General features: G+C 42.1%; 6 protein-coding genes and 2 long non-coding RNA genes across 20 annotated transcripts; 3 read left to right on the top strand and 5 right to left on the bottom strand.

The window, feature by feature from the left end:
- Positions 1-7,770: 7,770 nt before the first annotated feature.
- On the bottom strand, positions 7,771-78,948 carry TMCC1 (transmembrane and coiled-coil domain family 1). 6 transcript variants are annotated; one of them, XM_014874136.2, is made up of 7 exons: positions 78,840-78,948; positions 75,110-75,350; positions 64,500-64,556; positions 61,165-61,876; positions 20,562-21,496; positions 14,262-14,397; positions 7,771-11,928 (listed from the first exon to the last, which is right to left on the bottom strand). In XM_014874136.2, the coding sequence occupies exons 4-7, from the start codon at positions 61,708-61,710 to the stop codon at positions 11,614-11,616; spliced, it is 1,932 nt and encodes a 643-aa protein (XP_014729622.1). In that variant the 5' UTR covers positions 61,711-61,876; positions 64,500-64,556; positions 75,110-75,350; positions 78,840-78,948; the 3' UTR covers positions 7,771-11,613. The 6 variants fall into 6 exon arrangements, with proteins under 6 accessions (XP_014729622.1, XP_014729638.1, XP_014729614.1 ...); XM_014874152.2 differs by having other exon boundaries at positions 61,165-61,409; positions 78,840-78,947; XM_014874128.2 differs by lacking the exon at positions 78,840-78,948 and having other exon boundaries at positions 75,110-76,550.
- Positions 78,949-85,228: 6,280 nt separating this feature from the next.
- On the bottom strand, positions 85,229-106,164 carry LOC148222450 (uncharacterized). Of its 2 annotated transcripts, none has more exons than XR_015805939.1 (4): positions 105,516-106,164; positions 102,703-102,751; positions 91,802-96,791; positions 85,229-90,996 (listed from the first exon to the last, which is right to left on the bottom strand). It is a non-coding gene; the product is annotated as an uncharacterized LOC148222450 (long non-coding RNA). The 2 variants fall into 2 exon arrangements; XR_015805940.1 differs by having other exon boundaries at positions 93,875-96,791; positions 105,516-106,161.
- Positions 96,623-99,121, top strand: TRH (thyrotropin releasing hormone). The gene is made up of 2 exons (XM_014874258.2): positions 96,623-96,818; positions 97,649-99,121. Exons 1-2 carry the CDS (start codon positions 96,623-96,625, stop codon positions 98,224-98,226), a joined length of 774 nt encoding a protein of 257 aa, XP_014729744.2. The 3' UTR covers positions 98,227-99,121.
- A 484-nt stretch (positions 106,165-106,648) lies between the features above and the next one.
- Positions 106,649-118,865, top strand: RBSN (rabenosyn, RAB effector). The gene is made up of 11 exons (XM_014874182.2): positions 106,649-107,009; positions 108,235-108,378; positions 109,665-109,765; positions 110,398-110,443; positions 110,538-110,699; positions 111,608-111,849; positions 112,661-112,731; positions 113,415-113,501; positions 113,910-114,012; positions 114,452-114,526; positions 115,417-118,865. Exons 1-11 carry the CDS (start codon positions 106,847-106,849, stop codon positions 116,500-116,502), a joined length of 2,280 nt encoding a protein of 759 aa, XP_014729668.2. The 5' UTR covers positions 106,649-106,846; the 3' UTR covers positions 116,503-118,865.
- MRPS25 (mitochondrial ribosomal protein S25) lies at positions 118,843-120,967 on the bottom strand. The gene is made up of 4 exons (XM_014874270.2): positions 120,738-120,967; positions 120,510-120,616; positions 120,145-120,232; positions 118,843-119,917 (listed from the first exon to the last, which is right to left on the bottom strand). The coding sequence occupies exons 1-4, from the start codon at positions 120,869-120,871 to the stop codon at positions 119,731-119,733; spliced, it is 516 nt and encodes a 171-aa protein (XP_014729756.2). The 5' UTR covers positions 120,872-120,967; the 3' UTR covers positions 118,843-119,730.
- A 471-nt stretch (positions 120,968-121,438) lies between these two features.
- On the bottom strand, positions 121,439-158,364 carry NR2C2 (nuclear receptor subfamily 2 group C member 2). Of its 4 annotated transcripts, XM_014874233.2 has the most exons (14): positions 157,725-158,362; positions 148,288-148,398; positions 147,233-147,433; positions 145,946-146,048; positions 144,813-144,992; positions 142,887-143,034; positions 141,171-141,264; positions 140,628-140,761; positions 137,986-138,163; positions 137,594-137,715; positions 136,931-137,070; positions 133,948-134,085; positions 132,386-132,491; positions 121,439-130,241 (listed from the first exon to the last, which is right to left on the bottom strand). In XM_014874233.2, exons 1-14 carry the CDS (start codon positions 158,274-158,276, stop codon positions 130,067-130,069), a joined length of 2,382 nt encoding a protein of 793 aa, XP_014729719.2. In that variant the 5' UTR covers positions 158,277-158,362; the 3' UTR covers positions 121,439-130,066. The 4 variants fall into 4 exon arrangements, with proteins under 4 accessions (XP_014729719.2, XP_088027330.1, XP_088027332.1 ...); XM_088171204.1 differs by lacking the exon at positions 132,386-132,491 and having other exon boundaries at positions 130,102-130,241; XM_088171206.1 differs by lacking the exons at positions 132,386-132,491; positions 133,948-134,085 and having other exon boundaries at positions 130,103-130,241; positions 157,725-158,363.
- On the top strand, positions 158,054-161,696 carry LOC148222449 (uncharacterized). Its single transcript, XR_015805938.1, has 2 exons — positions 158,054-158,119; positions 159,478-161,696. It is a non-coding gene; the product is annotated as an uncharacterized LOC148222449 (long non-coding RNA).
- On the bottom strand, positions 161,258-237,363 carry FGD5 (FYVE, RhoGEF and PH domain containing 5). Of its 4 annotated transcripts, XR_015805937.1 has the most exons (23): positions 237,291-237,363; positions 227,543-230,486; positions 210,432-210,561; positions 207,622-207,680; positions 207,481-207,511; positions 197,643-197,788; positions 195,702-195,858; positions 195,219-195,306; positions 192,312-192,362; positions 190,736-190,794; positions 186,531-186,602; positions 184,968-185,036; positions 179,516-179,599; positions 178,492-178,571; positions 174,193-174,292; positions 172,007-172,144; positions 170,824-170,926; positions 168,692-168,822; positions 166,920-167,048; positions 165,088-165,236; positions 163,979-164,337; positions 162,008-162,136; positions 161,264-161,423 (listed from the first exon to the last, which is right to left on the bottom strand). XR_015805937.1 is itself a non-coding variant. In XM_014874292.2 (21 exons), exons 1-21 carry the CDS (start codon positions 237,301-237,303, stop codon positions 164,301-164,303), a joined length of 4,770 nt encoding a protein of 1,589 aa, XP_014729778.2. In that variant the 5' UTR covers positions 237,304-237,363; the 3' UTR covers positions 163,863-164,300. The 4 variants fall into 4 exon arrangements, 2 of the variants coding, with proteins under 2 accessions (XP_014729778.2, XP_088027329.1); XR_015805936.1 differs by having other exon boundaries at positions 161,258-162,136; XM_014874292.2 differs by lacking the exons at positions 161,264-161,423; positions 162,008-162,136 and having other exon boundaries at positions 163,863-164,337.
- Between the last annotated feature and the right edge of the window lie 5,003 nt (positions 237,364-242,366).

Below are 242,366 nucleotides of genomic sequence, written 5' to 3'. Positions count from 1 at the left end.
TCCATGTCATGCTGACTGTGTGAGGCTGCTCTGGGAAGACCCCTCAGAAAATGATATTTAGAGGTGTTTCCACTGATGCATTGATGAGGGAGAAAAGCTGCAGCAAAAATGCAGAGCAGGAAAATGAGGGATTTCAAAATAATGACCTAGGCTGATTTCAACTCTAAAGTAGACGGAAGGAATGGAGCTGGGATCCGCTCCCATCAGATGGAAATAAATTGGACTATTTCCCGGACAGATTGGCCCCAGCTGGGAAAGAGAAAGAAGGCAAAGAGGGAAGATGGTTCAAGTAGGAAAACAGAAGCTCTGATACATCGGGCATTTTCAAGAAAGTCAGATTAGATATATTATCAAATCAACAGCATTAGATTCAGCTGGCAGCATCCTGGGAGCCAAGAGACAAAGCTTGTCAAAACTGATAGTAATTCAAGGTGGAAAAGCAACCAGGCTTTGTGGTTTTGTTTTTTTTCTGACCAGGACAAAAACCCATCTGCCCCTCACAGGACAGAGGGGATGCACTGGAGCATGGCAGATGCTCCAATATCTCTCCCACCTCTCCAAGAGACCTTAGGAAATGCCATCAGAGACCTTGTCCTTTCACCTCCCCATGCCTGGGGAGGAAGGCTGGCCTCCCAGGCTGCTTGGCAGGAACCCTAAATATTAATTAACACATTCTTAGCCAGAGCTCCAAGCATGTGTTAGAAACTTATTTGGTGAAAATCTTCAGCCCTTCTCAGAACCTCCCCTGAAAGGGCAGGGTTGTCACGACCTGTATGTTGTGGCAACTACCTGCACGGTCAGAAATTCTCTGGGGTTCCAGATGCTCCAGACAAAACCAGACCAAACCTGGGCAAGAGCCCATGAGCTGAAAGCCAACAATTAACAAAAGCCCAGTCACTGATTAGTGTTGGCTCGCTGTTCCTCAGGAGGCTGTGGGGGAGCACCAGCATGTCCTGACCCTCAGCCTGTGTTGGTGACCTGACGAGTTACTGAGGCTGCTTTGCTGAAGGAAACGGAGCAAAGCGCAGCAGTCCCTGCTCCGGCAGCCTCCAGGGTGGGAGCGCACAGAAAGTCATCCTTCAGCATTCCCAATGGTGCAGCGGTGGGAAAGGAAGTGAGTCAGGGCTGGAGCAGGCTAATGGAGAAGAAAACCAGCACCCTTAAAAACCACCGTCTGGCCTCAGACAGGAGGAATGGCCAAAGGCAGTGGAAACAGGAAGCACGGCAAGAAAATCCAGCCAGTTCCTGCTCTATTCTGTCCCCTCTCCCTGCCCAAAGCTGCACCGGACCTCCCACCCCTGGGGGAGAACGGGAGCCTGTCTGGTGGGGCTCTGAAGTGCTGCTGCCAGTGGAGCAGGCAGTGAAGTCTTAGGGCCCCCCATTGGCCATCAGAGCTTTCCTGGTGCTCAGTCCATGCCTGCAGCCTGGCCGTGGGCTGGTGTCACTGGGGGAGGCACTTGCCCCATTCCTGCACTCCCCGAGCTGCTGGTGGCTGACACAGCACTGGGGCCTCAGCAGGGCTGCTGGCTCCCCTCACTATGCCAGGTACCCTGTCTTGACCTGGTCCCGCCCTGTCCCTGGTCTCAGTGCAGGGAGATGCCTCAGCAAGGGGAAGCTCCAGTGTGACGCCTCTGGTCTGAGTGGTGTTGCCAGGAGGATCACTACAGTCCTGGCTGGCCTTGGTTGTCTCTGCACCTGTGACCTTTCTCAATGCCTTCACCTGAGAGGGAGGCAGTGGTCTACCACCAGCTGAGCCTCACCATCACCCTGATGAGATCTGCAGGGACAGCAGATACTCCATGCACATGCTCCAAGGGGAATCTTAAAATTAGAAGGCAGCAGAGTATGGACCATCTCTGCCAGGTGCCACAGTCACAATCAAACCAGCATGAGGTGTGAGCCAAGCCAGTTGGGAAGGGCTTCACCCACCCACAGTCTCCTGGAAGGCAGCTGTGATGTGAGGAGTCCTTCAGAACCTCTGTACCGAGTTGATGTCTGCACGACTCTGCTCCAACCACCCCAGGGTGGCATCTGGGCAGGGCCCCAGGGTGCAGCACCTGCTGCATTGCTGCCAGCTGCTGCTTTGGGGCTGTGGGCACTGGTGAGCCCTGCACCAGCGCAGGAATTCAGCGTCTGGGAAAGAAAATGGAACATAATTAAATACAAGCCCTTTGTAACCCAGATAGCAGCAATCCGTGTACTGCACTGCCATTATCGCTCCTGCTCACTGGCACAGCCGTGCGTAAAGCACGTTTAAGTAAGCCTAGCAAGGGCGATTATCCTGACCTACGGACTGTGCCGTGTTTCTGTATCAGGCAGGGGGACTGGGCAAGTCCAGCTGCGCTGCTCCTCTGCACACACTTGGTGCTTACCAGCCGGCAGAGAGAAAAAGCCGAGGCTGTCCCAGCCCTCCTCAGCAGCTGGCTCCAGGCTCCCTGCGAGCACCCGCGGCAGGAACGGCTCCACACTGCGGGACCTCGCACACCGCGGTCACCGGAGCCGCCAAGTCCCAGCCCCAGGCTCGTCTCTGCTGTGCGGGCAACCCGCTGTGGGGCTGAGCTTTCCCCACAGAAGGACGTGACTTGTTTGAGGTCAGATAGAACACGCCGGCTCACCTGCCTTTTACATCCTTGAACTCTTGCACGGGGTTCCACAAGCAGCTCCCACAACTGTCCATACGCCAGAGCAAAACAACACATTATCTTGGACAACAGAATCCCCAATTTCCTTCTGTTGATAGGGAGAGAGGGAAGGATTTCAGCAGCTCAATTAAAACCCTTTTCCCAGCCAGCTCTCTGCATTTCCCAGCTCACAGTTATGCTCTGTCGCCACAGCCCTTGCTCTGCAGCCTCTCCATTTTCAGATGGGGCCACACCTTGCTCCCAGTAATTAATGACATAGGTAACACCTGGAAAAAGGTGCAGCTCTTGGCAATTCCTCGGAGGGGGATGTGGCACAAGGATGATGGGCATTTTGCTAATAGGAGAGAACATCTTCAGGCTGAACCTCTGCAGGTTTATCTTGCCCTGAGGACACAGGCAGTTTGTCCTTGCCAGCTCCGTTTGCAGTACCAGGTGCCTGCTGAGCTGGCCTGTCTGCCACCTCCAGCCCCCATCACGCTGCAGTGCTGCCACTGCAGCCCTTGTCAGGAAACAGGGAATTTATCAATGTAGCCACTGTTCCTATGCTCTCTCTGTCCTCTTCCCAAAGAACCTCAAAATCTCATATGGTTTTCCAATTTCTTTTTCTCTTAGGAAGCTACTCTGCATCCAAGAAAAAGTTCCTTTGTGTGTGAGCTCTATAGGTGGGGACACCAGTCCAGCAGAGCAGGGCTGAGGCTGGTCCTTGGGGAGCCTTGATCAGCATGGTTTCCCCTTTGCTTCTGGGACCAGCCAGCAAACAGGACAGCACGTTGTCTGGGAGCCAGAGGAGACACCAAGGCTCTAGAGCCAGAACTGCCATCAAAGACATCAACACGGGAATGGGAACAGGAGTGGCAGCAGCAGGAGATCAGACCTGAGTGCCCAGCAGAGATGCACTGGATGAAGCAGGGAGGAGCTTGTCAGCAAACCTTTGTAGACTCCAGCCTCACTTTGAGGAGAGGAAAGGTCCAGATCAGACAAATTACTGATTTACACGGTAATCACAGACCCAGCCATGCTTAACAACAGAAGCAGAGCATTCAGCCTTATGTGACTGCTGGTTTGAGAACCATCAAGCATGTCCCACGAACAATTACCCCTCGGAATGGCTCTCTCCGGAGCAGGGATTGCAGAGCTGAGGCATTGCAGAGCTGCAGCCTGTGTCTGCACATTCCATCTCCATGTGGACAACGGAGCTGAGTGCAGGCCTGGCTGCTCTGTGCAGGATCGGCAGAGGGACTGCAAAGCCTGAGCAAGGAGAGGCTCTTCCTCATCAGAGCCAGCACGATACAGGACTGGATCCGAGCAGTAATAACCACTGAGTTACTGCTGTAGTGATGCTGAACCATGAGGCAGAAGGGTCCTGCCCAACAGAACCAGGGCAGGGACTTTGATGTGCTGCTGCAGCTGCTGCCCGTGGCCCAGAGACAGAGCAGGGCTGTTTGTAAGTCCGGGATGCCCCGGAGCCCGGGGCAGCCTCGGCGAGGTGTTCGTGTGACCGGGCAGCTCCGGGTCTCCGCGTCCCCTCCCGCGGCACAGCGCTGCTCCGGGACGCAGCGGCACCGACCGAGCAGCCAGGGGCAGAGCTGGGGGCGCTCCGGCAGTGCCAGAGCGGGTGGGCTGAGCTGTGCCAGCTTCCCCGCTCCCGGTGCCTGCTCCCATGGCCTCTGCGCACCTTCCCGCCGCTGCCAGGTGCAGCCCGGCCCCTCGGGGTGGAGGGGCACGGCAGGGCATTGCAGGGGCACGGCGGGGGCACGGCGGGGGCACGGCGCGGGTGTCACACCCGGGACAGCCGCTGCGGACACAGCCCGGGGCTCCCGCTGCTCCGCCCGCACTGCCCGCACGTGGCCGCCAGGGGTCGCCTGAGACCGCGGGCGGCGGCAATGTGCAGTGCCAGGCATCGCCGCTAGGCGGCGCCAGAGCCGGCAGGGGGTCGCGAGTCCCCTCAGGGCGCGGCGGGACCCGCGCGGGTCACTTGGATCGGAGCCGTCGGAGCCGTCGGGGCCTCTCCGTGAACTCCGACATCAAAAGGGGTTCCCATCAGCCGGTCCAGATCCCATCCCTGTAACTTCACAGCAGCGGCGCCCCAGTGCCGTGCAGGCGGTCCCGCTCCCTCCCGGCCGGCCCAGCCCCTGCTCCGGTGGAGAACACGGCTCTTCCCCCAGTTCAAAGGGGCAGGTTTTGTCTGCATCCACCCGCAGACCGGGAGCTGCCCCCGCCCGAACTGCGGGAGCCGCCGCCGGCCCAGGCACCCGCTGTCCCGGCTCTGAGCACTCGGGGTAGCGAACACTCGGCCCCGCCTGGGCCAGTCTGGCCGCTCCCAGCAACAATCGGCCTTTGCCACCTGGGAGGGCAATGGATGGGACAGATGGAATGCCAGCAGATACCTACTTGCCAGTCTGTTCCCAAAGGTGCAGGGAAATGCCGAGGGGCCCAATAGAGGTGGAGAGCTGGTCTGAAATGAGCGAACGATCTTTCAAAGAAACATTTTTGGAGGAACATACACTAAGTTCCTGAGCAGTGTAGGACAGGGCTATTCTATCCATCCCAAGGATCGTAACTGCTTCAAGATGTGTAAAACAACAATCAGGAGGGCCGAGGGATGCTGCTTCCTCGAAGATGTTTTCTGCTGAGGAGTGGTCGGTCCATCAGTGAAACGTCACCTGCTCCTCATAAAATCCCTGTTCTCTTCTCAGGATCCTTTGCTCAGGTAAGCAGGATGTCAATTTGTAAAAGATCCCGTTTAGTTCTCAGGGTGTGCCTGAGACAAGGATGAGCCATGCTTTCTGGTCACAGCTCTTTCCCAGAGCAAACCAAGCAGCTGCCTCCCCCCGAGTCTGCTCGTCTGTGTCAGCACCATCTCCTTCAGGGACACGTTCAGCAGAGCTGACGAGGAACAGGAGCTGGCTTGGCCCAGAGCTCCTGCTCACCCTCAGGGACTGGGGAAGCATGTCGGTGATGTGCAGACATGTCAGCAGTGCCAGAATCAGGTGGAATTGAGGAGCTGACTGGCCAGACAGAGCAATATGGTGTCACACTCACTTCTCTGTCCTGGCCAGACAGGGTCTCAGGGATCCTCCTCCCTACAGATCACAACAAGGAGGATGAGGCATTAAGGTGTTCTTCAAACAATGAATTGGAGCCAGAGGTGTCCTCAGGCTGTCACAACAGAGGTCTGATAGGTGACGCCAATCTGAGAATGCTGTTTTGTGTGTAGTGGAGGAACCTTTGAATGCCTTCAGAGAAGGCAAGGAGAGTATCAGCAGAAAGCAAGCAGGGCTACAGGAACAGCTGCACTGAGGAGGAGGAAATGACTGTGAAAATGCACTGCATCTTCCCTGCTCTGGCCTTTCTCCTCCAACAGTATTACTTATTTTTTCCCCTTTGGCCAGGGTTGGCACAAGGCTGGTACAAAGGCAAGAACACATATGAGGTGACTCTTAATCCTAATTTCAGAGGGGATCTGGCTAGAGTACAAGCCACTCAGCAGAGCTGGTTTGCCCTGGGAAGTTCTATTTCATGCTAACTCAGGCAGCAAAGAACCCTCTTCCTATTTCTAACTCCAGTCAGTGGGGGAGGATCCGCCGAGGCTGATGAACCACTCACCAACACTTAAACACCATTGGATTTGGCGTTTAAGGAACAACTTGAAGATGGATACTTTGTGGTAGGGAGCTGGCTATTTGCAAATATTTCCACTATTAACACATCGAGGTGGTTTTATTTGGCCAGGGAGAATGACTGCTCCAGTGAGAAACACGAGCCAATTCCTCACCTCCACTGCTGCAACCCAGCATGGCTGTACCCTTGCCATATCCCTGTTTGCTCCCCAGGACCTGGGTGGAGCTATCGAACCACTTCCCACAGACTAACCAAAATACTGAGTAACACCACCTAATCCCCTAAATTATCAGATTAAATCTGTTGACATGGGAGTAGAAGGCCAGTGCTTTCACCTTTGGTCGTCATGCCCCCCTGCTGGTCCTGAGCCACAGCCAGCACCTCTCAGGTGTCTGCCCCACAAGAATGCAGAACCATTCACCTTCACAGCCGTGGCCCATCCTAGAGCCAGACAGCTCTAGCAAAAGCAGCACCATGCACTCTCTTCATCCATAAACTGATGGAATTTGCATTCTGGTTGTGAGGAGATTACAGAGGGGAAAATCCTGCAGACAGCTGCTTTTGCTTTTTGATCTCTTGCTGGTTTTACAGTACTTGCATCTCTGTGAAAACAGAGAGAAGGACTGGGTACCTTTCTCCTTAAAATGTTGTTTCCACTCCCTTCTTGGTTCTTTGTTCCTGATACCACATGACCAAAAACCAAGAGGAACTTGGAGAGTATCTTCTCCACATCAGTGAGGAATCTGCTCACTTCCAGTTTGTACAAATAATAAAGGATTCAGAAATTCTTCTACGAAACACAGTAGCTAAAATACCTCTGTTTATAGCAGTGGCTCAACCAACATTCTGCAGTCTCTTGCCTCTGCTCAGGGAGAGGGAGCTTCCTGCAGCTGCCGCCTTCCTCATCCAGGCCTGGAACTGCTCCATCACAAGCTCCCTGAGACACTTGGGTGATGCTACAATTGCACCTGCCTCTAAATATGCAGCTGACACAGAGTGGGCCCTGAAATCCCTGAAGGACAAAGTCCACAGAAGCAAGGGCCCTTCTCATCTGGGACAGGGCAGGTCACAACCAGCGGTGGGAAAATACAGGACTAACTTCAGGTCCTTGTGAGACAGACACTTGTTGGGTAAGTCACCTCACTTGACTGCACTCACTTGCAAACCGAGTCAGTGTGGCAGGGAGGCAGGCAGAGACACTGTGATGCACGAGCCCCACCAGAGGCTGTCCCACACACAAGGGGGCTGGAAGCAATCAATGAGAATGAATGCAATGCTGCTGCTCCTTTCCTCTACCTGCAAAGACCAGACACTGACACCAGCTTATTTTTGTTGTGTTCTAGCAGTGTGTGGCTGAGTGTAGGATGAAGTCTGACAATCAGAGCTATGGAAAACTTGCTCACATTTTGAGCTCTTAGGGCTCAGCAATTTTGACACACACCTCTTCTTCTCCATGACAGCATCTCCCTCCCGCTGCCCCTCTGGAAAGATCCAAACTAGACCGGTGTTAATAGCTGAGGTCTTTATTTAAAGTTTTTTATATACAGTAAAAGTGCCACAGATAAATCTGCGACAATCAGACAAGACAAATGTAAATCTCTCTCAACAATTAGCAGCTTAAGATCTATAAACTACAGTGTTACGTTCACAAGTGTCATTTCTGTACTTTTCAACCCGTGCAAGTGAGTTTTTCCGTTTATTTTTTTACACTTTAAAAACACACTTACAGCTAAGTCAATTGCCTACAACTATACCACCTGGCATACACAACACAGACACACAGGGTTTGTAACTCTTTAGCCACTTTCAGAATTCACTTAAAAACTGGCAAAACTACCCAATCTTGAACCCTTTGTAGCTTGGCTTCTTTTGTTATAATGCCTTTTCTTTTTTTAATTAAAAAAATGCATATTTTCAAAGCTGACAGACAGTGCTTTCCTGTCCCAGTGTAACACGCACATAAGTCAACAGTTAATCTGATCCCACCTAAGCACGCATGGGATTGGAATAAACCAATAGAGTTTGCTGCTGGGAGCATGCTGAGTATCATTGAACTAAACTAATAAGGCTGAGAGAAAAAAGAATTTTATCAAATTTTTTAAAGTAAGTTATTTTCCATCAAGATTTTCTTTCTTCTTTATATTGAAGGAAATGGGGGAAACAGATGAACTTCACTTGAACCCTCCAATGTTAATGAGGAGGTGCTGCTCTTGGAACTTACACAGCCCATTATATTTTTCCCTTTTTATGTGCCACGGCAGTATGTGCTAAACACATCTAAGCGATTTCTGAATCACTTCAACTCCGAATATGAAATGTTTTGGGAAACATTCTGCAACTCAGAGATGGTCACTAAAAGGATTTTATCTACAAAGGAGACTATTAAAGGTACTCACACACGCACTCACATCCACAGTAGAAACTGTCTATGCATCATCCAGAAACACTCCATCAGGAAAGCAAACACAACCATGTACAAGGAAAAGGAGCTTTAAAGCTAGAATCACATTTCCAACAACATCATCATTAAGCTATCAGAAATCATCACAGACTTTCAAATTGAAGAGGGAGGAAAACCCCAAAACGTTCTGCTAGTGCAAAAGGCAAAATACATGGCAGTTGTGTTAGGATACGAGAAGTGGATGCAGCATCATACATGATGTTACTGCAGACAACTTTCTGGAATGGAACTGTTGAGAGAGAAAGAGACAGACACTTTGTCCAGACCCATATGTATATGGCCTTCACCAAAGAGTTCTGAGATGTCAATTTTTATTAAGCCTGGCAAGCTAGCAAATGGTATTTACTGAATATGACAGAGTTGAGACAATAAATGAAATTGGGATATAAAGAAGATGGAAAAACACATCCTTAAATACTACAGACACTGAGTGTCCAGAGCCACTAGCTTTTAAATCCTTCCTGATTTGACCACATAAAAATTTCCTTAAGCAATTCTAGTGAGAACAAGACAGAGAAAAAGAGGTACAAAGGCCAAGTTTCAGAAAAAAAGGCAACAAAGCATTTCAGTTATGCACCAAATCAGTTCTTACTGATTCACACATTTGTTTCTCACACAACCTGCATAATGGGAAGCTGACAGTTACCCAAGGAATGTGAGTCACTAGAGAAGAACCTCACTGGAGCCAGGAGCAAGGGAGGGAATGGCCACGCACCTCTGCTCTGGCTGTGACGCTGCAGAAAGCAAAAGCAGTTTTGGCTTGAATCAGCTGCAAATGGCAATCTGTGTTTTAATTAGGACAGAGCAGATTAGTACACATGGTGACAGAGAGGTGTACTGGGATCCCTGGGGGAAGGGCACCTGAGTTTCCTGTGATTACTGAAGAGAAGAACCCCTGGAGGAAGAAGGATGGTTGGACAGTGGAGGGCTTGCATTTGCTGGCAATCAGAAAACACTCAAGGTATTAACCTTGTTAGAGGGAATTTCTCCGAACCTGAAATCTGCATCATAGCACAATGCCCATGTGTGTGTATATATATGTTGTCCATGTCTAATACATGCCTGTGTATAATTTCAGCTGGTTTAGGTCACTTGGGCAACATCTGATTCCCAGAGGGAAGCTGATCCTGGAAGGAAGGAAAACGGTAAGACCTTACTAAACACCATAAATGGTTTTGACAGAATCCTGGAGTCTTTTTTTAGATTTCACGAAGACAAAAGATGAATCTTGGCACTCTTATGGTGAAAGGGACAGCAGTTAAAAACCAGCACAGAATGAAGGCAGATTCCTTGTGCTTGAGGGCTGCCTGCCTGTACCAACAGGCCACCAGCAACGGCACATTGTGAGGACTTGGGGTTACATTTGAAGCTGACATTTCCTTTAGAGATTTGCAAAGGTGTCTGCACCAAGTGCTGGGCCCTGTGGCTGGAAAAGAAGATGGCACACCACAGACACAACCTTACCAGAGCCTGACAGGAGGAAAGCTTTGGTTTCACTTTTCAGGGTTGTTTTTTGTTTGTTTTTGTTTTTTTTTATTAGAACTATTTTTGAGATAACCATTCTGTTAAGTGGACTGTTGAGTCAGTATTTTTTTCCTCAAAAGAACCTGTCTTTTCTTTAGGAAGAGATGAACAGAAATTCCTTGCTCTTATCCTGAGGCCAGGAATGAGAGATGACGTGCAAATAAAAAATATAAATATACCATCCTTCACACGTGGAAAAACAATAAAAAGCCCTGCATGATAAAAAGGTGTGGAGAAGACAGATGTTTTCCATGATGCTGCATCTTTATGCTCAGGAGGACAAACAAATGGCATATGGACAGTGCTGTGTTCGACAGGCTGACACTAGAAACTACTCTCTGCCCTCCTCAGAACTGCTTCAGGACAAGACGGCTCACAATTATTCACGCATTTCTTCATTTAAAAACATCACTTCTTTATTTGAAAGAAAAAAAAAGTAATGACCCTCCCAACCCCTTCCAAAAAAACCCCCAATAATAATAATAATAATTATAATTATAATAATAATAATAAAAAATCCTATTAGAAACAATAAGGAAGCACTGAGAGTTTGAGTATTACACTCTTCAAGTATGCTGTTTGGATTTTTTTTAAATCTGTGAATATACATATATTAAAAAAAACCTTAAAAGTGCGACCAAGGGCTTCTGCTTAAAGATAAGTATTTCAAGGACTACTTCAAAATACTGTAGCACGACTGCGCAGTTACTGTGCACGTGTATGGCATGAGGCTTCCACTCCATATAATCAGCCACGTTAGCCAGCCTCACAGAAAGTTACTGAAGTCAGGTTAGCACAAACGGCAAACCCAGATGCTGAGCTGGGAGAGGGATCCACACGTTGTTGTTTTTCTCTTGTTAAGGAAAGAAACCACTCAACGCATACACTCGGACATGGAATGTGAGCAGACTTCACAGTAAGAGTTTAGTGTTACAAGTTTGCTGTGGTACCATCATTCAAGGCTGTGCACTAGATTGAGCTTTGCCCATCTTAAGCTAACCACGTTCTCTTCTTCCTGACAGGTTTAGTACAGTAGTTCAAACCACAATTTAAATTGCCCATTGGTATGCTCCAAGTTTCTGTGGTTTTTTCATTTCTTTTGTACACTTTAAAGAATCTTAAGATTTGCATCCAAAGAGAACCATGCTACATAAAAATTATCCAGGATTCTCGCCAAAAGAGTTCTTGAATAAAATCTAGAAAATACTATTGCAATGCATCTTGCAGAGAAAAAACGTTATTCTAAATGTAAACAAATTCACTCAGACACTTTAAAACTTCAGCGGAGCAGTTGCTGACTAATCTTTGCCACACTTGCTCACCAAGAGCGCCAGGAGGGAGCAGCGCAGCCCATTCCTGCCACCATCATCTGGGGGGAGACAAGAATCGTTCCAAGTAGCCGGTGATGGCATCCCAGTGCTTCCACAAAAAGGCAATGAAAACCACTATTAATAAAGTGCTGAACGTCCTATTGCGAGTCTTCATCAGGGGCACGACGCAGTTGGCCACAGTAGAGACAAAGACGAGGAGGACAGCCATGACAGCCAGCAAGATGTTGATGAACTTCCCCAGTAGGTTCCTGGCCGTGGCATTCTCCAGCCCCTCCAGTTGCACCACTTGCTGCTGCTGCTGCTGCAGCTCCATCTTGGAGATGCGTGTCTGGCACGCTTCCAGTGCCTCCTGTGGGCAAGAGCACATACTGGGTCACTCAAGTTCACAGCTGTTACCAACCAGGCCAAGCCAGGACCACCATCCCCAGCCTCACACTGCTCACACACCGAGCTCCTGCCCTGCAGCGGGAGCACAGGAAACAGTGCCATTGCCCATATGCAAGGTGAGAAGCCCCTTGCTGACTGGGCACTGCAGCCTGCAATACACCACAGCACCTCATCCACACCCAGAAAGCTTGAGATGGAGATGCTGGGCTGGGAAACTCCACAGCTTCTGCCCAGAAGCTGGGGCTACCCAACCACCTGGTGTCACTTCAGCTTTAGTTCGAAGAGGCCACTCAGAGGACAAAGGTGCTGTGTATAGCCAGAAATCTTCATCCTCCTCTGGGATGTGCATTCCCAGAACCTCAACTTCCATCACCTTCCTTGCAGTCACTTGTGCTTATCTGACCCCTTTGCAGAAAACTAGGCAACCTCGCAGAAAACTACGTCAACAAAAATAACTACCAAAGGCTCAGCTGCGTTCTGCTTGCTTAGTGAGCTGTGAGCTCAGGGAAAGGCCTGAGGGGCACCTGCACAGCTGCCACTGCAGGAAGATCTTCTCCAGACTGCAGCAAGCTGTGGCACTGGCACAATTCCAGCTGACTCTGCGAGGGCTGGGGACAGACAGCTAGAAGGGAAAGAAGCACGAGATTTATGGAACTGCCTACAGGAAGAGGCAAAACGAAAGGAGGTGGAAGGAAAAGACTACCCTGCACAAATCCACCTCTGTAAAGCCCCATTGACTCAGAGGGACTTGTCAGACCTTTTCACTGGGCTGAACCCCAACTGGACTAACCCAACCCACACTAAAACACCAGTGACATGCAACACAGGGGGCCAGGGAGAAGGAGGGAGGTTTTCAGGCAATTAACCAAAAGAAACTTCTGCTCTTGAAGATAGCAAGTTACAATATTTCTACTAATCTTCCCTCAGAGTCACCTTTTCCAGATACATTGGCCAACTGCAAATATGATACACAGGTCTGCAGCAGTCCTTCCTAGACTGATCACCAAAAAAAGGAACCAGGACTGTTCCTCTGCAACATCGGTCCATGCTCTTAAATAGTTTTTCATACAACAATATGTAATACTTCCTTCTCTTTTCCCCAGCAGCGCTGAGAAATAGGCTGTCCCAACTTTTAAGTTTACACTAAAAGCACCGAGTCAAACAATGAAGATTAAAAAAAATCTGTTAAGAAATCCCCACTTCAATTCAATCTTCCTGCTATCTGAATTTAGAGAGGAGAACAAAACCTGACCGTTGTAACACTCCCCCAAGGGAGAGCCTCCTGTTTACCCTGCCAGGGGCCATTGCACCACTGTCCACAGACAGTGATTATATTTAACTTAAAGGTCATTGTCACCTGTTACATTTCTCATTGCATCATGTCTGTGGGGGTCAATGAAACATGAGGGCTTCTCCTTGGTTAAGACCCCTGAAAGCACAGGGCAGAATTGCTCAGCTGCCCCAAACAGCAGTGAGCAGGAAGAACGTTTGACAAGAAGAGTTGCAGCTGGTGGCGAACAGGACAGCCTGCTTGGTCTCCAGAGGAAATCACCTGGCTGAAGTCCCTCAGCAGGAAAAAAGGAGAGCTCTTAATCTACAACTCTCTGCTCACACTACAAATATCTCCCATCAGCCATCAGAACTGAGATATCTGTTAAAACTACCACAGCAAGTACTTAAAATAGTCAAGAGACTTGTTTCTGAATAGGCTTTTCTCTGTAAGGGTCAGCAGCTGCTTTGCTTTGTGGAAGGGCCTCCAACTTCAAGATTCTGTTTCATAGCCTTTTATACATGCTAAAAGAAACTTTTCTTTTAGAAACACCTCCTTATTTCTTCAAAGCCAACAGAAAGAATTGTTTCCTGAGTCAATGGAGAGCACACACAAAGCCATTTTTCCTTAGATGTATGTGACTATTGCTGTAAAATTAGTGACACAGAACCATACCCCAGGGCCTGTGTACAGGGAACACTACTATAAAAGAAGTGTTTGGGTCATGGCCCATTGAGTGTCTAATACAAAGGCCAGCACAAAGAGTGGGCTCTGGCTCCTGCTCTGCTCCAGCAGAGCGGCAGGTTCCCTCTGTGTGGGGCACAGTCCTGCTTTACAGAGGAGGTTACCTGGAGAGATACCCACAGGTCAGAGATGGAATAAGGGCCTTTTGGAATGCAGCAGTTTAGCAATAAAGCTACAAGGATTAAAATCAAATATTGAAGTGTAGGCTTACTTCAAAAGTGTGTGAGTTCCTGAAAGAGTAGGCAGAGGGCAGGACTTGGGTCCCTGCTTCTGTCACCCACCTGGATGTCCCGGGCTCGCTCGTAAGACTGATAGGCAATCTTTTCCTCCATGCTGGCCAGCTCCTGTTTTAAATTGAGGATCTCGTTCTGGTGGAGCTCAGTCAGGTCATTTAACTGCTCTTCAAGTCTTTCACATCTAGAAATGACAACACATGGCACAATGGCTTTAATGAGAAGAGGATGGCAAAATGACACCAGTGACAAGCAAGCAATGAACACCACGGCCTGTGTACTGAAACCAGCACGGCTGCCTCAGTCAGCACACAGCACACTCTAGCACCAGTGCCCTCTTGCTGGGAATTAGTTCTGTCTACCAGGTAGACTTGGTGACACTTAAACTGAAGAAAATACACAATTACATGGTAACTGTTGAGTAATGCAAGAAATTGAGGACAGAATGAGAACGGAATGAGGCATTCACCAAACTTCTGTGTAAACCAAACAGTTCCCTTCTAACACTATGAACTCTTAAGCATTTTCATCTACACTTGGAACAGTAATGGGCATAAAAATGATACAGAAATGACATGTGACTGATGCCTCAGAGAACATGCTGTTAACTGTCTGATCTCTGCATGAGGTCACACGGATCTTTGATTTGTTTTTCCTTTATCTCCCATGAATGATGCAACTTAACAAGCAAATAGCATCATATTATTTGTAAGGACACGTGAATCACTAACCCTGAAGGCTTATTTTTCAGTTTGTTCCTGGTGAATGGACCAGGAGCAGTCCTGAGGAAGAGGGTTGTACAAAAAAACGGAGTTACAACAATTCTGAGAGATAAAGTTTTGCTTCTCCCTAAGAGAGTTTCAAATTATCTGAAATGGTAGCTCTGATGGTAACAAAGGTGTGGGCACAGCTATGGTGGCCACTGGGCTTTTTCCACTCTGATTTCCACTGTCTACTCATTGTAACAGATGGAAAAAGCTTACCCCATAGCCCTTATCATCTGCATCTTGATACTAATAACCAAGACATTTCTAAGAAATTAACCACAGAGATAATTCCTTGTTTAAATTTTGGTTTTCTTCTGACTCCACTGAATTTAATTCCTACCAAAAACCCCCACAAGATGAATAAGCAATATTTATCTAGAATGAATAATTTAATTGCAAGTTCTGAAACTAATTCACAAACTCTGCTTCTAGTTTTTTTTCAAGATTTTTTTTGGTGTTTCAGAATCTGTAGTCAAAAGCTAGCCTTTGAAACAGTCTTGGGGTTTTGTTTTTAATAGACAAGTATGAAAAGGATTTTCATTATTGTTCCCAATGCAATGTTGCTTTAAACTAAAGAGGAATCAGACACAGCATGACAATTTCCAGCAGTAAAATGCACGTGGTCAACCAGCAGTGAGACCAAGACAACCAACTGACATGGCTCAGCTCAGAAAGGTGCCAGAAGAGCTCTGACACACCAGAGAAGTGGTTTCCCAAGACTGACAAGGGAATGGCCATGTGAAGACTGGCTAATTAAGAAGGACCCCTGATAATTAATATTGCCCTTTGTTCCTACACAATTTAAAACCGACAACTTGCCAACAACCAAAAATATCACAACTAAACCCACTCCAAGCCCCAAATACAGCATAGATTACTTGAAATATATTTATTTGTTACTATATTACAAAATTCACCAGTGTGTTTATTATACAAAAAGAAACTTAAGCATTTCTGAAAATAGCATGTGTTTTTTAACTTCTCACATAAACGGCTTTCATAAAGCAGCTGTTGCCAAGCAGTTTAAATCCTGTTCTCTAACAAGAAACAATTGTATTTTAATAACTTCAAAACTACCCCAATCTACAGGAAACATAAGGAAACCCTACTAATCTGTGTAGTTAAGTGTTTAAACAGAACATGATTAGCAGAAGGGTTGGCTCTAATCTTCCTGCCCTGAAGACTGCAGAACAACCAGATCGTTCCCAACCCACACTTCACTTCCTGCTCAACCCCAGAACTGCTGCAGTTTGCATCCAAAGATCACCTGCACTTCCAGAACTCACTGTGTCAGGCAACTGCTAGAACTGGGTTATGTAAAAAAACACACCCCTGCTCCCACTAACCTACCCTGATTTATTTTTGAAATGACACACCCTCTATTCAGCTTCTTTTCACTTGTCCCAATATCTACAATTTAGAATTTTTTTTTCCAGCTGCTCTCTATTGGTGTTCAAATTTAAAAAGCAAGGAGGGGTTTATGTGACTTGCAGGGCCCAGAACCAGGGTCTCCCTGTTGAAAGCTGATTTGCATTCAAGTGGGAATATTACAGAAGTAAAAGGGATAGACTACCTGTCAGGAGGGTTAAGATGAAGTACATTCCTCTAACTCACGAGTGCCAGGGTCAGACCTGTGACTTGCCTGTAGCAAGTATCACAGAGATCATCAGAGCTGTTCCTGTGGACACAGTAAACAGCTGGGGTGCTTGGCTCAAGTGTGGAATATGGAAACACTTCACTTCAAATAGCTGTGTAGGATTTCCACACGTTTTTCTGAGGCTCACTGTGTGCGAATCAGGAAAGTCTGAAAAAGGCTCAGAAACACAATTATGACCATCTCATTTTTTAAAAAAGCTTTAAGGTATTTTAAAGTAATAGCTGCAAAATACACAGCTAACACAGCATATGGAAGAGAGGGATGTGATAAAAAAAGACATTTGATCTGCACTCAGTGCTATGGTGAGTAAAGAAACTCTGATCAAACTAAAGCTACAAAGATGTCTGCAGTAGCCTGAATGAAGTTTAATAGCTGTCTTCAGATGTCTCTCAAGATGGACCTTTTTTCTTTTAATAGCTATGTCATACAAACCTTCATGTGAAGTTTATTTGTCACTAACTACATCTTTATGCTACTGAACACTGCTTCCAATAGTGGAGTAGACAGCTAAAAGCAGTAGTTACTTGTAGTACACTCCAAGTCTTCTACCTAGAAGGATCCACAAAGGACAGAGCTTGCTCCTGACAGGGAGCATGAGCTGCTCCCGACACCCACACACATCCCTGTACTTCCAGCTCCAAGCCTCCCTGGAAGGAGGACAGACAGCTTTGCAGGAATGTTTTGGTGCTGTCCTGGCTGGGTGAGCACCAGCTTGGCCCAACACGCTGCCTCCACTGCCCAGCGACACCAGAACAGCCCTGCCAACCCTCCCAAACCTCCGAGGTTTAGCTCCTTTGATCTATTTTAAAACACACCATGAGGACAGGCTGAAGCGTGACAATTAGACTGCATCAAAACCCAGACAAATGGAAGAACCAGTGATTAGCATTTTAGCTGAAGGATTTCTTCTGACAGGAGCATGGGAGACCTAAATGCTCCTTCTAAGGCTGTCAGGCTTGGGAAGAAACCCAAAACCTTAGACTGGCCACACTCCAAATATGTGAGCTTATGATTTTGCCATGTACAAACAGGCTCCTAAAGGGACAAGCAAGATGAAAATACTCATCAGGAACTTTATTTCAATCTCAATAGCACAGAAAGTCCCTGCTTGTATCAGTAAACAACTGCCACCTTCCAATAATGAGATAAGCAACAAGCCATTTCAGCACCTGCTCCCGGCGCAGAAGAAAACAATGATGGCCAAGTACCATCAGACTTTTCCTTCCTCAGTGGCTCAGCCCCAGCAGAGCAGAGCAGTGCTCCAGGGCCAGCCCGTGCTGGGCAGCACAGCCCACCCTGGCCTCGCCACGGTGCTGCCAGGCCGGGAGAACTGGAGCAACTGGACAGGTGAGTCCCTGCCTCAGACACTGGGGTGAGCAAACCAGCAGCCACATGGAGCAACAGACAAGACTGGGAAGCAGGGAAAGGGGAGGGAAGAGATGAAGGAGGTCATGGAAAACCTGTGTTTTCATGGCTGATAAACAGAAACTGCAAAACAATAGATGATCTAAGAAAGAGGAAATGGACAAAGAGCAGGTGAGAAAATGTCATGGCATGTTCTTTGTTCCTGCTTCCAGGTACAGTGCAAACACTCAGTATCACCTGACAAGCAAAAGGCTCCTCCAAAGACTTTTTTTTAAGCTCCAACCCAACTCTGTGTTTATTTTTGAAAGCTTCCCATAAACAGAGCAGAATTAGGAGGTATTTACAACTTTTAAAGCCAGTTATGATTAATCTGAATCCCCACCTGCCAGCATCAAGCCACAACCTCCTTTCCCTTTTAGGTTTTTTTCTGAAGGGAGCTGAGGAGCAAGAGGGATTTCAGCTGGAAGAACAGGTGTTACCCCTCCCTGCCTAGGCGGCAGCACCCTCTGCCTTTGGACATATCACATCACCTTCCACTTCTAAGGTGATGTTGGCTTTTATCATTGTGACGGTCCAAAATACAGAAGCTATAAAAACAAGAATCTACATTTGTACAGTCACATAGTCATTTAACCTTGATTAACCCACGAGCTCTTGCTGATCATGTATCTACCCACACAGGCAAGGGCACTGAGTGTGGTTTAACTGGTCCTCTTTAGAGGTCACACCTTTAATTGCATCAACATTCCAAATGACAAGTCTCAATTACTATCTTAAGCTTTTACAAGCCAAATGCAGATTCTGCCTGCTTTTCACTCCAGGCTGCATTGGTTAGTGGTTGGGGTCTGGGCTCATCTCAGGGGAGTGCTCTGCAAAGGTTAATGGCACACGACAGATACGACTTCATGGTGTGCTAGTATGGGACCTATGTGAGCCTTGCTCAGAGGTGCTGGGCAGTAATCAGCTCCTTTAGCTGACAGCACACATCAGGTCTGCTATTGTACTTTCAGGCCACTCCTTCAGCTGTGCTGTGCTTGCATTTAGCATTCCACCATGAATGGCTGCTGCTGTATGTGTGAAACAACAACCTACACAGCAACAGACAACAGCACCTCTCTGCTGTGGAGCAGAAGATCCAGCTCCACATGGCTTTGGGATGACTTGATGACAATGAGGCACTAGGAACCAAAGCTGCTGTGCTGATTGCTGGTTTCAGTCAAACTGCTGATTGTTGCAAAGCGGGATTAGAAAGTGGTGTTGGTCTGGCTTTGTGCAAGCTCTGCAAGGCACACTGAGAGCTTGCTGTCTCTACCAGATCCTAGCAGGCTAGCCTTTTCCAGAGTTTTTCCAATGATTTGGCATCAGCCTGTCTAAAGAGCTGTAGGGCAACTCCATGTTACGCTGCACAAACCAGTGCAGCAAGTGGCACAGGGCACTTCGGCAAGCCTGTACACAACCCCAGCAGCTCTGCTGTGCCTTACAGGTTGTGTTTCACATCCTGAAAGTCATGAAGGCCATAAAGAACCTCGTGAGAACAGCCTGCTGTCCTTCACCAGAACGAGGGCTTGGGCCTTGCATTTGTTATTTAAAGTTTAAGAATCCTGTCTCGGATGCCTGCAGCTAGTAACTCTTCCCTTCAGAGCCTGGAGTCAAGCCCTGGCTCCCAGCATGTGAGGGGGAGGATGTCAGGTGTTCTGCTGAACAGCACAGGGCAGTCTGCAGAGAGCCTCTCCCACCTGGCAAGGAAAGGGAAGTATTCCCTCAGCACCTCCCCACGGGCAGCTTTCCTCAGCAGGGAGGTGGGGGCAGCCGGCCAGGCTGCCTTACTGAAGCCACTGTCACCTCTCTCCTGTGACTTCATCAGGGATCAGCAGTACTGCAGCTCCACCTTTCCATTCCTTCCAGTGAGGGGAAGGCTGATGGAAACATGGTTTACCTGCTTCCAGAGCCCTATAATCTCCACGACAAGAGCGCTGTCGTAAATATGACATTTATTTCAACTTCATTTCCCTGAGTGCTGCCACTGTGGGCTGAACAAAGAAGGGAAAGGAAGTTTTGGCACAAGGGCAAGATCATGTCTTTTTTAGAGAACCTGAAGAAAGCTGGCAAGTTTCTTTCTCTAGTAGACATGGATCTGAGTGTTGGAGAAGGCAGGGTCAAGTCAGGTCTACATTAGTTCCCCGTCCTCTGCTTTGATCCAAATCTTTTCAGGATTTTTTGCAAGGCAAAAGCACTGTCGATAACAAGTAAGTAATTGCATCCAGTGTACCCCTGGGTTTGGGACACCTTATTAGACCTCTTCAGCTTCACTTTTTATCTTGAAAACACTTTGAAATAACCTTTTTCCTTACAATCTCATTCTTGTACAGACAGGAAGGTGAGCAGCAAGATAGCAGTATTTATAAAAGGCAGAACTGGGAGAGAAAAGTGCTGAGAAGACCACAGAACTATCCATTTGAATCAGGCTGCTGGGAGCAGCCTGCTGAGCACCGCTATCCCTAACTCTGGTGCTTTGCAATCACAGCATTGGATTGTCAAATGAAGTAGCACAGCACATACCTGTACCGCTCCTCCTGCAGGGTCTGCATGATCAATGTGTAATCCCTCTGGTAGCGAACCTTAAGGTCCTCAAATGATTCGTCCAGTCTTGCCTGTGTCTCTCGAATTTCTTGAATCTCGTGCAGTATTGCATCAAACCCTGAGCTCTGCATATCCAGAGTGTTTGTTTTGGAGCTGGAAGCTCCCACAGGGCCCCCAGTTGTGCTGTTGGCTCCCACTGAGCCTGATGTGGCACTGGAGCAATCCTCTTCACTGCCATATTTTGGGCTTGACTGAAAGTTCTGAATAACACCTAGAGCCTTGCCTCCTGCCCCATCTTCTTGGCCTTCTTCTAATGAGTCTTTCAGATTAGCAATGTTGTCTGCACTCCCAAACTTGTTCCTTATCAGAGAGGCAATCTCCCGAGGTTTGGAAACCACAGCTCCTGCTGCTGAATGTGTGGCTTGGGAGAAACTTGAAAGCCCACCTTTTACACTGTCTACCACTCCCTCACTGAAGCCCGTGACTTTTGCTCCAACGTCTTTCAAACCCTGATGCATATCCCTGAAGACATCCTTTGGCTGCCGAGGGATCCCATTCTGTTCAATCTCTCGCAGCTTTCGATGGTAATGTTCCAGTTTCTTCTGCAGCTGCAAGATGGTCTGGGCTGACTTTTGATTCTTCTTCTCAAACACTTGCTTAATGCGGGCACTCTGCTGCTTGTCTGCATTGTTGGCCAATTTCAGGTATTCTGCCACGTTGTCATCACGGGCTGTTTGCTCAATTTTGATCTGCTCTGTCAGCTTCAGTATCTTCTGCTGCAGGTGTGTGATGGCCACTTTTGTCCTCTGTGGATCTGGGGTCCCATCAACAGAGTCTGCGTTGATGCTGCCATCAGTGCTGGAGGCCACGGCACTGGAGGTCTGTGCCAAGCTGCTGACTTCCAATCGCTCAATCTAAGCACAGAGAGAGAGAAACATGAGTTCTAATCAGCAGCTTCACCAACAGAAAAGCTTTCCTTCTTTATGCCAACCAACTTAGCAAATAGATATAATTCTGAAAAAAATGTACCTTCTTTCGGCTGCCCAGGGGGCAGTATCAATCAAGAGTTTCACATACTTTACAGACATCCAGCAAAAGTTGAAAAAAAAAGCAAAAGCTCTCATACTTGACTCAATCGCCTCAAACAACTCAAAACTCAAGCACAAATGCACAACAGGGCGCCCCAGCTTGGCGGACCAAGCACTCCAAGATATCAGTACAAGGGCAGGGGCTCAATAGCTAGAGAGTGAAGAGACCGAGAAGGTAACTGAGAGCAGAAGCAACACGGTTTAACCGTACACTGCAGCACACCCGAGTCGTTCCTAGCGCTTCACCTGTCTGAACAGCAGCAACAGTGAAACCTACAAACGATCTACTACGGTCAATGCTTTTAACAGAAAAGCGGAGCGTGAGAGGCACCCCCATGCACGCCCTGCCGCGGCAGACCCTGCGAGCAGGTGTCTCCGAGCAGGAGGAAAATAGCGAGTTTCAAAGGATAAACCCCACTCGTGGCAAAAAATAAAAGTTAAACGCTGTTTCAGCGCCATCCAACCCGCCAAGTACCTGCCGCGAACCCAGGAAGGGCCGGGCAGGCAGGTGCGGCCGCAGCGGCCGCTCCCGACCCGGGCGTTCCTCTCCGGAGCCGAGCACGCTCCGAACCCGGCCAGCCCCGGGTCGGGGGCACGGGGGCTCCTCCGGCGGAGGAAGGCCCGCGGGGCTCCCCGCCGTACCTGGTCCCGGCGGGGCAGCAGCGCCCGCTCTCCGTGCATGGCTCCCGCCGGCCGCCCGCTGCCCGTGCCCGGCCGCGCCCGCCGCAGCCCGGCCCGGCCCCGCCCGCCCCCTCGCGGCACGGAGGCCTCGCCGGCCGCGCAGCCGCTCGCCAGCAAGCCCCAGGAGCGAGCTCCGAACCGAACGCGGCGCTTGCCTCCCGCGGCCCCTGTCCCGGCGCGGGGCTGGTGAGCAGCCGCGATCGCTGCCCGGGTCCTTCCGCTGCAACAGCTGCCAGCTGACCCACAGCTACTGCCCAGACGCAGAACCATGTCCGCCTTTCTGAACATGCGCTTTACAAAACAAAAAATGCTGTTACAGTTAACTCGATTCATCATTCCATATTTAATGTAAAAACCCCAGAGGCTGCAACACTGGCTGGCGCCGGGGGTCAGCCAGGCTCCCTCCCATAACCCTGAGGTTCTCTGTTCACTATCCCATCAACAGGAAAACCAGACACCTGGGAAAGCAGTTGATTCATTTTCCAGAGGAGTTCAGCTGCTGGAAACCACAGAATATAGTTTCTCAGTCTGTTGTGACTCGTGAAATATCAATTGCTCTCTTAAGAGGGTTCAGTTGTAGAAACCCTGGAGCTCTGGATAGATCAATGGAAAATTGGTGCTAAGAATTAATATTAATCAGAGGGACCAACGCTATGCATGCACTACACAGAGGACATCATGCTGTCTCTGAGATGCAGGGACATGCACTTGGAGGTAATACACATTTGTAAATATATCTCTTCTTGGAATTTGTAATTTCATTAAGATTTTTCCAGGGCTGCCAGTGATCAGATTTCTCCCTATGGCCTAGATGAACACAAAGACCCTGCCTGTGCAGAGCATGCCCGGCATGGCAGCATCACCCAGCACCCACGGCACAGCTGGTCCATGCCTCACCCACAGAGCAGCTCTGCCAACCAGCCGCCACCCCAAGGGCAGCACAGCACAGAGTGTCTGTGCAGCATACCGAGACAATCTTATTACTGTTAACTGCCTATGAAACACGGGCTTCTCAATCCATTCTTAACAATCTCTGCCTCCTCCAGACCAAGGACATTTTAGTATTTAATGGCAGATGAAGAAAACCAGAAAGATCCAGTTTTGATGCAAAACTTCCACAAATTAATATAACTTTTTTTTTTTTTCATAATTGATTTTTTTTCTGGGCAGTGGTAAGGTGAGTGAGCGTGGGACTGACCTGGTATCCCAGAACCAAACAACTGCTCATCACCAATTCTTCCACAGCCCACAGGTTCTGAGCTGAAATCTGCACAGATCAGTGTCGTAGAACTACTGGGGCTTCACCATTACTTTGCAGTAAAGAGTTTCTATCAGCTTAATTTACTCCAGGTTTGGTCTAATTAGTGTATGTGTATGGATAATTACAATAAATTACACTAATAGAACACTCTTCCTCTCATGACACAAGTTTTTTGAAAGAAAAATTTGGTAGAAACTTTATCTTCCCCCCCCTTTAAAGTCAATCGACTACAGCAAATCTGCCCAGGTCATCTCTCTATACCCGTGGTAGAAAACGAAGTGGAATAGCAGTAATAGAATAAACCATGTTGGGAATTACCAGCTCTGTGGATATTATTCTGAAATAACAAAAAGGGTTCTTTCCAATTCAAAAGGAAAAGGCTGTGCAAAGTGCAGTTCTGGAACAAAACAGAGATAATTTAAGTACTTTGTCCATATTGACAAGGCTTTGTAAAGGGAAGACTCAGCACAAACTGGGTCCCTGGGAAATGCTGATGACATATTCAATCTTAGATGATGGTCAATCTGTCCTGAAAATATGCTGGTAAATTAAATACTATAATGATTGATGCTTGTATAAGAATAGGGCTTACAATTCAATAGTCAATCTCTCTTGCAATACAATTTTCCATTATATTGACAGTCCAGTTAAGGGGAGCTGTGTGCCCTCCCACCAGGAGGTACACTGAGAACTGTTTTGGCATTATGCCACAAACTAGATGAAATCATGTGAGGACCTTATACTTTCTCTCTCTCAATATCTTACTAAATTCTCTGCTGTTAACGCTCTCAGGCTTTCCCTCCTGTATAAGCTTTCCTATGTCTCTACTCTGCAGCACACAGCCCAAAAATTCACCTCATGATTCTGCCTTTAATGCTACTGAAGATTAAATACAGCAGTTCCTTTAAAGGTATTTCGCCCTCCTAAAACTCATCCAGTAAAAGTATATATCGGCCATCCACCAAGAAGATGGACTGTTGCTTTTAAACACTCAGGGCAGCTGGCCTAAGCAAACAGCAGCTTTCAGAGCAAGCCTGCTGCAAGAGGGCAACTCCTGCTTCCTCCTCCCTCCCCTTGTGAAGCTTGGAGCTTCACAACTGTAACTGAAAATTGTTGTGCTACTTCCAATAAACACATACAGGGCAAAGTGAGACAGGGGAGCTCAGAGCGAGACTGCACAGCCCTAGAAAGGAGCTAACAGCACTTGAGGTGCCTGGGTTAATCACCTTCCCAGTGACTGCACACCTGACTGGCAGCTAAAACTAACCATGAAAACATTCAGGTGCTTTGCTTCCTTTTCCCACTGTGCTGAAGGCAATACAGTCATACAGGCAGAAAATCTATAAGACTCATACAAAGTCATAGGTTTTAGACTTCCTGTTTGGAAGTACCACTCATCAACAGCATCATCAGTGCATGGCAGGTGCGGGGATGGGCACAGGGACTTGGCCAACTCCTCCACACTAGGTGGACAGATGGTCTCCAGCCTCAGGCAGGCACACAAGCAGAGAGTCAAAATCTCTGGTAACAGTTACAAGAGAGTTGCTTTGTTAGTAAGATCTCTAATTAATGCCTAACAGGAAATAAAAATCACACGGGAGAAAGAACCCCACCATTCTTTGTGCCTGACCACTTCTGCAGAGGAACAGTTCCCCCAGGCTCCACTTCGTTGGATCTGCATTAAAACACCTAAGTGCACATTTGAATAAACACACAGAATCCCCGGCAGGTACAATGAAGAGATACTTAAACATCACAAATTACTATGAGGTACCCTTAACATAGTAGATTAAATGCCATCAACAGCCACAAGTCACCTCCCTGCATGCCACCTGCAGCACATGACTCTTGAAACACATGGGTCAAGGTGGCACCAGCCCCACTGTCTCATGAGCAGTCAGCACCCTGTTCCTCTGGGTCCAACACAGCCATTGTATATATGACACAACTTACCACAGGTCCCAAAGGAAACAGAGAAGTGTCACAAACTCCCCTGCCTCACCCACTTGGGTGATGTAATAAGCTCTTCGTGACCTATAGATGATCGAGAATTAAGAGCCTTTCTTTTCTAATGCTTTGCTTTTTAAAGATTGTTACTGAATCACAAATCACTTGGGGCTGGAAGGGACCTCTGGAGTTCACCTGGTCCAACCTCCTGCTCAGGCAGGGCCACCAAGAGCCAGTTGCCCAGGACCATGTCCAGAAAGCTTTTGAGTATCTCCCAGATAACTACTTCCACATCCTACATTTGTGGATCTGTCTGTAACAGAAAGTTAGATCTGTCTGCTGCAACATTGCCACACATCTGATAGCACCAACTCTATGGGTCGCTATTTATTTATAGCTGCATATTTCTAAGACTGCAAATCCTGTGCAAGAGCATATGTAAGGGAGAATATATCTGTTCATTCATCTCTCAGGTAAATACAGACAGAGGATCTAAATACTGCTGCACTGAACCACCCCTAGAGACAACTCCTCACTCACATGTGGATTCATTTATGAATCCACCTACCCTCAGCAAGTGCTCAGGGTGCATATATAGTCCTGCTCTACAAAACATTTGCCTTGGCTTTACTGTCTAGAAAAAGAAAAAGGAAAAACAAAGAACAGGTCCAGTGTGATTCCTTGTGACACACTGCAGTTATCCTGCAAAACTGTATTGACCAACTGAATCTTCAGAAGCTGCAGCAGCTTTGCTTTTTAACAGGCTCCAGCTACTCACCCAAAGAAACCTACGGTCATCCTTGACAGCAACTGTTCTGAGCTGTCTCTAGCACACTCCTAAATCCAAATCCAAATTAAACCTGGCTAAGGAAAGCGCACAAACAGATGGACAGTTCAAGGAAGTCTTGCTGTGTGTTTGTCACAGCACAGATCATTGTTTAGATTATAAAATGGGGGTTTCTGAAAGTTAGGCATCCTTTGCCTATGGGCAATTAACCCTCAAAATGGTGGGAAAATCACCGTGGTAATGGGTAAAAAAACCCAGAGAAAATAAAAAAATGAAAAATTGCTCTGAAAAATATAAAAGAAAAAATTCCAGTACAATGCCTGTGCCTGCCTCAGACAACAGCTTGAGCAGGGTACTAACACTGTAACACCAAGAGGAAATGACTTTATACCTTACTCACAGTAGTTAAACAGTCATGAGCGATGATTGCTGCAACAGGAATGCACTAATGGTACATCTGCCAAGGCAGAGCCCCACAGGCCTTGCTCTGCAGAGAGGGCAGGTCCCAGCCCCGAACAGAAGGGCTGTGGGCAACACTTCACACATGCTGGAGCACCGTGCATACAATCGGGCATTCCCTTTCTTTAGGGGCATGCAAGCCAAGCAGCTCCCTGCCTAACCCTGTACGGGCACAGCCTGGGGACAGACAGGACAGCAGCTCCCTCTAGGGCCAAGGTGCGAGCTCACTGGGAACCAAGTGATAAGGCGCTTGGGGATGTTCTTACTACTCTCTCAAATGTGGTTCATCATCAGGTCCAAGACCACTGGAGGGAAAGGCGACCTGGGACTGCTTCACTTGGCACTAGTGCAAGCAATAGCCTGAGGCACACGAACAAACCCTCAACCACAACTTGGGATTTGGTAAAGTCAGCTGCAGGGTGACTTGCCCATGGCCTTGTACCTAATTCAATATGAAATGGAGATGTGACTTCATGTGCGACATCAAGTGCCAGAAATAGTTTAGCTGTAAAGCAGCCAGCTGTCTTTTCCTCAGAGCTGTCAGCAGCAGAAATTCTTCCCAAAGCAGACCAGTATTCAGCTGCAGCCCTCACTGGTGTTGGGAGCAATGATGAAAGATGCTGCTGCCACACGGCATCATGCTCACTGTACCAGAGGCAGCTTCTGTCACAGCCAACACTGCACCTTCCAAAGGGGAGCTCCAGCGAAGCTTTGTCAGCACAGGCAATTGCTGGTCACAGATGCTTCCCCCACAGCACCTTGCTGTCAGCACAGGGGAGTTCAGTGGGCTCCACATGTTCCCCCTGCTTAAATCCACCTGCCCAGAGCCCCCTGCCTCTCGGGAAGCAAATTAACTGGTTAAGAGGTAGCTGAAGCTACAAAGCTGACCTCCATCAACCTTTCCCAGCTGTGGCTCAGGCACATGCATCCCTGATGCCACCAGCCCAGTGTGGTGGGCTGAGGCAGGAACATTGTACGAGCTGCTCCCTCAAGCAGGACTGGATCGTGTGGGACCAGGCACTAGCTTGTCCCACAACTACTTATTGACATCCCAGAGACAGAAGGGACTGACACAAGGCCGTGTAACATCTCCCTTAAGAGGCTGTCTACAGCCCCTTTAATTCCTTTTAGAAACAGCATTGCTGCCAAAGACATCAACTTCTTGGCCTCAAATTTTTGAGATCTTGAGAGAAGATATTTTTGAGCACAAAAAAAGTAAGGCCTGATGGCCCAATTCAGTAATGGTTTCCTAAAGCTAGACTAGTCAAGCAGAAAATCATCAGTTTTGACTGAATAAACAGGCCAGCATTGAGGGTGAGGAAGTCCAAGAAAAGGAATACAACAATCTGATTGGAAAAATAGCAAATAACTGAATTATACACAAGAGCTCGTAGGAGGTGATAAGGGATGACACAGCAAAAGATACGGCCGAAATAACATCTATGGATGTTTATTTTAGCAGCTCCTGATTCCTAATCAAGGGAGGAGTGCCAATCAGGCTAGAAGTTACAGGAATGAGGATAGGAAATGAGGTAAAGATGAGCAAAAGTTAAGCATAGGAAGTAGAAAAAGAGAGTGGATTAAGAAAGAAGTTTATACAAGCTTTTATGAGAAAGTGGCTATGTAAAATGATGTGTGGTTTTTTTGTTTGGTTCTGATTTTTTTAATCTCATCCTATTTTCCCTAGTGTTTGAGTCACATCTCATTACCTGAGAGACAAAATTTTTGTTAATACTTCCCAGAGAGTAAAGCAGTTTTGGTATTGGTTTTTTATGCTTCAAGCTTCTATCTGATGACTAGAGATTACTATCGCATGTTACATAGTAATTTGTAAAGAACAGAGTTTAATTTTATGGTTGCAAGTTAACGTTGACTTGCAAAGCATTGGAGCAAACTGGGTTTGAAGTCTGGAAGGACAAATGCCTCTGTGTGATCCTCCTGCACAGAACAGCCCTGTGCAGGAGCAAAGATTCTCCCTTTTTCATCACTACTGAGGTTTAACGGGCACATCCCCTCCAAGTGTTTAATCTAAAGGGCTCCAGCAACTGTACTTCTACACTGCCTTCATTTCTTTATTTTTAACTGCAGCATTTTCTGCAGGTACAACATCGAGTGTGACCATAACCAAACTCCTCCCTGAAGTTTATCCAATCAACAGTTCATACAATATTAAGTATTTCAAAGCAATAGGATTCATGCTTCCTGTGAATATACTGCTTTGCCATTCCCATAGAGCATTTCCTGACATATTGCTTCCTTATATAATTAGGTAAATACTGAAATCACTATGCTGCTTTCAGTATTCTTGAAAACGCTAAGAATCCTCATTGAGAAGTCCACTTAGAGACAGCCCTCAGTGCAGCATCTCCTCAACACACAGTGGAAAGCTGTTCAGGCTACCTTGATCTGGCCTAGAGAGCACAGAACATGGTATCCTGTGCTCACTACTCCTCTCTTCAGCTCTCAAGAGGTGATGCAGCAGCCTGTTGTCAGGTGTGCCGAGATGCAAAGCATGCAGATCTATCAACCTGCAAGGTGGAACATCTGTAACCCCCCAGGCTTTCCTGCTGCCCTGTACCACCACAGTCTGTACCTCTGCAACTCAACAACAGGCATTTTTCCTGAGAGCCACCTGTGTGTCACTTTTATTATGAAGACTGATGAACGCAATAAGACAAAGTACACATAGAGAAGATACTATTTTCCTTTGGGAAAATTTGTGAATTAATGAAATAAATGCATTAGATAAATGTGTTTCAAACACAACAGGAATACTATTCAACCTCTCAACCATGTCTTCTGCAGACTGTAACAGATCCCAGGTAAACCATCAGCTATGGCAAGAAAACAGTCTGGGTCCCAGATTTCTTTTTTCCTCAGACACTGGACCACAGGGCACAGGAGAGCTAACTGCAACAATTCAAAGAGAAATAGCTTCTATTTTGTGTTGCAGATCAGAGCATCAAAGACCTTACTGTCTCTCTTCAGTATTTAATAAATAGGGGAGGAGGGGAAGATACAGTTTACTGTTAACTTAGACTGAAAAACGGCAATGATGAGCTACACAGCTAAATGAAATGGAAGAAAAATACTTAATCATTTCTGAAGGTCACTGGGTCTATGGGAGGCAGCACACTTACTCTTTTTTTACCTGGAGAAGAATATGGTTCTGCAGTTTGTTTACTACTTCCTGAAAATACATTTTGCACAGCTAAAAACAGCAAAACAAGAGGTCACATAAAAAAAGCTACCAATGCAAATACTTCTCTCTGACACTGGGCCACATCTGCATCTGCATCTCCCATCTCTTTCATCACTCACTGTATCATACAAACCAAACCCCAAAACAACAAAAACAGAAAATCCCAAAAAGCAGCACCACATTTGATCTTGTTTACGGATTGCAACACTCACTCAGACACGAGTCTTTGCACTTCCCAGCTTCAAAAGCAAAGAAAAGCTATATTAAAAAAAACAACCACTGAAATTCAACAGCGGTGCCCAGAGGAAAAATGCAGCGCTTCCAAGGCTGATGCACAAAATGAGGTCAAGTTCTACTCGAGATTTAAATAAAACAGCCAAACATGACAGCTTCAACTGCTCCCGCACAACCTCCTCACCTTTGTGGGCTCGCACAAGTCCCTTTCGCAGCACACACAGGTACAGCAGCACCACATAAACATCACGGTGCAGCCATGGGCAGCCCCGGCGCTGGGCACTGCCCGGGCAGTGCCGCGGCATCGGCCGGAGCGTGGCCGAGGGCCGGGCCAGCCCGAGCACCGCTCCCCGCCCGGGAGCTCTGCTCCAGCCTCGGAGCAGGGCCAGCACACGGCATTTAAAGCTACAGGGCTTCCTAGGCGCGTGCAATGCCTGGCACTATTTTTAAAACTATACCTTTGAAAAATTGTTCAGGATAACAGACAACCAAATCAGAGGCAGATCGATAGAGTCTAAGTGACACAGTTGTTCCTCAACAACACAACATAACAGAGCTGGGAGCAAAGGCCAAGCAGAATTGACACTGGAGATTCAAAGATGCACAGCAGGACACAAATCCACCTATAAACAATAAGCTCTAATTACACTAGCGCTGAAACGCTGCTATTTAATATTCACTAAACAAAATTTTCCAAATATTAGCATGATCTCCTGGAAAGCTGAAGTACTCTAATTAGAAAGTAATTGTCACAGAAGGACTCTAGAGCCAGCACAGCACTGTTACCACAACCGATTCTGGGGAGAAAAGAAACCTCAGCACCTCTTATCCCCTATCCTCAACTTCTTTGTCAAAGAAAATGTGTTTTACTATGATATTTCAAAGAGGTAAAGCAAAGGCTCATCATCCTGTTTGACAGCTCTGACCCACAGCCCCTTACCTCACCAGCAGGTCTCACTGCTGCAGGAACTCCAGCAGCATTGCCACCCTCACGTCTCTTCTGTGACAGCCTGACACAGCAGGCGACAGTGACCATCGCAGCTGGAGCCAGGCATCAAGCCTCAGACATGCCAGGTGCCTCAGCCAAGATCCAAGCCTCCGAACCTGAGCCAGCACTGAGAAGGGCAGGGACAGGCACTAAGAACCCTTCTCACCTACAAGTGTTCTCAGTACGGGGATGCAGCCGGGGCAGCTTGTGGCTTGTTTATGTTCTAGAGTACTTCTTTCCTGAAGTTACTCAGTAAAACCGGAAAAAAGACTAGTTGCAGGGCTGGGGGAAAATGAGCTTTGATGGAGCTTAAAAACTTACAGAGATTAGATGCTCATATGACCCCTGTAACAAGATGAGAACTCTTTCCAGGACCTCTTTAAACCAAAAGGTTTTGAGAAAAAATACAGCAGGCGCTAAATCCATTTACAAGGAAAAAAACTGAATGCTGCAAAACATTAAGTAATGCAAAACATTAAATGAGAGAGTGAGAAACTAGCAGAAAATTTAGGTTCTTTTATCGACTAGAACATTGTAGAGCCAGTGGCTTAATAACCCAATGGCACTCCTGGATCAACAACCTCAGTGATATGAGGCCTCTTGCACAAGGCTTCCAGCTTAATTCTGTGGTGATTAGTAAGTTCCTGCACAGTTGCAAGACCCCAGTCATAGATCCCTGGTCTTGATCCATACTAATCCCCAGACTGAAACCCATCAGACTGCTCCCACATTTACTGCCCAGAACAAGGGCTGAAGCCACCTGAGCATTCTGCTGGCATATACAAATGATGAACCTGTGTGTGATTATAAATGCTGCAATAGCCTAATCAAATGAGATACCATTTGGGCCAGAAGCACTTTAAGCTAATACAGTATTTAACACTCATCTTCTAATTTAAGATCCTAGACTTCAAAGTCACTGCACAGAGCTGGAGTTCCCCTCCTCTGCACACACCCCTTGGAATAAAGCCAGTTTTGACTATATTTGTCTTTTGCAGATTTCCCTCAGAGGATGCTCTGCACAGGACTTGCTTTCTTTTTACTAGTCATAGATTCTTGCCCCAGTTTTAATCACCAGAAGACAGCCTTCCTTTTCTCCACACCTGTTTCCAGAAGTACTCAAAATGTTTCCATCTGCAGTTAACGGGGTGGGGAATGAGAGAAAGAAAGTTAAATTCATAAAGCCTGCATCCCACAGCACTGATGAGAAGTGCAGCCATACTGATGGGACTTTTTATAATCAGTTCAGCACAAAGCCAGCAACTCACCACTGTGAGTCTGAAGGAAAGACCATAGCAGGCTGAGACGATGCAGCTCAAGACTGGGGCAGCAACAAGGGTAGCCCACAGCCAGGGCAGCTATTACTCAGCAGATGCCCCCAGGGAGCATGTTGGAGAGGGAATGGTTGCATGGATGGGCAGGTCACCCTTGACCCCTTGTCCTTGTCACCAAGGACATTTTCCAAGAGCATTCTTGTGATCATTGCTGCATCAAGTCAACTCACCCACAGTAATAATGAAAGAAATCCTCTGCTTCCTGCCAGATTGCTACTAGACCAGATCTGCATACATGGTTACATGATGTCTAGTTAGAAATGGATTTCTCAGTATTTATAACCTAGTCTCTCCCTAGGAGAGACTTAACTGTTTGTCTATTCCAGCTACTCATGTGATGATCCAAGCCTCACTTTAATCTGTTAGTACTTATTAAGCTCCACTTCCAAAAACAGAATGGAACTTTAAAGAATTACATCCAAAGGACATGCAAAACTGCACTAAATTCTGGTCCTGTCTCCTTTCCTTTCCATTTCTCCAGGTATAGGAAAAACGGACAGGTCCAAGATAATTGCCTACACCTCAGTCTGGCATTAGCAGACGAGAGCTCACCAATGGCTGCTGCTTCACAATCACTGGGATCTGCTTCCAGCCACAAGGGAAAGCACGGGGAAAACAAAGTTAAACTTCAGCAGACTTGAGACCTGCAGCAAGGGCTTTAAGCACTTTTAGTCTTGTTTTTTTAATAGGCAATGAATTAGTTAATCTGTTAGAAATCTGCACATAAAACGTAATCTTCCTCCTTCATGATACATAAAATTAAAGACTCTTAGCACACTATCCAATGTGGCTCTGGCTCAGCAGAAACCACAACCAAGGCAAAATGCCCAGTCTACATAAAGGATTAAATTTATCAATAAAGAAACCTAAAAACTGCACAGTGATGAAATGGAACATTTCCAAGAAAACTTGGTTCGTCATTTCTCCATATTGCTGGCATGAACATCATCACAGTGTTCGATATGTAAGTCTAATGGATACACAATACACAAACTCCCCCCCAAAATATTTCTTCTAGTCTTACTGCTCTGTTTTCTCCAATGACAACTTGGGAAGGTACACAGGTATGAAATTGCTTTAATTTTCTTCAAACAGAATTTAACTCGCCAGTTTTCAGCTTTGCTGCACATGTGTAAATCAAATTTATTACTTCTGGTTATCATGTAAAGCTTCTGGAGTTACCAAACTATACCTTCTCACATTTTCATCTTATTAAAATTCTAGAAAAAAAAAAAATCACAAAAAACCAACCAAAGTTCAAACCACAAAAAACATCTTCTCACTCTCCAGCAGCTGTCTTGGTGGTTGAGTTTTGCCATTCAGTGACTGAACTTCGCTAAAGCGTCAACACAGACCCACAGTGACAGGCGGAGCTGGCTGTGTGTCAATCGCCGTACCAAATGTCAGTCATCCTGGGCACCGCATGGACGAGGCAGGATCTAAGATTTAAGGTTTTGTTTCTACCTTGCAATGAGTCCAAGGTGTTCAGCAAGCACAGGACAAGAGAGGTTATTGCAGTTTAGCTGACAGAGGCTTGTTTGATAATTCAATAATATACCTGAGGCCTTATGCTCACTAAGGCGGTTTGGATACATTGAATTTGACAGCTCTCCTTTCAGCATAAACGTGAAATCTCTTCCCTTTAACCCATATTTCCTTCAACTGCTGGAATATGAAGAGCAGAAAATCTGATCCTGCTGGCTTTGTTGGAGAGGTATTGAAGACTCAGATACTTGCAGCTAAGATGACAACAATAAAGGTGAATTTTTAAAACCAAAGTATTAGTCCTTGAAATAGCGTACGTACCATAAGCTGCCAGAAACCAGATTGACTAAAAATGTTTTTTCCTTTTAAATAGATCAGTCAACACATATCTAGGCATCTTAGCCTGACACTGATAATGTCCCCTATAAAAATATAAGAACCCTTCCTTGTAAGCAGCAAAAAATCCAAAAAGCTTACAGTTTTTCTTCTACTCCCAGCTCACCTTTGAATTCTGCCAGTGGCTTTACACACTGGGCTGGCTGCTTTGCAGAGCTCCACAAAAGGCTCCCAAATAAAAAGAAAATAGTTTGAATGCTTTTAGTATTTTCACATTTCTTTGTCCCAACAATGCAGCTCTGTCCTCTGGGAAGGAGCATGCTCAGGCTGAACACAGAGTGTTATTTTCCCCATGCCACCCCCATGGAGCGGGGGACACTGCAGGGACACCCACTGCACAGCCTGCTGCAGCCCGAGATGGGGCCACCCCACCACCCCCAGATCCCCCAGGAGACAAAACTTGCACCCAACAGAGCCACAAGCACAGGACAGGAGGGGGAAAACAGGGAGCTCAAACCAGTGCTAATGACAGCAGCAATCCCAGCAGGGACTGGATTTCCTCTGCACCAAGGGGAGGGAGCTCCTGGGGGGTTCACCACTGTTTTCTTCATGAAACACCCGATTTTAGTTGACCAAAATACTTCAATTGAAATACACAGATAGACTTTCAAGGACCAGCACGTTTCTCTCCTGAAGAACAGGAAGTTTCCTAGAACTGTCTTACTGTCCTGATAAAATGCAGCCTTTAAATGCTAAAAAGGTCTTAAACACTGCTAAAACTTATATCAGCCATCTTTCTTCTGCTGTTCATATTCCTGTTGTTTGCTGAATTCATACAGGTCACTTTTTGACAAATTCTCCACATTCTGTGCTGTTTGGGACAAATTCCAGAAGACTTTGCAGAGGACTCCCATGAGGAAGCCAGACCTCAAAGCTCCCTGGAAGAAATCACCACAACTGGAGAAGCGTTAACCATACTGAAAGACACAGATTTCTGGTATTACAAACCTTTTCTAATCATTAAACCATTCAAAGCACAGATTCTTTGTATTCATGGGGAGTCTCCCAATGTGCAATTTTTACTGCCACATCCAGAACAGATCAAGCATTTCAAACAAAACCAGCATCTCAGCAGCACAAGTGAGTTTCCTTATTTTAATGTTGAGCACAAGCTGGGCCACAAACATTGCTTGCTGTGGAGCAACAGCAGCAGAAGAAACCTAAATCACTCTGATGAGAGGATGGACAGGAGACACTTGATTTAATTCCCACAACACACAGCAACTTGCTGACTGATTTTTTTAAAAGCAAACTCCTGCAGCAACAGCAAACAGACATGCAGAGCCTGGTGCTCAGTGGTGACCCAGGGCTCTGCCCGGCAAACCAGCCACATCCACAACCCCAGTAGAGCTGACATCCAAGAAAGCAGAAATCCCCAGGACGTACGGTTCCAGAGGCAGGCAGAGAGTTCTCCATGCTGAGTGTGAACCCCTGCACCCTGCGCTGGCCAAACACGCTGGACCACAGCACTCTGCTGGCAGAGCCCAGACCCAGCCCTGCCGGGCTGAGCTCTGCCTGCACAAAGCAGGACCTTGTAACACGATGCTGTAGTGCCCTGGCTATCTTGGCAGGAGCCCCAAATGCGCGTTTGAAAAAGCAACTGCAACTCTGAACAAGCGAGGCATGAATGCACTGCAAGCAGAGCCACCGAGACTGCTAAAAATACTTCATCCCTGACCCTGTCAGGAACACATCTCAAGTGAGACTCTAGTTTTCTGAAGAATAATAAAACCAAAAAGCAAAATAGCTCTGCTGGAAACCGTCTTGGAAGTTTATTTAAAAAAACCAAGTAAAACGCCAACATACTCTTCAACAGGAAAACACCTCAAGTTTTATTTCAAGGGGAATACTGCTGAGTTGAAGGACATACTTTATACCTCTTCTAGAGCTCTGGGCCAAGGTGCAACCTCAAGATCTCTTCCTCTGCAAACTGTCAGAGGAGATTGTTGAGGCTCCTGTTACAGTTAAGGAGTCAACTGCAGACAAATCCAACCCATGGCCTGCTGAAGGAGGCACAGACACCTTGAGCATTGTGCACTCCCATATGAGCTAGATGAACACCTGTCACCTGGCCAGTATCCTGCAGTAGGTGCCCTGTACCAGTCAGGAACCAGAGAAAAACAGAAGGAGCTGTCAGGAAACGGCTGAAAACCACAGTGCACCTGCTCCATCCCTCCAGCAGGACAGACACCAGGCTCTCCCAGGGAGCAGGAGGAAACCACATGCAGAGCCACAAAGCACAAGGTGCTGAACAGATCCCAAGCAACATCCAGGGAAAACATTTTAAGATGAGGCTTATACTTCATGCCTAGAGTAAGCCCAGCAAACAGACCCTGTATGTTTTGAAAACCTCTGAGTGGTGGTCTAGACAATGTATTCTTCTGGGGAAGAAGTGAGAGAAATGTCCTCTCACAGGGTACTGCCTTGCAGGCAGACAACTGTGTTCACCATCTATTCATAACAGATATGTTATGTAGCCTCAAAAAGAAAGTTAAAGAGATGTGAATTTGTTCACTAAGCATGTTTTCACAAAGGGTATGTTCTGTTAATTACTAATCAGCCTGGCTGGCTCTACTATGGCCATTCAAGAAATGCAGAGGTGAAAACCAAGTCTAAGAGACACTCCACTGCATTTTCCTCACGGTTCCTAGGTCACAAACACGAGTAAGCTACATGAATATACTTTCTGGACCTGTAGTAACTATCTGCTTAGTAGCAATCTGACCTGATTCTGATGATGCTGTCTCAGGGCAGGTCTGCTCTGTCACATGCTGTCCCAAAGGTGGCCCACCAGGATGCACCCCCAACACCGATCTACCCACCACACCCACTGCTGAGCCCTACATCTACCCAGCAGCCCTGCTAAATAGCAACATCTGCAAAGGCCTTCTTTAAGGACAAGACAATGAAAAAGGTGCAAGAACTGCAGAAATACTTCAAAAAACTGGCAGCAACAAGAGATAGTTTTAAAAAGGACAAATCTTGTACTCCTCCTTCTGCCCTTCCCCAATGCCAAAACATGACCTTGGTTTTCTGACTTAACTGCTATCTCTCTTGGGCTTACAGTTTGGGGAAATAAATGTACTTCCAGTTTAGGTAGTGAGCATACCTTTTGTTGTGACAGCTGTCCTAACAGTTGATAAGTAACTATTACCAGTTTTTAAAGGGAACCTTGTCCTATTTTCTTGCTCAGCAAGAGCTCAGCTAGTTCCAGGACTCACACGTTCTAAATCCATACTTGGAGTGTGAACCTTTGCAGAAGTCACCATAGTGGATAGCTTGCTAATAACCCTACAATGCATGAGAATTATCATATTATTTCTTCCCGTCACACTGGTCTAAGCTTTTACTCTGCTGAATATTTGGAAGGCAAGTCCTTTCTTGTGACCACCACTTTTTTTCCTCTTCACTAAAATCTAAAATTTTCACCTGTCTCAGTCCAAGTTAACTCAAAGCATGTTCTAAAAAAATTGGTAAAAATGATTTGAGGAGGCTCTGGTCTAACTCAGGTTGGTACATTTCTAGGGTTTTCTGTAATAACGCATTGATCTCAAGACACATTCATTCATTCTTAGTCTCAACTTACCACACAGGCTCTGCCTAGTATTTGGTCTTGATGACCACTCATGGACAGTAAGGTCCCACCTGGGTCATAGAGATGCCACACAGATTGGGTCAGCTCCCCAAATCACCACTAAACATTCACAGCTGCAGAGTCCGAGCAGACCACCAGCAGCCTGCCTAGGACACCAGTCACTAACTGCCCACCAGGACAGCACACTGCCAAAACCCCAGCTGCTCCAACAACAGCTCCCTGTGCAAACAAACCCTCTCTGCACAGGCTCCAGAAAGGCTTTGTGGCTGCCTGGCAGTGCCATGGACATAACCCAAACTAACAAACATACAAGAGTGGGGCAAGAGTGAAATTTGTTGCTATGGCAATTAGCTTCCATTCGTTCTAATCAATATCTCAGAAGCAAATGGCAAAGGCAGAGCCTTCCTTGGCCTATGGCAGCTCCTTCCCCCCAGGCAGCACCTGTCCTGCCGTCCCAGCTCTGCATCTCTGTCCCTGCTCACAGCTGCTGCCACAGCATTCCCTGACCTTTCTGTAACACCACCCAAGAGAAGTGAACAGCTCCAGTAGAGCATGTTTCACTAACCCAGCTCACTGGAACTAGTGTCTGGCAGCTAAAGAGTACAGTTAGAGTTACACAGCAAATCCCACCAAAAGAACCACGTCTCTTTTCCAGCTGTGCTATCCTTGTCATTGCTCTCACAGAGGGAATCACACACAAACACAGCAGGGACGAACAGGCAGTGCTTGCTGTCCTGCCTTCTCTGTCCTGACTGCCCCACAACTCTCCCCATCCCAAAACCTGGCCTCAAAGTAGGCAATAAAACTTTTCCAAAAGTACGTAGTTGTTTTCTGCTTGCTGGACAACTGTCATTGGTTAGCTGAAAACAGCTGTTGTAAGACAACAAAGAGTAGCCACAGAGGACAGCACAAACCTCAACCAGAAGACAGTCCAGAGCAGTGCATGAAAATACTCCCTCACACACAACTCAGCCAAATAATTGCTGAAAAGTGTCTCAAGTTGTTAAAAATAGAACCAATTTCTGCACTGGCAGATGGAGTTTCAGTCAAAATATCCATGGAGCCACTTGAATAATTAAGTGTTCCTTCTCCATGGCATAACAAAGTAGCTAAAGCAATTTACTACCCTTTCTAAAAAATGGGATAATAATACTGTTTGAAAATTTTTCAGCAAAGAAATGAACAACAATAAGGTTTACAGCACCGAACAGCAAACCTCTAGCTGAAATGCTGCCAAGTCATCAACACCATTCTCTACATACAGAGAATTTAATCTCTAAGGTAATTAACTCCTGGAACAGAAAAGTCATTTAATCTAGAAATCAGGTTTACTTGGGAGAATGCAGAAAGAACTCTGGACAGGGGATCCTCAGCAACCAGACAGAGTTAGACAGTGGGCAGTTGATGGACAGTGAGGTTTTTAAAAAGTATATGTACTGTTTTTGAACAGCTGCATGTAAAATGCAGTCTTCACGATAATAGAAACATTGTACTATTGCCCAAACTGCTTGTATTTCACAGAGTCAGATTTTTCTTTTCAACTCTTCTTGAGAGTTTGTTTTCAGAGAATCATCATAGGAGATTGATCTCATTCAGAGATCATAGGATGGTTTGGGTTGAATTGGATCTTAAAGACCATCTAGTCCCAACCCCCTGCCAGGGGCAGCTTCTCTGAGCAACATGTGCCAGGTCCCCACCACGCTCACAGACAAGAATTTCTTCCCCATCTCCCACCTAACCCTATCCTCTGTCAGTGTGTAGTCATTCCCCCTTGTCCTGTCACTTCATTTCTTTGTCAAAGGCCGTCTCCAGCTCTCTTGGAGCCCCTTGAGGCACTGGAAGGCTGCCCTTCAACAAATCTTAATAACCTTAAACACTTTTTCTCTCTAAACTTGGAAGTTAAATATTGTCAAATTTCCCTTTGCCTCGCTAAAGCTATTAATTCTGTAAGTTTAAAAAAATACAAGGTCATATTCCAGATGGATGAATTAACAAAAACATTTTGTAACAAACACTGTAAATGGAAACCTGGCCATGCTGGGCCCAGGACACGAGCAGGTAAGAGGAGGATGATCACTGAGCCATGTCCAAGTGTACTAAACATTTTCTATGAGATGAACTGTGACAAGAATTCAGGCATGACATCTATAAACTACAGAGCAGCCTGAGCAGTCAGGCTGAGTGCACTGCTCAGTGAGTGTTTGCTAACACCGTAAAGCCCTGGCACTGCAAAGCTGCACCAACTCCACCAAGTGCTCATTCCATGCCACATCAGTCAGGGCTTCTCAGGTTCTGCACAGAGCAGCAGACAAGAGTGGAGCTGGCACTCGGGTCTCTCTTGTCCCCAGCTTCCCCTAGGCTCACCAAGCAGCCCCAGCAGCAGGAGAGGCACATCATCTTCCCAAACCCTAGCAGCCAGGGCCCATGGGAATGAGCAGGGGAAGCCAAGCTCCTTGGCCTCTGCTGGAGCATGTAGTCCCTGGTAACCCAACCCCGTGCAGCTATCAGCATGAACCTGACCACGGCCCCACGAGCACCTCTGCAGCACAGACAGGTAGGGAGCATCCCAGAAACCCACACAGACATAGGGCAACAGCAGCAAAGCAGCACACACGGACTGCACAATACCCAGTGCAGGCACTTTCTTAGTTAAAAGCACAACAACATTAAAATTTATCCCTTCCATTACCTGTTTCCACCAATATATAACCTGGATTCTGAAAGGATACAATTTCAATATTTATCAACAGTTAAACAATAAACATTTGGCTGACTAAATTCCAGCAGCTCTCCAGTGACACCTGCAGCAAGGTCCACTCTCTGCATTTCTGAGCAGCAGTAGCAAGTTCCATATTTCCCAAATTTTATCAATATTAGGAAAACATGAAACCTAGCACAGTCCTGACTATCAAATATCTAATGAAATAATTAAGCCTAGGCTCGTGTAAAAGTAATCTCTTTGAATCTTCATAGTTCTCCTGCCTCCATCAATACAGAGGGATGCTAAGCCCACTGGCACGGGCTGTCAGGGAAGTGCTAAAGCTGATCTACTGTCCCTCACAGTTATCCAGTTTTTCACACACAATGAAAGAAGGCATTCTCATGGTATTTTATGCAAGAAAACTCTCGAAGACTATGTATAAATTAAGCAGCGAGTGAAAAACTAGAAAATATCAACATATTTCAATGGTTTTGAGAACATTTGTAACAGAAGAACAAGTGTCCCTACAAACCAGATGCCACCAACAACCACACTCTCTACATGGGAAGGATTTCCCTTCAAAGCAGATGTTTACAATTTTTTCAGAGTGAAAAACAGCTGAACGACAGCTGATGAATTCTGAAACCAGAAACGTGCAGTAACCAGCTTTCTGGTTTTGCTAGCCAGCCACACCACAGGCATTTGCTTGGAGAAACCTGTACCACTGGGGCCACAGAGCTGTGTGGTGCCCACATCCTGCCAGTATTCCATGCAGCATTGTAGGGGAACACCTCTCCAGAGACTCCTCATCTGGGTCTGGAAAAACAGGAGGTTCAGCCACACTATGTGCACTGTGATTGAACTACAGTGGCCAAGGAAAACTCCTTGCCAGGCAGTTTGCGACCCAATTATTTAAATCTACAACAGCACAATGACTTCTTTGCACAGTCTTTAGCTTTTTTGCTCTCTGCTGGCATGAAAAGCAGTATTTTCTTCTTCCTCTTTACTTTTCACACAAACTAGTAAAATCCTATATTCTTTTTGGTGGGCAGAAAAGAAACTTTAGTCCCACTCCAATACAGCAGTTCCACAAACTAATGACCTTTGGGCACCAGTTCTGCATCAGTACTCCACATGCTTTGCAGTTCAGACTCCAGTGAAACACCCTATCAGCCTCCCTATCAACCTGAAACTCTTCATTTTCTCTGCTCCTGCTGCTAATGTCAGCAGACTGAAATAATTTATTATGATAGAAATATTTCTTTCCCCTGTAAGTTTTTGTTCACTATCAACAGGACCCTGGGACCTCTCACACCACAGTGTAGGCAGTGGGTCTCAGTGCACTTCCGAGGCAGGCATGGCTGAGCAAGCACAAACTGTGCCTGCACAAAGGCTATTCTGTGCTAACTGAAGCACTCCTTCAAATTTCCTTTTCTGTGGGAAATGTTGGTGATTCTAGAATGGAGACTCTCACAAGTTAGACTTTCCAAACGTGACTTCAGTGTTCACAGGCTTCCAAGAGACCACAAAATGTGCAGATAACGCAGAGAAAATATTTTTCTGCAGTTGAACATTTACCAAGGGCACTCCTGGAAGAAGACTCAACAAAACTCAACAAAAACTCTCTTGTAACAAAACTTCAGTTTGCCTTCTAGTCATCTTGGATTCCATTCTTGCTAAGTGTGTGTGCTCCTTGAATGCCTTATCACAAAGCTCAGACAACAACACTTATAATATGCTGCTGAAATATTTTATTACTCATATTTCAAATCAAAACACAATTTCCTATTTCATGCATACTAAAACCTTCACAGCAAATCATTGAAGGACAAGAATCTTGCTTCCTTAGCAATTCTTCCTGTCTATTTTAAATTGTATCAAAGCTGAGAACTCAAGAAAGGAGTGTTTTCTATGATAAACTCCCTATTCAAATACCAGTTGATCTCAGGGAGAGCCAAACCATGTCTTAACTTAGCAAAAAACAAAACGAACAAAAAAACCAATAACAAAACCAACCAAACACCCAAAACAAACAAAAAAAATCTTGGTCCTTTACTTTTCCTGTCCATAGGAGTAGGTTGCTGTAAGATGAGCAAGCCATCTCCCTCCACTTTGGGAGCACTGAGCAAATACGACTGAAAGAACAGGTGAATCCCTTCTTTGACCAACCAAAATTCTGTGAATAAAACTTCATCCTCTTCTCTGCTCAAACACAACTGTTTACAATCAATCTCTAATAAGAATTATTTGGGAGGCCATTGGCACATTCTTTGTCACAAAAGGGAGTCCCAAACTGCACATCGTGCAAATGTTGAGAACTAAATCCTCTTGCGCCCATTACTGCATTTCTCCTGAACTTCCAAGGCTCTCCTTCAGCATAAAAGCTTTTCTGTCCCTTCTGGAAAGGACCTAGTTTTTATGTGCATCTTTATCACTGTCACATCCAAACCAGAAAGATTTGCAAACCGAGAGCAAAATCTTCTCTGCCCCTGAAGAAACACCGGCTGAGGAAAAAGCCAGTTGGTTTGTCACAAGGAATTGAGGGGTAAGGGGCAAATTCTACACAAACCAAAATCTCTACGAAGGACCCCTAAAGGTAACTAATTCAGAGTAAAGATGCCAAACCTTGTAATGCTTCCTTTGATCGCTGATGGGAGGAAATTTCAATTGTTATTGCCATCCAGCCACATGTAAGCACCTATTATAAAGTATGATGATCTTCTGTAAGCTGCCATAAGCTGCAGAACTTCATTATTATGAGGAAAGGTGCATTTGTGTAAGATGCGTTCCCCTATAGTCTGTGTTTACAGCTTTTTACATTTTAAGTCTATTTAGCAATGAGCCATTACATGCAATTTGCCAGACCCCCCCAGATGGTGTGGATAGGGCTGATTCTCTGGATTATCAGTAATGCTTTCCCCACAAAGGGAAGTTCCCAAATCCTACCTCTAACATCTCTGTAGGTGTAGCTTTACAGACCCTGTTAACCACCAATGTGAAAGATGCTTCAAGTCTGTTTTACTTCCCCACTGTCATGGCATTCATGGAGCTGTTATACTAACACAGAACAAGCTCCTCAGGAAACCTGATATTCCAACTTGTTCAATCAGAGCACCAGAAGCTCATTTCCTTCTTGTAAGATGAATGTAATATCTCTGTAACATTTTCCCACATGTTCCTCTGAGCAAGATGATGCAGTGGAAGCTTCTTGAGAACCCACTATGCCTAGAAAAGTTCACAGCATTTCTAGTCACTCATTCCACACCAGCACAGCCAGCAATGCTTAGAGACCTGTTTGCACGTTGCCATCCCTCAGCTTTGTGCAGACAAGCCTTTCATCCTGTACGCCCTACAAAACACCTGCAGGAACAGATTCAAACCCAAGTAACATGAAGAGTAATACACTGCAATGCTCCAGGTGGTTTGTCTATAATAGGGCACTCACACGGCCAACATGAACAAAGCTAATGCTACCTTTCCCTTAGAAGCAACAGGAAATGTCTGAATAACTGCCCTTGCACTGACTGTGAGAAGTTAATCCCCTGCATGACCCAAGGGAGGGCACACACCTGAGTTATGGTGAGGTGTGCCTGGGACAGAATTGCAGCACACCACAAAGGCTGCAGTGCAAGTGACAACCTTCTATCAGATGCCCCCAGCAGTAAGTTGCATCACATCCATCAAGAGAAAAAGGTTATTTTAAAGGTAATCCACTGAGCTACCAATATGGTAACAAATATGTCCTTGTAGCTCAGAAGGTCCCGTTAGATCCACCTACCCCACCGACCTTGTTCAGCCATGAGTACAACAATGCCACTCCAGTTCCACAAGCAGGGCAAATTTGAAGAGCCACAGGGAAACTGCATGCCTGCTGCTCTATTAAACATGAGAATCAGGTTGAAATGCATCAAAGTCCAAATCTTCCTCTTACTTCTAACTTTTCCCCACTATTAGGTGTGGCCAAGCTACACAAGATACCAGCTCTAAGGACAGTTTAGCGAGAACTCTGTGAGAGCTATTACGCGGTAGTGAACAGATACACTCTATCCTGCTCTACCTGCCCGAGACCACAACTCAAAAGGCAGGAGACCTGAGGAACCTGGGCCAACACTGCAGGAAGAAGTTTTTTTACCTGTGTCAGTGCCAAGGGGAAATGCAGCCTGTGCTGTCAAACAGAGTCAACCCATCACCTTTACACAGGCGAGCTTCTTTCAGCTCAGCTATTCCCAGGCTATTTCGACATAACATACTAAAGTTTCTCTCCCATAAATAAGCTCCACACACACCAGTGGCAACACAGAGACAGTTCAGATGCTGATAAATCCAGACTGTACTTGAGACCAAAAGAATTTGGCCTGAAAGTATTAATATTTTAATGGCTGTTTAAATGTATCAACCACAGTTCACAAAAATTACTTTTTTTTTGGCTTTTTCTTCCTTTAAATTGAACTTAACTAATTAGCTCACTGGAATCTTTCCCAGGAAAGGAGTACCTTTTGAAAAAGGGGATGCATGATAACTTAGAAAAGCATCCTAAAATACAGTTCAATTTGTTTCCATTATTCTCCTTTCAGCTAAAACATCTGAACAAATTCAGGTTGCATAACAGCTGGATACAGTTTTGTACTATCACCCACACAGTAAGGGATTTCTCCAAATGCAACAAATCAGCAACAGCACTTCTTGAGGTCTTCCAAACAGTACAAGATAGAGAGCAGTTTGAACTAAAATACTTTGAAAACACTTTGGATACTTAAGGAGGAAGGGAAAACATGAAAAACACAACAAAACAAAAGGCATGGAGACCTCCCACAGAACCAGAGGATGACAAAGTGAACAAAGCAAATTTGGCCAGCAGAAGACATTTGTCAAACCACTCAAAAAACCGCATCAAGTATTTTGTCTATACGTCTTAACAGAAAATGTGCAATAAATGACTCGAATTTTTAAGAGTTACAGACATTTAAGTTGGTAAACAAACACAGAACTTAAGTAGTAACCCACAAATAATAAGCAGTGATTTGGTATATGTGAAATAAGAAGTAATACTTGAAGATTGGTCTGTGTAAGACTTTCTGAAATTCCTGATACAAACTGGTTATCAAATGCAAATATTTAATGAATTAAGTTATGTGCTTAATGTGCTTTAATGAATTAAGTTAAGTGCTTATACAGCCCTCTCCACAACAGTACTTTAAAACTAGATAGCCATTATGTAAATAAGAGAAAGGCATTAACCTCATTCATAGAGGGAAGATGGAGACTGGGAAAGCTGAAATGATTTGATGGAAGCCATACAGTGCAAATAGCCTCGTGGAAAACCAGTTCTTGGAGATTAAAGCCTGGATCATGAGGCCGTATTTCTCCTTCCTGCATGAAGTCCTACTTTTTCTTTGCTCAAGTTTTATAAGCACTGGTGGCAGCATTTTTCAGTTTGTAGCTCTCAAATCTGCACAGTCCCATTCTATTTGAAGCCTCCACCATTAAATGTGGTTAGAAACGGCAATTTTGACCTTGCAGCTGCATAACACAGGCACACCACATAATAATGCCCAATTTCACACAAGAAGTGGACACATCCTGGGAGTAAGTGCTCCAGGTCCTGAAAAAGACTTCAGGGTTGGCAAATCCTAAGTCAGCATCCATAAAAGAATGAAGGTCTTCACACAAGAAATACTAAAAAAGTTCTGTTTTATTTTTATACAGTCTGGCAGTCATTGCATTTCAGCTGATAAATGTATCAGCAAAATTGTACATATTTTTCCTTCCAGCAAATACCAGGTGCTTTGTAGCACCATTTGCCTCTCTTCCACCAAGGACTCCCAACACACAGGGACTTCCCAGTCCCATCTAAAGCACGGCAAGGAGAGGGGGAGATGCAGTTCTCGCCCTACATCCAAACTGAGATAAACATAATCCCTTCCAATTGTTCACACAACTATGCTTTTTATTTTGGCAAACACAGACCAAGCACTCATTTTCTCCTTCAGTTCACCATAGTATAAGAGTTGTGCAACTTTTACAGTTAAAACACAGAAGTTAAGAATATGTCAGGGCCAGACAATTGTTTAAAGTAGGTTTGACAAAATCAGAGCTAATGCAGTGCAAGACACAATTGTGTCAGACAACAGAAAAACGGAGAGACCCAGAAAAACAAATTGAAAACAGTTCTCCTATAGTAAAAAGTCAGTGCAAACATTTTTCCAAATCACCCTGCCCCCCTAGATATACAAGGATGAAAATGGAGTTATCCAAATGAGTTCATTTTAAACTATTTTGGCTGCCCTACTTAAATAAAGCTTAGATACAAAGTTCATTACTAACTAGATCAAATCTCTTTTGAGGGGAAGATTAAACTCCAGAGTGTCTGTGGAGACTTCTACTACTTGCAGACACAGCTTGACACGTAACAAGGCAAACCCTTAAAAGATGCAAGTTTCACTTTTCCATGAAATGGCCACGTCAGTTTATTTAAGATGAGGAGATACTAAAAAAAACTTACAAATTAATTAGAAAGATGCCACATTATTGCAAAGCTGTAGCTTTTCCCAAGACAGTTTGCAGGATGTGAATTCTGACCTATTTTAAATGCTGATGATAGCATTTTAGAATTCTGATGATTGCATTTTAAAACCTTTACAAATACACACACAGGGGTGGGAAGGACAGGGAAGAAGAACTTAAATGTAAAGTCAAAATTCAGCTTGCCTTTTAAGAGTCCAATACTGTAACTCCTACATCCAGAGTCAAGTCTGCTCACTGGGAATGATGTACAAACGATGTACAAACAGGGCTGTGCTGGCAGCTATAGAACTGTTCGTCCCTGCAGTGTCCTACACAGACTCACTTTTGTTCATGGATGGATTTTTCCAAATGTTTTTCTAACAACATGCATTGGATTGATTCACTGACAATCTGCAAGACTACATGGATTAACTATTCTCTCTCTTAAGGCAGCTTCCTAAAACGAATTCGAACACATTCAATTATTAAACAGCAAAATACGTACACGGCAACTCCTTTGTTCTGAAGCCCCGTGTTGTCAGCGAGGGCTATTGAGCCTGCACAGGGCAGGGCATCCCTGCAGGTGTGTGGCTGGGACGGCTCACATCGCTGAGGACCTTGTGCCCAGGACAAAGCACACGTGTGAGCGCTCTCACGGGCACCACCGGGGCACATCCCTTCGTGCCGCTGCCCCTCCCGCGTACCCCGGCCCAGCCTTGAGGCTGCGCTCATGCCCATAACCGGCACCGCTGAGCTACCGGCGGTCTCGGGCGGACCCCGCCCGCCCCCCGGCCGAGCCTTTGTGTCCGTGCCGGCGCGAACAAAGGCGGAGGGGCTCTCCGCCCGAGCGCGGCCGTGCCGGGACCCGCGGCTCGCACCCACCTTCGAGAGCTGCCTGCGCAGGCTGAAGCGCTGCACCATGGTCCGCGGGGCCGAGGGGCAGCAGCCGGCGGGGCTCAGCGGGGGCTGCGCATCCTCGGGCGCGGGGGCCGGCACCCTGTCCTGGCCCAGCGCTGCCCCGAGGAGCCCGACGCTGGCCCGGGCCGGGCCGTACAGGACAGGACAGAGCAAGGCAGGGCAAGGGAGGGCGCGGCGCTCCCGCCTGCCGCTGCGGGGGGCGGGTACAGGCACCGCCCCGGCACCGCCCCGGCACCGCCCCGGCCCGGCCCAGCACAGCCCCGGCACAGCCTCGGCACCGCCCCGGCCCGGCCCAGCACTGCCCCGGCACCGCCCCGGCCCAGCACAGCCCCGGCACCGCCCCGGCACCGCCCCGGCCCGGCCCAGCCCCGGCCCCGGCCCGGCCCAGCACAGCCCCGGCACCGCCCCGGCCCGGCCCAGCCCCGGCCCCGGCCCGGCCCAGCACAGCCCCAGCACAGCCCCGGCACCGCCCCGGCCCGGCCCTGCACAGCCCCAGCACAGCCCCGGTCCGGCCCTGCACAGCCCCGGCACCGCCCCGACCCGGCCCAGCCCCGGCCCCGGCCCCGGCCCGGCCCAGCACAGCCCCGGCACCGCCCCGGCCCGGCCCAGCCCCGGCCCCGGTCCGGCCCAGCACAGCCCCAGCACAGCCCCGGCACCGCCCCGGCCCGGCCCAGCACAGCCCCGGCCCAGCACAGCCCCGGCACCGCCCCGGCCCCGGCCCGGCTCAGCCCCCGTGAGGGGCGATCCCGTTCCAGCGCTCCCGCCGAGCCCCACCGGCCGCGGGCCCCGCGCAGCTCCCGCTGCCTTCGCACACTGTGGCACGGGAGTGTCAGCTCTGACCCGGAATCAGCACAGAAGACCCCGCTGCAATCACTAGAGAATAATTTAAAGAAAGCATTTCTGTCTCCCTGCCATAAGTATGCAATAAAGACGTGTGGTAAAACAGGTACACTTGCAGTTCTTCCAATGCCGCGACACGAGTGGCTTTGGGGTCCTGAAAACGTTCTTGGTTCGCTCACAGCACAGTACAATCCGGCAGAACAGGGATTGCAGGGCTCCAAGCTCGCTTTGCAATGCTCCGGGGGCTGCAGGAGTGCAGCAGCCAGGACACACACAGTGCCAGCCTGGGCTGGCCGGGGGGCCGGCTCTCAACGCGTGGGCTCGGCCAGCTGCCAGCATGTTCATACACGGAGGAGGCAAACTGAAAACCCCAAACACAATGAGAAGCTCAAGATCTCTGGAAACAAGTCTATTTCTGAAGTAGTCCTGTCTCAGCATTTTAGTTTTGGACTTCTTAGGATTTAATTTCCAATTCAATTTTGTAACTGCATCCTGAATGCAATAGGAAGGGCTCCCTTTTTGTACTACGCTGAAATAGCCATGGCATTGATCACTCCAGTACATGGCCTTACCTACACAGGAAAATAATTTCTCCATAACTACCAGCAAAACTACTGCAAAAGGAACAGCTCCCATGCCAGAGCCTGTCCCTGATGAGTCTTGACTCAGCAGCAGTGCGGGATTATCCAGGGCTGCTCACTCTCCTCAGGCCTTAGGTTCACTGGGCAGTGAACTGGCTGAAAGGGACCCCATTGCATGTTCCAGCTATGACAAACCTGGGGCCCCAGACAGCATGGTATGTATAGCTGTGGTGTGTACCTGGCTGTTGGGACTCAGTTGTGCATTGACTCCATACAAAATCCCTTCCAATAGCAGGTACTAGGTAAGTACAGTTCACTGCCATGCATGATTGCATAGTCTTGTAGAAAAAGGAAGGTGCTTTAGGCCAGAATACTAGCCCTGTTAAGGAAAATGTTTCTAGCCTATTTTTAAAGTCATCAGGCGATCTGGGCACTAGAGATAGAGGAAACATTTGCAGTTGGGCCATGGAAGGTTATGAGAAGGGTCAATGTGGTTCTTTAAATAGAGCTTGAAGGGAAAGTTAGAAGAAGATTAAACAGAGGTGTTTATTTTACAACTGTCATCCAAAAATAACATCAATAGATGAATTCTTCAAGACCAAAATCCCAGATATGAAATGAGAGCAGGATTCAGTAGCATTCTGCCCAGTCATGGGTAACCCAAGGGTATTGAACGCAGACACGTTCTGTACAGGGGAAATATTCCTTGCCAGAACTTGGAGTCCTTTTCAAAATGCTCTCCCCTTTTTGGAAATATATATAATGTACATTACCCAGTTACCAGGCCTCAGTTTTGTGATGACCAGGAAGAGCTGACAGCACAGAAAACTTAAGAGACTGGGACACTAGAAACACCTCCTTGTACTGGCAGAGGAGACACCAGATGCTCAGGGGATTCTGCATCTAGCAGCTGCATCCTCCACCTCCCTGAACTGGGTCAGTACTTCTTGTTCTGCAGTTGGGCTATATTCAGGAGCTTCATGCACATCGTTCAATTGCTGCTGCAGAAAATCCATACTACCAGCCTGTGTGCCAGGAAAGCTCACGTGCCTACTGCTGCAGAGACCAACAGGGCAAGTGTGTGTGAGATGAGAATGAGAGCGTGAGTGTAAGAGTGTGTGAGAGCGTGTGATCACACATGCAGTCAGTCAGTGATGCCGTGTGGGAGTCCACCACAGCACTGGAGTAAAATGCTGGAGCCTGGGCAGCCAGAACAGCCAGTTGGCCCTGCCACCTTATCTGCTGCACCCAAACCTCCCTGCTTCCATGCTGCCTGACAGCAGATACCAATGGTCAGCCTCTCCCTCTCTGTGCCTCAAGTCCTGAGGACTACCTGGTACCTGCACCTGGGACACAGGGAGCCTCATTTCCTCCACAGACACTCAGCTCTCCCTTCCCCACCAGGCTCCTGTGGCTCAGAGTCTGGGTCAGAGAGATACAGATAAGGAATGGAGCCAGCTTATCTGGGATATAATTCACATCAGACTGAGATGGGACTGCCAGATTAGCAAAATTGATGATAGAAACATTCTTCTTTGTCTCTGGAGCCAAGGCCTCACATTCAGCATTTCCAAACTGATGCTTATGATCTTCACAGTTAATTAATGGCTCCTGCTCTGAACACATGCAGCTCTTTGCCTTAGTCCCCCGTTGCTGGGCTATTGTTACTTTTTTTTTCTTATATTACCTTCCTACAGCAATTCATTCCTGTGTAATAGCTTAATTGGTGAATTCTTCTGTTTTTATTCAGGAATATGATGGAGAAAATCAAGATTTCAGTAAAAGGCACCAAATTTTATTTTCATATTTCAAATGAAGTTGACATAACGAACTAGTGCCTCTGCCTGATATCTCTTCATGAGAACACAAAACACAAATAGAATTAATGTTTGGTACAAAATATCTTGTAACTAGTTTTCTTTATAAAAATGCTCAGTAGAATTATTTATTTTAATATCCCTCTCATGGAGGATCCTCTACAGCTTTTTACTTGTATATCAAATACATAGTTTTGAAAAAAAATATCTTTTAGCACCATATAAAGCTAGAAGAAATAAATACGTATGAATGTTACATCAATGCTTGACACATGTAAATGAACAGGAAGGCATATGCCTGATAACCTCTTACAGAGGGATCTTCTGAAATAACCAAAAGGAGAGATATTTTTTTACTGCAGAGGGTTTGGAAGATTAAAATTTCATGTATTGAAACCTACACGTTCTCGGACTTATTTTATATATATTTCAAAATAAAAAAATTCAAAATAAAATACAGACGCCTCAGTGCTCTGGATTCATTACAGTGAGCCCCAGGTCTCTGCATACAGCAGGGTATGGGCTGCTGCAGGACACAGCACTGGAGGTGTCTTTGAATTCCCTCCCCCCGGTTATCAAACTCCCCCCCCGGTTATCAAACTCCCCCCCCGTTATCAAACTCCCCCCCCCCGTTATCAAACTCCCCCCCCCGTTATCAAACTCCCCCCCCCCGTTATCAAACTCCCCCCCCGTTATCAAACTCCCCCCCCGTTATCAAACTCCCCCCCCGTTATCAAACTCCCCCCCCGTTATCAAACTCCCCCCCCCGTTATCAAACTCCCCCCCCGTTATCAAACTCCCCCCCCCGTTATCAAACTCCCCCGTTCCCACGGCGCGGCCCGGGCGCTCTCCACGCGCGGCCCCGCGGCGCCCCCTGCGGGCCAGAGCACGGCTGTGCGGCCCGAGCGCCCGGGAGCCGAGGGCAGGGCCAGAGCCACACCTGTACCGGGCCACACCTGTACCGGGCCACACCTGCACCGGGCCACACCTGCACCGGGCCACACCTGCACCGGGCCACACCTGTACCGGGCTACACCTGCACCGGGCCACACCTGCACCGGGCCGATACCTCCACACCTGCACCGGGCCACACCTGCACCGGGCCACACCTGCACCGGGCCACACCTGTACCGGGCCACACCTGTACCGGGCCACACCTGCACCGGGCCACACCTGCACCGGGCCACAACACCCCAGCACCTGTCTGGGGGACATGTCACAGACCATCTCATTCCACCCCGCTCCTGTGGGCAGGGACACCTTCCACTTGACCAGGTTGCTCCAAGCCTCATCTAACCTGACCATGAACTCTTCCAGGCTTGGGGTATACCAAAGCCCATCACATTTAAGGATCATCAGAAACTCACATATTTAAAAGATGCCATGTCCTCCTAAGAAAATTCTCATCAAGTTCACAAATGAAGTTGATTGAGAGGGAAAGAGAAGCCTATGTCCCCTACTGCAACACCTTGACTGCTGACAGCGGCTGCAGTCACCACCAGCATGACTTCACCTCTCGGAGCTCCCAACATTGCTAACCCAAGCCTCCACGCCTGCTTTCGTTTAGACAGTCTTACTTCGAGTAAGACTCACCTGTCCTGCCCACATTCAGGGCTGGCAGAAAGTGGGACATGGGAATAGCACTGCTTAGAGTAAAAATTACTTCATTTTTTTCAGGGGCCATATTTCTCTTCCTGGCCAGCACCAGTTTGCTGCTCGAGAATGACAGATTCCTACCTCTCATCAGGAAAGTCACAGCATTCTCATAGTTGTAAAATATTTGAACATGCCCTAGTAAAATATCCTTCCTTCCAGCACACCATTTGGAACCGGGAGATTAGATTAGCCCTTTTATTCAGGACTTCCATCTGCAAACTGCACAAGGCAGATAAACACAGCCAGGAGTGCCACAACCCTGCCTGATCCCAGCACCCTGGCAGAGTGTCATGGTACCACTCAATGTCTCTCCTCTCTGCCACCCACTTCCTATGTGGACTACTGCAAAGCAAAAGCCCAAGTTTTATTATTTTAACATTAATTTCCAACTAAATTACACTTAGATTTTCAACATAACTGTTTCAAAAAAACACTCATGACAACTTTGCAAAAAGGATAATAATAAGACATATATCACAGTCAAATCTACAATTAGAAATTACTTTAAATGTTTTTGAGTTGCCATGGAATTCGACATTAGCACAGTAACTATCGTAGAGTGTTGGTACAGTGAATAACAAACAAAGCATTATCTTTAACTTTGGTGACATCTCTGCAGTAAAGACAATGGGAATAAAGATGGTTCAGCTCCACTCTCAATGGCTCAAAATTACAATTTTATTGAAATTGACTCCAGTCCTAAGAGAGATTTGGCGATGATCTTGGATGGTATTCTACTGTGGAAGATGAGGACAAGTCAAAAACATTGGTGACACACCTGCGGTGGCTCTGTCTGCTACCTGCTGCAGCACACACCTATCTCCAGAGCTCGCTCGATCATGGCTGAACCAGGTCACCAGAAGATGTAGCACTGAGGTTACAGTTTCAGCCTTATAACTGAGCAACCAAGTAACCTCCTAGTGAAGGACTCCCGTTGTTGGTAACTTCAGGTGCTAACACCTCCACCCTGCCCAGAACAACATCACCGACTGTAGGACCTGAGGAACACTGGAACGGTGCATGTAAATTGAGGGAAGGGATTGTAAAATAAGAAGTGTGTGTTTAACATTTTAACATCAATAGTATTTTTCCTTCTGTAAAAAATTATATCTGGACTAATAATGATGATATCCTTCAGATTTCAATTATATTAAAATTAAATTCTTGGCTCTCCTCATACAGAGGGTGTGTGTATCCTTTGCCCACAAACAAGACTTCGAGCCTAATGCCCCTCTCTGCTGCACAAAGATCACTGCTCCCAGAGAAGGAAAACAGTGCCACGTGCAGAATGGGCTTGGGCAATTAAGCAACTGAAGACTAATTTCTGAGCTTGGGAAATAACCCTCAGCCTACCCGTGACCTATCTCAACTTGCAATTCAGCCACCCCAGTGATCTGTCAGTATCTTATCTTGCTGCAAGGCACAAACAGTGCAGCCCTAGCACCCTACACAGCACGAATGCTGGGCTGACTTTCCCGCTGGCAGCAGAGTGCACAGGCACACAGAGCCAGAGCTGCCCCAGCCACAATGACCCAACCCCATTCTGATGTGCTGGGAGCCCAGATCTGCAGCTCCAGGGGTGTACAGCACCACTTGAAAGAAAGAGAGAAATTCCTGCTGTCCTGAAATGCTGTTTGTGTACTGTCCGTCCATGGAGATTCTTGTACACCTTGTGTCTTGTCAGGGCAGTTCCTGCTTCACCCACCCAAATGAATACAAGTTCTCCCTTCATAGGAACTGTGCAAGTTGGTGCTGGTTCAACATTATTCAGCTGCAGATGCTGAAAGCGAGATAATTTTTAGCATTTACAGCCCCTTATAGCCAAAACTACAAAATGCTTCAATTAGTTACCAAGAAAATTACCAAATGCTCACCACCAACATAAGCTGAACGAGAGAGCCAACACTAGATTATGGTGCTAAGATTGCTTGTTCTTTAGGGAAATGGGTTAAAGCCAAAGTAATCTTTTAGAGATCCAGGACATACTGTTCACAGCCACAGTTGACCTTCCACATGGTTTTAATGTTATAAAAAACTTTATCTTTTGCCTTTTCACAGTGCTTGTCACAGGTATTGCATGGTGTTTAGGACAGAAGATTTTGCAGAAAAGTTTCTGCAAATAAATTACCATAAGACTATTTACAGTTGGAGAGAAACTGTTCATTCTTTCGCAACTGTGCTACGTATACTGAAAGGATGGCAGCTTGTTGTCCTGTTTATGCTACGTGCAGTGTGCAGACCAGTGTTAGCACTTGGAAGGAGCCACTTCAAGTAATTAAGAAAAGCAAGTTTATTGCTGGTAGGTTTTTGATACCCATGGGATAATATCAGACATAATCTGGAAAGTATTGAAGCTGCAAGGTGAAAGACTATAAACTTATGCCAAAAGTATATGTATTCATTTTCTAAAATGTGGACATTAACAGAATACAGATTTAAGTTGATAACCAAAATCCAAAGACATTTGAAACATTTATGAAAACTTATTGTCAAAACTGACAAGTGGACGTAGACATGTGAAGTTCTGTCAGGATACAGAAGGACTGAAGCGAGTGGAGCCTTTCAAAAGCTGCTCTATGAGAATCCCACTGCAGGGCAGTAAATCTTTTCTCTCATCATTCCTGCAGCCCCAAGACAAGCAAATGGCAACCTCAAAGTGTCTGGGCCTACCAAGGCAAAAAACTGCAAATCCACCAAATGACTTCATACTAAATTAATTCAAGTTGGTCTGTCATCTCAGTGATGCCAAAGGCTTCCACCAAACATTCCAAACCAATTCCCTGTCCAGAACCTGGACTGAATAACCTGACCTCACTACAGCCATGCTCCATCACCAACACTGCTGTCATGCCCAAGTGACAGCAAACCACACAGGGACCTCAGTGGTAAAAGTCCCAGTGAATGAGGTCCCACAAGGCCAGGTGCTGGGTCCTGCATGGGGGTCACAGGCATGGATAAAAGTGCATGTGGACACAACTGCTCACCAAAGTACCAGTAATTCCATTTCTCTCAAACATCAATATTGCTCTGCTCTTGACACATAATTCATTATCCCACAAAAAGCTCTGTAAGTACATGAGACCCCAATGAGATTCGTGCAGGCTCAATCATTTTCAAACAACCACAATCCTGATTTTCTCAGCTCAGTGGGTTGCCTCTACAAGAAAAGATCTATGCAAAAATATTTAGACTACTTGAAATAAAAGCCTAAGTGAAGTATCTCAGTAAGATTTTAATTATTATACTTTCAATGCTATGACAGTCTCATTTCTCAGCTTCTATATAAAGCCTAACAACATGTGGCAGGATTATTACACATGCAAATATATGTAAATGAGGTATTCAGAAAAATCCGATCCGTTGTTTTGGGATAACATTCTGCCCTTCAATTACAACAACAAATTGAGAAAACAGAGAACAATACTGTGAACTAAAAACATTTTGTGTGCAGAGGATTATTAAGAATTTTTTCTCCCTTATGCAACTAAGTACTCAATGTCCCCCATTCCCACTGAGAGTGGAAGACCTCAGCACCAAAGAATCAGGCTCATCCAAAACTCATTATTCTGCAGAACCATACAAACATGAGTTACCACAGTGTCAACCTACTTACAAGCAAAGTTACAACAGCACCAGAGTTTTCTACCTTTACCTGACAGGGAGCATCACAGTCCTTGCTAAACTCTTGACAGCTGCTCCAGGCTTAATCCTGCTCTTCACATAAGCCAGTGCTTAAAGCAGAGACTGTATTATGCTACTGTTGCATAGTAAGAGAAGCTCTAAATTCCCTGACCAGCCTGAGCAGGCAGCTCTGTCACCTCTGTGAGCTCCAGTGCCAATGCAAGAACACTCCAGCCTGGCCCCAGCACCCAGGGCCCAACCTTGGCCCAAGGGCTTCGCAGAACAAAAAATAAAGACTCCTGTCTCCAAAACTGTGTAGCATCTACACATAAAACATGGGCAGGGAAAAAAAATACCAACACCTAACCAACCCAATCCTCCACTCCAGTTAACAATACAACGTTTTGAGGGGATCAACCTCCTAAGCTTTCTGACACTGCGTGCAGTGGAGTGTGTGTGTGTGTGTGTAATGGGGTTGTAGACATGAAAAGGAAAGTGTAGGTGTATCTAATCAGGAGATGGGTGGAAACTGACCCTGCCGCCTGAAATAAGCAGGCTGGGGAAAGAGGGAGCTCCTGAAAAAGGAAGACTGAGGCCTAAGAAGACATCTGACATGCCAGAAACTCCGGGTCAGGAGTGAAAGATGCACATTGGCTATAGCTATTTTTAAAAATGCAACATAAATGGCAAAACAGTGCCCAGAACACGAAGAAAGATGACTTATATCTTGTTAATATAGTTGAAACAAAGACACCAAGGAAAAAGGGGGTGAAAAAATGGTGATGGGGTAGGAACTTTCAGAAATTTAAACAGTCCAAGACAGAACAGAAGCAAAACAAACAAATATCAATAACATATCTGTTTAGCAACTTTTCCTTGCACACAGCCCTCTGCATGTGACACAGGCAGAAGGGGACTCTGAGAAGCAACTCCTAGAGCTTCCCTGCTCTGAGCCCTGCCCTTTCACTGCTGCCCTATGGGGGGGGCTTAGTATACTAAAGAATTTAATTACAACATTTCCTTTTGCACTTTTGCAATTTACCTCGTGGACACGGCCAGGCTGATAAGGGCTTTTTTTTCCTTTTCCAAACTGCTCGGACACAGCATCTACTCTTAAAAAGCAGACGTAAAAGGATCAAGCAGGACCAACCCAACGAGCAAATAAATCACAAGGTTTAGCCAAGCTCAACACAGCTCATGTAGGCAATGTTAAGCATAAACTCCAATCACTGTGCAGCCTCGCTGCAGGATGAAGCTCTGGGCTTGACTCCACAAAATATGGAAGATAAGGAAATAGTCTAGATGCCTTTAACAGGTCTTAAGCTTCAGCAGTAAGCTAGACTGAAGCATGTGGGCTCCTGCTCATCCATGCCTGACAAAACAGTTCTGCAACAGGTAAGACTCCTGCCATTCCAATAAGAAGCACTGACAATTTCACAGCAGCCCACAAAACCATACAGAATAATCCTCTGACAAAATAAGCCTCTGATAAAATATAACTGAAGGCTAATTTCTCAGCAATCCAAGTCTGCTGACTTCCTACTCATAGCAAAACCTTCAGCAGCCAAATCTTACAAGCAGTAAGGGTGCAAGGCACACAAGGGTGTGCAGTGCCTGCAGCTCCCTGACTGAGCCCATCACCTCTCACTTCAATGTCCTAGTGAGCAGGTACAGAGCATGGGAAGCAAACAAAATGTTTGTTACTCTTCCTAAGTGTCATAAATCTGAATACTGGGACAAAAATAAAGAAAGAAAGGAAAGCAGAGCAGGAATTTCTGCCACAAGAGCAGTGCCAGCACAGTGACACAGGTGACATCAAGGCATGGACACAGCCCTGTGCAGTTCAACACCTGTTACCTGTCAGGGCAGAGGAGCCCCAGAACTGCTGGCACACATCCAACACCAAAGAAACAAGCTGTGTCACAACAGGGGGAGGTACCAGCAAAACAAACAATGACGGAAGACAGGAATCAAAAAACAGAGTTATATTGCTTGACTATAAATCCCATGTTATGTAGTTCTTGTCATTATTAAATCACAACTTTTCCATTCTGTGTGTTGTTTCTCTGTTCTTTGTAGCTTGTATAGCCCATATGTTCGTAACAGATGGATCAATGCTGTAATTCAGTGGCATTTTTCTAATTATAGATGGATTTATGAAATTCTTAAATAATTTTGAAGGAAATACTCCGTGCTGAGGGAAGGTGAGTCAGTGTAGCTTTACTGTCAGCAGCAAACACCAAAACCAAGAAAGTGAAATTGGTGTGGCTTTATTAAAAGGAAAAGGTCAAAAATTTATTTAAGACATCACAAAAAGATGAAGGAAACAAACAAGCAAAGTGTTGAGAAAGTGAGCACAAAACAACAACAAAAAAATTAAGTGAAAGTTGGATGTAGAGACAATCCATATAGGCTTGGTAGAACCTGGGGGTCCAGAGGACTCTCAACCCTGATGACTGAGTGTTATCTGCCAGACACTTCAAACAAATGATTTCTATTTCTTAAGCTTCATTATGTAATCTAGCCTCAGTGAAGTTAAATAAAATTGGAGAATTTAGGATTAAAGTAACACTGCGTGAAACAACTTCAGATACCTCATAACTTAAAGACAGTGTTTAAAGTTTGAATTTACACCCAACTTCAAGTTTGCTCTAATGATTTCAGATTTTTCCTGTCTCTTTACTGATTCTCATTTGAAGTGTGTTCTAATAGAAACTATTGAATGAAGAGTTAGTTTTTGAAACTTAACAACCTATTAATAATTTATAGTCATAAATTCCAGCAGTGTGGCAGCCTGAATGCTAAGCTGGCTTCTCCAATGAAAACAGCACTGACATCTGCTATAAGGGTGATTTACTGCATTATGCTTTACTGATTTCATCAAATCATAAACCAAGAAGCTCTGTGATAATCATATTAGTGATCTAAAATTTACATGGAGCTGATTTACAAATGCATTACATCTCTATGCTGAAAATTCAGTAAAAGCTGTTGTGTATTATTTAAAGATGTACAATCATCTGCATTTAACCTGCAAGTTGTCTCTCATTAATTTGTAACTTTGAGTGGAATCAACATACTTTAAACCTAGTATGTACAGTCACATGCCATAGCCAAGACACCACGTCTGAGACTAAAGTAACAGCAAAATACTATGTTAACATGGCAAACACACACGGTGCTTTTCAAGGAATATCAGACAACATTCTGTCATTCTCTGTGAAAAAATCCCAACATTTGTATTTTCCAATTTCTACTTTGTGTTTCCTCTGCAAATTAAATCAAGTTGTTCATGTGATTTTTACAGCTCCCAACATTACACAGATTGCATAGCAATACTGCATCAGTCTTAACCTTTCTGGCACTTGGAGGCATGAGGGGATAGAGATCCCCATTTTTGGAAGGTGGCACTAAACTACTGAATAACTCTTCCAACTCTTGTGCACAAAGTTAACCAGCCCAGGAGTGTGCACGCTTTTCACAACTACTTTATTACTATCTCTGTTGATGTTACAGTTGGCAAGAAACAAAAGCTTCAAATACAGTTCCAGGTAGATTCCTTCAATGTTTCTTGCAACAGGGAACAACTTATTAAAGTATTAAAGTATCCAGACTTCATAAATCCCTTTGTTACTAAGAGCTGTTTTTCAGGGGACTCTCCGAACCAGTGTCCTGAATAAGCTAAAATTAGCTAATCAGAAAGCTAAGTCTTTCCAAAAGCAAACAAAAAACCCCATCAAACTCCAAGAACACTTCAACTAAATTATCTGGGAAAAGAGAGAAATGGTAAGACAAACGCTGCTTCTTGGTATCATCAATAAACTGATATGCACAACTTTCCAAGAACGAGGCACAGAATGGAGACTGTCATTTCAGAGGATGCTTTTCCCACCCAGGCAGGACAAACTGAAGGAGACAGCAGTGATCCCTCATCAGCAGAGCAGCCAGGCTGATCTAAAGCACGTCCAGGCAATCAGCACTAAGGGCTGAGCAGTTGTGCAGGCTGCAGCCCATGTTCCCAGAGCCTCTCGCAGGCCTAGAAGACCAACAGCACCATCCACCCACTCAAACTGGCATTCTTTGCTTTTATAAAATACACAAGAAAATAAGGAGGAATTACAAAAGCAATCTAGGTAAATGAAAGGTTTTGTTGCAGGAACTAGCTAACAGTTGCTAAGGAGGACTACTCAGGCTGCTGCTCGGCCCATCACTCCTTGTTTGACTGTGGTGTGCCATCCAAACAACCTAATGTGTTTCAAAAGTAGCTCTCATTTCACTGATCAAATACATATAAAATCAGCCACCTGCCATGTGAGAAAATGACTAATGCATCTTTTAAGCTCTTTGCTTCACCACTGAAGAAGCTTTTGAACACAGCACCATTTGAATTTGCTGAAAGAAACCTGCTTTTCAAAACAAGATTTCAAAGGGCTTAAGAAAACATACAAGGAGATGACAAAGATCAAAGGTAAATCTGAGTAACTTACTGCTGCTGCTGCGGCCTCCTCTCCACCTACATAGATAGAAGAAGCAATCTCCATCACAGACAAGTTTGTGGGAGCGTCTGTAGTGGATGATGATCTGGGCCGACCCGACTGAATATCCTGAGCAGACCTTCTGTTGATCTGTGGGCTGCCTTTCGGGGCATCTCCCTTGCCCCACCTGCTGTGCAGGCTGGTCCCTCTCTTCATTTTGGGTGGCACTCTGATCTGCTGAAGCACCCGGTTCAGAGCTGTGGGGTGGGTGGAGACACCATCAATTTCAGCACAGACGCTTTGGCTTTCCAAATCCAGGTCAGGCTCCAGCTCAGCCTGAGCTTGCTGGACATCATGTGGAGAAACAGACGACCTCCTGCGCTGATGCTGGAACAGGTGCTTCAAGCCTTGACCAATGACATTAATGTTCTCCAAAGCATTATGGGTTATTTTGGATAATTTTTGCTCTGATTCATGTTGTTTTTTAATCTCTTGATCTTGGGACTTGCCTCCAGGATCAGGGTCATCAGACAACTGTTCAGTGCCAGACGGCTCCATTGATGACACCCAACAAGTTTATTTGACTATTCATACATAAATATGTCCCCTTTCTTTAAAAGGCTCGTGTTTATTTTGAAAATGCCAAGATTGCCAGCCAATTAGGTGTGTAATTGCTTCAAGAGTGATTACACATGCAGCTGTGCCACGGTGATCTCATGCTTATCTAATGTTAAACAAAAGAGTAGTCATTATTATACATCCATGCAGCAAGTGTGGGTTAAAAATCCAATGCGCAAAACATGCCATTAACAAAATAAAATGTATCAGTCCTTGGAGCACCCCTCCACAGGGCATTAGTAGCATCTAGGCTGTATGCAGAAGCTGAAACTTGTGTGAGACAAGTCGCTCATTGCCTGGGGGGAGAAGCCCAACACAGAGGATGCAGGAAAGCAAGAAAGGTAAAAAAGCTGTTCAAAAGGGGGAGACGCAAGGAAAAACCAGTGGGGTTTTGTTTATTAAGAACAAGCCCATAACAACATCTAACAGAACATGAGGTTAAACTTCTGAAGAGCATGTTAGTCATTTCAGCAGAAATAATTTTGCTCTTTAACAAAGATCTGATACTAAGACCCTCACTTAACCGTATTTAATACATGCAAAAAACCAGAATATTTCCAAATGAGTTATTAATTTCCAAACACTGAGAAATTACTTATTACAGCCAGCATCCACTGATGGCACTGGAAACTAGATCTGAAAATCTGTCTTCAAGCAAGAACAGGCAAGTGAAATGCTTTCAATTGGCATACTCTTGTCCACAGCTCCCAGAGGAAACAAGAATGCCTTTTGAAAAGTAGATTAAGCAACCAATCTGCAAGGGATCAGCACCAGGTATGTGCAGTTCAGTCTCTGGCACAGGAGCTGTGGTTCTTGGAGAGCTCAACCCGAGTCACTCCTGGGCTCAGGCAGGACTGGATTATTCAGCACTGCAGCTCAGCACTTGTATAGCAACAACTACAGGAGAAGGTCAGCAAAGAAATGGGGAAGGAAGGGAAGAAGGAAGGAAGGAAGGACACAGTATCTGGAAGAGTTTTACATCAGCACCATGAGATCACATGCTCAGAAGCTGACCACTGTTTTCTGCAGAAAAAAACTTTGATTAGGCTTCTACAAATACAGAAACCAGCTCACAGAGGTCTAACTCAATCTTGGCAGAAAGGAGTTTGTGCTTTAGAGAAGAATTATTTGAAGCTCAACATATTTGGGATTTGAGAGTATTTATTTCTATGCTAAAACAGCTGAAGAAATATAATGCATTGAGTTTACAATTGGAGTGCTCTCGATTTTGTGCATCTGAACACAATGGGTTAAACACAATGGGTTAAAGAGGTATTCCAAAATGCTTTCCAAATTGCCATCTCAAAATATCAGAAGAGCTGCCTCTTTCTTTCTTTTTTTTCCAAGTGTCACTGCTATTAGTTGGAGGCAAGAAGAAACTCAGAACTTACAGAAAGCAGAACACTGGAATCATGAAAGATTTTATCTCAGTACTTTGAAGATGCTATAAGCACTGAGTCTAAATATACCGGCCAGTTTAATCAGTAACACATTAAATGTAGAGGAATAAAATATATTTACCCACATTCATGCAGCAATTGTGTGACGGAAGAAAAAAAGATGTGCCAACAACTTACTTAACGCTTTCTTAAATGAATTTAAGTGCCTTTATGTCTAACAGTATGCTTTGACTTTTGAGCTTGCGCTTTCTTAATATTTTTTTTTTCCCTCAGGTAACAGGTTTTGCAGAAAGTTTATGTTTTGGGACAAAAAAAATCACAAAACTAGATGCTCATTTCTAACCAACAGACCAAAAGGTTCAATGAACAAAACTCACCATCTAAAAAAATCAAGAGTCCCAAAACTATTTGGTTTGTAAAACACAAAGCTGACAGCCGACCTGTAACGGCTTTTTTCATTTTAGCTAATTCACTCGGCATTTATTTTTCAGTCAAGACTCACTGAAGAACTGCAGTTCTTGTCTAAGATGACCAATATACACTCCAGCCAGGATCTCTTGGATCTCCTGCACACTCTCTATCCACATTATCCCTGGTAATGCTGTTACTCTTAAAGAACAGCACTTGAGTCTAACTGGAGTTCCACGCATTATCTGCTAGAAAAAATTACCGTACTTAAAATTAACCCTATGGCAATCTACAAACCAACCCACAGTGAGCTCACAAACAAGGCACGGCCACCCTGTGTATTGTGGGACAGATTTCTGAAACTATGTGGCCTCTGAGAGGCTCCTAATGGGAGCTCTGTAGTCATCTCCTATTTCTATTTCCATAGGATGACTCTATTGTGAGCCTGAAATGAGCTTTGCAAATTACACAGCTGGTATGAAGAGCCTTACAACCACTGATTTGTTCTAGTATCTACTTTTGGGGAAAAAAATACTCTTAAGTGTGAAGAACTGTGTATCTTCATAAATAATTAGCACACTTACTTGCATTAGGATTCAACTTCTGTGCTCGCTTTTGTTTTCTCTACTTACAACCACCTTTATATTCTGTTAGTGGGAGGAAACAATACCTTATGGCATAAAGTTCAAAAACTGTACATTTCTTATTTGTACAAGAGTATACTAGATCAGGAACAAAATTCACAATTCCATATACAGCCAACTGAACAGATGTTATAAAATGATTACATCCCAGAACATTCTAATACAGTCCTTCATTTGTGCAATTATTTCCCAGGAGCCCTGGGAAACAAAACAGTTCAAAAGGAAAAACTGGCAAAATCAACACTAGATAACAGTGAAAGGATAAACTTGTACTTGCCTCCATCATTTGCCCTTTAGCATGGCTGACCCACAGCAGTCCCTCCACTGAACAGAACTGCAAAAGAAATTGGGTATGAGATACAATTCTGGAAATGGGAGGAAAAATATATATATTAACAACAAAGTGAGAGCATGATTTCAACTTTTAATATTTTTAATAGTATTTTTTTTTTCATTGAAATGCAAGTACCCCTGGAAGTTGTCCTATTTTAAACTCTTTCAAATAACGGAAGGGGCACAAATATGACTAAAGTTAAAACTGAATCTTATGGAGTTAATCAAGAAGTTCTTGTGAAGGAGCATTTTCTCTTGGGATTTATGGCCACCACCACATGCTGAAAGCAGAGGAAGACGCCAGGGCTCCAGCCTGCAAGGTCAGTCTGCACCATACAGATTTTATTTTCTTCTCCTATCTAGTCATTCAACGCCCCCAGCACAGGTCAAACAGCTGGCTCTTGTTCACCTGGCATTCACCTGACAGGAGTAAAAGCTGTGAGCACTCAGACACACCTGCACCTGGCACAGCCCGTGGCAGCTGCTGTCTGGACATTTCTGCCAACAACTCAGTGCCAGGTGCTTGCTGGGAGATGACAAGAGGACAGCTGAGAGCAGACATGGTGACTGCACTTCTCTAGCCAGCCAAAACCCAGCCAAATCACCCAGACTTCCCAAAGATGAAAATTAATTCAACCAGTTCTTGAAAACAGGGAGTACACTATGCTTCACAGGAACACTACAAGAGCTCTGCACAACTGGGGTATTCTGACTGCTTTATTCCACATCAGATTCCCACCTCCAAGACAGAAAGAGAGGAAGAAAGGGTTAATCAGATCCACTGAAGTGGGATGCTAGGATATGAAGAAAGTGATGACAGCAATTATCAGGAACTTAGATAAAATGAATGAATACATTTTGGAAAAAGATCTTCATATTGAAGAAATTCCATTTCTATACTAGCACGAGTGGAGAACTAATATAATGTGTGAAGCATTGGTCATACTAGGTGTCACTAACAGAATTTCAGTCCCTCTATTTGTCTTTTTTTTTTAAGTTTTAATGTTATTTTTATTTATAGTAACTGTGAGAGCTTTTGTCAGAAAGGTCTCAGAGATAAGACCTAGCACTACAGGACCTGCAGACCAGCAGCTGCTTTTGGCTCGAATAGTTTCACAGCTGCCATAGCTCAGAGTCTGTCCCAGAGGGCCCACAGGTGGCATTAGCACCAAAACTACCTGTACTGTCCCCGTGTGAATCACAGCTCCCACTGACCCATCACCAAAATTCCCATTTTCTGTCACAAGCTCCATTTTGAGAATTATTTTGAACTTTGAGAAACTATTGCACAGGGCTAATCAAAATTCCTTCACTTTTTGGTACTTAGAAAGCGTAGACATTATCTTGGCTTTACTTTTTTTTTGCCAATTCCTCCCACTCTTTCATGTTTCATTATCAAATACTTTGTAACATGAACATTTCAAAAAATTTGACAAGTATCAGTCTGAAAAGACTTCGGCCCATCAGATTTTAGTTAGATTTTATTCAAGTGATAGTTTACTTTAAATTAAACAGTTTAATTAATTCCCCTCAAAACCACAGTTCTTTGTAAACAAAGTGAACTCTGAAGCTACCATTGAAAACTAGTTTAGAGATTACTTATCTGCAGCTGAAGTACTTGGTACAGAAACAAACAGTTCAGGACTGCAGAAATGGAGAAGAAAAATTATTTTCAAGGAAAGGAAAGAGGAAAAATTCCGCCTTTTCATAGAATATTTCAAATACCTTTTACTGATGCCATATTTGAACACCATGAATCCTTAACAATAATGCTGGAGTACAATTACCTATTTAATCCTCACATTTATTCCATAAACAGGTCAATTTAACAGCTCATTATAGACTTGTCATCACAGCTAGCAGGGATCTTAGGAAGGAGATGCTTCCCACTCATCCTATTTGGTAAAAGAAAAGCATTTTTCAGTTGTTTCAGATTAGAAGTGATTTTTACTAAGAAATAGCCCAGCTCAGTTTGAGAAATCCCAGATTATTTTCAGAAACCCATCCCAAAATGAGTCTGTATCCAGGCAAACAGTTTAGCAAGAAAGACTAAAGAAGCAAGTCACACACTGGAAAGCACACACCTATTACAGGAATTGGGAACCCTGGCAAGTGATTTATTGCCAAAGGAGGATTAAGATATTTTAAAAGCATCATTGCTCAGCAGCACAAATAAGGAGAGAAAGCCCTGGGTGTTAACAGCTAAACCTATTAGAAAAAAAGAACTCATGAGAAACCAGAATGGGTGTGAAATTCAAGGGGGCTGTCATCTGGAAAACACTTAAAGAAGAAAACACCAGTAACAGAGTAAGTAATTTGACTCAAGAAAAAAAACTGGATAGTTACATGACTACCCAATATCTGAAGAAATGTGTATATTTAGCTATTATAATAGAAAAAATTGAAAATTTTGAAAAAGTCTGAATGGAAAATTGGGGCCAGAATGGAAGAAGACATACAAGAACTAATTAAATACAAATACCTTAGGTAAATGGCAGAATACAGGCAGAAAGAAAACAGAAAACAATACTATTTTAATGGAAAAGATACAGTTTTACATAGATAATTCTTCCTCATCCTCCTCCTCCAAAATTTACCCAAGAAAATATTTTTTGAATTCTACTGAAGTCCGAAAGAAAAACCAGAAACACAATATACAGATACACAAAGACCCTCCCCAGGCCAAGACCAGAAAGGGAGTATGGCTGAGAGAGCTGTTAAAGGAAAAGGCTGGCACTGTGTTTAGGTATGAATTACAGGATTTTTAAGATATTCAGGGACAAAAATGGCACTATGTCTGATCCCATACAAAACATGAAATGTTTCTTCTAAAATCCTCACAAGCCTAAAATAGCTCTATGCAGTCCAGGCACCTGTTCGTTAGAGGTGAGTATGTTACAAGGAAAAAGGAGTGAGAGCAGATCCCTGAGGTCACTCAATGGACATTAAGTATTGTCCTCCTCCTCCCTGGAGCAGGGGTGGGGAGGGACAGAGACTCAATTTTTCCCATGCCTTCCCATACACATTAAAAAATGGCAACTTCAAAGGTTTCATCAGCAGATTTTATGCTTTGGCACACCAAAAAGAGTTCACCATTTCTACACTGTATCCATTAATGTGCAAGGGCAGCACATACCAGAAGGTGATCTTTCAATATCAGCCTCTTCTCAGCTCCACATCCTGTTGAAACAGCTCCTTCCTATAACTTTGTGTTTAATGCTGCTGACCAGCCAAACAAATGTACACAGTTTATGTTCCTGAAAGCTCAAATATTAATGCTGTAGATAAGAGAAAACTTCACTTATTGTCACTCACAGAGCATATACCAAACATTCTCTTAGTGAGTGACAGATCCCGTTCTCCTTTAAATTTCTTTGTAAGAAACATCTTCCTGAGTACACCCACATCAGAATCAAGTACCTTCAACACCACCTGGGCAACCTCTACATTACTGATGCCCTATAAGAAGTATTGCTTGGTCATTGCTTTCAGTGTACAAAAACTGCTGGCTCTTCTGCAAAGTTAGAAGTTCACATCTAAGGACCACAGACAACATCATCAAAGATAAGACAATTTTCCATGTTTATTTGAGTAATAATAACTCAAAGTGGCTTAAAGTTGAGTGACTGGTTTTCAGAAATGGTTCTGCTGCTTTGCAGTACAACCAGTTGCCACTGACATCTTCTCCACCCCTGTGGGAACGTTTAGTAACTCAGTGGTTACACTGTTTGAATCTAAGCTATGAAGTAAAGTCTTTTGGAGAAAGACTTCTCCAGAATTACTAACCATGCAGAGGTACCAATACATAATCATTCTGGGTTTGCAATATGTTAAAACCTCACACGAAAACCAAAGCAAAACATTTCAGCTGTGTTCCTATATCTGATGAGCTGTCCATTTATCAGACTATCAGAAGCCTTTCCCGACTGCACTGCTGCATCTAGAGCTGGTGTGCCACAGAGTCTGACTGTGAGGCAATGCTGCAGGTTCCACAGCTCAGCAGAGCTTCAGCCTTCATTAATTCCTTAGCTACATAAAGTATTTCTAGGTTTATATTACCATAACATGTGAGCAGTTTGTGAATTCACCCTTGGAATCCTCCCACCTTAGGCTGAATTACTATTACTTTCCTAGTTTTCAGGTGAAAAAAACCCCACAGAAACATCAAGGAGCTGCCTATATTATACTTTTACAGCAGAAAACCAAACTTAAAATTTACTGTTATAAAGTTAATGCTATACTTTCATGATTTCTCCTGATGCTACCTTCAAATTAATTTATGAATAGTGTACAGCAGTATAACTGGAACCTACTCAAACCACTTAAAAATATTCTTTCCTGGAAAAGGCTACATGTAGGTTATTTTCCATCAAATTAATAAAAACAGTGCTTCAAGAAAGCTAAATCAATGTTAAAGATTTAACTACAGTCTTCTGATTCGTTGACATAGACAACTACATACGTCATATACATTTTCTTGAAATTTTTTTGTGAACATACTTAAAAGTTGGGAGACCACTAAAAATGCAGTCTGCAGGGATTTTAAAAGAAAAACAAACTGGACAAAGAATTATTATAAAGACAGTCTGCTTTACTAGGTTCAAGAGGAAACCTGTAATTCAAAACTGTGTGGTCTGCCACAGGAGGGCCGACAGTTGACACTTCCACTTAATTTAGGGGCCTGTTTTGGAAAAGTGACATCCTCACCTACTCTTCCTCAAAACCAAAGTGAAGCTAAGCCAAACAGCAGCATTTCCTCAAAAACATCTTTGTTTTTTGCAAAAGGGAAAAATGCTGCACCCATATTTATATGTTCTACAAACCAGTCAAGTGCATGCTCTGAACTTAGGCTTTCACTGAAGGGACATCTCCAACCACAGTCCAAGCAGGGATCTGAAGCTGTCCTTCCACAATACAAGAAGTACAACAGAATGAGTAATTTAAGGAATTTCCAACCTCTTTTTGTCCCCTGGGGCTCATTTTCAGAACCACAACACGGCATCCCATTTTAGATTTTGTAGGCAGAGATATTTCCAGAGCTGTGATATGAACCAATACAAAAACAATTAACTCTAACTTGAAGTAAGACAGGACTGAGGGAGAAATCTGACCATAGAACTGGTTATAACAACTTTGGGATAAGGTTAAAGAGAGGAAGTAGACAGACAGGGTACACAATTATTCCAAAATGGTGTTATCAAAAACCTCCTATCTCATGCTATGGCCACAACAGCTGCAGAAACAGGAACTCAGGCAAGCGTCAGCAAGGACTCATCAGAATACAAGTGATTTCACTTCCACAGTTCAGATACTGCATTTTGCAAACAGAGAAACTACCTCCCATAAAGGAAAAGACTGAAGAAGTGTTAAGCATCAAAACAATGGGTCTTCCACAAAGAAAAGAATAGATTTAATTCCCTGAAGTATCTCAAATATTTTTCTGGTCAGTTGCACTCCTACTATTGACTTTTTCTATTAACATTCACATTATCTGGACCTGATTTTTTAGCCTCTGGAAAAATGCAACAATACTAGGCCATGGCAAAAATTTCGGCAGGATCTTTTCAGGAGAGGAAGGGGTGGAAGGGAGAGATCAAAGCTATTCTTATCTCCTCATTGCCTTTCTGCCAAGAGACACTGCCACTTTCTGTATGTCAAAGTTGACTCAAATGTCAGGAACAAGAAAACCACAAAGTAGAAATACAGGTATTTTCATTCCACTACCAAGGGAAGTATAAAGAGAGACTTCTAAGCGTGCTAGTAATACAAAGAAAAGAAGAGATGGCCTCTCATTTAAACTCCTGGCAGAATTATCTGTGATAATGCCAACAGAGAAGCTGGCAAGATTTAGCAACTCTAGTTCTAAAAGAAAAGTTTATTCCAGGCTTGCAGTTGTAAGGAGGTTAAAACAAGTTAAATTAGCAGGCTTGTAAGTAAAGATATCATCTACCACCAACCCACACCCCACACTATGTGTGATTTTCACATGTGCTTTTAGCCCTGAATTTTGGAAAGTATCATATTTACAATGACTGGTGAAAGAAGAAAGTAGAACTAACCTCACACAGAGTGGTAATATACTTCCCAGATGACTCAAAAACAGCTCTTTCTACCAGTATTGTTTAAAACGTGACACCAATCTGGCAAGACAGAAATTCCAACCAGAATATAGCCATTGCTATACTCTGACCGTTTATGCTGCTCAGCCACTGACAGCTTCACCCTGCTGTCCAGATGAAAACTCTCCCTCTTGATCCTTCTAGACTGCTTGTCTAGGGAGCTTTTACTTAAGTGCAACTCTTAAAAAATTGTATTAGTATAACAGTAGTGGCCTTAATCTGGGGCTGGTTTGTTTACACGGCCTTTTCTAATCAAGCATTAGCACGTTCCTCCCTGCAGGACTACAAACAAAATGTTCAGGTTGCCCATCAAACACTGCTTGAAGTCCTCCAGTCAGCACTTGCAGGAGGCTGGGAGGACCTGTCAGTAAGAGACTACCCCCGTCCACACCTCCTTACCTGCTCTCAGTGTTAAAAACCTGCTCTCAGTGTCAAAGACAAATATCTGTTTTTGACTTGACTCATTACAGCCACTTCTCCCAGCCCCAGGCAGGCTCAAGAAGAGCTTGAGACAAGGAACAATATAAGTGCATTCCTATGTACCCACACGGGTGGGAACAGCATCAGCCTGGCCCGTGTATGTCACAGACACCTGCCCAGCACAGCCACAAATCCCTAACCCCTCACAGCAACACCCTTTGGAGCAGGACCCACGTTAGCCATCCATCGACTGCTACCACATAGACTTGTGAATTCCTTGCTTTGCACACTTTTTGGACTTCTGCAATAAAAATACTGATCTATGCTCGTTTTTTTCTATTAGATCTTATTATGCACTTCAGAGACACACACAGACTGCACAAACACAGCAAAACAGCCACTCACAAATATGCTGCTCTTCAATATCCACCTCCACATCCAGCTGCACACAGACAGTAATTTGGTATACAGAAATTGGGCTTGACTACTTTGTTGCCAATGGGAATCAAGTAGTCATGCATTTAAAACCTCAGCCAAAATCAGAGTGTTTCCTCCCACATTCATGGCAGAGTCCACATAAAAAAATCCACAAATCTTTACCCAAAGCAGCACAAAAAGGGAGCAGACTTATTTGAAATAAGGCTGAATTTCAGCTACCACTGAGAAAGTGCAGGCTTATAATCAGAGCCAAAACCAAGACCCACGTTAATGGCTTCTTACAGAGCTGTTGTGCAACTTGTATTTCCGCCAGAATATCCGTTTGCTACCTGCAGAGCAGCTCTGCAGGGTCAAGGCCCCCAGTACAGGTACACGGCTGGCTGTAGAACACCAGCTACATGGGGTGGATCCTCCCCAGGGGCAGAGCTTCCTGTTTCCCTTCGTTGAACCTCTGAGGTTCCTGCCTGCCTATTCCTCAAGCCTATCCAGGTGCCTCTGAATGGCAACACAATCATCAGGTCTATCAACTTCCCATCTTGCATCACATACAAAATTCTTCACCTAGCCCTATTAATATGTTATTCATAAAGAGATTGTACAGTACTGGACCCAGTACTTCTCCCACAGACTGGAATTACACCTGAAGCATTTAAAGGACTTCAGTAAACCAGAATCAAAACTTTCAGCACAGCAAACCAGGTGAGAACTAAGTTCTGTAGCAAAAGCATGACCAGCACGGGAACTGCTCTGCAGAGCAGGAAGCAGCCACTGACACAGCCTCGCCCTCTGCTCCTTTTACCGCAGCATGCTCTGCAGCCCAAGCAGTCAAACTTCTCACAGGTATCCAATGCAAACTAACCAAGTTTTTCTGTTATGCAAAGGCTCACCTATACAGAGTATCTTCCTCCACAAAACATTTAATATAAATCAGCAGCAACCGGAGCTAGAGGCTACTCCAGCTGAAAGCCAGAACAGGGAAGGACCACAGCCCCCACGCACCTCGGAGAGACTGGCTTTCACCAACAGAGCTTTTGCCTTAGCAGTCAGTCAGCCATCACTGGCCTGAATGGGCTAAGTCCAGTCTTAACAGATTCTGACCCAAAGTGGCTCTGTGTTCATTACTCCCATTTTAACTGCTATTCATCCTCAGCATCGTAGCAAGGACACTCACTGCTTCTCACAGACAAGTGACACTACCCCTCATGACCGTGACCCACTTAAGCATGAGATGCTTGTTCAGCGGGCAATGATTTACAAACATGGAGTGCTAATGGGTACAGCACTTCCAGTGATCCCAGAAAAGGCCGCAGTCCTTTTGCTCAAAATTAGTGTAACTGGGAATCATGAAAAACACATTCATTTACCCTCAGGATAATCACCATGGCAACTGCCTTCCAGGAAAATAATAGCCAACAGCTTCAGTACAAAGGCCACTATGGTATTTGTTAATGACACCATCAGCTTACACAAATCCAAAATATACTGAAATTTGCCAAATTCATGCCTGAAGAAATTGTAAGTAGGTATCTGCAAACTTCCTGCCATAACCCATCCCACCAGCTGAATCAACGGCAGTACCGTTCATCTCAACACTGCAGGGTCTTTTAACGTTCTTTGAACTGTAGAACAGTTTTAATGCAATGTTCTCTAATGTACACATTTTCATCTTTCAGACCACTTCTTTATATCAAAAGAAAACTTTATCTTATACTCAATCTCCTTGTCACTCCATGCTTTAGTATTCACTTTTAGTTATATGAGTTTCAATAATTAAACACTTACACTTTTCATTAAACTGAATGTTCTACAAAGGTAGGTCAACATCATCTTACAGTTAAGGTAATAAAGACTAATACTCTGTTTTAGCCCTGGGAGGCTAAAACACTCAGGGAGACACGCAATCTATGTATTCTTACAGGTATTCAGAGATATTGCAAGAATTGTTCTATTTTCAGAGAATGGCAGCTTTTGTGGGAAATGTGCACTGTTAATGGACAAGATTACAGATATCATATCTTATTTATATACAACAAAAAATATGCACCAAGTTGGGGTACAGAATGCACATCCCTGGTACACTGTGTAAAGCACCACTAAGGTGGCAATGGGAGCTCAGCAAACCACTTCACTCCTGGTGTGTTCCTAGAGTTTCTATGAAAGCACCTTACAGGAAACGATGCTCCTCCTTTCCGCCCAATACTACTTTTGCACACTACCACAGCCAAATAACACTGACCAGGCAGACTGAGAAACACATTTGAAGTGTGCTGCACCAACTTGTGCCCACTCATAACAGAGAATCTTACCAAGATGGCAATCCCTGGCCCCAGCTCTGCCTGCAGGCGAATGATGGAGGAATTCCTTCAGCACACATAAGGGATCCCCTTCCCAACCACAGCACTTCATTGCCCATCACAGTTCACAGCCCATTCTACCTTCCTGTTACAGGAACACCATTAGGTTGTTTTAAGCCAGACAGGGAGGTAGGTCAGATCTGTGTCCCTCCAGTCTCACCTCAGACTGAATCACTGGAGATTATCAACAAAAGCACACGTGTTGTCTGCTAAATACATCCTGTACAGCAACGTGGCATGATGAATGATTCAGACAGGTAGCTACCTTCAGCACAATTAGCTTTCCTTTTTTAACAAAACCCACTAATCAATGTCTCTTCTGAAAGCCAGAGAGGTTTGTGTTCAGCTGCCTTTCATAGTAGCCCACCATTAACTGACAAGACCACCACTGCCCTGGAACGTTGGCATCTACATCAAAGAAGGGACAACCGTGTCCAAGTAGTTTATAGAAGGAACAGGTGTTATCAGTGCACACTTGCCTCCTCTAAGCCCATACACAGGCAGTTAGCCAGCTTACTCATTCCAGGTTTAGAATATGTACAGACAGCTAAAAGCCTCCAGGAAAATATAACTGTGCATGCTGGTGACTTTCTATGCTGGGGAAACAGCCAAGGTTGTCCATCTCTTGTTACCTGGGTGGGATAAACCTGCACAGCAACAAGGCATATCCTACCTAGCTCTGCTACTCTTGTACATCACAGGCATATTGTCAAACAAGACTGCTCCTTTCTGGGAGCAGACACCACCGTGCCTGTGCATCTGTGCACAGGAAGGCAAGCAAAATATCCTTCTTTCCTAACCTTCATTCCAGATGCCTCTCAGTTCAAGGCAAGTACTCTGTAACTTCATGTGAGTGCTTTATCGAAGCAAATAGAGCAACCACCGTGGCCTCCCAGGCACATTTCCACGAGTACTACATGTCTGTCACATACTTCAAAGAAGAAAATTTCTGCAGACTGTGGTGGTATTCAGGAAGTGAATGGGTGAGCAGTCAGTACAGCTTTTCTCAAGACAATCTTTTGAGTACTCCCACAGCAAGCCCAACCAAGGTCGCCCTCCATACAACGCCAGCTCCTACAGCCTCAACGTGTACATGCATAATCTACTGCTAAAAGCATGCAAAATGGGGCACATCAGCCTAAATTGAGAATATGTACACCTAGAGCTCTCTTTGCCCTAATCAGATGGCCTTTCCTTTTGATAGTCATAACAGGCATACATACCTCAAAAGTGCTCAGGGTAGCTCATCTCTTTGCATAGATATGCTCACAGTTGTAATCCAAAAGTCATCAACAGATGTCTAACTTTTAAAAAAATTTAGAAGTATAAATTCCACATGAAAGTCAGAGGAGGGAAGAAGATATGATTTATCAGGTTCTACATTTGCAGACATCTGCAGTCAGTACTGTAGGTCATTTTCAGAGTAAATCTTGGCAACAAAGCTTCTTTGTAGAGGAGAAAGACCTGCCAAAATTAACAAGCAAAATAAGAAACACCATTAATACCTGATAAACAATAAAACAGCACACATATTCAGAGTCCCCTTCAGAGAAAAGAATTAACTCATTTAAAATACTAGGTTTCTGCTAGCTTTGATGTATTTAAAATCAGAAGCAGCCTCTGAAGTTACCTCATATTCTGACTGCTTTAACCTAATAAATTATCTCAAGGAGGATTTCCTCTAAGCATTCAAATAATGTTTGATTCTATCAGAACATGCAACACTATACCACATCACAGGTTGCCCTGATTCAGACAAACCTTCCCAGCTCACCGAACACCTTGATGTTCATTGGGTATTTTCCCACAGGAGTGCTTGTATGACCAGTGTCAGACTAAAGAATCAAGCCTCTGTCCAAAACAAGGACCAACAGAGTGCGTGATGGAAGCCCCAACACAGCATGCACACAAAGTACATACTCGGGGGGTACCTGCATGGCATAAATGTTCAGCAGTGCTGGCAAACTTCTGAACTTCTCAGCTTTGGATTTAAGTTAGTAGAATGTAAACTTTTTTGGGGCAGAGACCTTCTGTTCTGTGTTTGCATTTCACATGGTATGTCAGATCTAGCTTCCAAATCAAAGTTCTCAATCTTATTTTGATAGAAGTGGTTTGTATTTTTGATACATGAGCAGGATTCTTCTCTATAAATAAAAAGGGTCAACTAGATCTGCATTACCATAAAATGCTTCTGAAAGAAAAAAGACATTACATTTTGCAAAAACATATTTAACTCCACACAATTGCCTGTTTCCTTCTTTCCTTTTTCCTTAACACACTTGGCTGAAAGAAAAATTTCGAGAATTTGGAGATTAAATTCAAAGAATCAGCTCATTGTGCTGTGACAATATCCAGGGTCTCAACTGCTTAGGGGAGTTAAATATTTTAAGCGTTTAATCATAGCAGAATACTGAGTTTCTCAAGTGCAGGCAACAGACGTCTAGCCTGCCACTTTCACATTCCATCTCATTCAGCCATCTTCACTCTGCCCAGAGACGCTGATTTTTCCTCTAGGAAACACTGTGCCAAGTTCACAGATTTGCTGACCTTGGAAGAGACTCTGGATGTCACCTGGGCCACCCAGTGCTCATTGCCTACAAACCACTTAAACAAGTCTTGCTATTGAGACACCGCCCTGTTCCTGGCCCCAGAGAGGTAACACAAGTCCCCATGACCTCCAGTCCTCACCAAGAGCACACGACCTCTGTGCCGAGCAGCACTCAGCAGCCCTTAGGGGACAGGCAAAAAGCACTCCCTGTATTTCAGAGGTGAGGAGACTCTAGGTCTATCAAGAGGCAGCCAAAGTCCAGCTCACTTGAGAAACACCTTGCACTTGGTAAATCCAGGTGCCAAAGTGCAGCTCTCACTGGCAGACAGCTACAGAACCACCTGAAGAGAGCACGCCACACCAGTAAATGTGCCAGGGAAGCCAACAGAGAGGGAAGACTCCTCCCCCAGAGCTCTAAGCAAAAATTCCTAGAAAGCCCAAGATATTATCAAACCAAGTCTTTCTGAATGGTTCAAAAACAATTCTCAGAAAGACCAGAGGAAACACTAACAGAAGGTCTGCCTGACTCCAGAGCAGCCACGGTAGCCAGCTCAGTCAGGCACAGGCCATTCACCCAAGCAGTGGAGGAGCTGACTTGCTAGATACAACCCATTTCCTGCAGAATGCAGCTCTCTAAACACACAGAAACAAAATCTGTAGACTTCCAGTGATTTCTATTTTGTATCTGAATTAGACTTAGGTTTTAACTACAGGAACTTCAGCTATGATTAAATAAGACGTGAGACAGCTCAGACCATGACACAGAACTGCTTAGAAAACCAAACTCAGCAACTTTTATGTGGTAAATGGAGGGCGTGACCCCCCCCCCCCAAAAAAGAAGAGACAAAAATCCCAAACTCTATGGAACCTGAAGTTTCAATTTCTTTCTAAAGCAAATTCCACACAAAGTAGATCTTCCTCTGTTTTCAGTTTGCTTCCATACATTGGATGGCTTCCACACCAGCTGGGTGGGTTTATCCGGCAGCAGAACTGGATATAGCGGATACAGAGCTCCAACAAACTTGTTCATTTGCTGCCAGAACCCTGTGTGGCTGCAGAGCTGTTGATCGGTGCAAGTCCTGCAAGCTGGGGAGCCCCAATGTCCCCAGACGAGAGAAGGAAGAGTCCCTCCTGCCATCAAGACAGAAACAGCCCTTCCAGTGAGTACACCTACTCACCGGGCCTTCATTGCCTCTAGACACTTCTAGACGGACAAAGAATTTACACTAAGAGAAGGATCGTGATCAAACATGGAGTCACCTCCCACATCTTAATCTTGAGGAAGACGGAATCAGTGGCGAGCATGAGGGACAGCAGCACCCGCTCCCCGGCCTGAGGAAAACCCGGGGCACTGCCTGAAGTCAAGGCACCACTACCTCAGTGACCACACCAGAAGCCTGGACTGTTACTAAGGGCTTCCAACCCGCAGAAATATCTTTAAGAAAGTCAGAAACACCTGATTTTAAGGTTTGTGGATGATGGAAACTGTTTACTGATCCAGTGGGAGTTACATTACTGTCTTCTTCCTCTTCCTCCCCTAGCCTTCCACTCAGATCGCTGTACCTTCAGTTCAGACCTTTACACCTCCTACCCACCAAGAACCCTCATTACTTAAACTCTGTTATAGAGTTTTTTAGTGAGTGATGCCTCCACCCACCATGGGAGTTCTGGCGGGCCACCGCATTTGTCACTAAAGCACACCAGGTACTTCTGTGTCGCCAGTGACAGCAGCTGCACACAAGTCACAAACACAGTGTCAGCTCTAAGTCTCGTGAATTCTGGCACTTGTAAAGCTTCGAAGCTGCTGCTTTACACCTTAAGTTCTTTACTTTAAGATTGTCACTGACAACCTGCTTTTAAGCCGGCAAATTCTGAACTCGCCATGAAATAATTCGTGTCTTAACCATCTCATTAAAGACAGCCAAGGCGAGCAGGAATCGGTGAAGCGAAAACGAAGACGCCTCAGCCGCCCCAAAACAGCGCGAGGGCCGCGGCGGTGCCTCGCGAATCCCCAGCACCGGCCACATGGGCGCGGGGCCGCCCTCGGGAGGGGCTGCGGAGACCGGAGCGATCGCGGGGGCCGCTCGGCAGGGGCCGCTCGGCAGGCTCCGCTCGCCGCCGCCGGGCCGGACACCGCCCCGCGCAGCCCGGGCCCTGCGCCCCGGACGACGGCCCGGAACGGGGGGAGCGGGCCGGTGGGGCCGCGACTCGGCCAGAGGGACCTAAACCGGCCGCAGGAACGGGGGCGGCGAGAGGGAGCGCGGCCGAGAGGCGGGACTAGATGCGGGTGAGGCGCTCGCGATGGGCGCACCCGGGGCCGGTCCGGACGGGTCCCCTCGCCCCGTCCCGCGGTTCCCGGTGTTCTCCCGCCCCGTTCCCCATCTCGCGGTCCGTCGGTCACTCACCGGCCGAGCGGCGGCCGCTCCATCCCCGCGCGCCGCCACCGCCCGGCCCGGCCGCGTGACGTCGCGCGAGGGGCGGGGCCGGGCGCGCGCGGTGGCGTCACCTGCGGGGGCGGGCCCAGTGAGAGGGCACACCCCCAGTGCGCCTGCGCGCTGAGGCCCCGCCCCAGCACCTCTGCCCCGGTCACGTGCGAGCTGGGCGGGGTCGCGCCCGTTCCCGTTCCCTTCCCGTTTCCTTCCCTTCCCGTTCCGCGGGGCCTCGGCCCTGCCTGGCCCGGTCCCGCCCGCGGGCGGCGCTCGGAGCGGCTCTCGGTCTCTGTGCTGCCGTGGCGGGGGGCTCCTGGCGCCTTCAGACACGGTTTTTCTCTACTCACCTATTCCGTCTCCCCAATCCCCTTCCCGCTGAGCGCGGCCCCTTCGGGCGCAGCCACGTGTGAGCTGCCTTGTGTGGCTCTGGCCTTGAGACCCCGACACCCCCGCACAGGTGAGTCACGGCGCCCTCAGCCCTGACTAAAGCACAGCCTTCCAAGGAGCAGGGAAAACCCGCCTCCCGCTGCCAAACATCCTTGGCTTGACCTCTGTGTCAAAGGACCAGAAAAGGACAGTCATGCCAGGGTTGACTCTGAATAGTTACTATGGCTTGAAATGTCCTTAAAAGGTAAAATGCATGCATTTCTACCACAGCAGACACTCCAGCCTCAGGTATCTCAGAGTAATAGCATATTCCCAGCTGAGCATTAAAGGGGCTGTCATTTGATTTTCTGGCTCCTATGACTAAATTGCTGTAGCTTTGCTCTCATGGTCCAGAAATTCTAGGGAGCCTTCAATGAAATTACTGCTCATTTTAACTTGATGGATGCCTTTTAGATAATGGTGTAATGCAATAATATAGTGAAAAATACACTTCCATTTTCAAGATGCTCTGTCTCTTGTAACTGCTCCAATGCAACCAAAGAAGTTGATAAAAGAAAAGCAATTAATGCAAATAGTAATAAAAATTCTGTCTTTTCCATGTGGCATTTCCAAGAAAGTCAGCCCTATATCATTGCTCTTGAGCTAGGTAAATGTGATCAACCCCCACTGCAGATGGAGGTGCTGTATTAAAAACAGGTCCAGCCCAGCATAATGGTCAACATCAGCAAGGAACATCTGGGCCTCACAGCTGATCTGCACAACTTCTCTGTGTACACCAGCACGTGTCCTTGTTCCGTGCCTGGATTGCCGTGGATTCCCAGTACTGTGCAGGAATGAAACCCTGGACAGCCTTTCCCCTTGGCAAGGCACAGCTACTGCACGGAGTGTGAGTGTGAACCAACTGCATTCAATCTCCTTCTTCTACCCAGCACTGTCGGCAGCTCACAGCACCTGGGCTCACCGGGTCCCGCTTCAGCGGCCCGTGCACCCCACAGCTGCCGATGGGCACCCACAGCACTGGGTTGAACACTACGCTGCCTACGGGCAGCCACACCTCGCACTGCGTAACCTCGGGGGTGCCCAGCAGTCAGACCTGAGAGAAGAGTGTCACACGCGTGTCGGCTGCGCTCGCATGGGCTGAGCACAGGGCAGGGCCGAGCGCGGGGGACACCCCGGGAGGAGCCGGGGACACCCCGCACGCGTGGCCCCGCCGTGGCAGCTCCTTCCGCCAGGGGGCAGCAGCGCCCCAGCCAGGTAGAGGAGCTGGGCCCGAGCTGGGACTGGGCAGGAGCCGAGTTGGGCTCGGGCTGGGACCGGGCAGGGACCGAGCTGGGACCGGACTGGGATCGGGACCGGGACTGAGCTGGGACCGGGCAGGGACCGGACTGGGACCGGGCAGGGCTCAGGCCGGGACCGGATTGGGATCGGGACTGGGACTGAGCTGGGCCCGAGCTGGGACTGGACAGGAACCGAGTTGGGCTCGGGCTGGGACCGGGCAGGGACCGAGCCGGGACCGGATTGGGATCGGGACTGGGACTGAGCTGGGACCGGGCAATAGGTGTTACGGACACACACTCGGGCAGACCGCACATACCGATAGCTCCGGGGACAGGGCACACTCACATTAGGGCTGCAACACCTGTTTCATATCCATTGTCCGGGCTAGACTTTCATACTGGCCTTTACTGTTTACTACTGACCCGTAACCTGCACTTTAACTTGACAGAAGTATTATTTTCTGTAGAAAATCTCAAAACTGAGACTTTGTTGATCTCCTGTCTGAGAATCAAGAGAGAAATGGTTTAATCCTTCCATTGTACAAAAAGGGAAGAATGCCTGAACTGAGGAAATGTGGAACTACTTAAATCTTTGGTAGCAGGGCACTGTTGGACAAGTGGGGAAGGCACACAGCACTACTGCAGCATAGCAGAGGTTTCAGGATCCTATGTAGGCTGGATCTGCAGGTGAAATAAATCACAGCATGTGTCTCAGACTGAGTAGCCAAGCGGTGTCCCTCTACCATGGAAAAGGGTGGGCAGGCACCACTCCTGCTGCTGTTCCTGGGAGTTCGTACCTGCCCCTCTAATGCAGTACTCACTTCAGTGGTGACCTACATCGTCACCACTGACAATTTATCAAATATTAGCACACTACTCATTAGTCTGAACCCCTGTAAAAGTGCTCAACAGCACTACATCACACAGAGTGATCGTGTTCATCCTTGGAGGGACCACAAGAGCTTCACTGCCTGTTTGCTGCTGACGCTCCCATCAGCAGCAGCTGCTCTTTCCATCTACGTGTCTGTCCTGCCTCACACTTCAAGCCCATATGCTAAGTTTGTAACACTGAATTACAAAGATTGGGGGGTGTAGTAAAAGTGAGGTTTTATTCAAACCAATTTAGTGCTAAGATGGATTTGGGAAACATAGATTCAATTCAGTTAGAAATCAATAATCAAACTTGACTATTTTAAATTCACAAAAACATTTCTGCATTTTTTCCTTAAAAGTTCTTTGCAAACTGCAATTGAAATACCTAAGAACTTTCTATCCAATAAAATGCTGGGATATGAATGAAATTTAGAATCCGAAGGCCTTGGAGTTATTCAGGCCAAATGAGCTGGTTCAGGGAACAGACTGTGAAGGACAGACTTGTACTGAGCATATTCTTTCCATTTTCAACAGACTGCTGGAGTAGGCTCAGCTTCAGTGGTACTGTGTGACCTGAATATTCACAGTCTGCCTAGAAGCACTGATCAGGCTGGGAAAAAAAAAGAAATGCAAGAATGCAGGAAGTCCTTGTGTTCCACTTTTCCCCTGTCTTCCATTTTAACTGTCTATATGAGAGAGAACAAGGGAGTAGGACTGGCTGAAGAACTGCATTATGCACTTGTGCCTTTTGGGGAACTGAGGGATAGCCCGAGGTGAACAACTGATGATGGACTTATGATGAATTCAGGTCGCTGACTTCAGATCTGCATGACAACATCTGAATTTGGGATATTTAAATCCAGGATTAAAATCATATTCTATCGATTTTAAAAGATGTCCATCTCACTTGGAACCTTGGTCAGTTTACATCTACGGATGCACCATATTCTAGAGCCCTTAACTGTCTTCTATTCAGACCACTGCAAAAAGGCTGTGCAACATTCTGTAGTTCAATCCCAGTGCTTTAACCAAAAATCACCTTTGACATACTCCAATTAATTAACCAGTGTGGAACTAAGCTTGGAGTAAAATCACATCATAAGAACAAAGTGTGGGAATGTGTTAGGCCAAGTTCAGTTCTTGACTTGCAGGTAAGTAATATACTAGAAATTCACTTGCAACTACTTTAGAGCATACCTTAAATTTTTTGCTCTGAGTTCAGCAAAGGTACTTTACAACCACAGGAAGACTGCTGACTTATAATGCAGCTAAGAGAACAAATTCCCATCTGACATCCTTCTCTCAGAACAAAATCTTACTGTGGCCTATGTCTTAAAAGTTCCCAACTATGATCTAAGAATGCACTTTTGCTTTCAGATGAAGAGGACTAAGAGAGAGCATTTTAAAATTTTAATATACCTTGTATTTTTACTGCAATAACATTACCGACTTATGTGTTTACACTTCTAAGGCAAATACAAATATTTCTTGTTCTCCAGGTGTGTAAGTGGGCTAAGTCAGTGAAGTTGGTGGGAGGGATTAGCACTTAAAAGTTTTCATGAGGATACAGTTACACTAGATCTTACAGGAACTTAAGGAACACGTAGTTGGTTTCTCTATAACTACATCTGAACAAGATGGGATTTGTATCACCAAAGTAGTATAAAAAGAAGAAACCACATCCCTGAGAAACTTAAGAAGCCCCACAGAAAACTCACACTCTTTTTTGGCAATTTTTGAATGACCAAGGCTTCTGTATAACATACATGCAACCAGCCTTGTCTATCAGAAAGATTCAGAAATTATTTAAGATTAGCACATGTTTAACTCTGGGTAAGCAGGCAACACAGCACTATTCTGTTTTGCAACTCCATCTTTAAAATTGTCTGACTGCTCAGATGTCTTCCCATCCCTAAGCTACATGTTTTACAATGGAAGAAGGAGAGAAAGGGTAAAAAAAGGGCACAGCAAGGGCTGGCTACTCAATAAAGCATGGAGAGCCAGGAGCTGAACACCATAGCACAGCTGGCAGGGCAGAGGCCTCCAAAGGCCAGGCCTGCCCTAGCACCCGAGCAGGATCAACAGGAGAGGCCCAGAGGCTGTGGCCAGGTCTACCAAGCCCAGACCACCTGTCCTGACTCTATGGACCTGCCTGGCAATCACTTGACAGTCAACCCTGGTTACTGTCACTAGACCTGCCCCTGACCCATGGACTGATGTCCTGGCTGGACTTTGTCACCACAAACTGTCCTGATGCTCTGGTTGACCCTGGCTGCCATGGTGAGCCCTGCCCTGTGCCCTGCACACAGCTGTGCCCTCGGGTGCTGCACTGGGAGGTCCCTGCCCCGCCTGCCCTGTGCTCACTCCCCTCCTGGTGCTCCATCCCTCAGGGAGCCCCTGGGCTCACTGCTCTCTCACACGTGTACTCTGAGCCTCTGCGTGAGAAGAGGAACTTGGATATTTATCTATTTCTGCTCAAAGGCAGGTTCATGACAATCATCCTATTGGCATTAGGCCTGACTACTGTGACACGGGGGGGAAATCTCCCAGCCTCAGTGTGAGGGGAAGTGTGCCGTTCGCATGGACATTGATTACCAACACTCTGAGCCCTCATCCATATCCTCCTGGCTGAGTCCTAAGTGAGTGGGAAGAGGCTGACAGCATTCTCACCACTGCAGCAAGTTATTGCACTGGGATCTGGAGGAACAGTAGGTGACAGAGAGGTCCCAAGGAATGACAGGAAAACACTGCAGGAGGCCATCAAAGACATTATTGATCCAGTCACTGGAATGAGATGTGTCAGAATAATTATTATTAACTGCAGGGTTTACTTAAGAACAAAGGATCAATACTTAGACAGCTTGGGAGGAATCATTTGGTGCCATAATGAGTTTCTCTCTTTGTGACATTGAATGCTAAACTATCGGTTCTCATACACCGGGAGAGAAAAAACGTTTTCATGTTTTCCTGTAAGTAAAAACTGCCAGGTTTGCCATCTTTCTGAGGATGCATACAGAAAAGGAAGGCTGTGGAGAAGACAAAACAGGTTCAAGCAGTGAGCAGTGCACTCAGCTGCATTTCTCAGACTCACTGCTTTCAGGCTTCTCAAGGGAAGTACAAAGCCCATGTACACTCCCCCAGCTCAATTTACTGATAAGAATATTTGTGAGAACAAAATAGGAGGTTCTTACAAGAAGGAGGCCAGCATACAGAGAGCACTTCAGGAGAAATGCTGGAAGGAAGGACAGCAATAATAATGAGGTTGAAAATTTTAAAGACTAAACTCCAAAGGATCTGGAGACCACAGCAGTAATCCAACTAGAAAGAGCTGAATGATAATACAGCTACCATGAAATGGTTCTGCATTTGAAAAAACTATTTCTTTTGTTACAGTTTACAGAGAGTAAGAGACCATTTGTGAGAGCAATCAGAATCCAGCCCTGCCCTTACTCATCAGCCTGTACTTGTTGTCATGAATGCTCACAGCAGACACAAAAATGTTTTAAGTGTTTTGGTCAGGGATACATAATTTCACCAGCTTTCTTCAAGTCCTTCCACTTCCAACAAAATAAAAATATTAAAAATAAAAATGAAAATGTAAATATGCCTTGAGCTTCATGACGCTGCAGCTTTCCTGAGCAAGCATCTCATTTTCTGTAATGAAATGAATATATACGTACTTGCAGTACATGATTTACAATATTAAAGCAATCATTTACTCTAAGTGCTATGTAATGCAGACATAGTTTAAGATGCTTTATGACATCAAAGCAGAAAGTACACAAAGAAATAGTGAACACAGAACATTAATTATCTGTATAGCCCAAACCATATAGACATTTGTTTTATTGCTTTGCTTTACAAAAATCACAAAAATTTGTCATGTTCCATACAAGAAGCTTTTCCTCTCACAGATTTGGTCAGATGTTAAAAATGTAACTTAGAAGATTTTTCTGGTCTCATAAACATGACTTGCCAACAAAGAAGTCTGTTCTACATGAGGTACTACTGGATCAATAGGTAAAAGGCTGAAAGGAAATGTAGCCCACCAAAGAATAGACACATTTTGCTGGAACAATGTGTTGTCATTAGGTATAATTTGGCAAATGGCTGTGTGATCTCCAAAGCCTCAGCTGATCATATTCCCTTGAGTGCATTAATAATTTTGGGGGAAAGTGCATTAACTATGCCTTGCTTTATTGTACTGCTGAAGTGGAGAGTGGGTGTGAGAAAACAAACAAGTTTGTAATCTCTGCTTGCCTTGCAAATGAATTCTTAATCACTTTGGCTCTTATTTCGATACAAGATCTAACTTTTTGATAATTATGAGAGCAACTTGGCAGCTCCCCTTTTGTGGCTGAGATAAGTAGCAAGTCCAAGAGGCTTTCAATTCCTAATACTAATACACGTAGTTTATTCAGGTCTTTCTAAAGAGGCAGATAACACCACGCCCACCCTTGACAAAATAAACAAAGACCAACACCACAATTTCTTGCCATCCTAGAATTACTTGCACTGAGAAACAAGTGTTACTACATCAGGATGAAAGCCGACTATCATTTCAGTCTTTGCCATGGGAATGCCTAGCTCTGTGCCAAATTCTGACCTTTCTTGATCCATCTGATCAGTATGCTCAATTAAATTACCTGGGGATGAGCAGCCCTATAATTCATGCAAGCAAGAATTTGGAGCAGTGTGGACAGGAAGAAAGAGGAATGAGAGTGTCTTTTCAGTGATTATGTGCAATTATGGTTAACAGTGATGCAGATGACACTGGTCTAACACCAGCTGCCCCAGTTCCACTCTCAGTACCTCCAGCTGTGCAACTGTGCTCCAACCCTTGCATCATCAATTCATTCTAAAACTAGTGAGTTCTTTGAATGAAGAAAAAAATCAGAACATTATCACCAACTGCTGCTTAATTTCAGGGTCACTGACTATTTTAGTTTTCTCCCCAGTCCTTCTGCTCCCCTAAAGGCAGTTTGTTCCCTGTGACAGATGCCCAAAGGAAAAATGCTCCCCTGCTGAAGACCCCTGGTAGAAGCACACATGTCACCTGGCCAAACAACTCAAATTTCCTTCTTTGCTCTTCAGTAGCTAAATTAGGAAGTTAGAGTGTTCTTGTTTTCAAGTCTCATATGAGATGTGAGATTTAATTTAAAGACACCTTGTTCAGTCAGAAGCACCTAAATGGTCATTGATTGTTTTTCTTTAGTTGGATATGTAAGTCTTTTTAAAAACACAAACTGTTTGTTATTTGTGCTCTGTTCACATTGCTAGACAGGCTACAGGGTTTGTGTTGACATTACTGGAATAAGAAAAATACAAGTTTGAACAAGTCAAGCCTAAACTCTTACACTCCTGAGCACCAAGAGAATTGCAATAAAATTGAGACAAAGTTGTTCAGGCACAGTCACATTAATTAAAAACATCTGCAAGGACCCTGGAGAAAACACATCTGGTTGGAAAATTTCCACCATCATTTGGATGCTGAAAATTCAATAACACAAGGACAGTGTTACTTTATACCAGTTAAAGGTAATAGGATGGCTATAGCTTCCCTTTGGCTCACTGGGCTCTGAACAGCACTGTACCTGTTGTTGTTGCAGGTACAACCCTCTGAGCAGTGTTAAGCAAACTTCCCTGTCTGACCCTCCAGGAGCCACTCTGGCATTCACACCTGCACCTCCTGAGCTGGGACCAAAGCCCCTTGGCAGCTGCTTCCCCCTCACACACAGTCAGAGCAGGTTTCCTTACCTGGCTTAGACATGAATGTATTTTCTGAAGTCGATAAACATTAAATGAGCAAAGACCTTTTAGCAACCTCTGGTGATATCAAGTAAGATGACACAATATCACTCATTTAACGTAATCTTTACACTTGGGTTCCTAGGAGATAGCACTTAAATTCTGCTACAATGACAAACTTACTCTACATCTCTACAATTTCAAGGCTTGAAGTTGATTCACAAGCTATAGTAGGGCTCTGCTTCTGCTCTCACAGCCAGAAAAAGAGGACAGTACCTGGTACCTAGAGGCTGCCACTATTCCATTCGTTGTCAGATTTTCAAAGGACCAAAGTGACCAAGATAACAACTACTTGAGCAAATCTGGCTACTTCCTTTGTGTTTAAATGGGAAAATAACCCTTTGAAAATGTCACTACTTAACTGCAAATTCATTGTAATTACATTGTTTTTAATTTTTTGTGTTGTCAATTTGTCAGGAAGCTGAGAACTCTGAACAGCAGAAGTTAGTGGTGACGTCTACTTGCTCCATAGGAAAAACCCCAACCAACTATAAATAACAATTTTTACTTTTCTTGTCATGATTTGTGACTTTTAAAGCATATAATGCTTTAAAGCATCAAAGCTCACTGTATTGTATTACTATAGCTTATTTGTGGACAGGGAACACATAACTCAGATATTTAAGGGTCCACCTAATTTCAATTACCAACCATGAAAAGTCTGACTCCGATTTTAACTACAGTTGGATTTCTGCCTCAATGAGTCACTGACAATCACAGAGAAATTCAGTGGAAGAGACAGAAATAAAATCAGCTCAGTTCTCAGACTCCATTCTAGCCAAATAAGCATGTAGTCTCCCAGCCTGGTGCTTATAAAAATACAACATACATGGTGTAGTTGGCATCTGCAAACCATTCTCCAGCTACTTTTAAATGTATTTTTGTTCATGTTCAGGCTTAGCTGAAAACACCCAGGGGAAGAGAATTACACAAAACCTGAGAGGCATAAAGACTTTGTGCCTCACAGTCTTTTCAACAGAAACAGGTGTTAAATGACTCAAGGAACTTTTACTCCAGTGCTACATGTTCATTCACTCAGCTTCCTTTGCGATGCACAGAGCCCACCAGCTGGACTGATGTGAAGAGAAATCCACGAGAAGATCACAGAAGCTATTTCTAAATATCAATACTACTCCTGGTCTCAGCAGATACCTCACTGACTACATACATGCCTTTATTGTCCCATAAAGAACAATGTCTTGTATTTGTCCGATAATTACAATCCGTGCCCCCAAAAAGGCATCTGAATCCCTACTGATTCTCATTTTATGCTTGTAAACAAACCCATTAAGTACCCGTGGAAGAGTCTATTGTTATTACAATGATTATGAAAGTTATAAAGGTACAAATTAGATAAAGGCCATTGTCATTATGTAGCTCATAGTAGAATATGAAACTTGAACAACTGGTCGTGGAGACCTTCTTCCTCCACCTCCAAGTCTCTCACTTGCACATCAAGCTTCATCTTAATGACTGTGCACTATGGGCAGGGGAGCAGTTCTATAGTGAGTACTCTGTGAACTTCCCTCATATTAACCAGGTAATTCACACAACTCGACAAGAAAGGACTCCCAACCTACTGTGCTCTGCACAAGGCAACATGGCAGCATATCAGATCTCTGGTGGCTTCTGATTAGTCAAGTACAGGCAGTAGCACTTCCCAGTTGACTTGTAGCCACACCTCTGGTACCACCAATCCATACCTTTGCTACAGTGAAGGCCTGGATTCTCAGTAAGAGCTTCCAGTTTCACTTGTATCATTAGTAATGGTTGCAAGTAACAAGAATAAATATTCCAGTAGCCACATGCTCTGCAGACACCGTGGGACTAATGGACAATACCAGAGACAGTAAACTGTATTATTACTATTTGCTAAGACCTTCCTATAAATGGCCTGTGCTAGAAACAAACAGCAAAACCTGCACATGTCTCCATCCTGCTCATAATGGCAAGTGACCAGCTTTCTTATAAGCCTTTTCTTACACAAGGGAAGAAATCTGTGCCGGGACAAAAAGACTGTCTTCTTTCTTTCACATTCTTTTGCAACACTGCAGCAAAGCTCATGAATCAACTGTAAGCTGGCCCTGATTAACTTGATGCTGATTTACAGCTACCCAAACTGCTGAAATATTCTATTTATGGCCAACACAACTGACATGATTATTCCACCCTCTCACTTCATCATTTCATGCACCTGCAGGTGCATGTGTAGATGTATGATAGGTGTAGGTGGACATGTAGGTGCATACATAGACACCTGGATGTCATTCTAACTCTCTTTCAGATTTTACTTCACCCTAGTACTTATCACAAAAGGATTCTGATCCTCACTGTTTCTGTGCTTACAGGACTCTTAAAATCCGTAGCTGAAAGATAAAATGTCTAATCTTACTGCAGGTCAGCAAATTTAAGCCCTCACAAAATGAGTAGACCAAATAACTGTTGGTAACTATTAAGAAAAATAAAAGTACTAGAAAAAAAGACAAGAACAGCTCATTAGTAAAATCCAGCACAACACACATTCATCATCACAGGCACACAGGAACACCTGAGGAGAAGGAGCAATATCTGAATTGTTACCTATTTAAATCAGATCAGCTGACATGACTGGTACCAGAGGTTAACTTTGTTAGTTAAACTAGATTCCTGTTCAAAATTCCACTCTGCATCTGATTCCAGGATACTCCTCCAGTAGAAGTGCTGTTCTTGGGGGTTGTGTGTAGGTAGGCACAAACACATGTGCCTTGCTGAGGTGGTCCTGCCACAGGCCCATTTCCCTTTCTTAGCAGATCACCATAAACAAGTTAAGGGTAAATCACACTTGTGCTGCTTCCTTTAAGCCAGGCCTGAGGTCACTTTACAGAATAATATATACAAATGAACAGCTTTCTTTTACAACTGAAAGCAACAATAAGATACACACTTCTTTAATTTTAAAAGCTGCTATAGAAATATCTAAATTTTGAGAGGTCGATATTCTGCAGTCAGGCACAAGGGACAGTTCTGGAACTTTTCATTCTGCTTTTACATCCTCTTCTTACTTGTGCTCTCCAATTCCCATTGGGCATGCACCATGTGTGTCAAGCCTTCAGGAGCTTTCAAGCCTTGTACCTGACAACTGAACCAGCCAGGACTGGCAGGCAGACTATCCAAATATGCTCTGAGCTGATGGCTCTTAGTGAACTGGACAGTAGTGCTGGCTGCAAGCTGAGCATTGTGGACTTCAAAACCCAAACCAGCACTTTCAAACACCTGGTGCCAAACACTATATCTCTTTGCAACTCTACCTCAAAAATTTCTGCCTCTTCATACCCAGTTATGGCTTCTCTGTCATAATTAGTATGTGTGAGTGAGTGTAAGGGACAGGCACAGAGCAAACACATAAAACCATGTCACTTCTTTAATTTCTACAGAAATAGTGATCTTCTATTAACAACCATCCAACTGATTTTGCCATTTACTTGACAGTGTGAACCAGAACTACTTCTGAAAAGTAAGATGAATGTTTTCTATCATCCCAAATCAAATTTCCCCAAATCTATTCTTGCTACATGATGAAACTTGCCCCAGTTCAAACATAGTATTTTGGCAAGGTGAACTGAGCTGTAAATTTGCTTCATCTGATGGCTAAATCCCTGTTGGAAGTGAACAAGATCTTGAGTTCTGTCATTAGCTGCTGTTAAAAAACAATAGGCTGGGCAGCTGGAGGTTTTTTGGTGCTTGGAAGCATAGAGTCATGCTTGTTTCATTTAGTGACATCATTTGGTTTGAAAGATCCCGGACTGTGCCTGAAACAAGAAAAAGGGTACAGAAATATTCTTTCTGACAATGGCCAATTTCTTCCCAAATCACAGGTTTCTCTTGACTAGAAAACTATAGAAATGACCCTGCATAAACATTGTGGATAATTACAAAATAAAGAACCACTACAATGAGTCTATTGAGATCCTTAATTCCAAACTGCCACCATCCCAGAAGGAACAAACTGTGAGTTAGTCTGACTCTTAAGTATACAATTAAGCCTGTCAAGTTTTGGCTCCATAATATGCTGTTTAATATTGAAAAATCTGTCAGTAAACCAGCATGTGGCATTAATGTCATAATGCTTTGGGTTTGCTTCCTCATGGAACAATAAAACTATTTAGCCAAGACAAGCAACATGTTATTTATACACCTTTTGGCAACAGTTTTAATGTTATGTGGGATACTGCCCTTTCCTTCTAATATAATACTTCCCTTTTTGGATTGAAATTGATGAGGGGAGCTGTGTACATGTTCTATGTGGAATTTACTCAGTAATTCTATTAACAGCTTCCTCACAAAGAAATAAATGTTCTCAATCTCCTTCAATACTCATCCTACTCATTATTTAAAACAGGAGGCCTAATCTCTCCATATATTAAGTTTCCTCAAAGGGTTTTCTATTAATTTCAATGAATTAAAAAAATTAAGCTTCAACACTTTTCTGTTTGCAAAACTATGAAACTCTGGGGCTTATAGTCAGAGCAGGTTTTGCTATTTTGGAATTTTTGAGAAGGAGTTGTCAACTGAAGGTTACACAGCCTTCAAAAGGGATCCTTTACACGTCCTTACCATGTCCAGGTCATGCTTCAAGTGCCATTCAGCATCAGCCAGCAGAGCTTCTAATAATTTCACCAGATTCTCCAGGCCAATTCCTTCACCTGGCTCTAACTAAAGCTTGCACCTAAAAGGCCTCAGAGCTCACATCACAAACAAGTGTTTACCACTACAGACTCTTACACTAGGCAACAACACAAGTACCATGGTGGAGGCTCGGTGCTGGAAGAAACAGAACAGGGTAGAGGAGTTACCTTCATTTTCCTTCCTAGATTTTATATTCACAGCTAAGGAAAATGAATGGGAAAGCTGTCTTCATTATTCCTCAAGGGTTTTGGTTTTGTGACGACTTGCAGCAAAACCAGCTGGGCTGTGATAAGCTGTTCTGCTGCCCACAGTGAAGCCCCCCTGGTTGGGTATGTCTACACAAAGGGATCATTTTTGCTAACACTGGTGGTGACCACAGTAGGCTGCATTTCAAAAACCTCCTTCACGTGTCATTACATCCACTCTGTACTATCTAGGTCCATTTATTTAGCAAATAAATTTTGGGGACTAGCAGTTAGAAGTTGCTTGGACCCCTGCCTCCTGTAATGATTAATATTTAACACCAGGTTTGTAGATTAGGTATAATATCTTCTATTGTAGTGACATCTATTTCCATGAAAAGCTGACAGTTCTGGGGGATCACAAGCCCTTTTTTAGTCCTAAGAGGAGAGAAACTTTCAGATATGAATGCATTTCCTCAGGCCTAAGAAAGGTTTGTACTCCCGAAGGCTTGCCTCCCTTGTAAAACTATACTGTGGATCTAATAATAAATCATCTAAACATCATTGTGGCTGTACACACTCTGGCATTCTGATGTCATTAAAATCAAAATGAAGAAAAGCTGGAATTATACCTCTCACAAAAATACAATACATCCTCCTTCAGGGCCAACTATTTACCTGTTCTTATGCAGGAAGGATCATGTTAAGAAGATCACATGGAAAGAGAGAGTTGTCCATCTATTACTGATACCCATCTCCCTAATTTTCTGCCTGAGTAGTTCAATCAAGAACAGTCTGGGAGGAGTGATATAAATAAACTGTGCTTTTACATTTTCCAGAGAAAACAAAAGAGTTGATTTGCCTCTCATTTCTGTTAGCAAACAAGTCATTCCTAATTCACAGCACTTTAAAAAGAGGAAGTTGAGACAGAACAGCTTAGATTTGCAGTCACTGCACATTGCAAGAAATATAATTCAGGAAATATCCAAGAGGATGAAGTTATTTAAAAAGATGAGAAGATCAAAATTACAGTCTTAGGGACAGTGTACAGTTAATAAAAATTAATGGGATGCCTTAAGTAGTCAGTGGAGGCATTTCTCTCACTCTTGCTCACAGAAATAATGTCATGAAGGTAACCTTTTAAATAAGAAATGTGTGTCTTGTGAGGTTCTACCAGAAACCAAACCTGTTTTCAATAAAGGAATGCTAAGTGAACAGCTTCTGGTCTCCCTTCCTAACTCTAACACTACGAATCTGTGACAAAGGGCAAATCACATAAAATTCAGCATCTCCTAGTGTAACTGGTAACAAGTGCAATGAGCCATTAATTCCAAACAGGAGTATTTATTATTCCTATAGGTAAAGAAAAGAAGTTCCATAACAACGTCTGTATTTCAGGATTCCTGGAGGGATGACCATACTAAAAATAAGTGATGCACTTCAGTTACTTATCTCTGACAGTGACAAGAGCAAGGCAGTCAAAGATGTAAAAATTAAAAAATCTGCCAAGGAGAACTTTCTGCCTGACTTCACGATGTCATGGCTGACTAACTGCACAAAACGTGTCTATATTCTTTAAAACAAGATGAGACTAGGGTTAGCAGCAGATTTTCTCATTATTCACCTTTGAGATCTTCTTAGGGACCAACAGTGTGCCCAGTGACAGCCCCAATGCTAAGGCCCCATTGCTATGAAACCAACACTGAGCTGGACAAGTGCTCAGCACAAGTGGAGGCACCAGGCTCCTGGTGATGCATGGTTAGTGACTGCAGCCAGCAACACAAGCAATATGCAAGCTGGAGAGGAGAGCAACACAGACCTCAGTCCTCACAGATCACATGTATGGGTCTGACTCTGGTTTTGGAGGAGTTGTCTGCCTCCCAGTTTCTTCATTTAGAAGTCCATTGAGAAGCTGGGGTGCCCCTGAGAATGTTTAAAAGAAAATTCAGGAACTTCCTCAATGGAGCTGATACAAAAGATCGAGTAATTTGATGCACCTGTGATAAAATACAGCTGGGAGCCAAACCTTGTGCTGACACAAGCTCTGTGCAAGTCTGGGGTGTCAATATATTTGTGACAAGACAAGAAAATATAGCTTGGAACACTCTGGAGTTTGAGAAAACAAACTCTCCCTCCTACCCATGAATTCACCTCAGTGCCGTGAGTAATTGTGCAGTGATGGGGAGGAAAGAACATTTACAATTATAAAATAAACCTCCAGAAAGCTTTTAAATAGAAAAATCACCTGTGGGGAAAATGAAACTGAAAAAAATGTAGCTGGAAAAAAGAACTCTAAAAGGAAGGATATCATATTAAAAACAGACAGTTTTCTAGCTGTGAAATAGAGAAAGGACATTTTTCATGAAAAAACCCCGACTCTTTGAGGTGCCTAATTTTAACTTTCTTCCTTTAAATAAAGCATTTAAACTCACTTACTAAATGAGTCCAAAATAAGATAAAATAAGTCTGAGCAAAGAGGCAAAGCTGGCCAGACTGGAAGTCCTGGGCATTGCACTGTGAATATAATTTTGCACCTGCTGAGGAGCTTTGCATGGGGGTGCAATTGTAACACATGACTTCACCCATGTTCTCTAAAGGTAAGCTCAAAAGTGTCAAGAAGCAGATTTTAATGAGAATGAAACTAGGCAGTTTCCCATTTCATCAATGCCCACGTTCATTTATAGGGCAATACAGTAATTGTTTAAACTCAGGTGGCATACCTGAGAGACCTTAAGGAGTTACTACACCTAGGAAATGCCAAGCAATTGTGCCTCCTGTATGAGCAGTGCTGTGTGGAGCAATATCTTAAGTAGATAGATGGGTTAAAGACAGGGAGTCTTATTTCCAGTTACAATAGTATAATGCTTTTTAAAGCACATAGCAGCAACATAAACATGTTTAAATATTTAATGCTATGCACCCCATAGTCTAAAATACTCTTTGTGGAAGCCTATGCAAAAAAAAAAAAAAATGGAACTGTGAGCCAGAAACTGTATAGTGTCATTCAGAACAAGAACCCATGGTATACACTTATTTAAATTCATCACATTTCTGCTGTTGTCTTTCTTCCCTAGCCTAATTAATTACCTACCTCTGCTTTTACTCCAAAACACTTGCTTAATAGAGGACAAACAAGCCTGGTTTTGTTAAGCAAAGAAAACCTCCTTTTCTTTATGCTGAGTTACATAAAATTCAACATTTCTTTAGAAAATGGGAAAATAACAATTTCTGGGAGTCAAGCATGGATATATGGAGGCCAGCAGATAACTGTGTGAATGTTAAAATGCATTCAAAATGCAGCTGAGAGCAGTAAAAAAAAAAAAAAAAGAACAACAAACCCCACATCATATCCCCTAAATTACCTCAGAGCTGTTTGCATAAAGGGTCCAGTCGCAGTACAGTATAAGTACAGAGACGTGAGTCATGCAGAGAGCACACGGCAACGCTTCTGTTGGACACTCCGTGTGCCTGCAGCAGCAAAAGGGCAACTCTGAAGCTCAAGTGCACAAACAGCTTTAAGGACTTGGCAGATGCAGCAAGGAAAAATCTGAAGCTACAAATCAGGTAATTTATCAAATAATTTCCTTTTTAGCAGATTCTATCTTTCTGTCTAAAGATTGCTCTGAGTCAAATTGCCTATGTGATATTCTTATGGCTGTTACTCAAGGATTTAATCAGAACTGATAAAAACCTGCCAATAAGGAAGGTAACGAACTCATTTTCTATTTGGAAAATCTGTAGGACTTCATCAAACTGTGCATTTCTTTTACATTCTGAAGATATAATTAAGGTAAATGACTGCTATAGTAGTATTAAAGATGTATTCCATTCTACTGAAAGAACTCTGCTTACTGTAAAATAAATCCCTAAACATGTTAGGAATTCAGTGCTAGCTAGAAGAAATAGAAAACACCTGGTATCTGGGCAAGAGGTAATAGAGGATACTTACATAGAGGATAATTATTATTATGTCTCTGAAAAAAATATAAGGTACTTCCCTCATTTCTTTCCATGCAAGAAATCTTCTTGCCCCACAGAGCATAGCTGTCCTCTTAGACTGACAAACACCCAGGCACATGGCTATGTGAAATGCATACAAAAAGACAGCAAAAACCTAGTGGATTATTTAGGTTTGGCTTTAACTGAAGGTGGAATGGAAGTGCTGCTAATCTCAGTACCATTTTAAAATGAATGCTTAGCAAAGGAAATTGCCTGGTGGAGATAGCAGGTATAGATGTCTGTACCCTGTGTGTACAGAGTTCAAGGGGGAAATTATGTTTGCCTCTTAGCAGAAGACAGAGTAAAATCACTGTTTTGGAGAATCACCTGTGCCTCAGGAGGTTCATATCATATTTATTCTGCCAGAAAAATGAACAACTACCTGGTTTTAATTATGAAGCATTTAGATGCTTTGGAGGATAAAAAACAACCCGAGTGGTCAGTAACAGAAATGAGGAAAGACCCTAAGAGACTTCAATTGCTGCTGTTATTGCTAGGTTTGCTTGCTCCATCCTCCCCCCCTTGTTGTTCTCTGTCCAATGGAAGTTACAGGAATCCCTGTCCCACGATGCCATCTATCCAGCTGCCACTGCTACTCCTCTGTTTGACCTTGTGTGGTGTTTGCTTCAACGTGGGACATCTCCTTCCAGACGAGAGTGAGAACATGGGAAAAAGTCCCCTGGATGACATCCTTCAGAGATCTGAAAGCCTCATTCTTCAGTCTGTCCTCAAGAAAGCTGAAAAGGAAGAAGAGATTAATAAAGGTATATATATATATATATATATATATCACTGGGGACACCCATTTGGTGATGGCATAGCACTTGGCTGAGATCATTAGATCCAAGCACTGAAACTGAGGGGAGGGGGAGGATAAGAGGGCTGCTGCAATTCACTGACAAACAGTTCTTCACAGATGCTTTCTTCTCTAAGGTCTCTTTGCTCAGGAAAGGCTATACTATCACTAAGCAGCTGCTGCATAATAAAAACAGAAAACCTGCTTGTCCGGCGGGTACTTCCCTAGGGAAGCTCTAAGAGGATCCATGAAGGACATTCTGCAGTGGTGGAACCTGTACCTAATGTAAATTCGAGGTGAGGGTGCTGCCATTCACCTACTGCCTCAATCCACTGGTTCCTACCCTCCAACACAGGTGGGCTTTTTCCATGGCTGGGAATGCTAGAGGCTGCTCCAATGTCTGCACCTCCCACCTTGTAGATGCTCTGCTAGCAATAGTCACAGCAGTGGAAGATCAGACTCAGGGATTGCAAAAAACAGCACAGAGGTGCCTGCAGGCAAACAGAAGCACAGGGCCCTTCCAGCATAAAAGACAAGCTGGCGTCAAGTGCCCGCAGGAAAAGTCATCCTCCCTCTTCACACCAATTCTAAGAATTGGTTGTTTTGATCCAAGACCTAAAATATTAAAAAGAGCTTAAGAATGAGTAAGAGATACTAACAGTGTTATAGACTGGTAGCTGGAAATACTGACTTGACTTTCAGAGAGCAACAGATTATGATCCTGCTCCACAAATTCCCATTTCAACTTCCTTAGGGAGGATTTGGGGTCTTATTAATTTTATTCTTTTCCTTGGACAGAATCAAATGCCCCTCTGTTACAATGGCTTTCCAAAAGACAACACTCTGAGAAAAAGCACCTAAGTAATCTGGAGAAGAGACAACATCCTGGAAAAAGAGATGTTGAGGAAGAGACATCTTACAGAGACATTCAGAAGAGACAGCATCCAGGAAAAAGAGAGATGGAAGATGAACGTGATGTTTATCTGGAGCTGAAAAGACAACAGCCTTCTGGCAGAAAGTCACTGTTGGATCAGTTTGCTAACAGCCCTAGGGCACAGCTAACCTACATGAACAAGTTATCCAAAAGAGAACATCCAGGCAGAAGATATCTGATGTACAAGCACCAGCGTCCTAGCAAAAGAGGCTGGAATTATGAGGTAGACCTATACGGTGAGAAACTCCAGGATCCTGGAAAAAGGCACTGGAATTCTGACAGCTCAGATTACATAGGCCCCTGCAACTTTCAGAAGTCATTCACCTGTCACAAAGGCAGCTTGTTGCTTGATTTAGTAGAATATGCTAGCAGAGACAGGGTAGAAGAAAAGCGTCAGCATCCCGGAAAGAGATCAGCATGGGAAGGTGAAACAGAGGAATGAAAAAATAATTGTGTAGCACTTGCATTTGGTGAAGTAAACTGCCAGATAACCAAAATATTCTGTTCACTCCTTTTTGGCTTCCTGTTGCTGACCTCTGCATCTATCTTTCAGTGTGTTAATGTTCCCATCCAAGTTAATGGCTTTGTCACACACTTAAAGCAAAGGAACTAAAGGACCTATCTGAATGGAACAGACAAGTACTGAGAATCTTCAATTCTCTGACTAGGCAGAGTGCTTATTTTCTTAGGAGCCCAGACCCCAGAATAATCCAAATATGTCCTCCTAAATGACTAAAATAGGTTCTTAAATTTGTGTTCTGATGCTACTGACGTAGAATAATTATATGTTTTCCTCTCACATCAGTGAAATCAGTAAATAGTGAGGGAGAAAAATGAACATATGCCCAATTGTTTGAAAATTAAATAGAGCAGGATTTCAGTTCTAAATGATAACATTCTGGACACCTGAGTCCTTGTACACTACAATCTGTCCGGACAGTAAGCACTACAGAGAGACAGGAACAGTTTTAAATGGAACAAAATAAATGAGTGACTTCATAGTCACTCATGACTTGGAACTGGCACAGGAAAACCCTTTTCACCTAAGAGGCTACAGAGTGCAAATGGTTACTGCATCCCTGAACATCTCAAGCACACATTGTGACCCCTCTGACTGTGTACAGCCCACACTAGAACTCCCTCCCTAGTGTGTCCACACTTCAGTCATGCCTCTTGAAATCATGCCTTCTCCTCAGACATTTAATAATAAAGCCAGAAGAGATCCTTTCCTTCCAGTGAGAATTTCTCTCCTCTCAAAGGAATGCTTTTACTTTCTGTGGCCAGACTTCCAAAAGTGTTTATTTGATATGAATTAGTCAATAAACTTGAATAGTCAACTCTGGTGTCCTTTTTGGTTGTGCAAATACACTGCAATAGCGTGAAGAACATAGAACCAACTCGAGCTAAATAAAATAACATAAAAGAGTCTTTTTCTATGTACAATCTCCTTGCATGCTGGTGGTCAGCATATGCTTGTACTTAAAACTGTTTCACTGCTGAAGTGGAAGAATGATAGACTCCCTTTTAAAATCTTCCACCTGTATGACACACAAAATTATGCATCTGGGCTACACTCACATTAGTCTTGTCACCCATTTCACAGAAAACTTGATGAGAAGCTGATTTCCTCTTTGTGGGTCTAAACAATAGATGTACTGATTTTTGCAATTGCTATGCAGTTACTGAGCACACTGGGTTACTCATATCACTTCTTGCATTCAAAGATGTTACAGCACAACAGTGTTTTGCTAGAATGTTATTTTTATGAACAAATGAGTATATTTTCCATCAACATTCATCCTCAATACCATCAAGACACAGTTACAGAAGTCAGCTTTGCAGAAGTCAGTTTAGCTACCCTGAAGGAAAATAATTATTCACCTCACAAGTTTCACTGAAGTTAGATTCTCACAGGCTGATCAACACTTAACATGGTCTATCAAACAATTTCTAACTTTGGAGGTAATATGCTGTTCAGTATGTGACAATGGACAGATATCTTCTATTGACAAGGAATTTCTAATAAAAAAATGCTGAAGAAATCTTTAGAGAAGATAGGTGAGGACATTCCATATACTTCAACTTCCTTCAGCATACTTTCTATATATGATGCTTTTTAAAATATTTCATTTGAATTTTATCAGGAAAAAAACAATTTCTCTGAAGAATACCATTTCTGGCAGTGAATGAATGCTTCTTAAATCTTGGGGAACACTACTTCCTACGAAATCTTCAAAATAAGTGAAAAACACTTAAAAGTGAAAAGAAAAAATATCAACTGAGTAAACATAGGTGACATCAAGGATTACATATTTCAAAAGTTCTTTTTTTCTTTTTAAATCACTCCAGTATTTCAAATTGTCCAGATTCTTGTTTTGACCAAAAGGACATTTGCTCCCAGCATCTGCATGAAAATTTAATCTCTATTTATTAATTTCTTCCTATTATCTGCAGTGTTGCCAACATACTAACAGGCAAGTACAATCCTTCTACAGATATCATTCTCAGAGCATTGACTGCCACTGGGGATGTCATACTTTTGTGACTACGAAGCACACACAAGCACACGTTCGAAGTTAAGTATTTGTCAGATTTATCTACACCTTAAAAGCTTTGGAGTTTGGCTCTGGAGTTTGGCTAAGGAACTAAGCAGAAAACAGCCATATATATAATATAATGCTATACTTCTTTGAATAGTGAATATAGTGCAATCTCTTAGCAATATGAACAACATAAGTACATTTATATTTTGTAGTTATAAGGTAAGAGTTAGTTAATTGCACATCTCTTTCATCATCTTATTTTTATTGTAAACCTTCCCCTGACTGTCACTTTTTATTACAACTTAAGAGAATTAATAGCTGTGCAAACACCCTCAAGTAACTAGCTTTGCTCTGTCACCCACACTGTGAGTGTGCAGAACCAGGCCTTGCAGTTGCACAGTTCCCTGAGGAAGTGCACTATCTGTCTGACAGACAGGCTGGGGCTCTTCAGGAATGAGAACATACCAGCAGCAGACTTGGTCCAAAGGTCGTGGAAGTCAGTAGAAAAATCTTCTCTGCAGAATCTGAATTAAATCCACAGAGCAAAGCTTGCAATGGCCCTAATGTGGCAGCACAGTCATGCAAAATCTTATTTCCAGCTTTAACTGAGACTAAAACAACCTTGCACAGATTGAATTCTTTGTTCATTCCACTTCAGTTTCATACATCTGGGTATTACCAGTTACTGAGACACAAGGGAGCTTGATTCCTAAAGCACAGATTTGATAAGTATCTTCAAAATGAGCTTTGTTTTTAATGGGAGGAGAAAGTTCATGTGAATCAGCTGCACAATTAACATTTCCTGCAACTATTTTCAACACCTCTCACCATTACCGTTCTATGCCCCCTCCCACACACTTACAAGCCTTGACCTCTTTGCTGACCAACTGTCATTAGCATGGGTGAGTGTTTCTTCCAGGGGACATGTGGCCCAAACAAACACCTTTATTACTACTTATAATGGCTCATTAGTTGAAGAAAGTTTGAAAACAACATCATCACCACAGCTGAAGTAGAGTCACGGCTTCCCTGGTAACTCACTCAGTTAACATTAAAGGGTCAGCTGCAACTTTAAAGCATTGGTCAGGTCAGGACATTGTTATAAATAAAAATATGATTGAAAGAAGTCAAGTGGAGAATGCAAGACGGATGAGACTGTGTGAGGTCTAGATTGTACAGAGACATGACACAAAAAATATAATGACAGGGCAATTCTTTTGATTCTAGGAAATGGGTATGTGGACTATCAGCATTGGAGTGCAGAAGCCTCTCTTCCCCTTCTGATAAGAGCATGAACTCCACCACTCCCTGCAGAGTAATGAGGAAAGGTTGGACAGAGACCTCCAATAAATCCAGATGGGAAACTCCTCGAGAAAAATGAGTCAATGTACCCGCCTTAAGATTACTTTTAGACCTGTGTGAAGACATTTGTGCTTTGTTTCCTTGATGAAACCAATACAGCTTAAAAATACTAACAAAGAAACCAAGGAAAGGACATTTGTCAGGTACCAGGCAATTCACCTTATCGGCTTCCACGAGATGGAAAGAGCACTGGCTGAAGGAGTGTTACTAGATCATAAATTGCATTGGTATGCTAGAGCAGGACACCCATTCTGATAGAGATGAGGCACATCAGATAGCAATCCACTGGAATGAGCCCAGCCAAAAGGTGAAACCAGCTCTCGAATTTATTTCAGACACCGTGGTTTGAACTGACAGCCAGTGATCCAGATAAGACAGCAGTATGTCACAGAAGGCTTGACTGAAATAATACCTTCCTCTCTTTCAGCTAACATTTCCTCACTTTCTTCTGGTTCACATGCATTGGAAAGAGGAGGAATCTGGTCTTAATAATTTGCACAAATACTCCTACAAAATGGAATGCAATCAAACAAGGATCCAACATGCCATAGATAGCTCATTGCCATCTTCTCTCTGTAATGGATGTAACGAATCTGATGCAGCTTAGACAATTTAATGGGTGACTAGTATAGGGAAAACATTAGATTATCACTCAGAAAACCAGGGAAAATGATCTGAAGAGTCTGCCTGAAATATGATGGCTGATTTAAAGTAATTTTCACAGAGAAGCATATGCTTCCACCATAAATTCCCTCTTGATTTTGAAGCTGATACTGTATGGGGTGTCTGAAGAAACTTTGTGAAAAAAAGAAGAGGAAGAGGAGAAAAGACAAGAGAAATGAAAAATACAGTATGAATTTATGAAATATTCTCTGAGCCAAAGCAGTCAAGACAAAAAGCAATCTCTTTGAACAAGCAAGAAGTGGTGTTGAAAAAGAGAGCAACAACAGCCTTACCAAAAAATCATAAATCATTCCCTGTCAAATACCAACTGGTGGGGGTATTCTACTTACTGCTTTTAGACATGCTGTCTTCAAGAAGGGGATTGGTTGCTGCACAAGTCTGTAGACAAAAGAGAAGATGAGAGGCTAGAAGAGACAGCACCCAAATGGGATGTACTTGACACTTGAAATGAGCCCTGAAGGAATCCAGGCATTGTGGTATATGGCTTTTACAGTTAAACCCTTAAATTAAATGTAAATGCAAAGGAATTCTGAGTCTTCCCATCTCTCCTCTTTGTAATGCATCTAGTTTATCTAAGTGCTGCCACTCCACCACACTCAGGACCAATATGACAGATTTTTCAGCAGTGTTAAGGGACCAAACAAACTTGAGATGATGACTGGCTTGCAGGTACCAAAGCAGTTAAACAACAAATCAGATAAAAGGGGCTCAACAAGTAGTCAGCTGCTGCTCTAACAAACCATGAGGCTGTCAGTTTGGATTGACGAGACTGCAAACACAGTAAAAATCATGGGTTTGGCATGCAAATGTAGCTTTTATCCTGTCTACACAGACTAATTAAACAGATTTGTTATGTATCAAAATGTTTATTATAAGCAACTTGAGTGTATTGAATATATGAGCTTTGGTAAAATGAACAGCAACATGAAAATATTTTAGTTCTCTGAACGAAATGAAGAATGCAGGAAATTTTGGGTAGATCTACCTAAACAAACAAACAAAACCATCTTCTCTGATAACTTAAAATCAAAGATCATTAACGTTGTAAGATGAGTTTTGTGCTATCTATTTCAATGTCAGGAAATTAAAAAGGAATTTTTAAAAAATCTATCATGAAATTATAAAGTTGAATTTAGGCAAATTTAAAAAACAGCATTAAGCTAAATTAAATTACCATTTCGTTTAGGGAATATTTACAAAGACCATTCTGATTTTCCCAAGAACAGTCTGATTTTTCACTCTGCTTACACTCTGTTTACAGAGTCTATATTGAACTCAATGCTGTTAAATTTCAGATATTTTAAACCTTTTTTTCGGTATGCTTGTGAAAAACATTGCACTTGAATACCCTGAGAAGTAGACAGGCATCATTTGCATTTACTTCTCCTGTGCTGAGGTCAGATTCCATTATTAAAATTCCAAATAAGGTGAAGAACACAGGTGACCCCAGCTGGAACGTATTTCTGATTGAGCTGTGCCACAGCTACAGGGCCAACTGTGTCCCCCTTCTCAGCCGTATTCCCACTGAAATTTCTCCTCATGGACATCAGTAGCAATGACCAATTTAACAACAGACCAGGTCCTAAAATTCACAGTTAAGAATTATTACGACTCACAGACATATTTTACCACTTATTTTCTTACTGCTTGCAAAGGACTTTGATTGTGGCAGAGGAGGAGCTACCTAATAAATGCAGGGTTTTGTTGGCTGAGCTTTTATATTCGAGCGGCAGGAGGGGGCAATACAGGTCTGACTTCTGTGCTAGTGCTTGCCTGTATTCATTCCCTGTGAGCCATTACTGATACAAATGCAGTCCCCAAGAACACTTGTAGAACTGCAGTAAGGTTTAATTTGCCCACAAATACCTCTTCCTATTGCAACTAACTGGATGAAGATAAATTAATTTTTGAAGCACTGTAAACTGAATTTAGACTGACCTAGGTATTTTCACTTTGTGAACGCTTCCTCTACAAGGAAGTGAGATGAGCCTGACCAAATAATAGCAGCCAAAGTCTCCTCATTTACACCAGCACAAAACTAGATCATGCTCAATGTCTGCTAAGGGACACAGCTCAAATTTCCCTTTGAGAGCAAACTGGTACCATTCCACACATCACTGCATCTGGCATAACTTTGTAGTATCAGTTCTCTAATTGTCTCTGAGATAGTCTCAGTAAGTCTAATACTCTCATAAAGACCCAAATCATACTGAGCAGGTGCAGTTACTTCATGGGGAATGAGTTCCTCAGGAAGGGCTTAAAGACTACTTATATTCATAAAGAGGCAAACAAGAGCCATTTTTCTTTAAAATTTTTGAATGAAATTTCTTTCTTCAAGAGTGATTGACACTACATGGTGTTTTATCAGTACTTGAAAAAGATTCATTCGGTGAGATGTGTTCTCATATCTGTGGTCAAATGTAGAACATGCAAAGGAGTGCAATTAACTGAAGATACAGTCAAATATTTGATTTCCTGTGCACACCCCAGTATGTCATCATCCTCCTCACAACTCACTGCAGGCAGTCCTCACTGCATAGTTTGTATCCCAACAGGAAGCTACCAGACTTCAATTGTAGTATTTACCACTTTAACTAGCCTCTAGAACTTTATTTTCGAAAAACAGCAGTTACTAAAGCTGTGGAGAGACAGGGTTGAGGAAATAGCTTGCTGTTTTGTACAACCTCGCTTTTCCTTACACACCTGATTCTTATTACCTGGGAACGGCAAGAGAGGATGGACTGCCCGGGTCAACAAGGCTCACAGGCAGGAGAAAAACCTTTACAGCAAATACCTGTGAAATGCACGGCCGAGGCCCCCGCAGGCTGCTCTCAGACGTGCTTGTTGTGCCATCTAGTGACTGCCACGTCTTCCATCCTTCACCCACCCCTTTTTCTGCCCGTTCCCGGCACGATCGTGACAAATCACTCACATGAAACAGGAACCAGAAAACTGAAATACCAACAGAAACCTTCCCAAGAGCTCTGCACCTGGATGTTGCAGTTCTTCTAGAGACACGTGTATCGCTGTAGCGCTTTTTCACTATTCAGGGAGTTATAACTCACTGGCCTCAACAGAGGACAAAAGGGGCAAGGAACAACAAAGGAAGCTGATGCCAGCTGGTGGCACAGGTATGGCTCACCGCCAGGAAGCTGCCCGGCTCCATCAAGCCCAGGAAGATGACACCACAGCAGGTGAATCCTCTAAGATACTGAGCCTCCGGCTGGTTCCTCAGGCTGGTTCTCTTCCTCCCCACCCCATCACGATCCGTGCTGAAAAGGTTTCAAAGGACTTAATCTGGAGGGTAGAAGAGCAGGGCATGATGAGTGAAAGTCCACCTTTAATGATCAGGGCTCATGTGTAAATAGCACTGCCATGTAAGAAAACCTCTGCCTCCAAGAGCTTGTAATTCTAACACGCGAAGCCGAAGCGTAGGTCACACACTCCTATTATTTCCATTTGATTTGGGAGTGTGTGAGAGAAGTAAGATTTTGATTTTGAGAGCATGTGAGACTGCTGCCAGCTGAGACTAAACAAAAGCTGGCATCAGCTGTCACCGGCTGTTCCGGTTTGCAATTTTGGGACACTTCCTTTAGAAAGACGGTAGGAAAGGAAAGGGAACGTTGAGCATGTTGATATTGGCAACGGTGGTCCTCCTGAGTGTGCTCAGCGGTCAGGATACACAGCACAGGCCCACCAGTGCTATGGGAACGGATCCAGGGCAGCGGGGCAGGAAGGGGAGACAGCGGGTGGGCTCCCCACAGCGCCGTCCCGTCCGGGAGAAACTCAGTCAGCGCACCCTAACGGGCCCGTTACCGGCTCCTACTGGAAGGCGGCTGGACACAGCGAGCGGTCCTGGTCTCAGGAGAGACAACGACCCCGCTCCCAACCTCCCTCGACAGCTCTGCCCTGGGCAGCCTCTCCCCAGGTGGCGGACGAGCCCTCCTTGTCCCCGCCCTTTCCTCTCATCGATGGCTCAGCGCTTGCCTCGCCCTCAGCCGCGCTCTGCCGCTCCCCGCAGCCGGGACGGGCCGCGGCCGCCCTGCCTTGGAGACAATCAGCGGCCGCCCGGGCACTGAGGCGAGGCGAGGCGAGGCGAGGCGGGCCCAGTCCCGGGCTTTCCCGTGCCGTCCCTGCGCTGTTGCCGGGCCCCGGCCCGGCGGGCGGGCTGGGCAGCCCCCAGCGGCCCCGGCCCCGGCCCCGGCCCCGGCGGGCGGGGCGCCCTCAGCCCCGCCCTTCTCCTGCTCGTGCGCAGGCGCGGGCCCGCCCGCGAGAGAGGCGCGCGGCCGCTCTGCTGCCCGGGCGGGGCCTGCGCGGGGATCCCGGGGTGGGGCTCGCGCCCGGCCCGGGCCTTTCCGCCCCCGCCTCGCGCCGCCGGTCGCACGGTGCTGGCCCGGTTCGTTTCGGGCCGTGCCTCGGGACGATGCTGCCCCTGCATCCCGGCAGCCGCTGAGGGCAGCACGCGCGGCCGCGATGGCTTCGGGCTGTCCGGCGGCCTTCGGGGACCCGAGCGAAGTGCGCGAGGGCTTCCTGTGCCCGCTGTGCCTGAAGGATCTCCAGGCGTTCCGGCAGCTCCAGGCGCACTACGAGGAGCAGCACCCGGGCGAAGACCGGGACGTCAGGGCGCAGCTCCGAAGTAAGGGAGGCCGCGGTAAACGCGTTCGGCTTGGCCGTGGGACGTCCCTGTTCGTGTGCTCCCAAACGTCTGACAATAATAAAATATTAACTAAAGGGACTTACAGGCGAGGCATGCAGTTCCATTCTTCCGTAAATTTACTTGGGCCAAGCATACTCTCCCGATACTTTCCATAAATTGATTCTAAAGTAGGCGCTAAAGGACATTGCTCTTCAAATGTCTGATTTTATCCACGATTTTTACTATTGACCTTTTGGGGTTTTTTGTTTTTATCTAAAAACTTGGAATTATACTGTAACCCAGTGAATACCCAAGAATTACTTGAAGACTGTGGAGAATATGGGGAATCTCTGGTAGTTGGGAGGTTCCAGTTCATTAATTTCTTGTTTTGACAGTAGATAAAACTATGGTTGCAGTTAAAGTGTGAAGTTAAGAAAGGTTGTTGTTGGGAAAACATGGAAAAGCATGTGGGTGGCAGGAGATGCTGGGAGTGTTCCATCTCTGTTATGGATTTCCACCTTTCAGCAGTGTTTGGAAAATCTCTTAATTTTGTTTTACTAAGATATTTCCCTTTTTTACCCCCTCGTATACACAATGTCATTTTATATTGAGAGAAGAATGTTTAAAATCTGGCATTAATTATGTATATTTCCTGCAAAAAACTCTCTGGCTTTTTTTAGCATGCTAGAAATAGTGGTCTGGCAGTCTCGATTTTTTTTTTTTCCTCTTGAGATAAACTTTTGAAGTATTAATCAGTTTTCTTGGTGAAACCCTAATCTTAACTGTGGGCTGTTCTGTACTTTAAAAGTTATTTATGTGTACAAGCACACTGAAATTTGTAGTTTGTGCAGTAAGACAAGGAATGTGTTGAACATCCTTGAATCTGAAGAAAATAATTAGAAATTATGCGAATTACCATAAAACTGCATGATGCCCTGTGCTGTGAGACAAGTCCTGTAGTTTAAGACATGTTGCTGTTTTAAAGTGAAGTCCCACAGTGGAATGTTCTAATCTATTCCTTGTCCTTAGGACCTCATGACAGACAACAGGGAGCATTCATCTGTGGTGCTCTGAACTGCATTTTTGTTCTAAGAATGTTTTGAGGATAATCTCATCCAGGAAAAAGATTTCTGCTAAAAGAAGAGGAATATTCTATACTGGCTTCATATGATGAATATTTGGTGACTACCTGATATGTTAGATAACTTGAGTTTATCTTTTTCAGATCTAGTCCAGAAGGCCAAAAGAGCAAAGAAGAAATTGCTGAAACAAGAAGATGATGACAGAACTGATTCTGGATCTCAAGAACGATATGAGTCATTCAGCTATGGTGGAGTCGATCCATACATGTGGGAGCCCCAGGAATTAGGTAGGAGAGCAAGAAAGCAATACCCAGTGGGGGATAACTTTTGATCTGAATTGGGAAAGTGCTACAGTATTGCTGAAGTGGCTTGGAATTGTGTCTGTGCTGCACTGGATTTGTGAGCAGGGGGTTATGGTTTGCACATTGACTTTGAGCAGCCCATCTGCGTTGGGTGGAATGTGGGAGAAGAAGAGACACGTAGACAATGAGTACCCAAACTACCCTTCAGGTAGCTGTTTGTCATGTCATTGTGCCTGTGCTGATGAAATCTGCTTAATCTGTGTTTACTTCTGTGCAACTAGTTTCATCTTGTGACTTTACAAAACAGATTATCCAGTAATTAATAGCTAAGTTATAAGTATATAAAATCTCCAGCTTCTGGGCTACACTTAAAGGAGCTGTTACTTTGCCTGTTTGACAGAAAGATTATTCGTTGATTTAAACTTCCGGCTTTTTCCTTGGATTTGAGGTGGTGATCACCTCTTATTAAAAGGGGACTTACTTTTAAAAAACCAAACAACAAAGAAATCCCACTCCTCTGAATATAAATCTATATTTGTAGAATTTCAAGGATAAGCTGACTGAGCCTGCAATTATAAATAACTGCTCCTGGCAATTGCCTGAACTATAACTGAAATATTATGGTTATTTTTGGAGAAAGAAGCAGCACCACCTCTTGTGGATCCTGAGAAAGTTTCCACTATGGTGTTGACAGACTAGGACTGAGTCCTTTGAGTCTGCGGGGTCTGAGTTCTGTATATTACTTTACTTTTGACTTTGTAACTATTGGAGCAACAATCATAGTATAAATACTAGTTAAGAATAAATTAAGGGAGAAGGTTTATGACCATTAGAGAAGTGAGAACTGCTTTCTGATGAGAGTTGAGAAGATGAACCTTAGGGATTTTGGCATGGGATTTGATTACCTCCAGTAATCCTTGGGCTTGCCTCTTCCCTTTGTTCAACATGTAGCCAGGAAACTAAAGGGAGTTGGTTTTAAATGTAACTGACAAATGAAGATGGAGAAAAAAATTGTTGCAAATGTCCTCTCCAACGAAGTGTTGCTTGTTTTCTGTAGAAGTAAAACACTTGCTAGCCTGAGGATTAGTCTTTAACCTGCGTGATTTATTTACAGCAACACTGTGAAAATGTAGAGTTCCAATGTGTCTTTAAAATTGAATTTAAACATGAGAAATAAATGGTGAAAAGAAGAGATATCTGTCTTTCAAGTGGCATTTAAATCCATACAGAGTACTTGGGTGACCAGGACAACTTTTCTGTTATCCCTGCAGGTGCTATGAGAAGCCATCTTTCTGAATTCAAGAAACACCGAGCAGCCAGGATTGATCACTATGTAGTTGAAGTCAATAAGTTAATAATCAGGTTAGAAAAGGTAAATTTGGTGCTTTTTAATATTCCAGCCTTCTAAATGTTTCCTAGATCTAAAAAATTATATTTCAGTATGAAGAGTGCCCATTTATCTAGGAATACACTTCATAAAGGATATTAAACTATGACTCTTTACACATTACCCTGAGTACTGCACATGATTTGACCCTGTACTGTGGGTATGATTTCTGGTTCTATGCACCATTTTCAAGCTGAAGATGCTATTTCCACATGCTTCAAGAACCATCTGTTCTCTTGTTTTATTTTCTCCGTCTTCTACTTTACTAAATTGCTCCCCAGTATTTTTGTCATGATTGTTCCAGCTTCTCATTCTTCAAATTCTGCCAAAGTACCACCTGCATTTTGGCTCAGATGCAGTAATGTTGGCTGCAATAAGGATTATTTATAAAATCTGCTGATTTGTATAGGTTTGACAAGTCAATGTTTAGAATTATTCGTATTCCATATGAATATGGAATTAGAAAAAAATATGAAAGTTGCATAAGTCTGGTGTAAAACCAGCTGAAACTTCTCTCTCTTACAAATGCCAAGTTTCTTTTTCTTGTTGGGCTGAGTTGTGCTGGGTTTTTTCATTGCAAAAGTATAATCTTGAATATATTGTTTATCTTCTACCAGCTTACATCGTTTGACAGAGCAAACACTGAGTCAGCTAAAATAAGAGGTTAGTGTGAGCTTACCTGAGACTATTTGCCCCTATAGCTTAACCCGTTGTGGAATTAATTGAATACTTACACGGTGTGTATTCCTGCTCACAGCTATAGAGAAGTCTGTTGTGCCTTGGGTCAGTGACCAGGATGTTCCATTTTGCCCAGACTGTGGCAGTAAGTTCAGCATCCGAAACCGACGTCACCACTGCCGCCTTTGTGGGTCTATTATGTGCAAGAAGTGCATGGAATTTGTCAGTCTTCCTTTGGCAAGTAAGTACTGTAGAGTTAATTCTTCATTTCTTAACTCACTTTGGATGCATCCTGGCTTTCTTGCCATTAGAAAAAAATATGCTGGTAATAGTCTGTCTCTGCAGAAAATTTCCATTGAGTTTCCTGCAGACACTTGTCTGTGAAACAGAATACAAGGAATGATTTCTCTATTCCTTGTCACTGTTCCTTCTTCAGATTTGGAAATGTTGCATAACACTAAAATACTTCCTAGAAGTAATAGTTGTAATGGTAAATAATACATAAATAGTAAGTAGTAAAAAAGGAGTAACTTCTAGTAAATACAGCTGTTATTTATTATACTGAGTACTATAACTATAGAGCTATTAACTTTAGAAACTGCCAAGGTTCTTGACATTTAAAAATATTGTGGATATTTCCAGTTTTGCCTGTGTTGTCCAAATGTTGGACCTTTCCCAATAACTTAGGGAAATTCATGTATAGGCCTTTAAGAGCCTCTTTAAACTTTTTCTCATCTGGTGCACTGGAGACGAGACTGTATTTTCTGTCGTGATAAATGACATTAACTGGGCCTTTCAGAGTGTTCAAGCACAATGCCTGGATGCCATTAATCTACCTGTTCTACACATTGTTTTGTGAATGTGCAGGCTTAAACATGAGACTGCTTCTAGGCATAAGCAAAGTAGGTGATGCTCAGCAGTCTATGCTCTAGCTAGTTTTAAATACAGCAAGATTTGCAGTGAGGACACAAATTCTGACTTGCGGTCATGGTTGTCATGCAATCCTTGTAGGTCTTTCAGCAGAGTCTTTGAACCTAGTTTTCTAGTACCATCTGAATGTAAAGTTTCTTTTAAAGGGCAGTTAGTTTGTGTTGGTAAAATCTGTTGACTTCTACAGTTACTGTAAAATCACCTCTGTATAATTTTTAGGCAAACTCACCAGTGCCAGCAAAGAGGCCTTGGGTTCTCATACGAGCCCCAACTCCTCACCCAGCAGTGTGCACGGCTCCCGCCGTGGCAGCATTAGCAGCATAAGCAGTGTGAGCTCTGTTCTGGATGAGAAAGATGATGAACGAATCCGTTGTTGTCAGCATTGCAAAGACACCCTGTTGAAAAGAGAGCAACAGATTGATGAGAAAGAATACACACCAGAGATTGTGAAACTCTATGAGGTAAGTCAAGCTCTGTGCTACAGTGTGTATGTCTGCAGTGGTCACTACTTGACTTTTGGCTTGCTACCTTATGTCTAAATTCTTACTTTATGACTTAATACCGACTTCTGTTAGACTGTTGGGTGTTCATGCCGTGTAACAAAGACATATCTGAAATGCTGGAATCAGTTGCAATATAGTATTGATAGCCTACATTAACTTCATATGTCTTTTTAAAATACATTTTCATTCTCACCATCTGGAACTAGTGGTTCAGACATGCCTCTCTCTTAAAATTGTGAACTTGTTTAAACCAGTGAGTGAAATATTGTGCATTTGACTGATGGGCTGCACTGGAACCATAGGACTCGATGTCACCACTGTTTGTGCTTACACTGATGGTAAATGCATTTTTTGAATCACCTCTATCAACATTACATTCAACTGCTTCGCAGCAGATACTGACGATCACCAGATACCTTTTCAGTAGAGTCCACAAACTCCCCAGGTTATTATTAATGGGAGTTTTTGTTGGTGCTCTTGTTGGTGAAGAAATGTAAGGCTAGAAGTTGTCCAAGTCATCCATTCAGAGAGTTTCTTGATTCGAAGTCCACTTTGCAGGGGGACAGTGAGTCGTTCTCTGTTCCTGATAATGCCATATGTGTTCTGGAGATAACTGGAGAGTCTTGTCATCCCGAATAGTTAAGGTGCCTTCCGTCATGGTTAACTTTAAATCTGCTCAAGTAGCATGAAGATTCATGTCAGCATGTTCTTGCGTTAGTGTTTTAATGTCAATTTCTTTTTATACATTTTGTTTTAATATTATAACAAGAAACTCCGACTCTGCATGGAGAAAGTTGACCAAAAGGCACCAGAATACATAAGGATGGCAGAATCACTAAAGTAAGTCTCATTGCTGGTTATTTTTATGAATACAATTATAAAGGACTGGGAAGCTAAAAACTGAAGAGTTTTCCCCACTGAGTCCTAATTTGTTTTATCAATAAAGTGGAGACTCCAGTAAAGTGCCTGTAATGATTGTGTCCCCATGTAGACAGTCAGTTACCGGCATCTTAAATACTTCACCCTGTCGAGCATAGTATTTTGCTTTCTGACAAATGCTAGTGGAGATAACTATTGTGCTTTAATGGCATAGTTAGTTACTCAGTCAGACGTTTGCCCCACCAAGCTGCCTCGAAAGAAATCCCCACAAAACAGATACATTTGCTAAGCATGTGTATATTTTAGATACTACATATAAGTGGCATTTTTGTGTTAGAGTACAGTTTCTCCTAGAGTAGTAAGTAATAATTTATAAGTAATATATATATGAATAAATAACTGTATTTAATAATAAATACAGTTCTCTTTTATGAAGTGTTCATGTTCACAAAATTATTCTAATTTTCCACTTCTGTCACAAAATAAGGTTTTTCAGACATGAGCTTGAAATAAAATCATTGAGCCCTTTAGTGTTATCAAGTTCTTATAATTGTTGAATCTTGGTCATCTTGGGACAACTAGTAGTGTTGTATGTGTTGTTGACTGGATGCATGACTTACAGTAAAGCTCTGTTTATTCCTTAGTGCTGGGGAGACAGCCTACAACCTTGATCATGCTAATGACTTGAGGGTGGAGATTCAAAAAATGTATGAATTTATAGATGCCTTAAGGTAAAAGATTGTCTCTCTCCCCTTTCCCCCCAACATGTATGTATCTCTGTTATGACTTTACTGATTATATGGATAATCAATTTGTCTGCTCAGTTTTAAAGAGCATTTGAAAAGGTAGATGCTGTTCCTGTACACTACCAGTTTCTGCTTTCGTCTCCATACTGCATTCCTCTGCAGTAGGAATAACTAAGCATAGAGGAAACAAGTAGCAGCACCATTTAGGGGGAATTGTCTGTTTGGGGTTTCTTTGTTGTCCTAAGGCTGGGAGGGGAAAGTGTTACAAACTGTCATATCCAAAATTGCTTATCTAGAAGAACATCAGAAGTTTTTGATCCAATATTGTCTCTCCACTTTTGTGGCATTTTTCCTGATTCTGTTTTTGAACTGATGAGGCTTTCTCTGATTCAGCAAGAAGATTTTGAGTCTAGGCTTGCACGAAGATCCTCAACCTCATCCTAAAATACTACAACTTCAGCGAATGATAAGATATTCAGCTACACTTTTTGTTCAGGTAAATAGAACATATGCTGTGCGATGAATGTACATTTTAGATAGTGTTCTCTTCTTTGCCAGGCATCCCTGTGATTTGAAACCGTTTTGACAGGAGCCTTAGTTCTGTATGTTTTCTGAATTTTATGTCATTCCCCTGATGACTTACGATAGCCTTAAATAAGCTGTCTTGAACACAGATCTTGCACTCGAAGCAGCATTGGGGCAGAGGAACCTAAGAGGTGTGTGAGCCTTGGCTCTTCCTCTTGCTGAGGTGTGAACCCACCCAGCAGTGCAGCTATGGCAGCAAAGGTGTGTGCAGACCTGCAGCAGGGATTGCAGTGTAGAAGCATCTTTGATGTATTTGTGTGGTTTCTGCTGGTAGTATTTCACTTCTTAAGGACTTGAAAAATGGACTGCATACCTGCAAGCAATACTGTAAATATTTCAATTTTTGCCAGGAAAAACTGCTTGGCCTAATGTCCCTGCCAACCAAGGATCAGTATGAAGAACTGAAGAAGAGAAGACTGCATATGGTAAGACAGGTTGGGATCTGTTACATCTTCTGTCAGGCCTTCTCACAGATACAAACCTGGGAGCTGCCATGGGTGTGAGTAATTGCCTTCAACACTGGATTGCCGTTTGTTACTTTTTCATCTGTATTGTCCCATCCCCTTTTCCAGGGGTTTGTCTAGCTGCTGCTTTGTTCTGCCCAGAACAGAAGTAGGTGGGCACAGAGCTGGACACTTTTAGAAAGCAGCAGGGGCTTGGCTGCTTAGGCTGTTTCTGCTGCAGTGCATGCAGTGGAGCCCTGAAGTGAGTGTGTTAGTTTACACTGACTTCGAAATTGTGTTCAGGAATTCACTCACATAAGTAGAATTTGGAAACTTCTTTAATTGGTGGGAAAGGACGTACTAGAATAACCATGCCTCTGCAGGGAGAGAGGCTATTTTTTCTTTAGGAGAGAGGACATCATTAATTATAAACTGAAGTCAACCTCATCTTGAGGTATAAGTTGAGAAATAAGAATCATCCCACTCCAAAAGCCAGTGATGTATCAGTGATGTTCTATTACCGTTATCTGCTGTAGTCAGGTGATATGATTAATGTCCAAATCAATGTAGACCGCTCTGCACAGCTGCATTAGGCATTTTTTTCCTCTATAAAGAGAACGGTTGCTCCTACTTTCCCTCAAGTTTGTAAAGGCAGATGTCATGGGTTTTTCATCAGTATCATCGCAAACTCACAGGAAGCATGTAAAGAATGGTATGAAAGTAAGAATCTTCTGCAAAGTAACCAAAATGGCAGCTGATCCCTTTTAGCATCAGCTAGCAATGTCTTAAGATCAGCTAACTTGTATCTATGATACTTAGAATGAAACTTTTCAAGCTCGTGATCTTTTCTTACTACATGTTTTTTGTTTTAGGTTGCTCTTGAAACACAGGGAAAACAAGAGGAAAAGCTGAAGGAGTTTATCTCCATATCTGCATCTGCAGTTAATGGTGATGAAACTCACATAAAAAAAGGAACAGTCAGAAAATCTGAAGGCTGGTTACCCACATCTAGTATTTCAAGAGAAAGCGAGAGAGCAGACCCACTTCTTCAGCAGATTGACAATATCACATCCTTTATTAAGCAAGCAAAGGCAGCTAATAGGATAGATGAGGTCCATACGTTGCAAGAGAACCTGGTGCAGCTTCAGGATGAATATGATCAACAACAAACTCTGAAAGCTATTGAGCTTTCTAAAAAACAGGCAGAAGAGGAAGAGATACAGAGGGAGGAACTTCAGGTCCTCCGTGAAAAAGAGCGGGAAAGAGAGCACCATAAATTCATGTCTCAGCATTCAAGGACACACTCCTTAGACTTCAGAGAAGTCAAACAGCATTTGGATGTTACTTGGATCAAAGAGGACACAAGTTTTGAAACTCCTGCTGTTGAGCAGCTGCCAGCTAAAGAGCCCTTGACCTTCACACTCAAACCCCAGAATGTCCCACAGTGTGACAAAGACTGGGATCAGCCACCCTGTCTAAACCCCTTTGAGGATGAAGCAGATACCCCTCAGGAAGAGGAAGATCCCACTAACCCATTTACCAAAGACACTTCTCCAGTGGTTTCTTTCTCTAACACAGCTCAGCAAAGTGATAAAAAAGAATATAATCCATTTGAAAGTGAGGAGGAGGATGAACAAAGTAATGGAGCACCTGGCAGTACTTCAAACCCCTTTGAAGAGGATGAAAATCCATTTGAAAAGCCTGGGGGCAGTTGGAATTCAGGGAATCCCTTTGAAGAGGGATCGTCTATCAATCCCTTTGAAGTGGAGGATGGCAGTGAGATCTCTTGCGAAGAGGCTATAGAGGAAGAGCTGCTTCTCCAACAGATAGATAATATTAAAGCTTATATATTTGATGCCAAACATAGTGGACGACTGGATGAGGTGGAGGTACTGACAGAGAACTTAAAGGAACTGAAGCACACATTAGCAAAGCAGAAAGAGAAATCCAACTGCTGAAGCAGCAATAGGGCTGTGTAATAATTCCGTCTGCTGTCAAATATGGGAAAGTAAAGCAGATACTTACAGACAGGAGTACAGATCACAAGAGGGAATTGGGAGAATCCTGACTTTAAAGCACTTTCATTTAGACATTGCCACTACTACACAGACTTGAAGAAAGAATTACTGAGGAATGCTGCTGGTCTCAAGAGCTTAGAGTAAGAAATTTTAAAATAACTTTTTACAGGACTTCTAATGCTAACTGGTCTTACTGAATGCTTATTTTGGTCCAGAGGTGAAGTGCTAACAGGGAGCTATGATGTGGAAGTGGCTGGAATGTTGGTTTGCCCTCTTTCCCACTTTCTGTTGTAGTGTTGGCCTTTCAAGCGTGGCTTTGACTAAAGAGAGATGAAAACTTTTCCAAAACTTCTTCATCCTCTCCTGACCCAGTGTAGTTGAACTCTAATGGTGTTCTGGCTGTTAAAGAGCTGGTGTGATTCTCCAGGGTGCTGAATGTACAGGATTGCAGATCAAGTTTGTACAATGCTAATAAATATATTAAAAAAAAAGGGATCTTATGACTGAGAAGAACTTTGTAACTGACCTTAGTATGAGTAGCTTCTTAGTGTCTGTATAAAGATTCCCAAGTAAAATTTGCATGCTTCTTTTCATCACTTCTGGTTTCCCATTTGCTCTGAGTGCAAATGATGGTGTCATAGCATCATGCTGGCTTCAGACTTGCTCATGAGGGAGTAAGCATTTGCTCAAAGGAGCATCAGGCCAGCATCACTACTAACTGTAATATAAAGGGAGAACCTCCAACTGCTAATTACATTATGGAATCTGCACATTCCTTTCAATCCTCTGGGTGACAGAATGATCATGTTTGTTGTATTTGTGAGACTGGAACGCTTTTTTGTAGCACCCAAGCAACAAAAAATTTTGTTTATAATGGAAAGCTGAGATGCCACTGGAATTCTGTGAAAGCTGGGAGACAAAGTCTGTGGCTGTAATAGTGCCAAATGACAATTCTCTCTTATGTTAGATTCCCCTCAGTTTTTATGAGAATTAGGCATACCTGTTTTAAATAAGGAACTTCAGATTGAAGACCTCTTGTGATCCTGTGGCTTGGGGGATGACCAGGTGACATCCAGTACCTGTGATGCAGGAGGGCCTACAGGTGGGCAAATGCAGGGTTTTTGAGAAAGATGGAATCTAAACTTTGATTTTTTAGGCACAGGCCCATCAGCAGGAATCACTGTTTGCAGGAGTGGTGGTGGTGAGTTCATCTTAAAGGGCTTTTTATTTAAAGCTGAAATAGAGGAAAATCAGGAAGATCACACTGTATAGCACTAACAGTAGTAGGCTTACTCAGAAGTGTGAGGTTCTGTGGAATGGGACGTATCTTTTAATTATGTTTCTGATACTGGCATAGCTGTAATCACAGCACTGCTTAAGATTTTAAGAGACAAATAACTTTCGTTACCTAAAGAGCAGGAACTCTGGTTCCTAGCTGTTGAGTGGAGGTAGGGACTCGTGGAACTGTTGTTTAAAAAGACCAAACCACCTATATCTTCACTTAATACCACTGGTAAGGGGTTGAAGTAACTCAGACCAGCCAGTCACGGATACTTTGATGGTTTGTCCAGTGTTGCCCGAGTCTGGTTTTGAAAGGTGTGCAGAAGAGGTCAGCTTAAGACCATGAAGTTCTTTCACTGATGTTTTATTAGAGCTGATTGAGTCCCCAAGTGTTATTTTGTAGAAGAAAGTAGAAGAAAGGACAGAGGATTCTGAATGGTCTTGACAAAACATAGGTGCTTGGCACCAGATTCATGAAGGCAGCAAATCTATTCATAGCTTAACAGAATCCCTGGAATTATTTAAGGGAGGTAATAGAAGGCAGATATTTAGGACAGACTTGGTTGCTAGTCAGGAGGATTGCTTCCTGCACTCTAGCCTAATGCTTTTCTAGGCATCAACATGAAAAAATGTTTCAGTGGCTTCAGCGTTCAGATTACAAAGTGTTTCTTTGTTGCTACTATCCTGCCTTGTTTATATTTTCTGGCTAATGCACTAAAAACTAAAGTATTCTTATTGTATATGTAATACATTATTTTTACAAGCAGGTAACAGACTAGCATACCTCATGATCTTTGTCAGTGTTAAATGTGATAGATTAGACAGCTAATACTAATATCATCTCCAACCTGAAGACCTTTGCTCATATAGGGACTGCTGTGAGGTTTGCAAGGCACAAGAGAATGAAGTTATCTTAGGCATAAAGCTCAACAACTAATTAGCATTGACTTTTGTCACAACTGCATGCACTACTCTGTATGAAAACTTGGTAAAAAGAGATGAAATAAAACATGTTTATTTTCTGTTGTGTTTGTCCTTGACAATTTGTATAGGATGCTTGAATCAGTGTGAAATTTTGTATTCAACTGTGAGTTCAGAAATGCTGCAGTACAGTTCCAGTGACTTGTGCATGTAAGCCCGATGTAAAAGTCTGTACAGCAGAGCAAAATCTACCCAGTTTATACATATTACAGGTATGGTATAATTGTTTGGTGAGGCAGAAGCTGTGATAATTTAGAAGGGTTTTTTTTAATGTAAAACTTACCTTTCATATACCAATTTGCCCATTCTCCTTTCCTGCTGATATTCCTGACTTGACCAGTGCTTCTCAGAGCTGCAGTATCGACTGCAAAAGTATCTTGAGAGAAATGAGACTCTGAACTGTTTCTGATTTTTAACGATATAAATTGGGAAAATTCAATTGAGACTGGAATTATTATTATTTGGCTGTCTTCGGCTAGTACAATATGGACTCTTGCATCACTTTCTACAAATTATGGAATTCTGCACTGCTTCTAAGATTTGACGTTTTAGTCCAGCCTCTCTATCCCAAAGAAAACACAATCTTGGTTTTGCCATAATTGGTTACCTGCAGGCATGAATAAGAAGACCAGTAATTTTGTTTTCCAGTGCTGATTTGCAATACTTCATAGAACCACAGCTTTTTTTTTTTACTTTTTTTGTGGCAGTTTTAACTTTTATTTATTTTTCACTTAATTATTCTAGTTGGAACTGTAAGAAGGCTCATAAGGCAGAATTGTCTGTATTGAATGAACTTGCTTGTTCCTGTTCTTAGGAACTGCTGGCTCTTGTATCTCACTGAAGCACCTTTATTGTCCAGTCCTGAGGAAAAACAGCTGCATGACCCGAAGTCTTGAAATGTCAGGCTCATGCCTCATTTTTCATAGCAGCTTTGTATTTTCCCCTCATCTCTTTGGGCAATGGTACAGAAGCAGGGCAGGAAACTTGGCCTTCAATCTCACACATACATTCTCGCAGATGATAGTTCTTGGGCCCGAAGTTTGCTGGATGTGATAGTTTTTTCCTTTCTCTTTCTTCTTTTTCAAGCATTTCTCTAGAAAAGAGATCCATTTGTTACTCTCGGAAGTCTGAATTGCAATACTTCCTCTCCCTTCCCTGGACCCAGGTTTTATCAGAAAGATTAATTTACAGATCCTACCTCGTGGGCCTTACCTCACCAGTGTCTGTTTTGTCTGGGAAAAGTGGTATTTCCTTGTGCATTCCACAAAAGTTTGTATTATATATGCCAGATGATATGTTAGCTTACTGTGTGCTACTTACTTGCTTTTCCCCAGGATTTTTTTAACGTGCTCTGTTATCTCTTTGTTGGTTTTATCTTCCACGTCAACCAAAACTTGTTCTCCATTGTCTGTCAAGAAAAATTCATCATAATGAATCAAATGATGCCGTTTAGAGAGGCTTTAAAAGCACACGAATGAAGGATCTGCTTCCCTTCTGCAGTTAATGTGCAATGCAATGTTTTAAGTGGAAAAACGCAATTTCCATGAGGGGGAGTCTAGGGGAGCTGCTAACGGCTAAAGCTCCTTTCCTGTCAAGCAGCTTCTTTCCCCGCTGCAGCCGAGGCAGGGCCGGGTGACAAGGCCACAAACGCGGCTCCTGCGGCCCCCGCGGCGGGCACGACCTACCCAGGTAGAACCGGAGGAAGGGCGAGGGCGTCATGTTCCTGAACAGCATGATCTGCACCCACGGGTTCTTGTACTGGATCCGGGGGATGTTGAAAAACACGAACTTTCTGGAAAGAAAGAGAAAAGGCCACGCGGGGCTGGCCCGTAGTCTCTGCGGAGGGCTCTGCCCGCGCAAGCCCTGGCGTCTTTGCAGGGGCAGCCCGCGCTCCCGCCCCTCCCCGAGCTCACCTCGCGCCTTCGCTCAGCTCTCCTGCCGTGTTGTAGTTCACGGTCATCACCTTCACCGAGCTCTTGAACACGATGTCGCCCTGGCTGAGGTACTGCAGGGTCCGGCGCACCGGGAAGCGCCCCTTCATCGGCATGGCGGCGGCGGCCGGAGCGGGAGGCAGCGCTCCCGCGCGCCCCCTGCCGGGCCCCGTCCCCGGCAGTGCCCGCGCACGGCGCGCGCGGGCCCGGGAGCGGCGGCGGGAGGGGCCCGGGGGTGTGGGCGGGGCCCGTGGATGTGGGCGGGGCCCGGGGGTGTGGGCGGGGCCTGGGGTGTGGGCGGGGCACGGGGATGTGGGCGGGGCCCGGGATGTGGGCGGGGCCCGGGGGTGTGGGCGGGGCCCGGGAGCAGCGGGAGCGGCGGGAGCGGCGGGAGCGGCGGGAGCGGCGCGAAGGCTTCCGCGCACAGCACTGACAACCTATCTGCTGGAGGCGAAATTAAATCTCAGGAAAAACCTTCTCCTCCTAGAGAAGCTCCTTCTAGTCAGGAAGTTCATGGAATTTCTTTTCTCTACGAGAGCCGGTTAAATCTCTTGTAAAAAAATCACTGTGGTGAAGGTGAAATACTGTTTCTCCCTAAAAAATTGTAAACTATGTATTTGGCTTAGACAGCTCTTGTTCAAGAGGAAATTAAAAGAACTTCAAAATAAAATTCAAGAATGCAGTTATATTTGTAATTCACTTTAATGGTAGAAACCTCATTGAGCCACTAGTATTAACCTCAACAATATAATGACACAACAGCATTTAATAAAATGCATAAGCTAGATCATGCACTGCAATACTCTATATACAAACACAACAATGCAAATTCCTCTTTGTGACTGAAGACATTGTTTGGACATGAAATTTAGTTTAAAAAAAGAACATGCTATCATTTTTAAATGCTATCATACACAACAACACTGATTTCACAAAAGAAGCTGTGAGAAATTAACAACTTTTACAAAGTTTTTAAAATACGCATAAACAATAGTTTTCTAAATAATAAGGAATAGAGACTTCCAGAAAATATCCCAAGGAATTGAAAGTAGATGCTTTCTTTTATAAAAATTTGCTGTTTTTCTAGGAGCTCAGTACTCTCTAGTATGCCAATACAGATACAACAGTGTGCAGTTTTGAGTTAGGAAACTATGAACACTGGCTTCCAGTGTATTTCAGACTACAGGTTAATTATTAAAAATATTCCAACATTTGATCTCGATTCCATATATTAAAAACTTAACATATATAGTTTGTAAGTAAAACGCTTTCTTCTTAAAGACTGTGCTTTTCGTTTGGAAATTATTCAGTCCTACTTTAACCCACAATCATGAAAATATCATAAAAGGAGCTGTGTTGTATTATTGCAGAGTCTTTATTGTCATTAAATTTGAGCACATTTGTCCTTCAGAATACAAACAATTAAAATGTGGATGTAACACCTTCAGTTTCACTGAACTTTGCCCTTTTTTTCTGAATTCACAGTTGAATTTTTAAACAGATTCAATCTTGATTAATGCACCAATTGGCTTCCTAAATTTAAAACTGTTCCTGCAGTACAGAGACTTTAACAGACTTTCAGGTTTCTATCCACCTTTAAAGAGGAAAGCAAGCGTTCAAACAGCACCAATTCTCCAGACACCAAGGAAGGACCATCTGTCACAGAAATTCCTGACATTAATTTAAATATTTTTCCAGCTGAAAATCAAAGAAATAAGGTTTTGAAATGCTACAAGTTTATTCTTGTATTTGAAATAAAAGCTTACAAATGCTCACTAACCAATAGACCAAGAAAGAGAACATCCTCAGCATTTTCCATAGCAAACTTTCCAAACTTTCCTCAGACTTATGCTTCACTTTAAGCATGCATGAAGTTCACATTATTTTGATTGGTGTCTTATTATCTGATTAAATATACACAAGTCTTTGCAGCAGTGAGCACAAAAGTTGGAAATAAATGCCCGGAAAATCCTACTTCACTTTTTTAATGACAGAAACAAGACTTGCTGAACTACTGCCCTTCATGGTCTGTGAAATGCTTTTATAAAAACCCACAGTTAACAGATTTATTTTATGGAAGGCTTCCTTTTTAACTTCATCAAAAGGGGAAAAAACCAAGACCGTTTATACTTGGATAATGTACATGTTTGAGTCCTCATTATGAATAAGAAATCGTCTTACTCCACATCTCACTTCCTGTGTGCCCAGATCCCACATGGACAGTGGGACTGCCACAGGCAAGGCAGGAGCTGCACAGATTCCAGACCCAGGAAAGGACAGAATGTGGAAAGGGACATTAGTCTGACAACTAAATCAAACAACTAGCTGTGTTCAGTTTAGGCTGAAAAATAAAGAGAAAAACTTTGGAAAGTGAATATATAATTAAAATGCATTGTGAAAATCCTGAAGATGTTTTGATGCTTGCTAAGAAATAAACTACCTGCAATGTCCCTACTATTTAATTACCATTGTACCTGAGCTGCTGTTTCACTGAACAGAGCACACAGTCTCTAACTCACAGGTTGGTTCCATGTGATCACCATGACAATATGAATATTGATTTATTAAACACCATCCGTTACCTCTTGTTCTGTGTGCTGCACTTCAGTGATAAATGACAGCTTGGTTTACTTTCAATTCACCACAGATGAAGACTTAAAAACAAAAAAACCCCAGTCTCTTACCAAGCTTCATAAAAAATAAACTCTATAAAAGTATCTCAGGAGGCTGGAAGAGAATGAGTATGAACAGGAGAGTATCTCTATGGCTATAGTAATTTATTCATTACTTTTAACAGGCATTATATGCTCAATTAAATATTGACTGGCAGACTTCCATAGGTCAAATGAGAAAAGGTAAAGAGAATAATGTAAAAGACAGAAAATTCATGGAATATATTTGCCAGTTCTGAACAGCAAACAGTGAATTCAGACTGGTTTAGAAAAAACGTGCAAAGCTCTGAAATTTGTGAGGATTCACCAAATTAGGAAGCTCTGGATTAGCAAATTAATAAAAAACTTTAGCACATAGAATGGATGAATAATGGCTCCATATCTGTACATATATACATACACTACATATTTTCTATACACTGTACAGAATATATTTAGATGGAGAGGTATAAACATATACATTCATACACACATACATACAGCTATGTACATATTCATCAGCTGCTCAAGTGAATTCTAGAACTGAACATGCAGAAATGCACAATGGTGGGAGGCACAAAATAGACGTGTACAACTCTATCAAATCCTTTAAAAAGAAAGAAGACAGGCAGGAATTTAACAATAATAAGCCATTGCTTATTCATTTAACTGAGAGGATTGAACAGGTTGTGGGGATTATGAAATATTACAACAGTGTTACCTGTGATGAACTTAGCAGGACTTTACAATAAAAAAAAATCTAAACTTTAGATGTTTAAACTTAGAGCATCTAAACTTTACAAAGAGTTTTACTTTAACTTGTAACCCCAGTATAAATAATGTTCTATTTTTTTTTTCACAAATAATTTCCTATATGTTGATAACACTGATTGCAGCTGAAGTAGGGTTGTAGCATTATCTAACAAGAAGGGTTAATGGCATGAAACAATAAACCTGAACTTAATTCAGGAGTATTTACTGTTAAAATGTCTCAGAATTAAATGACTTTAGAATTAAAAGGTGCACAAAGTAAATGTTTTCATTGTCTCTGCTTTGCCATCCCCTCTTGGTAATTTTTAATATAAAACTGTCTCTAAACTAATTTCCAAGTCATTCAAGATCCAGCAGATACTGGCAATTTGTCCTTCCTCTGCCTCTCACTCTCCTCCCTAGGGTGACCATGCCCTCATTTGGCTGATCCCTCCTGGATATTTGAAGGTGTTAGGACTGCAGTTGTTGTGTGCTGCTGTCACAGCTGGCCCATGCTTATCACCAGAGCTAACTACTGCAAAAGCTCTTCTATGTCTGTATGGCCAGTGTGGCAAATCCTGGGAACAGGTGGGAATCTGCCTGTGTATGCTGGCATTTCTGCTTTTCCTCTTATGGACAAGACTAGGAGGAAAAAAACCCCAACCCTTCCCTGGTTTTGGACTGTTAAGAGTAACCAGAAACGGATCACAAATAGAAAATGAACATTTTTGTTCTTTTCGGGATGGTATCATGCAGTAGACAGGTGCTGGTACATCTGTGTGTCTGACTGACCTGCCAGTTCTACTGCTCACTCCACCTGATTCAAACAGGGCCCTGGCTGGTGCTCTTAGTGCAGGACGCTGCTTTGTCACTGTTTGGGCAGTACCCTCAGCCCATTCACTTCCAGTTCTGTCTTCCTGGTTAAACTGTACTCCTGAAACCCTTTGCTAGTTGTGCTATTTGGTGCTATTTTTTTTAATTGCCTTTTACTAATTAAACAGCAGGTAATCAGGAAAGAACCTGAACTACTGTCTGAACTTTAATGGGCAGGAAAATCTACTGACACCTGCAGTATCCTGAATGAAATAATTCAGGAATCTGTGAGTCCTGTGTATTATACAGAACAATTAAAAAAACACACAAGTGTTTTACAGTCTCTGCCAAAGGAGAAACAGGAGTTAGGAAACTGATTTCACCTGGGAACTTCAGTCCTGACTTGGTTTCTCTAATGCAGCCTCAGAACGTGCCCTTTGCCAAAGGGAACTGCAATGGCCATGCAGGGCCGCTGGATTCTGCACACACACCTGGAGCCAGAGGCATCTGGCTGGGGAACCAAGGGCTTCAGAAGATGGTGAAAGGAGACCTGGCAAATGACACCAGCTAATCAGTGGAGAGCAACAATAGTTTCTTGCCCCAGAGTGCTGTGAAAATTAAGCCTTCTTAATAATCTAACATTTTAAGGCAGCTAAGTCTGGTAAGGAGACTTCTTAGAAGGATCTCTCCTTGGAAATAATTTTTTCCTCTTCTACCAGTTTCATTCCAGAGTAACTCCACAGACACCAAAAGCATTGCAGCTAATTTATAAGTAATGTAAATAGGCAGAGCGAGGTTACTTTTGCACATGATCTTAGTTCTGACTCTATAGTCCAATGTAAGTAAATAAGGGGAAGTGTATACCTTCCTGCATTTGTCACAAGTGCAATTAAAATAATTACGACAAAGCTAGTCCCAAATGCTTTTTATCTACAAGATTAAAATCCAGTTCCTTTGCATAAGAGTTGAAAAATAAATGAAGCACAGTGGACATTACTACCTCATTATCACTCCCTGCATTGCTTCATTATCATGTCCCAGTCTCAGTCAGCACAGAATTCTAACATTTGTCTGAATGGTGACTAGTATACACGTTTGCTCAGGTTCAGATAAATCTAATCAGATAATTTATTACTCTATTTCTGCCAAGTTAAAGTATTTTCATTTCAAGAGCAGCAGGAATAGACCCTCAGAAATTCTGAAAATAATAAATTTTGGCACTGAGTTCTAGTGAGATTAACTTTTCTTAGAATCACTTTGTGACTGATATTTTGACTGCAAGTTCTGTAAAAACAAGTTTGGCATTTAAATTTCACCTTTATGAAAACAAGCTATTTCAATATTTAATACTCAAAAATTAGTTCTTCAATAATTGTGCTGGGGGTTGAATTGTTCCCTTTTCTTTCTGTGGAATTTCTCCCATTGTTATGCTAAGTAGTTGTGGCTACACCTTAGGAATGATCATGTTCTCTCGCAGGGGGTGGGTGGATGGGGGGAAAGGAAAGGTGGATGGGGGGTCTGGAGCTGGGCTCTCTCTTGCTTGGCTCGTGGAGTGGGAAGACAACCTGGGCTCTGCTCTGGCATCTCCCCCACCATCCCAGCACTGAGATCCACGCTCCCTGCCTTTGGACATCGCTCTGCTGCTCTCCCAGCTCACCCTGCTACCTCCGGACACTCTGCTGAGCACCACGACCGACTGCCTTGTTGGATACCAGTAAAGAACTGTTATTCCTATCCCCACATCTCCTGCCTGAAGGCCTCTGATTTGAAACTAAAATAATTAAAAGGGAGGGGGTTGCTCTCTGCATCTCAGGAAAGGGGCTCTCGCCTTTCCTTAGCAAATACCTGTCTTTCAAACCGAGACAAATTGTTACAATAATAAACAACTCTCCTGTCCCATACTCGTAAGGGAAAGTTTGCACTTTCGAAGGAGAAAAGAAACGAAATAAATTTAACAGTAAATCTACTAAGATTAGCCTGTTACCATCTTCCAGTCACTGCAGGAGGGCTGGAACAAACCTCAGAAATTCCAAGAACTATGTTGGTGTTGCACTACTTTGTGCAGAGACAGTGCAAAGCTGCTGCACTGTGTGCAGGGTCCTGCTCCCACTGACAGGGATTGGCACAGGCTGGTAAAACCGGCCAACAGGAACTTTGTGAAGTTCTAAGAGGGAAAGCACCAAACCCTTTCCCTGGGGAAGAAATAGCCCAGGCACCCATCTATGTTCAGATTTCTAGAATCCAAAATGTTAGTCTTGGAATCAAAATACTGTATAGTTAGAGAGAGTATTTTTTATTAATGGCATCAGAACGAAGGAGCCTGGTTCTGAGCTCTGCAAGCCAGCAAATCACACGAATGATGCTACACAGAGAGGGGCTTTATAGCTTTTAGGTGGTAATATCCAAATCTTTAGGATGGAACTGCTTCATTTCATTTATTAAATGCATGCATAACTTTGGATTGCATGGTTGTTACTCAATTTACACAAATTAATATTTTATCCCTAATAAACTCTTTAATGACCATTTGCAGAGTATGTAACTACCAGGGTTTGAGCAAGGATATCATCATGTGGCCTTGCACTTGTGGGGAGTGTAGTTTATTTGTAAACAGAGCTGCATGATATTCATTATTTCAATTTACGTATGTAATGCAAGGCATACATTTTACATTTTATTTCATGTCATCTCTTTGTTCCCAAAAGACTATAATGCCTTTATCTTCTTTCCTGAATTGTTATGATCAGAGTAATAAAAATTACAAATTTTCACACAAAACAATTGGGTCCTTTCACTTGAAAAATTGGAAATTGAAATGATGTTTGTCAAGAGAAAGCTAGGTGGTGTGTATTGAGATTTAAAACCAAATACTCCAAAGGCTAGTTTTTGTGCTAAGGGATATTTAATTTACCATTGAAACACTTTCTTATCTGCTAAATTGTTTTTATGAAATACTTAAAGAAATTAAGTTCCATAATCCTTTTGGCAATTAAAAAAAAATCACAATAGTTCAATGCATTCTGCTTGTAGAACAGTGACATAACCCAATAAAATTTTAAATGTTAAAAGCAGTCACTACTCTTTCCAAGGTAACTACTGATTCTGATGTTAATATCACCATTAATTTTTAAGTTGCATACCCTTATTTAACATAAGGGCTGTGCAGCAGAAATGCTGACACAATCTCACAGCAGTTACACTACAATCAAATGGTTGATACTAAAAGCTCAAGTTCAGCTGACTTCACATGTAGAAAGCAACTTTCCATTGCATGAACAATATGACAATTTCATTTGCTATAGCAAAAGCTGAGAGAGATACAAGTGCAGTATTACAAATGTCTGCATGGACACTGGACTCTATAATACCCTTCAGAGAAAAGATTCTGGATGTGCTAAAAATAGTAACTGTAGAAGACTTTAATGCATACAGAAGCTAAAATTAAATAGTCTTTTGTGTCACAGTAAGTGCTACAAATGTCAGCCTCCTAACAAGCATGAAGTATACGAAGTCTTTTTGTTTACTTTAGAAACCTCATCTAAAGCTGCTTAAGGTCTTTTGGCTACAATTTAGACTGAAAAGTTACAAAGACCATCCTAGTTGATGTTTCTAAATAAATAACAGTAACAGAAGAAAAACCAAAGTGCTGAAGTTATCATTAGATAAGTTTTGTCACATAAAACTATGAAAGTAAGAACGCCTCTAACACACAAATAATTAAAATAATTAATGCATCTAATCAACCAGGATCAAATGAAGGTATTCATTGCTATGACTTTAAAAAAAATCTTTGATTTTAAAATACTGAACAGCCATAATAATAAATTATACTAAAATGAAATCTATGCTAGCAGCTAATGGCCAGTACTACTAGCAAACGTGTTGATGGCTCATCACTTGAGACAATTAAAAAGTAGTTCATTTTATATCTCCATGGTGTATCACTCATCAACTGCAATTGTACATGAGTGACAGTAAATCCTAACTATATTCTGTTTTCAAACTGAGTGACAGGAAAGTTGAGAGCACTGGAAAACTGGGAGTGCTCAGTGAGGAAGGGAGAAATAGAGTGAGAGAGCTTTGTAATAAATTCTTGCTGACAACCAGAAGTTCTATACATTTCAGGTCTTAAACTCCACCCTGTGGCTACATTATGAGGGTGTTCAGAATACAGAGAAAAGGAGTAAAGTTGGAGCATACAAAGAGCATACTCAAAGAGCATCACACAGCTCTATTTGAAAATTAATGCTCTTCCAGTTAATGACTGATTTGCCTTGAAGTCAAAAGGCTTCTTCTTAGAATAGCATTTGTCATGATTGTGTTTGTCTGAACAGACTCTTTAAGGAACCTGCATATTTAATCATTATTGTGACGAACACTTTTTTTCTCTAATGTGGGGAACTCCTGTAGTACATAATAATAACCATGACTGCACTGTACTGTGTATTACAACTGCACTAATTTAACAGATATAGTTTCATATAATGTGGGTATCTGATTTAAGAATCCACATTAATATTTCATGCATAACATAAAGTGACTTTTTGTAAATTAAATGATTGTCTCCTTTAGTATTGTACATTTTTACAAAAATCACTAGCATTTTGATTAAGGACATATGCATTTTTTCATTTTCCATACTCATAAGCAGGATGTTGATGACACTGTTGCTCTGACAAGAAGTGATTACAAAGTGCTAGTATTATACCCTGGCATTTGCTAGACATTCATTCCAAGGATATTTTAAAATATATACATACTGTTCTTTTTAAGGTAATTTTATTACTACTCTGATATTATAAAACTCTTTTTAACCACTGATAGTTTCTAAATACAAAGCATGTGAAAAGTATGTTCAGTAACCTATGGCCTTTTAAATGAAAGGCATCAAATACATTCCTTGTGGCAGGAAAGGTCCTATAGCAGGTCTTTTAATAGTTGCTTTAAATTTTGTCAACATCAGAAAAAGACAAATCTGTCAGGAAACTGATAACAAGTTGGAATTATCTGCACATACCAAAACCACTACTCTTTTAACTTTGTAATGATATGGTTTTTGTGAAAATTACTTCCATCCCTCAAATGACGTTGTTCCCTCTATGCAGACGTGCCAGTTATTTGACCATTATATTCTGCTGTTTCCATTTTGAGAATATAGGGGATTATGCTGTCAATGGGAACATTTCCAATGAGACCTGTGAAAAACAGTTCCTCGGTGATGCTAGAGCTCATCAGCCTGAGTGCTGGCAAGCGAACTAGGATCCGGGCTAGCCTGAAAAAGAAGTTCAGTGGATTATAAACACATATAAGACCAGTTTAAGACACTCTATGGCTAAAGAGCTAGATCTGCCTTCATTATTACCATAATTCATGAATAGGCGTAAAGAGGCAATTAAAGCTAATTGGCTACCACGAAAAGAAGGGTTACTGTTCTATCCTGCAAGCCAAATGAAAGCCAAGTAACTTTGTAGTTTTCCAATGAAAGGGCCCTGTTAATGCCCTCTGTGGGCAGAACGTGTATGTACAAACACACGATTTCCTTGGCCTGCTTTTGGAATTCCCAGCTCTGGATGAACAATGCCGAGACTAATAATATTCATACTGATTGGTGTGAACATTTGTGGCATCTTAAGAGTGCAATGCTTAATTAAAATTTCAGCCATAAACAACACAGTCCTCGGTTGCCTAGCAACTTCATGCTAAATCATATAGCAGGAAGAGGGCTGGATGTACATAAACAGAAGAGAGCCTGCTTCTAACGAGAGAAGGAATTTGGGGGAAAGTACTGTTAAGCATAAATATTGCCAAATTGCCCATGTGTTTTATTTACCAAGATGTTAATAGATATCCAGTATAATGAAGTGATTGTACTGAAATGCTAGACTTCCTATGCATATGAAATTTAGGACAGTGATGAAAGCATTTTGCTGTCGTTCATATGGCAGATGTACATTACAAATGCCAAACCAAAAAATTTTCTGAACCAGAACCATGTAATAGCAAACCTCAGGTAGCCTTGACCACAGGTGCTCTGGAAAATGCTTGAATATTTATGGAGAAAATACCTAAGGTCCATTCTGCTAATATATATCTTGTAAACTTCAAGGCAAAAAGATTCTACCTATGTGTTGTTTTTGTGAAAATTGTAACACTTGCTTCCTATCTCAATTTGTGCCAGCACTCAATTGCTCAGAAATAATCAGATTTGTTCTCTAAACTTGTCTATGGGTGACTGTGCAGATACAGACACTATTAGTTAAAATACAGGACACTGCTTGGGGAATGTAACTCTTGATTTTCTTCCCTGAGACACTTTTATGAGAAGTAAGTGTATGGAACAAATTTTATATTTAGTTTTATGGTAAATATTCAGCTCTCACTAATCAAACCAGAAGGATTCAATTGTACATGGAAAATGTGGGATTTGAGGATATTTCTGAGGCAGAGAATCCTATTTTCATTGCACCAGTGTTAATTCTGTAAGATCAGTGCAGAAAACAGAGATGGGAGAAGCTGTCTTTTTCAGACAGGTTTTTTTCTTCTTTTTCGTTACCCCAGCCTCAGACAGTGCTTAAGTGTATGGGATTGCTCCTTTACATGAGGATACCTTTCACCTGTTCAGTAAAAAAGAACATGTTCACGTGTTCTAGTATATCTTGCTAGACAGAGGTGAGAATTTCCCCAATAGTGCAGAGAATCATTGCGTTGATGAATTTTGAGTTTTGATGAAGATTGTTAGAAAATACTGTAATTGCTTCTAACACATAACAAACAGATTTGTTGAGAGATGAAAAAAACAAAAGCTAGATAATTTAAGAAGTCCTTGGAAATTAAAAAACAAACAAACAAACAAAAAAAGGCAACGAATAAAATAAGCAGGATGTGGGAATTTCTTATAAACAGAAGTTCGAGAAATAGTTATTGTTCCCTGCTATATGTAATCCTTGTTTTTCCAAGGGCTGTAACTGACAGTTTTAACATTTTTTCTGCATATGAAACTTGACAAACATTTCAAGGATGATAATCACCTTTTAGTTGTCAGAGACTTTAAAATATTAACTTGAAAAGAGAAGCAGTGTGAATTAGTTCGTTGAAGTAGTTATCCCCCAAACTTCTAAAAAAGTAAGTCTGTTTACTTTTCTAAACATGACTATGAGAGTCTCAAAAAAAACCCCTCAAAAACCAAGGAAGAACTAATAAATTTAATTTACATGGAGGAAGTTAGACAGCTATTCTTGTTTCTACATATCTTTAAACAAACCTGCTTGCTTTTATGAATTAGGTTTTAGTTCTTTTTCATCAACAGTCAAAAAAAAAACCCCAAACCCCAGATGTCAAAAACATCAATGATATTATTTTGTACTTTTGTTAGCTACAGCCCACAACATTACTTTGGGTACTTTAGACAAGAAATACCTATAAGTATCTTCTGGATAGGTTTTTTGTACATAGTCCTGCAATTCCATCTGTGCCTTCTCCTGGAATTTTTCTATTTGGGTTGAACTGGTCAGACCAGGGTGATCTAAAGAAACAAAACATTTCTGTATGTCGATTGTTTCCCTATACACTGTGAAATAAATGTATTTATAAGATTCTCACATTTAATTCAATATTTCTCTGGTATTGTGATGTTTAACATGCTAGCTGTATAAAGGAAATCACTCAGGTGAACATTTACTTCCTGGCTTCAGAATTAGCTTGTTCACTTTTCTCTCTAGAGCTGTGTGTATCCATAAGAAAGTGGACAAAAATTAAGTCTGTATGTGCATACCAGGCAACAACACAGAATTTGTTTTTAACTTTGCTTGTTTAAATGTAAAAATGTTCGCCTCTGTGATTTGTTCTAACTAGGCTGGCTAAGCAGTAGCTAGGGTCATTTTCCTGACAGATCAATGTCTTAATCTTCTCAAGTCTCATGTTTTAATTCCAGCTGGCTCAGCTCCTCAGACAGCCATGTGATCAAAAAAAAAAAAAAAAAGAGCAAACTCACAAAATATCACCTATCTTACTATGTCAGAATACCTTCACTCTTGTGTCCAAACTGCTTGACCCTTGCAACAGGACGGCTACCTTGAGTTTGGATCGTTTCTTGCTTTTCCAACCTGAACAAAACCCCTAATAAACCTAACTCTAATGGGACAATCTCCCCCAAAAAATTCAAAAAGAACATTTCAGGACATCAGTATCTTCTACTTAAGTTTTATTACAAAGAGAAAAATAATTATCAAAGCAAAAATACCCCAAGCAAACACACCAATAACAATATACAAAACGAATAGTTTACGTTTTACTCAGCCTGTCAGCAGTTTTAGATTAAGGACACTTTTGTGTGTCCTAGAAACATTGGTCACCTTTGTGGAAAAGACTGCCACTTCCAATTTCTTTAATGTCCTTACCTAATCATTCCACAAAATCTCAAGTGTTTTCTTTGAGTAAACTCTCATATTTCAGGAACACTTGACTATGTTGTCTGCCGTCATTTTTTTTGGTAACAAATACAAGATAGCCTGTTTTCAGTTTTTGAGATTTTGTGCAAGTTTCATATAAAATAGGTATTTCAGCTCATATTTCAGCTGTTCCTCTTAGAAGTATATTAAAAATACTAAAATTGAAGCGAATTTCTTTCTGTCACTAAGAGAATGCATTTCTTCTAATCCTCCTCACCATTTACCTCACTAATATTGCTAGTAATTCCAGATAATTTATTAATCATAGATTCTCAGCTGAAGGTAACTTGAGAATCTATTCTTTTTAGGGTGGATCAGGAAACACTTGATAGCTTGGAACTGTAAATAATATGGATATGTTGCTCTGAAGTAATTTTAAAACACATATTGTGATAAACTATGAAACAATCGTTCTATCTGCAACTTAACAGATAAGTCCCATATCAAGACATTAGTCTCATTTTAAAAATGCTAAAAAATTGACATATTAAGGCTTATTATTTAAAAAGATATGGTTACTAAATTCCTTACCAGGGCTAAAAAGGACTATAGCTTTAAGGTATGCATATTCATATCCATCAATATCAAGCTTGGCCATGCTGTTACAGAACTCCTGAAGTTTCCAGATGTGTTCCATGACTTGCTTTATTCTGTCTCCAGAAAGTTTATCTACAAAAAGATATTGCTTACTATGTCATCTGAGCTCAAGCATTTCTAATATATTAACAAATAAAGTTATATAAACCAAGTGAAGTGTTATTTGCAAGTCTTTTGCTGTCTTAAAAACCACTTAACATATAAGGATGGCCTGAATTATTATGAAAGTGAATTAATAAAGTTGAGTCAGACCCAGGGCTAGCAAACAGAATGTTAACTCTTCTGTGTAATTTTGCCAGGACAGCATAATCTGCCACACCAAACTTTTTCCAGTGATGTACTGTTCTGAGCAGAGACTCTCAAATGATGGTACATTTTTCTACAAATGGCTAGAGTGATTCTGGGAATAAACAGAAGCACAAAGCAAATGCTAACATGCAACCCTAATTTTAAAATCAAACATTATTGAATTACCTTTTCCAAAAGTGAATGCAAGAACAATAATGACAGTGCTGCTTTCTCCTCTATGGGTACTTTTAGGAGTGACCTTTTCATTAGCTATGGTAAATAGTCTTTTTCCCATCTGATGGGGTAAATTCACTGAAATACACGTACACAGGCTCTTCTATAATTTGAAAGATCACATTCCTTATATGGGGTTTATAATCTATCTTAAAATTTCAATTTTAAAAATGCATTTGATTTATAGCTATGTTACGAGTGAGTGGTATTAGCTGCTAAACTAGGAAGGGAGAGATTTCTATTTTGGTAAATAGAAATCCTTATATTAGACTGCCTATCTACAAACTAGTCAAGGAATAAAAACATTAGAGAATATATTAAGACAATTTTTGAATATATAATTACTATTATCAAACTTCAGAAGTAAGCCAGTTCATGAGGGATAAAACCTTTCCTTGAAAAACACATTAGAATAATTTTATTCCAGTCAGAATCTCCAATGCTAGTATTTAATATAATTTTAATTTCAATATTTTCTTTTTCTCTATACAGCTAATAGTGCATAGGATTGCTTAGACCTCATGTGCCTTAAACTGAATCTTTGACATAGTTTATTAATATTTGATCTATTTTCTGGAACTGCAATAATTAGTTTGAATGAATGGAAGAACCGTTTTTTGCACAGTTTTGAAATAAGAATGCAAGCATAATCTACATTTCTTAAATCATTAATTCTGATACAAATTTTTAGTTACTCAATATGGATGAAGACAGACATAATGTAATGTTTTTATTCCTGTGTTAAGTGGGAAAACATGGTCCAGAAAAACCTCAGGAAAAGCGAACTTGAATTCCAGAGTTTCTAGGTAGCCTCATCACTAATATGTTCCCAGATAAAGTTCTGAAATTTCTTTACTTTGTTTTGAATTTTGAAGGTATAATACACAACATAAAATGATAACTTTGCAGAATAGATAAATAACACTAATGATCCTCTTTTCTTGGCTGGTCTCAGGTAACACAGTATGACTGCAAGTACAGGTTATAGAAAAAATTTATTTTTTTACAATTTTGATGCACAAGAATGGAAGTGGAACCAGCTGTAACAGCCCTATCACTTATTCCTCCCCAAAGTCACTGCCTGGAATGGAGGTGGAATTCTGAAACAGGTATCAAGTAAAAGCCTAACTCTGCACAGAACATTCAATGTGCAGGTTTCCCTACTGATCTTTTCAAGTTTTGCCTCTCTCTGCAGGAAAGGAGCAGCACTCTGTCATATTTTGGGACTTTCCAGGCTCTCCTAAATGAGAAAACAACAAACAAAAACAAACAAAAACCAACCAATGAACAAAAACCCAAAACCAAAACAAGAAAAAACCCTATATTCATTATGAAAGCAATTAAAGCATACTATCCATTTAAGAATCAATTTTCAGTCTAATTTACTTTATCATGATGAAGCTAATAAAGTAGATTAAAATTTGATTGTAGAAGTATGAAATGTACAAACCAGATAGATGGAAAAAAATTTTAATATCCTTCAGCTCTAGAAAAATACATCTGTTTTACTCTCCTCTGTAAAAACCTATTTTCTAATTTTTGCTGTGTGCACAATACTGACACCATAAAAAATTATTTTAAAATGGTACCAAATAGTGTTCTATAATCGCTCTTAATGCACATTCAAATTTAAAGTAGATTTCATGTATTATACTTTGTTTGCAGAGTTTAAAGCTGCTAGTATTGTTTTCTTCCTCCTTTTAAAAATGAATATTATTTTCATGCTAATCAATCCTATTGCTTGGAAGTGCCTTTAAAGAATTTTTTAAAAAAAGCAAATAAAACAGATTTTCATCTATTCTAGATATAATCATCATTATCAACTGACCAACATTGAATTAAAAAATAAAATTACATACATCTTGTTAAGAGTGTCCAGAAATTAGGTTGCTTAATGCTTCAAGGGCACTTCAAAATACATTAATCATTATTGCATTATGGTAGCATCCAAAACCATTATACTTGCAAGAATATACTTGTGATAATTGTTAAACGCTGTGTTTTCACACGGCAAAGAGGAGAAGGAAAGATCTGGAAGGAGAAAGTCTGGTGTGATTGGAAGAGGATATCATTATTCTAAGAGGAAAAAACATACATCTGGATGGGAAGAAAACTCTGCAAGCACATCCAAGGAGTATTTTAGGATGTACTGCCTTTCTGTGTAATGTCAGTCAGGCACAGAAGACCACCTTGCCTCTATGGACAATTCTCTCCCACAGCTATCTGTGTGAGGTCAGTGCAACAAAACTGTAGATGACCAGGGAAAAGATAATTGTGCAAGAGAAAGCTTCACCTTCACCTGGTTCCTGGTGAACAATTCTGTCACTGCTGGGGAAACACCTTGTGAACAATGTGATTCAGAGGTGCCTGTATGGTTAGCAGACTGGTACCATACCTTCCTGGATGCTGTTCTGGAGGTGGTTGACAATCGCTCCCAGGATAGTGGACAGACTCATCACCTGTGCACACTGGGCCAGGCCTAAGGTGAACAGTTCGTTCCAGCAGGCACGCACAAGGCTCGTATTACAGTCCTGCCTGCAAACAACAGAAAATCAAACAACTCTAGGTAGGTTGCACATCAGCTTGGTATTGCCCTATGTGTAATTATGTTATACATAACAATTCATAATAAAGATTATTCTACTGCAAAACATTTTGGTAACAGGCATATATTAGCATGGTACAAGTATTTCAAGAAGCGAAAAGAAATTATAGACTATGGGAAACCATTTCAGGTTATTTGTGAAATGGTGCTCATCAATTCTTTAGCAAGGAATCAAAAGCAAGCATTTAATTTCTACAAATTAATGCTTGCTTTTGATTTGGCTTTAGTTTCTGTAACCACAGTAACATCAGATATTGTAGTTTCCCTCCCCTCTACCATCTTCTATTTTATTCTCCAAAGCAGGAAATATTGCATAGTCTTCACACATTTTAAAGTACTCATTAAAAATTAAACGATATTATAACTAAAAAGTTCAAAGTAGCTGAGAAGTGTTCAGATCAGTGCTTAAATTCATTCAAAAGCAAACCATTCAAACAGATTATGTCCATTTACCCAAGAGCTTGAAATGCAGGTATGGACCTAGCCCAGTGCATAGAGAGGAAAAGGAGTCGTGATGCTGACTCACAGATGTAGTGTACATTAAGGTACTCTGGCATCGGACTGGGCATTGTCAGCTGCAAAAAATAAAAGTACAGTACAATACATATAGTTCAGACATAAACCAGTTTTTATCATTGGTGAAATAACTGGCAAAAACATTCAAACTACTCTCATAGTCCATCACAATCAACAGTGTGACAAAAGTTGTCAAAGGAAAACTGTACTAAATAACTCATTACTACTGGCAAGGAATGCAAATTGGGAATACGAGACAAGAAATTATGTAGGAGCTCATACATCTTAAGCATTAGTTTGTTTAGTAAGACATTTAAAGAAGCACATACTTTAAATGTGACATGTGTATCTGTAAGTAGGGGTCCTTCCACTTCAATAATTGGTGTTGACTGATCTCTACTGATTACATGAATATTCCCTCCTCCTGTAGGATCCATGCCATCTGCCAAGTTATGAGCTGTTGTACCATCTGTGGAACTAAGTGCTTTAGCCAAAGTATCAAATGCCCTAAAAAATAATAAATAAGTAAACAATGAAAGAGTTCCTTAGATCTTAAAAAATTCATAATGCTCGAATTAACTGCTATAAAACATTTCCACTTAGAGGCAACATACCCAGTAACTCTTTAGGCTGGCACAAGGTCAGACTTTTCATTACAACTTGGTCCCTCTGTACCCTTTGGGCATTAATAAAACCAATAGATGTGCCCATGTATTGCTGGTAAAAGATCTCCCCTGTAAGGGAAGGACTTCGTACTGTAAATCCTGCTCTGATAGTTTTATCTTAGTATTTGTACTAGTAGAGGGGCCTTGTGCTGTGCTAGTTGTGGCTGGGATACAGTTCATTTTCTTCGCTGTGTTTTTAGTATGAGGCTGTGTTTTGGATTTGCACTGAAAACAGTGTTGATAATATAGAGATGGTTTTGTTATGCACAGCAGTGCTGGCACAATGGAAAAGCTTCTTGTCCTCCCTGCAGTGAGGAAGCGAGGAGTGCACAAGAAGCTTGGAGGTGACACAGCCAGAACAGCTGAGCACAATTTATGCAAGGGTTATTCCATACTTTGTGATGTCACACTCAGTATACAAAGAAGGGGAAAGAAAGAGGAAGTGAGGGGATGTTTGGAGTGATGGTGTTTGTCTTCAGAAGTAACTGTTACACGTGCTGGAGCCCTGCTGTCCTGGAGGTGCCTGAACACCTGACTGCCCATGGAAGGTACTGAATTAATTCCTTTACTTTGCTTGAGTGTGTGGCTTTTGCTTCACCTATTAAACTGTCTTTATCTCAAATCCACAAGTTTTCTCACTTTTACCCTTCTGATTCTACCACCAGTCCCACTGGTGGGGGAGGGACTTTGTGAGGCTTAAGTTGTCCACTGGGCTTAAACCACAACACTCCTCTTGCACTCACCATTCACTATTCTCCCTTCTCACAGATTCAGTGGGGGTTACAGACCAGATGGACTCTGAAGAACAAAGTCCTTGTCCTTGTCCCCATCTTTGATCTCCAGCTTTTTGGAGCAGTGAACAGTGTAGTTTTCTTCTAGACAATATGCTTGAATTTCCTTTCCCTTAAGATGAAATATGGCCAGGCACTCCTAATCTCCCAGTACAGACAGAGCCTTCAAAGCCTTATGACAGTAACACAAGAGAGACTGGTCCCAGGTCTCCTTTATACTCAAGCTGTTGCTGGATCATTACGCACATAAATCACTGTAAATTCTCTTAGGATTAATGGACCTTGCATGTAAAGAAGAATTTGGTGCCCCAATTTCATACCAGTGGACAGTATTATGGTATAGTAGTCCTTCGCCACTTTTTTGTCAAGATGTTTTTTGGGAGACAGATTTTTATAAATTTTTTCTGCTTTAAAGAAAGCAAGCGGTTGACATAAGCTGACATTACAGTGTCACGTATTTTACAATATTAATTCACTTCACTTGAAGAGTTCAAATGAGAGACTTAAGAGCCTTAAGTAATGTCCTTCTCTCTCTCTCGCCCCCCAGAGGAGGGGGGTCATCCACTCGGAGTAGTGGGCAGACTGGGCTGGTATTTGTTTATTGTCAGCTGCTTTTCTGTGTAGTTTATTTTCTTACACATTTTGTTATTAATATTGTTGCTATTACTGTTTCATTTTGCTGTTACTGTTTGTTTTCTAGTCGCATTACTGTCTCCAGTAAATTGTTCCTATTTCAACCCATGGTCTCTGCCTTTTGTGCATCTGACTAGAGGGGGAGCAAGTGGCAGCATTGTTTAAATGTAAACATTACATTGGAGAATACCATTCCTAAACCACGACAGTTAAGCTCCTCCTAAAAATAATTTTGAGAAACAGTGGACAGTACCGAGTTCACATATTTTATCTTATTAACCTATACTGCTAAATTCAACAAACCTGTCTCCTCCTCACAAAAACATCCAACAAAAAAAATTCCCAGCCTTGCAAATCTCAAGCTGCGCTGGAAATTTTAATATTCTATGCCCCTTTTTCATTTATTTTTCATTAATGAAGAAAAGAAAGACTTCAAGCTCTTGATAAATCTACATTACCAGGAGATTTTATGGCAGCACAATCTCAAAAATAAATCTGCAGCAATGTAGACCCCTAAAGAGCAGAGCTAAGGTCACAAGCATTGCATAGGGGAAGCTTATATAAAACACTCCTGTGAAATAAAATGGCATTGAAATGTTGCTATTCTCAAAGTTTTTCAAGGTCACAAACTAGTCATTTATTATTTTTCTGAGAACCAAATCTGGTCTAGCTTCAGACCACTACATTTGTCACACAGGACACAGTTCTTCACAAGAGGCCAAGAGCCAAAACTGATTTCTAAAGAACCAATTTTATGTTTCAAAGGAGGGGCAATCTGTACCCTCTCTGGTGTAACAATGCCAAATTCCTTTAATGAATGAATATAAGGATACACCACATAGAACACAAATTACTAAGTAAGGTGTAAATATAAACGCATACCGTGTAATCTCACTTGCAGATTGCTCTTCTTGTTGAACTTCAGAAGTATCTCCATTATTTAGTGACTCACTGAGATTAGCAAGAGATGTTACAACATTTGCTAGTGTTCCTAAGGCACCTTGGCTTGTTTCAGCCTGAAAAGGAAACACTGTATTAGTAAATCAAAATTATAATTAATACATCACATATAATTCCCCCCATTTTTATTCTTTTTGTTCCTTTTCCCCTACACACCTTTTCCTTCCTCCCAAATGCCAGGAAGAACAATGGCTCCCAATTATCTTTAAATCCTATTCTAATTATCAATCTTAGTCCCAGATGAGACATCATATGGAGAACTACCTGTGGCTGACCTTTTGCAGAAATATGTCTGCCAAAAGAAACCACAATCCTACCGATCAATTTATTACATCCATTCATACAGTTCTTCAAACTTCCACCTTATCTTCTCAAGAGCAACAACTGTTTGAGATTATATACAATAGATAAAGTAATCTGAACAAATGAATAGATATGATCAGAACTGAAGTGAGCCAGTAATACCTTGGAATCAGCAGCTAAGAGGACTGTACCATCATCCCTGATCAAAGGCTGCTGAATATTCACGAGCATTCCTGGATCAAGAAGACCGGCCGACCTGTTCAAAAGCATAAAGCATCTGATGGTCAACAGTATTTTCCATTAATCAGAAGAATGCATAACAATTTGTGACAGCATAAAAGGAATTACCAATTTTTAAATAAACCATTTAGTGAAGCTTGCAGTTTATTTATCAGGACTTAGGTCTTTCTGAAATAGTTCCCAAAAAGTAGCTTGAAAGACAAAGACTGAAATATCTTTTCATTTCCAGTGCAAAACAATGATAACTTCCCAAATGTGTATCTTCTCATTTGCTTTTTGCTCTGCTTTAAGGAGAGTTGTTGTCTTCTCATGGTCTCAGAAGTCACCTAGTAGCTCTAGTTTTATATTAGACTTTGGAGGAAGGCATAACTCTGTATTCCAAGCAAGACAACAGCCAGCACTGAATGAAAGTCATAAGAATATTTTTTACATTCCAGAATATGGTTAGAAACAGTCACGTAATCAAAGCCTGCATAAAATCTCTGCTGCCTTTACTTCGGCTGCTTTTTCACCAAATATCCTTCTCCTCTGCTGTGTCTAATTTAGGGAGAAAATGGAAAGTTTTTGCAGTCAGTAAGACGTTTATTTGCTACTTATGTGATGCTCCAAGTGTCCATAACACGATGCTGACACACATTACACACGTGCAGGATGTTACAGTACAAGGGCTCTGACACTAACAGCTATCACTGTGAGCACACACGCAGCAAATTGTCACGCATCATGGAAATCTGAATCCTACATAAATAACAGAGTGGTTCTTAATAACTATAGTATTGTTTATAGGTCTGTAAGGGATCTGTAGCTCAAGGAAATTTCTAAGAAGCAAATGTGTCTGTGAGTACTTGTTTCAAACAAGAACTCTGAAAAACAATTCTCCAAGAAACCTGCAGCACAAACTTCCTAACTGCAGTGTCATTTGTTCAAAAAAGAATACGTATATAAAAAATTAAACACACACACTTCCCCCTGTATGAAAACTGAATAATAAAACCCAGTTTTTTACGTGGTTCTCAACCATTCATAAACTACAGTTTTAAAAATGCTGTATTTAACCAAGACTTTTTTATTCAATTCAGAAAAAAAGAAATCTTGCCTTTGTTTGTTATGATGTGCATTTTCACACCAACTGCCTAAGGAGCTTTCTGAGAGTGCAGGAACCATCCTGGAGTTTCTTCCATATAGTAAAAGGAAGCTGCTGTTTTGCTATCATTGAAACCAGTCTCTTGGGATCTGAATCAGCAGTCACTGAGTCTCCCTAACTACTGTCTCAAGGAGAAGGAAGCCCGAGTCTGCCCTGCCATTTGCAGATCTGATTTCAGAGAAGTGCTAACCTGAATGCATTGCAGCATTAGCCTACATGCTTTCTGCTTGAATATCATCCACTTGCCCTGCATTGCTCTGACCTGGCTGGACAAGAGCTAGCTCTGAACTGAAAAATCACATACCTGTACACAGACATAAAAACTTTCAGGAGAAGCAGAACCTACATTGGCCTTGGTAATGGAAACAGATGATGTGTGCATTAGACTTCTTTTCTGTGCCCTCTGAGAGCAGAGGGAAAAAGAATAGATGCATGACTGCAAAGTAATATGCACAAGTAATGTGAAAGAAGAGGCATGGAACTGAGGTACTCACCGTGTCCCATCTTTATCTGCCACAAACGTTGGAGTTGCTATTAGAGGGCTTCGAAGATCTTTCCTTATATAGATTTTTTCAGTAGAAGCGGCACAGTTGGTTGGTTTTTCACGTTGCACATCAAAAGGCTTTCTTTCACTTTGAACCGCTACATAAAGACAGATTTGAAAGGAAATAATTCAAATGAAAAATACAGAAAGTAAGTAAAATTCCTGCAGTTATGATAGTGCACCAGCTCAGTGCAAAACTGGAAATTCAATACCAAGAGCGAAGAAACACAAGCTCTGATGTTACTATATCTGCGAGTATGTGTATTTTTATATATACTTTTAACTAAGAAAGTGACAGATTGATCTTTTGCTTCAAGTTTTACCTGATCTGGAACAAAATATTGCTCTTTTTTTGGCATTTGATAAGATGGAAGATTCTACAGATTATGTTTTCAATTTGTTTATTTTTTTTTACTGCTGCACAGCTGTATCTAAATGTTAGGCACACTCCTAATCTGGATGACACAAAACAATGCAAACCCAGAAGGAACCCTGAAAAAGTCAGAAGAGGCAAGTTACCTGAGAAATGCAGGTTAATTCCTCGAGGGGGATACTCTCTGCATGACATACACTTCATTCACAGCCATTAATTCCAGACAGTTAGGGAAGAGTATTCTAAAACTAACCCTTTCATAATCTATATTTATACTTGAGAATTGAAACAAACTAAAGTCAGTCTCTGAAGTGCTGAAAAAGTGTAGCAAATTTTAAAATAAAAAATAGTAAGAAGCAGTTACTTTGTAACTTTTAAAGCAGGTGAAAAGTGCATTTTTATATTATTAAAACACTATTATTTAACACATTACAGGAAGTTATCCTTTCAACCAGCAAGAGTTACTTTGTTCCTGATTTTATTTTTGCTAATACTGTTACTATTAGCAAAATTTAGGGGCTTAAAAGTTGGCATATCAGATTTATTGACTTGGTGAATACATATTAATTAATCAGAAGCCTGACCCAAAGCCACTGAAGTCAGTAAACATATACCCTAATAATATTGGGATAAGAAAGCTCTGCTTTCTGGAACTGTGGCAGTTTTTTCTTGTACAAACGTCTCGTCTTATATTCAACACATTGTGTGCAAAGCACCAGAATCATCACAACAGGTCTGGAGTTTCAGAGTGCAAATACAACAGTTATGTCCCTGTTTAGCTTAAAGCTTTAGCTTAAAGTTCTGCCTCCCTTGAACTCAGTGGCTGGAACTTACCCTGCTTAGATTAGATCAGATCACAAAATAACCTTGTAATTGTTTCACCTAGTGCTAAATTGAAGAACAGGTGATAGAAACTGAAAACAAAAATATATTGAAACAAGTGCTTGGCTGCTAGCACTGGAAATGTATGCAGTACTGCATACAAACATGAAAGCATATTTTAAAACTTATAACAGTTTATTCAATGCCTCACAAAACACTGCTCACAAATTATCAAATTAACAAAAATTTAAAAAGAGGGGGGGAAAGACTATCACTGGTTGAAAGATTATCACTATCTAACACTGGTTGAAAGAGCTGCAAAAATACACTGGAAGGAAAGCAGATTCTCAAAACAGAATATTAGAATCAGATTCATGACAACCCATATCAAAATATTTTCTGTTATAAACATACACTGTGTTTGGAACATGCATTCTAAGTGAGGCTGTAATTGGGCTCCCCAAAGTCAACAGTACTTGGAGACATGGTTCAAAACAAACCACTACTGCACCTCAGACATAAAATGATAAAGTGATGAAAGAAAGGTGCACTAGATGCTGCTGAAAAGTTCTGTTTCCTTCAAGCAACATATACCAAAACAGAAAGAACACACTAACAAGTGGTAGTCCACATAATTGCTATTTGGTAGGCACAATATCACATTGAGTACTTAACACTCACATTCCATTTTCATGCCCATCTCTAGACATTTCTTAAGCCTACAAAACTGGCATCGATTCCGATGGTGTTTATTGATGATACAGTCCTGGTTGCTACGGCAACTGTAGGTCAAATTCTTCCTTACACTCCTTTTAAAGAAGCCTTTGCATCCCTCACAACTGACAGCACCATAGTGACGACCTAGGAAACGTATATGTTGTTATCAGTTGGAAATTACTTATATTTTAGCATAGAAATATTCATTTAAAGCAAGTAAAACACTCTAAGTCACTCTTTAAATTTGTTTTGTATTGGTAACCAACATTTTGGACCATGAAAGCATTAAGACAGTATCACAAGATATTTCTGGTTTACTTATTGTCAGGGGTTTTGGTGAGAGAGTGGAGAGAAGAGAGGAAGGCTCAGCCTATTTCTGAATGTGCAGTTGATGAAGGTGTAGTTCCCAATCTGCTTAAGTACAGATACAATTCTGTCTGCTCTTACAGACCATAGGATACATATAGAGAACATACCAGCTAAGAGCTCAAGTAATTTCAGAAAATAAGTCATTTTACACCAAAATTTAAAATGCAATCCTCATTTAAATTTCCTGTCCATATTAATTCTGGTATCTCTCTAGGATGAAAGCACAAAACACCCCTTGACTAATATAAAAATTTAATCTTAAGACTCCTGGTTACTGCATCAATCTGAAACACTGAGGATTCACGTGATCTCTGCTTGCCTTGTTTTGTGATAGAACAAACTCTACTAGAAAGTGTTAAGTTTGGTAGAGAACACTAAGAAGCCTTTTTTTGGACTAGTTAGACATTTTTAGGTGACATGTTTATTTCATGGTTACATGCTTCAAGTAGTCTTTTTCAATTACCAGAAGGGATTGAATCATTATCTTGTCTTTCAGCCAATTTATCATATGCTTCAGTTCAAGGGAAAAAAACCAATATTCTTCCAAGCAGAGCTTAGCTATTTTTTGTGTATAGATACAGAGTATGTTATATTTTTCCATTTAAAAACTCAATTGCTTTTTCTATGAGCATAACTAAAATCAGTTAAAGCACATGAAAAAATCATCTCTTCATCCCAGTTATTCTTTCATGCAAGTTTCTCCAATACCACTTTGTAGGCTTCCTTACCTGATGCTTTATCACCACAGACTACACAATATTCTACTACCTGGGGCCGCTGAACATCAGTTTTTCCTAGCAGACGTTCCACTGAAGCAGAGTCTGTCACTATCTAAAGAAAAATTCCAGAACAAAAAGATGTAATTAGCCAGATATGAAGCTTGCCAATAGAACAAAATAGGTGTATCAGCTAGGAGGAGGATTTATGAATAAGTATGATTATGAATAAGGATTATGAATAAGTATGGAATGTGGAATTAAATTAAGTAGTATAAAATGCAATTTAATGGGAGTTCTTACTGACAAGAGTGAGGGTTTTGAAACAGTCATATCAAAACAAATTACAAATAAAACTGCTAGCTTTGTTTAGTACAAACGTTTCCTCATTTGTGCAATCAACAGTATTTTTCCCTTCTTGCAAATACTCTCAAGCAGCTGCTATCTTTTAGCCAATGACAGATGACTTTCAGATGCTGTTCCCATCTATGTCTTCTCTAGCTATTAGGGATGTTTGTTTCAAAGGGGATAGCCTGGAGCTCAGATCCACCATAGAAACAGTTTAGCTTCCAAAGGCCTTCAATTCCAAAACTGCTGTTCTGAACACTACATTTAACCAAGAAAAATTTAAAAACTCAACCCCTCTGTAATGTCAGATATCCTATTCAGCATGTAAAAATTAGCTTTAGAAGACTGTTAATACCATTTTAAAAATAATTACGTAAAAATTACTCTTCCTGTAAAGTATTCTTTATTGTAGCAGTAACAAGAGGCACCAGGCACTTTTTCTTTTCTTTTGGTTGTTTTATTTTTTTTAAGACTGCTAGGAAGAAATCTGAAATTTCACGAGAGGTAGATTATTGTTTACATCCTTGGCTTTGCAAAGCTCCTATTCATGTAGATTAGGCTCAAGACCCACAAAAAACCAACGGTGCTTTATTGCAGTGTCTTGATACTGAATGTCAAGTATGAACACATGTAAATTTGCTCAGGTTAGTTGAATCTCTGTATATTTGTGAATCTTGAGCAGACTGAGAAATCCTGGCACTTCTCACAGGCACTATCTTTGGAACTTGAATGAGAGCACATGACAAGGGATAATTAGTGCCATGGAATACATGAGGTAGGTGAAGGCTGAAGGATTTATGAAGGATTGAACAATGAAGTCTAAACTTCGTATGTCTGATCCATATAATGAGAAAACTACTGCAGTTGGTCTTAAAGCAATTTAGCCTTAATTTAGAAATAAAAAAAAAATAAACCCAAAATTCCATGGTTTATCTAAATTATTGTATTTACCTGAATTCTGCCTGGCACAATGTTGTCTGTGGTGGTAAAGATAAGCTGCTTGGCATTAGATGTCTCAGGTGCTGCCAAGATCACCTTTCCTGCACCAGTTCCATCTGGACTAGCTAAAATGAACTGTTGCTTTGGAGACACAGCTGAATCCACTGCTGTCACTATTTGAATTTTCTGACCTGTTTGCTGATCTGTCACAATCTGTAAAACATTGAAGATATTCATGACCACAGTAAATTTTATGTATTAAAACCTTTCATTCCATCTCAGAATTAAATCAGTGAAAAATTACAAAGAAGCTTTCTCTAATTTTTCTTTATAAATGGCACCAAGGAAATGTTCTCCAGTTAGCATTTCCCTATGCATTTTTTACCTACATATTTTACATAAGATGTTACTCTCTAAAGTTATCCACAAAAGATGGAATCAGGCAGCCTTATTGTTTTACATGCCGACTCTCAAGATTCTCTTATGATGGAAGACTTATGTTTCTGACACAGTTGTCTGGTAGCATGATCTCTATTTTGCCTGGTAGAGTAACCATATCAATATGCACTAGTATTTAAAATTTAGTAAGTCCTATATAATTTCCCACTGAATACACTCTGATACATTCATGACATATTTTTATTATCTACCAGTAACAAAGACCCACTGTGCAGCATTCCCAAAGGCCAACTTTGTGCTGAATAGATTGATTCATCTCCTACTGTCTCCTAAAGAAGTGGGAAGAGAAATGCACTTAGAGATGATCTCAGATTTCTGTTGACAATATCTCACCCTCTGCTGTGGCCAGGGCTCAGGAGATTTGCTTGTGTAGGCAAGGTTTAACCTGTGTAAATACTCCTCACTGGCTAACTGTTATATAAATCCATCTAGTCAGCACTAAATAAATACTGAGGGATAAAGAATTTTAGTTCTCTCTAAAAGTTACCTGTTCTCACAAGACTTAAAGGAAGTATTCCATAGTCTTTAGCATGCTTTTGTGTAATGCTAAGTAGGAGGAGAAGAAAAAAAGAAAAGATGTGATAGTTGGTTAATTAATGGATTTTTACCTGAATGCGTTGTGGTGAAGCTACAGAGGAGTCTGTGGAAATTATCTGGATACGCTGGGAAGGGCTGGTCATCACTGGAGATTCAGGTAGCAAAGTCTGAACAGTTGGCACCTGTAAACAACATACAGAATTTTAATTCACTGCTAAGGTATTGAACACTTCTAAAAATACCTATATTTATAAAAGATCAGATAGCCCTATAGTTTAGAATCTAAATTTACTGGAAAGGTTACAGTCATTTAACCAACTTGGATTGGCTTTCAATGAATTATCAGAATATTTTCTTTATCTGGGAATGGAGTGAACCTGACAAAACCAAACCACCACTACCACCACCACTCTGCTCAAATGAATCACTGGGTAAGTACTGTATGATCCTTTAGCTTACTGAAATGCAGAAATACCTTTTTCAGCTTTAGATTATACACTTGTCTCATTTTTTCCTTCTGTAAAAATAAAATACACCATATATAAATAATGTAAAGAAGTTTCCCTTTTAATAATTTCTAAGTACTTTTGAATGACAGAGATTAACTCTGGCACTACTCTGAGTACTCTTGTTTCTTATTCTATTCTATACCTTTCTAGACTACCAAACTATAATGCAAATTTAGTTCAGAATACTCAGCCTGAAAAACACCCCTTGCAAAGTTGTTTTCAGAGCAAAAATGTTAAATGTTGAATTAAACATCCATGATAAAGTTTAGATTGGATATTGGGAAGGAATTGTTACCTCTGAGGGTGCCCAGGACACAGGTGTGCCCAGAGAAGCTGTGGTTGCCTCTGGATCCCTGGAAATGTCCAAGGCCTGAACATTGGGGCTGGGAGCAGCCTGGGATAGTGGAAGGTGTCCCTGCCCATGGCAGGGAGCTGGACTAGACAATCCTGAATCTCATCCAACCCAAATCATTCTATGAACCTGTTATCTGCAGTAAAGTGTCCAAAACCAGGATGGTCACAAGTTATTTTTGTCAAATCCTCTTTTAAATAATCTTGGAATTACATTAAAATTTGTACAGCTGGATAACAGGCAGTTTCAATTTTAGCTTGCTTTGAAAAATCTTTGTTTAATATACAGAAAAGTTCATTTATGACATAAAGAAAGAAAAAATAGTTTGGATAGCAAGGACCAGGGACTACAGTCTCTTTGGGGAAGCAGAGGTATTAAAATACACAAGACTTAATGAAACCATACCATTCTACTCCCCTATTGCCTGTACCATAAGTAGTCCCACGTACTGTAGAAGTATAATCCAAATTGAACGTACAATCTCCAACTATCTTTAATACACAGCTTGTTGCATCACAGGTCACGAAAGTTGTATGTTAAATGAGGAAAATAGACAGGAGGCATGTAGATATAAGAGGTGTCTTCTAATTATTGGACGATTCAAAGCTTTCAGCTGCAGAAAACAAGGTATCTAGGTGAGAAAAAAGACTTCCAAAAATCTAGACTCTTAGAGGACACATTTAATTGATGATCTTCTTGTCCTCCATGCCAAACTATTAACAAAACTATGCACCCTTTAAAAGGTCTAAATTAGAGCAAGAAGGTCTTTTAAAACTGTTCTATAGTTGTTCAGTTGTAGAATCCTTAGCCTTTCATTGATGCATCATCAAACCTTACACCACAATGTACTGCAGGCAGCTTGGAAATAAAGAATAGTCTGTTCTTCCACATTGTTCAAGAGAAAAGACAGATAGCTATAAGGTACCTGCATGGAAATTCTTTAAACATTTTGGAACGAAACAGCCATGTCTTTTTCTGAGTTTGCAAAGTATGCTCAACCTGAACCCCCCCACGGCACAATTTGAGGCCTTGTTGAACCTCACACTGTTGGCCTTGGCCTCAATCCCCTCATCCACGTCATCTATAAAGAAATTAAAGAGAACTGGGCCCAAAACTGAGTCCTGAGGAACCCCACTAGTGATGGAATAGTGGATGTGGCACCACTCCCCAGTCACCCAGCCAGTTCCTAACCCAGCCTGTGCAAGCCATGGGCTGCAGCCTCTCGGGACAGTGCAGGGAGACAGTGTGAAAGGCTTTGCTGAAATACAGGTAGGCACATCCACAGCCCTTCCTTTAAGTTTATACAGTAATTCAATGATTTGCCCATCATGTATATATGCATCTGTGTTTGTATGAGCATATGTACATGTACAATAAATATCTGTACCGACTAACCAAATTTTCAATACTTTGTGTAGCTTGTTCCCCCCCCACAATGATTATAAAAGCAGTATTTGAGCAATAAATTGAAGGAATAATCCACTGGCCACATAGGGAGGAATTTTTAAAGCCTCTAGTCTTTTCTAACTTAAGCAGAAAAATAATTTTCTATATTCACTCCAGTAAAAGTCAAAGTAATTGTATTGCTTGAATACCCTGTATGCAAACCAATTTCAGGGACAATAATTTCTATTCTCTTTCCTATAATATTAATGAAAGCATAATTAAGTAATCACAGACCAAATATGTTTAACTGCACCCATAAAACAACTGAAGAATTTAAATGAAAAATATAGTACCAAGTTTTACACCTGCAACTCAAATCAAATAGATTTATTTTTCCATAGATACTTTTTGTAATGAGTATTTTTAGCTATTAGTATATTTAGATATTTCTCAATAATAGGCTTTTACAAAAAATGTATATCCAAATAGATTTCTTTCACAGGTGTAAGACACATCTTAAAAAGTGTCAATTATCCTCTTTGAAATTAGCTGTCCTGGCCACTTGGGTCCTTTGTAGGATGGCAGACAGAAGTTGAATTCACCATTAGAAGAACTCAAGTTTAACTGCCCTAATAGGATGCCAGTGCAAGATTTTGTATAGCACATAAAAAGGAACTGTCACATCTCCAGCAGCTCTTGGGTAACGCCCCACACGGTGACGGCACCAGCAGCTGTGGCACTCTGCTAACAGCCTTCAGCTCAAACGCTGCCAAACTGCCGAAACCAGGCACGGCCTCCTTGCTCCCACGTGCACTTCTGTGAGAGACCTCTCAGGCTCCTGGTATGTCTAGGTCTTCTATCGTTAACAGGAACTTGAGAAAAGCCAAACATTGTTTGAGAAGACTTTGCATCAAAACACCATTACGAAAAATCATCAAAATGAGCAAGTGGCCAATGATAGCAATAAAATATTAAGTATACAGGGTCTTACATCACACCTCATTAATTCTTAAAACAAAGTAAAAACTTATTCCATCAGAACGACAGTGTTACCACTCTCCTTTTCCAGCAGACTGTCTTCACCTGGACTAAAATCTGAATTGCGGAACTACTTATGATGTAACATGTCAAGAGATGTCTGAAGAGGGTCAAGAAAATATTTTATGTGACAAAGATACCCGGTATTTTTTGAGCTCCATGGCAAAACACGCTTTTAAAAAGGCTCGAGACTTCCAAAGTTTCCTATCAGGACACTGAGGGAACTGAAAGCAACTGAAAATTCTCCAGCAATGCAGCTGTCATAAACAAGATCCAGGAAGCACAGGGCTCAGTCACCTCATGTGACTCTCGCCCTGTAGCCTCTGAGAGGAAAAAGGATGCACCAGGAATAGTTTGTGGCTGTCAGAGAGCTGGCCAAGGACACTTTTAGCAACTACTAAAACTTGTTACTGGTCACACCAGAGTTGCTGTCAGAAAGATGAAATAGCCCTTATTTCCACCACCACACATTCTCCCCTCCTCCCCACCACCCAAGACAGCTCTGTTTAAAAATTTTTAAAGTTTTGCATTAAAATCACAGGTACTACACAGGGAATGCACCTCCACTTTAAAACAAACACATTTTTCTCAAACATTATTCAAGTCAGATCTAAGTTGGTGCTGGGACTGCACCTAGGCCACTTACATATTGCACAGTGACAGTACTAAATAAATACTTGAGAAAAGCAGCATTACTTATTTTTGCAGTAAGGCTTAAGTATTTTTCCTGCTTTTCAAAAGCTGCTCAGGATGAGGAGAAACCGCTGAAATTCCCTCTGAATCCCCTAGCTGCTCTCTGTTCTTCAGTTTCATGAACTACAAGTAATGGCAACTTTCAAACACTAAAAATGGAACTCTAATCCAATCTGTTCAGAAATGCACAATTGGAAAAAAATAAATTAATCAAGCGACGCTATATGAAGCAGAAGCAAGCAAAAGCATTGAAGCCCTTTGAAACTATTACAAGAACAATTTTTAAAAGTCCTCAAAATAGAATAAGTACAAAAATATATGCAACACAGAAGCACACTCAGCAACTTCCGTGAATAATTCATTTTCATGAAAAACAAAGCTGGTGAACATTGCTTAAGAAAGAGAAACAACATGTAGCCTACTTGCATGACAGTCTGATTTGGTGCTTGGCATCACAGTTCTCCATAACACACGCACCACATATGTGGTAATTATGTTGGAAAAGTGATGCCAATATAGGTAAAGATGCTGATATTTGCATTAGGTTATCTGGTTGCAACTTGTCTCTTACAGTTCATAACCTGAAATTTTGTGCATGGTCAGTGACCCTCTTCTTTCGTTTAATTTTCATTGATAAAAAATACAATATTCCGAAATCTCTCATTTTAAAAAGCCAGTGCCAAGTTTGATTCTGTATTTTCTCTAAGATATGGTGAGTACAAATACAGAATTTCAGCTATAACTAGTTATGTATTTACCTGCATGAACAACTATCTGACAGAAGACACAAATAGCAGGCAGCCAGCCATTCATAAAGAAACGATTCTGTATTAACATCCTCCTAGTGTTAACAGATTCCTAACAAGATAACGCTGCTTGCAACTGTTTTTCCATGAACAAAGTTTTCATGGTGTTCCGTAGTGGACAGGCATACCATTTAAGCAGCAGTGAATACTACAAAGAGATGAAGGCCTCTGTTTACCCACCGGCCAGGAAGAAATCACAGAGCTTCACACACTCTTGAGATGGAGCGATCTCTCCAGTGGCAAGATACAATCATCACACTATGTAACCACGGTGCATTTCCTGCACGAGGAATTACAAATGTCACATATTTTATGTGCTTTAGATGTTATTACAGCACCCAACTTCTACCAAAATAGTATCAAATTTGTCAATATTTCCATTACAGGTTTCCCTTTCCAAGTATATTTGGAAGCGTTTTTTAAAAATGCAACTTGTCAAATTAATACTCGATACAGAAAACTAGAGTGAAAAATCTCTTGTTGGCTTTCACTGTTAAACCCAGGAAGTTTTTTGAAACTATTCTGTAGATGTTACTTACAGGCCATTTTCCATGCTAAAAAGAATGAAGTTTCTTTTTTAAAAAATGTACTTCTAAATAGGGAATCTTAAATCCACTTCTAAAAACAGAATTAAACTTATATTGTCTTCTTATGTAGGGCTTCTTCTTGAACTAAAAATATTTTTTAATATAGAGGTGCAATCTTAGCTCAATTCATGAAAGAAAACTCCAAACTAATATCTGAAAAATGGTCTTATCTACACAGGTCTCTCATCTCATTTGCCCTTGATTTATTAAATCCCTTAATTATGTAACCATACAAAAAAATCACAGTAAACTTGAAGGATATTAAACCAAATAATTTTAATCAGACAAAAGATCTAGTTTATTTTTTGACTGAAGTTTGCATCGTGAGGGAGACAAATTATTTACTGTGGCCATCAACATTTGCAGTTTGTGTTTATGAGTTGATTTAAACTTTTCAGCTGTTAAGCATCCAAGCTTCAGTAAATATGCATCAAGACATCACTTAATATCATTTTAATTAGGTTTTGTGCTTTTTTTTCTTTTAAGTGTAGGCACAAAATATAAAAACTGATCTAAATTAACCACCTTTCTGGAAATTCAGTATAGCACATGAGTAAAACAGGCAACTTCAAATACTGTGGTGGATCTAGATTACAATTCAAATTAGGTACAGAAGCTTTCCATGTCCCAAATGGTCAATCTAATGATCCAACTACAAGAAATTTTGTTGCATTCATTTTTAAAACAATCTGTAATGCGGCAAAGTTTCTCTATAGCTCTTGTTGAACTTCCTATTTGCATTCTTAACATGGGGGCCACCAGAAAAAAGTAGGGTGAACAAAACATGTGTGACTTGCACTGGTTTCATGCTTGTCCTGAAGCGTAAAGCAACACTTTTCTAGAAAGAACTTCTGTTCTGTTTATGCTTAATTGTAAACAGCAGGGACACCCTAATATGTTTTTAATTTCAAAATCTCATATTACCAACTGTTGTGATGTCATCTGTCACTCACCTCAGCCACCTGCTGAGTCTCCACTACCTGCTGAGCCAGCACCTCCATATTGGTTGCCATGGTGAAACAAGACCATTAGAGAACCTGTTTGGAAAGATGCCAGCAACTTCCATCAGGCACAAAAGTTTGGGTTTTTTCTTAGTATTAAAGAAAGCTCTGCTATGACTTCTTAAAAATTTACAATTCTGCTTGATATATCTGGCAAATAAGAAAATACACCATTGACGTGTGTGCACGTGTACATACACACACACACACCTAGATGGGACCTGCTGTTCAAACTGCTCAGCTGCAGTTATCCTTTTACTTTATTAAGCCTCTGATGGACTATTTTCATTCTGTTATTTAAGCTGTAAAGAAGAGATGTTAATTTGCTAAGTGAGAAAGGGATAATTTCAAAGTCAAGTACTGATGTGGTGTGTGGAGGTCACAGATCTCAAAGCGCCTTCCTCAGCTCAGGCAGGAACAACCTTGCAGTTCAACTGCTTCTACACCACATCCTGAGCCAGGGAGCAGCAAGCTAAGAACGCTGGTTGGCATAAAACTTTATCGAGTCATTCAGTCAAACTGCCATGTTAATCCATATTCTTAAGAGTAATCTTACACAATAAGGGAAATAAACAGTTACATCTAAAATGAATCTTCCATTATTTAAACTATTTCTTTAATATAATGTGATACTATTACTACGATGAGAAGAAAATACTGTAGAATCATTTTATCCTATTCCAAGTAACTCCACCGTCAACTTTAGGGGTTTAAAAAAAAGAAAAAAAAGACAAATCAAAGACAAAGAAACAAGAAAAAAATCCACTTCCAATGTATTTTTAATTATCATTATTAGGGGTGTGTTTCTTCCAAGGTAAATTCAATTAAGATTTCCAATTAACAAATTCAGTTTTTAATTGTGACTTGCTAATTACAGGGCTAGACTTCATATTCTGATCAAGGTGTCGGTAATAAAAAGGCATTCCTGAATGCTGCTCATTTGATGCTTCATTGGAAAACTCTGCTTGTAATTAAAAAGCAATCATTTAATATAAAATTTTAAAATACAGTTAATAGCAACACACATAACAGAAAAATGTATGCATATCTCTAGCACCCATTCAAATGTAACTTCTACAAAGCTAACATTGTTAAATATGTCAAAATTCATTAAGTTACAAGGATTCACTTATATTGTGGCAAATATGAAAGTAATTCCGTATATGTCAAGTAATGATTAGTTGCAACAATGCATAATCAAAGTTGAGACATCTCCATAGAAATTGTATTTATGCTAGTTTCTCCTACAGCTTGCCATTATTTTATTGAAGTCTTGCACTTGATTAAGACTATGAACCATTTCTACCAATTCCAGCTTATGGATGGTTTCTCAGTTTGTTCCTTTTCAGTGTTTCCTCTTACTTTTTTTTTTTCCTATTCAGCAAGAAGCACAGGAAGCATAACCATATGCTCATAACATGCTGTTTTCTCAGCACTTCATGATGACAGAAGCCCTGCAGATGAGTTACATTGTTCATAACAGTACCTTTCCCAGACACAAAAAACAAGTGTTTTGCTGTAGAACGACTCTGACAGATTTGCTGTTGTTGGTATTATCAACGCTTTTTGTCCTTTCGACCTTCACAAAAGAACCTTAAGCTGAGACTATCTGATCAAATCCAGCTGAAACAGAGACCATACACAGCCATGCCAAGCTTCTTAATGGTGTCAACTCCCAGAAGGCAAAATCAGCTTCCTAGCAAAAGCCCCGAGCAACAGTTTGTAAGGCATCCACGACAAAAGCCCCTAAACAAACCAACACAAGAGGTGAAACTTAAAAAACTAGGAAGAGGCACCTGGAGAACCAGGAAATTATTTTCAGTGTAATAGGGTGGCAGCCAGCTCAATATACGCTGTCCAAAACACAGCGTGAAATCATTAATCTTTCCCTAAGTTGCAGTGAAATGTCAAAAGTAGGTCATAAAGTCCACTTGAGAGATTCTAAGGGTTTTGGCCCTACTGACAAGACATGGCAAAAAGCCGAATTCAAACTTATTGATATGTGTTCCTTTGTCTTAACCAAACGAGGCTCTTTACGCTGTGAGCTCGACTCGGCTGCACCGAGCGGCTCCAGCAGGCGGCCACAGCCGAGACGGGCGGGGAGCGGCCCCGGCCCTGCCGGCACCCTCCGCTGCGCCGTCCCGGCGGCACGATCCGACAGGAGCCGAGCCGAGCCGAGCCGAGCCGAGCCGAGCCGAGCCGAGCCGAGCCGAGCCGAGCCGAGCCGAGCCGAGCCGAGCCCCCATTAGCTGCACCGCGCCCCGTCCGCTGCTGAATGGCCTTAGGCAGCTCCCGCCCCGCCGAGCCACGCCCCCAGGCTCGACGAATGACCTCACAACAGGCGCAGCGCTCCCCCGCAGTGCGCCCATTGGCCGAGCCGCTCGCTTGTAATGGTGGTGGGGCCACCTCTTGAGCGGAGGTAGAGCCCCCCGGGGATTCACTGAGCACAAGATGGCGGCGCTGGCCGCCCGCCAGAGCCCAGGCGGGGCTGCTGCCGCCGCCATTAGGCCCCTTCTCCTCCCCTCCGGTATAGCCTTGTGTCCGCCTAGAGAAGGCCCAGGCATGGCAGTGAGGAAGCGGCCGGTAAGATGGCGGCGGTCTCAGCCCAGTATGCAAAGTACCCGCCGCCCCCTCCCCTCCGCCCTCCCGGTGGCAAAGGTAAAAGGGTCGGGTTCAAGCCGCCGCCTCCGCCCGCTCAGACTCCATCTTCTGTCTCTGAGTGTGTGTCCCGCGCTTGTCATCCCCGCGACCATCGCCCTACGCCCCTTGGACAGCAGACTTTGCTCACCGAGACCGGACCAGCTCCGACCTCAGCCGGCCCACGCTGCAGCCAGCGGTTCCGGCACGGGACTGCCCCGTCGATCGACCCAGCACGCCACAATGGTCGTTTTCTCTCTCTCTCTCTCTCTCTCTCCAGGAGCAGCAGACCAGGCCAGACCACGGCCGGTGCTCGCTTACCAGCCAAATACCGGAGCCGTGCAATCCCCCTCCCCTAAGCCCACCGTCACCCCACCCCTCCCCTCGCGGGGGTGTCCAGAGTAGGGCCCGCTGCCGCCTCCTCGCGCCCCCTCCCTCGTCCTGGCCCCCACGAAACAAACCCACCGGGCCGCTTCAATTTTAAAAAATGTTTTTTTACCTCAGGAATGGGCGCCAAAGGTGCAGTGGTGGTGACCCGACTGGGCCCGGGCAGGCCGGTGCCCAGCAGCGGCCCTCCCTCCCCCCGCTGGGGCGGCAAGGGGCTGTGGGGCCCGCGGAGGGGAGGGGGCCGGGGCTGTGTTGGGGTCGGGGGTGTTTTGTTGTGTGTGCCGTGCCGTGCTCTGTGACAGGTCAGAGTTCGTGACCCCACCGCCGCCGCCCAGGAGCGCGTCCCCGCTTCCTCTTGCAGCGCCCGCCCGGCCGCGGCCCCTCCATCCCCCGCGGGGCGGGGCCGGCGGCGGGGAGGGGCTACCTGGGCCTCCCGAGCCCCGCACCGCTCCGGCCGGGCTGGGGAAGTGCCAGGAGCAACCTGGCCTCTGGAGCAGCGCGGGGAAGGTACGTTCACCGCCTTTGTCCCTCTCTGCTCGGGAGGCTCTTCAGGAGCCGGAAGCCCGAGGTAGTGGGTTGGCGGCGGCTGTCCAGTGCGCCGGTGATATTGAAGTTCCAGTTGTAACTTGGTTCCCGCTGAAGATGCAGTCAAAGGTGGGCTCATAGTTGAGCAGGCGCTCCCAAACTCCACCGCCAGACTGGCGAGTTTTTATTTAATTTTGTAAAGTCAATGTCATTGATTAGGGCTCTTACCGTAAAGCTGGCTGTAAGTGAGGCACGCTGTGCCTACAGATACAAAACGGTAGGCACGAAACAGGTCTGCGTGCAGCTGAGGTGGTTTAAGAGTTTAACACCTTTCAGTGCTTGTCTTGTCACAGGTTATCAGATATTCACCCCCTGTCACAACTATTTCTTAACCTACTCTTATCGAAATGTTCTTAATACTTCAAGTAGGTTTCCCTTGAGTCTAATAATTTTTACAGAAGCTAATTTAAGGAGTAGTAAAACTAAAAGAGGCAGTAGCGCCTGAAAGAAAATGTATGGAAGAAATAGCAATTGAATTGAATGCAACAATCACGTAAACAAGAGGTGCTGTTGACTGAATAGTTACACAGGCAGTATGCCGATTTTCGTTTTTGTTGGATTTTTTTTTGAAGGTTGTTTGTAGTTTTTTTTAGAACTGTCTCTTTGGGGTAAAGGTATGAGAAGTGCACTAGACCTATGAATTACAGACTTACATTTACAGAACAGGAATTAGTAAAGCATGTGATGTGCAGATGTGTTTGCAATGCATAAATAAAGGAAAATGTTTCCAAAATGTCTTGGATGTTCACTACTGTAATGTTAAATACATGAAGAATTTTCAAATTCTCAAACTATAGATATGTGCTTACCTTTAGAAACAGATTTTTCTTTTAACTTCATAAAATTTACTGTAGAAGTGCGACCAAATGAAAGGAAAAATGGAAAATGCTAAAGCCAAATATGAATGGTTGCTTTCCCCCCTTAGTGTTTCCTGATGAGCAAGTTGAGGAAAGGTTTAGAAGGCAAGAGGGTTTGTCTCCTCCTCTTCCTTGTTTCTGCCACCAAGAGAAAGCTTTGCAGCAGTTTGACTGAGCTTTGGCAGAGAGCAATCATCCTTGCTGTACAGCTCCACCACGGACACTAAGGTTGAGGAAAGCTACATTAAGATTGTGATAAATGTCATTGCGATTTTTACAACAATTTCAATGAAATGTTGAACTACAGTTTATACCCTGGACTTATTTAATAAGCAAGATTGTATTCGGTAATGCTGAAATTTGCTAAATTTATATACACAGATATATAAAGGAGCTTTAGTAAAAACTGCTTTTTGGCCTTAGCTATGACTGGAGAGAAATTAATAGAAGATGCTGGAGGTGAAAAACATCAAAGAAAACTAAGATTAGAAGTCTGGCAGCAAAGAAAATACCACTGTGAGCTGACGGTGGATTGCAGCCACATGATAACCCAGTCACTCACTTTTCCCTCCTCCACTATAGCAGGATGGGGAGAAAATGACGTGAAAAAGCTCACAGGTCAAGATAAAGACAGAGAGATCACTTAACAATTACTGTCGTGGGCAAAACAGACTTGGAGAAAACTTATCTAGTTGCCAGTTAAAATGGATGTGGATGGTAAGAAAGCCAAAAATTAAAATACCATCTCCTCTAGCCACCACTATCTGCCAAGTGTAGTATCACTCCCTCTCCTATCCTGCCCTTGGGGTATTCCAACTGGCACACATCAGCTCCTGCTTGCCGTTCAGCTTCTCACGGAGGGCACCTGTCCTCATCCCGCAGGCCTTGCCGGGAACGCGAGCTGCGCTGGAGACCCGCTCCCCTCGGGGGACAACGGGGCCGCTCCCCTTACTGGAGAAACGGGTGGCCCGAGGGCGCCTCTCCTCTGGCCGCAGCTCCTGCTTGGAAAGACTGAACTGCTTCCAGCCTTGGCTGAGAAAGGATTTTAGCGGTGATCAGTTTCAAACGCACCTGCTGATAACAAGTATGTTTTAACTCCTCCCACTAAGTGGGATAGTTTTCTCGAAAGAAAAATGTGCTACAAAGCTGCCATGCAAAAAGGGAAGGGAAGAGACCCTGTGGAAATTATTCCCTGCCCAGTAGAACAGTCTGAACTCCCAACGGAAGAGAGGTGAGATGTACATAACTTACCGGGAGGGAATGAAGCTCTAAGTGTGGAAGGAGAGAACCTCTACAATGAATGTGTGGGCTGCAAGACGCCAAAGCTCTCTGGCCCTGGTGGTGCCAGTAAAAGTACACAATGGATTAAGAGGGGTGAAAACTCAGGGCATGCCAAGTTCTATAAAATACAAATAGGGTTTGAGGTTATTCATGTATTTTGAATGTTTGGGATAGACGGTATTGTAGACCTTACTTGTTTGGGTTTTTTTGAAGTTCTCATTTCAGTTGCTTAAAATTTTCTGGGAACTTTCAAGGTAAATTGTCAGAGCAGAGCCAATACCTAGTATGGAAGAAATTAACAATTACAAGTGACTGACAAGGTTTTAACAGAACTGTTTGGTCTTGCTAATGTCACATTCAATTTCAATCTCTTTTAAGTGTTAGTAGATGATTTTTGAAGTATAGTCCTTACGCCTTTCATTTGGGTTTGTACATGGCTGGGCAGTGCTGAGGGAAACCAGTGACCTCCATCAAGGGGGGGAGGTTGCCCTCATTTCCCCATGTTCGTCTCTTAGTAAAAGTTTGTGTTTGCTGTCTGCTGTAGGTTTTGTGACCGAAGAAAAATATCACTACACAAAATCATTAAGGTTGGGAAAGACCTTCAAGATCATCACGTTCTACCTTTGATGTCATACCACAATGCCCTAGAGTCTAGAAACTTTCTTGTAAAAACTTGATGAAAAGTGGAGTCACAGTATTACCCCGGCTGAAAGAATCACACTGCTTTTAATACACAGGATTTTGTATGTTATGTTCCCAAGGTATTTGTGGAGTTAAACTAGTAGTTTTTCCCGTAGAATTTAAAGGAATACCTTTTTCCCTCACTGAATATTGACTCTTACTTTCACCTTCAAAAGAAGTGATATTCAGTAAACATTGTTACAGCCAAAATAGTTTTTACTACTTTTGTATCAAAGTAGCATGCAAACAGGAAAACATGAAAGCTTGGTCGGTGTTCATAGCTGTGTGGTAAAAGCGGCAGAGAAACAGCTCAGAAGGGTAGCAGTCCAAGTTCTTGACCAGCAGTGCTTGTGTAAGTGGTATAGGATCTTGTCATGTTGGTATTCTCCATCTCTGAATGACTTGCACTTTGATTTGGAAGAAAAATTTAATAGCTGTTTAAAAACCAGATTTTAACTAGGCATATACCATAAAATAGCTCTAAATATTATTTGCAGATAATAACTAATAACCTTAATACTTTTTAATAATTAAATTAATAAACAGAAAAACTCTGAAACAACAAATGGGAGCAGCTTGGATTCCAGGTATCGGTTGAGCAGTTTGTATATTGTAACTTACTACTAATTTTTTTTGTAATATTTTGAAAACAAGGAATAAACTTTGTTTTGAAGGAGTAATATTAGCTATAATTTAGTAAGAAAAAGCTGTGTAAGTAAACGTCAGGTAGTAAGGTGAGTATATACTTCTATTTTAAGATGTTAGTATTTTCTAAAAGGTGATTACTGGGTTAACTCTGAAATAAAAATTTCTGTCTCTGGTGCTTAGCTTTGCTCAAATTCAGTTAACAGTAGGACTGAAATTGTGAGGACATTTTCATTTTTTTCTCTTTATGCTGCATTGAGACCATTTGTATCTGTAACTGAAGATGAAGTAAAGTAGGTGGGTTTACAGAAGATAAACACAGTGTGACTGAAACACGTCATCATACCAATCAGGTCTAAATCCTGTTTCTACCCGAAGGCCTCCAGTACCATCTTCTGATTTGGTGCTCTTCCTTAGTTTGTCAGAGAACTGTTTAATAGACAAGTGTCTGTTAACAGTAACTGGAACTGCAAAGCTGGAATTAAAGAAGGTAATAATGGTGTAAAGGAAAAGCCTGTAGAACTGCAGTTATGTTTTCCTCTTTTATTTTTCTACATTACTTAAACCAATGTTTAATAGCACTGTATCTTAATTTTACAACAAAATATTCTCATGTTCATTTCCTGCTTATAACTGAAAGCTTCATACCACAGTCACTAAATGTCAGCACCTAAATTTTCATAATGTCATTCTGTAATGCAGTTTTTTGTTGTTTCAGACCATGGTTAGAGATCTTGCTCTGTATTCAGTGTCGTCTTATTTTTCGTATCAGTGCAAAATATTTTCAAGAGAGGATAAACATTTACAGTGTATTAGTAGCAAGGCCATGGCTCTTAGATGAAACAGAGTTAACCTTGCTGTTCATCCATTAACTAAACAATACAAAAGTTTTATTTTTCTCATACTTTGTTTCTGTTTGCACATGATAATATATGCTTAATGGAATGTTCAGACTCAGATGTATCCAAAAAACCCCCAAAATGACATTTTCATTTAGTGGTAAATGTGTTTTTGTTTCTTTAAGCTTGTTTATCCAGGTGATAAACTGATCTACCTTACATTAGGATATATATTACAGACCTTTAAAAATATGGACAATTCTAAAAAAAAAATTTAGAGTCAAAAATTCTGAAATCCATTAAGATTCTTGAAGAAAGGGAAAAATGAAAGTAATAAAAATTCTCACCAATATAATTTAATGCAAGTAAAATCTTGAGCATGTTATTTTAATACAAAGATATATTTTAATCATAGATGTTGCTCTATTCCTCAGTTAAATATTATGACTGAGGACAAAACCACTGTATTGCAATGATTAGAACATCACTTCTCAGTCTTCTTTATAAAAACCCCCCACCCAAAACACTAAAAAACCCCATCCCCAACCCCCCCCCCCCCCCCCAAAAAAAGTCCGAACCAAAACAAACAAAACAAAAAACTTCCACCTCCCAAACTCCAGAGATCTATATCCTCAGCTGGTGAAAAGCACCATAGCATCTTTGAAGTCACACAGACACAGGTGGCTGCTGAAAATCCAGCCCTGGAGATGTAGTGCATGGCAGCAGTCTGCAATAAGACAGGTGTGGCCACAGGAGTTCCAAATGACTCCAGCAGAGCAGGTTCAGACAAGTGCATTTCAGCCCACCCAGCATATTTCAAATGCTGTGCTGGTTATGTGGATTAAACTTGATGACATTTTTCATAATAAGAATAGGAGAAACAACAGGAATTTTGAAAATAAAGATGCAGTATTTAAATAGAAGATAAAAAACACTACTAGGTAGACATGTTAAATAACGACTGTCTGTAGGTTTATAATAAATTAAAAATAACCTTTGGGTCTGAGTCTGAAGTATTTAGAGAGAAGTGATATAATTCGGCATCTGGATCTGTAGAGCTACTGGAGTGCATTTCAAAGTACTGCAGTGATATGAAATTAAACCTTTAACGTAAATTATACAATGATTTGTGTAAAATTATAAATTGATAGTAAGTAACTATGTTGGATCATAGTCAGTGAACTGCTGGTAGACCAGGTAAATTGAAGGTGTTGTTCGTTCATTTTCTGTGGAGCAATTTAGCATACGTAGGGCATAATTTCATGCTGGCACCTGGTAATGGACGAGTAATAAATCAGGCCACAGAACTCTTTAGAAACATGAAGAAAATGAAGCTGTAGTTCAATAAAAATGATAAAGTGCTTTAAATGATCATTTTTTGTTTACTGCATTGTTTCTCATGTAACGGCAGACATCAAAACCAACCCAATGTAATACGATAGTGCTCTGGAGTAAGTAAAACTGAGTCTGTTACTTACTGTAGTCAATATTTCCATGTATTTTCTGGTCTTGATGTTAGACTTAGTTTACTGTGGGATCAGAAGAGAAGCTTATGGTACAGGCTGAACTTGCACAGACATAAAGATCACTATAAATAATCTCTTATCTTGAAATTTTCATTTGCAACAATGTGGATGTAAGAGAAGTAAGAAAAAGAGCAAGCTGGAAACAGTTCAGATCCAGTGTGTGTGGCCAGTGGGCCTGAAATACTATGTTCAGTTTTGTAAGTCAGAAGAGGGTTGCTGGAAATGTATAGAAATCTGAGAATTCATTGCATGAAAGTTCATTGCGTGAAAGCTGCTATAATATGGATGCTTCTTCCATGGCTTCAATCCACCTAAAAAAGTAGAAGAAAGAAAAATGGTACATATAATTTTTTTTGCACTTTAAGAAAATTAAGTATTTTAAGAACATAAAACCTGAAGAAGATTTCTATCCCATTTCTATTTTCCATCCCAACTCTAATGAGGAACAGTAGTTCTCAACAATACTTTAATAGATTAAAGCAGGGAGCTAAGTACTGGGACTCTTGCTTTCTAGTACAATGTTGACCAGTAATTTATTGTAAAATCTCAAAGACAGTACGAGTGCTTTCTTAGAATAGGAAAGATGAATCTGGTGAAGTATGAGTTAAAGCAACAAAACCTCCTATAAACATGCATTTCTTTTTCTGTGTGTCTTGGGGTGCTGGATTTTTATTACAAATTTTGTGACTATCTTATTGTGTGAAAGCAGTAACATTAGATTGGGAAATCCAAACAATTACTTATTGATGACAAAACTAAGAAATGGATAAATTGAACATATAAATTAGAAGTTTCTCTACAGTAATCACCTAATCACTTCTAGCTATGATTCTTGAGGCTCAGTGTCTTCTTTACCTACAGAAGGGAGCAAATTCTCCTTCCTGAAGGAACTGAAAAGCACCAGGTAGATTTTTAATGTCAGCCAGGCCAGTCACATGCAATCTGGCTTAATCAAAATTCTGAAAGCTGTTTGTTTGATCTGTTATGAAGGTGTTCTGAAGTGAAGGAGGGGAAAATCCCTACATAATCTTACTAGGTAATGTGGAAGTCTATTCCCATACCTGTGTGCTGAATTGTTATCCTCTGCTCGGAAGCTATAAAAGAGCGTCTGCTTGTGGTAGAGATGAAAAACTGTATCCATGCTTCCTTCCTCCTTTTCTGGGGCAATGGTGAAACCCAACAAAGGCAAACTTTCTGTAGCAACTTTGTCCTTAAAGCGAAGAAGAAGTAAACCAAAATTTAGAGAGAAAGCTTGTAACAGTTTGAGGGGTCTTTCTGAAAAGCAGATGATACAACCCCTCCTGAGAGTTCTGCAAAAGCAGTAGCGTGAATGTTCTGCTGGACACACGGCTTTTAACCCAAACAGGAACAGTGCCTGTGTACTGCACATGTTTTATCTAGTCTGAGTCTTGAACACCAGCTCTCAAAGTCCAGTTCTTCACGATCATCCACATGACCATGAAGGTCAAATTAACCATTACTTTGATGGCTGTCTTTGGCATTATGGTCCAGGAGGCAAACTTGAGATTACAGAGAGTACAGCAGCAGTTCTGAAAGCCTGAGACTCACTTCCAGTTATGTTCCTTTTGATCATTTTTATTTGCTAGTAGGCCTTTTGGTACCTTGTCCTTTATTTTCACAGTACTAGTGACTTTTTTAGAAATCTGCTCTTTCTCAAGCAGCACACATGCTTTCCAAAAGGCTGCTTGGAAATTTCCTAGTTAGTAATGCAATTAATCATTAATTTACTCCCAAGAAACTTCCATGAATTTTGCTTGACAGACACAACTTTGTACATGTTAAAGAAAACCATAAGCCTTAATGAAATTGCACTTTAGCTGTTACTGGTAGCTGCAGTTTTGGTCACTGTATTTAGGTAGATTATATGGGTATATTGCCTTTGCCTCTACTTTTAGAAGGTGAATTGCAGACTAGGAACATAAAGTAAACCATTGTTGCTTTTTCCTTATTGCTGAACCAGAAATAATCACTTTTAAGGTTAAAAGAGATAAAGTAATTGTGTTGGATACAGAATTTGATGCTAATGGTCTGAACTGCTGGCCAAACCATGAATCCTTTTGTGACTCGATCTCCTCATCTGTTTAAAGGGAATGACTTTCCTTCATGTAGCCATCACAAGGGTGATGGTGATGCAAGTTTACATATCTGATGTTTGCAAAGTATTCTAAAGGCTTGAAGTACCAAGCATTCCTTTGATAGGTTTTTGCATTTTATATTCTTTATTTGAGCAAAATGAATTTTTGTATTTTTGGCTTATGAAATCTATCCATTATAGCCAAACTTTATATCACACTTCAAGTTTATCTGTATTATGGCTATTATAAAATAAGAAGAGGGATAAAATACATAAAAATGATCTAGTTGATACCCAGCCTCCTTGACTGTAAGGAAGAGCTTACAAGGCAACACAGCAGGCATTGTTCTCGCTTCTGCAGACTGCCTCCTGTCTTTCCCTGTTGGTGCTAGCTTGGCAAACATGTCCTGTTCATACTTGCCAAACGACTAGATTCTCCTTGCCACCAGAAATAGATCATAGTACTCTCTATCTACAAAAATATGTGGCAGTTACTAAGTGCACCAAAGAGAACGCCAAAGGATCTTGAAGTCTTAAGGTGTAAATATGTATGTTAAAGTTCCCAGTGGTTGACAATTTATAACAGTATGAATAGTAAGAAATCAAATACTGAAGGACAGCGTGTGAGGGCTGCCAAGGTCCAGCTAGGACTGTGGCCGAGTCAGTCTGTTAGGACCAGGTCTCAGAAGCAGGTAGTTTTAAGAACTTTATACCTTTCCCATTTACTGGTCTCCTGCCTGTAGGGAGTAAAGCAGGAGTCTCAGATAGAAAACTATTTCAAGTCAGATTGCACAGTACCTCGTTTGCTATGTAGGTGTAGAGGACTTTGCCTTTGATAACAAACCAGCGTTTCTTCCAGTGTCTTTTTCCTCCCTTACATCTGCTGAGGTAACCACTGATGGTAGCTCCCTCTCCTGAGGCTGCCACCTGGAGCAGAGTAGGAGAAATCAGGGTTTGTAATAGTAAAGGCTTTTCCCCTCCCGATTATGCATGTTTGCATCACACCAACCACCAAGTGAAATCATTAAAGTATGGATATAGAAAAAAATATATGCATGGTATTATAGTTCTTTTTAACTGTTTGAATATTTATAGTTAAACTTAATTCTCAGTAACTCTAATGGCAAATATGCAGTTGAGTTGTAGCTGAGGTCGGTAACTTTACAGTAGTGTTCTGAAAAGCTAAACTTGTCCCTTTTCCCACATCTGGTGTTTTTTGGTGCTTTTTGTATTTTAAAAAGATATGCTTCCGGAAGTGGATTATAGTCTTGTGGCTGAACACTTTCAGATGTGGGTATATTTAGGGCCTTGCTGTGTTTTTATATCAATTTATGTTAATCACTTTGATCATGACTTGGTTCTCATAGAAATATTTTGAAGTCTAATGCTTAATGTTCTTAAAAATCCAGGTTTTGAGTAGATGGAACATGGATACACATGCATACATAGAACGCAGTGTACATCATTAGTTACAGCAGTCAACTGTAGTAGAATTTGTAGTAGGATTTGGAAACAAAGGCAGAGATTCAAAAACAGCTTCTGTAACACTGATACAAAAGATGACTGAGAATTAATATAGCAGTGTTTTGCAGCAGAACAGAAACAGGACCTGGAGTAATGCTATTGTGAGATAGTTCATGTCAATAAAGATGTGCTGCTTCCCTGTGGATAGAAAGGCTATGCTTTCTTCCTCACGGGGTTAAAATTCTGTCTGCTAGCCCTTTTAGTACTTAAACAACAATTTGTGCTGTTTGTATTATTTGCTTCTATCTTTGGCCCAGTTTCATGAACAAACCTCAAGAAATTCCATTGTCTCAACTGTACAATGAGTTCAGCAAGATGTTTGCACCCTATAAATGTCTGCAGGAAATGGGAGTATCCTACTGTACTCAAATCCAGTGGGCAGTTTAGCTACCTAGAATCAATCATCAATGTGACTGGCTCCTTGTTCCTGGAAAGAAAACTAATATAATTGGAGAAATCATGGCCCCATTGAAATCAGTGGGAATTTTGTTTACATTGGTGAAATCAAGATTTTACCCATTTGATTTGAAATAGTTTTGTTTGAGCTGGAGGGAAAGTGCTGGTGAAACATGTATGCTCTTGAATTGACTGCCAAGAACTATTCACTAAGTAAGTCTATTTCCTAAGTAAGTGTTATTTTATTTCTCTTGAAGTCTAAGATTTCAGAGGTAAGAGTCTTGTCAAGAGAAGTAACTGATGAACACTGTTTCACGCTCTGTTGGTCTGCTCTTTTGTTCTATCTAGTACCTTGAAAGCATTTTAGTTTTTTCAAGACTTCATAGGCTGATGAGCAAATTAAAGTACCATACTCTAACTAGGTTTCTCAGTGGGCTCAAGACACTTTTGTGGTATCTTTAGACCTCAAAGTATTTTTGCATTTTAAGCACTACTGTGAAAAGCAAAACAAAAAAAAAATTGCATTATTAAAGTAAACCAAGGCATGTGCTGAGCCCACTGCACACAGTATAAATGTAGAACATAGCTGCTGAAAAATGAGCACATAGTTTTCTATAGTTCCTTGCGTTTCTCGGGCAGCTTGGTCCTACCTCCATGAGAGCCGAAGGGATTCTCTTCTGTTTCTTAAAAGATGAATAATGAATATTGTGGAAGACAGAGGAAAAGGCACTGCTTGAACACCTGGATGAAGTTGGAGGGAAGCTCACACTTAGTGGCCGCTCTGCAAGATTAAGAAAATTCAGAAAGGGAAGGGGGAAATGGATGAGTTGGTATATATCAGGCTAGGGGAGACACATTATACACTAATACAAATGACACTAATACAAAAGGAAAATGCAAGGCCTCCTCTTTATACAGTTTTAATTTTAGCCTTTCTTTCAAATCACCATTTCAAGTCTGATGAGTGGGCTCCACAGCACCCTCAGTTAATGGTACTAACCTAAAGTTTCTTGAAAAGGCCTGCAAGAAAGCTGACAAAGCACAAAACACAGCTTGTTTTCTTCTAATTTAAAATGAGCATTAAGCAAATGGATTTGACATCTTTCTCCTCTATCTTCTGTAACACCTTTCCAGGATAGATTAACTAATGCCACATTCTTTCTGTAAGAACCATTCATTCCTTTTGAATTGTGCATGGGACACAGTTATTCTGTATCTGAAAATTTCCGTTAGGCCCACATGTCTAAGTTCATATCTTCACGATTTCACTTTCTGGCAACACATGATTTGAAAGCTCTTAGTAAAGCACAGCATTAGTTTAGCACAAATCTGAGTTACTGTTTCTGGACACGAAGTGGCTTGGGGATGCTTTTTTGGCTGTTGTGACAGCATCTGTTTATGTGTTTTATTGGCTAGTGTGAATTTCTTTAATCAGGATGGAAAGACTGAACTTCATCTGTTCACACCATTTTTTTTTCTTGGCAATGTGGTAAGCTTACTTTTAGAGACCGTCTACATGAGTAGTTGTGCAAGAAAATTATTTCCTGTTCACTCTCTGTTCATATATTTGTAACTCCTCTTCCCCTTTTGTTTTTTATTTGGATGTGTACATAAATCAGAAAAGAGACTTATATAGTAGGATAATAATACTAAATTCTAGATAGACAGTAGCTCTTCTGCTTTGAATTAACACTTCCATCTGTAACTAGATAAACACGCCCTGTAGAATAGCTCTTAGTGACTCTGCACTTAGCCTTAGTATTTCTTTTTGTAAAAGCTACAATATGGATGAGGACAGTGAAGAACCATAAAGACATTGTTTTATTTTAATGGATAATTAATTAGAAATGACAGGGAATAGCTATCACCTATAATTGCATCAAAGAATAAAATAGCTCAATTAGAAAGAACCTACAACAATCTAGTCTAACTGCTTAATCAATTAAGGGTTGCCCAAACATTAAAACAGGTCATTAAGGGCATTGTTTAAGTGTCTCTTAAATACCGAGAGGCATGGCATATAGACCACCTCTCTAGAAAACCTTTTGCAATGTTTGGCCACCCTCTGGGAAAAGAAAGGTTTCCTCATGTCAAGTCAGAACTTTCCCTGCTGAAGTGCTGAACCTTTCTCATGTGTCTTGTCACTGGATCAGAGGGAGAAGAGACCAGCACCACTGTTTCCATGTCACCTCTTCAGGAAGCTGCAGGCAGCAATGAGGTGACCTTTCAGTCTCCTTATCTTCAAAGGAGGCAAACTCAGAGTCCTCAGCTGCTCCTCGCAGGACATTGTTTTTATTATTATTCTGGTTTATCCAAAGAGCAGGGGATCTCTCAGAGAGCCTGGATTATAATCATAGAATCCCAGAATGGTTGGATCTGGAAGAGACCTTAAACCTCATCTTATTCCATCCCATGCCATGGGCAGGGATGCCTTTCACTAGACCAAGTAGCTCCAAGCTCTGTCCAACCTGGTCTGGAACACTTCCAGGGATAGGGCAGCCACAGCTTCTCTGGGAAACCTGTGCCAGGCCCTCATCATCCCCTGAGCAAAGAATTTCTTCTGTATATCTAACCTAAGGTTCCTCTGTTCCAGTTTGAAAAATCAAGTTTAGCAAACTGTTTTTATGTCCTGGCTCTCCTGGAACCTCAATAGACATGCCTCAAGCTTGAAATGAGGAATACTATTTAACAAAACGCAATATAGAAGGCAGGTCCTAAATTCTCCTCATTATACAAGCAGGAAATCGATTTGTCAGTTTTGCTGAGAATGAAGGAATCTTACCTCTTTTCTTAAGTTCCACATAGCAGCTATCACAGACTTTGGCTGCTTGATCTTTGAGGTACTTCATGGGGTACTTGTTTCTTGAACAATTTCGACATACAATCTGTTTCAGCAATGAGAGAGGCACATAAATATATTATAAATTTATAGATATGCATATATAAAGCAAATTCCCCTGAGCTGGTTGGAAGAGGAAGTTGGACAGTAGACCAGACATGACTCTCTCCTAAATCTGTGGCAGTCAGGAAAAGCCTCCTGATTGAAATGTGATTGCTGTAGCTTTACACTGTTGTAAGCCAAGCAGAACTGGTCATTGTATTTGGTTGCACACCATTGTTGTGTCCTTCCCACCAGGAATTTACACCTTCTCTAGTACTGAATCAGAGAAAGACCACTTTAATTCTGTTTTCGTAGCTTTGTTAGCAACATTGTTTCCTTATACGAGCTTGCATGTTCCTCCAAACTCTGTGTGTACACATTGGTTTTCTCCATGGAATAGAAAAAACCATACAGTTAAATGCTTTTTTATCCTATCAAAAATCACTGGTAGTTTTATTAAAAGAAATTTAAAAATCAGGCTAAAAAATAGCCATGGTTTAAAACAGGGCTGCAGGTTTATGCATACAGGCAAATCTTTAGAGTCAAAGGTTAAGGGACAAAACCAAGAAAGCTTACAGATCCCCTAAGCTTTAGGGCAAAAGGCAACAGCTCTTTGGAGCACAGAGGAAACCTTCCCTTTAGTCACTGATCAAACCAGGCTCTACTGCTGAGTTTCTTCACATTCCTTGGAAGATCGTTTTACCAGTTGTTATTAAGGACAGGACATGGAGTAGTTGTGCTACTGCTGTGGTCCAGAACACAGCCTGTGTTTTTACTGTATTGCTTCATTGTCTCTAGAGCTAGCTGTATGTCAGCTATAGAGGCTGCACTAAATAACAATTACCCTGTCAGCCTTTAACTGCTAGCCTTTGGGCGGTGATTTGACCTTAAGGGAACGTTACTGTTATTCCTTCTAGCAACATCAGAAACCTAACAAGCTGATTGAGCAAAGCATTTGCTGGTTCTGTGAGAAGTCGAATTCTGGTCGTGATGTTGATACAAATTTTCAGGTTACAGCAATGGCAGCCAGCGTCCTAGAGGTGTGAAAAAAAAAATCCCCCGGAGAAGCTTGCACAGCTCTTACCTTCCCGCAGGCATGGCAATGATGCCGCCTCAAAGTGAGAGTAAAGTCACAGCCACAGTTCATGCACATCATGACATGCGACACGGGCACCAGTGTAGGAGGCCTCTCACCCAAGGGTATTCCAAGCCTTTCTCTTAGCTTAAATCAAAGAAGAATAAATGATGAAGCACCCACACTTCCCAAGTCCATTTAGTCAGCCCTGTTGCATTACATACAATTCTCTCATTTCAGGCTACCGTCGCCTGCTAAGATCCCCAAATTTTCTCATTCCTAATGCACTTATATAAGTGTCATACAGCTGCTTCATCATTGAAAGATTAGTACACGCTGCTGTTAAGGCCAGAGTCACAAAAAGTAAAAAATCCACATAAATCTATTTTTGGTCAGGCCCTGACACTCTTCCACATCAGACAAGTATCTGACTAATTGCATATGAAAATTGTAGGTAGGAACATGAGTTAAAAGCATCTTTTTATTAGCAGCTTTTGAAATAATATCCATATAAAGCTCTACAACCTTCAATCGAAAAAGCACCCGAGCTCTGAGGGAAGAGAGAATAAAGAAAACAGTAGAACCAAGGATTAATTTACCCCACTCAAATCTGATCCATGCTTTCTGGTTGGTTTCAATATGTATAAGCAGCTTCAGAAAATCTATTTGCTGTTCCTAGTTCTTGAAATGCACCACATGGCAGTGATGTTCAGGTGCCTTTGCTCCAAGCCCAGGAAGTCACGATCAGTGTGGAATTGAACTCAATCTAGTAAGTTGTGCTGGGCTGTTCTACCTCAGGTTCAGCACCGAAGTATTATGGATACCCCACTGTCAGTTCACAACAGGTCAGCAGTTGGCACAAGTAGGACAAACTTTTGTGCTTTTGAAGGATTGTTTCCTATGTGGAAATTAGACTTCTGCAGACACATAGGATCTAAACACAGACAAATCAAATTCCTCCAAGTTTCTCCATGTGCACATTCATGCTTACACCAGAGGCAGAGATGCAAAAGAAATTATTTTTTCATTTGTTGAAAAAGGATTTGGTTTAGATTACTAAATAAACTGTTTTCCAACTTTTCTTCTGTTAAATATTTGAAAGTAGATTAGATAAAAACCAGAAAAAAAGCCTGATTTGTTTCTGAATTAATTTTTTACTTCCTGGGGTCTTCAAAAACTATTTTATAGAATGGTTGAGTTTGGAAGGGAACTCTGAAGGACACCTGGTTCAATCACTCTGCTCCCGCAGAGCCACATAGTGGCAGTCAGCAAGAACGGATGTGTTCTGAACATCTCCGAGGGTGGAGACTGCACAACCTCCTCAGGCAACCCTGGATGCCAGTGCTCAGTTCCCCTCAGGGTGAAAAAAATGTTTGCTGTTGTTTGAAGGAATCTCCCGTGTTTCAGTTTGTGGCCACTGCCTCTAGTCTTGTCACTGGACACCACTGAGAAGAGCCTGGCTCCTTCTTCTTTGTACCCTCCAGGTATTCTTACAGTAGATGCTCCCTGAAGCCTTCTGTTCTCCTGGCTGAACAGTCTCAGCTTTCTTAGTCTTTTCTCCTGTCTGAGGTGCTCCAGTCCCTTATCAGCTTTGCTGCCCTTTGTTGGACACATTCCAAGGTTTCCAAGTTTAGTAGCATTGGACACACAAGTCCAGATGTTGCCTCACCAGCACTCCTTATTTAGTAAAACTGGGGTTCTACATAATCTAAAATAGCATTTTTGCTTTTTATCAGATGCAGGTTTTGCCTCCTTAGCTGGGAGTAGAATAACTGAAAATAATGAGATAATAATATGCATAACTGCACTGGTACAATTTCAGTATCACTGGTGGGGTTTGCACTGGTAGTGACTTTATTGTCACTAATGGGTACTCCTTGGGGGTTTTTTAATCTATGAAGTTTGTAGCTATTTTTAATTAATCCAAAATAACTACTTGTTTGTCCTTTAGGACAAAACAATCTTCCTCCAGAAGAACTAGGCAAAGGCCAGAGTATGGAGTGTGATTAATGTTTCAGAGGTGGCCCAGAGGTGAGCTGTGACAAGTTTAATTGTTCAAGCTTGGCATACTTCTTTAAATTAAAATAGAATATCTGGCTACTAGGAACTCTGCTTTGTATAACCCTCCTCTTTCCTTCTCTCTCTCTTTCGCTCCCTTCCCTTTTCAAACATTGAAAAATTTGGTCTCATTTTACCTCCACGCTGCTGTGGGAAGCCGAAGTCTTGAGAGCTTTGCAGTCATCTGGGATGTGTTTGCTGATGCAGCTGTACCAGTCATCCCTTTCTGAGCAAGAGCTGGGGAATGAAATACAGCAGAGCAGTCAATGCCATGCACAGCAGGGACTGAAACAAGCTGAACAGAGGAGAAAAGTTTCACTTCATCAGTGCTTGCTTTTCCCCACTTCTGCACTGAACTGATAATTTTCTGACCAGGAACATAATTGACTGTTAGACATATTCAGAGTGATGATTAGTGTAGCTCCATGCCTAGGACTGTGACTGAGAAGGAACTAAATGCCCATAAAATCTTTTGAAGTAGTTCCTGGCTTTGCTATAAGCTGCTCAATCCTAGATCACACAGGACAATATGAAGTGTCTCTTTTTGTCCTGTCTGCCCTATCTTTAGGCACTCTAGTGCATGGAGTGTTGGCATACATGGGCTGCTCAAAGCAAGCATGTTTATGCTCATCTCTACAGTAGGCTGCTTAGGTGAACTGCATGTTGGGAAACGCAGAAGTGTATCGCCCATGGCAGAGAAGTGAATGATTCAATTTTCCTTTAGCTTCTTCATCCTTAACCTCCAGTCTCCTGGAACAGAAGAAGCCAGGACAGCAATTAGTGAAGGAATCTGGGTGTTCCCTGGAGTTGCAGTTACACGTGGAGGCCAGTAATTCTCCAGACTGGCCCCTAGATGCCCCCTGTGCACAAGGCAAACCAGTGAGCATTTTGCATTTCCCTGCTAGTCCAGCTATCCCCCAAAAGCAGCAGGGTGCCTGGTATTTCACAGATGCATTTGCTCTGTTACAGCTGTGAGGTATCCTGCCTGTTTCAGCTGTTTTTTTCTACTGTGACTTCAAACTGTGCACTTCCTGTTCATCTGAAACTCTGCACAGCTCTAACGGTTTCTAGACTCAGTCAGAGGAGGGAATGCAACTCAGTGTGGTCTTCCCTCTACAGATCATACCAGCCACTCACATTAAAGTAACCCACTAGACTTTGTTGTAAAAACTATCAGTGGGCATCATTGCCACCAGCTGTTCAGCTGTGATTTCCTCACATTGTCCTCATGAAGACCACCAAACAAGACATCTGAGAACTATTTGTGTTTTGTGGTTTAAAAAAAAAAGAAGCACAAAAAGAGAGGAAAAGCCAGATTTTCTTGATGGTCTTTGATTTGGCATCCCTCTGCACTATGAGCATAAGTCCTTGTCTGAAAAATATCAGCCTGTGCAAAATTCAACAAGCCTGGAGCAGAAACTCTGAGCAAGTGTATGCACTACAAATTGGCTAACTTCTGGAAGCCAAGGAGCTATGTTACAGGAGATCACCTCTGTCAACAGTCACACTATTAGTCATAGAATCACAGAATGGTTTGGGTTGGAAGAGACCTTAAAGATCATCTCGTTCCAGCCCCCTGTCATGGGCAGGGACACCTTTTGCTAGACCAGGTTGCTCAGAGCTCCGTTGAGCCTAGTCACTCCTTATTACTACTCAAGTTACCACCTGTCAAATTACACTTTCTAAGAAATCTGAAGGTGTCTGTATCTTCCAGACAAATCATGTCCACTGCTTAGAAAACACTGAAAGAAGTCATGGCTTTCCCAATTGAAACATTTATCTAATTCTTTTCTAACCCTAATTCTTTTCACTTGAGAATTAACATGTGATTAAAAAAACCACAAAGGAAATCATGGCCCATACAGCGATGGAAATTAAAGCCACTTTAGCAAAGACAGGTAAGAAGGACACCATGCTATCAAAAGTCTGATATCTAACTGGCCCCCTTTAGCCTCCACTTAATTTTAAAAAATCTAGGAAGTAATTGCAGGTTTTGAGTAACTAAATGTGGGAATAACACCCATCTGCTGATGAGCAAGATCAATTATGTCAATTTGCATAGGCCTGTTCTTAATTAGCTACTTGACTGGTTGCATGAAGGCTCAGAGGAATTTTTGCTGAACCTCTGACACTCAGATAAGCTCAGCCCTTGATCCACCATTTGCTCCTTGTGGGATTTTTGGGATGCATCTTCTGTGCTGAGCTATCAGTTATACATGTTGTTTCATTTATTCATCATTAAGCAAATAGAAAGAGGGGGTCAAGTTGTCACTGCATTTCACTAGACAGCAGGGGACATCCACAGAACACAGAAATTGGACCAGGATGGGATTTTGTCACAGTGCTACCAATATCACTCTAAATTAGCCTTTCAGGACGTAATATTGATTGTGTTCTCCTAGTATTTTCTCTGTCATTTTATATAAGCACCACAGGGTTATCCCTGTGTCCAAGTATGGTATTTTTGAAATGCAAATAAAGATATAAGAGCCTTCTCTATAAAGGTGTTGTGCTCCAATCTGTTGGCAGCTCCCTGCTAAACCAGTAACATGGCTCTTCAGGTGAATGAGCCATTTTCAGCAGGAAATGGAAAGACTTTACAGTGCCATCTGCTCATATAGCCATGCTGACTTCTGAGCTCTTGGTCATCCTTAGTCTACTTACTGCTTTTAGTCCCTGGCACTCATGCTGGATTTCCTACGTTCACTATATTGTCTCACACAATATAAAGGCTTTGAGGTTTGCATCTTGGTTGTTAACCACTGGCCTTTAGGGCAGCTTACAGTTCCTCAGTGTGAGCAGTAAAATATACAGTCTTTAGGGATACTTGAAGTCTTCTGCACTTTTCTGTCTTTAGCACTTCTTTTGCTGAGTGTAACAGGCCAAGGATGTTGTGCAATGGAGTTAGGAGAGCATGTTGGCTGCTGGCTCACTGCTCTCATTAGCTCTGCCAGCCAGTACAAAAAGGAGGAGGAATAACTGTTCTTGGGTGACTTACAGCAGATTGGTCACAGAATGAGCAGCACAAGGGGAGAGAAGGGGCTCTATCTCAGCATCTGTCTGGCTGTTATCAGGAGGGTAACCTTAGTCTCACGTCCTAGTTCTATCTACCACCAAATAGACACAGCTCACAGTTGCCTCACATACTTTGTTTATGCTAATTAAGTATGGATTTGATATGACTACAAAAGGCAAAGAAACATCCTAATAATGCAAGCAGTACATCCCAAGCTGCTCACTAGGGATGACAACTTCAGTTGCTCTGACGAAAGCTGATTTGCAACAGAATTTACCCTCTACAATACAGAGGGCCTGTACACATCTTGCTTTTATAACTGGCAGGTAATTCAGAACTACTGTGAGTATATTTTGATGATTGTGAAGAGTGTGGAGGTCTAAGGAAATCTCAGATATGGTTATGGTTATAAAAGGAAATGGACCAAAAAGCTTTCACCAGTAGCTGAGCACTCCCCACAGATGGAAAGTGCTCTGGGAAGGATGAGAGCTCCATACCCTGATTCTGAATAAGAAAGTGCTATCCCTGTCTTTTTCTTGCACTGTGTAATTTAGGAAGTTGGCTGTGTTTCTAGGCAGTCTGCTGCATGCTTTAGTTGCAGACTGATAGTGAGAAAGTCAGTACTTAAAAGCACTAAAGACCTTGTTATTTGCAAGAATTAAATACCACTGCTAGTGTGCTACGCCTTTTGTAATAAACAACTTGTGGAAAATAAACCAGTTACCTTTGTGCTGTAGCTGTAGGTAAATTAGCAAGATAGTTTTGGGCTAGAACCATGAAAAATACAGCACACTACTATCTTTTGATCAGAAACTGATCTACAATTTTTTTTTGGCACTGGCTTGGGATCCGAGAACAGAGATCTTGACTCCCAGTTGCAATCAATACTAGCAGTACAGAAGCTCATTAGTGAAATTCCTTTTATTAGAAAAACCCATGAGTTTGCCAGTAAGGTTTGACTTTGACGCTTAAGTACTTTTAAATACTTTTGTATCTGTTGCATGGTATTACCTAATTACTATTTTCTCCAGGAGTTTTACAGCCCTAGAGGTAAGAGATAACAAGGGAACTTATAAAAGTGAGCTATAACGTACTCCTAGTGTCACAGGGAAAGAATGTGAAAAGTAATGGAAAGCACCCAGGCTTCTTTCCTTTCTCTTTAAGATGTTATCAAGAGCCAACTTCTAGTCTTTAAGGAGTACATTAATTGAATTAGTTACAGTTTATGAGCCTTGCATTTATAATGAACGTTGACTGCATAGTCAAGTATTCAGCCATTGTCTGTCACCAATAGCAGACTGAAAAAAAGCTAATTATAAAAGAATGAGACACCGTTTCTATCTTGGGTATTGGTTGGACTAATCTTGAGATACAGCTTGGGAATATAATACCCTCTGCTGTGGACATTTGGTAACAGTACCTTGCTGACAGGGTCAGGCAATGTTCATCATATTCAATCTTCAGGATGTTTTGGGCTTTGTCTGTCACTGGGCGGCTGACCTAGAAAGAAATGCCATGAACATGAATGTGAACATGAGTTAAACTGTCTATAACCAGTACACCACACAAGCCTCAAGACATATCACCTCTGATATCCCAACCATCTGTTTCATATTTCAATGCAAAAAGATGGGCATTAGGGTTTTTATGCATTGCTGCTGTAATGAGGAATGATCTCTATTTCAATATGATGGTGTGCTGAAGGAAAAACCATCACTTATTCCAGTCTACAAGGATGAAGTATCTAGGGGGGCGCAGTTTTAATATTACAACCTTAGGAGGTGCTTAGTCTGCCAAGTGTCAGAGCATTTTGGTCTATGCTTGTAATGAATAGGAATCACTTTTTTTCTGACGTGCAGGTGTTATACAGTGAAGCACTTCAGTTCAGTGGATGCCTGTCTGCAGCAAGGCTCTTTAACAGAATAAAAAGAGAATCCAACTTAAAAGCTACAACTAAAACCTTTTCACTACCATGGAGTATATTAGTAGCCTGCTAATAGCAGCAGCCAGTCAGGAGAAACATAGCTTCATGGTTTCATACATTTTTACTAACAACCATCACTGTACTAGTGGTTCAGTTTCAAATGTACCTCAGTAAATAATTGCTCCACACCTCCTTTTCACTTAGCAGTAGAATATTTTGGCAATTCCTAGGAATTGCTGGGATCCCTGAATTAGTTTTAAACTCGGGTCCCTGGGGTGATCCACCTCCCCCACCTTTTCATAACACTTTAAACTTCCTATGTCATTCCACTGAAATTAATGATTAGAAATTCTCATCTTGTGTTTTCTAGATCATGGGACTGCTGACTTGCCACTTGAAATGCTCTGATAACAGGTCTATCCCCTCTTTCCCCTTGCTGGATGTGAGATATAAACCAGCAAAACACCAGCAGCCCACTATAAAACTTTAATTCAAGCTTGTAATACAGATGAAGCATTACCTTCATGCCTGATAGAGACAATGAGTTTTTCAGTCGGTATTTGCCATCCTTCTGGGGATATGTGTACAGCAGAACATCATTCATCTATATGAAAAGAAAGACAAAATCAGTAATTTGCAATATGGCTTGCAGGCCTGCCTTCCCATTCTCCTGGGGGGGGATACCTGGAACAAGCTGTAACTTCAAGTTACAAGTGGCCTCAGTCACTTCTTGTATGGCTTCTCCAGATCCTTCCCCATCTCTGTTCCTCCTTTGGATGCTCTCTAACAGCTTCAGCACTTTATGCTGTGGTGCCCAAAACTGCTCACAGTACTTGAGGCTGCCCCAGAGCAGAGCAGGGTAATCCCCTCCCTCGCCCAGCCGGTGATGTTGACCCTGATGCCTCTCCAGGCACAGCTGGCTCTCCTGGCTGCCTGGGCACAGCTGACTCATATTCAAATTCTGCTGACCAGGAGCCCCAGGTCCCTTTACACAGTGCTGCTCTCCAGCGGCCCATTGCCTAGTCTACACTACAGGGTTGCCCCTTCCCAACATTAGCCCTTGATAAACTTCTTATGGTTGGTGATTGCTCATCTCTAATTCGTCAAGGTTTCCCTACGAGGCCTCTCTGCCCTCGAGGGAGCTGACAGCTCCTCCCAGTTTCGCATGATCTGCAAACTTAGTATCCCTTAGTATCCCTTAGTATCCCTGCATCCTGTTGTTCATGAAGATATTAAAGAGCACTGGCTCTAAAATGGGCCCTGCAGCACCTGGGCACTAAGCCCAAGGAACTGAACTCCTGAGAGAGATTTTCAGGATCCTGACATAATCTGCTTCTTGAATAGCAAACTCAATTTATTTTATGTATTTCAGAAGTTATATATCTCTTTTAAAAACTGCTTTTTCTTTTATTACTATTGATAAAGGATGACACCATGGTGCATACCATTATCATGACAACCCTGATTAATATCTGAAGATTTTACTAAACATTGTTTTGCTTTATAATTGCCCATTGGAATTTTTTTCCTCCTTTTTTTTCTCCCCTATTTAGCAGTAGGCTGTGACTGGGAGGTCCCACTAGCCACAACTTGACACAGTGAAATTACAACAAATACTTCAAAGCTTGTGAAGCAAGACACATATATTCATGAGGAAAGAAAGGGTTTGCACTCACTGTTGTCTCCTTTGTCACATGCACAGTAAAGACCTTAGTGATGGCCATATGAATATTATGGACAGAACTAGCATCAGTACCACTGGTTTCATGCATCCTCCCGCTTCAACTGTCCACTGTTCCCTGAAGCTGTGAGGACTGGCTGCTGATAAAAGCTATCTTGCAGCCTCTCAGAAATCTGCAGTGGAGGAGATGGACTGCTAGAACCCTATGGGAAGTTCCCACAAGTCCTTGGGCTTCAGACACATTTCTTGTTTGACAGAATACTTTTGAATAATTGGGATTCCTAGATTGCTCAGAATTTGATATTGGAGCACATACCCTTATTCTGCATTGCTCCATGCACACACATTTCCTCAAAACAACAGTCAGCAACACAGAGAAGAAGCATGTCTCCTCTTTCATTCCTTTTTTTTTCTGTTACTGCTTTCCTTTTCCCCACCTTCTTCTTATAATTCTCTCTGTTGTGATATGTACCCAGTAACATTAGAGTCAGTTCTGGAGCTGTGTTTTCCAAGCTGTGACTCCAAAAATCTTCTATACTCCAACCAAGCTAGATAGAACATTAAATAGTCTCACATTTGATAGCAGCTTCCTGCAACCGATTTTCAAAACAAGTGGCCTTTGCAGAGAAATTCTTAGAAGGGTGAGATAAGAGACAGGCTCTGAGTTACAAAGTCTTGTGGCTGGGGGGCAGTCAGGGGACCTGCCAGTTTCAGCAGCCCATACTGTGCTGTACAGAGGCCACAACATCCTTGTAAACAGAGACTGGACTCAGGAAACAGACACACAGCAAAACTCACAAAACATCCTGCCAGGAAACACCAGATTCAACAATACCATCAGCCTGCACAAAACAGCCAGCTCAAGTAACATTATGATATGCACAACATACACCTGCAGAAACATTTGAAATATGTCTTTACACTGTCATGCCTATATGGGCTGTGCACCGACACACAGTGCTCCTTATGGGCAGATATATATTCAGAGCACACCACTAAAGCATACCTCGAAAGCACAGGCCAAGCAGGAGTCTGGCACACACCCAAGTTTTAGAGCATACTCTAACTACAACTTCAGTTTGATGGGCTCATCTCCTGGGATGTGTAGGGATTAAATTCTCAGGGTTATCCTTCAGTATGTACTCTTGCTTTGAAATTCTTTTCAGGTCCTGGTCTTGATTTAGCTTCAGTCAGAATAAGTTCGCTACTAAGAACTTCAGAGAAATGCTATTCATGTGAAAAATCTCTTTGGGATAGTGAAGGTAAATACACTTATTCCAACAAAGCTAAACCAAACGCAACCTATACATGCTAGCTTCTCTTGATCTTTTTGAGTCGCTGCTGACATGTGAAGCATTTAAAAAAAGTTCTGAAAGGTTTGGGTTTTTATTAATACACAAACCTGAGTTTTTCAGGTGGCTTCAAAGGATTATAATATGGTCCTTAGAAGATAAACGCTTTAAATAAACATCAATTTTAAGAGACAATGTTTAGGAAATTATTCTAGTCTTGGGTTTTGGCATAGGTTTTTCTTCCACAGTGTCCCCAAGCATCAGAATCAAGACAGCACTGACAGAGGGAAGGATATTTTCATGTAGGCATGGCCTGTTAGTGAAAGGAGTTGGCAGTGATGATTGGTAGGGCCTTAAGACCAATGCAATAACCATGCTGTATGCCAAGACAGAAATATGCTGACATAGCTATGCAGTAGTTGTCTTGCTGTATCCACAGGCTAAATAGTCCTTTAAGCAATGCAGGAGTGGTAGTGGCATATGCAGTGGTGGCACCACTGAGAATCCATAGCAATCGTAGTGACAAGAAGATAAAGCAGGAATTACCATATTCCACAGTAACTTTTTTGCAATTTCACCATACATGGAATTGCTTTGCAACCTGAGGAGCATTTATACGGAGGAGACTGGAGTAGAAAAAAAAATCACTGAACCCAAAGATAGACATTTGCCAATAAGTTTCAAGTAGTTTCAACGATCCAATCACCCTCTCCCTGCCCCTACTGGAGACACAATACAGGAAGCTTGAAGTGATTGCAACTTCAGTGTGCTAGACCAGGAAAGAAGCCAAGTTTATGTGTCCCTTGGTTCTTGAAAGTGACCATTATGACTAGCTCCACCCCTTTTTTTACATGACAGCACATTTAGTCACAATTTGCCTTGCAGACTGAAAGGAGGAAAAAACCATTTTTTTCCTCAATACTGAGACCATCTATTAAAAAGATATTGGCTACTGTAATGTCTCCAGCTGTCAAAAGACATTCCTCTCTTTGCAGTTAACATCTGACTTTGAGCATCTGAACTTTCCCCAGGAAATAGTTTCTAAACCAGAGAGTGCCAGAAAGTAATTTCTGTGCTTACTTTATTCCAATAATACTTTTGGTCTCTTGTGACTTGTGACCTTCAAGCTGATACAATATTTTGGATGATCTGAAATTCATGTAAGTTTATCTCACATTTAAATTACTTTCCTCTCAACGTTTATTATCAACCTGATTTCTGATCTTCCTTTTGAATTCTCTATATCAGTTACAATAGCTATGTTTGTAGCACCTCAGTGTTTGCCATAGTAATGAGTTATGGGGGCAGCAACAAACACACTGGAAGACTAAAGGGTAGCAATGTCTTGGAATTTTGTCCCAGCTTTAGCCATAATTCCAAAATAATTTTGAATACTAGCAAAGGCAAGTGTTTCAGAAGAAAGATCAGTAGGGATGTAACTATCATCTGTTATAAAGTGGTCATCAGTAGACTTCAGAGTTACTGCTGCTGAGGACATTTTTAAGATCAGCTCCTGGACTTTCTGGCATAGCCTTTTTCCCATAACTGCAACAAAGTCATAATTTTGACATGTATTGCACTTGTTACAGTCCATTGATGCTGACTCTAAAACAGAACTGCAGCTATCTCATATTTGAAGATTTCTGTGAAATCCATAATTTTCAGTTCATTCAGATGAAAATCTGAATTTTCACCTAAACCACTGAAACCATCAAAAAAGTGCAGCACCAGCACTTTGTCCCATCCCATCTTATTTTTGATTATGATGGCAATACGTGATTGAGGAGGGAAAGAAGCCTGTGCATACATTCATGCATAAATAGGAGTTATTAGTAAGAGGGGAAAATATGAAGGATTCATGCAAAAAATATGGCTTCTGTAATAAGCCATCTCTCCTCCTTACAATGATCTCCTGGTAAAAAGCTGTCAGCACTTAAAGGCAACAGCAAGCACATATTCAAGGCGTATAATTTATTTATTTTAAAATAAATTCTGCAAGCAATATTTTAATGTTAATAGCAGCAGTAATGCTCAGTTCTTTATGGCTTTTTTTCTGGGAGGGAGCTTTAAAGAATTTTTCAAACATTAATAGGTAAGCAGGTAACAAAGTCCTAAGATGCAGGTAAGTGTCATATTCCCCTTCATATTGAGAAGTGCATAAAAATACATGTGCTTACACAGTAAGCTATCAGAACAGTTGAGAACAGTGCTTAGAAGCCTGAAGTCTCAGGTATTTTCTAGCTGCTCAATGGAGTGTGTAATGCAAAACAGAAAGCATAAGCATTCATAGTATATCTCCAAAGCAGTGGGGTTTCATCTGCTTTGATTTGCAAATACTTGCAGTAGGGTTGTAGACCCTTGTAAAGAGTATTCCAGCCAAGTGATGAAAGGTCCATTTTTCCTAATTATCCTAGAAGGATGTTGCAAACTGTCACTGAAAACTGTTGTTCTAATCCACACTAAACTGGAGGTGTTTGTTTGGAGGAACTACACTGAGGCAATGCACAAAATTATCAGATAATTTACAAACATGTGGCCAGCAGGACCTAAAACCCAGCCTTTCCATTTCAAAAGATACAAATCCCTCCCAAGTGTGACCTAAGGAAGTTTTCAGCTACCTTAACAGTAGGGTATTCTCTCTTGCTTCTGATTAAATCTTCTAAGGTCTTAGGACTTTCAAGTGTGCAGTTTAATTCCTGAAGGCATACAGGAGTTCTCATCTTCCTGATCCCCTTGAAAACTTGAACTTCTTTGCAAAATTATGTCCTGGTGAAGGCTGTATGTAACTGTGGCACAACCCGAAGGTTGCACAGCACATATTCCTGTATGTGGGGCCAATGGGAGTGTGAAAGGACTACAGCCCTGTTAGCAACAGCACCTAACTCACCACGTCGCTGTTGATGGTTAAATGACCTGCAGCCTAAAGTGTGCCAGGCTTCCGGGTAGCATAAATGCACAGAAAATATGAGAGAGACAGTAAAAATATAGAAAAATCTTACCAAGAACAAATGGCGAGGATGCCTGTTTTTGCCAGAGAGTTTCATCAATGTTCCCTCTTTAACAAAGGTCTGAAGGAGAAAACAGCAGATTATAATCCTGAGATTTCATTCCAAATCTTACTGAGAAAAGAGAGTGTTTATTCTGGGGAAGGAGCTACTCCAATGCAATTCATCAGCACAGTAAGAGAGAGAGAAACTCAGCAATTATTTCTAACCTTACTGTTTACAATGTGGCTTAGTCTTTACCTGGGTTAGCTCTGCTGCCCTTCATGGCTTGCATTTGTGTCAGCATAAAATGGGTTGGAAACCCACTTGTCCTCAGCCCACTCTTTCTGCACTGTGGACTGTGCTCAGAGGTGACTGTCACAGATTGAAAGCTAACATGTTATGGGCTTTAGAAAAGAATTCTTGTCTTTAAAAGTCCTCTAAAATAGACAGACCAAAGAGAAAAACTGAAACTTTGGGTTTTAGTATGCTACACCAACTAAACTGTACCTGCATACATAATTTGTGTAATTTTGCAAGCACAATACTTTTCCAGTCCATCTTGTTACTATGTATGGAGGTAGGACTGTGTATGTAAGCAGCTAAACCAGCACAGTAGAACTGCATTGCAGTAATATTTGAACAAGTCTGCCATAACTGAACTACATCAGTGGATTAACAGTCATCTGCTCTTTTCAGACAGAGAACAGAATCTAGTGTACTTTTCCACTCTAGAACAGTTTATAATCAAAGAGACATATCCTGCAAATTCTGTATGCTGGGCTTTGCAGAATTTGTTAAACCATTACCTGGTAAGGGCAAATGAGAATACTGATGTTAGAGAGAAAAAGAAATGGTGACTTCAATATTTGGCTGAGGACTATTCTTATGCTAAGAAAATTATGCTTGAAAATTGCTTCATGAATTTTGTTAAAGATATTGGTGGTCTGAAGAGAAATCTAGAGTTGCAGAACTCAAGAAAGAAATCTTTTGAAGCATAGAAGCAGGTTGGAGCTGAGGAAATTGGACAGGTTTGAAAGTCAGAAGAAGAAATTTGCATTTGATATGGATAGCAAGACAGAGCTGTACGCTCTCTCTCACGTTTCTGTTGATGTGTTGTTTAAAAACAGTGTCTTGTATTAAATCACCACGGCAATAGTGAAAATATAAATTTGAAAACTAGTTAGTTGCCCTAATTTAAGACAGCTTTATAAAGTGCAGAGCCTTTTCAGGCTGAAAGCAATTCTTGCTAGAGCTGCAGCCTTTTGACTGGAGTATATAAGCAGGAAAGCAGTAGCTCCATCAAAATACACTACACTTGGGGTGTCTGAGGACAGCTGAAGTGAAAAGCCAAATGGCTGCTCTGTGTAAAAGCAGAGACAATGCATCTTTCCCAGCACGACCTTCTTTTTGTGCACTGCCAGAGTGATGTTTTTCACATAAGCCAGTGCTCCAACTTGTATCACAATAGCTCAGTAAACAACATCTGTAGACGTCTGAAATGTGGCCATTCACAGAGAGGTATTGCTGGCTAGAAACAATGCCCTTTACCAGCACAGGTCTGCCTGCAGCACTCACCCTTCCTGGCTGGAAGAGGCCGCTCTGCCCTCTCACGCTGTGCTCAATGTGTACTAGCTTCTGCAGGTTTTCCTGGGAGAGAAAAACAGCGTTTAGAAGGCTGCATGGAGACCGTTTTTATACAGTTAGGCAAGTTTTCCCTCACCCCTCCTCACCATTTTATTTCTTTAGATCTGATATTACAGAATTAGGTTTCAGAGAGAACTGAGACCAAGCATTTACACCCAGAAAGTCTTTTTCCTGCCTTATAGATTTTACAAAACCTCATCACTGCATTCACATCTGCTGTGACCTTCTACAGTTCTTTTACTTGTGATTCCCCAGTTCACCTTCCAAAGGAACTGCTAATTTCATATGGTATTTATACATTGGTTTCTTTGCTGGCTTTCTGGCCCTGTGAACTAGTAAAGTAGGGACAAGGCACAGTATCTGCTCCAAAGGCCTGTGTGCAAGTGCCACGACACAGATAATCCAAAGCATACTTTACCACTGTTGCTAGAATTATCTGAAGATTTACATTCTGTGATAATGGATTAATGCCTTTGCAATAGGGGATTTAGAAGATACACTAGTAAGCAGGCAATGAAGGTGCATTTCTGTTTGGATGCTTCACAAAACCCAGTAAGTTTATGATTCAACTTTGATACTATTAACTATCTACCTGGCCTTAAAGCACAGTCAGTCAGTGGGCACTGGCACCAGGCATGAACTTATCTATGAAGCTGGTAAATAAGATTAACCTAGATAAGTCTGTGCTCTCATAAAAAAATCAGATGGATACAAGAAGGGATTTCTTCACCTTTGCAATATTGCTAGTCCTTTCAAATCTCCTTCCATTTAGCACATGAGGCTGTTAAAACAGAGGCTTGTGCATAGGATTCAGCTGTGGTTTTATCTGATCAGAACAGCAGAATGGGCTACCCAGCAGCAGTGAGTCATCACTAGAGTATGCCTAAAAACTAGGAGTCTCCTAAGTTAGCCACTGTATCCTGTATCTTCAGTTATACACCCAGATAAAGTATAGACCAAGGACCATATTTGGTACAGCTTCATGATCTGACAGCCTTTGAGTAGAGTTTTCTGCTACAACAGGCAATGGTCTGTTTTCCTTTGCTCCATTGACTGGCATTAATATACCCCTGGGATTAGTGAGACTTGATTAGATCATGCACTGTATCTGCCTGATACAAATCAGTGGTGTCTACAGAATCAGCTAATTAAGGAAGTTACCACAGATACCAGAAGGAGCATACCCAAGTCAACATGATGGTATGTCAAGCTAATTTACCCTGGATTTCAGCTAACACAATTCATGTGCCTATTTAGGCTTGCTTTTTTGAGATAAGCCTGAAATACCTCCCTGTCTTACTGCCCTAGTGAAATATTGCACTTGTTTAGCAAGATACTAAGTTTAGTTCTTAATCAGTAACTGGATGTCAAATGCATGGAAATACCTACAAGGCTTGACCAGCACAGGGCTGCACTGTGCCCATGCAGTGCAATTGACAATTGACACATTTTCAAGAATTTGAGCTGTCAGGTATCTTTTTTGCAGTGCAAGAAGTAACAAATGGAATTTTTCGGTCACTTCAAAAATTCTACAGGCAAATAAAATGGCAACAGCATATAAAACAATAGCACAAGAAAACCAGGGATCATGGGACAGCTGGCTTTTGCAAAAGGTATTTGCAAAGGACTTTCCTGTCACTGAAGGGCATTTTAGACTGGCAAAACTTGTCCAGTTGACAGCTTCCACAATAAAAACCTGTTTTTCATCTGCAGAAAAAGCAGTGTTCTCCTGTGAGCACACTCGTGCCAGTGCTAGTACTACTCATCTGGGTTTCTACCAGAGTGAGAAGTTGCAGCAGCTCAGCTTTTCTCAGGACTGCTGGCAGAGGCGCCTGTTGAAATGCTGATGTTTGCAATATGGACACATGTTCTCCAGGAAACGGACAGAGAAGTATTGAACTCATTTCCTGAAGGAAGTCAAACAGCCATCACATGTGAAGGATAGTGGTTTATCTGGGAATGTGGACAGCTGATGGTGGGGCATGGTTTCCTGTCAGTTCCCCAAAATTCCCAGTTTATATAGCTTTCTTCTTTGGTCTTAAAACTATCATCATTCTTCTTTCAAAGATCCTTCACAATCCTACAATTAAGGAATAAAAGCAAAGTTCCACGCAGATAGTACTGCAGAAGTGGGTGTCAGAAATACTGCTGTGGCCGTTTCAGTGCTGAGCTGCAGTTTCCACAATTTTATCATGATGTCTATGCAGCAGGAACGCCCACACAAGGAATTCACCAGCTGTTAATAGCAACAGTGATTTGTAGCTCTTAGCATCTCAGGGTCTCTAACAGATTGTAGACATTCAGAGAGTGATACAAACCCCGCTTAGGTCATCTCCTGGGATTACAGACAGACATAATACTCCCTGGTGATGGTGTGCCTTGTACTTCTGTTTGTACATCTGTAAATTGAAAATAATATTTTCCTACGTGGTGAAAATGCTGTGGAGATAGTTATGGCCATAATTTGCTTGAAAATCCTGAGTTAATAGTTCCCAGGAAAAACTGCTAGGGTCTTATAATCATAAAACAACACAGAAAACCCCCCTAATAATGCGTCATTGATATTCTGTAGACAATGTAGATCCTAATTCAGGGCTCTGATGAGATTTTTGGAGTGTGTTTGATGAGCTGGTACATGAGAACAGAAATCTTCCTCCTTTCAGGTATATGCCAAGTCTAAATTATTTCTTAGAAATTCAAGCAGGTACATGACAATTTATTAATGCTCTAAAATAAGTGGCATTGTTCAGCTTCTTCTGTAATTAGGGGAATTATTTGCTTTTATGTTTTCTTTTTTTTTTTTACACTGAGAGAAAGAAAAGAAGTGATTTTTGTGTCTGGGATGTTAATTCAGGAGGCCAACCTCTGATTTAGCAGAAAATTGAACTTCATTTCTCATGAACCTGTGCCTTTACAGAATCCCCTGCATTCACACAGAAGAGAAAGAAGGAAATTTTGTTTCATCTCTTCCATAACACAGTTTTGAAAAGGAGTAGATGTGCTCTGATGATATGATTAAAAAAAAAGTGTAAAAATCTATTTGGAATTTGTGATGAAATTATTCCAAAACCGACATTATTAATAGCAATTATTATACAATCTGTGAGATCTGTAAGACTCAGATGATACAATGATGTTCTCCAAATTAAAGCATGGCTTAGTAGAGACAAAATTATTTCATGGGAATGCAACACAGCAAATTTGATTTTGGCCACTTATATATACTTCTAACTTCAGAAAAGTATTTATATAAATATCCAGTATATCTGACTGAAATCTAAAGAAGCAGAGGTGCCTGGAAAAGATGTGTGATCTTGATCTGTTAGGAACTGAGCTCTTAGAGTTTTCAACCTCTAACACAGATATCCCTAAAGTTCTGAGATTTTCCTGGAAGGTTTTCATGAGATCTCTGGTTTTTTGAGGAAATACTTATTTTGGTACAAAGACTGCTTAAATACTGGAAAAATATGAGTATAAATTCTTTGCTTGAGAAGAAGGAAAATCAGAATCAAACCAGTGGAAAACTTTGCTTCGAAAATCTGCAGTTTCAGAGTCTAGTTTATAGAGGGGTCAGATTGCACTCCTTTTTATGATAAAAGTGTAGGCTTGGTAGACACCCTCTCTACAACCTACATCTGCTCTTTCATCTTCATAACCGATTAGTGTGTTCTTCACCAACAATGTGCATTCATGTGCATTCATTTTTTCAGCCTTAAAAGCCTACTGGAAAACAAGCTCTTACTAAGAAGATGGATATTTCACTCCTTTCCTTCATCTGCATCCTCTTAATGTGATGATACTACATGTGATGTTTTATCTCTTTGTCTCTTGAATTTCGTGTTTTGATGCCTGAATGATTATTAACAACCCTCTCACTGCTCAGGAAATGAAATGATGAAGAGGTGAGTTGAACCCCAAGAGGGTGCTATTGGCTACGGTGTCTTACATCTTACAAAGCTGCACCAAAGGGCAGAGACCAACTCCACATCTGCAGTACTGTAAAACAGATTTGTATAAGCCCTTGAGTCTCACCTTGGAGGGGGCTTCAGAATTTAGCAGAGCTATGTATTCACTTGAACAGATGTGCAGAAAACACCGTTATTGATCAGGGGAACATGTGTCATGGTAGGACTCACCGCTTGGAGCATGCTGTCATTGGCTTGGTCCGTGATTTCAGAAATGATGAATAAGGCAGCTGAGGGATAAAGGAAAACAAACACCATAGATCACACAAAAGAGGAGAAAAATAACTCAAATCCTTCCTGTTTACAAGGGCATCCTTCAGCTTCTTTGTCACTTTCATAATGCAACCGCCTAGCAACTCTGAGTGGCACACAGTGCTGTCTCCCCTTCCTCTCCTCATCATTCTCTTGTGTGAAACTGCATCATGCTTGTGCTGACCCGCGGAGCTTATGGGGTCCCTTTTAAGCACCTAGGATGGCAATAAGTATTTTTTGTAATGTTTTGCAAACTTCTGTCGATGTCTTGTTATATAGAGAGATGAATATAACCCAGCTTTAGCTACCAAGTAGCATGGCAGTCTAAGCTGTACCTCTTACTGCTGATGGAGAGGGCATGTTATCCCTTTCTGATAGAAATGTGTATGAAGTGGTGACATGAATTAACTCCTGGATTTTCCACTGGCAAATAACCTGGGCTAGGACATGTTTGCTGGCATTGAGAGCAGAGGCATAACATGGCTCAGGCCCCTATTTCACATTGCTTCCCCTGTGGCACAGGGCTTTCTATCAGTTTCTGGCCATAACTTGGAAGCATGCTGGCTAGGAATGGCACTAGCATCTCCTAACCACACATGAGATAGGCAATTGTGGTCATAGGGCTTGAGTGTCTGCCCTGCTATTGTTTAAATTACTGGTATAGCTGTAGTTCTACTGTCAGTGACTAGGGTCCTAAACCTTTGATGAGTTTCTGCTCTTGGGCAGAATAAACTGACTTTCAGTCAACCACTGATTCTATTGCTATGAGTTGGTTTGGATTTACAATCAGTGTAAGAAGAATGAGTTGATTTCATTAATAAAGTGTAACTGCTGCTTTCAACAGCCTGGAAGCTACTCCCGCAGACACCACAACTAAACCTTGCTTTGATTTCAGTGGGAGTAAGAGACTTCTGCTTTATCTATCTCATGTGCTGGAAGGGATGATGTTAGCAGTGGATTTGTTCCTGATTTGCAGAACTGCTTTTTATGCAATGTCTTTCAACTTTATGTAGCATTAAGGAATCCAGAATACAGATATACAATTCAAAACTCCTGGGTTTCTCCCAAGTTCACAGAGCACAGTAGGCATACCATAAATAATGTTATAAAATCAGGCAGGGGAAGCCATCCCAATTGACTTTACAGTGATCAGGTCAAATATTCACAAAGCCAAAGGGGACTAGGATTTCCTTGATGACTGGGGTAAAACTACAGTGTCTGCACCATGCCTGTATAGATGTTCATAAGTTCCATCACGTCAAAACTATAGGAAGCCCATATGTTTCCAAAAACAAAAAAAGATAGGATTCTTGTCCTAAATAATTTGTCTAAATTAGTAATCAGTTCTTATAAATTTTACATCTAGCCTATTAACACAAAATCTTAAAAAAAATCATCTGAATCATCTTCCATATTCTACCAGTATAGAGATCTAGCACCTCTTTAGAAGCAATGTTAGCAAAACAGAAGTTTTCTTCTACCAATTTCATTTTACCTTGTGTGGCTTCATACTCTGTAGAATCAGGACAAAGATTATTCAAGTAATCTGTAGTAAATGATCAAACAAACACAGACATCCAACAATCAGAATACAGATCAACATAATTTGTAGTGTTGTTAGCTAAAACATTAAATCCTCGTTACAAAATCAGACACTGGTTTGGGTTGGAAGGGACATTAAGTGTCATCTTGTTCCAATCCCTCTGCCACGGGCAGGAACATATTCCAGCAGACCAGGCTGCCCAAAGCCCCATCCAACCTGGGCTTTGAACACTTCCAGGAATGGGGCATCCACAGTAATGTCCCACAACACTTTGTTCCCACATAATTAAGTGTATATATAGCCTCTTTCCAAAGCAAAACTCATCTTTGATGATGATGGTATTTTTGATGGTATTTTATTTTGAGAATCAATACAAGAGCATTGATACAGAGCTCACATAACTTGACAGGTATAAATAAATAAATGGTGTCAAAAATGTTTCTCAATCAAGAGAATTGCTGAATAGCACCACTTTATAAAAAATTGGTTTTTTAATTGATTCTCTTTTCCCATCTGAACGCATGCTTTGGCTATATTTACATTTAATGAATCATATGCTTTTTATGGGCACAGGAAGGAGACACTAGTTCTGTACAACCAGGGTTCAAATAACTACTACTGAACTCAGTCATATTCAGAAAATAGGTTCTGTAAGATAGATACAATAGTGCTTAGTGTGACAGCAATTATATTTGCATTATATACAAACCTTTAACCAGTCTTTCTTTGGACTAATTTTCTTGGACCACCTACTTATCCTGTGTCTGGGTCTTTATGCTTTTAAAGTCAAGTAAGTAAGTCAGTGCTACAGTTTTAAGACCTCAGTCTGGAAATACTTCATTCTTATCTTGCTGATTAGTCCAGACTCCAAATTCTGCATCCAAGAACTAGACCTGTGTGCTGAGAATGGTGCAATGCATGGATATCTGTTCCCTTGAATGTCTTATCCATACATATTTCTCTTTCTTGTGCTGTGCCTTTCCTTGGCTTTTACCTGCATTCTGGAAAGTATCTACTTGTACTCAGGCAGGCAGGAAGGGGTTGTGTGATGGCATCAGGCAATATTTAGTGTTCCTTCTCACCACTGCAAGCTCTGTCCTCAGATACGGACTGAGTGGACAAATCCTTTTGGTTGTGGTATAGTAAGTGGTAACCAATATCCTCATAAATACCCTTCCTTATCTAACAGAATCAGCCAGTTATCACACAAGTACGCCTGAAAATCAGGATTGCACTGTTCCAGACCCATTCTGTCCTAGCAGTCAAAGAGGGGCTTGGTTTCTTGAGGCGAAGAACTAAAGTAGTAAACCTATTTTCTGTAATATCTTAATCCAGCAGACTTTATCTCAGTATACACAAAAGCTTTCATTTTCCCAGTTAGTATCAGTACCTGGGACAAGGAGGAGCTCAAGTTGTTTCAAGCATAGATGAAATCCAATCACTGGAGCTTCACTGAAACCCTTCCAACTTTCTCACAAAATACCATGCTGCATGTTTGCAATTTATCTTGTGGACCACAGAAATGGGAAAACAGATGATAGAAGGGCTATTTCTGGCAGGGATATGCTAATTCCTTTCACATAAATGCAGTATTTGTGTGCATGCACCACAAACACTATGGATCATGAGAAACTGCTAAGTACTTCGAAGTGCAAGTCTGGGAAGTTGCCCCTAGTGTAGACACACCCAGAGGGGGAAGAAAGTCTGACAGAAAGTAAGTCCTAGTATTGGCATTCCCTGTTCATTTGTATTGCTTGTACTGAAAAAGCGAACCCAGCTGTGAATAATGAGTTGCATCCTTGATCAAAGTGTCCAGAGCAAGATGAAACTGCTGATAATCTGTGCTGTTAATAGTTTTCTTATGGTCACTTTGTTCTGCTGGTTTTATAGAAGCCCCTTCTAGTATGCTGTGCCCTTCATTGGCTGTATGGGCAGGGTTTATGGCTTCCTTTTTACTGTCCCATGCATAAGTAATCTTGCACCCACACATATACATACTCCCAAAATATTTCTCCATCTTTATGTCTATGGATCCTTGCTCTTTTGTGTTCTGACTAAATTACATGACAACACTGAGTTCCATTGTTACATTTCACCATTTCCTTCCCTAACCAGTTCTAAACTTCCAATTCTTCCTGGGGGCCACATCCTGCTTCAGAAAGTCTGCTCTCCTCACAGGCTCAGACTTGCTAGATTTGGGGTGGCTTGCAGAGAAGGAACATAATCCCCCTTAGAAGGATTCAGATAGTAGTCATACATATGGTCCTGAATGTAAAGGGAAAGTATAACTGTAAATGTAAAATCTTTAAGTGTACTGTTAATGAAAATTTATGTCTCTTCCTCCTATAATGCAGCAAAATTGGACTGGACTTCTGACTAATGTTTAGCTTTAGGTGTACTGGGCATAGGACTTATGGTGCAGTCCTCAACTGCTTTGATAAGAAGATGGTGCTTGCCACTGTCATACAAGATGCAGTGCAGAGTCTCCTTGCCGAGGTCATCTGTCTTCTACTGTCTCTGATAACTGCCCCTGACAGAGTAAAAAATCAAACCTGTTTGTTAGCAGTGAGGCTGAACTCTCCCTTTCCTGATTCACAGAAAGTCAAGAAGGAATGGCTAAAAGCACCTGACTATGCTTTTTTGCGACCTTTCAACATGGCTGTCCTGTAGAAGTGCCTGCCTCTTCCCAGGCTGCCTGACACTTCCTGAATCTTGAACTAAGCATATTGAAGTTCCTAGGAAATCCCATCCTGTTTTAGCCCTATTTTAGCTGTTCAGGCATCAATATGTAGCACAGGGGAGACACAGAACATCAGGGGAGTGTTTCTATTGGGTACTTTTGAGAGTGATTTTACTGACCTGTGAGCATCACACGATACTGGAAGACACGGTGTACCACTTTCAGAAGCTGATGTTTCACACTGTAAGGGCTGCTACCAGAGTTCTGCTGTCCTCAGTGGAAGAGAAGAAACAGAAAGATTAGGGGGGATTCGAGCTCAGCAGCAAATTGTCATCTTAGTTATAATCCTAGTTATTAACTCTAAAACATCCTCAAAGAGCTTGATAAGTTAATAAGTGACTGAGAAACCACTCCACTGTGTTTCAGCGAAATATACTCACAAATCTGTAGATTCACACCACATACAAGAGTGTGTGGGCAACAGAGAAACAAACAGATCATGCACAACTGAACTTCTCACTTAAGTTTTAGAACCAGGGCTGTAAAACAAGACTATTCTTCCATTCTACTCTATGTGTGAACACTGGTGGAGTACCAGAAAAAAAAATCCTTGAGTAATCCTCATGAATTAGTGCATGTAAAAAAAAAAGTGTGAGCCTTACCTCAAACTCTTGAATCATGGTAGCCAGTTGGGAATATTTAAGGCACATTTCATCTAGCAAAGCCAAATTCCTGTCAAACTGCATAATGTATGCTGTGTGGTGATTCAGGCTTGATTTTCTGGAGAGAAAAACATCAGCAACTTTCTGGTGTTCATCCCTAAGGCCACAGAAAGAAAAGAACCAGCAAATAAACAACTAAATAAATAAAAGTAAAGAACTAGAGCCATACTTCTTCTTATTGAATTAGATCCACAGTGGCTCTGTACACTGTGCACCTAAAGCCTAGGCTGAACGGCAGGAAAGAGGGAGGGCTTCAGGACAGGCTGACAACACCACAGGCTGCTGTAGCATGGGGGCTGGTCCTTTGGCTGTGCCTCTGCCATAGCAGCACTGTGAGGCTCCTTTCGGGACATGGCTCCTGCTTCAGTAAATAGACCTTCCAATTGCTGCAGTCGGAGGCTTTGAGCACTGTTTGTAGGGGAGAATATAACATTTATTGCAATATCAGATCTTCAGCTCTCCTTCACTGCCTGTTTCTTAGCACTGCCTCATTGTCATCTGTCTCAGTATTCAGATGCACAGTATTGAAATATTTATAAAGCATGTACAAGGAGAGAGCAGAATAAAATCTGGGTTCACAAAAGAGGAATCATACTTAATAGAGGAACGGGAGCTCCTGTGGATGTCGAGAACAACAGAGTGTCTGGGGAGTGCAGGCACAGGGAAGGGCTTACTGGGAGCTTCAGGTGTGGTAGTGACCTAGGAACCTGTGTGAGTGCAGGTCTATAACATATGTATATCTGTTGTGTTGGCAGCATTTGCAGTACAGTCCTCTTTTATCCCCAGTGCCACCGAGTAGTCCTGGACAGAATTCCTAGGGCATTTACAGTTGTGCTCCTTTTGTCTTACGGAACTGGCAGCATGGAGTAGGGTTGTGGCTTCTTGAGTTCCCAAGACTTTTTAGATCCCAGCTGGAAACACTTTGTCTGTTTGTGTTCTAAGTGTATAAATCACAAATCATCAGTGACACATTTGAAGTCTTTCTGCTAACAGTCCTTTGGTACAGAGCTCCCTTTAGCCTCTCCTTTCCTCGTTGTGCGCTTTGACTGGGAAGTGCAGGGCTGCAAGGAGACCTCTGCCCTATATTTAGGATTGTTACTGAAAAGTTCTCATTTAACTGACTTCCTTATTTGCTCTGTGGCTGTGCAGAAACAGGATCATCCATTCTCAGTGACCACAGCCTCCTGGAGTTTAGCAAGTTGGAGGTGTGGGCCTTCATGGTACATCATTCAATAGAACCTGGCAGCCTGGCTTAAGTCAGGCGTCTCCTCAGCTGGATGAATTTTGGAGCATTGTCTGTCCTAGTCATGGTCTTATTCTCTCATGGAAAGACCTTGCCCTGTAAGGATGTTTGATGGACTCCCATTAACAGGCTGCCAGTGTCCTTTTGGCTTGGAAACCTAGAGTAGCAGAGCCCTGCCTTGGTGCTGGGACCAAGGGGCTGTCCCTTAACTGAGAGCTACACAGCTGCTATGTAGATTCCTGTAAGCAGATGATCTTTAGGATCAGTTCTGATGTAAGTTGCTTCTGCTTCCCACAGCAGGAGTCTGTGATCTTCAGGCCGTGAGTGTGAAGCCACTTGGTGATGACTAAGAACTGGCAGAGGATAATGTATATGAAGTTGGCTGCTGTTCTCACACTGACTGATGGGGCCATTTCAGAGCCACAGGCTCTTCTCTGCACACGTATTTCAGTATTTGATTTCTTAGCCTGACAGCCTCTACATTTACTTCATTCTTGTCTGTTTGCAAAATCTGTCAAAGTAGGTCAGGTTCTACTCTTTTCATTTTCTGCTGGGATGGTCAAGGGAACAACAATGGGTTCACCCAACTGCTGTGGAGGGTATGTTAAGGCCATCAAACTATGCCATTCTGTACTTGCCATTTAAGGACTCTCTCTTCCAGTTCTTCCAGGATGTCTTGGTGCAATTCATAAATTTCAGGGAGTTCACTTAAACCCTGCTTGAGTTTAACTTCTTCTTGTTCATCATCATCTCCAAGCACTTTCAGGATACTTTCATAGAAATCCTGTGAACAACAGTATTGAAATGAGGCAAACAGACTTAAAATATCTTTCCTGAACTTACTATTACAATTTCTTGGGTCCTAAACTATGCTTTCTAGGAACTGAAATATATGCTATCAACAGCAATATTGTACAGTATGGCAAGGAGATCATAGAATATGTTTTCTTCCATCCATTAGTTCATACAGTTTCAGCTGAATTCCACAATGCTATCAGCTTAAAATGGAGCATTGCACCAGATCAAACCATAAGACCCTCATGCATACAATGATTTGGTATCTTTTTATTTACCTTGCCTTTCTCCCCTGCTTTTTGGGATGTGGTATGTCTCATTTTTACGGTGTTTCTTAACCAAAAACATAATTTTCAAAAATGAAGGATGAGATTCTCACCTCACTGGATCCAACAACTTGACATGAAAAATATGAACAACTACATGCCTTGTACTAGAATTTGCACTAGCTACACTTCTGAACTTAAATTTAAACGATGGAAAAAATAATTTTCCCTACAAAACCTGAGTCCTTTCTTTCTCATCTTAGAAATGGTTTTCATCATGAAGTGGTTTATAAATTATGTAGGCATAGGGGCAATTTCCTCTATATTAAAATATAGCCAGTTCTGGTACATATTTCAGAGTGCATTGCAAAACGCTTTCCCAGGTTTGAGTTCCCCAAAAATAAATTTCTGTTCCATGAACTTTCTGCCATGGCACTTCTCTGGCTTCTGTCTAGTTATTTTTAAGTAGATAGGGTTATTAAGGAGGAATTAATTAAGAGGAACTGACTTCCATAAAATTTGGTAATGTTCAGGTATGAGCAACTCACTGTGAATCCATACCTTACATGGGATTGCCTACTTTGGACTGATTAAATCAGGGTTGCTGTATTGACTTCAGCATGGGGGGATCTGGTTGGTATGACTGTGATCCTGCTGAAAGTTTCTGTTCTTACAGAACAGGAGAGACTCTAGTCAAAGAACTTCAAAATTCCTCTCTCACCGATAGGGATTGACTTCAGGCAAGATCAGGTTTTAGTCTCCTCAGATTCATTCCTGGCTTTTCTGTTGTTACTGTCAACTGCAATGTCCACACTGGCTCTCTGTGAACTGGGATGACTGGATTATCTAATGGACACTAGCCAAGAGTCACACATATGCAGTGTTGGGATTTTTAGCAACTATAACAGTTGAAACGTTTGTTTTCCAAAAAGCCACTGGGACTAGGTAAAGAAAAAAAGATCATGATAACAATTTTCTTTTTTATTAACTCTATCCTGGATAAAACAATATCATAAAGATTTCTGAAGAAGTATTACTATGTTTCCTAATTATCTGGATCTGATTTCCACAACATGTCCTGCCCCAGTACCATAAATAATCCCAATGTTGTGCTATTAAATTTCTAATTTTTTCTGATGTGAGTTAGCCTAAGTTCATGTTTCAGCCACCATATAATCCAGTTTTTCAACTAACTAAGCCAATCAGTCAGTCTTCTGGATGCTTTTACTAACTCAAAGGAATCTGCAACCTTTCAAAGTCCTCAGTCATCATAATTAATACAGACCAGGGAAAGGGAAAGAATCTAAAGGGTTCTCTCAGCTTATTGTGCCTCGACAAGTGAATAGGTTGTAGGTCACTACTGATGTATTCAAATAATCTCTTATGTTACAAAGATGTCATCTTTCCCAAATTAACATCAAACAGCTCTGTATCTGTCCACTTTCCACCACAACTGAGCAACAGGATTAATACTCCTTTCCCACAGCATATAAGTGGATTTAATTAGTTATTGTCTCTCCACTTGAGTATAATGAATTCTCAGACAAATAATTAAATTCCAGTTGCCTAGATAGCCAGCTTTCTAATGATTAACAAAAACCTTGCAGCGTAAATGTAATCACTCTAAACAATCATTAAAAAATAATTATGTTACTGTTGAAAATGCTGAGTGCCTGTGAAGCCATTAATCAAATGCAAAGTGCTTTTCCAGTCTCACTAACTGTAATCAATCATGGCACCGGAAGGTCTCCAAGTCTGTCACAAAAGCCCAGTGTCTAAGTACAGGAGGTACTAAACACTGAGTCCATATAATTCCCTGATGGATCAAAACTTTCTTAAAACAGCTTCATGAACTGAAGTAGTTCAGTTCAAGGCTCTGGTGTGGTAGCTACAAAGCTCAATCTCATCCAGGGGTGGATAAGCCTACAGATTTCACACAATTCTTATGCCTGTACCTGCATGTGCATGGGAAAGCATAACCCAAGCTGCCTGGGTGACATAGAAGGTTAGCAAGTCAGCTGTAAAAATACATTTCTGAAACACATACCTTTTCATTACATTTTGGGCCTCCATAGATAAGCCCTTTATAGCCGTCCAAAGGCCATATCCTTAGCATCCCTGATATAAACCCTACAAATAATAAAGTGAAACAAAGAGGATCAAACCCCACAGCCACAAAGCTTGTTGGTTTTTTTCCTTCTTTTGTTTGTGAGCATCACTAATATACGTATGTTATGTCTTTTTCCCTTCAGGAATGCCTCTGAAGAATTCTGTTCTCTGCTGTAAATGGGGACTGGAGTAACCTGGAGTTTGTTTCTCTACAGGATTCAACATCTTTATGAAATATGATATTCTAATAAAAGGGAAAGAGGTGTAGTTAATGGGACAAGAGCCAGTTCTAGGTTTAGCTTCCAGGATTTTGTGAACAGATGCAGAGAGTTTGTGTATCATTTCTTTCCAACCATGGGGGTGAATGTGCTCTGGAGTCCACCTGCAAATTTTAACTGTATATGTGTCAACAGCCATTCTGCTGGGTACATCCCACACACAGTTATACTTTCTGTGGTTCAGCCCTGCTGCTAGTTAGCCTTTATTAGCTAAATGAGTCAAATGAGAACATTTAACTTTGCAGGACCCTAGTGAAAGAAAGGAAAGCCAGTCTCTTGTCAGCTCAACTACTTGTCAGGCAGGTAGTTTATCCAGGAGAGAAAACTGCCTCTCTGTACATATAAACATACATATAAGTATATGCTATGTTGGGTGGTTCCTTTTCTTCAATTTCTACTTGAAAATAACTTGGAGAGCAGTAATTCATTCTGGATTCAGAATGTCAGTTTCTTTGTTCTGTATATAACAGAATAGGCCAAATGAGATCAGTTCATCCAGTGGGGACGAATGAATCCCTGTGAACAGAGGACTACTGCAACCAGTCTGGTAAAGGGAGTCAGAAAGTGATAGGACTGCAGTTATTTTCTTTACTTTAAAAAGCTGATGGTTCTGCCACCTGCAATGGGTTGAAAGCAACTATGAATATTAGAAAGTTGAGTATGCTAACGGAAAGTTGGGATTATGACTTACAGGGGTAGCTAAAGAGATAGCTCTATTTGAAAAAAAAAAACCTTTTAGAATTGTCCAACTGATCAATTGCTAGGTTTTCTTGGGTTTCTTATTTTTCATCTTCTAAAGCAGTAGCATAGACAATTCTAATCTAGTCATAATAGAAATCCTAGTCCTTGCATATTGAGTACAATGACAGGAAAACAGAAGGAGAAGGGAGTATGCCACCATTAATATTGTCTTTGCCAATAATAATTTTAAGTCCTATGGTTTGACCGGCAGTTGCTCTGCAGGTGGGAATTGAGGTTCCTTCTCACTGGCTCATAGCATTGCGTTCCTTGCACCAGGCCTGCATTTGAGCTAGAAACTGGGATGTTCTAGTAGAAAATGGTGATTGTAGAGCAAAGTCACTCTTAAACAGGCCAAGAGAAATATCTGAAACAAATAGCATTTCTGTGAACAAAAAGTGCACATTATACTAGAAGGAACAGACTGCTAGATTGTGGCTGAATTAGAAAAGCTCTGAACACCTGCAGTCAAAGGATTATGGGTGACCTTGATTCCAGATCTTGAAAACAAAGTCTCAACCTGCTCTTTACTGCATTGTCTCATTGGGAGGAACAAAGGTTCTACAAAGCAGAATAGAGCTGAACTGCTTTCCAGATTTTAAATTAGCTTCATGTTGTTGTTAATGAGGTAAAGAAATCTTAACTCAAAAGGACCCAATGCAATGCTTTGAAGAAATTAATCATCTGCTGCTCTTGCAGTCACCTGCCAGAGAAAAACTATGTAAATTTACACCAGGCAGAGGTCGGACGTCTATTGCTGCCATGGCTGAATCAGCTTTTCTGCATATATCTCTAGTCTGTATTAAAGAAAAGGGAAAGGTCTGATGGGTGAATAAATTCCTCTAGGATATTTCTACAATTTTCAAAATAGTGTGAATTTCCACTAGGGAACAACACTGAAAAAAAAATAAAAAGGGAGCGAGTGTGCAGAGCAGATGTATTAGTGGAGAACTGCAGCTATTTTTCTCCCTTAGTCTTCACGTGGGGATACCACCACTTCAGCTACAGAAATCACATCTGCACACAATGTGTTTACCTTGTCCACACCACAACGCCCACCAGCATCCAGACTTCTATGTTTTTCAGCAAATGCATGCATGCATCAACATACATGCATGCAAAATCATTTTACAAGTGTATCTAGAATTGTGATTGCTTCCTCAGTCAAGCTGCTATTTTCATGGACTGATAATAATGGGAAGTCATCATATATGACACTTTGTGAGGGGGCCAGGGAGGACAACAGGAAATCTTGTTGCAGCCCAAATTATGTAAGTCTACACTAATTGCATAAAATGGGGCAGGATTTTACAACCACTCTCACTTTTAGAGTGAAGGTGGATTCAATAGTTTCTACATATTGCAGAATTCAAAACTCTTTTGGACATCTAAGTAATATACCTGAGGGGAGGGTGAAGAGTTCAAAGGTGGAGAAGAGAGCCTCCATATTAAAGCCAAGTGCAGACATGAGGTGCTGTACAGTATTCTATGAACCAAGTCTCACTCAGGGTGGTTCTTGGAGGTATCTCCATCACAGTCAGAAGCCTCTCTCCTAACGATGAAAGCGACACTCCTGAATTAAAAAGTGGCACATCTCCTACAGCAGACTGAATGACCCCTGATGTGTACAGAGCAGTGATCTCATATTTCTCACTACTGGACTCAGCAGGAACAATGACAGTAGAAAATGCTATTGCAGCAGCCACAATTAGTCTCTTATGCTGCCAGGCAGGGTACAATCCAGGTCAGGAACCCTGACCTCAGCACACACTCACATGCAGCCAAATAGACGCATTCATCCAAAACACTGCAAATGAATTTCAGAACCAGCAGACTGTACAGTATGCACTGGGAATACTGTGTCAGTGCAGCTGTTTACTAGGGAATTGTCCTGATCCAGATGTGCTGGTGTGGCTTTCTCCTTCTTTTAAGAGATATACAGATTATCTGAAAGCTATTTTGGCTGCACGTTCTCACTGTGGAAGCTCCCCAGCCAATACATATTTATTTTCCCACTGCTGATGAACACAAGAATGAATAAATAAATAAATGAGAAAAAATTCAGCCTAGTGTAACTGAGGGCAGGCTATTCTTTTGTAACTGTGTGTCCTTAGGCTTTTACAAGAGCTTCAGAGGGCCTACCAGTGAACTAGCTCTTTGTTTAGCCAGCACGTTGCATTCTCTAAAACATTTAATTAGGAAAGTAATGACTTGATTGGTCCAGCAGAACTTTGAACATCATCCAAGAAATTCATAGTAGTAGAAAAGGCTCAGTAAATCATTCACTGGAAGTGTAAATAATTAGAAAGATGCAATGCTGTTTTGTCTTATATGTAGTAGTGGTTCCTAAATTAGGCAGTTATTTTTTGTTCTTGAGAATGTACCACCCACAGGAATTCTGAAAGTAGAGTTTAATCAGTGAGATTTAATCTCAAGTTAGAGGCTTGAGCACTAAGATTACTTTGTTCTTTTCTACTTCCTAAGATTTATTTTGCAGTCATGAACATTGGGATGTCCCGTGTGGGGTTGGATTCCAAAATGCTCTGAAGGCTGGAGAACCAGCATATATCTATTCTTATCATATTCATATCTATATCTTAGGAAGCATTAATCTGGGTCTCTTTGTTTCCAACAGTCGTGGTACATTGTTATGAGTAAGATGCAAACCAGGAAACAGATCCATTTTCTTTTTAAAAGGAGGAGGTGTTGGGGCTGACGTCTTTTCAGAGCTGTTCTTAATTCAGTAAATATCTTGCAGGGAAGAAATAACTACTTCAAAGCGGTTTATGTGCACACAAAGATGATGATTTTGTATATAAAAGCCAAAGGCAAAATAAACATGAACATGGTCCACCACCAAAAATGAAAGGCAAAATAAACGTGACCATGACACACTACCTAGCAAATGCTTTATCTCATACAGACTGGGATCCTGAGATCCCATACAGACTGGGATCTTCAAGCAGTCTCAGTCACATTAAGTTTGATTTGTGTACATCTTGTAAAGCCATTTGAAACAGACCAGCTGAGGGGAAGCAAATAAACCATCTTGGTGATGTGTGAAATTTTAGGCTGAGGATGCCACCCGCAGCATTTTGTTCAGGAGCAAGCACTAAGGAAAGGATGCTGTCAAGTGCAGCCTGCTTTGCTGGGGAAGCATAATAGGAAATAGAATGACAAAACTTGAAGATTAAATGATCCTGAAGGAAATTCAAGGACTAATCAACTTTGGAAAAGCTGTGAGCACCAAGAGGTCAAGAACTTGGACTAAAAGGCCCTGCCAGTTTCATCTGCTCAGACTAGAACGAGTTCTTAACTCACTGCTCCAGAGAAGTGCATTGCCTTTGAGTAGGGCAAGTAACAGCTAACCTTTTAGATTATTATCACTACTACCACACCAACTGATACCAAGTTTGTGAGCTAACACAATGTTTCCAATCTTTCAGTTCAATAGTGGAGTGGGTGTATGGAAATGTCATCATTTTGGCAATCAATCAGTCTCCACTGAAAGGGCAAACAGACTCTGTTATGCTGAATGAACAGCAGCACTAGCCTGGAAATAAGATGGGAAATTGCTCTTGCTTCAGGCTTACGAAAAGTTTTTTTTTCCTTTCTGAAAGTGGCTAGGGTGTGGTTTAGTTCTTTGCCTTTCTTACCGATATGTGGGTTTACATGAGAAAATGAAACTTGAGACTTGATAAGCATTTAGAAACTGTTTTCTTGAGAAAGCTGGTGATGGGAAACAAATGTATGCCTGGGTTGAGGAATGTTGTCAGGGAAGCCTTTGGTCCTAACTGTCCATGAACGGTGTGCTGTACTTTGATAGCAATTTGGTAACTGTGGTCACTCATGGTTGCTTCTGAAATCTGCCAGTGGAGCTTGTGTCAACAGCAAGTGCACAGCAAAGCATGATTTTTTGCTGATATGACTATTCCTAAAACTATTCAAATATGGGAAAAGGAGCAATTAGGTTACTGTAACTTCTAGTATTATGGCAGTATTGAAAATATTGCCTTGGTTAGGCAATATTACCCCTACATTCTAAGGGACTTACATGTTGTAAGATTGGTAATAGTTTCTCTAGATATTCTGAACAATATACTGGGCAACAGGCAAATACAAAGATCCAACATCAGATGGTATGGAAAAGATGACAGTGTTTTCTAGCTTGAACTTGTTTGCAAGGGAGAAATCTGCAGATTATTTCTGAATGCCACTGCAGTAGGTAGGTATCATTTAGACCTCAGCCTATAGCAGTAGAGACAGGGTATGCCAGGGTGACAGGTAATCAATGAACTACAACAACATACCCTCTGAGCCTGTTCCCATAAAGATTTCTGACCTCTTCTAAACCAAAGAGTGCCTGAACTAGCAGATGAGTGAGAAAACAGGCTGCCTGTTTCTCTCTTCTCCCTCATTCTCTGATCCAGGTTCTATTCATGCATCCTCACTAGTTAGAAAGCCAACTCATACAAACAATTACATCTTATCTGAGAAACCAGCCTGTTGGCTCTGCTGAAGAAAAGTCTCCTACAACCCCTAAAGGAGTGTATAGGTCAAGACACATAAGAACTTTTCCACTGTATAAGGAAAAAATTAATCCAGGTTGCTATTTTACCCTTCTTAAACTTCATACAGGTGGTGATTGCTCATCTGTCTGATGGCTCCTTCGAGTTCTAAAATTGATGAGATTTTATTATGTCCCCAGGGAATTGGGACAGGGAACATCACAGGGCATGGTTACAGTTATTCTGACATTTCACAACTTGTAAGGGGCTTAACTTTGCCCACCAGTGCATTCATTCAAGGGTTTACTTTAGGCCCATTTCTTACTTTCATTTGACATATTAACTTCTTTTTTTTTTCTCTTTCTCTTTTCCTTAATTACTTTCATAATTAGGGAATTAATGAGAACATGCAAAATATTCGTAAGATCCCTTTACTTCAGTGGGATGGGCAGGCAGGGAAAAACGTTTCACTACACAGGGATTTACCAGAGAAAATGGAAGGGATGGAGAAAGTCCTGAAGCATTTCTTTCCTGACCAGTAGCAACATAGGCAAGGCAGCCTGACAGTAACATGGTGCTATAGCAGCCTCTTGCCTCTTGCTCTTTTCTCTTTTGCTCTTGCAGGGCAAGATTGCTGAGGCAGAGCAGGTAGAGGCTGTGCTTTGGTTTGTTTTTGTTTCTCTCTGGGCTTAGGAGGGAGTTGCTTCTGGGTGGCAACAGTAGCAACCTGAGAGGCTGCATTTCAAAATCAAAAATTTTCAGGGTGAATTTTGCAACACCTGCCAGCAGCACAAGGCCGGCACTGGTTGAGGTTGGACCACCATTCTTTGTGTGCTTGAGAGTCCGTTTTCTCCGTAGCCCTCGCTGGAACGGGGGTCCGAGAGAGCAGCGCAGCAGCAGCAGCAGCGGCTTGGAGGCTGCAGTGCTGATGCTGGTTGGATGCCGAAGCCGAAGGACCGAGGGAGGCCGGCACTGCAGATTCACCCAGTTCTTCAGTTCCTAAGTTCCAGATGCCAAAGGGTGCCAGCCTCCTTTGTCAATGGGGCTGCTGCCGCTGGACATGAGCAGGGGCAGGGCTGCTGCTGTTTTGTCTCCCCACACGCAGTTGTCTGCGGACGGCGTCGTCTTGGGGCAGGGCTTACTCTGCCCTTTGGAGTTTATCTTTGTTCCTGGGAGAGCTCAGCAACCTTGTAACTAGTATTACTGTTATTTTTTGCCTGTTGCTATTTCCTTTTTTATAGACTGTTTTTTTTTTTTTCACTTATATCTACTCCTCTTCCTTGCTCCTTATTGGCGGAAAGGGATTTGCTAAACCAAGGCGGGGGGGGAACTCATTGTAGAGTATCCGCCTCTTAAATTGTCTTAAACCAAAACAGTGTGACACAGTGTGGATAACCAGAGCATACTGGCTATTACCAATACTGCATTATCAGAAAACAAGAAATTAAATGGAAGTAGAGTGAGTCTATTGAAACCAAATCCCCATGCTTCATAGCTCTATTCCCATCTGTCTCACTCTGAAGAGAGAATGTTCACCCCTGTGGTCACCATCTCCTTCTCTGCACTAGGTTTATTCTGCGTCTTACACCAGTCTCAGCCCCAACAAGCCCCAACTGTTGGCCAACGCTTTTCCCTCTAGATGACAAATAATAGATTTGAATGGTTGAACAGTAAGCCATTCCTTCTCAAATTCACTTAAATCCCTTCAGTGCTTTTATGTCTTTTAAATTGCAGCTAAATAAAAAGTTATCTAGGTTTCAGTGAATAAAATTATTTACTTACCATACGTAAGAACTGGAGCATTTCCACATATCTGGGGAGAGAGATAAACTTTTATTAACTGCCATCAAATGAATTCTGAAGGGTAGAGTGCATAGCTTCAATTTTAGAAGAACAACAGGTAGGTTGTAAAAACAAACTCACACTTTTTCTGAAGACATTAGCTCCTGAGCAATAAGGTAAGCTCTGGACTGGCCTTCTTTCTGTCAACAGAAGAAGTCAGAAGCAATTAAAATATTTCTCATTCTACAAAGTAAAGCAGTGTTAGAGAACTTTTAACTGACATATTTCTATAGTAAAAATAATGACCAGACTTTAATTCTTTGTTGTTCAGTGTCTGGCATCCTGGACTTTCCATGACAGGCCATTTCCCCAATTCAAATATTAGTAATATAGTACAATATAATAGCTGCTAATACAGATGGCAAGTTTGAAAAATGTCTTGTTATTGAAGGAGGAGTGAAATTTTCTGCGGATTTTTACAGGTCCAAAATTTGTCAAAGAAGCAGAAAGTGCTTAACTTTGAACAGCCTAGCTTCACGGCTGTTGAGTATATACCACATGGAAAAGAGAGTTCTCTATCAAAATGGTCATATTCCAAACTGTTCTGACTGCTGTCAGTGAGACCTGTGGAAGCAAATGGGGCAAAGGGCTTTATTGCGTACTAAACAAAGTGTCTAAACTAAATGGCCATAAGTATCTCCAGAATTTGTTCAGTACTTCACCAGACAACATTGTTTGAAATCTCAGAGGCCCCTATTTAACTGGTAGGCATCTTGGAAGACACAAATAACTGTGAAAGAAGCAAACTGTATGGCTCTGAGGTGCAAGTGGCTAACAATGTTATGCTCCTACTTCATGACTCATCCTTATGGTAAAAGATGGCCAAACCATAGAAATATGTACTGAAAAGAAATAGGTACTGGGGAAAGTTTGACTTTTTCAGAAGTGATGAAGTAGGAAGCTAAAACAGTGGTCTAGCAGTTGCAAAGAAAAGCAGCCCTCAGTGACCTAAAGTGGACTCAGGGGAAATGAATGCAGTATCAAGTCTTTGTGGCATTGCTTGCCAGACCAAGTACGCTGGTAAGAAGACTCAGTGAAGCAGAAAGGCAAGGGTCCCTACATGGCTGCCGTGGCCTCCATCTGCTGTGCAAAGGCTTAGAGTAACACCTGGAGGGCAGCTTCTGGAGAGGGAACTGGGAGAGAGCTATAGCACAGGACTAGGTACATGACTGGCTGCAGGGAGTAAAGATCTCTAAAATGCAGGCCGTTTTGCAACCTTATAATAATCACTTGGGCTTTGTTTCAGAAAGTGCATAGTTGAGGGACCTGCACGCACTCCATCCCTTGTTCCCAGAAATCTGTCTACAGACACTGATGTGTATCTCAGAGTTCATTTCCTGGTCAAACAAATTAAATAATAAGTTCCCTGGTTAAACAGCAATTAAATAACACAAGACAGACAAGCATAGAGATACTCTCAGACTTGCTCTAGACAGGCCATGTGACACTGAGGTCCCTGAATTTTGACTAAGGCATACTAATCATAAAGATTGATGGCACTTTGGTGACTTTGCCAGTCACTCCCCTCTGAGCACAGTGCCAGCTCTCAGTGTTGTGCTGACGCAGCTGTTTGCATGACCTTGATCAGAACCAGACTGGTCTCCTTAGAAAACTGAACCAAACTGATATAGCTTAAAAAAATTGTGGGGCTAGGGGCAAAGCTGCCTCCATGGAGCTAAAACGGTGTTGTTTGGCCTAAGACCAGCACAAGTAGATCACAGTACAATTTACCAAACCAGAAGTATTAGTATTGTGCAAGTCACTTCTCTGGAGTACTCTTTTGGAGTACCCTCTGCATTTCAAAGCAGGGTAGCTAGTGAAAACATGGAAGGAGAAGCTCCATTGCTGTGTGTGCCACTAACTTGCCACACTAACATGGACAAATTTCATCTCCTCATGCATTTTACTATGAGTGTGTTGTACTTCAGAGACGGCTCAGCGTAGGTGTATTGTAGATTGATGGTAGTCAGACAAGAGTGTTACTGTCACAATCAGAGGCTCATAGCAATTTTATAAGCTTCAGTCTCTGAGGGACTTCATTATGCCCCTTTTGTCGTTATTATGCACTATGTAGCAGTTCACAGCAGTGCCAATGACAAACTGAGCCATTACAAGAACAATTCACTTTTTCTGTGAATCAGTGAGAGAGAAGGAAAAGCAGTCCAGATCTGTCTTCCAGATCCCATCCTTGAAGAGTTAGATTGCAGCTGTCCTGGAGGATCTGCGTAATTATAGAAATCAAGAGCTGTCCCCTGAACGGCATCTGAATTAGGTGCTTCCTCAAGGCACACAAAGCTGTAATTCTCAACTCCAGCACATTTCAGTTTTGTGTGTGTGCACAATGAGTGCATATTTTAATATGTTAAAGGTTTGCAAAACAGAATGAGTACTGGAGTTTGGAAACCAAGCCCACCCAGTGAAAATGTGTAAGGAGCAGCAAAGACATTCTTATGTACTGCTGCTGTTGAGTCAGTAGCTGCCCTGCTTGTTTTGAGACCTTTGAGACTGCTTACTGTTCTCTGTCTGTATGCAGTGCAGGTCTTCTCCATCTGTCTTTTTTGACTCAATGTAATTTTAAATTCTCAAGATTGCAACTAAATGGTTTGGAGTGAGACATTTTTCCTGTCATTCAAGTCAGGCCTTTCTTGCTCTTTATGTTGTCTCCACTGTCCATCTTCAGACTACATTCTTTGCCTTTTCCATGTGCAGTAGAGGTAAATTATTCCTAGTGCAATGAGGGAGTAAAGGACTGCTGGCTCTGCCATTTCTAAATGAGCACCAGACAAAAAGCAGGAAGAACTGAGAATCCAGGTTCTTCTGCAAATTGCTTTTCCCTCTCCAGGTTTCATGCATTAACCATTTATAGTTGTTCCTTTTTTTTTTTTTTTTACCTTGTTGGTGAGACTGGGATCACCAAGGCTGCTCTCATCATCTTCTGAACTCCTTTGTTCCTCATCTGATGTGGCAATTTCCATTGGTGTCACAGAGACTGGGCACACCTTGTAGGGCTCAGTATAGGCACTGCAGAAAAAGAGAACAGAATAGCTCAGTGGTGTTATTCCCAGACTCGTTGTTGCTCAGACATATAGAATCCCTGCAGAACTGCAGGGCTTGGAAAGCAAGATTTATCAAGCAGGCATTTTTTGGCTGCTAGGTTCAAAGGCAACTATTTAGGCAAGTGTCCTAGGGTGATGTTATGGTGTTTGTATCTCCAATCATGTGTCCTGATTATGTTTGGTATTATGTCCTGTGCTTCCAGGACTGACTCTGAGAGTGAAGCTTTGTTTTGTCTTGTTATCAGCCGGCTCACCTCCCCCATGGTCTATGTTTAGGAGAGGTTTTAGCTCGGTTTGCTTGCTTGCTTGCTTGCTCGCTTCTGCCTCTTTTTCTTTCCTTCGCTTTGCCCTTGCTTTTTGCTTATTAGTTAGTTCAGCTAGGCAGTCCAACCTTTTCCCTGGACTGTTTTCTCTTCCACCCCGTCCCCTCCCTCTCCTGGATACCATCTGAACCTGTTCCGGACGGGGACCTGGGAACCCCAAGAAACACCGGGAGTCTACACTCTGTCACCTGCAGCAGCCATTCCCAAGCGCCAGAGACTGATAACTGGGCGACCACTCGCCAGAGAGACTGAGTTTGTCATCCCTTCAGAACGGTGAAGGAGTTTTTTTGTCAGCTGGTGGTTTTTTTGCCTGTGCTGGGGAGTGTCTTGCTTGTTAAATAAACAGGTTTTTTCTCCCACTCTTCTCTGAGGAAATTCTTCCCGAACCCGGTGGGGTGGGGGGGAGGAGTCGTGGGGTTTGCTGTCTGGGGGCTCCTTCTGGAGGGTTTCCCCCAAATTGCCCAAAACCAGGACAGCAAGCAAAAGATTCTGAAAGGAGCAATGAGAAGTTAACTGAACTTGTTCAAACTTCCCCAAAAGATCAAGGTTCTGGCCCTGTTTGGAGTAAAAACTTCATACTTAGTTGCAGCCAGAACTGCTTTGCTCCTCCCTAGTCGACCCCTCAAAATAGATATAGTAAAATCACACTAACATTTTAAAATGGAAGTTAGATATTGTGACAACGGGTTTTCTGGGAAAACATCAAAAGGATGAGAAAAGTGTAATGGTAATATGAATGCCATCAATTAAACTACAAGATATTCAGGTTCCAGAATGCTTGAGTTGTTTCAAGGGAATATGAATTCAACTCTAGAAACCCAGAGAAAGTTGTGCAGTAAGAGTACTGGACCTGGTGTGAAACACATGAACTCACATGTCATCATCCATCTTTTATGTCTTTGCTCCTGTAATCTCCTAGCACTCCTAGCTTCTGAAGGCTTGAATTGTGCCCAGGAATGACTAAGTGATACTTTTCTTTAGTTCATTAAAAGCACTGCTAACTGCGCTTACTGGAAGCAATAAACTTTAATGCAATGGAAGATGCAAATAAAAGTGTGAGTGTGAACAATAAGGGAAGAAATAGCCTGAGAGTTTGAAGTATCTCAATAGACACTGTAATTCCCAATTATTGCTCTTCCTTGTAGCAATGATTTGGCTGGATGAGAACAGATCCTGGCACATTTTCTGCTGCTCCTTCAGCAATTGCCTGTCATCATTCCAAGACTGAGCCATCACAACAAAGGGAGCAATGGGCCTTCTGGGACAGTCTGGCACCTAATTGACTGAATAAATGCAGGAGGATGCCGTGCAGCAAAAGTCTTTTTAGTTAGCATCAGTTACATTATAATTAGCAGTGCTGCTGATAGGTACAGAGTGGGGAGAAGCACTCTAACTAGTAGATGCACTCTACTAGTTATTTGTGTACTTTCACCTCTGCACGTGTATTGCTACATCTGGAAAAGTGTTCTGGAGTCTGTAGACTCTCTGGTTATCCTGCCCCTAGAGTATGCTTACATTTGACCTCAAATGACCTCAGCGACTGAGGGGAAGGTGAAGCCATCACAGAGAGGGAAGCTGAATTAATCATTGCATTAGCACTTTGTAAATAAAGTCCAGACACAAATCTCAACTCCCTGTGAACCCTGCAGAACGCAGTGTGGGAAGTTTGAGCGCAGATGGTGCATGCATGTAAGAGCACTGTGGAGAACATGATTCACGAATTGACAAATGCTGTATTTTCTCTTGCTTGAATGTGCAATTCTAAAAGAGATACATACCCCTCTTTTAATTTCACATCTGTCCTTCAAATAGCCTTGAAAATTCTAACCCATTCCTCAGCAATGATCACATTTATTTTTAAAGATTTTTAGAAGTTATTCAGTCGGCATTAGTGAGATATAAGGATTTAAGTGGGTGATTTCAAAGTGGCAAAAGTACCCTGCCAAGGTTAATATAATAAGCACATATGAAGACCATGTATTCTTGTTTGCAAAACAATAGAAATGCACTTGGCTGTATGTTCATCTCTTGGCCACACACCCAAGAGATGTCTTGTTTCCTTCTTTAAGTCACCAACTCGATGAGAAAAAACGAAAAGAAAACCCCAAACAGACAAACAAAGAAAACCAACCAAAAAAAAATCTGGGCTGGTGAAAACCTAAACTTAAGCCCTGTGACTTCCACTGGGGTGATATAAGTCCTCTGTACCAGTAATTATACATTGTAATGTAATTGTAATTGTCCTCTGTACCAGGTTGGAGCAGTTTGCTTTCAATGAATTAAGTCACACATCCTAAAGAAAAGCTCATAAATCTGACTTGCATTCTGCTTCGTGGTCTATGCCCCAACAACAATCATGAGGGGAGAAGGGGAATAATCTTTCCTGCAGGGAACCACTCAGCTATGCTTTATGATACCTGTGGAGTATTAATCCTTTCCACCAAGAGGCTCCTTGTATATCTGAAGTGCAACTGGTTAGGCTGTTGAAATATGCTGGCAAAGTCCTTTCAAATGCTAGTGCAGTAGGTCCACCCTAGCACCTGTAAGGTATTTTCATGTGTATTGGGACAGAGTTACAGCATATTTCTACCTTGCAACCAGTTCTGCAGATGACAGTGGAAGTGTGCTAAAAATTTGTTGGTCAGTCAAGAGCAATAGAGCATCTCCTTGAAGCAGTAGACATTTGTGCAGAGTTAAGATGTCATGCAGTTTTAGTGCCACAGTGATCACAGAATGATAGAACAGAATTATAGAACACTTTGGATTGGAAGGAACCTTAAAGATCATCTTGTTCCATGCCCCTGTCACAGGCAGGGACGTCTTTCACTAGACCAGGGCCTCATCCAACCTGGCCTTGAGCACTTCCAAGGATGGGACATTCACAGCCTTCCCAGGCAACCCACCACTCTCTAGGTAAAGAATTTTTTCTTGATGTCTAATATAAATCTCCCTTCTTTTAGTTAAAAGCCATTAACCATTCGTCCTTGTCCTATCACTATCTGCCCATGCAAAAAGACACTCTCACTCTCTTTTAAAAGCTCCCTTCAAGTATTGGAAGACCACAATGAGATCTCCTCAAAACCTTCCCCAGGATGACCAACCTCAGCTCTCTCAGCCTGTCTCCATAGCAGAGGTGCTCCAGCCCTCTGAGCATTTTTTTCCCTCCTCTGGACCTACTTTAACAGGTTCATGTCTTCCTTTTGCTGAAAACTCCAGACCTGTATGCAGTATTCCATCTGGAGTCTCGGGAGAACAGAATAGAGGGGGAGATTCCCTCCATGTTAATCATATGGGAGGGAGCAGGTCAGCGGGAGACTCCTGTGACTGAACTCATCTCAGATCAAAACAAGTGTGATGTGGCCAGTGAGGACATCTAGATTACCCCATCACAGCTCCTAAGCACCTCCATCATTCTCGTGTGTCTGTCCCGGGACAGGGAACTTCTATAATTGGATTTCCATATTACAAAATGCAATTTCTGGAGGAGGACACTGTGTGCCTTATCATTAATCATCATCACCAGTTAACTTGAATTAGTTTCCCTGGACTAAATTGATTTCTTTTTGAGGTAAGTTTCAATGTATTTCAGTCTAACGAAGGGTATGAACAAATGCAGCACCTAAGGAATCTCTGCTGTGTTCATATTTGAAATGAACTAATAATTTGTCTCCATAAAGCATATACTGCATAAAGGATGATACCAGCTAATAAAACTCAAGAGATCAGCAAAGGATACTTTGCTTAATGAGTTCCAAAAACAGTGTCCAGGGTGTGGTGATGTTTCAGCCATTGTGACGTCATTCTGTTAACAGGTATCTGTTCAGCATTAAGACACCCGGCCTACCTGGATTACCTCCTTGCTGCCTCCTTATGGTCTTTCAGTCTATCTCCTCAGTCAGTGTCAGGACAGAGACAGAGAGCATAGTTATTTTCTTTGCATGTGTTGCAAACTGCAAATTGGGTGGTGAAAATTAATTACCATCAATATACTTGAAGGCCAAAGAGCCACAATGTATTTTCTGAAAATTTCCTATTGTTTCAAAAATGCCTGCAAGTAAAGATCATAGCAGTACTTGGCCAAAAATTTCACAAGATGAAGAAAGCAGTAGAAGAGACTAGAAATCACATCCTTGGTCCCATTCTGACAGTGGAACCAGTATATTAAAGGTACTTTTGTCAGTAATTATCACCACAGGGCTCGATGTTTACACATAGTGGCAGTAGGAAGAAAGTGAACTGCCTGGCTTTCGGAGGTAAGCACTGACTTCTGCTCTGCCTGTTGTGGGGTAACAGAATGCCTTTTTGTTGAGGATGTTTCATCCATTAATTAGTGAAACCATGTTTCTGGTCTACTAAAAGACAATCCTTTCAAACATTTGCTGAAGACAGAATGGCTGTGGTGTTGAGTTCATTTAGACCTAGATCTGCCAAAGCTCTGAAATGAATGACAGTTATGACCCTAAAAGCTTTTCTGTGTGTATTGGTGATTGCATTGGCAATTATTTGACCTGACTCAGCAAAGCAAGCTTATAAGAACTACCTCAGAAGGTATAAACAGTTACTCTTTCTCTGTAGAGTACATTCTCTGCAAGTGTGTCTTCTCTGAAGCCAGGTGAGTGGTGATGAGCTTGACACATCAACTCAGATCTCATATGTTAAATTTACAAATGACTACTAAATTGCTGCCATAACCTTCACATCCACAGACCCACCCTGTGCCCATTTTAGTTCCTCTGTCACAGGAATCTTAGCTTGTAACTAATTATAATATATTGGATGCAAGACCAGAATCTCACCTGGACAGAGCTGGGTTATGCAAAACCCACATCTATAAAATTTACGCCATCCAGTGGAAAGGAAAAATAATCAAAATCTGCAAAGACCCCAACCCTCCACTGCTGGGCCAGGAGGATTGAATCCAGCTTTTTTCTGCATGCAGTATCCCTATTCCTATGTCAAGTGCCAAGCCCAGTAGCTACTAGTTCAAACTCTCAGACAGTGACATTCTTATTGCTAAAAATTAAAATCATGTGAACTCAATGCAGTGATAGTAATTTGGGAGATGCAATAGGGTGCTGAAGTACGCTGTTTTATTAAAACTGATTATTTATTTTCCTGTATCCATTTGTAAATGATTGTTTTAATTCATTCTGCAAAAGGAAGGCTCATTACTAAAGGAAATTAAAGTCCAAACGTATTTAAAGCCAATAAAAGGAAATGCCTATTAGTGCAGCATGTGTCTAGCCAGCCAGTTCCCTATGGCAGATCATCAAGGCAAATATTGTTTCTGACGTCTGAAAAGGGCAAAAAAGACATGATGTCTGCTAATAACATACACAGGCTGTCAAGGCAAGGTAACACAGCGATAATCACATTTCACACTCTGAGGCACAAGCTGTTTGCCTGCCAAGGCCAGAAAGCTGCTCTTTCAAATTCCACAAGCATTTCAATTTGAATTTTGCTCTTTCTTGCCTTGTTGCGGCGCAGATTACAGGGGAGGAGAAGAGGATTTTTGGTCAGGTGCATAAGGCTTTTGCTGTTTTCCAGGCAAGATTAGGGACAAAACTCTTCCAGCTTCAACCTATGCTCCTGGAGACGCTCACAGAACAACAGCGCTGGTGCAGGTCTAGTTTTGGAAGAGAATGCATGAAGTGAGGAGCACAAAGGTGTTTGGGCTTTTTCTTAGGGAATGTCCTATGGCCCAGTCTGGGGCACTATGAGTAGAGAAGGGATAAGAGAAAGCCTGAGAGTGAGGTTTCACTAACCATGTCCCAGACGTGCTAGGATGGATGGCTTTGAGGCTTTTTCTTTGAGGCACCTGCGTAGCCAATCCACACTTAAGGCTCAGTGACCTACCCTGGGGTGCACCACTGTCTGTGAGCACCACTACTCTCTCCAGTCCTGTGGCTTTAAAACACTAGGTGAAACAAAGCAGCAGTAAAAGCTGGACATGCCTGAAAGCAAAACAGTGTCCTTGGGCCTTGGACAAGTGTCATAGCCCCTTCCTGCTCTCCCAGGCGTGAGGGAGAGGCAGTGAGCTGTGGTGGCCTCGTCTTGTGCTCAGCCTGGCCCTCTGGCTCTTGTCCTGCATTTCCTGTAAACAGGGAGCAGTTCCTCCCCAGAGATGACCTGGCAATGAACTAGCAAGAGCTGACGCTCAGCTGCACCACACCCAGCGCCCCACCGTGCCAGAAGGTACAATGGGGCAGCCGATAATACATAATACATTATTAAAGGCAGCTCTACCCTGTAGAGACTCCTTTGAACATATTATTTATATCACATGTCAGGCACATCAGAGCTTTTACTTTCAATAAATCATTAGATTCACAGGCACCCCAGAGCTTTTATATCCATCAGCCCCAGCAGTTTTCCTTAAGATTCTTTTTATGCTTCTCTTTTCCTTCTTTCCCTTTCTAAATCCCAGCCCTGTTGATCTCTATCACCCTGTCATTCCCCATCTGTTGTAACCTTTTGCTATGTTGAATCCTTGCAAAGGAGATGGGCATAATGAAGACCTGAGTGTTTGGCAGTGACAGAAATACTGTGCTATGAAACTCTTCTTCCTTCTGAAACCTGCACACCATACATCTGGATTATATTGAAACTCCATTCTGCATTTCTGTCAAGGGACAGAAGATAACAAGGAACACATCCACTAATTATCAGGATGGGTTTCAAATTATTTGCTGCGTGACCCTTAGTCACAGCACAAATGCCTCTAACTGTGAAACCTCCCAACCCTTTTGCCCTATTCTCCCCTATAAAATGACTTATCTCAGTGACAGTCTGACTTTGGATATAATGATGTAAAACTGGGGAGGATTCACCCTGACTTCAGTGGAGTTACATTGTATTTATACTTGTGATCTTTGAGCAGCATAAGACCCTCTGATTTCACTCTGAACCCTGAGACTTATTCCTATCTGTAAATCAGTGATGGAATAAGCCAAGCACCTAGTATGTCATTAATAAAGAGAAGGAAAAGATATAAGTAAAAAATTACTTTCAGCTGGTCACCTGATGGTCATCTCAGAATATGAGAAGTGCACTCTCTGGGGAGACCACTGTCTGGGAATCAAAGCTGAAACTGCTGCTCTACAACAAATTCTTTGTTTTGATCTTTGGCATGTTTCTTAACTTTGTGCTTTGTCAGTCAGTTGTGTATGGTGGGTAATCCCAGAGCAGTGTCATGTTTCGAGTACAGGTTAGACCGAAAGCTTTGGACACTCTGGATCCCTATCAGGGTCTAAACCAGAACTGCTTTGTCCATCTCCCTTGAGTCACAGTTTTACTTCTCTTCTTCCTGTTTACTGCAAATTAAAAGGGATTTCACTTTGTCCTTAAGACAGAGGTATGGGTACCTCAGGATTATGCCCATGCTTAAGGCACAGAGTAATGCTTTCATTCTTGTGGCCAAGCTGAGATACAGAAATCTACTTGGAACTATTTATCAGCTTGCTAGTATTGCTGTTTTCTGCTGGCAGTGAGAGTTGTTGAGTTATAGGCTGTCAGTGGCTTTCAGTCAGCCACACTGGTGATTTCTGCACAAAGGCACACACTGGAGAAGAACACCAATAGTGAAAGATTTAAGAAGTCCTGCTTGCCCAAATAATTAGAATCCATAAAAACACAGCAGATAGACACTTCAGAAAAAGGTATGAATCAATCATTTTGTGGGGGTTTCACAAATGCAGCCAAGCAGATCCAAGGCTTGTTTGTTACACACTGGGTTCCCCTGGAGATGTTTCCATGTCGGTGGATGGTTCTGCTATCTTACAAGCGTAAGAAACAGGCTTAAAATTTTATGTAGGTAAGAATCTGGTCCATATGTGTTTCATAGCTGCACAAGGAGCTTATTGACTACAGTGAGTTACACAGAACTAGAACATCTTTACAAGTCCTCTTCCTTAATGTGTCTAGGTTTCTACGCTACAGCAGTTGCTCTGTATTTTGCACATCCAGTCCTGAAACTCTGACTGTTGATTGTACACTGTTGATTCTGGAATCTAGCCTGGACAAGATGTGATTAGATGTCAGTTAGGCAAATGTGATCATCATGGATTCAACTCATTAGAATCCTTTCAGAATATCCAGTTCAACATAATTGTAAGTGATAATAATAGTGAAAACTCAAAGGAGGATGCCATCTTGGAAATTGTGTCAGTGAAACACACATAAAAAAACTGAACTTGAATGAATCATGATTTGCTGCAGACAGACTTTTTAGTGATCTGTTTATTAATAGAAATCTGAATTCTTGGCACCCGATTCCAAAAGACATCAGAATTGGTGGAAGAGAGAGGTGTTGGTTTTTGTGGTAGAGAACATTGCCTTTTTTTAAAGCTGTTTAGAGTTGTATTGGGAAAAGACTTAAAATTAGTATTCCTAGAGCCTTTTAGATTACAGAGAAAATGATACTTCCAATGCAGATAACGAGTTTTTGGGTTTTTTTTCCTTTCTTTTCAAAAAAAGCATATTTAAAAAAAAATTAGGAAAAGTAGCAGTAACACAACACCAATACTTTACAAAGTCTGAACTGTTATGATAGACAAAACACTAATTTCTTGCAAATAGTACCTTGCTTAGAAGTGAAGTTACAAACACCTCGCACAATAATGAGTCTTAATACAAGAATTATCTCTAAGCATTGTTATGGTATTACTGAATTCAATTTCATTTGGGCGTAAGTAGAAAACAGTTGGTTATGCACATAGCGGAGTAACGGCAGAATATGGAATTTCAAAATTGGTATTAGGAATGGTAGGACACCCTTGGTTTGTAATGCCAAATTCCAAAATGGAAATGATGCTTGTAATGTATGGCTCTAAGAGATCCCCTTCAATGCAGTAACATCAATCTGTCAGATCCAGCAGTAGAAGAGTGCCCAAAAGTGCAGAATGTAGAATGGAAAACTCTGATTAGTGCAAAGTGTGGAGTGTTAGCTCAGTTCGTATAGGAATTGACCAGGAGATCACTGTTTTTTTGTTGCAACATCTGAGGTATAGGAATTTATTTTTGAACTGCAGACAATTGAAAAGAAATTATTTCAGATGTTGTAGAAATGAAACAGGACTGTGTCCATTTTTTGGGTTTTGAGACCAAGACCTGTGGGTATTTCATTCTCCCTGTGGCTGGTGTTTTAGGCATTGGGTTGTGAGAAACTCAGAATCTAATTACCACTGCTGACTGATTCAAAGTCATCACTCAAAGTGATCTGGAAAACCAGACCTACAAGAAGCAGAGACTACCTTTTCTATATCTTAGGTTACAGTATATAGGAGCTCCTTTAAATTCTGTCAAAACAGACGTATGGTTCACATACAATTCTTTTGTGAATGTTTCCCTTTTGGAAAATGTTTCAGCTCATTCTGATTTCAGGTTCTAGCATAAATCATCAAGGCAGTCAAATCACAAATTGCTCTTCGCATCCTCAGAGGTACAAATGTACCCTAAATGAGCATCTGACATAGTATAATTTATCATCCAGACTCCACTTATATAGCCACTTTTCCAACTATGACACATTTACTAATGTTCTTCTGACTACAAGTCCTGGATCCTCTTAGAAAACGATGATACATTTCACAAAATAAATCTGTCTGTTAACATGGCACATATCATAGATTGGAGATTAGGGATATGGTCCTGATCATTACTACTTTGTTTATTTTTTGGCAATGTAATTTAGTCACTAAAACTTGGTACTAGAGTCTTTGTATTCTCTTTTCCTTTTGTTGCCAGTTCGTCATTCTGTACTTTCCATGGAAAATACTCACAGTAAATTCAACATAATGAACACCATGCTGCCCTGCAGGACTCTTAAGATGGAAGGCAAGTTGTTATTTCCCTCTACTACCAGGATCAATTGCTTTATCAACACCATGCAGCCAAATCTGGGGACGAACCAGGGGGCAAATGCAGTGAAGCTAGGATCAAGTGAACTTTTCGTTTTCTTGCATTTCAGGGACTTGCCTGGTTGTTAAAACAGAGTATTTCCAGAAGGAGAAAAACAGAGCTTAACTGCTAATCTGGAGTGCTAAAGGAAAGTGCTCTCCTGTGTTTTCTAGGAGGTCAGGCTCATTTCCCAGATTAAAATTAGAGTTGGCTGTACTTTCGCTTGGTGGAGGTTTTTTTTAAGTTGGAAAAGAAGGTTAGGATTGATTAAAAATCACACAGATTTGTAATACCTGGCCCGGATGAATCTGTTAAATAATTCTGGCCTCTCTCCCAAATAATTGTGGAAAATCAAAACCATCTCAATTCTGCAACTCAAAAATATGGTTTCATTCAGAATTTACTTCAGTATCTATTTTTTTTTAATTGCCAATGAAACAATCAGAAAAAATGTCATGAACCACAGAATTTTTTTTGGGGGGGGGTTGTTTCTTGGACTTTTCAATTAGGCATGCACATTTTATCTCTCTTGTAGCCACTGAAGCAATGTTTTTTTTTTAACTGTAATCGAATGGCAAGATAAATTACTTGTCCAGACAACTTAATATATGTCACTCTCACAGTGGCTCTTTACCTTGGATGTATTAACTGTGATGTAGTTTTATCTCACTGCCACAGTCTAGACTTTTTAAGCCTAGCAATGTGAAAACAGAAAGCATGAAGGAGAAATTTTGAGGTGCCCAGTTTTACTTCACATACTGCCCTTTCCTATTTAAGGACCAGAAGATTTGACTTTAAAGGTGTGTTGTAGTGTATGTAGTCCGTTACTTCTGTAGACATGTGTGCTAATGAAGAGTCTTTTCTGAGTTCCTCTAGCCAACTCTCACAACTAAGAATGCAGACTGATACCTGGCATGTAAGAGGATAAAAGACTTTCATCCGAAACACTAAACTAGCTACCCTGGATGAGGGCCCATCAGGGGGATGCAGTGGGTTAATATCCAAGTTTAGTAAATGTATGCAAGGCAAAAAGACAAAGTGCCAACAGACTGAAGAGGTATTTAATTTGGGACAGCTGAGAATAGCTGGATGGAGACTGTGGAGCAGACATGCAAATATCCCTTGTCTCAGCTCATCAGTACCTAGCTGTATTTCTTTTGAGAAAAACAAGTTTGAGTATCCCTGTGATACTGATAAAGCTGGTGTAGAATGAGTCAGACAGAACACCAAAAGGCACTTACTAACAATAGGTCTAAATCTGTTTGTTCTAGAACTTTCATGGATAGCATCTAATTAATCCAGCCAGCTACCCAAGTGAAAGGATCTTTTTATAAGCTCTTTAAGAGGGTTCTTGGCAAAACAAATAACACCTCTTAAATATGTTCTTCCATCCATTAAGTCTATTTGGTTGATTAAAGTAAAATTAATTATTGTATGCCACTGAACACCAAATTTGCAGAGGAAGTTTTTACATTAACCCCTCTTTGGGTCCAGCAAAAGAATTCTTGTAGGATAATTAAAAATGTGTTGTGCACTATAAATAACTTTGCTGGGTGTCACAACAAACCACAAGCTACTAGACTGGATTTGCGTTTAAAATGCAATAGCATTCTGTTGCTTTTGTTACAAATCTTATCTAGAGATACACCCTGTGTCATGGAGCAGTGGATTCTGGAAAGGCTACAGCATTCTAATGTGCAATCTCTGCTTCAATAAATCTTCTCAGGCTCCTGGTGGGGGTGGGAGAGGAGAAAGGCATGCACAGAACAAGGCATGCAATAACATGTCATGTTTTTGACATTAAAAGGCCTGACCATTAAAAACATTTCATCACCCTGTCTGCAGCACATGCTTTCTTTTTGCATGGTTCTAGGAATGCTTAAATCACTCCAATATCACTTCTGTGCTCCATAATCATCATCCAGGATAATTCTGCAATATGCATGAGACTCTCTCCTCTTGTGTAACCTCACTGAAATGTATTTCTGGATCATTTAATGAAAATAGTGAAGACAGAGAAGTCGGCCCAGGCATAAAACCCCTCAGGATATGAAGAGGGTGTTAGGTACACATTCCTTCTTTTCTGCACTGTAATTTGATCATTAAAGTAGCCATCACAATGAAGTCCACCTACTAATAAAGCCAACATCTGCTGAGGTCTTTGGACCATTTCCTGCCAGGTATATGAGACTGTGATTTCTCATAAACAAATCCAGCACGTTGTGTCTGAGCAGCAGCAGCCCTCTGAGGCTGTGCTATGCGTGCAGAATGGTGATGTGCAATGCAAAGCTGTGCTGGGGGAGCACACTGGCTTCCTCACAACATATACTGTCCCCACACATCTGCATCCCCAGCATGAACCAAGACAAGCAGCTCCACAGATATGAAGAAACAGGAGAGCAGTCATGGAGCTACTGAAAAAATTGATACTTGCATGTGGGCAACGTATCTTTCATTCTTTGGTATTATATATGACATTACTGATACTGTCTAGAGACACTTCTCAGAGGTGCTTCTTAGAAAAACTCTGCTATCCAAGATCCCTTAAGATCTTGTTTTTTCTGTCTCTAATGCCTGATAATGCAAGGTGAAACATGCTTGTGCCCAGCTCTCAGCAGCATCAGGTTATCTCCCGCAGACTGCTCCCTGTCTATAAACAGCCTGAAGTCCTGCATTAACTGCTATCACTTTCTAATTCTTTGCTGCAGTTCAGACAATACTCAAGTAAACAGAAATAAAAACATCACTCATGTCAGAGCTGGCTGTAGCTGTTGTCAAGATTTTCAATAGGTTGTGCACGGCCTGAAGTCAAGTATAGTTCTGAGATCCCTTATTCTGCAATGAGCTTGCTTTCAGGTCTATGCTGCAAAATTCAAGAACTGATGAAAGCTCATGGGATTTTATTTTCCATCATGTTCACCAGATCACAAGTGACAACGTCTCTTTCTCTTGTCTCTAGGCTCAGGCCCTGATCCTCCTTCCCTCTGTGACAGCATTTTTATGGGACCTACTCCCATCTGCAAGATCTAGAACACAGCACATTTCACATTGACATAAAGGAAAACTATGCAGAGATTCTTATAAGTGATTTTAAAAACTTAGATTACTTTAAAAATCCTCTCACAATGCTCATGATCACTTTGGTTCTCTTCAGCTTAATGACTGTCAGCAAAATTCCTTACATCTGACCCATACAGATCTTTAAAGGAGCTAAGCCCCAGCAGTAGACCACTTCTGTGCTACCTCCATGACAAACATTAGCATAACACTAGCACTGGGAAGTGCTAGACCTACAAAATCAAAGTTCTGGCTCTTGTCTCATCAACGCTATGGGTACATGCTAGCTTAGTGTAGCCATAGAGCAGGGATTTAAGAAGCAGACAAGTAGGAACTGAGTGGCTAGAATCTGTTTTCCTGTGAAAGCAAGAAAGGAAAGGATGGGAAAAATCTTTCCCAAAACAGCTATCTAAAATCTATGGTGAATCTGTAGCTCGAAGCCTGCTTTGCCTAGATTTGTCTCCAGTATAGATATACCTTGCTTTTATTACAAATGCAGGGTAATGTCAGCAACATTGCTATTATCATACATAGCAGTGAGCCAAAAGACAGCTTGAACTGTGTTGAACATGTGTATCTTTTTTGGGTGTCCTCTGATAGCCATGCCTGTACTGAGCAGCTCTAGCTAGGACAAGCAGAAAAACAAAGCATGAGTTGATTTTAACTTCTTGACAAAATTCTCCTTGAGTTTTACCATAAAGAGGAAAGTATGGTAACTGGACTGCTCATTGGGATGAGAAGTCTTGATGTGCTCAGCACACGGGCATCAAGAACAAAACCAGCTAACAAACTACATGTCTTTTTTCTGCCCTTCTCTCCTAGAAAATGTCAGAAACATTTGCAAATTTGGTGTTGCTTTTCCTTTCACAACTACTCCTTGTATACCAGGTTATTTTGATTATCTCTAGAATGCTTCCCCCTCCTTTGCTCTTTGTTGGGACAGAATCAACTATAGCCTTATGGTTTTCTTTGGGCCACTGTTCACCTGAATGAATTATCATAGGAAGGGGCAGGTTCCACCTGTATAAAAAACAATCAGGTGCTTAAGCTGTACCTATTGCTTCAGCTGCATTTTTTATTCAAGGAGTGAAAGGCTTCAGGAGTTTCTAGTGGCCATTCCTCGTGCCCATCTGATGCAATACCACAGCTGTATTTCTCAGAGCTTATTAAAATCTTGGTATTGCTGTTAGGATTCTCCTGCTAGCTGCATAGCAGCACACCTCAAATGTCTGTTCTTTTAAGCAAGAAAATTAAACAGTGAATCTTCTCATCAGAGAGTTTCTGTGAAGTCTCCTCCCGCCCCACTGTTCCCTAGTCATACACAGCAGGGAAGGTTCCTGGTTTATAATAATTTTTTATAACACTCGCATTCTGTTCTCTGAAGTTTGATAGAAAAGTTGTACTTGGCTATTCATCAACAATGTAGCAATTCCATAAGGTATCACCAGATGCTAAATACAAGTGCTCTACGGGTGAATAAAAGAAAAAGTTCCACAAAAAAGAAGTTAATGGGCTCAAATACCAGGTATTGAAAAGGTTTAATCCAACACACTTGTACTCTCAAACAGCTGAAAAAAGCCTCTGAGCAAGGTGCAGTTCAAAGAAATTCTTATCCCTGCGTGGTTGTGGTAGAGGTATGTTTCGTAGGTATTCTTACTAGAAATCTTAAATCCATGGCAATGCATTTTTATGCCAAACTACTTTAGCAGCAAATAAAACATCTATGTCCATACATCATGTATGCATGTGTACAATTTGCTTTGCTTTACAATTAAACCATACACGATTTCTTCAAGTTTGTTTTGCCACTGGATGTGTATGTACATGGGATGTGTATTTACATTTCATCAAAGCTTTTCAGGCATGTCTTTGTCCAAAACACGCTGACAAATACAGTAAATTATAGCCATCTCAGCGGTAATTATGTCTGCCTGGTGCTCTTCCCCTCCACCCTGGTTATCTTGATAAGAGGGCTGTACAGGAGCCTAGCCTTCATTTCACCCCCAATGGCAAAAACTGCATTCACAACAAGCAGCAGGCTGAAGAATTATGTTTGTGCCTTGACCTCGAGACTTCCTGAACCAGTTTGGATTGGCTCTCCCTTTGAAACTACAGGCTTCCACAGGAAGTTCATAAATGGGCCCAAGTCACAGCAATTGACGTAGACCTAATATTTTTAACTTGGTTCTTCAAGAACTACCTAAAATGGGTGGTGTTTCATGGACACAAAGAACTGCCCAGCCTTTTCAAAAGCAAATGTCCGTGTGCTGGTTAAAATGCAAACGACTGAAAGCAAGTGAGCAATGTAGCTTTTGCTGCTCTGGGGATGTGGTGGTGTTCTTGTGAAGCTGCACTGAGCTCCACCATGTCCCTGTGTCAACATCACTGGAGCTTCCAATACTGCAGGCAGCCATCGTCTCCAAAGAGCTAAACCACAGGCCTGTGTTCCACATCCCTCAGCTTCAGGTGCGTTTGGATCCACTGTTTAAGCCTTGATGCACTCTTTCCCCATGTCCTACTCACTACCCCACATCATTTGTGTCTTAGAAATGGTTTGCAAGACTCATTCAGAGGTGTTAAAGAAAAGTTCTTTTACTCCCTAAGTCTAAAATACCCTGTGTGGGATTTGTGAAATGCCCATGGTTTGTTCCATCCACAATGACGAGATGACCAGAAAAAAATAAATGTTGCAAAGAAACACAAATATTAAATCTTTTAGGGAATGGTGGATGCAAATGGGCACGAAAACCTTACTTCTAATATCTTTATCTTTTTCACACAGCTCTAACAAAAGGCAACTGCATTAAAGATATTCCTTTCCATTCATTTGCTTTGCATCATGTTTTTCTCATTATCCATTAAAAACGAACTTAACAGAAAACACTCCTCTTATTTACATCTCTTCCACTGATTGTACACGATAATTTGACAAGAGGTGCAAATTCAAAGGTTTTGAGCGCATTGCTCCTACGTTCCTATGAAAAGGACATTTTCTTGTTTGCAAATAACCTAATGGAATGAATTATTAATGGAATTGTTATTAATGTTAGCAGTGCATATGATTTCAGAACTATTAATTAATTTATAAGTTAGCAGCTCTGTCCAAGGGTGATGACAGCCCTTAATGCAACTTCTAAAATTCACTGTCTAGCCTGACTAGTTCATGACTTAGGATTTTCTGGTCTACACTTAAATGATGTACTTTGAAATATAAATCATGTATATATTATTGTTTTGAGAAATTGACAGGAATTTTAAAAAGAAGCAGGACCCCTTCCAGCAAAGGCTCTCTTTTCATTCAGTCAAGAAGTCCGAAGCCTTTCTTACTGAAGAACAAAGCAAGCTCTCCCCATTTCCCCTGCCAGCCACAAAAATTAGATCCACTGGATAAACCAAGTATTTTTGAATTTCCTGCCTGCAAATCATAGGATCCATATCCTATTAATTTACAAAGTATTAATTTACAAAGTAAGGAGTTAATTTGATGTCTTTTTGTTTTTTCCCCACTGATAAAGGCTTATCTTGTATTCTTCCAATCTGTCTTGTAAGCATTTTCTGAGAGGGGTATAAGTCAGCCAACATGGAGAATCTGCCTATAATACCTAGCAGTGAAGGCCTTGCTTGTTTGGCCAAGGCTAGCAGGTCTTACATAATAATTTCTTACAGTACCTTTCTGTCTCCTGGTCTGTGGTTTGCTGCTTATTCTCAAAGCCAGTGAAGCTGCTCATATCCACGTAGCCATCGTTCTCATTAGCAACAGATAATGCTCTGCTCGGATCTTCAAAAAACTCGGTAAAAGTTCCTGCTCTGGTGGATCTCCGAGGAGGAATTTGTATGTTTTCATAGTCAGAGCTCATAGCAGGAATGTTCTCATAGTCAGATGTATCAGCATTGGGAAAAGAAATAGACCTAGGTTTCGTTAATGGGAGTGGCATGAAAGGAGGTCGGGACCTATCCTCAAAGGACTCCACCCTTGACACACTCCTGCTGAAGGACTTGGGCGTTCCTTTTCTTTTGCCATCCTTATAGAAAAGAACAGCCGAGGGAGACTCAGATGCACGGAGCTTCTCCACATGTGATTTTAGTTGAGGTGAGCTACTTAGGCTCCTCCTTTCCAGCTCCATCAGCCTGGGAGGCCCATGATAGCTGGACTCTGAGGAGGACCTTGAAGAAGAAACATTAACATCTACATGGACTTTATTTTCACTTTTCTTCTTGAACTTTAGAGTAAGAAACCTCTTAAAAGAAGATTTCTTTTTCTTGGAATACTTAGCAGGTGAGTCATTCTCTATCAAAAGTGAAGGTGAACTTTTAGTGATTGGCTTTTTGGTGATGTAGGCAAGTTCAAACGGAGGTGGTATATCAACAACTGAGGATGGAGTAGATATGCCACATGATGATAGATGATTTTGCTGGGAAAAACTACCTGAGGAACCATTGACACAAGGCAAAGACAAGTTGTCTTCTGTCCTTTTTATTCTAACACCATCCAGTACACAGACATCACTTTCTCTGTAAACAGAGATAGGTATCTCTCTCCCTTCAACAGAATAAGATCGAGGATATAAAATAAAGTGTCTTGACTTGGTTGGTAAAGCCCTGTTGGCTTCTACTGGCTTTCCTTCCAATGAAAAGGAGTTATTGCTTAACTCTTCTGTCCCAGAGCCGTTTCGAGAAGAGGGTAGATCAGTTTCAGGTCCAGTTTCTTCTGGAACAGTTTCGGGGACATAGCCTGGCATTCTCCCAGAGAGAGATCGTGTTCTAGTGACAATACTTTTACGATCAATGGGCAGCAAGTTGTTTTCACCATCCATGCCTAATTCATCTCTTTTACTATGATCACCTCCTAACTCAGTCTGCACATCATGGACAATTTCATTTTCTTCAGGAAGCACATAAGGATCATCTAGGGAATCACTGCTCGTTTCTCTTTTCTCTGATTCATCACTCACAGTGACCACTTCAGGGACTGCTAGATTTTCGTGCAAAACATGTTTGGTCCCACATTCGACATTAATTTTGCCATGTTTACAGATTTCTAAGTCTTCCTCAAGTGGTACACCTTGGAGTGAACTTGAGACACTTTTGCTGAGGCTGTTTGTTTCCACCTCATTGTCTTTGAGTTGCAACTCATCTGACTTAGAGGCTTCCACAGTATTTTCATTATGCTTTTCAACAGTCACATCTTCCAGCTCTGGCTTCACCCCTGGGCTACAAGGTAGACTGTCAGAAATCATCCCATCTTCAAGCAGAGAGACCCCTTCTGTTTGAAGATTCTCGTCTGAATGTTCCATGGGTATTTCCTCACCACATTCATTCTCACAAGGTGCAATCTGACAGCCATCATCCATATTCTCTGCATTCACAGTTTCTTCTTCCCCTTTCCCAGAGTCTTTCCTTGCTTCACGGGCTAGCTCTGATGTCTTCTCACTTCTCCCCTCAGTGATCTGGCAGCCATCATTGGCATTTCCTGTGTTTGTATTATTGTGCTCATTTGGGTCTACTTCCTCCTCTTCAACTGCTGTTTGATAGATGAACTCTGCTAAACCATTTTTGGCACCACGTTCATCTCCATACAGTTCTAAGCCAGGACCTGTTTCTTCACTGTCCTCCTCAGGCAGCATGTCAGGGCTTGCACAGTCATCATTTTCTAAGTCCGCTTCCATGTTCAAATCAGGCTGTGCATGCACACTGTGGTCATCATTATGTGCTAGACACCCATCTGCCATTTCTAAAATCTTAGGCAGTTCTTCCTCCTCTTGCCCTGCCTTCTCACAAGCTGGGATTGATTCATCTGCAGGCAGTGGCATTGCAATGGTATCTCTACAGGTGTCACCCATTAGTTCCTCATCTCTATTCAAAATGTTCACACTGTCAATCTCACAATCACTACTGTCCTTGAGCAGTTCTAGGTTGTAAGAAGATTCTTGACTGTTTTTGGTTTCAGTACAATCACCTACAACATCCTCATCTTCATCTACATTCTTGGTAGCATCGTTATCCCCATCTGGGACATCTAAGGACTCCTCACGAAGTGCTTTGGACTGGCCACAGTCTCTGGATGACTCCTCAGAGTCTGGTTCCCTTGGTTTAGCAGTATCTGAAGAGTTATGGTGCTCATCTTCAACGACTTCTTGATTACTGGTATTCTCATCACTAGTTATGTTATCCTCTTCCTTCTCCACCTTTTCTGGAGTTTCTGAGACTTCATTTTCCACAGAAGAATCTAGGTTTTGATCATGCTCATGTTCCAAATAGTGACAGTCTTTGCTGGGCAGCTGAGCTTCAGGAATTACAATGTATTCATTATCTGCCTCGGATTCTAGGCAATCAGCATTGCATCGGTTTCCTTCACACAGCTCTCCATCAAGACACATGAGTTTCCCATTTGCACATTTATTTAAATTATTGTTGGTAGAAACACAGGATTTGCCCTCAGTGTCAGCTGAGAATTTTGGCTTGGGAGCAATAGGTGGTTTGGGACCCCTAGACACAGAGTTCTGGTTATGAAGAATATCAGCTCTTGGTAGTGAAGGAGAAAATTTGGAGACAGGTGCTGGAGAAAGATGACCGATAATCTTTGGTTTTGGTGCTAATGGTGGCTTTGAGAATTCTAGAGAAAAGAGACAAAAGTCATGTTAGTCATCTTGGTTTCTTATTAAAGAATATATCCTGCAAGACACTTTATCAGTGACTTGTAATGCAGAAGTAGTCCAGCCAATGAAAGGCTGAACTCTGAAAGGAGAACTGAAGGAGCAAAGCATATAGTCCATATGTCCTTCCATGTGGCATCGTAACTATTCCAGTGAGCATAGTTTAAGGTCAAAACTGAACTGAACTAGATGCAGCCCTAACACACTTGGGGAAAGATGTACAGCTGCAGACAAGGGTGTGTCATACTTCAACCCAAAACATGAAGAGAGTTACTGGTTTAAGCTCAAATTCTGTTTTCAGTGTACAGCTTCTTCAGCCCTTTAGTTAAAAGAGCCTCCATTCCTCCTGTAAATGCCAGGATCCCTTGCAGGTACAAACTTCTCTAAAAAACAAAATGTATTTTAAGAAGTTAATTACCTTGCAACATAAGGTTAGCCTTATACGTCTAGTGGTAGTGCTGACACATTTGTAGGAGAAATCAAGCAGACTGGCAATAAAATAAATTGAAGCTATGTGAATTAAATCATATCTCTATCACCATTTTATTCACAGTAGTTTGCCTGACACAGCCATTTCCAGCTGTCTTGGTCTGAAATTAATATCCTTCAAAAACTAAATGAAATGCTGAAAGACTGCATAAATAGGCAGCAATAGGGATCCTCCCCTGTGAGATTTTTTATGAGATTAAATATGTAGTGTGAAGAAGCCAGCATAACAAATGGTTACAGATGGTAAGAAGTAGGGAGAAATGGTTTCCTCCTATTGCTGTTTCCTAGCCATCAATAGACAATTACACAGTTAAGCAATCAAAAATCTCTAACTATTTTTATAATTTTAATTTACACATTGTGGTGGAAAAGCAAGGGCTCTCCATTGTAATGAAAAGCACAGGACAAACTATTTCATCATGACAGAGACAGAAACAATTCTTTGTGCATAATCTTCATGCCCTACTCACAGAATAGCATCTCAAAAGTTGGGTCACTGTTCCTTCATGAAATCCTATCCAAAATCATGGTATAAGTTTCAGAAAATGTAGCTACTATGCTGTTGTATTTAAAGTATTTTGAAATGCAGACTTTGGATATGTAGAAGTGCAGACAGTTAGAACTGAGCTGTGCACTGTACTGAGAATAAAGGAATACTGAATGCAAACTGCTTGAAAAGGATTCTCTGATTGTCCTGATATTTGGCGGCATTACACTTTTGTTACTGTTATTCTAGTATAATTGGAGTAATTTGTACTAATACTGGCTCATTTGTTTGGTTAGACTCTAGGAGACATAAAAGGCTGTTTCTTCTGATCTTCTTAACCTTCCTGAAATTTCTTCTGATACTCAGAAAGAAGTTGACAATTTGGCATTCTGATGTAATCAGAAAACAGTCTTTCTAGAGTTAAAAGACACCAGAGAAATTTCATCTAAGTTAAAAACTGAATCAGTGATCTCAGCCCAGAAGAAACGAAAAGTCTGTTCTAAGCAGGCGCCTTAGCTCACCTACTGCTTCATTCTGCATCTGGAGTTTTATCCAATCCAGCCACATGTGGGAGACTTAACTCATGATAAAGGAAGGAGAGAGAACTGTGTATTCACCAGTCTGCAGTTACTGTGGTGTTTCACAGTATCCACTGCTGCTTTAGGCTGCTGGGTGTCCTTCTAATCGCAGAATGGGTAACTCGTCTTTCCCCCTCCATTAAGTCAGAAACTTTTGGAAACTTTCACTCCGGTGATAATTTTCTACAGCAAAATGATCAAATAATCTTGAGTTTTTCCTTCTGCTACCTTCAGTAACACTGCTGCCGGAATAGAACTTATGGTAATGGACCCTGTTCACAGTCTAGTAACAGGCATTATCATGTCCTTCTCTTACCCACTTGTGCCAGCTACTGGTCACTACTGTTTCCTTACACAGTTTTTTCCCTAACTGCTCTGTCCATTGAGTTTGCCTTTCACAAGGCTCCTTAAACAATTTTCCTTTTTCTTTGGTGGGGGTGTGAGGAAGAGGCAGCAGGAGGAGTGCAAATGTTTGTTTAAAAAATAACCCAAACAAAAGAAAGCACAACTTCTTGCTTTTATCACAATTTCATTCTACTTCAATTTCTGCTTCCTTTGCTGTCTGAGCCACTTGAAAGGTTCTGGCTGTAACTTCTAAATGGACACAATGCAACATTGCACCATAAGCAACGTGTATGCTCACAAATAATTGTGCATGTTTATTTTAGAATGTATTTTATGTTGGAGGGGGACACACCCACCTTGTGCTTAAAAGGAAACGCTCGGGGAATACAAATTCCTTTAGCCTGCTCCTCCCCTTATTGTTCAGGGCTTCCTTGTACTGACAAGGACCACTTCCTCTCCTTACCCACCTTCCTTCAGGCAACCCTGCATAGTTCTATTCCTGCCATGATCCATATGAAATTGCATTACATTAGTCTCCTTCTGTCCAAGTTTCTAAGCAGTCAACAGTAGTCTAGCAGCTCACCTGGAATAGCTCTCCTGGAATAGCAATCAACCCATGCAGCCTTCACTGTTCAAGTGTTTCTTTGAAACAATATACATTTTGCAGTGCGATGTTACCAGGCATACTGCAACTACCCACTTTCAAATGTTTTCAAATTTAGGATTTCAAATTTAGCCTAGAATTTAATTAAGGCTTATAGGGAACCATACCTCCAAAACACCACCACCAAGAACTAACTAAACACTTAGGTTTCACATTTGCCTGGATGTATGTAGACATGTCCCAGGGCGATAGTCTTTGCTAGTGGCTCAAGAAAGGACATAGCTCCACAGTGCAGATACTGGTTCCAGCCCTGACTGGTGCTGCAATCCAGTTCAGGCTTCTTTTAAGACGCTGAAAGTAGGTTTTTAGGAGCAATGAACTTTTGTGGACCTGTGTTTCTTTCATGCCTTTGGCATTAATTCAACTCAGACATATGTTAAAATGGGAAAGGCACTGAGGACAGGAGGCAGAAATGCATTGTTCAGGGATTTGCAGAGCTTTTGTGTGGAAGTGACAGGGAAGATGAAGGGACAATATTGCAACAGTGGGATGAGACTGCACCAAACCCAGAATCCTAGCAGAAACCAAGTCTTGTCTGCCACTGCTTCTGCCCAGGAAGAAGGGATTGAGATAACAGATGGAAAGTGTCTGAGAAATAGGAGGTAGAGAGGGAATTTCCAGGCAAGGACATCAGAAAGTCTTGTTCAGCTCTGATCAGGAGCTTTGTAATTTCACATAGCTATATCAGAATGAAGTTAAAACTCATTTTTTAGGAGGCTTTGGTCTAAAATCAGGAATAGGTGGACTATACACCTTAGTATCACTGTATTTTAATCCTGTAATTAATTGTTCATTAAAAAAATGAAGCCCTTATTTCCATTTAGTGCTGCCTTGCTTGTATCTCCAGCTCATATCTCCAGTATTTATTATTGCTTCTTCCATTGAAACATCCCATTTATTATTGTTTCTTCCATATCATTAATTGTGCAATATTTGATGCAGAAATAGTTCTCTTTGTTTTACAGCATATAAGTGCATCACTTATTTCACACTACTGGAGAAAAGTCTGAGATTCCAAAAATTACATAAGAAGTGAAAAGAGTTGCATGGGAGTAACTTGAAATGGAAAAGGTATTCAGACTAGGATTTTCAAATGATGTAGGAGTGCAAATCTTCCTATCAATTGGGATTTCAGTCCAGATTCAGGTACCAGTTTGACTTGAACACATATTAGATACTTATATGGCTTTTGAGAATTTGGACTTCAGGAACTTGAAATACGAGGTCCTGGTCAAAATCAACAGGCCCCTAAATGCCTCAGATATTTACGAAAATGGTATCTCATGTTTTTCCTAAGTCTGATACTTTTGAGAAACATCTGTCCTCTCTTACCAGTATACGTTCTTGTGATCAAAGATACTCTGAATACAGCAAGAGGGCTACACAGTGCAAAGACAGACCTATAGTCAGTAGTAACTGTCCCAACAATTCCCATGGGAATGTTATCATCCTGAAAGCCATAACTGCAGTATTTACAGCTGGGCTGTCAAAGCACATCCCATCCTGCAGAACTAAAATGCTAGGTACAGTTACAGGAATACATCCTCTATGATTAGATCAATGCATTATGACTCTGGGATATCAGGTTAGCACCTTACAAATTTCTGTTACCTATATAGCTTTACTGCAGTCCTCTGTAAATATAAAACAATAGCATAATATCCCACAGTGAAACCCTGCTGGAGAAGGGGAAAAAATCAAAAGGCAATAAAATCAGGAAGAGGTATGTTTCAACACCAAAAATATCTTGATCCTAGAAATTATCCCATGTTTTCAGTCTCTAGCCAACTATACATAGAACTCATGCTGGTGAGCTCAGCTATGAAAAACCACATGTACACGACAAATCATCTTGATTCTAAACTACTACCACATATTTATTTTTAATGTAATTGTAAGTGTTTGCAATGCTGCCAGATTGGCTCTGTTTTCACAACAGTAACTTAACACTGAGGCAGACAATGTGTTGTTTCATATATTGCTTCCTAGGAGCAAAGAAGATGGTTAAATTCTCTGACAGGTCAGCATCTTTTCCTGTATCACTTTCAGTAGCAGCTGAAAGAATATACAGTCTGCTTATATCCCTGAACAATCTGGAGTCTAATGTCTGTACATTTTTCCTATGGGCAGCATCATTTCAGCACCTGGCAAAAAAAATTACTAGAGTCTGGAAGGTCCTGTTATATGAGGCTGGTTTGGTCTCTTATCTGTGGCCTTGGGTAGATTGCTTCATCTTTCTTTTCATATCAGTTCTGCATCTCTGAGGATAATCCATATCTCCCTTCCTGTTCTCTATCTGTCATTATTTTAACTTCTGTGAGATCACAGCTGCCATATATGCCTGCCCATATGACTGTACTTACCGGTGCTATGCATTACTTTAATACAAAGATAGCTAATGCTGGTGCCCAAGTTGTACCAGCTAATAAATATCCCTCTCCTTCAGATTCAGTAGGAAGTTCTGCTTTGCACTGATGGGGGAGACATTCCTTGCATTGTGCAAACGTACAAAACAAAGGCTGAGAAGGGATATGAGCACTCTATAAATACAACCTGGAGGTAAACACCAGAAGAGGAAAAGAACTATTTTTAAGCAAAAGGACAATGTAATCACAGAAATAAATGGTGTTGAATCTGATCTGAAAACCAGGAATAGCAGGAGAGCTACCTGAAAAGTTTTTGTTTTGGATATAATTGGAGGAATTAATAGAAGCAGTAGTAAAAATGGGTGCCACTTTTGATAATGAAGGCAGTCCCCTTTGGTCCTACATACCTGAAAAATAAAAACTGCTAATGAAGTTTAAGTCTTTACAAATAGATACATCTGATATTCCTTACCCTGCACTTCCACTGACAACAGGAGGAGATTAGAGCTGGTCTGTTTTAAATAACGGACAGATGAAGGAAGAGAGGTAGGAGCATCATTGTTAAAGTTAGTTTTGGCTGGGCTTCATTTTCAAATGAGTTTATCTCCTGGGAGGGACAGAATCAAGTTCAGACTAGGATCAGAAAATAGAATGGAAATATCACTAGATTTTAGGAAAGCGTCTCACTCCCTACTCCAAGAGGAAAGAGAACCTTTTTGCTTTAAACTCAGAGGAATGGTATAATACACTGATACAACAGAGGACTGCTGGGTTTGACCTAAAAGAACTTTTCCAATCCTATATTCCTATGCTTTGGCAAGCAATAATTCACAGTTTCCCAATACAGAACAGTTGTAGGGCAAGGTATCTAGCAGTAAAATCCCTGGACTTCAGGATGTACCCATACATTCCAAGTGAGGTGCCCAGTAATATTCACCTGGAACAAGGAAACACAATGGAAAATTTTAGGGCTAACGAAAAAGAACTGTTGCTCTTCCTCTTTCATTCTAGAAGCAGCTTTAAATTTTTCTAAATAACTCCAGTTAGCAATAATTGTTTCCTGCATTGCTATGTTTTTCATACACATGCCTCACCCCTGAAAATCAGAAAATCTTGGTGGACAGTTTAAAGTTTGCCCCAGTTTTCCGGTGCCTTCTTTTTATGTTTTAACTGTTGAATACCTTGTTCCCTTATTCTGTCTCTTTCTCCTTCCCAGTTTCCATCAAGGAAAACATCTGAAAAGTTAATAGAAAGGTGGAGGAAGAGTTTGGGTTTGCGTTAGAGAGCAAATTCTGCAAAAAACATTACTTTTCCCCAAAAATATACTCTTGGAAAGAAAAGTCACAGCAAATTCCCTAGGAACTTCGTGAACGCTTGATCGTATCCGAGGGAGTAGTGGGCACACAGCCGTGTCCCTTAGCAAGCGCAGCCTTGCCGGTCTGCCAACCTGGTTGCCCCTGGAACGCCTAACCTCGCTCGCCCTTAATCCCTGACCGGCTGGGCAAGCAACGGGGCACTCAGAGCCTCAGGGAGCCATTGAGCTGGGTGGCGGGGTAAAGGAGGGCCGGACCCGGACGGAGGGTGCCCGGGGGAGCGGTGCCATCCCCAGCGGCACGGCTCAGAATCTGCCGACCCCGAAGGAGGGATGCCTGGAGGAAGAGGAATGCGAGCCCCGGAGGAGCCGTGCCGGGGGCAGGGGGTGCAGCTCTGGCGATGGCATGTGCCCGCCCGAGGGAAGGAAGGTGCCGGAGGAAGGAAGCCCGCCCTGCGTTTGCTGGCCCCGAGGAAAAGATGCCCAGAAGCAGAGACCCTTCCCGGCAGGCCCGCGCACTTACCAGCGTTGTTCATCTTCCACCCCAACTTCGCTCGCCGGCTGCTCCGGGCGCTCAGCGCATGGCCCCAGGGGCCCCGCCGCCCTCGCCCCTCGAGGCCGCGCCCGGCCCTACTGCCCCTGCGGGGGCACGGGAGCGCAGCGGGGCGGCCGGACGCGGACGGCGGGCTGGGCGGGCGGCGGTGCCGGCCGGGGGCGGTCAGCGCCGCGCGCCTCCGCCCTGCCCCGCGCGCGCCCCGTCGGGGGGCGGTGGCGGCGCCGGGGCCCCGCTCGGCCGGAGGCGCGAGGGGCCGGACCGGGCGGGGCAGGACCGACTGCGTGCAGGCAGCGCCCGCCTCGGGGAGAGTCCGGGAATCCCCGCGGAGAGCGGAGGGCACGGATGCGGCACGGATGCCGAAGCGCGCGCAGGGTCCTTCGGCCTCCTTTTCGCGCGCCCCCCTTCGTGTCCCCACTCCCTTTCCACCGCCCTTGGTCTCCCTTTGCGCTCTACTTGGTCCCCTTCACCCCTTTCTCTATCACCTCTCCCGCCTTCTCCCCTCCTTTCATATCGCCTTCATTCACCCCCCCCTTCCATCATTTTCCCCCCTTCATCCTTTTCCTCCTGCCGATTCTTCTCTTCTCTCCATAATTTCCCCCCTTCCATCCATCCTCCTCAATCTATTAATTCACACACACACCCACACACCCGCTCCATTCCCCCGAGGAACACAACGGCCCCAGCCCAGGACCCTCCACGGAACGAGGCTCGGGGAAGCGCCCGCCCCGCCCCAGGCGTTTTTCCCTAACCGGTAGCATCCCTGCAGAGCCGACAGCACCTGCTGCTGGAAGCGGAATCTGAGTGCAGAGGAGCCAGGCACGGTCCCTCGCATACAAACCACGCTTGCTCAGAGCAGTTTCAGGCGGCTGCAGGCTGCTGTCTGCAGCCCTCTCCCATTAGCCAGCATCTGGCTCAACGAGGTTAATGCGGGCACCCAGTTTTCGGGCTGGTAGCAGCACTAACACCCAGAGAAAACTGGATCGCCCCCTTCCTCTCAATGGAAACATAATGCAGCCTTGCTACGTTTCCCAGTGGGGCTGGTATTGTTCACGCAAGTAAGCACGACTTGGCAGATTTCCCTCTCCTGGCCAAGAAATCTCAGGAGGGCTGAGCTGACTTCAAGATTCGCTTCCCTAGTCGGGGAGGGACCTTTTCTTCCCAGAGCAGAACGGTTGTTTGCAGCAAGCCCAGAGTCCTGCAGGCCAGCAGGCTGGGTATGGGGAGAAGTAGCACATTTTGTACCTGCCCAGTGTCCGAGCGGGGGTGTGAAGCTGTCAGTTCTTTGACATTTTGAATCCGCCAGGAACCATGGCAATTGCTAACACCATCCAGAGAAATTGAATTTTAAATTCCGTTCTGTTCTCGCAAAGGGCCTAATAATCAACATCATCCTGCTGGCAGGTGCTCTATAGTACAGGCAAAGCTCTTTTTCTTGACCTTTCAGTGCGGTATCATTGTGACTGAGAGGGTGCGGGATATCTTGCACTGCAGTTCACAGACCTCTCAAGAGAGAAAGCAAGCCGCGAGGGAAATGGGAATTAAACCCTTCTTTCTGTGGGCTTGAGTGTCTCCCATTGAGACTGGTATTCAGTAATGCTGGGTTGTGGCTCCCTAGAGGACTCTGGTTGTATCACTACGGCTCTATGCATACATTTGCAATCCTGTATGATTCTGGAGATGGATAATTTCACAGTAGCAGCTGTTTCATTACTACTCTGACTGACATAAAGGCCTATATATTCCCTCACAGCACTATGTGTCTGATCTGTGCCCTGGTGCAGGGAACAAAATGGGTTTCCCTGGTCCACCTACAACCAGCTGTCATACAGCCTTCTCCCATCTTCATGTATTGGTCTCTGATCTTATTCTTGCCACCTGCAGCCTTGATGTCTGTGTCAAGCGTCATAAATAGCATGTCAATAGAAAGCAGCATATGAAATAGTTTCAAGAATACAGATTTAAGATCTTGCAAAAGGTAGGGAAAAGTTTACGGGACACAATGGGAAAAGAATGCACAATTTAAAAAATCAAGCATAGTACAAATGATTTGGAAAGATATTCTTTAAATATGTTTTTCAGGAGAATAACTTTTGGTTAAACAGCTGCAAAAAACTAAACAGTAAAGAAAGGGGCAGCAGGAAGGCAAGAAACATGGTTTCATAGAAGAACTGAGAGGTTTGGCTGCATAATTTGGAGGAATTTCCTAATAAACTGAAAAAACATAGTCTAGATTGCAAAGTTTTCTCATACCTAGATACATAGTGGAAGAGCAGTTAAACGTGTTACTATCAAAACAAAGACATTTTAAAAGACATTTTGCAAATAGACTGGACGGTCTTGTAATTAATGTACTATTTCTACAGTGCCCTTCACACAAAATCTTTTTTGGTGTGCTGTAGGACAAAGAGCCATGATACTTCATAGGTTTTGATCCAAAAAATTGATTTGTGAAAAATTTCACTTCTTCTGTGGAAGTAGCTGAACACTCCAGTGGAACCCTATACTTACCGACAAGGAGACAACTCCTGCTCCTACCACCGTGCCATTAGCTCAAAGCCTGGCTAAGGGGCAGGCACTGCCCAAAGTTAATTTTGTGACCTGACTCTACAGAGGCTGAGTGCTCCTCACAAGTTTCTGACTGCCTGTGCTCAAATCTGCTTCCTAACGTGAAAGACAAGATGCCAGGGAGTCGCTGACACCTTTCTTTTGCCGGATCTGATTGGTTTGAGCTTTGAACTGGTTTGTGGTGGTTCAAAATGTAACCAATGCACTGCTACAAGATATTTATTATACTCTTCACCAAAGAATGCGTTCTTGTGCAGTTCATACGAATTTTGGGCTCTGATAACTCCTGCATGGGCAATTAGACTACAATTTGGGTTCAACGGGGAAACCCCCAAAATCTGTGCAACTAAAGTACACTTAGTGAGCAAAAGCCTCATATTATTTTTATTATTAGCCTAAAAGACAATCCAGGGCGTAATTTCCTGTGCTGAAATGATGAAAAGCTGGGAGGATTTTGTAGCTAAAGCAAATAAGAACCATAAAAAAACTGCTTGAAATTTGTCTGTTTACTCTGTAATCCTCTTGAACAATAATGGGGAATGATCTGTATTACAAATGGAAGAATGGGAAGGTGAATGCATGTGAACATGTTCAGGAGATGCTTAAGGATCAAATCAAATTTTTGTAGCCAGAAGAGGAATCTCTGCTTTTGCAAGCATATCCTGCAATTAAGGTTTTAAAGGGTGGAGCCCAAACTACATAACACATTCCTTAAAGCAAGCAGAGTTCAGAACAGCAAAGTAATTTTCCCCTGGGAGAACCCGTGCCTTAACTGATGAGAGATGAAATCAACACATTTAATTTCTTAAGCCATCTATTGCAATAAATGAAGCATATATTTATTTTATATTTATTAAAAATAATTTTGACTAATTTTTAATAACGAGAGATCTTTAAGCGAAGGATTACATGACATAATAGGGATTAAGATTAACCCAACTATCCATTTGACAAATTTCATGAATTTAAAACTCAGATGAATGAATTCTAGGCTTATAGGTCCCCATCCAGCAGATGTTTTAAGCACATGTTTAAATCTAAGGAAGTGCATATTATCTGTTTTAAGTAGGGTTACTCCATATATTTATGTGCCCTGTTAGAGCTATCTAGCATGCTGGAATCTTATTTTTTTATCATTGTAACGTAAGCTAGTACTCTTTTTGACATTTTAATGAAGCTTAATGGAGTCTGTCTGTCATAATATGCTACCTATGCATCCTAATGGTTATTTTTAAGCCTCTTTCTATTATTCCATAGAGGTGTTTTCCAAAATGAAGTCTGCTTCTTTATGAGCAGTCTTTCAGGGCATTGTTCATGAACTTTCATCCTCCTGTCTCTTTTTCTTTAGGGTTTATACATTTGGATTTCAGGGTTTGGAGTTTCTGTTTCACTGCTTTGGTGTCAGTGGCCTTATTAAAATAAATTTTCTGGAACTGAATTAAAAATAATGTTGGTGGCGGGGGGGGGGGGGGGGGTGTGTGTGGATGTATTTGATCTCAAAATTACATTGGGCTATACTTCTTGGTTCCTAGTAGGTAGAATTTCGGAAACCAACGTTGCTTTATAAATCTTTATATGCATCTGCTCTTAGTTGCCTGAAAAATCACCTATTTTCATATTATTTTGATATTATCTGGTGAATTCTAGCTAGTAGTATACCACCCAAGAAACCACAAGGCAGAGAGAAGTGGTGACTCTTGGTGACTTGGCAAAGATCTATAGCACAGGATACATAGGGTGGCTAATCTCTTATTTCTCTCCGTAAGTGTTGGGACATCTGAAAGGCTGAATGTGTAGGGGAAAATTGTTATATTGGCATGGATTAATGCCGATCAGGCTTACTTTAATATTATTCTACAAAAGCATTTCTATTATTGCAGTAAAGTGGTGCTGCATGTCACAAAAAGTGAAGTCATTTAATAAAGCAGGATAAAAAAACCGTGTAGATGTTTGAATAACTATGAACATTCCTTGGTATGTCAAATGTAAAATATGGGCAGCTGTGATGAGCTGAGTGTAGTAATAGGCAAATACGGTAAATACTGATAGGTAAACACTTTTCAGTTGTTTATCTTTGCTGTGATGTCGTAGCCCTGGAGCCCGATGTCATTGCTACCTGGTAACAAATTCCTGTGTCTATGGAACTTTACATCCCGCAGTGACTGGCATGTCGTCTCTCAGACTTTCTTGTTTTCTTTTTCCTCTCTGCTCAAAAGCCTGACTGACACCAAGTCAGGCTCAGAGACAGAATAGTAGCGAGTGCTGTAGTGAGAGTCCTGACCAGTCAGCACACCCCAGTGACCCAGGGAGCCACAAGAGATGTGCTGTATTAGAATTGGAGTTTCATTGGCAGGATGTGTCTTAAATCTGTAGCTCTGTACCACTCCAAAGTTCTTCATTGTAAAGTTAATATTCTCTTGAGAGTTCTTGGTACAGAAGGAAGTTGAAGATGAGACCTCAAAGATCATTGGCAAATGT

The sequence above is a fragment of the Sturnus vulgaris genome, chromosome 11 (assembly GCF_052056855.1).
Source record: "Sturnus vulgaris isolate bStuVul1 chromosome 11, bStuVul1.hap1, whole genome shotgun sequence".
NCBI classification, from domain to species: domain Eukaryota; kingdom Metazoa; phylum Chordata; class Aves; order Passeriformes; family Sturnidae; genus Sturnus; species Sturnus vulgaris.
Note: the sequence above shows the minus strand (reverse complement) of the source record. Positions and strands in the feature narration are given on the sequence as shown.

What these genes read in the sequence shown, in the direction of transcription:
- RBSN (XM_014874182.2), top strand. Translation starts at nt 106,847, where the DNA reads ATGGCTTCGGGCTGTCCGGCGGCCTTCGGGGACCCGAGCGAAGTGCGC. An exon ending in TAATAATCAGGTTAGAAAAG is followed by an intron (nt 109,766 to 110,397) that starts GTAAATTTGGTG and finishes ATCTTCTACCAG; the next exon opens with CTTACATCGTTTGACAGAGC. An exon ending in AGAAGAGAAGACTGCATATG is followed by an intron (nt 114,527 to 115,416) that starts GTAAGACAGGTT and finishes TTTTTGTTTTAG; the next exon opens with GTTGCTCTTGAAACACAGGG.
- TMCC1 (XM_014874136.2), bottom strand. Translation starts at nt 61,710, where the DNA reads ATGGAGCCGTCTGGCACTGAACAGTTGTCTGATGACCCTGATCCTGGA. An exon ending in AGGAGGCCGCAGCAGCAGCA is followed by an intron (nt 21,497 to 61,164) that starts GTAAGTTACTCA and finishes CTCTGTGCTTAG; the next exon opens with ATTGAGCGATTGGAAGTCAG. An exon ending in AGCGAGCCCGGGACATCCAG is followed by an intron (nt 11,929 to 14,261) that starts GTGGGTGACAGA and finishes TCTTGCCCACAG; the next exon opens with GAGGCACTGGAAGCGTGCCA.
- TRH (XM_014874258.2), top strand. Translation starts at nt 96,623, where the DNA reads ATGCCATCTATCCAGCTGCCACTGCTACTCCTCTGTTTGACCTTGTGT. An exon ending in GGAAGAAGAGATTAATAAAG is followed by an intron (nt 96,819 to 97,648) that starts GTATATATATAT and finishes TTCCTTGGACAG; the next exon opens with AATCAAATGCCCCTCTGTTA.
- MRPS25 (XM_014874270.2), bottom strand. Translation starts at nt 120,871, where the DNA reads ATGCCGATGAAGGGGCGCTTCCCGGTGCGCCGGACCCTGCAGTACCTC. An exon ending in GAGCTGAGCGAAGGCGCGAG is followed by an intron (nt 120,617 to 120,737) that starts GTGAGCTCGGGG and finishes CTTTCTTTCCAG; the next exon opens with AAAGTTCGTGTTTTTCAACA. An exon ending in AAAATCCTGGGGAAAAGCAA is followed by an intron (nt 119,918 to 120,144) that starts GTAAGTAGCACA and finishes TCTCTTTTCTAG; the next exon opens with AGAAATGCTTGAAAAAGAAG.
- FGD5 (XM_014874292.2), bottom strand. An exon ending in GTATCGTGTGATGCTCACAG is followed by an intron (nt 192,363 to 195,218) that starts GTCAGTAAAATC and finishes CATTTACTACAG; the next exon opens with ATTACTTGAATAATCTTTGT. An exon ending in TGCCTGACCCTGTCAGCAAG is followed by an intron (nt 174,293 to 178,491) that starts GTACTGTTACCA and finishes TTCATTCCCCAG; the next exon opens with CTCTTGCTCAGAAAGGGATG.
- NR2C2 (XM_014874233.2), bottom strand. Translation starts at nt 158,276, where the DNA reads ATGAGCCCACCTTTGACTGCATCTTCAGCGGGAACCAAGTTACAACTG. An exon ending in ATACACATGTCACATTTAAA is followed by an intron (nt 137,716 to 137,985) that starts GTATGTGCTTCT and finishes TATTTTTTGCAG; the next exon opens with CTGACAATGCCCAGTCCGAT. An exon ending in TATAGTCCTTTTTAGCCCTG is followed by an intron (nt 132,492 to 133,947) that starts GTAAGGAATTTA and finishes TTGTTTCTTTAG; the next exon opens with ATCACCCTGGTCTGACCAGT.